At 37.2% G+C, this 273,012-nt stretch overlaps 2 protein-coding genes across 6 annotated transcripts; both read left to right on the top strand.

The window, feature by feature from the left end:
- The first annotated feature begins 39,169 nt into the window (after window positions 1-39,169).
- Window positions 39,170-41,632, top strand: LOC149845049 (5-amino-6-(5-phospho-D-ribitylamino)uracil phosphatase, chloroplastic-like). The gene is made up of 2 exons (XM_089995470.1): window positions 39,170-39,312; window positions 40,027-41,632. Exon 2 carries the CDS (start codon window positions 40,222-40,224, stop codon window positions 41,365-41,367), a length of 1,146 nt encoding a protein of 381 aa, XP_089851596.1. The 5' UTR covers window positions 39,170-39,312; window positions 40,027-40,221; the 3' UTR covers window positions 41,368-41,632.
- A 30,725-nt stretch (window positions 41,633-72,357) lies between these two features.
- LOC149845050 (proline--tRNA ligase, cytoplasmic-like) lies at window positions 72,358-210,226 on the top strand. 5 transcript variants are annotated; one of them, XR_016430167.1, is made up of 14 exons: window positions 72,358-72,537; window positions 72,916-73,034; window positions 73,125-73,210; window positions 73,316-73,408; window positions 74,543-74,659; window positions 121,360-121,547; window positions 153,097-153,163; window positions 154,765-154,887; window positions 155,035-155,187; window positions 159,415-159,699; window positions 160,877-161,186; window positions 196,723-196,816; window positions 207,024-207,093; window positions 207,170-207,407. XR_016430167.1 is itself a non-coding variant. In XM_089995472.1 (14 exons), the coding sequence occupies exons 2-13, from the start codon at window positions 72,920-72,922 to the stop codon at window positions 207,086-207,088; spliced, it is 1,605 nt and encodes a 534-aa protein (XP_089851598.1). In that variant the 5' UTR covers window positions 72,358-72,537; window positions 72,916-72,919; the 3' UTR covers window positions 207,089-207,093; window positions 209,972-210,225. The 5 variants fall into 5 exon arrangements, 4 of the variants coding, with proteins under 4 accessions (XP_089851598.1, XP_089851597.1, XP_089851601.1 ...); XM_089995472.1 differs by lacking the exon at window positions 207,170-207,407 and adding an exon at window positions 209,972-210,225 and having other exon boundaries at window positions 160,968-161,186; XM_089995471.1 differs by having other exon boundaries at window positions 160,968-161,186.
- The last annotated feature ends 62,786 nt before the right edge of the window (window positions 210,227-273,012 follow it).

Genomic DNA, 273,012 nt, shown 5'->3' on the forward strand with positions numbered 1-273,012 from the left:
GCTTTGTCCACACCTGCTCGCGCGGGTGCTTCACTCTAAGGCGGAACGCTCCCCTACCGATGCATTTTTACATCCCACAGCTTCGGCAGATCGCTTAGCCACGTTCATCTTTGGCGCAAGAGCGCTCGATCAGTGAGCTATTACGCACTCTTTCAAGGGTGGCTGCTTCTAGGCAAACCTCCTGGCTGTCTCTGCACCCCTACCTCCTTTATCACTGAGCGGTCATTTAGGGGCCTTAGCTGCAGAGTAGGGCGACATCAAGTTTCAGGGTTTCTCCAGATTGTGTTGGACATTTCATTTATAAAACCAGTTTTATAGAATACTACTTTACAAAGCAGTGTTATTTGTAATAAATAACTCATTTTGGTTTGCGTAAATGAAATACTTTGGTGGTCAGTGAGTGTTTGACCATATACCTATGACTTGCCCGACATCTTCTAAAACTGACGATTAACTATCATTTATTTTTGTTGCTGAAGATCTTTTCTAAATTCCATTGCAAAGAAAAAAAATCCATGAATTTTTAACCAAGTTTTGTTTTGGAAATCTGGGGCATTATACTTATGTTGTGGTTTTTGAAGGTTGGTGCCACCTACTGATGATGCATTAAATACGCGTAATCTTAATACATTTTCATTACATAAATGCATCATTTATAGGTTTAGAACCCACACTTAAATGCATATAGATGTTATTGAGCTACGGTTAGAATTTCGTTCGAATCGGACTTAAAACAAGAGAGTTATTGCATTTACAGTGAAGCGGGTCAAACCTTGGGGCAAACCGGGTCATTTCGGATCCAAATGCCCATCTGGGCCTTGGATCTAGGCCAAAACGTACCCATTTCAACCCAGTTCCACCCCATTCACAATTTTTAATGTATTTGCTAAAAAAACCCTCTAAAAAAGGTGCCCAGCCAATGTTTATATTTTAATCCTCTTTCTGGAAATTCCAGAAAGAGGGTCTATGCGTTAAAAAAGAAGAGATACCCAAATGGAAAGGGTTTTTGCCTGGGATTTTGTGCCCTAGGGGCACGATTCTTTCTCCTTCATCTTCTTCTCCAGCCGCCCCTTACAACCACCTTCTTCAACATCCATAGATGTTGCAGAAAAATCGTAGCATCCATTGGAGCCGCCACCCTTCGTTCTTCCATTTCCGTTTGTTCCACACCTTCCTTTTCTTTTCCCTTTGCTGTGACTACTACCCCATGCTGCATTTTTGCAAGTTAAGGCAGCAATGGAGCACTCCAGCTATGGAAAGGGCGTCGTCTGCCCTTCCATGGCTAGCCGCCCCTTTCTCCGACAGCTCTCTGTATCATCCCAACCATCATGCCACCTTCGGAGTCTTCATCCTGTCCCTTCCAACGAATCGGCAACAAAGAGGGTATAGCACAACATCAACAAGGTTTCCTTGTGGCGCAAATCCATGGCAAAGTCTGCTCACCATCTACCCCTCCATTCGTCGGACAATCCAAATATGAGGTTTGTCTTCGTTTCCCCTTTCTTTTAGTGTAAAACCCCAAACTGTGTGTGACTTTATTTTCTGTTTTATGTAATTTTTGTGTGACTGTTGTTCCAGCCTTAGGATACTCTGTTTGTGCTTAGAACAACACTTAGATCGAGTCTAAGTAGTAGTACTAGTTGCTTTTGTGTTGATTTCGTTGTTTTAGATTTATATAAATTGAATCCTCTCTCTAGCGTAGAATCCAATATGTGCGTGTAATTTTCTGTTTTTACTTTTGATTGCTCTGCGTTTTCTGTTCTTCTTCCAATCATAGATACCAGCACATAGGTCAAGTGTAGGTGTTAGTTTAGGGGTTGAATCAATTTTGTGAGTTTGATTGCGTCCAATGGTGAAGATCGGCTAAGCATAGCTTAACTGATTGTCATGTGTGCCCAAAGTTGTTTTTCTCTGTCTGTTGGTCCAGTTAACATTATGAGTTAAGTGGTGTGGTTATGCTTATGCAGTCTAGAGTAGGTAAAATTAGGGTTTTACTTGCTTGATTTGTTAATTCAAAAGTATTCTTTATTTGTCATTTTATAAAATTGAGTTGTATTGTTCTAATGGCTGCCATCTTCTCTAAAGGAGAAGGCAGCCATTAAGGGTCCAGCAGGTCAAGTTTAGTAAGTTACAATCAGATTGGCTATTTCTTAATTCAGTCATTAAGGTAGTTTGGGTAAGTGGGTCAATACGTTTTTGAAAAGCATTCATAAATTGATTGGCATAGGCATCATTTGACTAACTTGGCTAGTCACGAGTTGTCTGGGTCTGCATTGTAATTCATTCCATGATTGTCCTTGCATTAAGGAATTTAGCTAGGGTATAGATTAGCTTGCATTAGGTTAATGTAGTACTAGTTAAGATTTAAAATTTCAATAAAGGGCGTTTTGGGGATATCAAAGTTAGGCATTAGCATTATCGGTTGGGTTTCCATCTTCAAAAGATTGTATTGAAGAAAGTCTGGACCTTTCTTAAAAATCAGCATAGAAAAGAGTGCACAGTAGGAAAGAACTTTTAAATTCTCTAACCATTACCTGTTATGCACACCGTGTGATTCAAAGAAAGACTTTCCCTTTTTTTTTGGGAAGTGAAACAAGACTGAGCATTTGAAACATGTGTTTTTAACGTTCAATCTTCCTAAAAGAAATTGTGTTTTCTAGAAAGGATGAGTTGTGGAGCCCACGGTTAGAGCAAGTCCATCTAGCCTCTTTAAACGTTCCTTCCTTGTAGATTTATTAACCTAAGTATCTCATTTTCGTAATTTAGTAGTATGACCCAATTTAGGAATGGAGTTATCTTATATGGCATGTATTAATTATGATGCATATTAGCTAATTCAATTAAATGCTGCATGCTGGCGTTTTGTCTTTGGGTAGTAGGTACGTTCAATAAAAGGGGGACTCGAGTATTTAAGTCTAAAGCAATATCAAGTTCAGCCCCTTGTTCTCTGATTAAGCAAATTAACTTTGGTTAGCTTGGATTAAATTTTTTTAGGCATAAAATAAACTAGTTAAATCAGAGTTAAGCTAGCATCTTAGTGTAAGTAAGGTAATTAGAATTAAGTTCCCATGGTAGTTCGTTTAGGGGGTTATCTAGTTGTGTTTTAACTTGTATTTTTCTAAGTAATGTAGGTAGTATTTTAGATTGCATTTCGTTAGTAATTACATTTATTTACTGATATTTAGTTAGTTCATAGGTACGTATGACTGTTTTTGAATGGGTCTTAATTCAATAGTGCATAAATTGGATTCCTTGATATGAATAGTGCATTCAAGAAAACACCAGATTTTTGCACCAACTTGCAATCATCATTTTATTCATAATTTTCTGAGTTTTTTCGAATTTACTGTTCTATGTTGTTCATTAGTGTGTTTACTATATGCAAACCAAAAATCAACTAGTTTTGAGTTGACTTGGTTTGCCTTTTAAGCATTCTGCAAAATTAGGTTTTTCGCGATTTTAGATTTCAGGTCAAACGGTTCTGGAATTTTGATCGAACTTGAAACGCTTATATCCGGAGTTCCCGGATGAGTTTTTCAATTACGTAAAGTCTGACAGACTCTTAAGTCTGTCAGAAAGAGAACAAAAGAGAAATACTTAGAATCGAGCTTAGTCTGCCTCTTCATACATCCAGTTTGCAAAAACCTATTTGAATCCGATTTTGCACTGTTTAGGGACAAAACAGTCATTCGCTTACTTAGTTGATTTTTGGTAGTCTTTTGTGTTTTCTAGCAGATAGTTAGTGAATTAACAATAGTTAGACTAGTTAGGGTTGATTTACTTAGTTAGTTTAGTTATAAATTATAGTTTTAGTTTTCTTTGTTTTTTATCGTAGTTTAATTTAGTACTTAGTTAAAAAATAGTTATAGTGTGACTTAGAATTAATTAGTGATGATTTAATGACTCTTTATTTTCATTGCTTTAGGTTGATAAGTTAGAAACAGATCTACATGTGTATTTACAATGTGAAGTGCAGATGCACGTGTAGTCAAAAGACCGAATTACCCCTGGCAATCCAGAGAAGACTTAGCAATCATGTTTCAGATCATTTTCATTTTTAGAATGTCATTTAAATTAGAATTGTAATGTTAACACAGTTGTAAACATTTGTGATATTAATAAATTGAAGTTTTAGATTTAATTGTGAATGTATCACGTTCCCTGTGGATTCGATCTGTACTCACCACATTCGTGGAAAGTCGGTTTATTATTACTTGATGGGTGATTTTCCAAAATAATTTCAATGATAAAATAAAGGTTTAAATAACCACTTACAAAATACACATCACCTACAACCACCATTGATGACAATCGATTGATTCTTCCTTTCCCACTTACTTCATCATTGAATTTCTTTTTAGTTTAAGCATTTCTCTCATAGTTGATTGACCCTAACTAGGGTTTTATGTAATTTTTGAATTTTCCCTGCATTGGGATGCATGACCAATAGATTAGGCTCATTCCCCTCCCTCCAACATACTAGGTAAGTAATCCTCATTGCTATAGTGGTTTTCTTTTTCGAATCAAAGCTCTCATTGTTGATTTCTCATTGATTTTAGTTTTCTCATTTTGTCTGCCTAATTTCCATCATTGGGAATCATGCCTTGTAGCTGATAGTACCTCTATCATCAGCAACAATCTGGTTTTATCACCTCCTCCGTTCTCGATTTTCTTTATTTTTGGGGCATTTTTCTAAGAAATTTTGATATTTTTTGGAAATCTTGTGCCTTAATTTTCGTGTAGCCATTGTGGGTATGCATTGGATAGTGTGTAGACTAGTGGAGAAGCCTAGCAGAGTTGTCGAATCATGTTTCAGATTTGTGGTATATTACTTTGTTGTTTCTCGTCTATCAGGTTACTGATTTTTATTATAATTTTTATCATTTTTGTGCATAAGAGTATTCTGACAAGTTTATTGTAATGTGTGTAGTGTTGTAGCACTCACTCATTGTGAGAGGACGCCCAACTGAATAATTATTGTTATGTTTTGCTTGGTGTTGTGTGTCGCACACCAAGTGTTTGTTGATTTGCCAAAGCAGCAAATTGTTACAGTTTCGTGGGGCCTTTGATTTTTCAGGTTCCACTATATATTTTCATCAAATCACAAAGATAGGATTGCTAAACTAAGTTTGTATAATATACTTTCTTATTTTTTGGTATTAATCATGCGTATTTTAGCGCTATGTTTCTTAAGTATCGTAGCGTAGTGCCATATTTAGAGAATTAGGTTTAGAAATGCCTAATTCGATAATTTTGTATGAAATAAATTAGTGAATACATTAATTATATTATTAGCACGATTAGTTTAGTGTATTGACTCTGTTAATCATATTGTATAATTTTGAAATTTAGATTATGCCTTCGAAATTTTGTTGCACGCTAAGTGTTCGGTGAAATGCCTAAGTGAGACAAAATTATAGGTTTCAATGCAGTTTTTTAACATGATTTCAAAAATGTTTTCAAAAGTTGAATATGTATGTTTGAAACTTTGTTTCAAAGTCGGTTTTATACACATTATGAAAATTCTTTTGATTTCATAGTTTTGTGTCATAAATGTGCACTTGAGTATGCATGAATGTGTGTAGTTAACTATGTCAACATGCGCATCGCTAGAATTATATATTGCAATATGCTAATTGATTTGTAGATACAAAAATAAAATAAAACGAAATGATACTTATTTCTAAGTATTGCTTGCATATAGAAAAGCCACGTGCAATGAATACAATTCAAAATACAAATCGAGTAAATACTCATGGTAAATCTACGTAGTGCAAAAGCATCATACAGTGAGTTCATTTTTATTGTATACAACACATTCATGTACACATACACCACTTAGTTGTGGATATCTAGGATTGTTGTTATTGTAGTTTGGAGATCATGTTGAGCGTGATTTGAATGTATGAGAATAGAAGTGATTTTCTTGTCGTGGTTCAAGAGATCATGCTTGTTACAATCTTAAATAGTGGAATATGGAGTTTGTTTGTTGCAGGTACATGTTTGAGCATGCAATTGTGTATAATGAATGTTGCATGATTGATGTGATTGTCATGACTAATATAAATGCTTATATGAAATGGTAATTTTGTAATCATGTCATGTATGTAAAGTATGTATCGTGAATGTATGCTTTAAAATGAATGAATCATGTATCATATGTGTGAACATGAATAAGTTCTAACATGTATCATGTCTGTGTGTTGAATTATAATGTGACATGTATCATTTATGAGAAATTGAATCATCTATGACATGTTTCATGCATAAAAATATATACGGTTGAATCATGCATAAGGCATATTGTAACTGAATCATGCATGAAAGCATGCTATAAATGAATCGTGCATAAGAGCATGTGTAGATGAAACATAACAAGGTAGGATCACGCATGAAAGCAAAAATGAATATGTCATGTAGTATGCATGAGGGCATAGTTATAAGATGACATATAGCATGCATGAGAGCATGTAAGATTAAGTCATGCATATGGCATAGACTGTTGAATCATACAAGAGGGCATGAACTATTGATATCATGCATGAGGGCATGAGAGAGTTATCCTCTGAGATAATGACACTAGAATATGACCTATAACTTAATAATAAAGATAACCCTAGACTATGGTTTAATTTGAGGCACCGATAAAGTCGGGCTCTCAGAGATAGTTGGGTTATATCTCGATCACATGAGATGGCTAGGTCCATCCCATTCTCTTTGTCCTTCTGGGAGAGGAAAGGATGGTACAAGCATCGTGAGACATAATGAGTTTTAGAGGGATAAAAGCACTTCTTGTCCCCATCCCACAGAGGTTAGGGGACAAGTCTGGTAGTACCACAACTCTACAGAGTTAAGGATGCATACCTGATTTTAGCTGATGATATTGTTTGATGTAGGCCAAAACATGAGACCATGGGTCCATTCTCCCAACCATTGCATTGCAAGGTTGAATCGCTCGAGAAAGAACTAGTTAAGCCATAGGAGAGCAAATAGAATACACAGAATAATAAATACTCCTATGGTTGTTTATAGATATTTATACCCTCTTTTGTACCAGACGGATATGAATAATAAATACTCCTATTAGATTTTGTTTTCAGAATCACTGTTATCATATAGATAAAGATATAAATGTGAACATGTAGAAACTTCTAAGGTTTGCATATGTCATTGTATATGAATTTCACATATGAACGAAAAAGACATGTTTATGGTCATATAATTGACCTGTTAATGCAAGTCACAAGCTTGTTTCTTATATCATTTAAAATGCAAGAGTGCATTAATGTCGAGAGAATGGACCTAATAATTTGAAAATTGGAGGGTTGCATATCATAGTCATGAATCGGACATGGGTATGCTCTTTTGAGGAAAAAGAATGTGAATGTTGTTTTTTTTATATAGACTGTTATATTGTATTGCACTTGACAACATGCACGTATCAAGTATGCTGAGATGGTTGAATGGGACTTCGACCTAATGGTAATAAGTATTTTTTTAGAAGTGTAACACCCCAAAATTTCTATCTCAAAAATCATGTAAAAAAAATTAAATGGTTTTATAAATTATAATAAAAATTCAAACGGGATAAAAGCTTTGGCATATTACCGCGCTATCATATCATTTTCAAATATACTTTAAATTTAAAATTTGGCATTCACAAATAAATAAATGTTCATTACAACTTTTAATTAAATGACAACAGAGTCCTTTCAAATTAAATAAATATCAATCTTTGAGCACTTGTGAATGCTCACAATCCAAAACACAATCCAAAAATGAGAAAGGTTTGCCCCGATCCCCGTCACAACCTCCCACCATCGCTTGGTCATATATTTTCTACCTAAAAACATTTAATTATAATAGGGTGAGACAATTAAGTCCTCAGTAGGGTAGAGCTATTTAATGCACATAAATTAAAACACGCAAAAAAATATTACAATACTCACATATCCAAACATCCATTAATACACTAAGCACACATGTGATGCAATGCTATATAGGACTTTCAATCACTCATTTACATAACTCTTTCAATCAAATGCAATCACTTAACTATAAGCATTTAAATATGCATGAACAGTTAAAAATGCATGAACTGCATACATGAGTTGCTTTAACATTTTTAATTAAGTTTTCTTTTTAAATGATGCATGCTATGCCTAAATAAATGCACGTTCACTTTATGTTCCAGATCTTATCTCTGTGGGTACAAACACAGGCAGTAACCTAAATCAAGGTTATGGCGCATACGGTATTTTCAAACAATTATGGCTTTGGCCTAGACAAGTACCATTTACCAATGTTGAGTGAGGGACGACAAGAGCAAGAGAAGCACCCAACACCAACATCTTGATGCATCAAACTGTACTTATGAGATTTTTTGCTAACGCTATAGTCTAATGTGGAGGGTTCCCTTATTTTCATGGCTAGAGAGGAGCAACCTTTCATATTCAAATACGATATACACGAAGCCAGATAGTACCCCTTACCCTCTCCTTGTAAGCATCAGTGTTTAGTATTATATATTTAACTCTTTTAGTTTATTGATTGCATGCAACACTCAATTGAATCGCATTTACACAATTTGATCCCTTCAAGGCTCATGAATGCATATGCTTCAAATCTGAGACAATACTTACATGTCAATGCATTTTTAACTTTATATTCATTTATGAACATGCAATGATCATATAAAACTAAACATCCACATTCATTTACAATACATGTTCATTTCGCACAGTTCAAAAGTAAATGGTGATAAAGTCAATTTGTGCATAACCATTTTATTCAACTATACATAATCATTTCATTCAATTCATGCCCCATGTTTGAGCACTCAAAACCCGCATAACAATTATTTTAACAGTAGATATGTAGAGTGATAAAATTTACAAAAACATACTCAAAAGCCATAAAAATATCGCATGTGTTTGCTAACCGAGCCTTTAGCCTATTTAGAATCCATTGGACTTTAATTCTGTTCGACCGTTACAACTATCACAGAAACATGCACAATCATTAGACAGCTGAAATTTTGATACGTTGCAAAAAAAATTGTCAGCTTTTTTATGCCATAAACTGTTCGTAAAAAGAAAATCATATGAGGGAGATATGACTGACTTAGTGCACGTCTATACTTTTCTGTTATGACTATCACAGTTCAGTGCTCAATCCAAGAACGAAGCTCAAAATTTTATAGATTGTGTAAACTTTTATTATATTTTCAGTGCAACAAACCATTTATAAAAACTTCTCCGGACAAGGGAGATACAAATGATTTACTAGTTGGATATCATGCCAGAAATACATAATTGCAGGTAATATGCATTTAGGTGAGCAAAAATAGGCCACATGAATTTATATGTCTATTTTTTTATCACATCAAACCATCAAATAAAATCTCAAAAATATTAATATGTGATTTTTATATAATCCATCATAGACAAATCCCATTTTCGCAGCCGTTAGGCTGGAAAATCGATCATTCAATTCATGACCCATATTTGAGCACTCAATCCCTGCATAACAATTATTTTAATAGTAAATATGCAGCATGATACAATTTTCAAATCCATACTTGAAAGGCATAGAAATATCACACGTATTTGCTAATCGGGCCTTTAGCCAATTCAGAACCCGACGAACCTCAATTATATTCGACTGTTATAACTATTATAGAAATGTGCATAGTCATCGTACAGAGCTAAAAAATTGAGGTTTCAGATAATTCTATTAGCTTTATGATGCCATAAAATGTTCATAAAAATTTCTCTGTACGAGGGAGATATGACCAGCTTAATGCATGCCTATGCTTTTTTGTTCTAACGGTCATAGTTTAGTGCTCAGTCCAAGAACAAATTGTGTAAATTTTGTTAGCTTTCCAATGCAACAAATTGTTCATAAAAATACCTTTTGACGATGGAGATACGAATGATTTATCAGTGGGGTGTCAGGCCAAAAATATGTAATAGCGGGTAATATGCATTCAGGTTAGCAGAAATAGGCCACTTGAATTCATATTTCTATTTTTTTATTCACATCAAACCATCAAATAAAATCTCAAAAATATCAATATGTGATTTTTACATAATCCATTATAGACAAATCTCATTTTTGCAGTCGTTAGACTAAAAAATTGATTTGTCTTCCCCAATAATATTTTCTTAGAAATAATTTTGGTATGTTTGCAATTTCAATCATAGAGATGCATTTTTTCCATGACAAAAATAATACAATCAAAACTAAAAGCATACAACATGCATGAGAGCATTAAATCAAGAATTCTAATTAAGATTTTTGCAAGAAAATAACATATATTATCCTACTGTATTTCAAAATTGGTTTTTATTTCTGAAAACTCATAACCCATGACATACATAACTTTATTCATCTTTTTCAAGTAAAACATTCTCCTTAAGGGTTAAGCTGAAAATCAGATTAAACCCCTCTTCAGTATCCAAATTAGATTTTATGAAGATTTTTCTCTTTGATAACTTGATAATTCGAATCTGGGCTAATTGGCTAAGCCCGGTTTGCCTCTATTAAAACCCCATAGGCATTTAGCATATTTTTTTATAGGGTTTAATTTATGGTTTTTATCACATATATAGGCATGTATACACTCCTGATCCAGAGTGTATGCATGCATATCATTACTTAAACCAAAATTTGATTTGGTTTCAAGAAAACCCAATTTTTAACAAAAAAATAATTTTTGCGAGGGGTTTTCTTTCGAAAACCCTTCTCTATTTTAATTTTGACAAATCCAACATTGAACCCTCACATGGGGAGTTTAGTATAAGGTTTTCTTTATTAAGAATAAAAATAAACTCGTGCCTACGAGTTTTGATTTACATATAGAAAATAGAACCCCCTACCTTTTTGCGAAAACTCTCATTTTAGCTGAAAAACAGAGCTCTCTCCAAGCGAACCGGTTGTCAGGTTCGTATGGTGGCTGCGTCTAGATGCTCAGCCCACTCCACCAATGTACGTAGGTTCACCTCTTGGTTGCACAAGAGAAACTATAAAGAAGATAGAAATAAAAAAGAAGAAAAGAGAAGAAGAGGAAAGAAGAAGCAAGAGGGAAAAGAAGAGTAGAGAAAGGAAACTCAAAACAATTAAAAAGGGCCAAATAGAGGGGGCATGAGTCCCTCCTCCCTTTTTATAAACAATGGAAATTAGGTCAAGGAGTTGGGCTAATCTAAGCCCTTGTTCTAATCTTTATCCCACTTTCCTTTCTTCTATTTTTTGTTTTCTTCTTCTTTTTTTTCTTTTTCTTAGTATTATATTTTTTTTCTAGCTAGGGGACTTTGGTTAGACTTATATTATGTAATATATTTATTGTATACCATATGGGATGTGTTCATTCATATAGGCTGGTCGACACCCCCATATGGGGTCTCCCCTTTCCTAAATGCTCATGGTCAAACTTGCTTGCTTGGCAAGCAAGTTTGACTTAGTCCTTAGATATTTTTTTCTTTCATTTTCCCACTTTCCTTTTCCTATGTTTTTTTCTTCATTCTTATTACTCAGACCCCATCCTAGAAAGATCTAGGATGGGATGTCCCCCTCCTTGGGTGGCCTTCCCTTATGTTTATAGTAAGTTTTGACTTTAGTTTTTAAAATTGGTCTTTGGTGTCTTTTAAAAATCTTTCAATTTAAAGCTTTAAATTAGTTTTTTTTTAAGTCAAAAAAGAGGTGCCACATAGGATGGGATGGCCCACCTATGGACCTCTGCCATTTAATTAAATTTAGTTAAATTAAAAATTTATTCTATTTTCATTGTTTCTAATTAACTTTATTTATTATTTTGGATTCAAATTCTTTCAAACCATAATTTAAGTTTAAATAGAATGACTCTAAATACAAGCCAAATTACTACTCTATATGTAAGACTCGTCATTTTTCAGCAAAAATTTTGAATAAATCCATGAGTTATTTTATGTAAAAATAGCATATGAACATGAAATGCGAAACAAATAGATTTCAACAAATCAATTATACTTATAATATATGTACCTTCACAAAAATATGCTCAAACAGTCAGAGTGTCATAACTTTCTCCTTGAGTAGAATTAGGAGATTTCGACTAGCCAACTTATTTAGTTTCGTCAATACAACGAAAAATGGTGTACTCACATTTTTATGCAAAAAATATTAGTGAAACCCTAAAAATACATGGGACCTACAAAAATATCTCATAAAAAAATATCTTGTCGGCCCCACAAAAATATCTCATGAAATTATTAGGTGGGCCTCATAGGAATATAGAATTCATTTTATTACTCAATCTCCAAGTTTGTGTCTTGGATCAAGTAAGAGGTTTGTATCGGATACACACCATATGTGGATCCAAGATCCACATAAAAAACTATAAATAGATGTGACTCTCTACCTTAAAATCGTCCTCCCTCCTTCTCTCTCCAGATCCTCTCTTATCTCTTCTCTCCCTTGGTTCCAGCCTAGACCAAGCCCACTTGAGTGACCTTGGACCTGCTTAGCCTAGGATGAGCCCAATTGGTCAAGACTCACTTGACCTATCAGGTTAGCTTTTCTCTCTTGACTTTTGTTTTGGTCTTAGTCTAGGCCAAACCTACTTGACCTAGACTTAGCCTAGTTGAGGTGGGTTTGGACCCACTTGACCTAGTTTGAACCCAGTTGGGACAAGACCCCTTGGTCCTAACAGCTTGACCTCCTCTACCATTCTCTTGCTTAACTCCAACCCATTCAACCTAACCTAGCCTAGTTGAGGTAGGTTTGAACCCAGTTAGACCTAAGCTAGGTCCAAACCAGTTCTTGGTCTAGACTTCGTTGGATCGTCGTTTCATCGAAAGCTACAAAAGACACTCTTGGTTATAACTGTATCGGACGTAAAGGACATGACCTAGGAGTGCCTCAACCACCTCGTTAGAGCACCACTGCATAGCTTGGGTAGGTTTGCACATCAAATAGTGCCAAAGTTCTACTCTTCTCAATATATATGTATTTGCCTATGCTTTCAAGATTAACGTCGCATCGAACGGTGTCAAGGCTCCAGTTTTTTGCATATACGTATATATGTATTTACTTATGCTTTTAAGATTTTCATTATGTCGAACAATGCCAAGGATCCTACTTTTCGCAATATACATGTATTTACTTATGCTTTTAAGATTACCATCGCGTCGAACGATGCCAAGGCTCCTACTTTCCATATATACATATATATGTATTTTCTTATGCTTTTAAAATTATCGTTGTGTTGAACGATGCCAATGCTCCTACTTTTCGCATATATGTATATATATATATATATATATATATATATATATATATATATATATATATATATATATATATATTTGCTTTCTGCAAGTTACTTAGCTCAGTTTTTCTGCCGAACATTAAATATGATTTCATTTACGTTGTCATGCTATATCGCACAAGCCCCTACTTATATTACATATAGCTACACATAAATGAGCATTTAAATGGAGACCAACTCTTATTGTCAAATGTGATTTCATATGATGCTCATCGATCAAGATTTTGATTGATGAAAGAAGACCCTATTGGAAAGACTTTGCTCTTAAGTAAAATCGCTTTTTCGAAAAAACTTAAGTCACTTGCATATGGCTAAACTAAGACCTAAGGTTTCAACGAACCACAATAGATGTGAAGTACGCACAATGGTGCATATCTATCTCCAAGTTAAGCATAGCATTTTCTTCATCAAAGAGAGGAAGTGTTGCTGAATGTTTTGAGAAGATGTTCACCGAGCTTAAAAGGACACAATGCTTTCTCTGTCAAAGAGAAGAAGTATTGTCAAATTTTCTGAAAGAAGCTCAACAAGCTTAGAAAGAGTATAGCACATACTTCGTCACATAAAGGAGGTCCTGCCAAAATTCTGACAAGTACTTTCTACGAGTAGAAAGGGTCATCATGCTTCCTCCGTTAAGCAGAGGAAGTTCTGTCAAAATGTTTGGCAAAAGGCTTGCCTGAACTAGTTTGAATGGCACGATGATGCCCCTGTTGTCAGAACCTTGCCAAAATGACTTATTCCACCTTTCCCTATAAGGTCATTGTAATGGTAAGGGCCTGTGCACCAGAGTAGTTGTTATGCCTTTACTAGGCCAAGTGCTCATCGTGGCTACATATGCTGAGTAGTTGATTCGATGTGATCATGGTATATGCATGCTCATGTGAAATACTTTTATACAACTAGACTCGTAAGGGCCAGAGTGCCAGAGTTTGTTGTCCACCCGAAAGAGGTGAAGGCTATGAATGTCAAGAGCGGAGTCATGCATGCATATAAATAAACTTAATGACAGTCCCATAGCCACACGATTAGACCGTGCTTCAGAATAACTGAATGGGATTGGGGTACATATTCTCATAGCACAGAATGCATAGGTTGTCCGAGTGGCATTCAAATGTCCTACAAAGAACGATTATGCCATCAAACCCTTTTAGGACCATTGCTCACTGTGGCAGACGGTGATGATACAGTCACGAGTGACATGTATTTATTATGAACCTATAGAGTTCAAAGGACCTCTCGTCACTCAGGAGGTTTGGAGGTCGGGTTATCCTTAAGATCTGAGGATTGAACTCCACTACTACAGTAGAGGCTATATCCAAAATTACTTGGTGGGGTTATCTCAGTATGAGTTCTATTGCCTCATTACGAACAGTCACTGAGGCATCTGGGGTATCTAAAATATATGGAATAATAAACCCCTAGATAGCTTTGTTTGATGCCGAAGATAAGTTCTCCTATGTACCAGGAGGTGAATGAGAGTTGTTCTGATAATTCTTGCATAATCTTGTGGAAGGTGTTGAGATCTGTATACTACTGGACCGATAGGGCAAAGACCTGTATTGTATCCTCATGACTAAGCTAAGCTCGAGGAGCTCTCGCTTGAATTAGTGGGATACAAATGTGCCAAGTCTTGGAGACTTGAACTTGATGTTTTAGTCATGGCCTTGAAGAAGCTTATGTGATATAGGTCAAGTCTTGAAGATTTGAGCTCAATGTTCTAATCGTGGCTCTAAGGAGGCTTTTGCAATATACGCTAAGTTGAGGAGACTTGAACATCATTATTGCGACTATGGTCGTAAGTGGCTCTATATATTTTCATGAGTTTATACTTGTTTTGATTTGAATGCTTTCCTACAAGACCAGTGAGGGTTCTAACTCTATTTAATGGGGAATACAAGTATTGAACTTGTGATACAATATATGAAGCAAGGCGGCATCCAGTTTCAGGGTTTCTCTAGACAATATTGTACCGCTTCCTTTATAAAACTAGTTTTATAGAATACTATTTTTCCAAGTAGTGATGTTTGTAATAAACAACTCATTTTGATAAATATAATACTTTGGTGGTCAATGAGTGTTTGGCAACATACTTGTGACCAGCTCAGTGTTTTCTAAAACTGATGACTTATTGTCATCCATTTTCATTGCTAAAAACCATTTCTAAATTCTGTTGCAAAGAAAAAAAAAAGAAATCTATGAATTTTTGACCAAGTAATATTTTAAAAATTCAAGGTGTTACACTATGTATATTATATAACACATATTATCATTATCAAATTGTCACATATAGAGATATTCGCAAAAAATTATGAAATTCTTCGAAAAATTGTGGGCATTATATCCAACCCCCCTTAAAATAAATTTTGTCCTTGAAATTTGTCTAGGGTTACATACCGAATAGGCTTGGATATTTTGCTTTCATCTTCGCTTCTGACTCCCATGTTTATTTTTCTAGTCCATGATATTGTCATCGTACATTCACCAACGGAATCATCTTATTTTGAAACACTTGCTCTCATCGATCTAAAATCTCTATCGGACGCTCCACGATCATGAGATACTTTTGCACTTCTACCTCATCATATTGAATAATATGTATCGAGTCTAGAACATATTTCCTCAACATCGACACATGAAAAGTATTGTAGATGTTCAAGAATTTTAGCGGGAGTATCAATATGTAAGTTGCGGCTCAAATTTTATTAAGGATGAGGAAAGGTCCCACATACATCGGACTTAGCTTACTCTTCTTGCCAAACCGAAACACACTCTTGGTTGACAATACCTTGATGAATACACGATTTCCGACTTCAAATGAAACTTCATGATGCTTTGGATCTACATAACTTTTTTTACTGCGTTGAGCAGTCAGAAGTCTCTTTCGTATCAATTGCACTTGATCGATGTAGTGTTGCAGGACTATTGGTGACTCGATAGTTCGATCACCAACCTCACTCTAACATACCGAAGACCTGCAGGGTTTCCCATATAAAGCCTCATATGGAGCCATACCGATGCTCGAATGATATCGTTCTAAACTTAAGCTTTGTCCCTAAAGCTTTCTGAAGTTGTCCCCAAAACTTGGACATAAATCTTAGATCTCTATTGGAAATAATCGAGACAGGTACTCTATGTAACCTGACGATCTCATCTATATACCCGCTAGACTCTACAGTGTCTGATTCGTTCTAGTCAGTAAGAAGTATGCCAACTTTGTAAGGCGATCTACTATGACCTATATAGTATTGTATTGGTGTCTTGTCCTAGGCAGACCTACTACAAAATCCATGGTAATGTCTTTTCACTTTTACTAAGGTATTTCTATTATCTGTAGTGTTCTGCTAGGTCTCTGATGTTCTATCTTGACCTACTGGCAAACTAAGCATCTTGACACATACTATGTGATATCTCTTTTCATGTCATTCCACCAGTAGTTTATCTGCATATCCTTATATATCTTGGTAATACTTGGATGTATCGTATACTTAGCTCTATGTGCCTCATCAAGTAATTTTTTTCATAGGTGTTGATCCTCTGGCACCCATAGCCTCTTATTGTACCATATGCTACCATCTTAGTCTAGATGTAGGGTTGTCACGTCTTGCTTGCATAATGCAACCTTCTTTGCGAAACTTGGGTCATCCTTCTGTTGAGCAATAATATGATCTATGAGTTCGGTTTGCACAGCTAGACTTGTGATTTGAATGTGACCTAAATCCGTGTCAAAAGGTTTCCAATTAATCAAGTCCTTGAGTAATCTCCACTTACTGTTGATCATGCTTGTGAGGCTTTCTGCCTTTCTGCTCAATGCATCTTTCACTATATCTGCTTTCCCTGGGTGGTAGGATATTGAAAAGTCGCAATCCTTTAAGAACTCTAACCACCGCCTCTGTCTCATATTAAGACCTTTCTAAGAGAAAATATACTTGAGACTTTTACAATTAGAGAAAACCTCAAATTGTTCTTCATACTAGTATCGCCACACGTTAAGTGCAAAAACTATAACTGCTAATTCTAGATCATGCATGAGATAGTTTTATTCATGCACTTTTAATTGGTGTGAAGCATAAACTATACCATTGTCGTGTTGCATCAGTACGCATCTAAGTCCTACACTTAATGCATCGTTGTAGACCACAAATCCTTTATCACCTGAAAGTAGAGTGAGCGCTGGGGCTGAAGTAAGCATCTTCTTTAACTCCTGAAAGCTTTCTTTGCACTGCTAAGTCCATACAAACTTTATCTCCTTGCGGAGTAGCTTGGTCATTGATGTCGCTACCTTAGAGAAGTCCTGAATAAATCTTCTATAATGTCCTATAAGACCAAGAAAATTGCCTATATTTGATATGCTTTTTGGTTGTTTTCAGTCTAAGATTGATTCTACCTTATACAATTCTAAAAACATAAGATTCAAATAAGTTAGGCTAAAAATCCTAAGAAAAAACTTCCTTAAAGCATAACCATCGAGGTGAATTTACCTTAGCAGGGTCCAATGACACCTCGACTTTTGAGATCACATGTCTCAAAAATATCACTTGCTCCAACTAGAATTCACACTTAAAAACTTTTGCATACAACTGATATTGTCTAAGTGTCTAAAGAACGATCCTCAAGTGCTCTTTGTGATGTTCTTCACTCTCTGAATAGATCAAAATATCATCGATGAAGACTATAACAAAAAAATCCAGATAGGGTTAAAAAATTATGTTCATTGGGTCCATGAATGTCATCGGAGCATTGGTTAGCCCAAAAGGCATCACCAAAAACTCGTAGTGACCATACCATGTCCTAAATGTTGTCTTCTGCATATCTGACTTCTTGATCCTCAGTTGATAATTTTTAGATCAAAGATCTATCTTTGAGAAGACCTTGTTGTCCTGAAGTTGATCAAACAAATCGTCAATTCGTGGAAGTGGATACTTGTTCTTGATTGTCACATGGTTCAATATGCGGTAATCAATGCACAAGCACATTGACCCATCCTTCTTCTTAACGAGCAATACTGGAGCACCCCATAATGAAATGCTCTGCCTAATAAATCCCTTGTTTATCAACTCTTGTAGTTGTTTCTTTAATTCCTCCAATTTTACAGAGGCATGTGATAAGAATCCCTAGATATTGGGGCCATACCAGGCACCAACTCTATAGCAAAATCGATCTCTCATGCAAGTGGTATGTCTGGCAAGTCCTTAGGAAACATGTCTGTGAACCACATCCAGGTCCTTAATCGGAGTCATGCTGGGTTCTACCAACGAAACACTGGCTAAGAAGGAATCACAACCCTTCTTCATACAATGTTGGGCCTTCAATGTTGAGATCATTCTCCATTTACTCTCTTTCTTATTAGCCTTGTACTCAAGTACAGGCTTATTGGGACAATTAAATTTTATTCGACGCTCACGACATATCATATAAGTATAGTGCTCATACATCCAATCCATGCCAAGAATCACATCAAACCCAACCATATCTAATACAATTAGGTTAGCAGAGAGGTTCTACCTTGAGATAATCACCTTCATATCTAGTAAATAAGTGTGAGCGATCAATCTACCCCTCAAGGGTGTGATGATTTCCAACGTATATCCCAAAGTGATAGGAGTCATATCAATCATTTTTGCAAACCGTGTGGATACAAAGGAATGTGTAGCGCCTATATCAAACAGTACTCTAGCATCAAATTTGGTGATGGAGATTGTATATTTGATGACATCAACATCCTTTTAGAACTCCTCTGCAAAAGTTGTGTGCACCCTATCTATCGCCCTCTTTTGTTCCTATGCCTTTGACTGTTGTTGTCATTGTTGCTATTGCCCAAGTGGTGTGGTGTTCGCTTCTTCCTCTGCCAGTCTCTTGGGACAATTCTGAACGATATGTCCCATCTCCCCATGATGCAAACAAGATTTTGTAAGCATGTAGCAAACTCCTGCATGTGCTTTCTTAGAGATAGGGCACACTATAGTAATCTGCTGTGGGCGACGAGTCCCACCCTGTTGCACATTGGCCTTCTTCATAGGTGGTTCCTTGCTCGACTCAACTGTGGATGTTTGGGTCTTGTTTTCATTACCCTTCGACCTATCGAAACATCTAGGCTAAGTCTTCTTAGAAGATTCTCAATCCTTCTGTGATACGAGAATAGTCATTGCCATTTGTTTGGGGTATCTTTGGTTTATAAAAAAATAAATTTATTTTTTTCACTTGAAGTATTGTAGTCATCTCGATGGCCTGGTTGAGGTTCTGAGGTCAACTCATTAGAACTCAAGACCTCAGCCCATGCACATACTTCTTCGCATGGGCCTCGTCAGTGGTATAGGTGTTAGGCCAGTACTTCTCCAAATGTCGAAACTAAGTGGTGTACTCAACCACCTTCATATTTCCTTACTGGAGAACCAAGAACTCTTGCATCTTGTGATCTCTAGCGAACTGTGAGAAATAGGTGTCCAGGAGCACCTCACAGAATTGCACATGTTGCTCTGTTGGTGTTAAGCACACATCTCAAACCGTCTCCCACCAACTCTTGGTGTCGCTCTGAAGTCGGTAGGTGGCAAAGGCAACCTGCCTCTCTAAGGAAAACTCAAGGATATCAAAGATATTGCCAATGGTGCGAATCCACTCCTTGACTGCATCAGGATCATTTTTCCCAGTAAAGGCTTGGGGATACAGTTTCATAAAACGTTTATATGACACTCCATGGTTTGCAGCATTTGGCGCCTCATTGCCATCAGGGTGATGGTCATTCTCATTGCCATTAACACCGTTATTTGCGAGGTTCAGGCAAGTCAGGACAACGTAGCGAAGGCTTCCAGGAGGAAATCCCTTTGTATAGTCTATCCTGCAGGCTGTCGTGCAGCCATCTACAAGAAATTTAATTTGATATAAATGTCTAAGTTTGCAAAGAAAAAACTATTGATATACCTAATAGGCATCTAAGTTATGAATTTGCATAATTCATAAAAATCTAAACATTTCAAGAATTACTTTTATATTAGTGCATAAAAATTAAAAAGGAACACACTCACCAAGTAATGTTGGTCAGTTGGACAATTTTGAGCCAAACTTTTCCTTTTGCTTTGATACCAAATTGTCTTTACCTAAAGACAAATTGATATCTCTAGAGAATCTAATCCCTGCTCTGATACCAAGTTGTAACACCCTAAAATTTTAATCTCAAAAATCGTGTACATTTTTTTAAATGGTTTTATAAATTACACTAAAAATTCAAATGAAATAAAAGCTTTGGCGTATTACAGTGCTATCATATCCTTTATAAATACACTTCAAATTTAAAATTTGGCATTCACAAATAAATAAATGTCCATAACAACTTTGAATTAAATGATAATAGAGTCCTTTCAAATTAAATAAATATCATAGTCTTTGAGTACTTGTGAATACTCGCAATCCAAAACACAATCCAAAAATGGGAAAGATCTAGCTCGATCCCCATCATGACCTCTCGCCATCGCATGGTCATCTATTAGCTACCTGAAAATATTTAATTATAATGGGGTCAGACAATTAAGTTCTCAGTAAGGCATAGTTATTCAATACACATAAATTAAAACACACATGCAAAAGAATATTTCAATACTCACACATCCAAACATGCATCAATACACTAAGGACACATGTGATGCAATGCTATACAGGACTTTCAATCACTCATTTACATAACTCTTTCAATCAAAAGCAATCACTTAAGCATAAGTGTAAAACCTGTAAAATTTTGGCAATTATTAGAATAAATAAAAGTGATTTTTCTTCATATCAAATATGCATTTAAATAAAATAAATTTGATCCAAATGGATCTTGGATCTGAATAAAATAATTTAGATCCAGTATTCAGTTTTGGACTTGGTAATTGGATCTGGATCTCGAATAAGTTCAAAATCCAGTTGGATATTAGAGTTGAATTTGTAAAAGATCCAAAATATTATGTAATCCAACCAAGATCTGAGATCCATTAGAAATCCATAATGCATACAACTAAATTTATATAGACATAAATTACAAAGAAAATAAGTTAGTGTTGTGGAGGGGTTTGTTGCCTTTTTGGGAGATAACTTGGGTTCAAATCTCACCACACATATTTTATGTAAGTTGATGTTATACATTTTTTTTTAGAAAAACATTAGCTACTCCCAAAAATACACGTCTTTCCTAATGGAAATAAAGTAAAAGAAAAAAGAGGGGAATCATAACAAGAGAAATCAAGAAAATTTTATTAAGGTAAGCATTGACTCACCTTATGAGATTCACATTTTTTCAAGATTAGCTGCCATGTAAGCATGGCTGGAAAAAAAAAGTAATAACAAAAGTAGTAAAAAAAAGCATTAAAAGTGGAAATTTTGAATAAGGCATGGAAGAAAATAGAAAGAAATAAATATTGATAAGTAGAAGTAGCCCCACATGTTTTTAGAGATGGCGCTACTTCAAATAAAGAAAAATGAAATAGAGAATCCAATTTTCATTAAGATAATGTTGACTTTCTTTCATACCCACACATTTTCTTTCTTTTGAGCTGACTCTAAAATAAAGAAATGAAAGAGTGCTATAAATGTTTTGCTCTCTCTCCCTCTTTCCATCTCTTCTCTCTTCTTCTTACCTTCCTCTCCTTTTTCATGCCCCTTAGGTTCACCATGCAGCACTGGTTTCAACCATTAAATCTGCAGCAAGGTGGTGGCAGCTCACATCCAATGTATTCTTCATTCTTCTTCAAACCGATTTTTTTTTAGGTAGGTTTTATATTGCTTTGTTCTCATGCATGGCACCAAGGGTGCTTTTGTAAGTGGGATGTTCAAGATCTTGTTATGATCTAAACATGAGCCATGAATTTATTTCAAAGAGTTTGAAAGCTTTACGTGAAGTATAAAGTTTTTTTGGAAAAACGTTTTTGAGGAAAGGCCTTAAAAAAACAAGATCCATGTGTATAAATTATATTTAATGATTTTAAAGGATTCATTGTTGTTTCATATATGTTAAATCAGTATTTAATGTTTGTGATTCATGTTATAATTGATGGGCTAAGGTCTCTTGAAAGGTTGACATGATTTGTAACGTGGTTTCAAGAAAGACGTTTTTGAGGAAAAGCCTCAAAAACCTAAGATTCATTATATAACAATATATGTGATGATTTTTATTATGCATAGTTGTTGGATTTGATTTAAATCTGATGCATGGGACTCATGCTAATAATAAGGTTATATTGATTCTTGAAGGATTGCTATGTAGAGTTTTGAGAAAGGCTTTAAAAAAAATCAAGGTTTTTACTATGTGGAAATTAGATTTAATGTTCTTAGTCGATTGTACATGTTCCTTTTGATATTAATCAGCATGTGAGTTATATTATTAATGCTAGAACTCATATAACATGGTTCTTGAAAGTGATTTGCATGTGGTATGGATTTTTGAGAAAAACCTCAAAAACCAAGATTTGGCATTGTAGAAATTGTATTCGATGTAGTAATATTTTAATGTAGAGTGTATGCCTGCATATATGCACCCATATCAGTCCTGTACATGGCATGACTGATATGGTATGGTTGAGTGGGTATTCAAACCTTAAAAAAAAAGGGATTTTGGACACGAATCGCTAAACTGGGACTATTTTAAGTTGTAGTAAATCAATGGGATGGGGATTTAATATTTCTTTGAATACAGTCCAGGAATTTTTGGAAATACCATTGCATCTGCAAATGTTCCAGTCGACCTTGTGGATAGATCCACATTCCATCAGAATAGATTTTTTATTACTTCATCTAAGATCATCAAAATATTAGGTGATTTGGTTTCTCAAAAATCTATAATGGTGATCTAACCTATGACGTGTAATCAACTTGTTTTTAACTAAATCATGGACTAGGCCACGTGATTATTCTTCTCCCCTTTTCTTTGTTCATGGGATGATACGTTCTTCAGGGTGCCACTATGGATTCATCTTTTGAGTATCGAATTTTAATTTAGATGTGATAAAAAAATCAAAATGTTCTAACAATGTATATATATACCTTCATTACATACATTCAAATTCTAAAACAATGCAACTCTGAATCAGATCTTGCTCCCAATATATTTATATAGTTGTTATTGATTTAACCTAATCCGAGATATGAAGATTTTTACAAAATACAATATTGTCAAGGTATACGGCTAATCTGAGTTATTTGGTAAGTGTCAGATCTAATGAGTTGATTTCATGTCTGCCAATAATTACTGAATTTCAATGCAAGGAATTTATGTTAGTTTCATATCTAAACATGTATGAATGATAGAATAACCTGTGATCACATGTGTGCACATACCGGCATGTTTGAAGAAAAAAATAACAATAAAAATATATTTTTTTGCAAACATGTATATATATATATGTGTGTGTGTGTGTGTGTGTGTGTGTGTGTGTGTGTGTGTGTGTGTGTGTGTGTGTGTGAGCAGAGGATGAACTGGGCTTGCATGATCCAGCCCTTTACTTCCGTGCTGACCCTGGGTCATGCCAGTCAGACCTGACCAAACCAAGCTGATTTAACCTGGCCCGGCCTGGATCTATGCCGCGTGCACCTGAGTGTAGCACGTGACAATACGGTGTGCAACACCCTGCTGGGTGCTTATGCTGCTCACAGCAGCATGCCATAAATAGGCAGGCTGGGGTCTGCATGACCTCAGACTGCTGGTTTCGGGCATAGCTATGACAGTCACCAGGACTGTCGTAGTCAAGAAAAAGGCAAAAAAGAAGCTATGGCAGACCGACTGGGGTCTGTCAAACCTCAGTTGGCTATCTCGCTTGTAATATAATAGGTCATTGCGCCCTGTTGAACACAACATACTTGATTTTTTGTATTGAGTAGGGTGGGAGGCAGTTGTCTCACCTGCTTAGGTGCAGCCGGCTCAGTTTTGTAGAAATAGCCCGTGTATATAAAAGAAAATTTTTGGGAGGCAACCGATATAGATATCGAGATAGGTAAGATATATATATATATATGAAAGATATTGTAACGACCTGAACGATTTCATACCAAAAAATACCAAAAATTTTTTATAAGGTTGAATCTATTCTTTTCTTTTTTCTTTATTTCTTTTTCTAAAATGTAATAATGCAACAGACTCGTTTCAACTATACCAAGTACTAGACGACCCGCCTGAGCGCAAGCGATAGCATATCTTAGCCTCCTAGTACCTGATCTAGTATGGAACCATCTATTAATGAATCTGATTGAACCATTACATAAAAGAAATTGATAATATACCAAGTTTTTCATTATTGGCTTCACCTTAATCGAATCAAGCTCTAGGGAGTCAGCCTATGCATGCACCGACGTTTAGTAGTACTGTAAAACAAGGTTCGAAGTTAAAGCATCCAACTGATAAAATCCTTATGTTATTATTAGGTGAGTAAACACAATGGAAAGGTATTAATTTTTTTAAATCAATTTCATAAACTGGTTTCTTGGTTAAATCTCCCAACACATTACATTACGAGAACTACTACCCTCACATACCCAAATAGAAATTGACTATGCATAAAGTAATTGAAATTCAAAATTAAACTAATAATTAAATATCCCATTAAATAGTCTTTTAGCAATTCAGAAAGTATTAAAATTTAAATAAAACAAGAAGGCCTTGGGATCATTGAAAACATCAGTGTGCACAACCCCCTCCAGCTTCCTATACTCGTTTTGGCCATCACATATCTTCTGAAAAATATTTTATTTTGAAAGAATAAGACTTTGAAAAGTCTCAGTAAAACTCACACAGCTAATACAATATACAACACATAAAGCTTGCATGATATAAGTATCTCATAATTTGCAACAACTAACAACAAGGCGGATATAAAATTTTTGCATGTTATTTATGAATTCAAAATTCATAAGCAAATATCGAATAACAATCTTAAACATGCTAACTTCAACTTCAGATGAGAACAAGACATATATCAATGATCATGAATTTACCAACTTTCAGAACCAAGAATAGTTTATAGTAATATAAGGTAAAGTCAAGCAAAGTGCAGTAAAGTAATGTGAGCAAGTAATTTATGGTTCAACCTGATTTTTTTGTCTACTTGGGTATGACGTAGACCAACCCAAAATGGGCTAACTAGCTTGGGTGTTTATTATGCTATGTATTTTATTATGATCGAGTAGCCCCTTGAGTCGTATCCCCCAAAGATAGAGCCCAAAATTGTGAGAGAAAAATATCACTCTGCGAGAACTCTACTCAAGGGTGTGACATCTGTGTCAAAACAATGATCATGATCACTCACATTTGCTCTCATATATTCAAATCATTGCATCATTTTTATATGCATTCATAATTCTTATAAACAATAGGTCAAATCATATTTTATCATTTAAGCGTTAAACACATACACATACTTTCTAAGTAAATCGGTTAGATATTCATGATACATAAGTATGATATATTTGAATCAAACAATCATAATACAATCATTTGCGATAAAACTATGTAAGCGTGATATGTCATTCACCTAATAAGTCAACCTAGTCATTTGTAGGCATGATATGTCATTCACCTAATCAATAAGGATCTGATTATCACATTTGAGATCAACATATAATCATGCTACAACAGAAAAGTCAAATCCATAGATTTATAACTATCTATCTCAATCAGCTCATAAGATCATCACCATTTATCACAATATTTTATTAATTCATAATAAAGATTTACAATATCCATGCCTGATCACCTGGTTTCATAAATGTATGACCTCACAAGGAGTTACCGCCCTATACGGATAGCCTGTCTCATTTTGGATAATGCACTTCTTCATATGAATATACCATCTTCGTGGGCTACCTGCTCTTGGACAATGCACTTCCTCACAAGACTTATCGCTCCTGATCTGATCGTACACACCCTCACAGAGAATCCTTTGAGAATAATTAATCAATGGGTACCATATCCAGTAAAAACTATTGTCATACATGCATCAATATAATTGACCACTCTCAAGGTCTATAGCCACCAACACGGGCATAAGTATATATACAATTAATAAGCATTACATCATACATCATTTTATATGGTATTAAAATCATAAAATCACACATTTAACCAAATAAGGTTTCATAAACCATAGTTCACTATTGAATTTAAACATTTATCGTATGCATTCATAATTTCAAATCATATGACATTTAAATCATATCATATAGAAGAATATTATCCTACACATCAATCATCACCACAAGAAACATTGTATTTTTGTAAATTGAACCTTGAAGCATGCATAAAAAAAATATGAGTTCTATGCATGCATACGTGAACATGCACATTTCATAATACAAAGCAAGTAAACCTCAACATACGTACTCCTACGTAGTTCGAGTTATGCATACAAGATGGAAGTCATATATACATTATTTCACCACATAAATCAATATATCACCTTAGATATAATTGCATAAGAAAGGTATGTCAAAATCTTATTGACCATCTCAGCATACATTATACATACATGTTTCTCAAGCAAACAAGACATACGAGTCCAAACAATTTATATCTCATTTAAGCATGTTGTTAGAATCAATTAAGATAATTTATTTGCAAGACAATGTAAATCAAGTCATATCTTACGCATATAATTTACATAAGTCATTATTCAGATCTTCTTATATGTCAAATACATTATTTTTTATGCAATATGATTAATAAACAATAATAATATGCAATACAAGTCAGAAACATGTTAAATCCCTAAATTCCTAACATGTTACAAGCATAGGTTTTCAAGAAAATCTAGATCATTGTTGACATATTTTTATAAATTCTGTCAAGAATAACTGAGCTCATATAAATTTATGGTATTTTTATCGTGGTTACATATACCTCTCAAGAACACAACCCAACAAACCATTTGCAAAAATATTAAAAACATAAATAATTAAAAAACTTTTACAAAACCCTATTATGACAGAGTTTTGGTCCAGAATCTGTAATATGCAGGATTTTAATCAAATTAAGGTATTTCTAAAAAAAATTATAGAACATTTTTGACAAAACCCTATTAACACAATCTGATATTAAGTATTAAGATTCACCCAAAAATTTTATAAAATATTTGAAGTCATTTTTCATAGGAGTTTACAATATTTATCAAAGATGGGTCAAAATCATCCTTTAAATAGAGCCATAAATTAGGGCTCTATTAAAATAGGCATATCTGTATCAATACAGATTTAAAATGAGCAAAACAAGATTCTAAATTCAAGATCAAGATGTGTAGATAGTGTAATTATTTTATTTAAATTTTTTGAATCAGTATTCATAGAGTTATTGACTTTTTTTTAAACTAGTTATAAAAAATTTGTCAGACATCATAGCTTTAGGTTTCTCAGAAAATGATTTTGTAAAAAACCATTTTTAAGATTACAAAACCTTTAGAATCCAATTATTTTTTATTTGATCTAACTTAATATAGGTTAATACATGAATAACACCATAAGGAATCATATTATGATTAGATCTAATACGCAATAATAACAAAGCTCTAATTTCACATATTTCTCAAAATGGTGTTTAGGGAAAACTCATTGTTTGTATTTTTTTATCAAAGAAATGACTTCTTCAACCATAAAAACATGAAGAATAGATCAAGAACATATTCAAAGTTGCTGAAAATTAAAATATTTCAATCATACATGCTTCAAGTGTCTAAAAAACATCGACTACGTAAATCTTACCTGTCTACGATCGATTTTCATAGTCAGAACGAAGAAACGAACGATCCAACTCCTATTCCACCACCACCAAATGACTAAGTGCAGGTCTAATGGCTGCACAAGGGTTCTCTAAACCTCTTAGACATTTTAAAAGATAGAATAAATTAAAAATAAAAGAAAAAAAAGAAGAGATAAAGAGAGAGAGAGAGAGAACTAACCTTATTAATCCTTCTCATGAGGGCCTCTATTTATAGATGGGCTTATACAAGAGTCTCATCTTTAATATAAAAAGTTAATATTTATTAATTTTTTATTAATAAAATAAAAAAAATAAATTATGAGACTTTATTCATTAAATTTTAAAATTACTTAAGCTATAAAAGAAAAGTTGAGACTTCTTACCCTAGCTTGGGCTCTAGTTACATAGTAACCTTTCGAAAGGCCTACAGACCCAAAGACTCATCAGAATTGAAAGTTTAAATAGTCGATTTGATAGCTCTCAAAGCATAGATTGTCGTGGTGGTCTTAGATTTAATTGTACACACGGATTGACAACAAAATTTAGTCGATGTCAAAAAATATTAATTTTTTACTTATAATTAGGCATGAACTTTGGTCGATGATAAAACACTCAAATCAATACCAATTTCGGGATGTAGATAGTCAATTTTGATGCCCTCAAAATGAGGAACATTAAGGTTAAATCTTATTTAATAGGTGAGCCACTAATCAACTGAAATTTTGTCAAAATAGTAATGATGTTGTTCAGAGCATCCGACACTATTGGCCCAATCCAATGAGATTAGAACCAAATCCAAAATCCATAGTCTAAAAACATTTACTTTCTTGTTTAGTCCACATATTTTAGATTTTTCAATTATTCTTGAAATAATCTTTATAACTTGAGATAAAGGTTCATAATTAATCAAAATCAAGAATATCAAGAAAATCAAGAATATAATCATAAATACACCAATAATTCATCATTTGTTCACTTTAATTATCAAGTAAAAATCTTGGGTTATATATATATATATATCAAATGTTTACATTTTATGAGTATATTGTTTACTTTTGTTAAAATGATACTTCTATGAATGTTGAGAATGTGTTTCAAAAGTGAACCAAAAACATACTCAATATGGATGGTGATGCCCGATGTCATCTCGACAGAGAGTTTGACATAACGAGATGAGTATAAATGTAACTCTGTGGGTTGTTCTTGTGCACTTCTCATGTGCTCAAGACAGTCACTCTATATAAGCAAGTGAAACAAAACATTAGTGGAGTAGACTCATTTTAGGTTTTATGCAATTGTATTTATGCTCATATCTTTGATATTTTGATGTCTTTGATGATGATGCTACTGTTACATCACGATATGTGTTGACAAGGTGTTTTCTTGAATTCAACTGTTATAGTTATTTAGATTATTGGATGATTATTTATTGACTTGCGTACTTGTTTATGCATGTATATGTATGCTTGTTATTGTGTATGCATACAATGTCAATGTAATTTCCTATTGAGACTCAAAGGGACTCTGACCCTCTGATATTACTATTTTACAAGCGTGGTGAAATGAGTTGCGAGATTGTTGCGGGAGGCCATATGAACCATTTGATCCTTTTCAATACTGTTGATATTTGTTATTTTTAATGTTTACCACTATGGTTGTTTTACCATGAATAAATTAATTATTGAATAAATGATTTTAAATTTTGCATGGTGTGATTCATTGGTCCAAACACTTGTAATCTGACTTAAACTAAAAGAATATTTTTGCTGCATTTAAAAAAATGTTGGCATGTATTTTTTGTTTAGAATTTTGGGGCATTATAATAAGCATTTAAATACCCATGAACAGTTAAAATGCATGCACTTACCATTGCAAAATTCGAATTGTATGCATGAGTGAATTTAACATCTTTAATTAAGTTTTTTTTTTAAATGATGTATGTTATGACAAACTAAATGCACATTTACTTTATGTTTCAGTTTTTATCTCTGTGGTTATAAATACATGCGGTAACCTGGATCAGGTCCATGGCACAGACGATGTTTTCAAACAATTATGGCTTTGGTCTGGCCGGATACCATTCACCAGTGCCAGGTGAGGGACGATAAGAGCGAGAAAAGCTCTCAACACCACTATCCAGATGCATCAAACTTTACTCATGAGATTTTGTCCTCTATGTTGCGGTCTAATATGGAGGGTTGTCCTATCTTCATGGCTGAGGAGGCGCAACCTTCCTTGTTCAAATATGGCATCCACGAAGCCAGATAGTACCTCTCACCCTCTTCTTATAAGCATCAGTGTTTAGTATTATATGTTTAATTCTTTTAGTTCATTGATTGCATGCAACACTCAATTGAATCATATTTATACAATTCAACCCCTTTAGGGATCATGGATACACATGCTTCAAATGCGAGACAATACTTATACATCAATGAACATGCAGTGATCATACAAAATTAAGCATCCACATTCATTTACAATATACGTTCATTTCGCACAGTTCAAAAGTAAATGGTGATATAACCAATTTGTGCATAACCATTTTATTCAACTGTGTATAATCATTTCATTCAAGTGTATATAATTATTTCATTCAATTCATGCCTCATATTTGAGTACTCAAAACCTGTATAACAGTTATTTTAATAGTAGATATGTAGCATGATACGATTTACAAAAACATACTCAAAGGTTATAGAAATATTGCATGCATTTGCTAACTCGGCCTTTAGCATGTCAGAACCTCTTGGACCATAATTATGTTATAGAAACATGCACAATCATTGGACAAAGCTAAAATTTTACACATTATAGAAAATTTTATCAGTTTTTCGATGCCACAAATTGTTAGTAAATATTCCTTTGTATGAGGTAGATATGACTGGCTTAGTTTACGCCTATACTTTTATATTCCTACTATCACAGATCAGTGCTCAGCCCAAGAACAGAGCTCAAAATTTCACAGATTGTGTAAAATTTTATTATATTTCTAGCACAATAAACCATTCATAAAAACTCATCTAGATGAAGGAGATACAAATGATTTACCAATCGGGTGTCAGGTAAAAAAATGTAATAGCGGGTAATATGCATTCGGGTAAGCAAAAATAGGCCACCTGAATTCATATTTCTATTTTTTTATCACATCAAACCATCAAATAAAATCTCAAAAATATTAATATATGATTTTTACATAATTTATCATAGACAAATCCTATTTTCGCAGCCATTAGGCTAGAAAATTGATCTGTCTTCTCGAATACTATTTCCTCAGAAATAATTTTGGTATGTTTGTACTTTCAATAATAGAGATGCATATTTTTCTATGACAAAAATAACACAATCATACTAACAATATGCAACATGAATAAGAATATTAGATCACAAATTTTAACTAAGGTTTTTGCAAGAAAACAACATCTATTAGCCTATTGTATTTCGAAAATGATTTTTATTTCTAAAAATTCATAACCCATGACATACATAACTTTATTCATTTTTTTTTAAGTAAATCATTCTCGCTAGGGGTTAAATTGATTTCTCCCTAGGAAAATCATATTAAACCCTTCTTCACTAATCTGGATCAGTTTTTATGAAGACTTTTCTTTTTAATAACTTGATAATTTGAATTCAAGCTAATCAGGTAAGCTCGATTTGCCCATATTCTAACCCTATAGTCATTTAACATTTTTTTATAGGGTTTAATTTATGGTTTTCATCCCATGTATGGGCGTATACACTCCTGATTTAGAGTATATGCATGAATATTATTACTGAAACCAAATTTTTATTCGGTTTCAAAAAAACCCGTTTTTAACAAAAATGATTTTTGAGAGGGGTTTTCTTTCAAAAACTCTCTCCATTTTAATTTTGACAAATCCAATACCAAACCCTTGCATGAGAGGTTCGGTACAGGGTTTGTTTTATTAATAATCAGAATAAACTTGTGTCTACGAGTTTTGATTTATGTGTAGAGAATAGAACTCTCTACTTTTTTGCAAAAACTCTCCTCTTAGTCGACAAACATACTCTCTCCAAGCGAACGGGCCATCCGCTTCATGTGGTGGCTGTGTCTAGATGCTCAGCCCACTCCACCAACTTACGTAGGTTTATCTCTTGGTTGCATAAGAGAAAAACTACAAAGAAGATGGAAGAAAAGAAGAAAGGAGAAGAAGAAGAAAGAGGGAGAGGGAGAGTAGAGAGAGAAAACTCAAAACAATTAGAAATGGCCAAATAGGGGGGGCATGAGCCCCTCCTCCCTTTTTATAAATTATGGAGATTAGGTCAAGGGGCTGGGCTACTCTAAGCCCTTGATCTAATTTGCATCCCCCTTTCCTTTTCTCTATTTTTTTGTTTTCTTTTCTCTTTTTTCCTTTTTCTTAGTATTATATATTTTTTCTAGCTAGAGGACTTTGGTTAGACTTATATTATGTAATATATTTATTGTATACCATATGGGATGTGTTCATTCATATAGACTAGTCGACACCCCCATATGGGGTCTCCCCTTTCCTAAATGCTCTTGGCAAGCAAGTTTAATTCCTTGGATATTTTATTTATCTTTCTTTCTTTCATTTTCTCACTTCCCTTTTTTTATGTTCTTTTCTTCCTTCCTTCTTATTACTCAACCCCCATCCTATAAAGATCTAGGATGGGACCTCCCCCTCTTGGGCGGCATTCCCTTGTGCTTATAGTAAGTTTTGACTTTAGTTTTTAAAATTGGTTTTTCGTAACTTTTAAAAATCTTTCAATTTAAAGCTTTAACTTAGTTTTTTTTCTTAAATCAACAAGGAGGTACCACATAGGATGGGACAGCCCACCTATGGACCTCTACCATTTAATTTAATTTAATTTAATTAGACTACATTTTCTATTTTATTTTTATTATTTTCCTAATTAACTTTATTTATTATTTTGGATTTCAATTCTTTCAAAACTATAATTAAGTTTAAATTGAATGACTCTAAATACAAGCCTAAGCTATTTTTCAATGCATATGAAATCCTTTTAAACCACTTTTTGTCTAGCTTATTTAATTTTTTTTCTAAGAATGCTATTTTCTCATAAATGTATTTCAGAATTGATTTCCACTAAGGTCGATAGGACCCATTGCCGTTTTGAATATATTTTTTTTCCAAGTCCTATTCCAAGACCTACTCTATGTATATTATACAACATATATTATCATTATCAAATTATCACATATAGAGATATTCACAAAAAATTACAAAAAATTCTTAAAAAATCATGGGCATTATAAGACGCATATGCTATGTTGTGAGGGACTTTGTTGTCCTGAATTGTTTGAGAAGCATGTGTGTGTGTTTTATGCTAGACACAGTCAAACAAAATTTAATCTAATTATGTTTGTGCAAATATGTATGAATTGTGTATCGTCATCATTTATGCAAATATCTGTCATGAATATGAATGAATGTAATGTTTAATGCCATGGATTAGAATGAATGCAATTTTGAATGTTATGGATGCAACAGAAAATTATGAATGTCATGAAATGAATGGTTATAAAAGTGAATGAATGTTATGCGAATGTTTGAATGTTGATTCTTTTGACCCTCATTTTATAAATGATAGGAATCACACTCTTATTGTACCATTACAAACTTGATATGTATTCTTTAAGTTTAGTTTTGGGTTTTCCACGGATAAGTGGTTGTTGCCCTACAACATTATAGATAATCTCCTAAAAGACTAAGGCGAAGTGCTGGTTGTTGTGCAACTGAAGGCTCTACTCTTACCTATTATGATCTTTGGGGGATCCAAATAGTTTTGATAGTTATAAACTTGTAATGATTTAACCTTGTTATTTCTCGATCTTTATGTTTAAAGTCTTGTAATATTTTCAAATGAGAATACTTATGAATTTTGTCTTTGCATTTATATAATGGTTTCACATATGATTTTAAAATGTAAATCTTTGCATAACTCCTCAATTGTTTTAAACCTTAAATAAATTTTGTCTTTCGTATTTTCCTACGTATAAGGATCCTTAGAGTAATAACCTCAACTAAGTTGTGTTTGTTAATGATTATGTACTGGATCTGATACTGGAAGGCTAATATACACTCGCACTTGCACTCAGGCGGGTCATCTAGAATTTGGAATGGTTGGAATGTGTCCATAGATGAACTTGTTGGCATATTACTCTCAAAAATCATATAAAACTCTATATTGAATAAAAAGTTTTAAATTTATCTCAATTTTTTAGGTTTGAAAAAGTTTTAAAAATGTTGAATTTCTTAGGAACATTTCAGTGTAGTGGTTAGATCTCAGTTATTTCAGCATGATCAATGTGTGTTTTAATGGATTCTTATATGTTGCATGCACAAATCATATATTTTGAAAGTTTGTTATGCTTAAATTCATGTTCAAACCATGCAAAATGTTTTAAGGCCAAAATGTTTTGAGTAATTTAAATTGTGTTAGATCTAAGTTGTTTCGGTATGATAGTGATTAAATTCATGTTGTATGAATGTGATATAGTCTGAATATGAATAGTTCTTACATTTGGTAGTAGTTGGATGTGTTGTTTGCATGTGTATTTAGCTTAAAATATATGGGATTATTACATGCATGTCGTTCATGTTTGTTAACTTAACTAGTTTCAGAAAGATATTTGTTTCTCCTAGAATATGAACCCAATAAATAATAACAAAAATACTAAGATGTTTTATATCCATGACTTAATTTTGGAATCTTATTTTGTTCCGTTTGAGTCAGTTTTAAGGTCAAAACGCTTATCGCAACAAAGCATAATTTTCTGTGTTGTTTGTAGGACTGTTTTGACCAGTCATTTTGAAAAATATAGAAAACCTATCCAAAATGACTCATATTAAATTATGAAAAATCTGGGTAAAAGTTAATACATAGTAGAAGACTCTATGAAATAGATTTTGTCAAAAGAGTTTACTGTAAATCACAGGACATTTTTCTGCAGTATATAGAATCTATCATGTAATTTCTCTGGAGAGGGGTCTATTGTAGAATTTTCATAGATTTATGGCAAATGATTTTGGGGAGGTAATTCAGGAAATTTGTTCCTAATATGTTCGGACAACTACAACAAAAATTTGCAAACCGAAATTGTTCTCTGTGATTTTTGGTGATTTTTTCAAAATTGGGTCGACATAAAGTAGAATTTTCCTAAATGCTTGTATTAATGCTTAAACATTTTGCTATGTTGTTGATCATATTGAGTAACGGCTAGAACCTATTCTATATTGTTTTATGCAGGTTAAATCTATGTGTATCATGTTGTATCATGTATGCTATGTAACACCCCAAAATTTCTATCCCAAAAATTATGTAATTTCTTTTTAAATGGTTTTATAAATTGTAATGGAAATTCAAATGGGATAAAAGCTTTGGTGTATTACAGGTCCATCATATCCTTTTTAAATATACTTCAAATTTAAAATTGAACATTCATAAATAAATAAATGTTCATTACAAATTTTGAATTAAATTATAACAGAGTTCTTTCAAATTAAATAATTATCAGAGTCTTTGAGCACTTGTGAATGCTCGCAATACAAAACATAATCCAAAAAAGGAAAAGGTCTGACTCAATCCCCGCCACAACCTCCTGCCATCTCATGGTCCTTTATTCATTACCTAAAAATCTTTAATAATAATAGGGTCAGACAATTAAGTCATCAATAGAGTAGAGTTATTCAATATATATAAATTAAAACATGCATGCAAACGATTATTTCAATACGCACACATCCAAACATCCATTAACATGCTAAGGATACGTATGATGCAATGCTTTATAGGACTTTTAAACACTCATTTATATAACTCTTTCAATTAAAAGCAAACACTTAACCATAAGCATTTAAATATGTATGAACAATTAAAAATGTGTGTACTTACCATTTACAGAATTTGAACTGTATACATGAGTAGCTTTAACATTCTCAATTACGTTTTTTTTTAATGATGTATGCCATGCCTAGCTAAATGCACATTCACTTTAGGTTTCAGTTTTTAACCCTTTGGGTACTAACATAGGAAGCATTCCTAGATCAAGGCCATAGTGTATGCAGTGTTTTCAAACAGTTGTAGTTTTGGATTGACCAAACACCATTCACCAGTGTCAGGTGACGGACAACTGGAGTAAGAGAAGCTCCCCAAAACACTATCCTGATGCATCTGACTTTACTCATGAGATTTTATCCTCTATGTTGGAGTCTAATGTGGAGGGTTCTCATATTTTTATGGTTGGGGAGGAGCAACCTTTCGTGCTCAAATACAGTATCCATAAAGCCTTATAGTACCACTTTCCTTCTCCTTATAAGCATAAGTGTTTAGTATTACATGTTTAACTCTTTTAGTTCATTGATTCCATGCAACACTCAATTGAATCATATTTACATAATTTGACCCCTTCAAGGCTCATGGATGCACATGCTTCAGTTGCGAGACAATACTTACGAAGCCAGATAGTACCGCTTACCCTCTCATTGTAAGCATCAGTGTTTAGTGTTATATGTTTAAACTCATTTAGTTTGTTGATTTCATGCAAAACACAATTGAATAATATTTACAAAATTCAAGACCCTTTAGGGATTATGGATGCATATGTTGAAAATGCGAGACAATAATCATGCGTCAATGAGACCACATGAGGGTTTGTTATTAATGCCCCCAGTGACTAGCCGTATGGATACCCAAAAAAAGACGTTCTGCAATCGATCCTCAATAGCATAAACTAAAAAATATGATGCATTCTAGAAGCTTCTGCAAAAGACTCGGCTCTATCACCTATGACACATTGTAGTCTTGTCCCTCACTTAACTTCGATGTAGGGATGGCAGTGGACCGGGGGACAACGGAGCTCTGCCTCATCTCGTTTGGACCGGAGATGAAGGGCATGAAACAGGAATGAAGGTTAAAATCTATCTCCATGCAGGGATGGACTTAAGCTTTTCACCACCCCGCCCCATCTCCATCCCAATCTCCGCTTAGCCTCGCCCCATCCCCAATCCTTTAAGGGATGACTATAGACTAAGGAGAAATGGGGCCCCGCCCCCGTTTGGACCGGAGATGGAGGACATGAAACGGGAATAGAGGCGTGGATGGACTTAAGCTTTTCCCCGCCCCGCCCCGCCTCGACCGGGGATGGACTTAAGATTTTCCCTGTCCCCGTCCCAATCTCCGCCTAGCCCTGCCCCGTCCCCAATCCTTTAAGGGATGACTATAGACTAAGGGGAAACGGGGCCCCGCCTTGCCCTCGTTTGGACCAGGGATGGAGGACATGAAACGGGCATGGATTTGGAGGAGGGTGGAGGTTGAAATCCATTTGCGGGGGTGGAGACCTTGTCCCCCGCCCCAGTCCACTATCATCCCTACTCTGGTAACTCGGGAGCCGGTGAGATGCTTCGCTCTCATAAGAATAACAGAATTGTCCTTCGGAGCTTGTATCATTTACTCTCTCTAAGGTAGACCATGGGTCCGGTAACATATATCGTTTCTGAGATATACCCAAAACTTTAAGAAAGTGGTAACATATATTGTCTTTCACGTATACCTAGAATTTTTTGACAAAAGGTAATCCTCTAACATATACCATCTTTCAGTTTTAACCAACACCTTGAATCATAGGTTATTTGAGCGAAACTTAATCTTTTGTTTTTAATGCAACACATGTTACAACTAGGGTTTTTAAGAAAATGACCCAGCCCATCGATGATTCAGTAAAATACACCAATTTCAAGTACGATGCAGTAACGCACCCATAAGGTTTTCTCGGAAAACCAAAGGCTCGATGATGAGCCAGATGTGCCCAGTCACAAAAAGTCTATTTGCCCACTACCATCAATTGTCACATGAGGTTATGCCGAACCGTTTGAATGAAGTTTTTGCATAGCACTTACACATGCTATTTGTACCTTGAACACTAATTGATTTTGTGCAGTGGATAACCAATCTATATTTATCATGAAGTATCTCAAAACCAAGGATTTCCCTGTGTGCAATTTTACCATTCATGTGGGTATGACGAGCTCTATGATGGTCGGTTTCTCCTCGATCAATCCGCATGTATGAGATGCATATATATTTTGATAATGAAGTGTTTCTTTTTTTCTTTAAAAACAAATATTCCAATCGTTAACGACCAATTTGACATATCCACTATTTTTAAATATAAAAAATAGCGTTCATATTTTACATACCTCTATCTATATCAAGATCTAGATCTGATATTCTGATTCTTGGAACACTAGGTCCGGTCAGACTGGACCTGAAATGGCACAGACACCTCAAGTTCGGACCCGGTTTCAGGGCCACGGAATCCCACTCAGATCAACCCGTTGACAGACAGCCCAGCTAGAGGGCGATGCCTTACGACACTGACTGTTCGGGGTCCCAACGCCAAGCACGCTACCTCAAGGGGTAGGTGTCTTGACCTGTCGGCAAAATCCACGTGGCAGGGTGTTGGCCACCGATCTCTCTATGCACCCCTGGTCAAAGAAGAACAGCTTCAAGGATCAAAAAGATTAGTTTGTCCTAATTGTCATTCGTTAATAACCAAAACGCTTTTATTGACTGCATTAAAAAGTTCAACGAGAAATTAAACCCCTATCCTGAATGACAATGAAGCTGTTGTATCAGGAAAAGAGTACCACGTTACTGGGCACTTTCAGCATTAACGTATATGTGCAAAACTGCCAATGTATTGGGTTTAGTTCAATCCTATACTTTATTTTTTGGATACGGGTCTTTACATAGGATCCGAATGTTATTCAGATCAGATTTAGATTTCCTTAACCAGAGTAACTTTCCGTGGTCAGTATTTTTTGTGGGATCTATTTTCATGTTAGAATCATATCTGATCTATTGGAACTTTTTGTATTGCAAAATGCTTGTTCTTCAGTCTTCTTTTACGAGGTCCATAATTACCATATACATTTTGCATGCAAATTCAGCCACCTCCGCCAGGACTCCAAAGGGTATTTTGGTCAACTGAGATCAAAGAGTTTTGTGTGATTTTTAGTATTGAAAGAAGTAATTAAGTCATTCTACTCGTGATCAAGATAACGTGTCCGTGGACAATCGATACTTTGCGATGACTTCACCAGCGACAGCCGGTTCAAACATAACGTGTACATAAGCCACTCAAACAAAAGCAAGGCCATGGGAGAGGGAGAGGGAGAGGGAGAGAGAGAGAGAGAGCATCTAGATTCTGAAGTTCTGGTTTGCCGTGACATCTCTGAGATCTCTTCTGACCGTCCGATTCTCCCAACCAGATTTCTGACTGTTGGATCTGTCCCAGGTTCTATAGCATCCCCTTCTTCTCTGTATGTTGTATTTGTGTTTGGTTAGCGTTTGTAAGTCTGGTTTTGTGGGTTTTTTTTAGTCCATCAAACTCGATGAATTCCACCCCTTGGGATTTGTTGCCAATTTAAATTAGTGATTTTTTTAGTCTGAATTTGATGGATTGTGATTTTGCTTTTTGGGGTTGGAACAGAATTTTCTGTTGATTTTCCTTTTTCCCTTTCTTGGTTGATTAGGATTTAGGTAATCTTTTGACTGGAAAGAATTTGCTTTCATGTTTGAGAAAATCTCGGAATTGATTGAAAAATGGAGAAAAGGTTGTTGTTTGGAAACTATTGAGTTTGATGTTGATTTTGGAACGAAGGTGTCTTTAATCAATTTGATCGCATAAATATGCGAATTTTTTGCTTGGTACTACTCCAAAGAACCAGAAAATTGGGTTTTTTTTCCAAAATCTCGGGATTTGATTGAAAATAGAGAAAAGGTATTCTATTTTCTATTCAATGAGTATTTTCGCTTGGGTATTTATAAAGTATGGAGCTTGGTGTTGATCTATGATGTTTGTTGAAAAGGCTTGTCCTGTAATTGGTTCCATACATGTATCTGAATTTTGGTTTGTAAGAAGAAGAAATTTGTGATTTATATTTTACCTCATTCTATGATTTAGCTGGAGTAAATACTGAATTTTTTGCTTTTTAATGTATGAAAACAGTGAAAAACTGAAGTTGATCATCTAAGTTGTATAAGAAAGAAATTGTCCCCAAGGGAATCTTCTAATTATTGTTGGAACTAGGAAATCGTGGGTTTCTGGAATTACTGATAAGGTGAATTGAAGAGTATATTGGTTTCCGTTATTTTTTTCGATTATTGAATTAGTACATCAGGGAGGTGTTTCAATTGGTTAAGGATGATGGATTCAGTTGCTGCTGCAGCTCTAGTCGGTCACAGGCCAATGTATCGAAGATCCTGTGATAACCATGTTTGCTACAAGGATAAGATTCGATCTGGTTATTCTAGGTACCCCATGTTCATGTCTGATTTTGCTGGTCGAGATCTTGTGCCTGAACCATATGCAACAAATCTAAGGGTCAACATCAGAACCTGTCACAATGCAAAATCTGAAATCCGTGCACTTGCAATGGAGCTAACAAAAGAAGCCCAATCTTCTAGGGAAGAAGAAAATTTGTCTAGGTCTCTGAATTTTGCTACAGGAAGAGGTTTGAGTCCCAGACTGTGGCCACCACCAAATAAAGCCGATAACCCTTCATTGTCAAACCCATTACTTCGGCAAGAACGCATGGGTTGTGGTTGGTTAGGTGTCATATTTGAACTGGAAGGAGTTATGATTGAAGAAGCCTCAGATTTGGAGAACAGGTCTTGGTTAATTTTAGCTCAAGAAGAGGGTAAACAGCCACCTCCTGCTTTCATTCTGAGAAGAATGGAGGGGATGAAGAATGAACAAGCAATCTCTGAGGTTCTGTGCTGGTCAAGAGATCCTGCTGAAATGAGAAGAATGGGGTTGAGGAAGGAAGAGATCTATCAAAGCCTGCATGGTGGGTTTTACAGGATTCGATCTGGATCACAGGAATTTGCATTGAACTTGATAAAATATAAGATACCCATGGCTCTAGTGTCTACACGGCCTAGGAACCATTTAGAAACTGCACTGGGAGCTGTCAATATTGCAAGTTTTTTTAGCATTGTTGTTGCTGCTGACGATGTACACAGAGGCAAACCTGATCCAGAGATGTTCATTTATGCTTCACAACTTCTTAATTTAATACCTGAGAGATGTATCATCGTTGGAAACTCAAATTCAACCATTGAAGCCGCCCATGATGCTAAGATGAAATGCATAGCTGTTGCTGGTAAACACCCAATGTATGAACTAGGTGCAGCTGATTTGGTAGTCAGGAGATTGGATGAGCTTTCTATAGTGGATCTGAAGAATCTAGCTGATATAGAAACAGAATTTGAAGCCCAAGAAACAGAGTTGGAGTTGGAAGAGGATCCATCACCATCTACCTCTGTTGCTGTTGATGATCTATGGTAATCTTTGTGTACAAAATCTTTAAACTTAGTCTCATCTTTTTGTCAGAGGCATGCTTTGCATTTTATGCACTAGATTTTAGTGGTGCAACATTGTTGCCTCTCTGTATATAGAAAATAGAGGGGTTGTCTACATTGGACACCCTTCCTATTGTATGTACACTATACACAGTCGTTAAATGCTAATTTCGTGATGTACGATATGTAAAGCATCAACGTGAATGCCTTTCATCTATTACAACATAAATGTTAATACAACTTTGATTTCATCCTTATCTTCACCCTTTCCAGCTTCATTAAGTCTTTTCATATCGCCTGTATGTTATGTTGTATATGCATTGTTCTGCCCTTGCCTTCATGTGTCTTAACCTGATTATCCACAGTGATACTATTCAACTAACAAATGGAAAAAGTATTTGATGATCCGCCTCGCACATGCATGATAACTTGTGTGAGTATGCCGATGTGCATGTTCACGATCTTGGAGGGGATCATATGTTGGTACCTCTTGAATTTCATATGGTTTAACCTATTCAAATATTGTTACAAGAACTGTGTGCTGAACAATATGAGCGAAAATGATGTATATGCAATCTGGACAAGCACATTCAATTGTGGAACTTTTCCATGCCAATTCAATAGTAATAGTTGGTTTTCTAATGTTATGCAATGACTCAAACCAAATTTAACCTTATGTGGCAGTTAGCCTGTGATACTTTTATTCTTTCTAGAAACTTGTGGCTGATATTATCATTGTGGAATATATCACTAACAAGTGTTTGCTCTTTATACACATGACTCTGCACCAGGATATGCAAATACAAAATGTTTGCATGCCCATGCAATAGTTCTTGGAATGCAGACTTCTCTAGAACAGAATTTTCTTATAATCATCAATACCTTCTATTCTTTTTATTAAGTTATGATTGTTGACCATGTATAAAAGGATTGCACTGCTGAGTGCAGTAAGACACTAACTAAGACAAATGCGGGCGCAAAGTGGATTCTCAATAGCACCACCAAAATCTATATGCATGGGTTTTACATGCTATGGTGGTAGTCTGTGTATTAAAAATTTAATATAACAATTTGTAGGTTATTTTGCTATGGGAGTGGTTCTTATGCTTACACCAAATGTAGCAAGCCTGATTATAACTTAATTTCTTTGTTTTCTGAACACCCATGGACAAAGGAACCTAAAAAACAATGATGATATACTTCAGGGTGATTCTTATCTAAGGCATACCTATGTACAAAACAAAAAAGGCAACCACAGTGAATGCGGATGGCAAACTTTTATACAATAATGGAGGTTGCATCTGGGATACAGTTCAAACGCATATTCACACACAAATAAAAAACTGTTAATTGATATCTGAATTCAATCTATGCATACGAATCAAGTGGTTATAATGTTTGCCCCTCCTCTTTTCTCCCTTGTAAATGAGAGGAAAGGGTAGCAGGATCCTGGGGTTTAAGGGTTAACTAATTACCTGAATATTGGATCAAGGGTATAAAAGCTTAGCATGGGCATTGTCAACAATTCTGTTCCAAGTTAGGTGTATGTTTATCCCGTTGGTTGTAGGTGCTGTTTATTAATGATCTTTGGTTAAAGTTCAGATTGTAAGCATATATTTCTCTTCACATTTTTTTCTATTTAGGCTATATTTTATCTCCTCCAAATTTTTATTTGATTGATTTGGTCCACATTGATCATGTTTTAAATAAACCCATTATTCAAGTAAATTTCCTTAAATTTTACATATTTATGTTGAGTCTTTTTTATGGAGGAGAGTTTCTTGGTATCGTAAAGGCACATTTTGAACTGCCCCTGTTCTGATGTGAATTCAATCATTGTGTAACATCATTAATTGCAATATATTTTTGCTTTGTTTCCATGTGGATACCAATCAAGGCTCTTGAATGTGAGCTGGCTAGAACACGACTGCCTATAGCTGTTTGAGCATTATCAAACCATGAAACAAAGAAGAGGAAGAACCAAGTGAAAGGCACAAAGAGAAACTTCATTCACCTCAATAATGAATAGTTACAACAAATAAATGGGTAGACCAGTCTACTATGCTACAAGACAAAAATGGTTGACTTCTACAATAACTGTGAAAATACAAAAATACCTCTCTATATATATAAAGTAAATGGATAACACTCTGTGTAGTAAAACACATGTATTACACTTCTCAACACTCCCTCGAATTTGAAATGATGAAAGTAGAATCATCCCAAGTTTGTAAAGGAATGACTAAAAGTGTAACGAGGCAATGCTCTTTATGAAAATATCTGCAACTTGATCTTTTGAGTCTACATGTTCTAAAGATATAACTTCATGTGGAACTCTGAAATATTTGTAATGTAATTACACTCATATTGTTACAATATAAGGAAGTTCTGTCATTAAGTGAAACACAGCTTCTTAGAAGCCCTTTTATCCAAATATTCTGTTTAACTTGAGTTATGACTTTATATTATCCCCAGCTGTGGATAAAAGAACTCATTGTTAGTTTTTGTTCTAAAAAATCAAGGAACTCTCAAGAAAATACAAATTTTGTAGTAGAGAGATAAAGTCTGACTCTAAGGTCTGTATAGGAAGATGATGACAAGCGCATCTTAAAATGCATAGTATCTTTTACATATTAAAAATTCTTGAGCACAACAATGTAAACTGATGTAAGAAAGCTTATAAACTGACTGGCAACATGAACAACATAAATTATCTGTCTTTGGTATAGTCAAATATATCACTGGATCTTTTAGTTCCTCTCCATCTATAACCCTCAGTTTGACATTAGCTTCTATTAGAGAGGAAACTCTTCAGGACAAGATCAAGATTGGTTGCATACTTATGCTATGACAAGTAAAGTCCACCTCGATTCCCATGTCTCTTGTAATAATTATATCATCAACATATAGAAGTAATATGCACTTGTGAGATGAGGGTGAGAATAAGTCAATCTATAACTTAAAAACAAGCCTTGAGGCAATGGTTTGCAAAGTTTTCCAATGCTCTTAAACAAACAGGGATTCGTTAATCTCTTGCAGACTATTCATTATTTTCCTTGACAATAGTAGGAAAAGGGACTTTCATCCTTGATATAATCATCAATGGCAATGATGGAGTTACAACTACCAAATTGAAGGATTTTTTCAACTGCCATTTTCATATCAAAGACTTGGGGAAATTAAAATATTTCTAGGGAATAGAAGTGGCTACATCAAAACAAGGGATTTTTCTAAACCAAATGAAGTACGCTTTGGAGTTACACAAAGTAGGTAGTTATCTAGGTTGATGTCCATGCGAAATTCTTATGGAGCAACACCTCAAATTGGACCACACGGGTGATCTTCTCAATGATCTAACCTGACATAGAATACTTGTTGGATGACTTATATACTTCACCATAACTCATCTTGATATTACATACTCAGTCCAAATTTTAAGTCAATCTCATTTAGATGCGGCCATGAAACTATTGCGCTACTTAAAAAATACCCCAAGACAAGGAATATTGCTACACTGATTATTGAATCTCACTTGCCACATTGATTCAGATTGGGCAAGTTGCCCATTCATTAGAAGGTCCATGACAGAATATTGCACTTTTCTGAGAGATGCCATTTCCTGGAAAACTAAGAACCAACAAGCAATGAGGTGACATGGCTGAAGTTCCTACTTGCTAATTTCAGATTTCCTCACAACCAACCAGTCATACTATATTGTGACAATAAGTTTGTGTTACATATAGCTGCCAACCTAGTTTTTCACAAACGAACAAAGCATATAGAGCTTGACTGTCATTTTATTCGAGAGAAAATTCAGCAAGGGTTGAATACCACAAAGTTTATTCTAAGAAGCATGTGCAGATATCTTCACAAAGGCTCTTGTGTGGATCAATTCCTATAGCTTATCTGCAAGTTGGGCATGATCAATCCTTATGCTCCAACTTGAGGGGGAATATTGAACTATATCCAAAAGGAGCTAGAAGGATAAATGGTGACAATTAAGGATGGTTGGCGAAAAATCAAGGATTCAAGATCTAAAGATTTGAAATCAGTTTTGAAATCTTTCTCATTTTATAAATTCCTCATTTGTAGCTTATTGTAACTGTTGGATATCCTCATCCCTACAAGTCAAACTGATCTTTGAAAAAGATTTTAAAAATAACTCGTCTCTGTTTTAAAATGCAGAAAAATTTTGAGGAACGGGACTCGTCTGTCGGTACGAAGTTCAACCGTTCTTGGCATCATAATCAGGGGTAATCGCACCAAGGATCAATTATATGCTTTGTTTTTTTCAACTTGTCTAAATCAATATTTTATTTCTAAATACACAAAGAATCAGGCATGTGCTATGACTTAGAAAAATGCAGATTGAAAACATGATGTATGCTTCAAATATTGAAAAATACTTGGAAAAGTGATGATTGAAAATCGTGAATCACATTGGAAGAATACTTTTGAAGAAAAGGAAAATCGATTTCTGAAGAAAAATAAACCTTTTTGAGAAAATCAGATTCTGGAGAAAGACTTAGAGAAAATCGATTTTTGTTGAGATTGAATAGGAAAACATCAAAAGATATGGGTGTGTGGCCCTGTGAAAGTCTTTTCATGATGCAGTCTAACCTAGATGAATGAATGAATGCAATTGGCAAAAATATTTTCTCAGAAATTTGAGGAAAATCTTTGAAAAAGAGATTTTTGTGCCTTATAGAATTTAGATGAAATAAATTCTTTACGTATCCCTGACTATGGCCACGAATACATATTGAATATATCTCATTTGATTCTAAAAGAGGTAAATACTTAAAAAAGCTTGAAAACTATGCTATGATTTTTTTAAATGCCTAAGAGTGTAGGTCATTTGTGGCTTAAAAAAAGATGATAAATCTTGGTTTTGTTCGTATTCTGATTATGACTACAAATACAAAATTCATCGAGTTTATCAACTCCTTAGAAGCTAGTGCACGTGTCATTCATGTAAACCATAGTGGATTTGAATGTGTATGAATCATCATCCATCACACATTAACATTATTGAAAAATACACTATATGCAATACAATCCTATTCTAAGCAGAAAATTAAATTCTTATTTCAATATTTATAATTTACATCAACAATAAATTAAAATAAAGAAAATACAGTCTTAAATGTCCATGCAAAACTAGCAAACTTGTTAGTGAAGTTATGTCGGCTTTTCACGATTTATCCAGTAATATCTGAAAATTGATGGATGTATCCTGATATAAGCCTTTTTTCATGTTTTCCTGGGATAAACATAATAAAAGATGATGCAAAATTAAATCAATAATAAAAATAAATAACTTTAAAACTCAGAATTTTAGATAAAATGATCAAAATGCCCATGAAAACAAGACTATGGCCTTGAAATTAGAGTTTTCAAAAAAGATTTTTGTAAAACTTTTAATTTAGGGATCAAACGGATTCAGTCAATACCAAATCGGGTGTGAAGCACCCTAGCATGATTATGAACATGATAAAACCCTAAAAATATAAAACATTTCCTAAAAAAATTAAAATATCAAAAAATTATCAATTTTTGCCCGTGTTTCAGTTGAATCGGGACTCCCCAAGCATCCTGCTTTTATGATTTAACTAAATAACCTACCAAATAGATTTAAAAATTAACAAAAATTGACATGTATACTTCTAATAACCCTAAAATTAAACTGAAATTGAAAAACAGATTTTTGATACTATTTTAATATAAAAATTAAATAAAACCTAAAAACATGCGATTTTGCCCGCAAATACGTACCTGTCACAGTGTCAGACCGAAATCGAGTATCAAACCACCATAGAAATTTATAAAAATTTACAGAGAGAAACTAGGCAGATTAACAAAAAAAATTCTTTTTTATAGATTTGGAATACAATCTTCGGTTAGGGAGATATGATTCTGGCAACCTACGCTTGATTCCGGCGAACAGATAATGGTTCAAAAACAGACAGTTCTGATTTCGGTTTAATTAAAAATATCATACAGTGTTCAAAAATTATAGAAATCACACTGATAAAATTAGACATTCTTCTGAATCCGTGACTTTTTACGGATTGTCAATCACATCTTAAGTTAGGGAGATACGATTCATGTAAGTTGACCTAGGGCTAAAACCATACATAACGGTCACTGTGAAACTGATTCTGATTTCTGACAGAGAAAAAATAGCATACAACTATAGAAAAATTTAAAAAATTTATAGGATATACTAGACATCATAATGGACCCACTGCTTTTTACGGATTGTCGATCGGATCTTCGATGAGGGAGATATCGCTTCGACAAACCGTACCTGATTTTGTACAACGTTTTAACGGTACCAGAATCAGAGTTTGGTTTTTAAAGTTTTTAGCAGAGTTATAGAACTCAAAATAATCCAATTTTTTTATGGAAAGTCACTAACACATACACGGTTTAACCCTAAAAAAATCAGAATTTATTGACAGGAAAATGCATATGAAATAACATTGTTCCCGCATGCGTGGAATCAAGAATGCATATTATTAGTAAAGTGCATGAATAAACCTAATTTAAGCCTGTAAAAACCATTAAAAAATGAAAATAATGCAACGAATCATGTTTTGATGCTTAAACACATAAAATAAACATTAACATGATAAAATAAATAAATAAAAATCAGAGAAAACAAGGTTGAAATTTGATTTAGTCACTAAAAGAGGGATCTCATCTATTGAACGGTCGAATCTCGATCTTTTTTGGGCGTTTAGCATAATAAACAAAAAGTAAACATTGTTAATGGATCAAAAACGTGTAAGGGACCATCAAACATTAGTTGATCATCATCTTGAGGCCCTTGCATAAATTTTTTTTTTAATAAAAATAAGGGAAAAACATGCTAAAAGGGGCGACAATGGTAAAAATATAAATAAATAAAGAGAAGAAGATGACTCACCTTGGGGACTGCAGCAATGGAGGAAGGATAAATGCTTGAGGGAGAGAGGGCCACGAATTTTAGAGAGAGAGGGTGAGAGAACATGTGGAGGTTGACCCCCTATGGCCTCTATTTATAGAGTTTCATTAGGTTAGATTTTTTAGAGTTTTATTTTCTCAAAACTCTTCCTAATTAACTTAATTAAGGGGGGCAGTTTTGGTTCAGTGTTCTAACCTAACAAGACACTAATTAACTAATCTAATTGAGTCCTAACTAGCATAAAACAAATCCAAATATGACGTCACCTATTGTGGGCCCACATTTGATTTTAAAAGCTTTAATTTGAAGGTTTTAAAAATGATGTTTTAAAAAGTGAAAATAAAGGTTAGTTTCTAAAATCAATTTTGATTTATTTAAAATTCTAATTCAATTAGAACACTAACCAAACTTGAACTAGCCTAGACTTCTTCAAATGTGGTGCCATCTACTCTTGAGCCCCATTTGAGTTTTCAGAAAACAATTTTAAAGTTTGAAAATAAAAGGGTTAAAAATAAGATTTTCAAAAAGGGTTAAAAATAAGATTTTCAAAAAGGGTTTAAAATAAAAGGTGAAAATCAAAATTCTAAATCCTCTAGAGTCCTAGATAAATTAAGAATCTCTCGAATGTGGTGCCAGGTATGTGGGCCTCGTATTTGAGTTTTTGAACAGGTTAAAATAAAGGTTAAAAAAAGAGTTTTTAAAACAGATGGGAATAAAAGCAAAGGATAAAATTCGAGACAATTAGAGTCCTGAACCAACTGAAACTCTTGACTACAGTCCTAAAATTTTAAAACTCTTAAATTTTTGCTTTTTTAAAGACAAACAAGTAGATTTTGAAAGATCTTCTCAGATATTAGTAACAATGAACAAAAAGATGAAATCAGGGTCAAAGTCCTAATCAACTGGGACTCTAGGATAGAGTCCCAAAATTTTGAAACTCTTAGAATTGAATCTGTTTTTGAAAAATAAGTGAAATAAAAGTAAAAAGATAAACAGAGTCCTAGTCTGACTAAAACTCTAAAATTTTGGGCCAAAATAAAAGAAATTGAAAGATTTTCTTAAAAATAGATGAAAATTGAAATGCGAAATATAATCCTAGTCCTACTGAAACTCTGTGATAGAGTTCTAGTCTGACTGAAACTCTAAGATTTTGGTCAAAATGCAAGAAATTGACGAGGGATAAGACTACCTCTGGCTTAAAATCAAAATAAAATTTTGAAAAAGGTTTAAAAAGTAAAAAGACAGAGTCCTAAGTCAACTAAAACTCTAAAATTTGAGAAATTTGGATGAAGGAATCCAGAAGCGACACCACCTAGATGGGTCTCATCTGAGAATTGAGATCAATTAAAAAATGATTTTAAAATGAATCCAGATCGCTTTCTAAAAAAATATTTTAAAATAAAAGAATATAAGATCCTAGGGGTTGGTAAATGGAAAATATCGATCTAAAACCCAGGTATTTGAAATTGATTTCGAAAGAAAAGTTTTAAAACTCAAATCTGGATTGAAGATTTTGAAAAACAAGAGTGCTGAATCTCAAAAATGATATGCAATAACATGCAATGCGATGAAATGACATGAAATGACACAAAATGATGCGAAATGATATGAAATGAGATACAAAAGGCAAAATCTAGATGAGGGCTTTGAAGTCCCGGCCCCTTGGGAGAGATAAATAATTAAATATTTATGTTCGATGGCAAAAATTGACTATTGAAATTTAGCCAAAATACATATTGAATCTTGAAATATTTGAATTTTGGGCAAAATTACAGCTTTGAATAGCCCTGTCTCAGATGTCGACCAACTGGTTCCCTAAAGGATTTAAAGAGCGGCCCCAGTGGCAAGACGAAAGGGTTTGTGAACGAAGGTGAGAAATTTTGGGTGTTTACAGCCACCTTGGAAGAGATCTTGTTTCTTTTATGGAATGATACACTATATTCAGAGGTTTCAATTACTTAACAATGTGCCACTTACATATTGTTCCCTGTCCTTTCTACATGTTTTTTTGTCTCTTACCAATCTCATGATCAGTGCATTCTTATCTAATAAGTTTTTGGGTTGCATGTAAAGATTTTGACAAGGAATTATGAAAGTGTGATGAATAAAAAAAAAAGCTAAAACATAATAATTATCATTCACATACTTTAAGCTTCTAGATTGAGTCGGTGTTTGGAGCCAACTTTGTTGAGGAATTGGATGGAGGCACTTTCAACCCGGTCGGCACAAAGAGGTTCCGAGTTTGGTTCATCAGAATGATATGCATGCAAAACTGAGGAACGAAACTAACACAACTAAAATGAAAAAAAAAAAGAAGCAGCCATAAAATTAACTTACAAGGGTTTGTCTAGGAATCTTGTGAAGGAAAAAGCATGACTCTAGGATATTAAGCAAATTCTATTCTCATTAAAAATCCATAATTATATTTCCCAACAATAATCATTCATTCACCATCAATCCTAACTCCTTCCAATTCTATTTAATAAAATAATAATCCTTAGAGCTTTAGCTTCATGACTAAGTAAGCTGATAATTTGGATATCTTGGATATTAAGTAATCTAAATACCAAAATATGATGGCCAATGCACTAGTACGAACTGGATGAAAAATACAGATCTTGGTCTAAACCATGGTTTGAAATACCAAGTCTTTGGCCAAAAAATCTCAACCGCTTATATAAAATTCAATGATACCCTGAGAATCTGCATAGGCTAGATGCTTATTTTGATAGAAGGCGAGGAAAGGCTTCATATTCCTTTTCGGGTTGTAAGAAAATGCTTGAAAATGTAGATACGCTGCTTTGAGTTCCTTTTTCACTTTTCTTGTTTTTTTCTTTTTTCTTTGTTTGGGGATAGGCCAAGGAAAAACTCTCATCACTGACTACATGTTGGCAGGCCACTGGTTGGTAAAACCTTTGAGGTCTCCCTTGCCTATTAGAGAGTAGGCCTAGCTTCAACCATGCGGCAAGGGATGCCCTGCATGTAAACTAAAGCCATAAAATGAGGGACTTATTTATAGCTATCAAAACCTCAAATAATTACATTTACAAAAATTATTCTTTTAAATCTTGATATCTATATCAAGGTTGTTAAATGCGATGAGGCGAAGCGAGGCGTTGAGCCTGCGCTTCGCCTCTGAGGCGCAGTAAGAGAAGGACCACCCGCCCAGCTGGTACGGAAGCGAGGGATATGCCGGTCGTCTGGTGGTCAGAGAAGACTGAGCAGCAGCTGCAGCACAGCAACTCCGGTGGTCGGTGGTCACAACTGGTCGGAGGTTGATGAGGGGCGCATCACAGCAACGCCTCAGTACCTTGAGCGTGTGCCTCGCCTCTGAGGCGTACGCTGCAGGTACTGAGGCGTACTCCTCTCACAACACTGAGTATCCCTAACTAGGGTAGTAAAAGTAGCAAGAATTACAAAGATCTTAACAAAAACACGTGTATCTGCTCTCATCATCACATATGAACGAGAGAGGGAGAGAAGGTCATCCCTTAGTGGACCTGATACCATTATCATTAGGCTATGTTTGGGAGCCTTTAGTTGGAGATGTATTGCTTTTTCTCCTGGTGCTCCCATGCTCTTTGCTGTTTGTGAGCAGTGTTGTTGTCAAAACACTGTATTGGAAAAATGGCATTGGTAGCCCCTGCACCACATTTCAACACCATACACAAGAGGATGTTTTTGACAACTATATCCTTAATACCACACTTTCGCAAAATCATAATTTGCACGGAAACAGTCTTTCCATCTCAATGCAAGGCTCCTAAATGGAACTTAAGCCTTATCTTGATTACGTGGGGTCCAGTTTACTAATCTTTTTATTTTTTCTTTCCTTTCATCTAGAGTTACAAAATGAGTCATCTACTCATTTTGCAATCTTTGATATATCTCTTTATGATTTAAAGTTTTCATTGGTTTGATTTCTTTTCTAATTTCTTTTACATTGTGGAGCTTATTGTAATTTGGGGTTTTATGTAACATGTGCACACCATTTTAAACACCACCTTTTTTTACTTTTATTAATAGTGTTTCTTGACATTTCTTACCCTTTTTTCCCCTTTTTATTTGAGTAGTTTTGCCAGACTCAACACCCACCTAACATTAAGTAGGTTTAGACCTACCATTGTATCTTCATTTAGGTAATCCCTTCTCATAAATAAACATGAATTTAATTTGGATACTTATAAATGAGACCGAACTCCTTTCCAAAGATTGATTAAGGGTAAAATATTACATATTTTTCGGTGGGCAAGATGGAGGATTCAGTACCTACCCAAAATTTCATTAATTAATAAAAAAAACACATTTAGCTTATGAAAAAATGAGATATGACCTGATTAAGCTCAAGTATTAAGTATAATGACCGATCCGGCCTAAGCTAGGTCCAATTGGACCTCAACCCAGTCCTAGTATTGTCAGCTCAATGTTGCATTTAGCTTGATCCAACCCGTTGACAACCCTAAGTAAATTGGTGCACGTCCTCTCATATGTGCAGATTTCAATACTCAAAGAGAAGTCTGCTTTATTGAAAGACATCCAGCATGGTTTAACTACTACGTTCGATGGGTTTCATTCTTTTATAGTGTACTAGTAGGACGGCCTGTCCAAGGGTTGGGCTCTAATGAGAAAACTCAAGTACATAAAACTTGAATAGAAGTTTAATATCCAAACATAATGATAAGAGATAAAAGAATGAAAATAAATAAATAAAACATAAAGAACAGAATTTTATTTGAAAAAAAACTTATATCATTGAGTATGTCATATAATTAATGGCATTCATCTTGTAATTTTCATTACTTTTTTGGATAAATTGCAAATGAGAAAAAACTTTTTCATTTAAGAAACACTAAAAATAGGTACACCAAAGGAGATCTAGGTCAATCTTCTTAATTAGTAAATTGGCCAATGTCAAATTAGATACTTAAATTATGGGCTGGGTCCTCAAGAATTTAAATGCCAATCTCAACAAACAAAAGACAAAATCAAGGCAAGCGCACTTAATAGATCTTCCTATTATTCTTCATTAATAGTATCATGGAGGATTAGTTCATGTTGAAATCCTGAATTCAACAACATTTGGGTATGAATGCAAATAGAGATGCATGTCTAAATGAGATCAACCCAGATGATAATAACCAACTAAACCATTAATGTTGGATATTTTATATGGCCATGCATAACTTTTTAATGAAATCCATGTATAATCAAATATGACATTGATTATGTTCATAAACTGTTATTTTGGTATTGCATGCAACTATGACTTATGCAAGATCTTATCTTGGTTTTACCAGTTTTGGTTATTGGATGAACTCATCTGAAAACTTATATAAGTTGTATCAATTTGGACACAAGAAAAAAACCTAACCCAAAGAACATTGAATATACTACATTTATTGTCTCACAAATTAGGTTAGGGGTGTAACGCCCCAAAATTTCCAACTTTGAAAATATAGAATTTTAACCACAATTTTTTTTAAATAGTACAACAGATATAATTTGTGTTTTAAAAGGTTGGACAATCTCGGTGGGTTGCATAAATGAAATACATGCTTAAAATATAAATTTGTCATCATCTCACAAATTGAAAGAAATCATTTTCATTCCATATGTCTCACATAGTTTGAAATATTATAAATTTCCAAATATTAATAAAACATCTCATTTATAATGAGATACCCAAAAGCTTGTCCAAGATCGTCAGGTTAGTTAGAAAAGGATGGTTCATGGTCTCGCCGTACACTGCGCTTTCACACTACATCATCATTCATCACCTGCGCCTTATGAAACGAGGTCAAAACTCTTACGAGCTGGTAAGCAAATTCATATAACATGCATCATGATAATTAATCAAATATTTATCGTGGATATCATAACATGCTTCATGAAAGTCATATAATTCAAGATGTAACACTCTAATTTTTTAAATCAAAAATTTAGAATTTTTTTTAATGTAATAATGCAACGGCTCATCAACAGATTGGTTTCAACCGTACCAAGTACTAGACGGCCGGCGTGAGTGCAAGCCTGAGCATGTCTTAGCCTCCTAGTACCAGATCCAGTACGAAACTACCGTCAAAGAATCTGGTTGAACCATTACATATAAGAAATTATTAAAGCCAACATTTCATCATTGGTCTTGCCTTAACCGAATTAAGCTCTAGGGAGTCAGCCTGGGCATGCATTGGCATTTAATAGCTCCATAGAACCAAGTTCAAAATTAAAGCATTCAAATGACAAAAATCCTTAAATTATTACTTTTTCAAAAAATACAGCAGAAACTCTTTTTAAATACGGTTCAAGCCTTGGGTGGGTTACATATACAACACACGCGTATGAAACTAGAATAATTAAATCAAACCATGCATTTGACAAATCAAACACTAGTCGCAAACTTTATTATAGTTAACAAGACTTAATCAAATAAATAATTATCAAAACATTAAGTCCCCTCGAAGTCATAAAGAAACTATGATCCTCTTGGTGCCACTCTGAGCTTACAGTCATCATTCATCAGCCTATTCATTACCTGAAATATTATAAATAGAGACATAAGTCTACAACCTCAGTAGGTAATCACCAACACACGTGAACACAATTATCTCAATCGCATAAATAAGCATCCTACACCCAAAGTTTTTCTTTTTCCCACCGCACCCGTCGCCAATCATCTGCCAATCCGATATATATGAGGGTTATGTAAAGTATCAAAATATAATAAACATTGAGATTATGATTTATTATTTATATTTAAAGCAGAATGATTTATATGTTTGATGCAATAGCGAATTATACTTGTTGACAATAGTGATTCACGTGACAACTATTTAATTACAGGTACGATGCGTTGAAGCGATTTCTATAGAAATCGCTAAATGAGCAACGATTTAAACACACAAATGGCCACCTCATGTTGCTATAATATAAATTCCTCAAGCACAGGTTTCAATTACATACTATAAATATCTAACAAATTGATACTATAAAACACTTAATACTTTACAAATCGGTACACATATCGCATAATATATTACTATACCTAACCCTATACCCTCAACCCTAGACCCTTAATGTCTTACTAAACCCTAACTCTAAACCCTTAATATCTTACTAAACCCTAATGCTAAACCCTAAACCCATAATATATTACTAAACCCTAAACCCTAAACCCTAATCCTAAACCCTAAACCTAAATCCTAAACCCTAACCCTAACCCTAAACCCTAAACTATAACCTTAAACCCTTAATATCTTACTAAACTCTAACGCTAAACCCTAAACGCTTAATATCTTACTAAACCCTAACGTTAAACCCTAAACCCTTAATATATTACTAAACCCTAATCCTTAAACCCTAAACCCTTTAACCCTAAACTCTAAACCTAAACCCTAAACCTAAACCCTAACCCCAAACTCTAAACCCTAACCCTAAACCCTAAACCCTAAACTCTAATCCCTAAACTCTAACCCTAACCCTAAACCCCAAACCCTAAGCCCTAAACCCTAAAACCCTAAACCTCAATTGTAAACCAAAATTACGCTCTTGGCACACGTGTTTTGAATACGCAAATTGCTACCTCAAGCACGCAAATCATAATAATATAAATTCTGCAGACACACATTTCAAAATCACAATACAAATATCTTGCAAATCGACACATCTTAAAAACTGATATAATATGGCACACGTGTTTTGAGATATTGTTTTGGATGTTAATATTGATTTGTAATATATTATGTTGAATTGTCGTATATTGATTTGTAAGATATTATGTGTTTCCTAATGTCGATTTGTGAGATATTGTTTTGTTTGATAATATCGATCTGTAATATATTATGCTGAATTGCCATATATTGATTTGTAAGATATTATGTGTTTTCTAGTGTCGATTTATGAGATATTGTTTTGGTTGTTAATATCGATTTGTAGTATATTATGCTGAATTGCCGTATATCGATTTGTAAGACATTATGCTCAATTTCGGTATACCGATTTGTAATATATTATATTGAATTGTCGTATATCATTTTGTAAGATTATATGTGTTTTCTAGTGTCGATTTGTGAGATATAGTTTTTTTCTTAATATCATTTTTTGTATAAGTGTAGCACGCAAATGCCACTGAACAAATCGTTGTAATGATAGGCGTTCGTAAATAAAAATCAAACAAGCGTTTAGCGCTGTTTACAGTGAAAATGTCACTGATTTGCTTTTACGTGTTGTGTTTCTTTCGCGATTTACACAATGATTGATAAACGTCTGAAATGATTTGCACAAACATTGATAAACGGATGAAACAATTTGCATAAACATTGATAAACGGCTGAAACGATTTGCTCAAACATTGACCATGCAGTTTTACCGTGATTTGTACTCATGCAGAGTGCGATTTTTATCCAGATATGGCCGACTTAGATGTCATTGTGTAAATCGTTATTCCATCGCGATTTACATAATGACATTTGTCTTTTAGACAATGAGTTTTGTCTAAGTGAATGACACGTACCATTGCGATTTACATAATGACGTATGAAGGTTGTGTGCTATCGCGATTTGCTTTTACCGGCTATGTCTATGTCAACAATATTTTTTAATCGCTTTTATGGGCGATTGGGGTTTAAGGTTTAGGTTTAAGGATTTTGGGTTTTACTTCAACGATACAAATCAGGTTAACTGCTTAAATACAAATTGATTCCGTTCACAAAGATATATTGTTCTCACCGTAACTTTGTAACTACAAATCCACATAATTTACAACCACATTCATATACAAAAAATATTAGTATTTAATTACAATACATCGTGACCAATGGTTTGGCTTAGATACAATACATGGCCATCATAAAGAAAGAAAACATATATCATCACAAGTATGAAACCCACGTCCAAAATAGTGATGTGCTTCTAATGCAATCCAGGTGTGGGAATGTGGAAAGCTATTTATGGGAGGGCATTTCCATCAAGCACATATCTATCTTTTAGTGACTCTCATTTTCACATAAGAGATCATCAAAACATCCATATTGTTCATTGTCGAGTTCATTTTCTGCAGCAAAGCGATTCTATGTGCAGTTGCGGATACATCCTCTCCAAGAAAATGAGCTAATTAGTAATGGCTGCCCACTGCACCATTTTTCTCTAACTCAGACTGATAGAGACTTTAGCAATGGTGCACCTTGAGAATACATTTCACAAACTTCAGCTCAGGCACTGTCCCCTTGAAGAGCTGATGGGTTACATCATAAATCGCTTTTACGTATTTGTCATGAAGTATATCAAAGACAAATAACTAAAAGTGATTTATGATGTAGCTCATTGTCTCCTTCAAGGGGACAATGCCTGAGCTGAAGTTTGTGAAATATATTGTCAAGAGTGCACAAATGCTAGAGTCTCTAAGAATCAGTCTCAATCCAAGAAAAATGGTATAGTGGCTTGCCATTACTAAAGAGTGTATTCTCTTTGAGAGGATGTATCCGCAGCTACATATAGAATCACTTTGTAGCAAGAAATGAACTCAATGATGAACAATATGGATGTTTTGGTGATCTCTTTTGTAAAAATGAGTCTCTAAAAGATAGATATGCGTTTGACGAAAATGTCGAAGAAGGAGAAGAAGAAGAAGATGAAGGTGGAGGAGAAAGAAGAAGAAGAAGAAGAAGAAGAAGAAGAAAAATAAGTTATGTTGCCGCATAAAATAGGGAGCGAGGTTAAATAGAATAGGGTTTTACACATGGACAATGGGTCGGGTCAGGTTTTATATATATCTATACTAGGGTTTTATATTTTGCAGGGTTTTATGCATGTGTACCAAAATTGACATGATGTTTAGACTTAGTAAAGTACAAATCGATTTAAGCAGTTACTGCGACAACGATATATCTTTGTTTGTCTTTGTGAACGAAATCGATATTAGAAAACACATAATATCTTACAAATCGATATACATATCACATAATATATTACAAATCGATACAGAAATTCAACATAATAGCCTACAAATTGACTTTACAAAACACATAAAATCTTACAAATCGATGTACATATGGCAAAATATATTACAAATCGATATGGAAATTCAGCATAATATCTTACAAATCGATATTAACAAATAAAACAATATCTCACAAATCGGTAGAATGTTACTACAACCGCGATTTGTGATACATTGCATATATTGAGTGAATGACGATACTGACTATAGCATATTTGTCATGAAGTATATCGAAGATTAGACATATATTTTTCCAACTACGAAGTTTGGTTTTTAAGCAACGATTTAACTACAGTTTATGTATAGCGATTTGTGTATGTGAAGGCAAGATGAGACAACGATTTTCACTAATTGTATAAGCACTGAGCAATGGCGATTTACCTACAGTATTAAAATTGTAGCTCTGTAGGCTATATGAGACAACGATTTATACATGTGAATGATACATATTACAACAATTTATACATATAAATGATACATTATTAAACAGAATTCACACGCCATTCTTGTGTTCCATAGCTTTTTGAATGAAGCCATTTTCATGAATGGTGATCTAAAAAAATATTAACAATTCTATTTTTGTGGTTCACTATTCATGAAAATGGCTTCATCCAAAAGTCTTTCCTTGTGAGCGAAATCGATACTAGAAAACACAATATCTTACAAATCAATATACATATCGCATACTATATTACAAATCATTACAGAAATTCAGCATAATAGCTTACAAATCGACTCTATAAAACACATAAAATCTTACAAATCGATATACATATGACAAAATATATTGCAAATCGATGCAAAAATTCAGCATAACAACTTACAAATCGATATTAACAAACAAAACAAACATAAGCCTTTCTCACTACGACACCTTGTGCATTTTTTGCCCAAGAATGCCTTCTAGCACTGAAGCCAAGTTTTAAGGCATAATCATTATAAAATTTGTATGCAGCTTCCTCGCTATTAAACTGCATTTCCTCTACGAGACTAGAGTTAAGTGTACTATCGTGTAGACTTGAGGTGCTTGCACCTTTGTCAAGTGCATTGTCATGATCGTCTATCTTATTATCGAATTGCATTTCGTCTGCTGAAATATTCAAGTCAAGAGTGAATCAAATGCCTGCACACTTCTTATCATGTGCATCATTAGTGCACATATTCACTTCTTTAGGTGCGTCGATAATATGATGCTCATTGCTCCATGACTTTCCAATGATTGAGATACATCATCTTCACTGCAACTAGTTGATATGTTCAACACTGTCATGAGCAAAATATCAATTTGCATTATCCAGCGCATACATTTACTACAATTTATTCAGGATGCATATAACAATAACTACCGATTAGTTAAGTAAGTCAAAGAAATGATTAAATGAATCACAATATTAAAGCAACAACATAATATCTTACATATCGATAATAACAAACAAAAACATATCTCACAAATCGACACTAGAAAACACATAATATCTTACAAATCGATATACGACAATTCAACATAATATATTACAAATCGATATATGGTAATTCAACATAATATCCTACAAATCGATATACGATAATTCATCATAATATATAATAAATCAATATTAACAACCAAAACAATATCTCACAAACTAACACTAGAAAACATATAATATCCTATAAATTTATATACGACAATTCAACATAATATATTACAAATCGATATTAACAACCAAAACAACATCTCACAAATTGACACTAGAAAATACATAATATCTTATAAATCGATATACGGCAATTCAACATAATATATTACAAATCCATATTAACAACCAAAACAATATCTCACAAATCAACACTAGAAAACACATATTATCTTACAAATTGATATACGACAATTCAACATAATATCTTACAAATCGATATACGACAATTTAGCATAATATATTATAAATCAATATTAACAACAAAACCAATATCTCACAAATCGATACTAGAGAACACATAATATCTTACAAATCAATATACTACAATTCAGCATAATATATTACAAATCGGTATACAACAATTTAGCATAATATCTTACAAATCGATATACAATAATTCAACATAATATATTACAAATCGATATTAACGACCAAATCAATATCTCACAAATCGATACTAGAAAACACATAATATCTTACAAAATGATATACGACAATTCAACACAATATATTACAAATCGATATTAATAACCAAAATAATATCTCACAAATCGACACTAGAAAATATATAATATCTTATAAATCAATATACGATAATTCAATATAATATATTACAGATCAATATTAACAAACAAAATAATATCTCATAAATCGACACTAGGAAACACATAATATCTTACAAATCGATATACGATAATTCAACATAATATATTACAAATCGATATTAACAATCAAAACAATATCTCACAAATCGATATACATGTTACTACAACCGCGATTTGCGTTACATTGCATATACTGAGTGAATGAACAATATCGGGTGGGGTAAAGGCCCTTGCTCACATTTGTAACTAAGCATTCTTGTCAACCGGTCCCACCGCCTTACAAATATCTTCAAATTTCCAACCGCTGAAACGATAAAATCTACCTGCAATAACAAAACAACGCCTTAATGACACTCATGATGACATACGTTATTCAACAATAGCATGATGACATGGAAAGATACTTATCACGCTTTAATGGCACTTGTTGGAATGTTTGTGCGTAATTGCTTTTTTCCATACTGCTTAACAAAAAAGAATAAGAAGAGAAGACTGTAAAAAAAGATGGCCGGCAAATCCCCCTATGACGCCCAGCAATGATCGAACCAGTCGTTCGGTTTATGGTTATCTCCACGAGGTAGGAACGAACCCGGAAAAGTTTTTTCACTAACACAAGGCAATAACGAGAAGACGACCATGTGTTGTAACACAAACTAAAAACAAAGGCAGAACATGCAAATCTATTTACGGGGAGCGGGAGGACATTTTCGTCCAATGCATATCTATTTTACGGGAGGACATTTTCGTCAAAAGCATATCTACCTTTTTTATATGTTATTTTATTATAAAGTCAGCGTGGGCAACATTGACATATGAATTATCATGAGTCCCAAGATATTCCTCCGTACACACCGGAACATGATAATTTGTGTTTCGGGGAGAACACACAACACCCTCTCCTTTGTTGCATGTTCAACGTTTTCTATTTTCTCTTCATCGAATGTGATGCCTCACTGATATGATTTATGTCTATAATGTTTTATATTACGCTTGTCTGATTGCGATATCAATGACGCCATTTTTTTTAGTTTGTAACAACTTTAGATTTCATTTTCCTGTTTTCTTTCACTTGTCCCATTTTATACAATTGAACATCAATTAGTCGTCCAGAACAAGATGTCTACCAATGCAAATATTCACAAAAAAATTGTCCAGGACAACACGTCAAAAACTTTTTTGTTTTTTTATCATAAGACAAAAAGTCAATACATACCCTTAGGGGCGTTTGATTCCCTGTTCAAGTTAGGACAGAACAAAAGGCACAGTACGAACAGGACAGTGTTCCTGTCTAGGACACACTATCCAGTTTGCCCTGGACATGTTTTTTTTAAGTGCACCGTTCCCACCTTCCCGGGGGGTCGGTACAAAAAAAACAGTGCTCTGCGCATCCCACAGATCAGGTCATGCTGAAAATGAGCGTTTTTGCTCATGCGGGCATCTTAGCCGTCTGTTTGCATTTTGGATGAATGCCACGTGGTTTTGTTGACTTTTGAGCTTTTTAAAAAGCAAATCGGATGGCCACGATGTCAGCATGAGCAAAAACGCTCGTTTTCAGCATGACCTGATCTGCTTCCCCCGCGGAACCCTGCATCCGGGCGTCTGCTGTTTGATAGCGGGCACTTGACCAGCATCCGCGGCATCCCATGCGACACGCGGGCGCACAATCAAAGCCCGCTTGATGCGCGATGGATAATACAGCAGTCTCCCAAAAGGCATCGAGCCCATGACCACCATCAAATACGGAACAAAAATGAAACACGCCAAATTGGTACACAAGCCATTTGGCGGAACAAATTGTCGGACACCTTGATGATAATCTGTCTTGGATGCGCTCTTCCGCAACGATTTCGTCTAGTGCAACAGACTCCCACTCAGGCGATGTTAGAAACGTTATGAAGAGCATTCACGTATTATATGTTTATATAAATTATTCCATGTTTATTATTACAAGTTGATTCCTATTTGAACAGCAATGCTATAAGATTATGATAAATTAATAAGGATTGGTTTGCAAGTGAATTCCTTTTATTAGTGATACAATGTGAGTTAAAGTCATTTAATTGAAATTTACGCCTAAAAAAAGTCCTTTAGTTGAAAATTATTAATGTCGTGAAGGTGGCCTTTTAGTGGTGACTGACGTGTACTAGTTGGAATAGAATACCAAGAAGTGGGAGGAGGCATTTAAAGGTACTTCAAAGGAGTTGGGAAAAGTTTAATTACTGGATTTCAAAGGAAGTGGTTTTCAAGGAAGTTCCAAACTTCCTCCATTGTTTGGAAGCAACCATCAAATACCTCAAGGATTCACACATTCAACTCCTCTTTAATCCCTTATCATGTTTGGGGAACAATTTGGTGCAGCATGAGATCCATTACCATCGAGCAGAGTTGGATCTGATCTAATTCATAGAAATTCAAAATCTACTTGGTTCTCCTCAAAACTGGTATATTCACCTTTAATAAAAAATAAATTGCTCCAAAACTTGCTAAATGAAATTAAGAAATAAATACAAAATTAATTAAACCCGCTCAACTATCCCTTTCTAGCATCCTTAAATAATATCTAAAAACATAATAGACATAATAAAGGTCTAAGAATCAAATGACATATTTCTTTGGGAAAAAGGATTTTAGAGGACTATGTCTCTATGTCTGTAGCTAATTAATAGCCAAATGACAAGTAGCTATCATGAGGCTGGCTTGTTGGCGATACCCTGTGTAAACAAATAGACATGGAGCGTACCTGGATTCGCCATTGATCGTGTAGGTGATTCGGCGTTCTCCTCAGCCGGTCGACGCCCACAATGAGCCCAGGCCTTATGTCGACGGTGAGCAGGACCCTTTCCGCAGCGTCCGAATGCGGAGCAGAATTTGGGCAGGGAAACAACTACAAGTCACTCATCATCCCAGTAGCCCCTAACCCCTTATTTGTAATGGGAGATTAGGCAGTTACGTGAATGTGGTCTCTCCACATTCACGTAACTCCCACCCACTATCTTCATTACTTGGCCAGTTACGTGACCCGCTAATGGCTGTGTCAAACCGGGTCACACTGTGGGTTGGACCCTTAAACCCAAAATGTCCAACATTCTCCCACTTGACCCATTGACACCAAAAGTGTACTAAATCGAGGTGTATACCGTTATCTCGATTGAATTCTTTATGTGGGTTCACATGCCACCCTTTATCACAAGGATGAATCGTATGAGTCAAGGATATGAACACCCCTTTATGAAATGTCATATTTCCTTGTACTACACTACAATTCACCTTCAGTGTTTAGGCATGTAAAGAAATTACCTTTATGAATAGGTTGGTCTCTCACCTATTCTATTGGTCCTTTAATATTGTTATTCTGCTATTCTCTCTAACCCATATGAGAGATTCTTTATGCAAAATCAACAATAACTCAAAACCTTAGAGAATCAAAACATAAATACAAATGTGATTACATAATGTATTGTCATACATCAGAAGGAATCAAAAAGACCCATCCCCTTTACATGTTGGTAATACAATCCCGGTGCTAGCCCTTTAGTAAGGGGATCCGTAGTCATTTTCTTCGTCCCAATTGTATCAATACATACCAGATGATTCTCAGTCCTTTTCTTAACAACAAAATATTTTAACTCCATGTGTCGACACGCTGTTGAGCTCTTGTTGTTATTTGAAAAAGACACGGCTGCTTCATTATCACAAAAGATCTTTAGTGGTCTCTCAATAGAGTCCACTATACCAAGACCCATAATGAAGTTCCTTATCCAAATGGCATGTGACGAAGTCTCGTATAGAGCAATAAATTCCGCCTCCATGGTATGAGCAGCAGTGGTAGACTGCTTTTCGCTTCTCCATGAGACAGCACCACCCGCTAGAAGGAAAATGTATCCAGTAGTGGACTTTCTACTGTCAATACACCCTCCTAAGTCCGCATCAGAGTATCCAACGACCTCTAGATGGTCAGCTTTCCTGTAGGTCAACATATAGTCTTTCGTTCCTTGTAAATAGCGCATGACCTTTTTCGCTGCCTTCGAGTGCGCAATGCCTGAATTTGACTGATATCTACCAAGCATTCCCACAGCAAATGCTATATCAGGTCGAGTGCAGGTCTGCACATACTGTAAACTCCCAACTGCTGAAGCATATGGGACAGCATCCATCTGAGCCTTCACAATATCATCCTGAGGACAGTCCTTCAAGCTCAATTTATCCCCTTTCACTATAGGTGCCGAACTAGGAGAACAATTCTCCATCCCATATTTTTTAAGAACCTTAAGGATATAGGATTTCTGAGATAGGCCAAGGACACCTTTAGTTCTGTTACGACAGATCTCGATTCCAAGGACATAAGTGGCCTCACCCATGTCTTTCATATCGAAATGAGAGGAAAGAAAATCTTTTGTTTCATGTAAAAGACTCAAATCATCAGTTGCAAGAAGAATATCGTCAACATATAAAACCAAAATTATGAACTTACTCCCACTAGTCTTAATGTAAATACACTGATCAACAATGTTTTCAGTGAATCCAAAGTTCATAATTACCTGATTGAACTTCTTATACCACTGGCGGGAGGCCTGTTTAAGTCCATAAATTCACTTATTCAATTTGCAAACTAAGTTATTTGAGTCATCTATACTGAAACCAGGAGGTTGTTGCATGTATACCTCCTCATCCAGATCCCCATTCAGGAAGGCAGTTTTCACATCCATCTGATGCAGCTCTAAATCAAAATGAGCTACAAGGGCCATGATTATTCTTAATAAATCTTTAGTTGAGACAGGAGAAAAAGTCTCATTATAATCAATGCCCTCTATCTGTGTTAAACCTTTTGCAACAAGCCTAGCCTTGTATCTCTCCACATGACCTTTAGAGTCTGTTTTGGTTTTATAAACCCATTTACAACCAACAGGTCTAACTCCATCAGGTCGAGGTACAAGATCCTACACTTGGTTCTTTGCCATAGAGTCAAGCTCTTCTTTCATGGCATTAATCCAATGTGTTGACCTTTTGCTTTCAATGGCTTCTGCAAATGTGAAGGGATCTTCATTAATGTCTATGAAATCATTTGACTCTTGTAAATACACCACATAGTCCGGATGGATAGCAGATTTCCTAATTCTGGTGGACCTCCATACAGGTGCTACAGGTGGGTCAAAATGAACCTTTGTATCCTGTTGTTGTTGTATATCCTCATCAACAACCGGATCTAGTTGGGATTGATGTTCATTGACTGGACTTTCTCTTACATTACTCGAAGGAACAATGATAGAGAAAGTCGGGTCATTATCCTTAGCAGGTGATAAACCTGAATCCTGCATTTCCTCAAAATTAATATTTTAAGATGCATCTATCCCAACAGAACCATTTTCAAGAAATCTTGCTTTATCTGTTTCCACTATATGTGGTGTATGAGATGGACAATAAAACCTAAAGCCTTTCGATCTTTCTGGATAACCAATGAAGAAACCACTAGTTGTCCTAGGATCAAAAGCTTTTATATGTGGGTTATACAATTTAGCTTCTGCTGGACATCCCCATATGTGCATATATGACAAAGAAGGTTTTCTACCTGTCCATAACTCATAAGGAGTCTTTTGAACAGCTTTCGTAGGAACCTTATTCAAAATATGCACTGCAGTCCTAAGAGCTTCACCCCACAAGGTTAAAGGAAGGTTTGAGTGATTCAACATCGTTCGAACCATTTCTTTAAGCGTACGGTTTCTCCTCTCAGCTACACCATTCTGATAAGCACTACCAGGCATGGTATACTGAGGTACAATGCCTTCCTCTTTTAGAAACTGCGCTAATGGACCTTCCTTTTGTCCCATCTTAGTGAAACGACCATAATATTCGCCACCTCGATCTGACCTGACAACCTTAATAACTTCACCAGTTTATTTCTCTACTTCTTTCTTGAAGTCCTTAAAAACCTGAAAGACTTCTGATTTTTCAGATAATAAGTAGAGATACATATACCGTGAGTAATCGTCTATAAAGGTGACAAAATACTTTTCACCAGTATAACACGGTGAAAAAGGCCCGCAGACATCCGTATGCACTATTTCTAACTTTCCATTGCTGCGTTTGGCATCTTTCTTATATGTGTTAGACTGCTTAGCCTTTATGCAGTCAACACATGGCTCTATATTCGTAAAATCAAGGGATCCAAGGATTCCCTCTTTTACGAGTCTTTGGACTCTCTCTTTCAAGATATGTCCTAACCTCCGATGCCAAAGCAAATAGGATTGATCATCCTTTAGACCACGTTTATTGCCAATCATTGTGTTCTCAATGAAGTGAGATTCCTGAATTTGGAGTTTGGTTCTTAATCGATACAAACCATCACACATATATGCAGAACCTATATTCATTGAATTTTTTATAATAATAAGTTCAGATTTTTCAAATTTAAATACAAAATCAAACTTATCAAGTTTTGAAATTGAAATTAGGCTCCGACTATAAGATGGAACATAAAATGTATCGACCAAATCCAACATGAATCCCGACTCCAACACAATTCTGCAGGTCCCAACGCTCTTGACATGTGAACGCATCTTATTTCCTGAGAAGATGCTTCTTTCATGCTCCGTTGGTTCTCTTTTATTCAGAAATGCCTGCAAAGAGTTGGCAATGTGCACCGTGGCACCAGAATCAATCCACCAACTATGCAATGGAACATGAATTAGATTGCACTCATGAGAAACGAATGACTTATTACCTTTATTTTCGAGCCATTTCTTGAACTTCAAACAGTCCACCTTCTTATGCCCTTTCTTTTTGCAGAAGAAACACTTTATAGAAGGGCCACCAAACTGGGATTTGGCTTTCGTCTGAGAGTTTGAACTCTCCCCACTGGCTCTCTTCTGATTCTTTCTTTTGAAGGAGCTTTTCTTTGGCCTCGTCCTCTGTTTATCTTTATGAGAGGCCATATGTGCACTTGGCACCCTCTCACCCTTCAATCTCTCATCTTCCTCAATACACATACTCAAGAGGTCATTAAAAGACCACTCATCATTATGTGTGTTGTAGGAGATTTTAAAGGGTCCATACTCAGTAGGTAACGAGGTTAAGATCAGATGGACTAAAAACGAGCCAGAGATGGCGAACTTCATGTCATTCAGTTGAGTTGCAATATTCCTCATTTCCAAAATGTGTTGTTGGATGTGACTATCACCAGCATATTTCATAGACACTAATTTGGACATGAGGGTACTGGCCCTTGCCTTATTAAAAGTGACAAACTGAGCCTCAATGGCTCCCAGAAATTTCTTCACAGTCCTACATTGAGGAATTGCGCCTCGAATGTTCTTAGCCACTCGAGATTGCAAAAGCAACAGGCTAAGTCTGTTCGAGCGCTCCCACTTCTCAGAGGCAGCCTTCTGATCAGCTGTACTCTGCTCTGTAAGAGTGGGAGGTTCGTCAATTTTAAGGGCCAGATCTAAATCCATATAGCCCAAAGTGAACAACACAATTTCTTTCCAATCAGAAAAATTCGATCCGTCTAAGATAGGGATACTACTAGAACCGTCGATATGGAAGGAACCTGATAAAAGGAAGGAAAAACGGAAAGATGTTACTATTATTGCCCAAACGAGACTCGTGTTGAAAATGTAAAAGTGAGACCCTTTATTTTCACATTTTCTAAGACAAGCATAGTTGAGCCATTATCGTTTCACTTTGGTGAAAATGATAATAATCATAATTGCTCCGTCTCTTCAATTCTCAAGGAATTGACTTCAGTTGGTGAAACTAGTATATCATGAATCCATAGGCAATTCAGCACTGTACCTTTGGGTACGAACATGCTTCATGGGCTGGAATTCATATCTACTATCACACCCTGTGTAAATTTGGAACACAACGACCTACCTTTGGGTAGAATCGATGTTTCATAAATTCACACACAATCATAATTACGAATCTTAATACGGTTCAAAGAATCCTCAATTAACACGACTCAGATCACTTTGGTGATTGATGAATCGGTTAATCAAAATCTTTTACCGAAAAATTTATTCGTATTATGGAGCACACCCATGCACACATTTTAATGCATGTATATTCATGACCTAATATCAGTTTATACTACAACAAAAAATGCATAAACTAATTGTCATAAATTTAGTCATAATTCATTCTTAAAATCATTATGCATAACTTAACCAACGCTAAATACATGAATTAACATGCATAAGTCATGCATTATTCAAAATAAATACTTTATAAAGCATGAAAAATAACAAAAACATGCTCATATGGGTAAAACTCAGGGTTCTCATGTAGGAACCGGTCTTAAAACACTCTGAACTGGTTTGAAACCGCCCGAACCGGTCATCTAAGGGTCTGAACCGGTTCTGAACCTTATAAACCGATACTTAATATGAACAAAAGTTCATAAAACCCTATAACCGTATGCCAAAATCCCTGTATTTCTTTATATTTATGAAAACAGGGTCTCAGCATTCCGGAACCGGTGAAAAACTGGAAAGAACCGGTCAAAAATGGCTCCGAACCGGTTTCGGAAGGGGTCGGATCAGGTTCCTGATCCGATTCAGTCTCAATAGTGTTTGGATCCTGTTTTTATGGATCCAACCCAGTTTCAAATGAGATCCGGGTCTGACCCGACCCATACTTAATACGGGTCTGACCCGGCTCGAACCAAAACCCAGGTTAGACCCAGTCCGAAACAGGCCCGGGTCGGACCCGATCCAAAACATATACCGGCTTCGACCCGGTCCAAAATGGATACCGGGTTCGACCCGGTCCAACATGGACCCGGGTACGACCCGGTTCAAACCGAATACCGGGTTCGACCCGGTCCAACATGGACCCGGGTATGACCCGGTCTTAACCGGATACCGGGTTCGACCCGGTCCAACATGGACCCGGGTATGACCCGGTTCAAACCAAATACCGGGTTCGACCCGGTTCTTAATGGGTCCGGATCGGACCCATTCCAGAATGGATCCGGACCGGACCCGATATTAAATGGAGACCCGACCTTTTTTCGGATCAGACCTAGACCCGGTCCCGTTATGGGTCCGGGTTAGATCCAAAAAAAAAATAGCAGGCCCGATCCATTTCTGGTTTGGATCGGGCCTGATATCGGGTCTTCACACGGGACCCGATCCGGTACCCACATTGAAATTAAACAGAAACCGATGGGTTTCTGTTTGAGATTTCAGGGAAACCGAAAAGGGTTTCCGCCCTTTTCGGTTCCACGACGACCCACGTCGTCGTAACGGCGACTGACGCCGGTTGCCGGCGACCGGCGTCACCCTACGGTGACGCCGGTCCGGCGACAACCCTCCCGACAGAAGACGTCACCCGACGGCGACGATCCACGGCGGTAATGCATGGCAGCGCCTGCCAGTCCGGCGGCAGCCCCGGCGACATCAACAAGGATGCCGCCGGCCAGTGGCTGTCCCTCCACGGCGAATCGCCCCACGGAGAATCGCCCCACGGCGATCAACCCAGCCCGATGGCTGAAGGAGCAGGGCAGATAAAAAATGGGGTTTTAAACCCCTTTTCGCCATCGGTCGACGACATCTTCCGGCGAAAGCACACCGGCGAGGGTAAACCCCTTTGCAACCCAACGACCACAGGAGATACGGGGATTTACCTCTGCCGGAGATGATCGGCCGGTAACAGATGAACCACATCGCCCGCGGGCGATGATCGGCCGGTTACCCGCAACCCAGCGTCCACACCCCTCCACCGGCGATGCATCCAGCGGCGATCCCAGTGAAGGCAGAATCTCCCTACAGCCCGATGGCTATAGGTATACAGCGATCCTCCTTTTTTTTTATATATAAGGATCTCATCTGCCGCCAGGGATGTTTGTCGCCTCACGACGACCATCATCGCGTACAGGTGGTAGTCGCCCCAAGGTGACTTCACCGACGCCCAATGGCAGAGGATTTTGTGGATGGGATGCCCGAAAAATGTTGTCGCCCCATGGTGGCAGCGACTGTTTTTCTTAATACAGATGAGTCAGGCTTAATCTGTTACAGTCCCCGGCAGCCACAGACGCTGCAGAACGCCGAAACGGCCTACACAGCCACGCGCAGCGGAAATGCGTGGCTGTGGGCCCATAACCCAATATTGGCGATACCCTGTGTAAACAAATAGACAGGGAGCGTACCTGGATTCGCCATTGATCGTGTAGGTGATTCGGCGTTCTCCTCAGCCGATCGACGCCCACAATGAGCCCAGGCCTTATGTCGACGGTGAGCAGGACCCTTTCCGCAGCGTCCGAATGCGGAGCAGAATTTGGGCAGGGAAACAGCTACAAGTCACTCATCATCCCAGTAGCCCCTAACCCCTTATTTGTAATGGGAGATTAGGCAGTTACGTGAATGTGGTCTCTCCACATTCACGTAACTCCCACCCACTATCTCCATTACTTGGCCAGTTACGTGACCCACTAATGGCTGTGTCAAACCGGGTCACACTGTGGGTTGGACCCTTAAACCCAAAATGTCCAACATGGCTTCCTAAATAAAGGAGAGAGATGTTAGTAAGTTTGATTGTGGAAACATGAAAGCATTGGAAGGGATTCATATATCCACAGAGATCATAACTCATAAATACCTCCTCGTCGTGAAGGATTTCAAATAAAGGAAAAAAGTGAATTTGGGAGGCCATAATTCTATGCCGAAAATTACGGTTCCGGATTCCTACTTCCAAACACTTCTTGTGGACACTGCATTTCCTTACCCGGCTGTAATGTCTCTGGTGTCATCCCGTTCCTGCGGAAACCATCCTCTCAATTTCCCAAAGGCATCCATTGTTACAAATCCCAATATCATGTTTTTTTTTGGAAAAAATATTCAAAAATATTTTAGCACATACAAATAATTGAAGCATAGAAAAAATGTACAAATAAAATATAAAAAAGTGCTATTACCACGATAATATATAGCAATAAAATCTTATTTTTTTATAATAAGAGAAATAAAATCACCAATACTTACGAACGGGGTAGGAGTCTGGCTAACCACAGCTTGCCTTTCAAAAAAAAAAAAACACCAATACTTTCAATATATCGCTGACACACGTGAATATGAATCAAAATGCACACTTAACTGGATTCTATCTCACTCCCTAAAATCGATCACCTATCGCAAACTTAACAGGTTAACAATGGGCTGTCCCGATTACCAATGACGTTAGTTTGAAAACAACGGTTTCTCCGGTAGGTATCGCTCCCTCCGTCATCCGTGAGTTAAACTTTCCATATATGGATGGTCAGTGGACTGGTGGAAAACGGGGCCCGCCCGCTCCGTTTGGATCGGAGATGAAGGGCATAAAACGGGGATGGAGGCGGGGATGAAGGTTAAAATGCATATCCGTGCAGGGATGGACTTATGCTTTCCTCCACCCTGCCTCATTCCCCGACTTGCCCCGCCCCGCTCCATCCCCAATCCTTTTAAGGGATGACAATAGATCAAAGGGAAACCGGGCCCCGCCCCGCCTTGCCCCCGTTTAGACTCGGGATGGAGGACATGAAAAGGGGATGGAGGCAGGGGTTGTCCCCCGCCCAAGTCCATTACCATCCCTATTCCCATAAAGAGATAAAACTTACTTATTGACTTAAAATTTCTTTGATCTATTTTTAACCCTCACTTAAGGCTATGTTTGAAAACTAGTAGCTGGGAGGGAAAGTGGCACTTCAGAAAGTGACAGCTGCTCAAGCCTAGATTTGGCAGCTACCATCACATCAATTCCATGCTTACTTTCCATCCCAAATGCATTAACTCCCATCCCAGCTACCAGTTTCCAAACAGCCACGGTTTGACCAACTTTTCACCAAAGATCTTTCTCACCTCCTTCTTAAGTCTCCTCCTCGCAGAAAAGCCTTGCGTCTCAGGGCGGCCTTTGACGAGCGTGCAGATCTTACGCGGGGAAAAGTTTCAGCCGTCGATTTTAGGTAAGTTCGCCAGTAAAGCTCTCCAGTTATAGAATCTGGGCCGTCGATTCTAGGTTTTCCATCATCATCGTCTCCTTTTTTCAGAAACCCTAAATTTCCTCTCTCCTATTTCATTCCAAAACCCTAGAAAATCTATTCTCTCTCTCTCTCTCTCTCTCTCTCCGCGAAGTTGAAAAACCCTAGAAAGTCGTCTTCTTTCCTTCGTCTATCAGAAACCATCGGAATTCATTCATTCTTTGCAACCGTCAGAAATCATGACCATTTTGGCTTAGACGTATTCGCCATTATTTTGGTTGTCTTTGATTGTATTGGCAACCCTAGTAACGCACTTTGAATCTCGGTATATTCGGTAAACCCTGCATAGCTTGTTTCCTTCAGAGAGATGGAGAATTCGGGGATGGAATCCTTATCGATATCGGAGAAACCTGACGGTGGATCCCGCAATGTAGCGAAACCGAAGAAACCTTCTGGAGATAAGGCCGGTGGTGTGAAGAATGGTAGAACTCTGTCTCTTCTTCTCCACAGACTCCTTCCCACGGTGATTAAAAACTAAATTCTTGGGGATTTATTCTGTTTCATTTTCCCAGCACCGAAGAAGAAGGAGATGAAGAAAGAGACGGGCCTTGGCCTTTCGTATAAGAAAGATGAGAATTTCGGGGAATGGTATGCGGAGGTAATTGTTCAAATCAACTGAATATATATTCCATTCTCCACAGGTTGAATTTGGAGTGTTTCCATGTCTGTTTTTGCATCTGTCTCGTTTCCGATGATTCTGCAGGTGGTTGTTAATGGAGAGATGATCGAATACTACGATGTCTCTGGTTGTTACATACTGAGGCCATGGGCTTTTTCCATCTGGGACATACTGAAAGTAAGCACTTCTGCAACCCATTTCATGGTATTCATTATTTCATCTCTCGTTGTCAAGAATTTTGGTTATTTATTATCCATCAGTGCTCTTGCATTTTTAATGATGGTAGTATTGCGCCTTCCTTTCACGTAATCAATGACAAAGGCTGCACTTAGGACTGCTAGCATTGCTCTAAAAATCAGTGTCCCAGTATCAGGAATCTTTGTGAAAATATTATAGAATTGCAAACGTTTTGACTAGCAATTCTATAATATTAACTGTTGGAACTCGCAATAACTCCATAATTATCAAATATAGTACTGAATTCTGACTGGAGCCAAGAGTAATTTAACCTGAAACTATGAAAACCTTGTTTATCACCAAATCCATGAAGACGCCCATTATGAAATCAAAGATACATTTTAAATATGGCATCCTTAAGATAAATGTGTGATGTGTGAACAATCTTCAAGCGCTTGTTTGACAATGGAACAAGTAAAATATTGTTCTAGTGTCAAACAAGTTCTTGAAGATTGATCACACCACACACGAACTCTTCTAAATGGTCAATGCACCCGCGACCATGCGAGTGGGACACTTGGACACAGCTTCCGCAGCATTAGGTGTGGTCAACCTCACCGAAGTCCATTTCTGTCCAAAATTGCACTCAATTAACCTAACCTAATCCAGTTTTATCTATAGTATATATTTAAATACGTATTCACACACATACACAATATACATATCTGCACCCTCACATCCAAGTTTTTTGAAACTACCGTGACACACCCTTCGCACCTGCACCCACACCCGCACTTATGTGACATCGTTTTTTACATATAGAAAGATCTAAATATCTGTCATCCTGTTATACATAAATTGGACACTGTTTTTGCTTATATTAATTATATACTTTTTTTCCCTACAGTTGTATATTGTTCAGATCCTTGTTTTGCATGCATTTGCCTATGTTCATTGGTGTAAGCAACACACACATTCAAAATTGAATATTTTGTGTTCTTTTGCTTTATTGATGTTCGTCTTGATGTTGGTTTTTTCGTAATTCCTTAAAAACATTATGTTCTGTGTTCTTATTGTGTGGATGGGCCATCTCATTGTTGCATTTGATTGATGGATTTCTTGATATGTTTCTAGGACTTTTTTGATCCAGAAATTAAGAAGATGGGAATAAAAAATTGCTACTTTCCTCTCTTTGTTTCTTCAAGTGTCTTGGAGAAGGAGAAAGATCATATTGAGGGCTTTGCTCCAGAAGTAAGGTTTATATGATTCTAGTTTCATGTTTTCGCTTTAAGTTGCTTATTTTACATTACTTAATGAATCTTTTCTTATCTTGAATGTCTTGTTTTGCTAACAGATAGCTACTTTGTAGAAAAATTAAAACTGCAGGACACTTGTTTAATTAAAAATTATAATAATAAAGCTCAAAATATTTCATTAACTAATATGAGAAGATTTATTCATGGTTAACCGACATGATGCCAATATTTTTCATCTTAAATACCTGTGTAAACTTTGTTGAGGTCTGGTAGAAGATCGTGGTAGCTGGATAGCATGTTGTTGGGGCTGAATTTTGCATTGAGCTGCACATTTTCTTACTTGTCAATGTAACTCTATTTTTTTACTCAAGATAATAAAAGTTGATCTATGCTGATTACAAGCAAGAGAACAAGAAACAAAATTCAACTATTCAAGTAAGAACTGAGAAGCAAGCTACAACTAAATTCACATAAATTCAACATTTAACAACTAAACTAGTAACCGGCTAACAACTTTTATTCAAAGAATCAAAATTCAAGTAAGAACTAAGAAGAAAGCTACAACTAACAAATTAACAATTGAAGAAACAAGTTATAACAAGCTAATAACAATTTTAGATAATAGTACCTAACAACTAGCACTTAACAAACAGAAATATAGAAAAGCATTCATTTACATATTATCAAGTATCAACTATCAAGTTAACAACTTAACAAATAACAAGCTTACCAAAAAGACAAAAAAGTCCAAAATTTCAAAAAGGCCATGACAAAAAGTCATGGGTCATTTGTTTCTTCATTATTATCACCCATATCAATGGATAATGGAAGAACACGATAATCTAATTCCATGTTTAGAGTTTCAAAGTCATGATTTCCTTCTATATCAAAATCTTCAACATGATCTCAAAACTTGGTGCTCCTTTGCCCGCAAAGAAATTAAATCATTATGTATTTGATATGCAATAAAAGTATAAAATTTGATATATAAACATAAATAAGTAAACACAAAAATTTATAATTTGGGTACCTATATTCTTCTTTGCTTTGTGAAAGCAATCAAAGGTTAGAATTCATGAACACCAAATCTTCTGCGCGCTTGCTAGTAAGCTTGTTTCTTTCAATGTTGTGAATTTGTGCATATGTGCTCCAATTTCTTTCACAACAAAAAGATGTACAGGCTGTGATAGTAGCTTCAAAGTAATATGCTGAAGTAAAGGGTAGTCATATCCATATATGACCCACCATGTAAGAGGATAGTCATCTTCTTTATCTATCAAGTGTAATACCTTTCATTTCAACTTTTAAATTCGAGCGAAATTCAAGCAAAATTCTAGTTAAACTCAGGTTATATTCAGGCGAAATTTGAGAGTCTAAGTTGAACTACGACCCTAGTTAGGTCCATTACGAGCCGTAGATCTCGTAGGAGATCAGATTTGGTGATTTCGGTTAAGGGTTGGTTCAAGAAAATGCAAATTTTAAAATTGACCAACCTCTATTTTGGGTTTTTCAACTTGGAGAAAGTTCAAAATTTGGTTGTTTTAAATTGACCAAGCTATGTTTTTGACTCAAACTAGGTCCCTTATGAGTCTCAGAGGGTCACACCCAACCCAGTGGGGTGCCATGAGCCTACATGGTGGCCTGCAGGGGCTCAGGGGTGGCTAATAGCTTTTATGGATGTAGGTTGAATCATATTTGGATCCAGTAGTGTTTTAGACCTCATTTATGGATATGGATCTTTATTTTGAGTATTGGATCTGAAATGGATGTGTGATACCTGGATCCAATCCAACTTGAATTGGATTCGATTCAGAATTTCAGATCCGGATCACATGAACTGGACCCTATAGGGGTGCCACTTAGGTGGGGCCCACTCTACCTTCTAAAGTCCTCATTAAAGAGGAACTCTAGTTAGATCATAGGGGTTCTAGAAAGGGTGGGATGTCCCCCTTAGTGGACTCCACATGTAATTAAAGAAATGAGAATTAATTCTAGAAAATTTCCTTAGAGACCTATTGTTTTAAAAGACTGTTTGAGAAAGAGTTTCACTAAGGCTTGAAAACTCTTTTAAAAGAGCCTTCTAGATGTAACACCCTCCTAGTGGGGCCCACATAAGTTTGTTAGAGATAGACTTTATCTTTAGGATTTGAGAGAAGCCCAATAGGACGGGACTCCCCCCCCCCCCCCCTATGGACTTATTTAAGTCACCTCTTCTAGTTGAGGTGCATCTCTTCTTCTTCACATCTTCTTCTTCTCGACCTTTGTGGTGGTACAACCCTCCATTAGAGACCTGCAACTACCTTGGTGAAGGTCTAAACCAGCTCGGAAGGAGGTGCATGTTGAGGAAAAAGTGACGATATCGTTGCAGAAAATGCGTTTTCGGTACATGATTTCTACTTACATGGTGTTCGGTTTCGGGATACATTAGCATACCCTCTTTTTTAGTCTAGAGCTTGGATTCATATGTGATCTATGCCTAGAACGTCTATGGCTATTGGATCTACGTGAAAAAGATTTTTCGAAAAAATCCAAAACGGTGTTTTGGTGAATCGGTTTTGAGAAAAACATTTTTGAAGAAAACTAGTTTCAGATAGACAAAATCAGTGTTGTGAGAGGCGTACGCCCCAGTACCTGAAGCGTACGCTTCAGAGGCGAAGCGCACGCTGAAGGTACTGAGGCGTTGCAGTGATGCGCCTAAGGTAAATATCTGATTATTCAAGTAACTTTTATTATATGAAAGACCACACCCCAAACAGCATGAAAAAGAGCTTAATATTGCTGCGTATTTACTGTATTTATGTTAGAACATTATCCATGGTGCTGAATCATGTTTTAATGCCAAGTTTAGCCTATGATTTATGTTTTCATCAAGAGTTCTGATAAACTTAGACTGTTTTTTTCGTCTGTTTCTCGTAGAATACAAATAAGAAAAAAATAAATAAAAATACCATAATTTTCTACACATCCAGGGCTTGATTATAGCATATTATTTTGTTTGATTTGGATCAGTTTGAGTGAGAAACGACCGCTGTAACAGAGCACTATTTTTTGGCTCTGGTTATAAGGCTGTTTTGATCAGTTATTTTGAAAGTCTCGAAAACCTATTCAAAACAGATCAGATAAAATCAGGAAAAATCTGTGATAGATCTAACATATAGTAGAAGATATTGTAAAAATGATTTTGCAAAAAGAGTTACCATTAAATCCACGAAAAATCCCCAAGTCGGGAAAATTTTTGAAAATTACAGAAACTAGTTTGTTGTTTTTCCAGAATAGTATGTGGTTACAAAATTTTTATAATTTCTGTATAACTGATTTTCGAAATCTGTTTCTTGAGTTGTTTTCCCAACATATTAAGGCATACTCAGTAAAAAGATGGTAGTCGAATATGTTTTCTGTGATTTATGGTTGATTTTACAAAAACAGGCAAACATAAGTCCGAATTTACCTCAATTGTTTATGCTTATGCCTAACTCTTTTTCGGTTGATAATTCATGTTTAACAATACATGAAGTATAAATTGTGATATTTGATGCATTGTACAACAAGCCTAATGAGGCAATAAAATTGGCAGTGTCTGAATGTACTTATGCTATGTATAATTGCATGAGATTTTGCAATTTATATGCCTGCGATTGAATGTATGCACTGATTGATATATGGTATGCTTGTGTGATAGCATGATCTGAAATTGCACAAGTGTATACATAAATTGAATTGTGAATACTTGCCATAACTGAATTGTGCATGCATAAATATGAATGGTTAGTCTACCTTGACTGTGTAAATGCATAATGATTGCATTATTATAAAATTTATGGTAGAGACTAATTGAAAGTATGCATAGAGTGTCATGAATATTATTGCATATGAACCCCAAATGTGGTTGCATGTTTGCATTCACACGATTAAAAAGAAAGTTAATTAAGATATCAAAATAAAATTAATTCTCTTATAGCTTATTGAGAGAGTAAGCATGATAATGATGGCTCTTTGGGGTCATTGTTTTAGCATAAAAGGTTGTTTTGACCCCCATCCACAGAGCCCGTAACCGGAGGAACTACCATGATTTGTTCGTGGTGCGGTAGGTATGACTCATGAGAAAAAATTGATATATCAGGTTGCAGGAGTTTGGAAACTCTTTCTAAAAATTATATTTCCCTCTCTAGATTTGTCACAATTGGGGTATCACTCTGATTAATAAGATACAATTGCTTGAATATACAAACCTATAAGATACAATTGCTTGAATATACAAACCCGAGCCGTACCTCTATATTGTGAGTGTCTGTGTTATACCCATAGACAAGAAATATTGGTAATTGAAACAAGAATGTGAATTCCATGTGGATAGAATATTGCATGCATCCTGTAAGCAAGAAAATGATAATTGAAGGGCTTGTATCACTAGATTGGTAAGTTCATGCATATTGTAAATGTTTATGCATGTGCATAATTTGTTGCATTGTTGCAAATCTTAGCATGAAGATATGTGTTACATGATTGATATACGAGACTGTGTTTGAATGTATTCTGGTATCATGCATTATTTCTAGTATGTTATTTCCTACCAGGCTTTCACGATTTTGACTTATTTTATGGGGTTTCAGGTAGATTATGATGTGCAACCGCAGAACGGATGTGGAACACTTGGACGACGTCGATAGCCAATATTTTTCTTTTCTCGTGATAGTTTTGGAAAAATAATTATTGTTATCAAAATACTTTGATATGTATTTTAAATTATTAGAAATGAATTAAATCTTAATGTTATTCACATTTTAATTCAGTTATGATGATTGATTGTACTGTAACCCGCCCAGAATGTTTAACCCAAAGAAAAAGGTTGTTTTCGCTGTTTTAAAAAGAAAAAAAGTTTTCTCTGAAATTTTAGGGTTAACATTGGCTCATGACACGTCCAGCAGTCCGACATCGCTCGGTAAGTAGGTTTAATTGTTATTGATTTAAGTATATTGTTACTATTTGATATAAATTATTTATGCGATTGAAAACCTAGAAAATGATAATTTCGCAGACTAAATTTCTTTAAGGAGGGTAGAATGTAATACGTGCGAATTTGTTTCATTTTAACTTTTAAATTCGCGCAAAATTCATGTTAAAATCAAGCAAAATTTGAGAGTCTAAGTTGAACTAAGACCTTAGTTAGGTCTCTTACGAGCCATAGATATCATAGAAAATCAGATTTGGTGATTTTGGTTAAGGGTTTGTTTAAAAAAATACAATATTTAAAATTGACCGACCTCTATTTTGGGTTTTTCTACTTAGAGAAAGTTTATAATTTGGTTGTTTTAAATTGACCAAGCTATGTTTTTGACTCAAACTAAGTCTCTTATGAGTCTCAAAGGGTCACGCCCAACCCAGTGGGGTTCCATGAGCCAACGTGGTGGCCTGCAAGGGTTCAGGGGTAGCTAGTGGCTTTTATAGATCTAGGTTGAGTCATTCGAATCCAAACCTTAGTATTTGGATCCAATATTGTTTTGGATCTCATTTATGAATATGGATCTTTATTTTGAGTATTAGATTTAAAATGAATATGTGATACGTGATTTGGTCCAAAATTTCGGATCCGAATTACACGAACTCGTCTCTAGAGGGGCGCCACCTAGGTGGGGTCCACTTTACCTTTTAGAGTCCTCATTACAAAGGAACTCTATTTAGATTATAGGGGTTCTAAAAAGGGTGTGTAACGCCTCAAAATTTAACCCAAATTTTTAGACGATTTTTTTTATAACAGCGGAGACAACCATTTCATTGGGTTAAGCATTCGGGCGCATTACATGAGTAATCAAGCAACAACATTTATTTTATTCCAGATAAATAATGACATCAGAGTTACAAATAACATGAATACCAATAAATTAAAATTTAATCTGAGATGTCCTGGGAACATTATAAACCAAACATCTCGATCAACACCCCATATCGCAGCCACTCATTATATTCTATTCTTTACCTGAAAAATGATAAATTTATAGGAATTAGAATACAACAGTCTAAGTAGGTAATTAATGTAAATTTGACAAATATACTAAGTAACAAGTATGCAAGGGATTTGTTACAAACAATAAAGCATGACACTAAGCATAACATGAGAATCTGAACATGACTAAACTACTACACATTGCCAATTTAAGTTTCTAACTAGTATATATGAGCACTAACATGATCAAATCAACAATCACAGGAATAAAGAATTTATTTTATACTAAGTTAACTAATGACCGTTGAAAACAAAAGGTAAATAACATGAACTGAAGTACTACATCAACAATTTCTAAGAATCTAACATATGTGAACAATAGCATGCTCAAATCAAACTCATAGATATACTGAATTTATTTTATGCTAATTTAAACAATCACATGCTAAAAGTAACTATTAACATGTTAAAGTGCAAACCTGCCAACTCCCTACTCAACTGATGTACACAAGATATTTTTAGTTAGTGCTTTTCTTTAATTATCCCGCGGGTATACGCGGGCCAAGGCAACCATTTTAGAAGAGAGCATTCATGGGTTCATTATTCATTGGTGTTTTATTAACCCGAACATTTTAACTGAAACTGTAAATCCTAAGAGAGCGCTTAGTGACCGAGAGAGCCTCCTAAAGGCCCAAAATCAAAACATGATGCATCCCTAACTTCCGCAGAAGAGCATGGAGCTACCGCCTAGGACAAATTTGGTAGTCCGGGTCTCCTAACTCCGAGAATTGGGGACCAACGAGCCGCTATTGCTCGAAGCCAGAAACACGTCCTCGGAGTTTTGTACCACCTACCCTTTCCAAGGTAAGCCCGAATCTGAGTGGGTTGATCTTTTATTTATTTATTTTTTTCAAAATTCTGGGTGTTCTCCCAAAATTAATTTACTACTGCCTTAGTAGTAGATCCCCAACCTTCATTATCTTACAAAGGTATACAAGCTAATTTTTGTCTATTTGATTGCACAAACCCACTCAGAGTGCTCCAGTACCTTCAAACCAGTCAAACACGGATGCCCCGATACCTTTAAACCACTCACAAAATTTAAATTTAAGATTATCACCAGTGTTATTGACATTGAGTGCAAGCTCATCAACCCAAGTACCCGCATCAGGTACTCGACCCATATTGCCCATTAGGCAAGATTTCCCAAACACCCACTCAGAGTGCTCCGGTGCCTCTAAACCAGTCGAGCACGGATGCCCGGTACCTTTAAACCCGTCAGACAACAATTATTATATTTTAATTTACTTGTGTAGTCTCATTATAAACTCGAGGAGCCCCCTGTGGACCCATCACGCACCAGGCTTGGCCAATCATGTGCCAGCACCAATCATGACCTCTGTTTACTTATCCAGCATTAGCAGTGTTCCCAAGTCATTGCCATAGTTTACTTGAATTACAGGTTTGATTAGATTTTAATTTGACTGGAATCATAATTACTTAGTTTAATAGTTATTAAGTATGAATGGTGCCAACAACCTTTAAGGTAGATTTCATTGCCAACATACAGAGACAATGGTGCATACATCAACAGCTTACATGACATGATTTTCAAATATAAGCAAATTGCACATACGCCCGTTTCTATATCAGGTTACAATTCATACTATCAATAAAGATTAAAACACACTGTTTCACAATTAGATATCATCCCACGTTTCCAACTACGAGTAGAATGCTCATATACAATTTTCATGGTGAATCACAATTCTTAATGACAATAAAGATTTAAAAACACAGTTTTTCAAAGATATATAATATCATCCAATTTCAGCTATAAGCATAATGCCCAAACACTGGCAACCAAGGACTAACTCATGTTATGCCAGGGTCGACTCTCTGGTCTTCCAGATATGACATAATGCACTAGGAATCAGCTCCCTGAGAAAGGGTTCAGCTTCCATGCGCAGGATGTGGGTATGTGTATAGTCATAACAGCAATGGGAAGCACATATTTAATTACCTATGTGTGCAGCAGAACCTGTCAACGACTGAGCTCCTTCACCACCAGGGTCACAACAGAAAACACATATATACTTTTGTGGGTGCACAGTAATGTTTGCAGCCAAATTGCGTACTGCAGCAATACAATATGGATACAAATAAAGATTAGACACAAAATTCGATGCATTCCAGAGCACATAACTATTGTTATCAACGTTCTACTTTCTACCATCAAATTGGATAAAATAACAATTGCTAAGCAAATTAATTAATAGAAGACAAAGGTTTCTAGTGCACCTTAAATAATAGTAAAACATTTTGAAAGCAGTAAAAAGATTCCTGACTTCAGTGTATGACCACCAGGGTTAACAGAACAGAACAACTGGCCAAAAACACCCTTAAATACTACTACAATTATAAAGGAAATGAAATGAAAGTTAACCACCATATTACAAGTCATGTTAGCACCAATATCATTAAGACTAATCATCATTCAAATTGGTTGTAAATGAAGCCCTAGAGGCTCTGCCAGGTAGGATTAGCTCTCTCAAGACTTTTTCTCTAAAACATCAAAGGGCACCTTTTTTTTTGTGCTTCTTTTATAATATCCACTTTTTCTCAAACATTATTATCGCCAACTATTTCACAAGTTAACCCTAACAAACATACTTTTTACAGTTTTCAAAATTGACACATTAAGTAGCTGCATTACCATAGCCCTCGGCAAGGTCAATTTATTTTTGAAATAGAATAGATCTGCTACGTCCAATACCAACGCAAAACTTAATTGGGTCTATATTTTGGATACCCAGACTCAACCTGAAGAATATAGATGTGTTCAAGATGGGCCGGTTCAGCTGACTTGCCCACACTACTTCCAGGTAAACAACATAAGCAACAAACACCGAAATCCCAGAGCACTCATAAAAAAAAAGGAAAAGTTGGACAGATTGCATACTGCAAGCTTGACACAAGGTACCCTGCAAAACCATAAGAAACCCTACTCACAAAAATCCGAAATCCCCAAATCATAGATCTGGGATTTTTGGCAAACCTAACCCCAATTTTTTTCTTGATTTGGAGCTCACGGCAACCTCACTGCATGCCCGAAATTTAGTGCATCCACTAAAATTAGCGTAAAAATCCACATTGCATGCTTGAAACGTAATACACTTGCAAAAACACAGTAAAATCCTACCTTATTCGTAGTTTTTCCCCTTATTGCCTAGTTCCACCGTCGCCGTGCCCTCTTCCTCAAGTCGTGCAACAGAGAGAAGAGATCTTAAAAAGGGGCTTACCGGTGCCATAACTTCTCCGACTAGTCGAGGAGGTCGAGGGAGCACGCCAGGGAAGGGGGAACGGCAGCGGCACTGCCGGTGGCGGGTGGCTGAAAAGGAAACGGGAGAGGGAGTAAGACTGTGGTGAGAAGAGAAGGGAAGAAGTTGGGGAAACAGAGAGGGGAAGAGAGAGAGAGAGCGTGAGAGGAAGAGGGTTCGGGTGGGGATTTGTAGGAGGGTGGCCTCCCGAAAAGGGAGGAGGCCGTTACCCCCACGCCATCGACGACTGCACACTTCCCCCCCCTCCCTCCCCCCCCCCCCCATCCTTTGGCATGCGTCAGAACCCTAACAACTTTTATCGGACAGGCCCTGTAGCGGCCCTGCCCTATTAACTTAATTGTTTTTTTTTTCACTGGACGTGCCCTGGGTCCGGACCCGAGATTCGGATGCGGTTTGGATCTGCGGCACCTCCGCAGTGTGGATCCAACTGTGGATCCCTCGGTATATATATATATATATTTCGTTTATATTTAAATTTTTATAATATTATTATCATTCATCATTCATTTTTTTCCCTATTTCTTTCTCTCATAATTATATATCTATATGAGAATATATATGTAGACCCGTTATGGATCTTGGATCCGAAACTTTTGATTTGGGTCCATGACCCAATACATTTATGGGTCCAACCAAGAAAATTTGGATCCACCCAAGGATCCGAAACACTATAAAATTTTTGATACGATTTTGGATAAGGTATTATGGATCCCAAGTAATCTTATTTTGGATCCAAGTAGAATTTTAACTAGACCCGAGTACTACCGATGTAAAATTGACATTGAAAATTAAGGATCCGATGTCCAAGATCCAAATGAAGTAATGTGGATCCAAACATCGCATAGGCTATTATGGATCCCAATAAAGTGTTATAGGTCCAAAATAGAAATTTTATCATTAATATTTAATTTAAACTTCGTCGATCCACTGAATTCATCTTGGATCCAGTATCCCATATGACCATGATATTGAGGATCCAATATCAGAGATCCGATCTATTTGCCTAAAATTCCTTATTGGTTATCCAATCAAAATGTTCGTGATCCGATATCTAAGATCCAAATGGAATATCGAAGTTCTGAACCAGATATTAGTGATCCAACACTGAAGATCCAAACAGGATACCTGAGATCCAAATACAAATAAACAAATGCGACGCTAAAAATATCCTTGTACCAGCATAAGGATCTAAATCTCAAGTTTATTTATATGATAAAATCATGGGTATTACAGGGTGAGATGTCCCCCCTAGTGGACCCCACATAATTAAAGAAATAAAAATTAATTCTAGAAAATTTCCTAAGAAACCTATTGTTTTAAAAGATTGTTTGAGAAAGAGTTTTATTAAGGGTTGAAGATTCTTTTAAAAAAGCCTTATAGGTGGGACACTCCCCCCTAGTAGGACCCACCTAAGTTTGTTAGAGATAAATTTTATCTCTAAGATTTAAAAGAAAGCCCAATAGGAGGGGACACCCCCTCCCTATGGACTTATTTAAGTTACCTCTTCTAGTTGAGGTGCATTTCTTCCTTCTTCTTCTTCACATCTCCTTCGTCCTCCCAACGTCCTATAAATATTTTGTGTACATGATTATGAAAAGCGGAGTCTTTAAGGGCAGATTTTTTTTTTCATGCTTAAAAATTGCAGTTTTCACTTTCTCAATCATGGTGTCCCACATCTCGTAGACTCTATGCAACACAGGTACATCTCGATCAACAACCCTCAACATCTCCCAAATGGGCTCTATGAACTCAAAAAAATAAATGTCATTGTCCCACCACGTCATCAACGACATCATCAGAACGATAGAAAACCCAATCATCATCAGTGACCATTTGAATTTAAACATAGCAATAAAGGATGTAAAACGAGTCTCAGCAACCTTTAACAACTTCAGATCAAAATGCTTATTATAAATAGATAGTACCATTACAACAAAATTTCTAATGTTCCTAATGTCATTCCATAGCTCCTAAATCCATGAACATAACTCGTAAGCAATGAGATTTTGCTCCTTGCTTGGTGGATTGCATATACTTTTAAAAGCCAAATTTAAATTTTGCTACACAAAGAGTCCAAATTATATTAGAATATTCGGCCTCCACAGCTATACCTGCTGCTCTACATATTGGTGCACTGTCAGCAATGATTTGAACAACTTTGTCTTCTCCAACTTCTTTGATACATTCTAAAAAAAGTCCTTTCATATAATCCATATCCTTGTACTCACATGTCTATTGATGTAACGACCTCAACTGACCCTCGTAAAAATAGTGGATTTTTTTTAAACAATTGCAAAAACTCACTGTTATCATTGCCAAATTTTACTTTTGCAAGTCAAACTGATCTTTGAAAAAGATTTTGAAAATAACTTGCCTCCGTTTTAAAATGCAGGATAGTTCCGAAGAATGAGATTTGCTTGTCGATACGAGGTTCAACCGTTCCTGACACCGGTAATTAAACCAATGATTAATCTTATGCTTTGCTTTGCTCAACTTGTATAAATCGATGTTTTATTTCTAAATGCACAAAGAATCAGACATGTGCTATGAAATTTAAAAAAATGCAGGTTAAAAAACATGATGTTTGCTTGAAATAATTGGAAAGTACTTGGAAGAAGGAGATACTTTAAAAATCGTGAATTGCATTTGGAAATATTTTTGAAGAAAAGAAAAATCGATTTCTGAAGAAATCTTGAGGTTTTGAGAAAATCGATTTTGAAGAAATTCAAATAACTTTGAGAAAATTGATTTTTGTTGAGATTGAATTGAAAAACATCAAAAGGTATGGCCCTGTGAAAACTATTCCTGATGCCGTCTAACTTAGATGAATGAATGAATGAATGCAATTTGCAAAAATATTTTCTGAAGAATTTGAGGAAAATCTTTGAAAAAGAGATTTTTGTGCCTTATAGAATTTAGATGAAATAGATTTAACACATATCCCTGACTATGGCCACGAATATGCATTGAATATAGTTCATTTGATTCTAAAAGGGGTAAATATTTAGAAAAGTTTGAAAAATATGCTATGATTTTTGAAAATGCTTAAGAGTGTAGGCCATTTGTGGCTTAGAAAAAGATGATAAATTTGAGTTTTGTTCGTATTCTGACTATGACCACAAATACAAAACCCACCGAGTTTATCAACTTCTTAGAAGCTAGTGCACGTGCCATTCATGTAGACTATGGTGAGTTCGAATATGCATGAATCATCATCCATCGCACATTGCCATTTATTTAAAGAAATAAACTATATGCGACGTAGCCCTATTCTAAGCAGAAAATTAAATTCTTATTCCAAATGTCCACAATTACAATTTACATAAAATGGAAAAAAGAAATAAAAGAAAATATATTCTTGAATGTCCCTGCAAAACTAGCAAATTTGTTAGCGAAGATATGTCGGCTTTTCTGAATTTATCTAACAATATCTGGAAATTGCTGGATTTATCCAGATATAAGCCTTTTCCCATGTTTTTCTGAGATAAATATAATAAAAGATGATATAAAGTTGAATAAATAACAAAAACAAACAACTTTGAAATTTGGAATTTTGGAAAAATGATAAAAATGCCCCTGAAAACAAGACTATGACCTTCAAATCAGGGTTTTCAGAAAAGATTTTTTTAAAACTGTTGATTTAAGGATCAAACATATTCAAATCAATACCAAATCGGGTATGAAGCACCCTAGCATGATTATAAATATGATTAAACCCTAAAAATATGCAACCTTTTATAAAAAATTCTAAATATCTTGAAAATAACAAATTTTGCCAGTGTTTCAATTGAATCGGGACTCCGCGGGCATCTTGTTTTCATGATTTAATCAAATAAAGCTTCAAATGAATTTCAAATTCTGTAAAGATCGACATGGATAATCCTAATAACCTTAAAATTAAACTGCAATAAAAAAAAAATATATATATATATATATATTTGGCATTATTTTAATATGAAAATTGAATAAAAACCTACAAATACGCGATTTTGCCCGCGGGCACGTACCTGTTATAGTGTCAGACCCGAATCGGGTATCAAATCGCCATAGAAATTTATAAAAATTTACAGAGAGATATTAGATAGATAAACAAAAAATTTTCTTTTTACAGATCAGAAAAATCATCTCCGGTTAGGGAGATATCGCTCCGGCAATATACGATTAAAAGAAGTATAATTCGGTTTTCTATTTTTTGACAGGATTACAGAACCCAAAATAATCCCATTTTTTTATAGGAAATCACTGACATATGCATGGTTCTTCCCTAAAAAAATTATATTTTTTTGACAGAAAAAATAGAGAATGAAATAACTTCGTTCCCGCGTGCCCTGGATCGAAATCCATGGATTATCGATAAAGCATTAATAAACTAATCTAAACATGAAAAATAATAAAGAAAATAGCCATAAAGAATATAGCGAATTTGGATTTGATGCTTGATTGAATAAAATAAACATTAATAAGATGAAATAAAATAAAAAAATCAGGGAAAACATGGTTGGAATTCGATTTAGCCTTCGAAAGAGGGATTCGACCCATTGAACGGGCGAATCTCATATTTTATTTGGCATAAATATAAAAAATATTGATCTAAGCTATTCTAATGGACCAAGAACGCAAAATACATCATGGTACAACATTAGATTATGTTCTTGAATTTCTTTTATGGTTTTTGAACTAAAAGCATGTTTGAATCCAATAAATAAGGGGCGATAATGGTGAAATCAATGAAATAAAGCAATAACAATGATTAAAATCACAAAATAAATTAAATGAAACCTTACCTTGGAGGCTGCAGTAATGGCGGAAGGCTGTTGGAGGAGAGGATCATGAATTTTTGAGAGAGAGAGGGTGAGAAAGCATGGGCTGGATCCCCTTTAGGTGCCTCTATTTATAGTTTTTCAAAACTCTTATTTAAAGAGTTCGAAAATTTCAAAACACTTGTTAATTAATTAAGATAAGTGCTAGTGGGGGGCGATTTGTTTGAAAACTCCTAACCTAATCCAACTCTAGCTAATTAGCCTAATTGACCTAATTCAACTAAAAAATGTCTCAAATGTGACGCCACTTAGGCGAGCCCACATTTGGTTTTTAAAACTTTCCATTTTAAAAGTGAAAAACGAGATTTAAAACATTAAAGTGAAAATGAGCTTTTAAAAACCAATTTCTGGTTCTTGTGGACTTCTAACCTAATTAGGACACTGACTAATCCTAAGCTAACCCTAACGCTTTCAAATGTGGCGCCACCCAGAGTGGGCCCCACTTGATTTTTCAAAAACGGTTTTAAAACTTGAAAATACAAGTTTTAAAAAGATGTTTAGAATAAAATTTGTTTTAAAATTGAAGTTTCGAGTCCATCAGAGTCTTGAATGGATCGAGATTTTTCCAGATGTGGCGCCAACCGAGTGGGTCACACATTAGGGTTTTGAAAAAGTTGAAATAAAGACCGGAAAGAGTTTTAAAACAGTGTTAAAATCATCAGATGACAGTCGGAGGTTTTGAAAATAGAGTCCTAAACGAACTGAAATTCTAGACTGGAGTCCTAAACAAACTAACACTCTGACATTTAGGTTTTTGAAAGCCAAACGAAAAAGTTTTTGAAGGATTTTCTCAAAACTAATGAAAATAAGTCAGAAAATGCAGTCAGAGTTAGTCTTAAATCAACCGAAACTCTGAAATAGACTAATTTTTGAAGGACGAATGAAAAGGTTTTCAAAACAAGTGGAATTGAAAGTGAAAATAAGATTAAGAATAGAGTCCTAACCCGATTCGGACTCTGGGACAGAGTCCTGAAATTTTGAAACTCTTTATTTTTGTTTTTTTGAAAAACAACCGAAGAGATTTTGAAAGATCTTCTCAGAGATTAGTGAAAATGAATAAAATACGAGATCAGGGTCAGAGTCCTAATCAACTGGGACTCTATGATAGAGTCGCAGAATTTTGAAACTCTGTGATAAAATCATAACAATTTTGAAATTTGGTTTCTGAAAAGATAAATAAAGATATTTTTGAAAGATTCTCTCAAAATTGAAGTCAAGGTTAGAGTCCTAATCCAAATGAAACTTTGGAACAAAGTCCTGATCCGACTAAAACTCTAAAATTTTGACTTCTTTCGAAAGATTTTGAAAGATTTTCTCGAAAACATGTAAAAATAGAGGTAAAAGATGAAATCCTGATCTGACTGAAATTCTGAGATAGTCCCAACCCGACTAAAACTCTAGAATTTTGACTGAAATCAAAGTTTTTGACAGATTTTATTGAAATCAAATAAAAATAGAGAGGAAAGATAGAGTCCTAGTCCGACTGAAACTCTATGATAGAGTCCTAGTTTGACTGAAACTTTAAGATTTTTGTCTTTTTGAAAGCCAGATGAGAAGGTTTTTGAAAACAAGTGAAAAATAAGAATAAATTATGAAATCGGGATAGAGTCGTAATTCGACTAAAACTCTGGGACAAAGTCCTAGTTTGACTGAAACTTTGAGATTTTGGCCAAAATGAAAGAAATGGGCTAGGGATAAGACTTCTTCTGATTTAAAACCAAGATAAATTTTTGAAAAGGTTCAAAAAGATAAAAAGACAGAGTTCTAATCCAATTAAGACTCTGAAATTTTGAGAAATCCAGATAAAAGAATTGAGCTGGAAGCGACACCACCTAGATGGGTCTCATCCGAGAATTGAGATCAATTAACAATTGATTTTAAAACGAATCTAGATCGCTTTCTAAAGAAAATATTTTGAAATATAAGATCCTGGGGTTTGACAAAAAGGCAAATATCGATCTAAAAACCCTGGTTTTGAAATAAAAGTTTTAATGTAATAACCACACTTTTCTTTTATTTATTTAAAATTTTTATGCTTAAATTGGTTGATTTGGGCGTGGGATCCACGTTCCGGATCTAGGATCCCGATATGACTTCTATAAAATCGGTATAATACCTTATATAAATGTATGCTTAAGACAAATATATATATATACACACACACACACACGTAGGTATATCAATGGACTCACGATTGGATTCATTCGGATCCAACCCGTGAATCCATATCACGTGAGTGGTGCGGGTCCGAAACTGCGGTTGGACCTGGGTCTCGGACCCAGACCCGGCCTGCACCTTGCAAAATGAAAAAAAGGCAACCCGATATGGGTTGCTCGATAAAACAGAAAAAGGAAAGTTAGGGTTCAGTGTGAACCCTAACTGATATCGCATGGGAGGAGGGGGGCTGGAGCGCAGCCGCCAGGAGGACGGTGTGCTCCTGCCTTTTCAGGGACCACCGCCCTCAAATAGGGGTCCCAAACCCCTTCTCTTCCACTCTCTGCCTCCCACACTGTCTTCCTCTTGTTTTTGCGCGCGCCAGCAGGGGCAACCGACGCCCTCTGCATCTCCCTCTGTCTCTCTTCCTCCCACTGTACCTCTCTTTTTCCCTCTGCCGATCACCTCTCATATCTCATCTCTCCCTCTCTTTCGGTCTCGTGCACACCAACAAAATCATCGATGTCTGAGTGCTTCCCGACCCAGCTACTGCTGTCGCCAGTCACCCTCACCAGAGCCAGCGACCTCCTCACAACAAGCGACGAACCGACACCCTCTCGCTGCAGCAACCTTTAATCGTCGCAAAAAGGTAGGATCTCTGTGATTTTTCTTGTTGGGTATTGATTGTATCCGAGTGTGGTGGGGTTGGTCGGGGGGGGGGGACCTTGTTTTGCATAGGCACCGAGTGTCTGTGTGGATTCTTGTCTGACGAAAAACCCAAGTCTGTGAGTTGGGGGTTCCGGTAGCTACGACATCCGAGCTTAAGGTTCCTGTCAACCCTAATCCGAAAACCCCAAATTGAGGATTTGGGGGTTTCAGATATATATATATATATATATATATATATATATATATATATATATATATATATATATATATATATATATATATATGATAAAGGGGTTTATGATGGTTGTGGTTATTTTCATTTTCTGTAATTAGGTTTTTTTCGTGCTTTTGATTTCGTTTTCTGCTGAAAAGGAGGAAGATCTGGTTTCAGATATACATATTATAAAGGGATTTATAATGGTTGAGTGGTTCTTTTCAATTTTTGTAATTAGGTTTTTTCGTACCTTTTGATTTCGATTTACGCTAGGGGGGGGGGTCGAATGATAAAGAGGGATTTCGGTTTATGCAAAAAAAAAAAGAAGGTTTTTGATTGATGCAAAAGGGATTTCACATATACTGTTTTTTTTTTAAATCCCTATTCTTTTAAATCCTCTGTCCATTCTGTTGGAGCGTGCTGGACCTTGCGTGATATGTGATCAGACATGTGCTTGCTGAAATCGAGAGTGGTCCAGATCTTTTATAGTGTTTGGCTCCATTCATTTATTTTTCAATAGACCAGTTCGTGTAGATCTGAAATGGGGATTAGTAGTTCTGTGTTATTTATACTAAAAAGGGGCGTGTTATTTTTATCATCATGCGTAGCTATGCATATACTGTAATGATCCGAGTTAGCTGGCCTTGTATGCATAATATGGATCTATTGATTTTTAGTTTTATGGTCTTGCATATTCTGGTTTTTCGAGTAGGCTGTATTTCTGTGTTTTGTTGTCGGTGGAGAGATGAATATGAATGATAATAACTTAAAAGTTATGATTAGTATGCCTGCAAACTAAAAACCTGTTTGGCATGCTAATGCTCACTCTTATCAAATACTTTGATATGCTCGTTGGGTCTGGATGTCTAAACCAGTCTATTATTGAGATGCTAGATTGGACCCGGTAACCAGTACATTTCATTCCACCCATCTAGTTAAAATACATGTTATGCTATTTCCTTGTAAATAGAAATACCCCTAGTTAATTGTAAAGTGCATAATAGACATTCTTTATATAAAGGCCAATTAAATTTTGATTGGGGGACCAGACCTAACATATGCCAGATTGTCTTGCTACAACATATGCATACACGCTCAATTGGTTAGGTAGGGGGCTGCACCTATCATTACTCACTTATTGTACTTACACCCAACAGTCATACTAATGTTATAGTTATACTCTGGCGATATTGTATCTCATGACCAGCATCTGTAATGGTTTCTGGTTATATGTTACTTTATGTGCATCATATGTAATCCGCACTTACGTACTCAGATTCTGACGCATTTGATGGTACATGATAGAGCTGGATCTAGTATGAAATAAATTTGCACTTGCGTAATGTATGATCGATGTATGTACATGATAGGTAGAGATTTGTCCTGCCTGTATTAGATCTCTTATATAGTGACAATCGACTTCAATGTGTTTCGTCCTCTCGTGAAACACCGAATTATTTGCAATATAGGTGTCTGCTCTGTTATCACACTTTATTACCATTGGCATTGAGGTCTTTACATGTAGATCTCTTAGAACAGATCTAACCCATATCATTTCGGCTGCAGTTTGAGCCATGGCTCTGTATTCTGACTCAACACTCGATCGGGCCACTACGGTCTGCTTTTTGCATAGTCTGCGTCGGAATAGGCAACTATGTCAAGAGATGAGCTTGGTTTGTATAGTAGTCCTTTACCTGGAGAAGACTTCAAGTACCTGAGAATCATTATTGTTGCCTGCCAATGCACTTGGGTTGGTTTATCCATGAACTGGCTAATCTTGCTTACTGCCAGGGAGATATCTGGTCTTGTCACTGTAACGTACAAGAGTTTGCCAACTAGAGATATGAAACTTCTACTGTCAACAGGTTCTGCTTCTTCAAACATGTGCAATTTAGGATCTATTGGAATATTAGCAGGTTTTACTCCTAACATTCCTATTTCCTATAACAAATCAAGTACATACTTCCTTTGTGATAGAACTAACCCTTCACGGTTTCGAGCCACCTCTATACCCAGGAAATATCTAAGAGGACCAAGATCTTTGGTAACAAAGTGCTTCTGCAGATGATCTTTGGTCTCTGAGATATCTTTTTGATTGCTTCCTGTGAATATAATATCATCCACGTACACAATCATAACCACAACACCCGTGGGAGTCTTCTTAACAAACAATGAGTGGTCTGATGCTGACCTGTTAAAACTAAAAGCTGACATGCTCTCAAATAACTTTTGAAACCATGCACGTGGACTTTGTTTTAGACCATATATTGCTTTCTTTAACTTGCATGCCTTGTAACACTCCCCCTGAACCTCAAACCCTGGAGGTTGCTGCATATATACCGTATCAGACAAATCACCATACAAAAATGCGTTCTTCACATCCAACTGGCATAAGCTCCATCCATTATGTACAACCACTGATATTACCCGCCCAATAGTACTAAGGCGTGCCACAGGAGAAAACGTTTCGAAGAAGTCTACTCCATACGTCTGGGTGTACCCTTTTGCCACCAACCTGGCCTTGTACCTTTCAATTGAGCCATCTGATTTGTACTTAATGGTATAGACCCACTTACACCCAACAATATCAACGTCAACGAAGGAGTGACCAACTCCCAAGTATTTCGTGTAATTAAGGCCTCCATTTCATCTTGCATAACAACTTTCCATTTGGGGTCTACGACTGCCTGATGGTGACTAAGAGGTAGAGATTCAGCAGATAGAGCTATGATGAACTACTTCATGTGACTCCCAAGTCTGGCATCTGTAACAAACTTAGAAATGGGATGTAAAGTGCATTGCCTTTTACCTTTCCTAATAGCGACAGACAAATTATCATCCGCAATAGATGCTTCATTCATGGGAGCTGGAGGACTCATTTCTGAGGAAGAAGATAGTGTAGGTTCTGATTCCGGAGGAGATCTACGAGAGTATACCAGAGGAGGATCATGTTACCGCGACTGAGTGTGAGGGGTAGGAAAGCTCGTAGGAATTGACTCCAAAGGAAGACGGGGGATAGGTAATGGCATAGCATCACCCTGATCACATAGTAATCTGGAGGCAGTACTTGAAAAGAAAGGAATGGACTCAAAGAAGGAGACACCCGCACTGACCTACTCTCTACGAGCAATGGGATCATAACACTTGTACCCCTTTTGATTTTTTGGATAGCCCACAAAGATACATTTTATGGCTTGAGCCAATAGATTGTCTCGTTGAGGCCCTAGTTTATGAACAAAACACACACACCCAAACACCTTCGGAGAGATCGAGAAAAGAGGTGCATTGGGGTATAGGATTTTCACAGGAATTTGTTCTCCCAACGAGGATGAAGGCATGCGATTGATAAGGTAGCAGGTTGTAAGAATGACATCTCCCCAATATAAAGGAGGCATACATGATTGCAGCATAAGGCTGCGACTGCGAGCAACATCTAAAAGATGTCTATGCTTCCTTTCAGCTACCGCATTTTGTTGGGAGGTATGAGCACAAGTAGTTTGAGGTCGAATGCCACGATTCTTATAAAATAATAGTAACTCATTGGTTTTAAATTCGAGAGCATTGTCAGTGCGAATGATCTTGACAAGAGAATCAAACTGAGTTTTTATTTCAATAATGAGAGACATAAGGATAGAAGGAACTTCCTATCTGTCTTTTATTAGGAATACCTATGACAATATGGAAAAAATACCTATGACAATCTGGAAAAATCATCGACAATGACCAAATAATAACAACACTGGGACCTACTGGGAACTCTACTAGGTCCCCATACATCAATGTGAAGAAGCTCAAATAATCTTTGGCTCGATGGACTCTGACTTGAAAAGAAAGAACTCCTGTGTTGTTTACCCAACTGACAGACTTCACACTGGAATGAGACATTCTCCCGTTCTTATCAATGGCACCTTCGTCTTTGATGTGTTTACTAAACCGCTTGCTAGTGTGGGTTTTCTCAGATGTTGTGACAAACTGAGCATGATAGACATATATGCTCCAGCTTGAGGGGAAGTGTTAAAAAAACAATATTCTTTTAGTTGTGGTAGTAGTATGTAATTAGTGAAAAGTAGAGAGACTCTTTTTGTAACCCATTATTTTCTAATTCCTTCTTAAAGAGGGATTAGGGTCTAATAACCGAATCACGAGTTTTCCCTCTTCTCTCTCCTTATTTTCCTCTCTTCTCTACTAGGGTTTCCTGCTGTCGTGTGTGGGTGGGTGTCATCTGGTCCCTAGATCTTGATCTAGCGACCAGGATCATCTCGCCTACTTCAACATGTCTCAGATACGGCATGCACGACTCCCAGTGGTTGATGAAGATAGTATACTCCTCCTTCTTCATAGCCTCCACAAATCCTCTTTCCCGTCAGTAAATCCTGAAACATACAACATAAAGGATAAAAAATCACTCTACAATTGTGTTCTTTTGCAATACGACTAACCAACAATAAATTTTGAGGAAAGAAAGGAGCATGAAGCACATCTGTCAACTGAAGAGAAGGAGAGATGAAAACATTTCCTTGTCCCACAATGGGAGATGTACTCTCATCGGCAAGGACAACTTTATGATGTTCACCCATGGGGTCTAGCTTGAATTTTTTTTTGAAGACCCACACATGTGTCTAGAGGCCCCTGAATCAATAATCCATCTACTACCTTGGTGATTTAATCCTTCACCTGCGGAGCACGCAATATCAGCAATAGGAGTAACAACATCCGAACTAGAAGGGCAGTGAGACACCAATTCTTCATACTTTGCACGACTAAGAGTGACAGAGTCATTGGAGGGACCAGAGGGAATCTCTATATTAAGCTTCGCAATTTGGGCCTTGGATAAACTTGATGTCTGAGAAGAAGCAGGGGGTCTACCATTTTTATCCCAACACTGGTCCTCAAGATGCCCCAATTTGCCATAGTAGGTACACTGAAATCTACCTCTTCCTCCTGTACCTCTGCCTCTGCCTCTACCACGTGTATTGAAGAAATTTTCCTTACCCCGACCTGGGGTGACTACAAGAGCAAATGTTTGTGAGTCAGAGTGAGTCTGCGGAAGGGTGATAGCTAGTCTGCTCAGGCGATTGTAGGCTTCGACAAGAGTTGGTACATCTGATCCTGTCAACATCTGAACCTTTGCAACTGCGAAATCAGATGATAGTCCAGTTAGGAATCTTGCAACCATGGTTTGCTCTTGATGGGACTTCTGTGTAGTACAACAGAGGGGCCTATGTGCATTCAACCTTTCAAACACAGATTTTATTGATTCATAATATTGGGCTAGCGACTGATCTCCTTGTTGCAATTGATAAATTTCTTGCTCGACTTGTAAGATGTGGTTCACATTGGTCTCGTGAGAATACGTATCTCGAAGGTTGTCCCACATTTCTTTCGCAGTGTTGTAGTAACTGGGACCATCGGTGATATGGGGCAATACGCTGTTCATCATCCACGACATAACAATGTCGTTATCTTCATCCCATGTGCTGTATTTTCCACTTTTATCGGGTGGTTCCGATTCTAACAGAACATGTTTTTTTCGATGACCAGAAACGAACATCATAAACGTCCGGGACCACCTCACGTAGTTCGAGTCATCTAGATTGACAGACGTCCCATACGAGAAAGGGTTCGTAAATGCTTTATACTCTCCAACCAGTTCCCTTTCTTGATCACCATCTTTTGACAGCCGAGATGTCATCTTGGTTGAATCACAAACAGTTACCATACCTGACAAATCAAATCTGCAACTCCACCAACACCAACACTCCCAGATTCAGACGTCAGATCTGATTCCAGATGAGCGTCTGACATACAGAACAAATCCCTTACAACCTTCAATGGATCAAATCTTCACTCGATCTGAACTTCACCACCATCCACACGTCAAAGATCATTTGTTTTGAGGCCCGCAACATCCAATCAATTTACAACGATCAGATTTTTATCATGTAAAAAATATGTGTCGACAACACAGAGAATCGAATCAGATCAGCAGCATCACATGACCCACGATCTGACTGCTTCCACCATCAGCCACTTTCCACGTTTCACGACACTTGATCAGCTTGCTGCAGTTTTCCACGATCAGCCACAACAACATTACACAACTCACGATCAGAAATTGTATCCCAGGAGGGGACGCGACTCTGATACCATGTTGAAGTAGGCGAGATGATCCTGGTCGCTAGATCAAGATCTAGGGACCAGATGACACCCACCCCACACACGACAGCAGGAAACCCTAGTAGAGAAGAGAGGAAAATAAGAAGAGAGAGGAGAGAGAAGAGGGAAAACTCGCGATTCTGTTATTAGACCCTAATCCCTCCTTAAGAAGGAATTAGAAAAGAATAGGTTACAAAAAGAGTCTCTCTACTTTTCACTAATTACATACTACTACCACAACTAAAAGAATATTTCCTTTTTAACAAATTCAATGTTAACAAATTTATGTTGATAACTCTATCTGTTATTATATACATAAAGTTGAGTTTTTGAATATTTAATGGCACATGTTAGCATGCTTTATAGTTTGTAACATGTGAGATATTTGATGTCTGTTAATATGTTATTGCAAAGTTTGTTTTGGGTACAGGTGCATACACGATATGAATGTGTGCAGCCCTGAAATTTCATTTTTTAGATTCAGGTTATGTTTATGTGTGGATGTTAACATATGTTATGGATGAAAAGTTTCATGTGCCTACATTTATAGGACATGTTTAATTATCATGCCTTTATGAATTGGTTTTAAGTGCATGTGCATACATGAATTCAATGTGTGTTTGGCATGTACAATCCTGCATAAATGTTTTCGTGTACTTATGAATCATGAATGAATGCATGTGTATTAGGTGATTACATGAAAGCAATTTCACATGGATGGTGAACACATGCACATTGTTGAATTGGTATGAATGAATATGCATTTGGAATCATATTGGTATCATTGCATAAATTGTATATTGTTATGATTTTTGCATACGATGCATCGACGGTCTAAATGAATCATCACAGGCATAGAGAACCTTGAGCTTTGGTTTGCTCTTTCTTTAATTGCTTAAATGCATCGCAAAAATCACATTTATACCATTGTTTTAATTGTGCTGTTCTATTGTTGTCACGGGTGGTAGACCGTGAAGAGCTGCGCATGCTGGTTTGCGAGCTTATGGTTGCATGTTGATTTGCAAGCCTATGTTATTAATTTTGCATATTGATTTGCAAATGTAATTTTATTGCTCTATATTATACTGTTCTATGTGGTTCCACGTGCGGGAGTCCCGTGATGGTTCTCGCAGGGCTAGATGCGAGCTTTTGCCTTGTTTTTGCATGTTGAATTTCAAAACTCAATGATTGGCTCTTAATAAAAAGATAATGAATAAGAACTGTGTAATATACATTCTGAGATATCTCATCTGGAGTATGAGAATATTAGAGATCCGGTCTTGGGGAGACTATAAGGATACAAAAACTCCGTGTGCTTTATTTTGTTCCATGAACTCGATATTGCGGTTCTTTTTCTTGGCCACGGTTTTAGGGAGAGTCCGCCACTTTACCTGGGGGTGGTGTGTTTGACACAACTGTTGTTTTGGTATCAAGGAAGTGACACTTGTGGGCGTGGGGTGTCCCTGGTGTCCCCGACCTTATATGTGAAGGTCTAATGTTCCGATGAATGATGCTGTTTCCTGATATCGGTCGATGACTAAGTTTGGAACCCAGTAATAAAATACAAATTGTGTGTTAAGCTACCCTGGAAATTTAACTTGACCTCGGAGATTTTACCCGTTTGGTGTATCCACGGACAACGATAATTAAAAAGAGTAACTTAAATTGTATGCATTTAATAGAACCTGCATATGGAAAAGAAAAACCTTAAGGAAAGATAATAAAGTGTTCATGCATTGCACATAAATCATGCATATTTTTGCTATGCATTAGGACATGGATCTTTTAGCTATTCTTTTAATTGTTACATGGTGGTGAATGCATGTTGTTTAAGTTCTAATGTATGTTAAATATATTGCTTACTTACATTATGATTCCTGTTATTGATGTATGTTCTGCATGCTTAATAACTGTTCCATGTTGCATGAATGCTTACCTGAATTATGTAATTGTCATAATTGCATTCCTCTGAATTGTTGCATGAATTCGTATATGTGGTTAGGAGATAATTAAATGTTGCTATTAATGTTACCTGCCAGTTGGCTTCTGATAAATTGTTGACTGTCGTAGCGTAAATCTTTACTTATTCTTGTATATGCTGAAAATCACACTCGACACCCACATCACATGCTAGATTCACGATATACCTGCATTAAAAGTTACAATAATTCCTACTTAGACAGTTGCATTTTAATTCCTATAAATATATCATTTTCAGGTGAAGAGTAGTGCTTATAAGTGGCTGCGAGATGCGACATTGGATCAAGATTTTGGATTTACTGTTCCAGGGTTAGTTTGAGAAACTCTGATGTTATTATTCATTGATAATGAAATGAAATAAATGTTTTGGTCTTGCTCCCCACTGTAATGTTTCAGAATACTTAACCTTATAGTATTACTTGTCTTCACTATTTAAAAAAAAAATTCCTCAAAATTTGAGTTAAGATTTCGAGGCGTTACATTTAAAACCGAATCTGGATTGGAAGATTTTGAAAAACCAGAATGCTGGATCTCAAAAGTGACATGCAATGCCATGCAATGAAATGACATGAAATGGCATGCAATGATACAAAATGATATGAAATAAGATGCAAAAGGCAAACCCTGGATGAGAGATTTAAAGTCCCAGACCCCTGGCAGAGACAAATAATTGAACATTTTTGTTCGAAAGCAAGAATTGATGATTGAAATTGACCCAAAATAGAGATTAAATCTTGATTGAAAGATGAAATATTGGATTTTGATGTAAAACTTGGGCTTTTAATAGCCCTGGCTCAGATGACGACCAACTGGTTCCTTGAAGGCTTCAGAGAGTGGGTCCCAGTAGTAAGAGGAAAGGGTTGGTGAATGAAGGTGAAAAATTTGGGGTGTTTACACTTATCCAAGGGTCCGGGGAATCACAAATTTAATATACAAAACCACAAACCAAACTGTGCATTGAATCAACTGAAGAAAAAAAAATCAAACTTTATTCATTTATCAAAAAGTCAAATATGAAAGACAAAAGAAAAGGCTCTATATCAATAGAGCCATCTTGTTAGAACCCAGAAACCAGTCACAACTCTCGTAGCCTCCAACTAGCCGGTCTGAGACATCACTGAGCATCCGTACCTCCAAAACAATTTTAAGAAAATGGGTAAAAATCGAAGTCCTTTGTACGAATTCCTCTAAAAATCCAAGCAGTAAATGTAATAGCATAAACAAATTCATGTATAAATTTTAGGGGAATATCACAAACAATAACTTACCATAATTATTCTACCATTCAATCATTGAATCATTAAACCAAGTATCATGCAAAAACAAATATTATGCAAATCCAAATATCCATAAGTGCATGAACTAATGCTGAATAGTAAAATATGCATGATTCAATGCACACGCATGAATAATTTATTAAGTTATTTATCATAGTTGTTTTTTCATGTATGTCCCTATTTAAATGCACACAAGTTTAATTCCTACTTTTCATTAAACCTGCGGATACACAAAACATGCACAAATTATGAAGTTCAAGTTAGGTTCTCAGTTGTAACTTAATACACAATTTGTATTTTATTACTGGGTTCTACACTTGTTCCTCGATCGATATCAAGAATCAACACCATTCATCGAAATATTAAAAATCAACATCTAATGCTGGGACATCAGGGAAATCAATATCTACTGACGTCACTTTCTTGGTATACCAATAACTACAGCTGAGTCAACAACACCGTCCCCAAGCAAAGTGACTTAATCTTCCTAAAACCGTGACCGGGAGGTGAACTACTATATTGGGTTTAAGGGCACAATCACACACAGAGTTTTAGTATCCTCACGGTCCCTCATGATCGTCATCCAAGATTCACACATTGTGGAAGGGGCATCAAGGAAGAGATTAACTACACTGTTTGGTCTCTTTTACTTTTTCAAATAAATTTCAAGTTCTTTACATAAGAACCGATTTGCAAATCAACATGCAAAATCAACAAATTTCGGGCCCTGAACCTCACAATTTAACAATATAATTAAATTTGGAAAACCAATAAATTTTTAAAAATAAATTTTGCAATGCAGAAATAAAATCAACAACAATTAGAGCAATTTATACTCCTGTACTACACGACCCGCAGTGGTTCACATCTGACCACCAACACATCTCAAAAATAAATTATGCAACTTGCAAAATTTTAGTAAACATGCAACACACACATTGTTTCCAAACATGTTCACAATGCACATTCAAAACACACAAAATGAATGCAGATTAAGCCAAGCACATACGCATGCAAATAGATATTTGCAGAACACACCATTCATGCTCAATTCCATTTATAAACAACCAAACATACGTATGATTACAGTCATACAATATCACTTTATTTTCAAATTTATGCGTATGATATGCACAATTGCAAACTGATCAAATCAGGATCAGGTTTATGTATCATCTCAAAAAAAGAATACATATTATCAATCTTAAAACATGTACATGACCTATTTCATCTACTCAATCAACTATGCAAAAATTTTACCTCAGGTGGTCCAATTAACCAGCTAACAGCGGGGGCTGATCCATGTATATGATCAAAATCATGTACAGGGTCGGCCAATGCTGAAAAAGTGTTAACATCATGCTGGCTGATCCATGTACATGATCATAGTCACACACATGGGTTGCTAACAGCTGGGGCTGATCCATGTATATGATCAAAATCATGTACAGGGTCGGCCGATGTTGAAAAAGTGTTAACATCATGCTGGCTGATCCATGTACATGATCATAATCACGCACATGGGTTGGCCAGTCCTGAAACAACATGTATTCAGCATGCTGGAACAAACATGTACATGGGTCGGCCAAACAAAAAACACACAAAAACCAGCCTGTTGGCTAATCCATGTACATGAGTCAGCCAAACCAAAAGCACACATAGATCCATGTACATGTTTACAAACATGTACATGGGTGGGCCATGTGAGAAATCAGATGTGGGAGTCACCTTACTATCGTAGCAAGAGATAGAGAGAGAGGTAAGAGGGAAGAGAGAAAAAAATGTTGGGCAGCAATGATGTCTTCTCCCCTTTCCATTGATATTTATATGTTGTACGAGTGGTACAATACAGTACAATAGTACAATACAGTACAGTATGCTGTACAATACAGTACAATACAGTACAGTAGTACAATACAGTACAGTATGCTGTACAAGTGGTACAATACAGTACAGAAATATATTCATTTACATATACATATTTAACAGTCTCCCTCAAGTTGAGGATGATCTTCAATCATGCTCAACTTGCCCTTAAGTAACCAAAATTGATGACTAACCAATCCTTTGGTGAAGATGTCTGCTACTTGGTCTTCTGATCTGACATACGAAGCCTCAATTTCTTCTGTTTCAATCTTTTGTCTAACAAAATGCTGATCAATCTCAATGTGCTTCGTGCGACAATGATGAATAGGGTTAAAAGAAATATTAATGGCACTTTGATTATCACATAAAAGCAGAGAGGAAGAGATAGGTTCATTCAACTCTTGAAGAAGATGCCGTACCCAAGTGACATCAGCTGTCCCTGCTGCCATTGCCCTGTACTCTGCCTCAATGTTGGATTTAGCAATAGCCTTTTGTTTCTTACTACTCCAAGTGACAATATTTGGGCCAATAAAAACACAATATCCTGAAACCGACCTACGCTCATCAGGGTCCCCACCCCAATCTGCATCACAATATGTAAGTAAACGGTGTCCTGTAGTGAAGCTTTCATCTTTGTGATAGAGCAATCCATCTCCAATAGTCCCTTTCAGATATCTGAGAATACGCTTAATACATTCCATATGACAATCAGTGGGAGCATGCATAAACTGAGATGCTTGATTTACAGCATAAGCAATGTCAGGTCTTGTAAATGTAAGATATTGCAACATACCAACAATGCGGCGATATAAAGTGGAATCATGATATAATTGGCCTTCTTTTGCACTAAACTTATGATTTAAGACAGATGGGGTGCTGAGAGGTTTACAATTAATCATACCAGTGGTGTGAAGAATGTCAAGAGTATACTTGTGTTGACTTAGAGTGAGTCGATCATCTTGTCTATCGACTTCAACTCCCAAGAAGTATCGCAATGGGCCTAAGTCCTTCATCTTGAATTTGGCCATGAGTAAAGACTTGACCAAGGCAATATGTGCATCATCACTCCCAGTGATAATGATGTCATCAACATATATAAGAACCCAAGTAGTAACATGATCATTCTTATACATAAATAAAGAATGATCAAGTATACTCTTAGAAAAGCCATGCTGCTGAATTTCCATGGAGAAACTCTCAAACCAAGACCGAGATGCCTGTTTTAAACCATAAAGAGACCTTCTCAATTTACAAACCCATGTATGACATTCATGAAGTGCTGCCATTTCTTCGTTCATAGCTTCAACCCAAGCTCGAGAATGGGCTGCCTGATGGAAAGTAGACGGCTCTTTCTCTTTGGCCACATTGGTTAGAAACAACTGAAAGTCAAGAGAAAAATTGTTGTAACTAACCCAACGATGGATAGGATGCCTTTCACGTGTGGATCGTCGAAGAGGGGGAGCCTCGTGAGATGGAGTTGAAGGGGCTCCTCGACGGGCATAAACCAAACCTGAAAACCGTGAAGGTGCATCCTGGATGATGGAGTTGTCTGCTTCAAACTGAATTGGTTCATCAACAACAGGATCTCTGATAGAGTCATATAGCAAAGTATCACAAAGCCATGGATCATAAGTAGTTTGCTCATATACCTGAGAAGTATCACAAGTGCTGAAATGGTCATCATCAAAAACAACATTTCTAGACACCTTAATCTTACCCAAAATAGGATCATAACATCTATATCCTTTATACCCATCGGCATATCCCAGAAATCTGCATTGAACTGCTCTGTCCTGAAACTTGTTACGTAAAGAATGATCCACATGGACATAACAAATGCATCCGAAAGCATGCAAATCATCATAAGAAGGGTGAGAACCGTGAAGCAAATAATAAGGAGACTGATCTCCTAATAATTCCATAGGCAACCTGTTAATGATATGCACTGCAGTGTGAAAGGCCTCAGTCCAAAGAGAGAAAGAAATATCAATATTGTGCATCATACTTAACGCGGTTTCAACAATATGCCGATGCTTACGTTCTGCTACTCCATTCTGTTGTGGAGTGTAAGGACAAGAGGAGTTACGTGTGATGCCATGGTCCTTTAAATATTCACTAAAATCATGAGATATGTATTCTCCACCACCATCACACTGGAAATAAGTGATATTTGAATTGAAAAGGTTCTGAACAAGAGCATGGAATTGTTTGAAAAGTTTGAACACTTCAGATTTAGATTTCATAAAGTAAATCCAAGTGTAACGAGTGAAAGAGTCAAGAAATAACACATAATAACGAGAGCCAGATAGAGATGAAACAGGAGCTGGGCCCCAAACATCAGAGTGAATAATTTCAAATGGCCTGGAAGCTCTTTTATTGATACTTTGAAAGGGAAGTACATGACTCTTGCAGACATTACAACTAGGACACTTATGATCTAATTTGACTTTGGGAATAAAACCCTGAGAAGACAATTTGTCAAGGAACCCTTGACTACAATGACCTAACCGACGATGCCAAGAAACTGACTTATTACATTGCATAACAGAAGAAGACTGACTCAAATAAGCAGGAAAAGATGGAGACACGGTAGATGACGTCTTCAAAGTCCCGGGGGCTGCTTCGAAGACGTACATGTTTCCGCGTCGTTCACCCTTAGCGAGCATCTTCTTGGTTCGAAGGTCCTTAAGACAAACAGAAGACGGAGTAAATTCCATGGATGAATTTGTTTCATCAACCAATTTAGAAACAGATAAAATGTTTTTCTCAATGGCAGGAGTGAGTAAGACATTTTTCAATGGTAGTGTAGATTGTGACAAAGAGAGAGATGCATTTCCAGTATGAGAAATAGGGTGGTGGGAACCATCTCCCGTGACAATAGTGCCAGTGCCAATATAAGGAACCATGTTGGAAAGTTTACCTGCATCAGAAGTAACATGTGCGGCTGCTCCAGAATCAATATACCAAACTCCATCATCATTCTGACGCAAATTCATGTTGTTAAATGCAGTCATCAGAATTTGTTGCACATCATGTGGCAACCCTGCACTCTGTCCCTGATCAGTACCCTGGTGTGCTCGAAAATTTCCCTGCGGCTGCCCCTGAAACTGTCTAACATTCATCTGCCCAGCTCTTGGTCCTGGCCTCCCTGCCTTGTTGCGATTCTGTGGGTTGTGCCAACAATCTGCTTTCACATGGCCACGCTTGTTGCAATGGAAGCAAGTAGGGACACGGGTACCTCTAGTGGCAGGTGGAGCAGTAGGAGTAGGAAGGAGTCCTCCACGGCCCATATGAGCAGCAGGTGGACGAAATGAGGTAGACCCAGATGTAAACATGACAGGATGAGGATCATCAATAAGATGATCTTGAGTCAAACTAACTTCATACTGTAGGAGTTTGGCCTGTAAATCCTCAAAGCATGGAAGTGTAGAGGCAACCTGTAATGCAGTGCAAAACATACGATATTGGGGCCCAAGGCTTCCCAATACCTGCTGAACAACATCTCTGTCAGAAACAGGATATCCAATAGCGGCCAACTGATCAATGATAATTTTGATATCCCCTAGAAATTCAGTAATGGTCTTAGTTCCCTTTCGCATAGATTGGAACTGCCATTTCAGTTGAAGTGCACGTGATTCAGAAACCTGTGAATAAGAGTGAGCAAGATGTCTCCATAGTTCTGCAGCAGTAAAATGGTCAGAGATAGTTTGTAATATACGATCAGATAACGTGGCAGTCAAATAGGCAACCACAGATTGGTCCTTCTGAAACCAAACATCATACGCAGGATTTGGAATAGCAATGCAACTCACCTTCCCATCATTACCAGTTACCTCTTGCGTAATAGTCATAGGTGGGGCGGGTGATCCCCCATCCAGATGCCCGGAAAGACCATGACTTCGGATAAACGGCAGAATTTGGCGTTTCCAAATTAAGTAGTTATCATGAGTTAATTTGTGAGAAACAAGTTGAGAAAGAAATCCGGGGCTGATTTTAGAATCCATAAGGAAGATGATCAAAGATGAATCAAACAGCACGACAGAAATTCGTAGGTTGTACGGACAGAACCGTACAGACAGAAATTTTTGAGTTTTGGAAATCACGATTTTTTAGTTAATCGTGCAGAATGTACGATTTACCAACTATATTGCAAGAAATAGATAAGAAATCACAAGAAGTTTGAGAAAAGAGGCACTTTTGAGAAATGAGGGTTCCCAAATTTGGGGAAAACAGAAATTAGGGTTGATAAAATTAGGGATAACAGAATATGTAAGAAGGAAAAGATGCACGATATGAGGAAATGAAGAAACGACGTCGAAATATAGTGATTCAACGGAGAAACAACAGAGAAAAGATGAAAAAAAAACACTTTCCTTGAGAACGCCCAAAAACGCACGTCAAGGTCCTTAGGGGCCTTCTAGATGATCGTGATTACCACGCCCTTGGCTCTGATACCATGTGAGAAATCAGATGTGGGAGTCACCTTACTATCGTAGCAAGAGATAGAGAGAGGTAAGAGGGAAGAGAGAAAAAAATGTTGGGCGGCAATGATGTCTTCTCCCCTTTCCATTGATATTTATATGTTGTACGAGTGGTACAATACAGTACAATAGTACAATACAATATGCTGTACAATACAGTACAATACAGTACAGTAGTACAATACAGTACAGTATGCTGTACAAGTGGTACAATACAGTACAGAAATATATTCATTTACATATACATATTTAACAGGCCAGACTAAAGACATACATTTAACAGCTTGCTGCCTGATCCATGTACATGTTTACGAACATGTACATGGGTCGGTCAGACCTGTGTACACTTGTGGACAACATGCAGGCTGATCCATGTACATGATCGTAATCATGTATATGGGTCGGCCAGACCTGTGTGCACAACTATATATGCTGGTCTGCATGTACATATATATGTGTGTGTGCTAAACTCGATAAAACTTAACGTAAAAAAGCATATGTAGATGCATGAGCATATATTACGGCAGATCTGATCCAAAATAATATATGCATATATCTCGGTAGATATGAACTAAAATAGCATATACATGTGATTCGACATATCTAAACTAAATCATTATATGCATGTGATTCAACATATCTGGTCCAAGACAAAACGAGCATGTACTCGGCAGATCTGAACTAGATCTGCATGAGCATATACTTGACAGATCTGAACCAGATCTGCATGAGCATATACTTGATAAATCTGAATTGAATCAAATATACATATATAGGTATATGAAACTCGACAAGTTTAAATCAAGAATATATTTTCAGATGCATGTGTATGCAACTCGTTAAGTCTGAAACAATAAAACATACTCAGATGCATATTTTCAGATGCATGCATATGCACTGATTAAGCTTGAAACAATATATTCAGGTTTATAGAAGTCGACCAACCTAAAATATATACGTATCAACATATATATCCAGGTTTGCGTGAACAAGAAAATCCATCACACCTGAATATATATATATATACATATATATATATATATACATATATATATATATATATATATATATATATATATATATATATGTATGTATGTATTGAGATTTGCGTGAGCATGAGAAATAAAATTGATAATCTGATTACATGTATATTCGGATGCGAATCAAGAAAATTGACACGTGTATTTAGATGCATGCTTCATAAAATCGACAGGCCTGAGACTATATGCATATCTTTAGATGCAAGGTCAAGAAAATCAACATATATGTATCGACATGCATATTTTCAGGTTCGGATGTACAAGGGAAAATCGTCAATCATAAAAAAAACATTAAATATATGTATATATATATATTTATATAAAATCGGCAATATATTTCTTTATATATCACTTTTAGATTCAGATTTTCCCCTCTAAATCTATGCCTAAATCATATTACACAAATTCCTTCCCGTTAGAGTTTAGCGAGAAACCCGTACCTTGATTCGTAGTGTGAAAAACTCAGAAAAACAGATGGATGCTTTGGAAAAAATATTTTTCTTCCTTTTTTTTCTTTTCCTTTTCTCTCTTTCCTTTTTTTCTCTCTTTCTCCTCACACGAGTTTCATGTTTTTTACTCCCTTGCTTTTCTCTCTCTCCTCTCTCCACCACTCTCTCTCTCTCCAGAATACAAATTCTAGAGAGAGGGAGATACTACTCCTTTTTATATTGTGTTTAATGGGTTTAGAAGAGGGTGACATCCCTTCTAGAGCCCTCTTATGGGTAGAGTTCTACTTCACGTATAACTCTACTCTATCTTTTAGATATTTTAAATAAAGATTTATTTTAATTATTTTATTAATTATTTTTTTATTTATTTTAATTAATTTTCTAAAGAATATTCTAGAGGGTGACGCCCCCCTTTGGAAGACTCTTTATGGGGTAGAGTTCTACCCAGAGTTACCGGAAGCGCGAAACGTCGCGCTTCCAAAGCATGAGGGGAAACACCCCCCTTTTTTGGGAAGCACGCTTCTCATTTATGGGAAGCGCGCTTCCCTCATGCTTCCCCCTCGCTTCCCCATTTTTTCCATTTTTTTCGCTTCCCCCTCGCTTCCGGTTCGCTTCCTAGGTCGCTTCCGAGACGGTTCAGAATTTTCTTCTAAGTAGTCCCACGCTTCCCCGCTTCCTAAATTTTTGAAAGTGCCTCGCTTCCCGCTCCTACTTCCCGTATCTCTTCCCGCTTCCGCTTCCTTGACTGGTAACTCTGGTTCTACCCTAGGTAGAACTGTACCTCATCCTAACTTTAATTTAAAAGTTGATTTTAAGGTTTTAAAATAATCATGGATGGATTTCGGATTTAGATCTGGATTCAAGATTCAAATCCATATCCAAATTCACATGGATCTTACCTAGACAAGATCCTAGTCAATATGGATCATAGACTTGGTTCAGATCCATATTAACTTGGGTCAAATGGAGCAGATCCAGTCCAATCCAATCCAAAAAAATGTCAAAAGTAGAAAGTGGTCATTTTTGAAAAATGCATTTTTCGGGCCAATTGTAATCTGATTTCGGAAAAACAGGTCGCCAATGCAATCTACATTTCGAGGTGGCTCTAACGGTGGTCATACCTGAATTTCGCCTTCGAATTTCGCTCGATTTTCACTCATATTTAAAAGTTAAAAGCTGAAAATTTCTGAAATCATAAATAACTCAAATAGTTCATGTCAGAGGGCTCTGGACCACGCCCAGACCCTGTTGACGTCACCTTTATTTAAGGTAATTTCTCATGATTTTATCAATTTAAATAAATTTATAATTTAAAAAATATAAATTTTGATTTTAAAAATCATGAAAAAATGCGCGATATTACAATTGATTTAAAAAACATTGGCTCCTTTATTGAAGCTGCAATAAAATTTATCAACAATAAAATTTATTAAATGGCGCCTTTGTATATCGGTCCACCCACCAGACATTATAGAAACATTGCTTTTAACCCAATAAAACTTTTTATATTCTAATAATCTATCCACATTTGCTCTCTCCTCTCTCTAAGTGATTGTTCTTACAGAACCGGGAGGCACATACACACTCAAGTTAGAATTTGCCAAGGATGTAACTAGATCCTTCTAATAAGGATTTCTAGCTACGTTGAATGGTATGGAACTTGAAAAAAAGAATCTGCCCACTTTCCTATCCATTTCCTCCCTTCCATGTTCATTAAACGGGCCTTCAATTGTTTTCTGGCTAACATCTAATTTCCTTCTCTTTGAAATGATATTAGTAGCCTCACCAGTCTTATGTCTAGACAGTGGTATGTTAATACAACTTGATGCCACTGTATTCTTTATTTTTCAGCATTTTCTTGTTCCTTCCTCAACTGCTTAAGTGTGTCATCATCTACATGAGAGCACTCCCTAATACCTTGGTTTTTTATCTTCAAGAGATGAGCTTTTACTCGTGTATGAACCATTAAACTCCACTTTACAAAAATTACACATAAATTGCATATTCCCTCCTCCTCCAGGACATCTGCCCAACTTTGTTACACGGGCCCACAATGGCTGATCCTCAAGCACATGTTGAGCTTGTTGTTGCACTGCTACTCGCACTGGTTGCACTTGCAACTTCCTTTCCTTTATGAGCCATCCTACCACACAATAAAAAAATTCAAAGCAAAACTACCACATAAGACTAAAATAAATCAACAAACCATACATGACAAAATCAATAACTAACCTATGTAAAGTGTAGACTGATATAAACTGAAATAATCTAAATATATATGCAATATCTAAAAAATATAAATTGAATATATCTACATAATCTAAACTGAAAATATAAATTAGAAACTGAATATTAGAAACTAAATATAAACTGAATATATCTACATTGTAATAACCTTAATTTTTAGGTTTTTATTTAAATATATTATGATATATATTTCATAACAATGTGATTTGGGCCCGGGATCCAAGTCGCGGATCCGGGATCCATGAAGGGGTCTTTATATATGTAATTATCTCGTAAAACATATATGTAATTACATAAGTGCAAAATTTTTCAATTTGGCAAATTATTTAAGAGATAACTACGTATATAATGTATATATGGGCTTGGGATCCACATTTCGGATCCGATACCCAAATAGGATCCATATAGATATAGGTAAAATACCCTATATATTCGTATACGGGATTAAATATATATAAAAATATATAATACATGAGTATTTTTAGGGGGATCCACGATTGGATCCATTTGGATCCAATCCATGGATCCATACCTAGTGGAAGTCAAGGGTCCGGTCGGGTTTGGATCCCGAGCCGCAGGTCGCAGACTCAGACCCAGCCCTCTCGATAAAAGAAAAGTATAAATAAGATTTAATTTAGAAGGCAAGAAGCTCTTGGACCCGGGTCGGACCCGACCTGGATCCGTAACCCGATAGGGTTTCTTTAAAACCCTATATCGGGCTGCTTTTATTTTTAAAGGGGGAAAGATCAAGAATCGTGCCTAGGGCACGATTCCTGCAATACCCAGAAAGGAAGGGGGGGCTCAGCTGGCGTAACTGATCCCCACCCATCTCGGCATGGAAGGGGGGGGATCAGTCGATAAAAGGGAGTAACGAGGGGGGTCTCTCCCTCGTTTCTCTCTCTCAATCTCTCCCTGTCTCGGGTGGGCGTGTGTTGGGGAGGTGGAGGTCGCCGGACAGCCGCAGCCACTAGCAGCCACCGCAGCCACGGTGGGTACCCCTGTCACAGCAGCCGCAAGGGTCGCCGGAGAGTTTGCCGGAAGATTTCGTCAAGAGGTACGGGTTTTCCTCTTGATTTCGAGTGAGAAAGAGGGTGTAGATTTGCTTTCCATGGAGTATTTTAGGGTACTCATTAGGGAGAGGCAGTTTTGGGGGTTTGATGTGCCGGAGACCCCAAATCGACAATTTTAGGGATTTCGGTCCGCTGATTTGTGGAGTTTTGGGTTGTTTGATCTATGACTATGAGTCCATATGGAGGGAGATATACCCATACACAATCCTTTTTAATAAGCCTCTGTTTATTTATTGGCGTAGGTATTATGTCTTATGGTGAATTCCATTTAGATAAAGCTTTGCATGTTTAATAGTCGATCGATGTTGCTGTGAAACCTCTGTAGTCTTAATAAGTATCGGAATAGGCTTCACTTGCTATATACCGAAGTCTGGTAATTTATGGACTAATTTCTGAAAGTACATAGTCTTTTGTGTTATGATTTGAGGTTACTGAAAATTAAGATAAATTGTAGATTGTAGACATGCTGAAGGGTACGTTCCTGTGATCAGATATCAATTATAAAAACAAAATTTAATTGTTAATATGTAAATAGTTTTTTTTTTGGGATCCTACATGTTTCCACTCTGTTTTTGGTTGTTTATGCTTCTTTTTACTTGTTGCGTTTCGGAATTTGATCCAGAATCTGCCCAAACCCAGATTCACTTTTGGTTGGTAGTGTTCAGAGGAGAGTTTCAGCTCTACTTACCTGTTAGCATTATGTTTCTTTTATTCTTCCTATGTTTGTTGCCCCCATTTCGTTTTTAGGGTTGAACTAGTTCTCTTATATAAGTAATACTTATAGTGCATACAAGCTAAGCTCGGAAGTGTATTACATCTATAGTTTTGATACTCGCTGAACCTGAGATTTTATTTTATTAGAACTAGAACTTGAAATACATATTTATCTGAGTTCTTATTTACAAAACTTGGGTTACTGTATTTTATAACCAGACTTACACCAAATCATATTGGGTCGGCTGGGCACTACCCAGTCCCTGTGAGGTCTGGCAGCACTTGCCAAAGTGTTGGCAGCCCCCATCTGTGACAATATATATATATATATATATATATATATATCTATCTGAAAGGTTTTGTTAAGGGGGGCTGGCTTTCAGCCCAGCCGAACTTGGTTGGCCTGACAGGCCGAGCCTGGTGGTTGCGGAGCCTCATCCAAGTGCATTGGCTGGGTCATTGCTTCTCAATTAAGACTACATAATACCTGTGTTAGTCCAGCTTTGCATGGTCACATTGTTTTTTTTTTATATACTCATGTGTGAGTGGTCATTTGCTTCATAATTTTTATATTGCTTAGTAGCATGATTGATTACTGCCATGCATCCTGTCATGCCTATTTACAAGGTGATTAAGAGGCATAGGGACGTGTAAAGACTGTTAGGCATACACCCATGTAATCTGTATGACACAAACATTATGGGTGTTCTCATAATTTAGCTAAACATGTAATCGTACATGCTGTTTTCCACGACTTAAACTAAATATTATAGGCTGAGTGAAATTAGCTTGTGTAAGGTTCAGTTCTTCTTGAATTTTTCATATTTATGCTTGCCTAATATTCAGACCTATGGGTGTAAGAGCATGATATGTTTTGTTTTTCTGCATTTCACACATTAAGCCAAAATCAAAGTAATTGCTGCAAAGCTACATCTTATGCATATTGTACACTAACTTGATGTATTGACACGTGCACCACCACTTGAAGGTTCACATGCTGATTTAGGTGTGTAATTTCATCAAAGTGTGTATGTGACATGAACATGTATGTTAAAGCATGCATTGACAGGCTAAATAAAATCATACATGGGATATGAGCATGTGTATGGAATGAAAGCATGAAATTTAAATTGAAGCTGTGAACTCATGCATAGGTATATGTATGTTATTGTTTCATGTACACCTTTAAATTGTCCTAAATGAATGCGCATTGAAAAACATGTGAAAAGAATGCATAAGTGGCATACTCTTTATGATTTTTGCTTATGCATGTGGCAATGATCAAATTGGATCATTTGTGGCTGGATGAGCCGTGAGAACGAGTTGTTCTCCGTTTTAATTGTTTTTGAGGCATTGCGACAAATCAAATGTGATATTGTTGTTTTACCACACTGTTCTATGGGCTGTGGCCCCGTGTAAAGCTTAGCATGCTGATGTGCAAGCTTATGTTATTAATTCTGCAAGTAAATTTGCAAATGTAAAAGAAATGAATTAATAACCAGATAAAAGACAATAAAGAACAGTGTAATTCACTTTCTCCTTGATGTCCCTGCTTTAGTGTGGGAATCTTGGATATTGCGGGTTAGGGGAAACCGTGAGGATACAAAAACTCCGTGTGCGTTTTGTTGCCCCTGAACCCGATATTGAGGTTCTTCTCCTGGCCACGGTTTTAGGGAGAGTCCACCACTTTACCCGGGAGTGGTGTGTTAGTCACAGCTGTGAGTTTGTTTTGGTATACCAAGAAAGTGGCGCCAGTGGATGCTGTTTTCCCTAGTGTCCCCGACCTTGGATGCTGTTTTCCAAGGTTTCGATTGATGGTGCTGTTTCCTGATATCGGTCGAGGGTTGAGTTTGGAACCCGGTAATAAGATACAAATTGTGTGTGAAGCTACCCCGGGAACCCTACTTGACCTCGGGGATTGTACCCGTTTGGTGTATCCGCGGGCCACTGTAATTAAAAAGAGGAACTTAAGGATGTGTGCATTTAATAGGACATGCATATGGAAAGAGGAAAACTTAAATGGAAGATAATAAATGGTTCATGCATTGTACATAAATCATGCATATTCTTGCTCTGCATTAGTTCATGCATGTTTACCTGTTCACTTAGTTGTTTATGTTGATTATTGTATGATGTTGATCTATTTTACATTTAATTGCCTTATTGATTAAGTTGTGATCAATGTTGCATATTTCGTGTTCCCTCTTGTTAAATGTTTAATTATGCATGAATGGTTAATTGACTTAGTAATTGATTATAATCGTATTCCTCAAAATATTACATGGATCTTAATTATGCTCTTTTTCTTATTTGATTCATTAGGGAAACCTGTACGCAGAATTCTTCGGATTTCTGACCCTCTTATTTTATTGGTTTTTCTCAGGCACAGGTGATCAGTGAAGTCGACTAGCTTCTGAGAGATACGAGGGTCACATTTGTTTCAGACGGCTTCACTTACGGACAGAGTGGCTCTACTGTTATTTTCTTTTAGTTCTTCTGATTTCATGCAATTTGATATTTCACTTTTGACATGAAACATATTACTCTTTTGATTCATTAATAAAAGAGTTCAGTGGATTGGTTATGATTGATAAATGTAAGTTGCTTTGTGGTGATTGGTTATCCAACTGAAATTGGAACTGTAGGGACCCCAGGTCTCTGAGAAGTTTTCCGCGACTCTTAGAAAAAAAAGAAAAAAAAAGAAAAAAAAATATTCCGCATTTTTCAAAGGTAGGAGTTGGGGTCGTTACATACATAATCTAAACTGAAAATATAAATTAGGCACTGAATATAAACGATATTTGAAACTGAATATAAACTATAAAGTTATAAACCGAATATTAACTGAAAATATAAACTAAATATATCTAAATTATAATTTGAAAATATATATTGAATCTGAATACAAACTACATATAAACTGAAAATTAGAAACTAAATATAAACTATAAAGTTATAAACTGAATATTAACTGAAAATATAAACTATAAAGTTATAAACTGAATATTAACTAAATATATTTAAATATAAACTATAAAGTTCAGTTTTGACCAAACCCGATTCTGTCCACCTGTTAGTGTGCTCGAACCGAACCCAGTTCAGTTTGACCCAGGTTCCTCGCGCTAACCAATTTAATCGCTATCATCGCTCCAATTCAGTACACAGCGTGATTCGATTTATTTTCACGCGTCAAATACTATATTGGAGAAAAAAATCCCCTAGGACTTTTGAGAATTTTTCCGTCTCTTACCAACATTATTTACGAGGTAAGCTCTATCCAAATGCATGTGGATTCTAAATATTTAAATATATTTTGGAAGCATACTGGCTTATATTCAAATTGGTACACATGACGTATTTTTGTCTCATATATATATATATATATATATATATATATATGCACACTAGATTTTGAATAAAATAGTTTTTGATATGTGCCATACTTTGAATAAAACAAATATATTTCAAATAAAATAATAAGTTTTGTTACGTATCCTACTTGGAATAAAATAATCATACTTCAAAAAAATAATAATTTTTGTACGTACCGTACTTTGAGGAAAATGGATTATATCTCAAATAAATAAATAGTTGTGCCCTTCCAAGTAAAATAATATACGTATCAAATCTCAAATAAAATAGTAGTTTTCATACAAATCATCTTCTGAATAAATAAGATAAGCATATATATTATGTTTTGATCAAACATTATAAAGGTGCATGTATTATATTTTGAATAAAATAATACTTTTTTACTTATATTTTTGCATACTCACATGTCAAAGTTAAAATACTTCAAGCATGCATAGAACAACAGAATTCTGGGTTCAAAGAACCCTATTGACAATAGAATAGTTCACTTCAAATTAAAAAAAATAAAATGGTTGCAGCCCAAAAGACGCCAAGGTTCTAAAGACCTTTTCGGTGCACATTAGTGTGTAGGGCATACTTCCGATCTAAGATTAGCTCGTGTACGAGCTTGAAATAAATTAACTCTTAAAGTGCGAAACAAAACATTATTTGCTAATTAAAACATGTATGCACACAAAACTTAAGATGTTGATCCGCCATATTGGCGAAACGCTCGTATATACAAAGCAAGTACTGATTGGGTCAGGTACACATACATGATTGGTTATTACCCAAAAAATAGGTACTTGGATTACTGAACCCTATTCTGGCCTACACAATGTAAGGCACTTAAAATAATCCCTGTAATAAAGATAACCCTTCTGACCCATTCTGTTTTGATCTCTACCTTGGAGAAGGTAGATGATACAACCTCGAATGATTCCGTTCTAATTTTTGGGAGCGAGGCCTTTTAGTGGTCTCCACTCATTCATAGGTTTATGGAGCCTGGGCCTATCCATGTGTCCTAGGTGATAGATCCACAACTACTACCGTAGTCCATGATGCATCATACTTTCTGTCCTGCCTTAGCGATGATTCTCCCGATCATGGACTGCCTGCTTTGGGTCTGCTACAGGTATCCAGGATTAAAATATCTAAGAATAATACACCCGTGTAATGCCTTGTCTGTCTACGATGGTCTTCCCCCACGTATCGGGGTGGATGGTTAATTATCAAAACAAAAACCTTTTTAATCAAAGTTTGAAATGAAAATATGCCTTAATTATTCTAACAGTTTTGTTCTGCATTTTGTCTTACTTTTAAGTAAAAATGCTTTATCTGAATTGACTAAATATGTTTAATATTTTGAATTACAGGAATTTGTATGGACTTATCGGACTGTCAGAAGTCTGACCCTTTAATGGGTTTTGTTCAGGTATAGGTCAGTGAATGCAACTGGACAGGAGCGACATCGAGGACTAGTAGTCTTCGGAGGATCAATGGCCCAACTTGAGACTTTTGTTCATAATATTTTGTATTCCCAAGTTTTGAAATATCTGTACATTTTGTCAAAAACGATGTAAATAATATTTTAGTTTTCACTCTGATAATAGCTTTGTCTTATCTCACCCCTGTGGCTCGATCGAAATTTTCAAATGGATGCAATATTAAATCGTTTTCCACTGTCAGTATTTAATTTTTTTTTTCAAAATTTTTGGTAAAATTTTGGGGCGTTATACCAAGTGCACCAAACCCTTTGCATTTATGAGTAGAATTCTTCTATAGCCTTTCTCCCTTGCCTCATGGCTCTTACTTCTTGCACAGATTGATATTGTTTAGCCTAATTTTCTTGCTTGTACACTTGAGATACCCCTGTAATGAATTGAGAAATAGAATGCAAGATAACGCTTCTTATGGGCTTAGAAGAACACTATATCTAATAGCACCAAAACATAAAAATATAGAAAAATGTATTGCAAATTGCTTGAGAAAATATAGAGGAATACCCCTATTTATAAACAACTAGAGCCCTTTGAGAGCCCTTGAGACACTCCCCATCGTCTAGAAATAGAGCTGTTGGGGAGGTCCAAACGACTCTATGGGCTAAAGACCTTTATGCCCTCAAACGAAAACTAAAATCCCAGTTTGCTAAAAATAATAATAAAAGACTGTTATGCCCCTAATGTGCACAACCTATTACAAGGTTGTGCACCCCTATTGGGTATTTAACTATTACAATATATATATATATATATATATATATATATAATGTAACATACATGTATATGAAAATATGCATATCTTAACACCCCAAGCTTCCTTAGCTTCTTTGAATTTGGACAAATTCACAACTATTCTTTGCTCAACAGACCTTGATATCCATGCCTTGACCTTTGCATTATTTACATTCCACTCTTTCATCAACTTGTCATAGTTAGGGTGAATTGTCTTGGGTCTCACAATTACCAGAAGTCAGCCCCATTATGCATAATTCGTCTCATCAAGTTTCACTGGGACGAGTGTATTCCTTCCCCCTTCTCCATATCTCACTACAACCCCAACTACAAAATAAGAAGCTGAACACAAACACCACAATAACAACAAAAGCAGATATGCTGAAACAACCCAAATATGCCAACTCAGAGTCAAGCTAACATACAATAATAACCCATCTTGCTGAACACAATCCATCAATACTCACAAGTACCCAATAGGCATATCGATACCATCCATCACAACAAATACCTCATGCACATTAACAATATACTCTCACTTAGACCAAATTCAAGTAGTATAACTAAGACAATGCAAAAATAGGTAAACTCGATACACCCAAAACAGAAAATATAGTACCGCCAGTGAGTAGAATAGTAAAACCCAAGGTTGTAAGTATTGTATTGTAACCCGTATCAGTCGGGCCCAAAATAAGATACGTATCATATCGTATTGTAAAAAATCATAAAATTTGATTTTTTTTTTAAATTCTAAAAAATGAGAAAAACTATGTCACATAGGTGCGGGTGCGGCGATGCGGCACTTTAAAAAAATTTGGGTGTGGGGGTGCCGGGAGTATGTATATATATATTTTAACAGTTTTTAATTAACACTATGTGTATTTGTGTGTATTTATGTATTTATATATATAATATAGATAAAAATGGACTTGATTGGGGTTAACTTTTGGATAGAAATGGACCTCAGTGTGGTTGACTTCACCTAACACAAAGGAAGTTGTGTCCAAGTGTCGCACCCGCCTGGGTGCGGGTGCGACGCGGTTGCGGTGCCCTGTTAGAAGAGTTTGTGTGACATAGGAGAAAAACTAACAAAATTTTTAAAAAATCATAACACACAAAACAATAATGAAATGTACAAAATGCAAACATAAAATCACATATGAAGAATTTATGTCTCTATGAGCTGCATAAGACATCATCAAACATCAACTATCTCACACAAACAATGCAAAATATCAAATAGCTTGCAATTAAGAACATGCCATAAGACTCGTACTTTCATATTATATAAACAAAAATATTATGGGGATAGTTGCACTCGATTTTTAATCGGTTTCCACTCATTACTTGTTTTAAAAGAAAAAAGTGTATGAGCATGTTTGGAAGTGTGAAAGATGTACGAAAAGTGATACCAAGTGGAAAATTCATACGGCTTTTCCAACCCTTCTAAACGAGAGAAAATTTTCATCTGAGAGAGTTTTTCTAAAAAGTACACTTTTTGATAGAAAACATTCTTCCATGAGGAGTGGTAGGGGAATGTTTCCTACCAAGAGAAAATGGTGAGGTCTACTCCCCACCACCCATCTCACCTAAAAAAGCTTACAAGTACTAAAATAAGTGCTTCATTAATTATAAAGCATAAATAAATATCAAATTATCAATCCTTGCAAATAATCACAAAAAAAAATACATGTTGCAAATTGTGATTAAATGAAAGAATATAAGAACATATATACAAGCATGCACAAGACCAAAATTGAATCAAACAGATGTATAGGAATCAGAATCAATTGAACAAAGAAAATAATCAATCAAAATATAAAAAATAAAATAAAAATGAAAAACAATTACCTTCTTCAATATGTTTGTCCAGCATATATACAAGCACACACAACACTAGAATTTGATCAAACAAATGTATCAAAACAAAAACAACTAGAATAAATCAAAGAAAGCAAATATTCTACAAATTATATAAAAAATAAAATAGTAAATATTAGTTTCAATTAATTCTTATGAAATGCATTCTTTTTTTTATTTTGTTGCTTGTTTTTTGGCAATATAAAGTTAGGAATTGTAAGTTGGTTTAAGTTTTTCTTGGGAACAGAAAGTTGGTTTAAACAAATTAACCATTTTATAATATACATTTTTTCGTAACATAAGTTGGTGAAGTCTTTACAATTTTTTGGGGGTTTAGATGTAAATTGATTTAAACAATAGCCAAAAAAACAAATGGTAACCATATAAGTTACTTACCTTAGGTAACTTAATACCTAAGCTAAGTAGGGTAACTAGGTTTCCTAAGAAAGAGGGCTCATAAAGAGGCTTAAGCATCCTTGCTGGGGAGGTGTGGGCCTTACTTCCCAGCAAAAAGCTTAAGCCCCAAGGCTTAAAGGGGATAGGGGCACTAAAGCTGTACACTTTTAATGCCTTTAAAAACGACGCTCTTGATGTGCAAGCTTCATACGGCACTAAATTAGTACTTTTATTGAGGGATGACACTAAATTAGTACTTGTAAACTACAGTGTGCAGCTTTTCATGGAGATGAAAGCTTAACTTCTGGATCTTTTTGAAGATATATTCTACTTTAATAATTCATTTTGTGTATATATTTTGTATTATATTCATATTTATTCTTTTCAGGTCAACTAAATGTTCCTTGATTCCATCATCTTGTTATTTGTAATTAGGTAGCTTGGGTGACAAAGTCTGGGCAATCGGACTTAGATGTGCCCATTGCTATTAGGCCCACAAGTGAGACTGTTATGTACCCATACTATTCAAAGTGGATAAGGGGGCACCGTGACCTTCCCTTGAAGCTCAATCAATGGTGTAATGTGGTTCGATGGGAATTTAGCAATCCCACTCCTTTTATCAGGTCAGTTCTGGTACTTGCACTGAACATGCATGTACATGCCAAAACATACATATAACAGGCACAAACAGATTATTATGCATATTGACATGATGCACAATTTTGCTAAAAGACTATCAGTAGCATGACTGTATTTGCTATTATTTTGCTATTAGGATTTACTTTTTGATAAATGTTGCTTAATAATTTTAAAATTAGGCTGCCAAATATCTAATGAGAAACACACTATTTTTTTGTACTGTGTATTTATCCACTGATTTTGTTTTTATGATATTAACCATTATCTCAAGCTTTATACTCTTTGTCTGTTTCTATGCATTATAGACTTTCTTATTCCATCTGCACATGGTTTCTCACTCTTCTCTATAAAGTTTTTTGGTAAGATAATTAATGTCTTTGCTAAGCCTAAGCAAATTGTTTTTGTTCTTTTAGATTACATTTATGATTTCATCATGCTCATTCTTGTTAGAAACCTTCAGAATACAGCAAGTATATTGTAGCTTGTGAAAGTGTTCTAATCATTGTTTGATACCCTATCAGCACAGCAGGTGTGTCTCTATGATTCATTAAGACATTCTAGCCTAGCTGTTTTCCTTTGTAAATGATGTCAAGAACTTTTCCATAGGCTACTCCTTGCAGATCCAAGTATATGCAATGGGATTCCCTTTACTGGTGAAAAGAGAGCAGATCATTTTTTTCTTTTATTTTAATGGTCTTTCTTGCGAACTGGCATATTCTTGGAGTAAGGGTCCTTGTTTCACTGACTATCCACAGGATAGTTCTGAAAAGCACTAATGGTGAAAGACAAAATAGTTGGTGAAATGGTAGTGCTTTTAGAAAATCCAATTGTTTGGTCATCACTCATCAAGAAACAAACATCGAGTGGAAATTCATGATCACATAGATAAGTCCACATTTATGCATTTGTAGCTTGTCTTTCATTTCAACAGGCTGATCACACACACATACACAGATATATATATATATATATATATATATATATATATATATATATATATATATATATATCAGTGTTATAAAAAACGCGCCTTGAGGGGCAAAAGGCGCGCCTCGCCTTGAGGTGCGGCTCTCTGTGCCTCAAGGCGCAGGTCTGAGGCACAAATTTTTTTTTACAAGATTTCAGAGACATAATCAACAAAGTTTTTGTAGGTTAATCTCATATATTTTTCAGTTATTTCAGTTATGTAATAAGTTTATTAGTATATTACTATATCTTAACTTTTGTTGGTTAATCTCGTATATTTTTCAGTTATTTCAGTCATGTAATTAGTTTCTTAATATATTTTAACTTTTGTTGGTTAATCTCATATATCTTTCAGTTATGTAATCAGTTTTTTAGTTAATTTTATATGTTAATCTCATATTTTTTTAGAATAATCTCATATTTTTTAGAATAATCTCATATTTTAACTTTTGTAGGTTAATCTCATATATTTTTCAGTTATTTCAGTTATGTAATCAGTTTCTTAGTATATTTTAACTTTTGTTGGTTAATCTCAGATCTTTTCCAGTTATGTAATCAGTTTTTAGTTACTTTTATATGTTAATCTCACATTTTTTAGAATAATCTCATATATTTTAACTTTTGTAGGTTAATCTTATATATTTTTCAGTTATTTCAGTTATGTAATCAGTTTCTTAGTATATTTTAATTTTTTTTGGTTAATCTCATATATTTTCCAGTTATGTAATCAGTTTTTTAGTTACTTTTATATGTTAATCTCATATTTTTTAGAATAATCTCATATATTTTAACTTTTGTTGGTTAATCTCATATATTTTCCAGTTATGTAATCGGTTTCTTAGTATATTTTATTTTTGTTCGTTAATCTCATATATTTTTCAGTTATGTAATCATTTTTTTAGTTACTTTTATATGTTAATCTCATATTTTTTAGAATAATCTCATATATTTTCCAGTTATTTCAGTTATGTAATCAGTTTCTTAGTAAATTTTAACTTTTTTTGGTTAATCTCATATATTTTCCAGTTATATAATCAGTTTTTAGTTACTTTTATATGTTAATCTCATATTTTTAGTACTTATTTGAGATTTTCTATTTCTTATTGGTCATTATTTCATCAATAAAGCATTTCTTTATTTATTTGTATTTTTAGATATTTTTTTATAATTTTTTTAAAGTTTTTAAATTTTTTTTGAGGCTTACGCTTTACGCCTCACCTCGGTTTTTGGTGGAGCGCCTCGCTACGCCTCAATGCTTTTCACAACACTGATATATATATATATATATATATATATATATATGGTTTATCAACAATTAAACTAGTGTTAATTAAATGAAATGAGAAAAATACCCTTAAAAGTAATGGCATTTGGAAAATACATAATTACTTTTTAAGCAATGTGAGTCTTTTAATTTGGAGAGTGGGGCCCTTGACCGAGAGAGGGGAAAGACTCGAAAAACCCTCTCCTGGTGATTTTTCCCATGGTAGTTCCACCTTCTCTCTATCCCACCTTGACAAGAAAAGCTTGAACCCTTGGGTTGGGATCCCTCCCGAATAGTACTTTCCGTATTTCAAATACTCTGTACAGTATGTGAGAAGTTCTTGGGTGTTCTTTTAATGGTGTTGATACCAACGGGATTATTGACAGTACCCTTTTGGAGTTAAGAAATTCCAAAATGCATTCTGTTGCCCAGTAGCCACACGCACACGCACACGCACACGCACACGCACACGCACACGCACACGCACACGCACACGCACACGCACACGCACACGCACACGCATATATATATCATAGTCACAAATATGATTTTCAACTATATCTCAGTGAGGCTATTTCTTGCGATATTATAGGTTTGGTGGTAAATCCCGGAAGAATCTTGAGAAAATCCCGGAGCTTAAAAAACAAAAATAAGTAGGAAAATATCATGTTTGAACAATAAAATACATGCATGATAAAAGAATTAAGTAAAAAACATAAAAGAAAGAAGAAAACCATATGCTAGATGTAGAAAATAATTAAAAACAGCAAAAATAATTGATAATATCGCGATATTCTTGAAAAAATCTTGGGGCTTAAAAAAAAGAAAATATCATGTTTAGACAATAAAATACATGTATAATAAAAAAAATAAGTAAAAAATATAAAAGAAAGAAGAAAAACATATGCTAGATGTAGAAAATAAGTAAAGACAGCAAAAATAATTGATAATATCATGATATTATCATGAGAATATCGCAAAATAATCAAATTGGTGATATTTTCAAAATTTCGCTGATCTCTGTGACATACATATATATTTATTTATTTATAGGGTTTATCAACAATTAAACTTGGTTTCAATATTAGATGCATTCAGTTGATTGAGATGACAAAAATACCCTTACAAGTAATGGCATTTGGAGAATGCATTATTAGTTTTTGGGTTAAAGCGAGCCTTTTCATTTGGAGGAAAATAAAGTCAAACAACTTTTTTCAAGAAAATAAAAATATATACTTTACAAATTTGAATTTGAAAAATAAAAGTTACTTTTTTGACTCTAAAAAATGATCCCATATATATATATATATATACTATGTAGTCAAAAGCACTAGTCGGTGCCTAGGTGCTGGTCCCCTAAAAGGCCTAGCCGGCCTAGTTAGGATTAAAAAAAGGAAAAAAATTAAACAATTGCAATAAAGTTTTAAACTAATATAACATACATATTTAACATAGTTTATAAAGCTAAACAACTAAAACTTAGAACAAAAATCATGAATGGATCTAAACAATTAAAACATAATTACATCTTTAACATTCAATTTCATCTAAGCAAATATTTGTTTACCTGCATCACCTAGAGATGCACAAAAGAATAATATTATTTAAAATAAACATATAAAAAACATAAAAATGAGAAAAAATACTGAAAAACTTAAATATTTCAAAATACTCAAACAAAGCATAATTATAATGTTTTAAATAATATAAAAGCATATGTAAAATACCAACCTTGATGCCTCTCCCCCAACCTAGGTACTTGCCTAGGAGCTCCTAGGCGGTAGACTTGCATCTACGTGGCCTAGGCAGGATTTTAACTATATATATAGATGGGAGACCATATGGTATACTCGAGTGTATTGCACTCGAGGTTTGCTATCGTCCGATTAAAACATTCGTGGGGATATGTAATGCAAGTCGCCCCCCCGCCCCATTGCCCAACAGTCAAATAGATCGGCGATTACTTCGAACCGTGTGCCAGTTTTGCACAACTCAGGTGATTACAAGTGGCCTCTCTCTCTCTGCAAATCACATGACACTATCAAAACTAATAATGGATTGCAGAGAAGTCAAAAACAAAAACCAGCAAGCCTACAAAGATCTTGGTAATTTCCAGAAGCAAAGACGTACACCATTAATTTAATTTCCCATGATGATATGAACAACAAATAGCAGGATGTCATAATTGAATAGCATGATCACCACGATAATTGGAATATTTGCTTATAATGTAATACAATTACAATGCCTTTTTTCCTGAACATTTGCCCAACTTATATTGTTAATAACAGGATCAATACATTGAGTTGGACCTTGGAACATGGTAAAAAGACATAATTTACAGCATCTCATAGTCTTTTTTTTAATATGATACTACATCACATAGTAACTGCATGCATGCCTTTCATTAGACCAGGCAAGCGATGTCCAGGCACATTTCTCTGCTAATTAATAGGATAAAGCTGATGCGGTGTTTTATGGGTTCATGAACACGGATGGGATCTGTTAATGCACCCAATACCTTTCAATGCTTTAATAAAAAGACGTCAACAAAAACGTTGATATGCCCATAAACAACTTTAGTGCCTGTTTGGAATCTCAGTCCTGGGATGGGCGTTTATGCGTTTGGTGGTCCCGAGGCAAAATCTTGGTCAAACTACCTTGGTGGTCCTGTTTGGAATCTCGGTGCTGGGATGGGCGTTTATGCATTTGGGATGGGAAGTGAGGCCCTTTCTCCTTTGTATTTACACTAAATCATGGATTTGGCAGCTGCCACTTCTTCAAATGCATAAACTCCATAAACGCCCATCCCAGCTACAGATTCCAAACAGACCCTTATTGTTTGTAACACCACTCAGACCTTGTTATAGTAAACAATTGAAAGAGTCATAAGTATATAGGGTAATCACCCGTGTAGTTGGGATAAGTCTTGATGATGATAATGATGATAAGTATATAGGGTAATCCGATAATGAATCTTGTTGTCTATTTCCCATAAGGCCATAAATATAGCTAAAAGATGTCAGTGTGAAAGTACATGTTCTTTCCTTCGGTTTGTTGATATTGAAATTCCTAAATACATAGTTTTACTTTATTTTAGTATGACATGCTCTCTTAAGTCTTAACAACATAGCAACTAATCAATGTAGTCCAAGAATCCACGTCTCTTTGTGGCATCTTAATGAACAATTGCTCAGATTTACTAAGAAATCCAACAACCCATATACATGAATGATCCTAGTAAAAACATACATCTAAGGCATACCTAAATTCCAAAATATGGCCATGAAGCAACGGCTAACGCCAATCCAAGAAGGATTACCCAGCAGAACTAATTATAGTCATCGAGGAAAGAAAAGGAAAACTAGGAAACACACTTCAGAAATTGATGAAAAGCAATTAATAGAATATAGCTTTAACAACCAAGTCTAATGATTTAACTGAAAGATTTAATTAATTTTTGAAATAATTTAGCAACTAAAAAAAATATTAGTTCAGGATAAAAGCTTCAAAATTTTTTTTTTTTTGAAAAAGAAAGCTAGGGTTAGGCTAACCCCTACCAGTTTATTTATTAATCAATATGCTATTTACAAGGATGGGTCCCAATCTGGGGCAAACCAGACCAATGTCTAGAGCAAGTTTTCTGGCCATATAATTACAAGATTTTTAAACATGTTTGACTGGGAGATTGTATTTGGTCCATTAGTGACCAACCTTAAGTGAGTTTATTAAAGCCTTTTGTTGGCATTGTATTTGTTTCACTATTATTCCATTGTACTTTGTTTCATTATATATATATATATATATATATATATATATATATATATATATATATATATATATATATATATATATGGGTAGTGTTACAATGCACAACCATTTGTTCATTATAATAACTTGCACAATTTATTTTAGGACAAAATATACCCTTTAAAATGGTTTTATTATTACTTCTATATTGTTTTTTTGTCCTTTGCTTAAAATATATTATCTAATATGAGCACCTAGTGACCAATCTTCTCTTACTTTAAGCCCCCCCCTTCCCTTTCCCTAACCTCTCCTCCTCCTCACTCATCGGTTGCCCACCATCATCATAAACCCACCAAAACAGTGCCAGAATCCAATCTGGCGAGGGTATTTGCTGGCGCTCCTATTTCTGTGCTCTTAGACGATCTTGGATTAGGGATTTTGATTTGGGGTTTCCAGTTTTATTTGAAAAATTGGTTGCTTTATTTGGTTGATTTTTTAGATCACTTGTTTACAGTGTTGGGCTTTTGTTATGATCTCGTTTATTACTTTCCCACCTATTCAGCCTTTGTTGTGAAAAGTTTGGGACAAGTTAGGGAAGGTTATGGTAAAGTTTGGGGTTTTACGTTGACAGGGTTTGGGAGATAAAAATATGGGAACAAGGAAAATGGGACTGGTTTTGGATTGAGATTTGTCAAAAACTGGTTTGGGTGTTGGATTTATTTCTCCTCACTAGGGTGGAATCTAAACCTGTTTTTCGGTGGGTTAGTTAAGGACAAGTAGGAGGGTTGATGGTTAAAATTTGGGGGTCAAACTCGTTCTGGTTAGGGAGGTATGCTTAGGGGAAGTCAAGTCTGCTTCTGCATTTCACAACAATAGAATGAAGGCTTTGGCTAGGTGTGTAACGGGTCTAGGATAATTTTAGGTTCAAGGTTTAAGTTAGGTCTACTTACCAGGGCTCTGATAGGCTGAGGGAGATGGTCTTCTTGATGCCCATGGTTTGGGTATGTCCCGGGGAGACTGAGACCAAGTTTGTTCCATCGAGTTACTTGACTGCATTCACACGTTCTAGACTTAGACTGCACTAAGTCTTGTTGGGCTGACCTACTTAAGGTCTGGGCTCAAGGGATGGAGCCAACTAGCAAAAGAGCCTAGGAGCCTAGAGAGAGAAGAGAAGAATGAGAGAGAGCGACGGACATCCTTAGAGAGAAAGAGGAGAATGAATTAGAGAAAGAGAGTGGGGAACTTCAATTCTTCATTTGATTTTCATGCTTAGTTGCCAAAGGCGGCACGGCGATATAGTTTGGGTGGTGGGGCCCTATATTTTCGCCTAGGCATAAGCTTAGGTTGGTAAATTTTTTTTGTGTTGACTAATGTCAACATTTATAAAAGGGAGAAAAGGGGTCCCTTTTCCCCCTTTACTCGTATTTGTTTTTGTCTCCTCTCTCCTCTCTATCGCAGGCTAAAACAAGAAAAAGAAGAAAAATAAGGCCTTTGCAGGTACGAGTACCTCTCTCTCTCTCTGTGTGTCTGTCTCGGGCTCTCTGAAAACCCCCCAAAAGATTTCAAGGAATTCCATGGGGATTCCTCCGGTCAGTTCTCTGACTCTGACCGTACCTTATCTATATGTATATAATACTTTGGATTAGTCTTTTTTAGTCTTTGATGTCATGCTTTTCCATAGCTCTATCTAGATTTTAAGTGATCAGTGTTCTTTGTTCCTTTCTTCATCTTACCTCCATGAGGTACGATGCGATGTAGAACATAATATTTATTAATTTCTTCACTTTCGTTTTCGTTTATGTATTTGGTGACAGTTTTCATATTAATCCAATTTGATCTTTTTATGCATATTATATTGCTATTCCTGTTGTGACTCGTGAGTTAGATAATTAATTTTATATTGCTGCATATGATTACTATCATCGGCTTGCCGTGATAGTGCTAGTGTTCACTTCAAATTTAGCTGTTTGTATCGTAGAAGCTGTGTAATTATGCTCTTATTGTAAAACCTCAAAATTTTTTTGTTGTTGGACCCGGGTCAGATCCAGATTTGGACACGACTCGGATCCAAAAGGAGAGGCGGTCGAGCACAACCTCACCGCCTCCCTCGGGTCTTCTATAGACAACGAGGGGCAATTTCAAATACGAACCCCCCCCTCACCATCTCTCTCCTCCTCTCTCGTTCTCTCTGCACTCTGGCCCTCTCGGCTCCCCCTCTCTTTCCCTCTCAGCCTCCCCCGACTCCTAGCCCTCTGCTCTCTCCCCCCGACTCTCTCTCGTCGGCTCGCTGGAGACCCCATCCGCCGCCGGCTACCACCTTCTTCCTTCTCTCTGCAGCGAAGGCGCCGACGACACTCGCACACCGACAACCCTCCTTCCGGCGACCCCAGGTACGCATCCACCTCCCCTCTTTTTCTCCTTTCTCTTCTCACTCCCTCGTCTCTCTTTTTCCCTCACTTCTCCATTGCGCAGGGAAGGGGCCGAGCCGCCTCCTTGTTGCCCTAGATCGCAGGGGAGGGGCAAATTCCCCTCCCTGCGACTCCTTTTAGCGAGGGAGGGGCGGCGCCCCTCCCTGTGTCGTGTTTGGTAAGGGAGGGGCCAATTCCCCTCCCGGTGCCCTCTGGTTGCAGGGGTGGGGTCAAGCCCCTCCCTGCATCTCCTTACGGCAGGGGAGGGGCTGAGTTCGCTCCCTGCTTCCTGTTACAAGCAGGAGAGGGGTTGAGACTCCTCCCTGCTTCCTGTTACGGCAGGGGAGGGGCTGAGCCTCCTCCCTGCTCTTTGTTTTGACAGGGGAGGGGGTTGAGCCCCTCCGTGCTCCTTGTTGCGGCAGGGGAGGGGTCGAGCCCTCTCCCTGTTCCTCTTCTCTCTTTAGGCAGGGGCATCACCTCTGCCTCCGCTGTTTTTTGACAGGTAGGGGGCAAGCCCCCTCGCCTCGCTCTTCTTTGGCATCAGGCGAGGGTTTTGCCCCCTGCCTGTTCACATTTCTTCAGGCAGGGGCCAAGCCCCTGCCTCCATGCATGTTCGACAGTCAGGGGCGAAGCCCCCTGCCTCTCTTCTGCTTTGTCAAGCAGGGGTGCAACCCCTTGCCTCGTTGTTTGCTGACAGCAGGTTAGCAGTGGCTCACAACCCTTGACCCTACTTCTTGCGCTATAGCAAGTGCGCAAGGGAGCGATGCCCTTGCCTCTGCTTCCTTCGCGTTGGGTCAGTGGCAGTGCCCCCGACCTTTTGTTTTTGGTGTTAGCTTGCTAAGATTGTCGCTTTTGCAGCTCGTACGATGGATCCTGCTCATGCTCCGCGACCCGAGCCGTCAATCGTTTATAACTGCAGACGCCAGCAAGCTTGCAACTCTCCAAGGTCGGGGAAGATTGCACGGAAGACTTGGACAATTGAATTAAGTTTAATTAACTAAAAAGGACCTTTAAATATATATATATATATATATATATATATATATATATATATATATATATATATATATATACGAGTACGCATTTAACTTAAGGACGCGGTTTCACGATCCTTGACTTTTACTTTTTTTACGGTCTTTACTTTGCCGTCGTGCATTGCACAAAGGTTTTGCGTTGCACTTCTGCTTATAGTCTTTACTTTGTCGTCGCGCATTGCGCAAAGGTTTTGCGTTGTACTCCTGCTTACAGTCTTTACTTTGCCGTTGCACTTTGCGCCCAGACTCTTGCTTTTGCATATGTGTTGTTACTGCCTTGCTATTGCAGATGATGCTCCGGTCTTCGCTCATTGCATACGCTTTAGCGACATCCTCGTGGAGGATGCAGGAGGCATTTACCGCTCTCCCTCTTGCGACAAGAGTTGAGTCAGGAGCTTAGCGATTCATCATCGTCGAAGGAGAGGGATCCCTATCAGGGATTCAGGTTCATCGAGTACGCAGTCCTGCAGAAGAATTGTGTTTCGAGCGAACTTCTTAGCGGGGGGGTGGGGGGGGGGGGTTATGTTGAGAAACCTGTATCCCGTCTATCGAGGCCGGTATTGAGTCATGCGAGACATGTAGATACCCTGATAGCGTATGAGATTCGAGATAATCACATGCCAAATAATGACACAAGCTGCTGGCTGTTTCAAAAGACAAAGAATGTCAAAGTAAAGTTTGAGAAGCATTACATCTTTGTGAAACACTTCTGTTGAGGTTTCTATTGAGCAACTATACCCCCTTCATCCTAGAGTACTTGTAGTCGTGCACTACACGCTAGTACTGCGATGATCGGATGAGACAGTCGTGCGACCTCGAATAGTGCTAAATGCACAATGCCGTAGTCACATAAAATGACCTCACATTCGCCTTCAGAGGCAAGATGCTCGAGTGGTTTAAAGACCACAACATAGAATGGGTCGTTAGTTAAGCAACCTCTAACGCACCCATTCACTTCTTGTTGTCTGTCAAGAGAGAGGACAAAGCAGTACAAAACTCCAATGGACAAGTTGTTAACAACCACCCCACGGGCAATGATGCGGCCTCCCCAGTCATTCGAGTAAGGGGAAAGAGGCTACAATAGTTAGCTCAACACTTCTGCAGAAGTTGGATGCATCCGTGACAGTGCTTACCTGCCTTTGGGAAATCCTTTCTCAGCATAAGGCGCAAGGCCTATGAGGCGCACGCCTCAAGGGTATTGCGCCTTATGCATGAGCCTCAAGGCACAAAGCCCCTCGCCTTGAGGCGAGACACGCTTTTTGCGCCTTGAGGCGCGTTTTTAATAACACTGGTACATCCTCACAGAGAATCTACCACTCTAGCCGATTACCTGGTCTTGATCATACACGCCCGTGCAGATAATCCTTTGGAAATCAGGTCCTCAGCAGACACCCTACTCAGTGATACATGTATCAATACAATCGACTGCTCCGAACCATTGACCACTCTTGGGGTCAGTAGCCACCAATATGGGCACAAACATGAATATCAGCAATATGCATCATATCACTTCACATGGTAAAACAAATCACACGATCACCCATTCCTCCAATAAGGTTCCATGAACCATGAACATATTATCACATACACTCAACACTTCTTATCACGTGGCACATCAATCACATCACAAAGGCAAGTAAGCAATGCCACAGATGCATCCAACTTCTGCAGAAGTGTTGAGCTAACTATTGTAGCCCCTTTCCCCTAACTCCAATGACTGGGGAGGCCGCATCATTGCCCGTGGGGTGGTTGTTAACAACTTGTCCATTGGAGTTTTGTACCGCTCTGTCCTCTCTCTTGACAGACAACAAGAAGTGAATGGGTGCGTTAGGGGTTGCTTAACTAACGACCCATTCTATGTTGTGGTCTTTAAACCACTCAAGCATCTTGCCTGTGAAGGCGAATGTGAGGCCATTTATGTGATTACAACATTGTGCATTTAGCATTGTCCGAGGTCGCACGACCGTCTCATCCGATCATCGCAGTACTAGACGTGTCGTGCACGACTACAAGTACTCTAGGATGAAGGGGGGTATAGCTCCTCAATAGAATTTCACAAAGATATAAAGTTTATCAACTTTACTTTATCTTTTGAAACAACAGTACCTTGTGCCAACATTATGCATGTGATTATCTCTAATCACATCCGCTATCGGAGTATCTACATGTCTCGCATGACTAGATACCGGCCTCGATAAACAGGATACGAGTTTCTCAACAGAACACCCGCTAAGAAGTTCGCTCGAATCCTCAATTCGGGATCACCCTGAAATGAAATGGGAAAAGGGTATAACTGGAAACAAAATAAAAATAAAAAATGTATTCTTTATTGATATGAAAAACCAATTGCTTAAGAAGCATTGGAGTAAAATACAAGAGGGGCTGCACCCCTTTATATACACAGCTGAAAGAGGACTCAATAGAGCTGTTGGGCACAGTCCAACAGCTCTATTTAGAGCTGTTGGAATGTGTCAGTCCAACAGCTCTATTAAGAGCTGTTGGACTGTGTCAGTCCAACAGCTCTATTGCTAGTCAAGTCTGGACAGGACTTGACTAGCAACAGTCATTCTAGTTCAAACTGAACTAGATGACATAAAAACAAAAAATAAAAATAAAGGAAAAAAATACAGAAAAGAAAGAAATTAAAAATGTATTTATATATATATATAATAATATAATATTATTATATATACATATATGTACAGTTTTACATTTTAACACTCCCCCTCAAACTTACGGTACAATGAGCGAAAGTTTGTCTAAGAGAAAGTGAAATCGGGGAGCAGCGAGAGGCTTTGTAAAGAAGTCTGCTAACTGATATTCTGAAGTGACATATGGCAGATCAATTATCCCGTGTAGATATTCCTCTTTGACGTAGTGACAATCCATTTCGATGTGTTTGGTGCGTTCGTGGAATGTTCTGTTACTGGCAATGTAGATCGCACTTTTGTTGTCACAAAACATTTGTGAAGCCTTTGTTGCTTCAACTCCCATGTCAGCAAGCAGTCGTCGGAGCCAAACTACTTCCATGGTCGTGGTTGCCATGGCTCTGTATTCAGCTTCGGTGGATGAGAGAGATACCTTCTGCTGCTTTTTACACCTCCACGAGATTAATGATTCCCCTAAAAAGACACAAAAGCCAGTGGTTGAGTGTCTGTTATTGGGATCACCTCCCCAATCAGCATCAGTATATGCAATTAAATCAAGAGAAGAGGAGGAAGATAAGAAAAGTCCTCGTGAAAGAGAGGACTTGATGTATCTGATAATACGCATGACTGCTCCCATATGAACAGAAGTAGGAGCATGTTGAAATTGACTTGCTGTATGAACAGCATGTGCTATATCTGGTCTGGTAATGGATAGATAGGAAAGTGCCCCGACAAGCTGTCTGTAAGGAGTAGGGTCTGCAAGAAGTTCTCCATCATCAATCTTCATTTTAACATTAACAACTTCTGGAGTGTCAACTTTCTTATCATCAGTAATACCAGACCTGAAAACAATATCAAAAGCAAATTTAGTCTGAGATAATAAATATCCTCTAGGAGAATAAGCAACTTCAATGCCTAAAAAATATCTCAACAAGCCCAAATCAGTCATTTCAAAATGAGATTTAAGAAGTGTTTTGATTGTTGCAACTCCCTGTTTATCGCTTCCGGTGATGATCATATCATCCACATAGAGAAGAAGCACAATGATCCCTGCATCAGAATTCTTAATAAACAAAGCAGTGTCAGTTAAACAGAATTGAAAACCAATATCAATCATAACACGACTAAACCTATCATACCAAGCTTTTGGTGCTTGTTTAAGTCCATAAAGAGCTTTTTCTAAGCGAAGGACTTTACCCTTAGGAATACTTAGACCAGGAGGGGGTTCCATATATACTTCTTCAACTAGCTTTCCATTTAAAAAAGCATTTTTGACATCCATTTGAAAAATAGACCATTTTTTGATAGAAGCTAAGGCAATTAAGGTTCGGACAGTAGTCATACGAGCCACCGGAGCAAAGGTTTCTTCATAATCAATCCCATATTCTTGGGCATAACCTTTGGCTACTAAACGGGCTTTATATCTTTCAAGAGTACCATCACTCTTGGTTTTAATTTTATAAACCCATCGACATCCTATAGTTTTCTTCCCTAGAGGAAGATCTTGAATATTCCATGTAGAAGCCTTTTCAAGTGCATCTAATTCAGCTTTCATGGCTTCTATCCATTTGATATCATTTTTTGCTTGAAAATATGTGGATGGTTCTTCATATGAGTGAATTAATGCAATAACTGCCCTATATGTGGGTGAGAAAGACTCGTATGATACAAACTTTTCTGGAGGCCTCGAGATTCGGGATGATTGTCTAGTTGGAATGTTAGAATATTTCTCAAGTGCACATGGAGTATTAGACTCTTGTCGCCTGGAATATTGAATACTAGTATCTCTATGAACTTCTTCATTTTCAACATTAAGATCAATAATTCTGTGATCATCATCAAAGTTACAATCAAGGTCATATTCATCAGATGTTGATGTTAGATCTAGCAAAAAGGAGTACTCAGTGACGTCTTTTAATTTTCTAAAATCAAAGAAGCTCTCCTTTTCAAGAAAGGAAACATTTCTAGACACATATAGTTTATTATTTTTGAAGTCAAAACATCTATAACCTTTCTGGTTTTCAGCATATCCTAAAAAGGCACAGGGAATCGCACGAGGGGAAAGTTTATCATTTTTGTCAGTAAATATGAAACATTTGCACCCAAATATTCTTAATCTAGAGTAGTCTGGAGAAATGTTCATAAGTTTTTCAATGGGAGTGATATTTTGTAACGAAGAAGATGGCATCCTATTAATGAGATAGGTGGCAGTTAAGGCAGCTTCTGCCCAAAAGTCTTTAGGGACTTGATTTGCTATTAATAAAGTTCTAGTGGTTTCTATAATATGGCGATGTTTTCGTTCTGCCAGTCCATTTTGTTGAGGTGTATAAGGACAAGATCTTTGATGTGTGATGCCATGCAATTTAAGATAATTTTGAAAATCTGTGGATAAAAACTCTCCCCCTGAATCTGTGCGAAAAATAGTAATATCATTTTGAAACTTGTTTTTAACCATATTATGAAAAGTTTGAAAGTATGAAAATACTTCAGACTTATGTTTGAGAAAGTACATCCACGTATGTCGGGAGAAATCATCGACAAAAATAACATAGTAAACAAATCCTCCTTTAGAAATTACTGGTGCAGGACCCCAAACATCCGAGTGTATTAATTCAAGTGGTCTTGAAGAGAAAAAGGTTCTGTTCTGAAATGGTAATTTTTTCATTTTGCCGAGAATACAATCTTTACAATCAAATGATTCAGAGTTACAAAATTTCCCTAGATTTGGAAAATGTTGGATTTTGGCTATATGTGGGTGACCAAGTCTCTTATGCCACAGTTCCAACTCTATTTTTTGAATATTATAACAAAAAGCTTTCTTCGGCATTTCCAAAAAATCCATGTAATAGAGCCCTCCTTCTCTATGGCCTTCCCCAATCAGCTTGCCTGACTGGCGATCCTGTACCCAACAACCATGAGAAGAAAAAGAAATATTACACCCATAATCAGAAATTTGAGATACAGATAAAAGATTTAAATTTAATTTGGGAACATGTCTAATTTCTGGAATAAAAAATTTTTTTGTTTTATAAATTTTTTCAAAATTTCCTATTCCTTCTATTTCAAGAGAAGTCCCATCAGCAGTAAAGACCTTTGACACACTTGTTTTATTTTTAACACATTTGGATAGACTTTGATTATTTGGGGTCATATGAAAAGATGCACCAGAGTCAAGAAGCCAAGAAATTTTACCTAAATCAGAAAAAGATGAGGCTGCTGCGCCGGTTGAAGCTTCAGATGAGGAAGAGGCACCTTTGATGAGAGGCTGAAGAATCTCCATTAGTTGGGCCAGGAAAACTGGTGCATCCTGATCTTTAGGCTCCGATCCAGCAATTGCAGCTCTTTTTTCTTTCAGTTCCTTAAGTTTGGGACATTGTGGCCTGTAGTGTCCCGGTTCATGACAGTGATGACAAATAACTTTCTTCTTATCATAGTCACCATTTTGTCGGTTAAAGTGAGGAGGCCTATATGATCGAACATGATTCCCTGGTCTAGACACGGCTAAAACGGAATCATCTTCAATTTTTAAAGAACCTTTCCGGAGACGATTTTTTTCCATTGTTAACTCTTCAATAGTTTCAACAATAGAAGGAATTTTTCCCCTGTGAAGTAGGGCCGATTTAGTGGTTTCAAATTCCGGCCTTAATCCAGTGATAAACTGGTAAAAATGTTCAGCATCGAGTTGTTTCTGACGAAGCTCGATGTCTTCGGCACAATGCCACTTTGGTTCTAAAAGGGAAAGTTCTTCCCAAAGTTCGGACAACCCATTGTAATATTCACGAATAGTTTTGTCTCCTTGTGTCATCATTCGAACTTTTTCTTGGAGGTTGCACACGTGTGCAATATCTTTAAGGGAATACATATTCTTAAGGTATTCCCATGCCTTATCGGCATGATCAAATTTGGCAAGACTTGAGCATTTTTTAATGTCAACGCTATTGATAAGCCATGACATTATCTTCGCATGAGATATTCTCCATTCTTTCCATTTCTTCTCGTATGAGGCAATAGCCTTGATTTTCTCTTCTTCCGATAGAGGGACCTCTTTATCTCCCTCCTTTTTAGTAAGAGATAGCTTAGGTTCCGAATCGGAACCATCCACAATCCCCCATAAGCCTTTTCCCCATATATGGTGCTTCATGATTGAAGCCCATGTTACATAGTTCGTATCGCTTAGTTTCATAGGCATGATGGTGACTTTATCATTGTCATCCATCGATTACAAGGAGAGAAAGAATAGGGATAGAAGAGAAACAAGAAGAAAAATGAGAAAGAAAGAAAAAAAAAAAACAATACAACAAGATGTGAAATCTTCTCCAATGAAGTGATAAAACACTTCTCTTCAAGTGGCGAACACTTTTGCAAACGGGCACGAAAACCGAGGCAGCTTTTCCTCAAGATTTAGTACTTCCGCGGCTCTGATACCATGAAATGAAATGGGGATCTTCGAAACACGAGCTTTGATTAACAAGAGCAAGTGTCAAGAATGACACTAAAGCATAACCCTTAAAAAGGGTATAACTGGAAACAAAATAAAAATAAAAAATGTATTCTTTATTGATATGAAAAACCAATTGCTTAAGAAGCATTGGAGTAAAATACAAGAGGGGCTGCACCCCTTTATATACACAGCTGAAAGAGGACTCAATAGAGCTGTTGGGCACAGTCCAACAGCTCAGTCCAACAGCTCTATTAAGAGCTGTTGGACTGTGTCAGTCCAACAGCTCTATTGCTAGTCAAGTCTGGACAGGACTTGACTAGCAACAGTCATTCTAGTTCAAACTGAACTAGATGACATAAAAACAAAAAATAAAAATAAAGGAAAAAAATACAGAAAAGAAAGAAATTAAAAATGTATTTATATATATATATATAATAATATAATATTATTATATATACATATATGTACAGTTTTACATTTTAACACACCCGAGATATGCCAAAAAAGCGAGCAGAACCATCCAATCACATCCTTCCAAATGCTTCGATTTGGGGCAGTCTTTGATGCTTTTGTGCAGCTCTCTAAAATCTCAAGTCGACTCTGCAGGACTGCACACACGAATAGCCAGGATCCTTGCGAGGTATCCCTCTCCTTAGACGAAGGTGCATCACCAGCTCCCGATTGAACTCTTGTCGCAAGAGGGAGTGATAGATGTCTCTTGCATCCTCCACGAGGATGCTTCAAACGCGTATGCAATGAGCGAAAACCTGAACGTCATCTGCAATAGCAAGGCAGTAACAACACATGCAAAATCAAGAGCCTGGCGCAAAGCGCGACAGCAAAGTAAAGACTATAAGCAGGAGTGCAACGCAGAACCTTTGCGCGATGCGCGTTGGCAAAGTAAAAGACCAGGATCGCGAAGCCGCGTCCTTGAGTTAAATGCATATTCGTATAAATATATATATTTCTCTATATATATTTATTTAATGGTCTCTTTTTTGTTAATTGAACTTAATTCAATTATCGAAGTCTTCCGTGCAATCTTTCCCTACCTTGAAGGGTGACGGTCCTCGTATGCCAGCGGTGTAGGCAAGCACAAGCTCAAGCCATGAAAGGCGAGCATGATCCACCGTTCAACCTGTGATGCTAAAAAGATTAGCATGCCAAAATACAAATGAGAAGTGAGTCTGGTAAGACCTGCAGCAGTACCAGACCCCGATACGAGGGTAGGCAGGGAGCTCAGCTCCCTGCAGAAGAGGGACAGAGGTAGCAAGGCCTGCTTCCTGCAGGAGGCAGAGGCAGGAACTCTGCATCCTACAGACAAGGGTGCCAGAGGCATGGCCCTCATTCCTGCTTGGCAACAGCAGCCAAAGCAGGAACTCCCTGTCTGCCATAACAGAGAAAGGCAGGGGAGGGAGCAGAGGCTCCTCACCACACCTGCACAACAAGACAGTGGGAACACCCCCTGTTAAAACACGAAATAAGACAGGGTGCACAACCCCCTGCGAGAAACGAGACAGGCAGGGGCTCTACCCCTGCCGACTGCAAAAATAAGGCAAGGGGGCAAAGACCCTTCCCAGGGAACAACCGAGGTGTAGGGGGCCATACCCCTTGCTCAAAAACAGGAAAGCAAGGGGGCTTCGCCCCGTGCTGGGAAACCAAAGGAGGCAGGGGGACAGAACCCCCTGCTGGCAAAACGCAGGAGGCAGGGGGCAGAACCGTCTACCGAGAAGCGACAAGAGTGCAGGGGGGCTCCGCCCCCTGTAGGGAAAACGACTGAAGGCAGGGGGCCTTGCCCCCTGCCGGCAAACAAAAGAAGGCAGGGGGACGCAACCCCCTGCCGAGAAGCAAAACAAAGGCAGGGAAGGCCTCGCCCCTGCCGGGAAACAACACAAGGCAGGGGTGCGAAGCCCCTTGCCGAACACAGGATAGGGGGTAGAGCCCCCTCCCCGCTGACGAGAGGCGGTGACAGGGGCTCAACCCCCCTGTCGACCGACTACAAAAAGGCAGGGGGTTAGCCCCCCTGCCGACAGGAGGTTACCCCCTTGTCGACAGGAGGTGATGACAGGGGGCTCAGCCCCCTGTCGACCAACCCCTCACAAAGGAGAAAGGAAAAGAGAGGGGGGTTTACCTCGGGAAACCACGACAACGGGGGAAGTCGTCGGAATGCGAGCATAGACGAAAGCAACAACAATCATCGGCTGAGCTGCCTCGGCAAGAGCAGCGATGGTCGGGAACAAAGGGTTTCCGAGGGTTTATCAGAGGGGAGTCACCGGTGCTGCGGGTGGAGGGTCGTCGACAGCTGTAGACGCCAGGTGGCCGGAAGAAACGAGACGGCCGATCGAAAGGTCAAGGTAACAGGGAGAGAGGCTGAGTGGAAGGGGCGCCGACAGCTCCAGCGTTGGGGTTTTGGTGCAACCGACCGCCAATCGGGAGGTTGGCAACGATGTTGCAGGTGGCCGTCAGAAAACGGGGTCGTCAGCCGATAGAGCTTCTTGGAGAGCGTGGGAGACGGTCAGAGGCACGATCGTCGGCGGCTGCAGCACCCAGGACGAAGGCAGTGGCCGGTGGCGAGTCACCGACGTTGGTGGTCACAGGGAGGGACGAAGATGGGAGAGGAGAGAGAAGGGGCGTACCTGGGGAGGCTGCCAGAAGGTGCTCGCCGAATGGACGGGGGCGTCGGTGGCAACACTCGACAACGTAGGGAGAGGGAGTCGGTCGGGGGAGAGAGACCGAGAGAGGAAGAAGGGGGGGGGGGGCATGGGTTCTCTTTGAAACCCCTGCCTCGCTGTCTTCAAAACACGGGTGGCAGTGCCTCCATTTGGGTTCGGGTCGGGTCCGAGTTCGGATTCGACCCAAATCCAAACTTAAATTTTTTTTCGGTTTATTACATTCTACCCTCCTTAAACGAATTTCGTCCGCGAAATTACCTTGGCCTAAATTAGTACAAATACAAATTAGTGTAATTTTTCTTAATATTTGACCATTAGTTAGCCGAATCTTGGTTCGAGTTCTTTACCATCCTTAATGTAAACAAGGGGTACCAAAGATCAAAATCTGAGAAAACTCGAAAAAGAAGCCAAAACATTTGTACTACTTATGCGTAACATGAGTAGTTTACAAAAAACCCAGCAATGCTGGTACGTAAGCATAACATGTCAAGCCATTTAGCTTAACAACGCTAAAAACATCTATAAAGCAAGAAAAATCGTATACTCACAGCGCGATGCAGATGCTCATTGGTCAAGAATCCTTACTTCCCTTAGCTCTGATACCAAGTTGTAATGCCCCAAATTTCAAACTTGCAAACCTTTTCAGAAAAATAGGCAAGAGACTAGAAATATCTCTTTCCTTCAGAGTTTGTTTATGAAATCAGCAAAAGATTTTTCTTTTGATAAATCATAAGGCAAACTGAACACTTTGGGCACGTTAGCCAAAAGAACCAAAATTCATAAGATTCACATATCCTAAGGAAAATCCGATACAAACCCAAGCGTCCAGGACGCGAGCTAAGTGCAGGAAGAAGTCTTGAAGCCATATTACTATCGCGCCATCGCCCGTAGAGTACCTAATCATCACCTGTAACCATATAATGGGTTAGTTTCGCGGAAAACTAGTAGGTGCACAAGAGAGACTACAAGAAACTGAATTAAGTACATTTAATTCAGTAGGTTATGCAGTTTAAAGCAGATATGCAGTTAAACAGGTAAGCAATGCAAGCAGATAAATAGTGCAAGCGAGTCAGTAGTGCAAGCGAATCAATAGTGCAAGCGAATCTCACGATCCAACGACCAGTGTGAACAGACCTTATGTTTCGATAATTACTGGCCTGCGGGTACGCGCAGACAAAACGTAGAAACAACTGAGACTAGTTTGGGCATCTGTTATTCTATGTATTTTCAATAACCCGAATAGCTAGTTGAGTCCGCTCCAAAGGGGACGGCTTTAGCCGATAGAGGATTTCCCAAAGGCAGATAAGCAGTGCCACGGATGCATCCAACTTCTGCAGAAGTGTTGAGCTAACTATTGTAGCCCCTTTCCCCTTACTTCAATGACTGAGGAGGCCGCATTATTGCCCGTGGGGTGGTATTTAACAACCTGTCCATTGGAGTTTTGTACCGCTCTGTCCTCTCTCTTGACAGACAACAAGAAGTGAATGGGTGCGTTAGGGGTTGCTTAACTAACGACCCATTCTATATTGTGGTCTTTAAACCACTTGAGCATCTTGCCTGTGAAGGCGAATGTGAGGCCATTTATGTGATTACAACATTGTCATTTAGCATTGTCCGAGGTCGCACGACCGTCTCATCCGATCATCGCAGTACTAGACGTGTCGTTCACGACTACAAGTACTCTAGGATGAAGGGGGGTATAGCTCCTTAATAGAATTTCACAAAGATATAAAGTTTATCAACTTTACTTTATCTTTTGAAACAACAGTACCTTGTGCCAACATTATGCATGTGATTTTCTCTAATCACATCCGCTATCGGAGTATCTACATGTCTCGCATGACTAGATACCGGCCTAGATAAACGGGATACGAGTTTCTCAACAGAACACCCGCTAAGAAGTTCGCTCGAATCCCCAATTCGGGATCACCCGAGATATGCCAAAAAGGCGAGCAGAACCATCCAATCACATCCTTCCAAATGCTTCGATTTGGGGCAGTCTTTGATGCTTTTGTGCAGCTCTCTAAAATCTCAAGTCGACTCTGCAGGACTGCACACACGAAGAGCCAGGATCCTTGCGAGGTATCCCTCTCCTTAGACGAACGTGCATCACCAGCTCCCGATTGAACTCTTGTCGCAAGAGGGAGTGATAGATGTGTCTTGCATCCTCCACGAGGATGCCTCAAACGCGTATGCAATGAGCGAAAACCTGAGCGTCATCTGCAATAGCAAGGCAGTAACAACACATATGCAAAAGCAAGAGCCTGGCGCAAAGCGCGACGGCAAAGTAAAGACTATAAGCAGGAGTGCAACACAGAACCTTTGCGCGATGCACGTTGGCAAAGTAAAAGACCAGGATCGCGAAACCGCGTCCTTGAGTTAAATGCGTACTCGTATAAATATATATATTTCTATATATATATTTATTTAATGGTCTCTTTTTAATTAATTGAACTTAATTCAATTATCCAAGTCTTCCGTGCAATCTTTCCCTACCTTAAAGGGTGACAGTCCTCGTATGCCAGCGGCGTAGGTAAGCACGAGCTCAATCCATGAAAGGCGAGCAGGATCCACCGTTCAACCTGTGATGCTAAAAAGATTAGCATGCCAAAATACAAATGAGAAGTGGGTCTGGTAAGACCTGCAGCAGTACCAGACCCCGATACGAGGGTAGGCAGGGAGCTCAGCTCCCTGCAGAAGAGGGACAGAGGTAGCACGGCCTCCTGCCTGCAGGAGGCAGAGGCAGAAACTCTGCATCCTACATACAAGGGTGCCAGAGGCAGGGGCCTCATTCCTGCTTGGCAACAACAACAAAGGCAGGAACTCCCTGTCTGCCAGAACAGAGAAAGGCAGGGGAGGGAGCAGAGGCTCCCCGCCACACTTGCCACAACAAGACAGGGGGAACACCCCCTGTCAGAACACGAATCAAGACAGGGGGCACAACCTCCTGCGAGAAACGAGACAGGCCCCTGCCGGCAGCAAGAACAAGGCAAGGGGACATAGCCCCTTGCCAGAGAACAACCGAGGTGCAGGGGGCCGTGCCTTTTGCTCGAAAACAAGGAAGCAGGGGGGCTTCGCCTCATGCTGGGAAACCAAAGGAGGCAAGGGGACAAAACCCCCTGCTGGCAAAACGCAAGAGGCAGGGGGCAGAACCCCTTGCCGAGAAGCGACAAGAGTGCAGGGGGGCTCCACCCCCTGCAGGGAAAACGACTGAAGGCAGGGGGCCTTGCCCCCTGCCGGCAAACAAAAGAAGGCAGGGGGGTGCAACCCCCTGTCGAGAAGCAAAACAAAGGCAGGGGAGGCCTCGCCCCCTGCCGGGAAACAACAGAAGGCAGAGGTGCGAAACCCTCTGCTGACGAAGGCAGGTGAACCTCGCCTCCTATCGAGAAACGCGAGCCAGGGGGCGAAGCCCCCTGCCGAACACAGGATGGGGGGTAGAGCCCCCTCCCCGCTGACGAGAGGCGGTGACAGGGGCTCAGCCCTACCCCCTGTCGACCGACTACAAAAAGGCAGGGGGTTACCCCCCGCTGCCGATAGGAGGTGATGACAGGGGGCTCAGCCCCCTGTCGACCAACCCCTCACAAAAGAGAAAGGAAAAGATAGGAGGGTTTACCTCGGGAAACCACGACAACAGGGGAAGTCGTCGGAATGCGAGCATAGACGAAAGCAACAACGAACATCGGCTGAGCTGCCTCAGCAAAAGCGGCGATGGTCGGGAACAAAGGGTTTTCGAGGGTTTATCAGAGGGGAGGCATCGGTGCTGCGGGTGGAGGGTCGTCGACAGCTGTAGACGCCAGGTGGTCGGAAGAAACGAGATAGCCGATCAAAAGGTCAAGGTAACAGGGAGAGAGGCTGAGTGGAAGGGGCGCCGACAGCTCCAGCGTCGGGGTTGTGGCGCAACCGACTGCCAATCGGGAGGTTGGCGGCGATGTCGCAGGTGGCCGTCGGGAAACGGGGTCGTCAGCCGATGGAGGTTCTTGGAGAGCGTGGGAGACAGTCAGAGGCACGATCATCGGCGGCTGCAGCACCCAGGACGAAGGCGGTGGCCGGCGGCGAGTCGCCGACGTCGGTGGTCACAGGGAGGGACGGAGATGGGAGAGGAGAGAGAAGGGGCGTACCTGGGGAGGCTACCGGAAGGTGCTCGTCAAAAGGAGGGGGGCGTCGATGGCAACGCTCGACAGCGTAGAGAGAGAGAGTCGGTCGGGGGAGAGAGACCGAGAGAGGAAGAAGGGGGGGCAGGGGTTCTCTTTGAAACCCCTGCCTCGCTGTCTTCAAAACATGGGAGGCGGTGCTTCCATTTGGGTCCAGATCCGACCCGAATCCAAGTTTAATTTTTTTTCGGTTTATTACAACCACGAACAATGGAGATGCACAGGTTGCAGCGCACTGGAGCAACACGCAGGCTGAAACGCGTCGAGGAGGTGCGCAGACTACAACGCGCAGGTGGTGCGCAGGCTGCAAGGGGGGTCTGCATGGGTGCGGTGCACAGAGGAACGACACTACAGGGATCGGGACCTCTGAAGGCATTAGAACCGTAGGTGGCCCCCGTACAGTTTGTTGCGACCTTAGGGGAGGTTCACTAGCAGGGTGACGTGTGGAACCATAGTAGGTTTGGTGCATGCTAGCAACCCGACGCCTACGGGTTAGTCACCAACATGGTTGCCAGTCGAGGAAGCGGGAGCGGCAAGCGAGGCACTTTCAAAATTTTAGGAAGCGGGAAGCGTGGGACAACTTAGAAGCGAATCACGAACCGTCTCGAAAGCGAACCAGAAGCGACCTAGGAAGTGAGGGGAAGCAAAAAAATAATAAATAAATAAAAAATAAAAAAAAATGGAAAAAGAAGGAAGCGAGGGGGAAGCGCGTTTCCCATAAAAGGGAAACGCGCTTCTAAAAAAAAAGGATGCTTCCCTGTGCGTTTCGGAAGCACGATGTTTCGCGCTTCTGAAACGTGTATCGGGGAAGCGTGCTTCCCCTCCTGTATAGGCGCTTCCAGTAACTCTGGTCGACAATGGCTGACTCGACGCACGAGGAATGCAAGCTGAGGCTTGCAGATGCGTTCAACCTATGCGTGGGGCCCAAGTTTGATGCAACCGTCCTACTGACTAGGCATTGAGTCTATTGCAAGGGAGGTTTCACGAGGAAGCATTAACCACCGTGCAAAGGAGGAGACCCAACGAAGAAAGAGTGCTTACCGTGTTGCAGCACTCGTACGTGGTTGTTTGATGAGCTTCGAAAGCATGAACCGCATCTTGATCAACCCGTTGTTGTAAACCTCCTTTGGTGGAGGAACAAGAAAGCCTCTAGACCTCCGACCGGTTCCTTGGCTCATCGGGCGTGCACCTACTCCACCAACACCGTTGATCAATCATTGTTGCTGGCCCAAGCAGACCCAAGTGCCTCACAACACTTGCGTGAGTCGAAGTGACACAATGAGAAGGATTTCACGGCCTTGTGCTGAAACCTCGTTTCAACGAAAGGAGAAAAGAAGAAGTCTTGCAAGACTTAGCCAAAATGGCAATTCTATTTTTCAAATAATATTTGATTCATTGATAACCTCCCTATGTACAGTACTGGCTTAAATAAGCCTTTGAGGAAATAGAAATAGAAAACACTAAACACATTTGGGGCGCACAAGAGGGCCTGGGGCAATTTTGCTGAGCTGGCCGGTCGGTTGCTGCAACTGTTGGACACGTATTGGTGGCATTTGTTCAAGACCCTCCATCTGATCTCGCCCATGAAGAAGAAACACGCCTGCAAGGGAACGTGGGGCGCCGAATTAGAAGGGACGTGCCCTGCTGGCGCAGCAACTGCTGCTGCGCGTGCGGCCTTATCGGGCTGCTTGAGGCTGCTTTGGAATGCGCGGGAGGTGCTACTGCTGCGGAAGGCGGTCTGAACGCATGCGCTGCTGCTGCTGCGTTGTGCTGTCGCACGTTGAGGCTGACAGCTACCTTTTGTTGCGAATTCGAACCTGTGGCAACAAGAGGAGGGACTGCAACCAGTTCGAAGGAGGGGATGGAAGGTGCGCTCTTGACATACCTTGAGCGCGCGTTGGCGTCCGCGGTGGGCTGAAAATGGGGCGGATGCATCACATGGTTGTACATGCACACATAAAATTCTTGACCTACTATAGTAAAACATGAGTATCATCCCAAGTGCAAACTCTTGATGAATCACTGTAATTAAAAACATGAATTAATAAAACAAAATGGAAATTGAAATGTCAAAATAAAAAAAAAAACAGCACAAGTGAATACATAGTAAGTAATCAGGAACATAAAAAGAAATAGATAATGTTAATGACACAATGTTGATTGCATCTGGCACTGGTTTGACCATGTCCATAAAGTATTGTGCATGCCAACATGGGATATTCATGCTAGGTGAAGGTTCCTTGTGTCACTTGTTTGGCCATGCTATATATATATAGATAGATAGCTATCCTTTTAACATTTTCTTAAAGTTTTGTGGATAGTCTTATAGATATGTTCTACAAGTTTTATTTTGTAAAAAACATGTTTTATCATGTGATTGTGATTGGTCTGGACCACCATGTTTACACCTTTTTGTTTATGATGTATATACGTCTTCGACACTCTCCAATGCCAGATATGGCCTTTTGGCTTAAGCACCCCGTGTACTGGGCCCCTCTCTCCCCCTCTTTATGTACTCTGCTTATAAGTTGTTATAAAAGAAGTTTTATGCATTCTTGCCTCCTTGCTCTCTTTGTGTTTGTGCATGCGCGTACTCTTGCTTCCGCTCCTGCACGTGTGTTATAAGTTGCTTGTGCGCTTAAAAGGCTTGCTTTCAGTGTTTGTGATTATGGCCTCGAAGAGAAATGTCATGACTCCTTCAGGCAGTATGGTTCCTCCTGAAGAAGACTTTATGATCGATTATCGTGTGTCAGCTATTGCGCGTGATGTTGCCGAGCTGACTTAGACAGTGACTAATGTGGAGAAGTTGGTCAATGAAACTTGTGTTGCTTTTACGGATCTCAACAAGGAGATCACGACGACAGTAGAGGGGGTGAAAGACTCTGTGGAGAGTCTTGCCACTAGATTTGGGGATTCGGTGGATGACTTTACCACCAAGAGATGATATGCTGGGTCGGTTCAACATCATGGTTGTGAAAATGGATGTTGTCCGACAGAAGAATGATCAGTTGGAGCGACAATTGAGAACTGTCCCCACTGGTGGGGCTGCGACGCATATAGATAGGCCACATTTCAAGCTACCTGAGCTCACAAAGTATAAGGGTACTCGAAACTCGAGGGACCTCAAGATCTTTATTTATGAGTTGGAGCAATTTCTTTAAGTTGCTAGGATAGAGGAAGACGCAGATAGGCTGTGCACCACAACAATGTACTTTGCAGATAAAGCAACTCTTTGGTGGAGATGTCACTTAAATGATGTTCGACGTGGGCTCGTCGCGATAGTCTCATGGGAGAACCTCAAGAAAAAGTTACGCGATTACTTTTTTACTCAAAAATCAAGAAAAATTATCCCGCAATAGGTAGTTGGCATTGAAGTGGATAAGGTCAGTTCATGACTATGTCAAGGCATTCTCCTTGATAATGTTGGACATCGAAAACATGGATGATGCAAATCAATTGTTCTACTTCAGTCACAGGTCACAAGGGTGGGCAGCCATAGAACTCATTCGACATGATCCTCCAACTCTCGTTACAACGCTTGTTGTTGTGGAGAAGCTTGCCGAGCTTGATAGGAACAACACGGCATTTCAAGGTAGACAACATGAAAATGACCGTAACAATAATAATCGAAGGGACAATCGAAGGAATGATAATGCGTAGAATGTTGGCCGTGGGAACCAGCAGAACCAGGATCAACAGGATGGCCAAAATAACAATAATCAAAATAAGAATAACCTATGTAACACGATATGGGCGTTCAAATTCCTTGTTATGCCATTCGGCCTGACGAACGCGACCGCAACCTTCTCAATCCTGATAAACAAAATTTTTTACCCGCACCTTGATAAGTTTGGCATCGTGTACTTGGACGATATAGTGGTGTACAATGACTCTATTGAGCAACATATTCAACACCTTCAGATTGTGTTTCAGACTCTGAAGGACCACGAGCTATATGTCAAGCGAGAGAAGTGCCTATTTGGTCAGAAGGAAGTTCACTTCCTTGGCCATATTGTGGGATGGGGCACACTGAAAATAGACCACAAGAAGATTAAAGTTATTCAAGCTTGAGAGCCGCCTGCTAAGGTTCCTGAATTATGTTCTTTCTTGGGACTTGCCAATTACTATCAGCGATTTATCAAGGGATATTCACAAATCGTTGCATCACTCACTGATTTGTTGAAGAAAGACAAACGATGGCTATGGTTTGATGCATGTAAAAAATCTTTTGATGAGTTAAAGTGCGCCCTGATAGAAGAACCAGTGTAAAGGTTGCTAGATTGTCAACAACCGTTTGAAGTGCAGACTAACATGTCTGACTTCACAATTGAAGGGGTGTTGCTCCAGGAAGGACATCCCATTGCATTTGAAAGTCAAAAGCTAAATGACGTCGAGCGTCGATACACTGTGCACGAGCGCAGGATGTTGGTGGTCGTGCATTGTCTCTGCACATGGAGACACTATCTTTTGGGGTCGCAATTCGTTGTGCACACTGACAATGTTGCAACGAGCTACTTTCAAACTCAGAAGAAGCTGAGTCTAAGACAAGCCTACTGGCAAGATTTTCTAGCAGAATTTGATATGGTCCTAGAGTACGAGCTTGGCAGGACCAATGTTGGTGTTGACACCTTGAGTCGAAAGGTGAAACTTGCAGCTTTGCTCGCTTGGGACAACAATGTTAGGCAACCAACGAGTGATCTTCTTGAGCAGGTTCGAGAAGCTTTGAACAATGATCGAACGACCCAACAACTGATCGTGTTGATAAAAGAAGGAAGGACACGAAGATTTTGGTTGGAGAACGATTTGCTCCGCTCCACGGGCGATCGTCTATATATTCCGCGACAGGATACTCTACGAAGGTGCTTGATACATGTGTGCCATGATACCACCTGCGCGGGTCACCCAGGACAATAAAGAACTTTGGCGTTGTTAGAATGTGCATTCTATTGGCTGCAGATACGCGATGATGTGAATGCTTATGTGTGGACTTGCTTGATCTGCCAACAAGATAAACCCATAAACCAAAGACCTGGTGGACTATTAGAGACCCTACCAATGCCAAGCCGTCCGTAGGAATGCATAACCATGGACTTCATTGTGAACTTGCCAAAAACTCAAGGCTGCAGTTTTATCTACGTGGTTGTGGATATGTTTTTGAAGTATACTATCTTTGTGCTTGCCCCTGCCACCTGCTCAGCTGCCCATACCGCAAAGTTGTTTGTGCGGAATGTGATTAAATATTGGGGAATCTCCGAGAGCATCATCAGTGATTGTGATGCCTGCTTCACTGACAAATTTTGACGAGAAGTATTTCGCTTGATTGGGACAAACTTGCATTTCAACACAAGTTTTCACCCCCAAACCGACAAGCAAACAAAGAGAATCAATGGCATGCTGGAGGAATATCTGCGGTACTTTGTCAGTGCCAATCAAAGAAATTAGGTTGATTTACTTGATGCTGCTCAATTCTTCTACAACCTCCAAAAGAGTGAGTCATCCAGTGACAGTCCATTCGAAGTTGCAACCGGATAACAACCGTAGACTCCGCACTCACTTGCCGCGCGAGGACGTGGCAAAGCGCTTTATACATACCAGTTTGTCAGGAACTGGCAGGATCATACAAAGTTAACAAAGGCGTATTTGAACAAGACAACCAAGCACATGAAGAAATGGGCGGATGAGAAACGTCGGCCAACAAAATTTCGTGTTGGAGACAAAGTGTTGGTGAAGCTCTTTTCTGATTGCACAACTATCTTTTGGTGCTACCATCGAGACTTCATTCACAAGTATGATAACTCCACCATCACCAAGCGCTTTGAAAACTTGGCGTACTGGCTGGACTTGCCATCGAACTTTCAAGTGCATCCGGTCTTCCATATATGCAACTTGAAGCCGTTCCACAAAGATGAAGGAGACCTTCAACAGAGCATGCCTCAACGTGCTCCCATTTGGCAACGTACACCATCAACGGTCATCATCCCAGACAGAGAACCAAAATTCGTCCTCAACCACTCCGATAATTATTTTGGCGAAGTCAAAAAGTACCTAGTACAGTAGAAAGGTCTACCAGAATGTGAAGCCACCTGGGAGAAAGCTACCCACATGCTTCATCATCGTCAACTTGTGGAGGACTACCATGAATAATTGGTGTCGACGACGGTGCCAACTTTGGCGGGAGAGCATGTTCCAGACCACCATGTTTTCACCTTTTTGTTTCTGATGTATATACCTCTTCGACACTCTCTAGTGCCAGATATGGCCTTTTGGCTTAAGCACCTCGTGTACCGGGCTCCTCTCTCCCCCTCTTTATGTACGCTGCTTACAAGTTGTTATAAAAGAAGTTTTATGCATTCTTGCCTCCTTGCTCTCTTTGTGTTTGTGCATGCGCGTACTCTTGCTTCCGCTCCTATGCTTGTGTTGTGAGTTGCTTGCGCGCTTAAAAGTCTTGCTTTCAGTTTTTGTGATTACCCCAAGCTACGTCGCGGGGGCCTTCGCTTCTAAGCTTGTGACTTAGATGTGCAAGTAGGTTTTTTGGGAAACTAAAAGTCTACAATGTATCAAACTTTTATAATTGAAGAAAACCAACTTTATGACGAGACATCTAGACCAAAGTTACCAGTAGCTTCTTAGATAGGTAAGAAGCCCGCTTCTCAAAAACTTGCTTCGGAAGCACAATACTCCTCGGTTCCGAAACTTGATAGGAATCTCGATTCTCCCATGCTTCTCTTATGCTTTTTGCACGCTTCATCTATTCTTCCTATATGTTTTCTCACTCTACTTTTCATGTTTTTTATGTGTTTCCTCTCATGCTTCTTACTCACTTCCATGTGCTTTTTCTAAATTGGCAATCGTTATTTTTAAATTTTGTTAAAAATTTAATTCTTACACCCAAAAATCATAAAATTTAAGAATAGTCACTTTTATTTTAGCTTTTATTTGTGTTCCATTTTGATTCACATTCAATTCTTATATTGCTTTTTTTTTTCTTATTCCTTGCTTCCCACTTCCTATACATTTTAAAATGCATCGCTTCTCGCTTCCGCTTCCCGTATCGTTTCCCTCTTCCGCTTCCTAGTCTGGAAACCATGATCTAGACCTTGTGTGTCACTACATGCGAATACATGTGTGGTTTAGGTTGAGAAGATACAGCTCATATCTATTATCTTCTTCTAGATGGTATGTTATTATTTCACAATTAAATGCAAATTATAAACAATACCGGTTTGTGCCTCGGGAATGAGGGTTGATATGGCATGTCAATGGCTTAGTCTTCAACAAAAAGGTTGGTGGAATGGTTTTGATATTGTCTGATGTGGCTCTGGCTGCACTTTCTAGCAGGTAAAATAGTTATAACCTCACCTGGTAGTCTTGGATCTCTTGCATATCATTCAATCAGATTTTGCTCTCCTGGTTGGATGGAGACCAGCTATCAGATCTTAGCACATTTTAGTTTTATCACCCACTTCATCCTATGTTTGATGGTTTTCCTTAGACAGACCACTCTTCTGGAATGTCCCTTGTTTTGTGATGTTGATGTTTTCTGACCTCCTCTTGTTATGTGTTTTTCTTTGCGTGAAAGTTATCCTTTTATTAATTAATTGAAAAAGTGACATCCTAGATTAATGTTCTTAGCATAGTGTACGTATATAATTATGTTGAGCTTTATGATGTCGATTATTATTATTATTATCTGCATAGCCCTGAACTTCTGACCCTCTTTTTCAGTTAAACTGTACATTTGTTTTAGTTTCTATTTGTGTGGATTTTCCCTATCCATCTCTGAAAATGGATATGTGGTGCTCTCTCTTTCTCTCTCTCTCTTGTATGTGCGCCTCTCAGGCAATGTATCTCTGTTATATCTCTGTGGCTTGTTGCCTTTTTTTTTAGTCCACTGCTTGGAAGAAGCATTTGGGAATGATGGTGCCTCTTGTCATTTTGTATAGTGTGAGATGTTTGTCATTATTTACTGTAGTGTCCCGCCATTTTTTTTTGGTGTGCTTGGAGAATCCATAGTGCAGTGGGACCTTTCTTTCTTGCAATGTGAGCACTTTACAACTGGTGCTCCTTTTCTTTTATTTTCTTTTCGGAGTGGTGAAGGCTTACCTGTTTAGAAATTTGAAACTGATACCTAACTAGTGGACTAGTGATTAGCAAAAGTTGTGGTTATTTGTGTTCTAATTATAATTGAACCGATGACAGGAGCCGTGAATTTCTTTGGCAAGAGGGGCACACAGCTTTTGCAACAAAGGCTGAAGCGGATGTGGAGGTAAGGCAGTTTTCACTTTTATCAAGTGTGATTTGGTGTAGTTATGTATCCAATAACAAGCTTGGGGGCATTTAGTTCTTGTGCTTATGGCTATGCACTCTTATAATCTGTGGAAGTCACTATAACCTATTAGATGAAGAGGACTATTTCATTTGATTGGTGGGGCCCATATGAGCCATTCTTTGTTGCTGAAGAGCTTGATTTTTTCAGATCTTTAGGCTACTACTATATTTACGCTTGCATTCTTGATAGAAAAAAAGTAGAAAATACTTGGTAAAGGCACCATGACTGATGAGTGATTAGCTACAAAACTCATAGTTTTAGATGTAAGACATGAAAGGCTTCATTTGGTGTGATTATGTTTAAGTGTATGACAAGTTGAAGCTAAGGTAAATTATATTCTATAAAGTCATGGATTCTTGTGTAGTACAGAATCATACTGATTATGGATAAAGGGGACTATATTGATAACTCCTGTTTATGAAAGTATCTCATTTTCTCTTTCCAACCAAAGAGACCGCCAAGCTGTTGTTATATACTATTGCCCTTCTCTTGCCATTATTGCATATATAGATTGCTTTTTATGGTGAGTCACTCATGATGTGTTCTCTTATTCCCCAACCATGCTTGTGTCCTAATAAAAAATGTTAAAATATGTATTGCTCTGCAGCATTTTTGTAATCATGAATTTGTATTATTGCCACCTATGAGTAGCATACTTGTAATATTGATATACTTTTTTTCTTTTCTTTGGGATGCCATTAATGAGTGGTAGTTATGTAATATTGTAACTGGTCATAATTGTCTATAGCTTTAATTAAGGTTATGATATTGAGAAAGATTAATGTTGCTGACCCTCACAATAGCAAAAACGTTAGGGGCCAAGGAATGTACCTTCTCTTAGGGTTTTCATTATCCTTCTCCTCACTACTGATATGAGGAAAAACTATCTTCTAATGGTTTGGTGGGCCATTTGGAAAGAGAGAAACAATAGAACCTTCACGGAATGCTATGCTAAGGCTGACTTCACAGATTTGTGTGAATTGATGTATTCACGAGTCTTAGTGGGAAATAGATCGGATAGATCTTATGTGGACAAAAACAGTGTTTGACTCTTCCATGTTTGCTTGTGTAGTCATGATCCAATGATTTCTCTTCATCCTTCATTTTTTTTTCTGCATGTATTAACTTTTTTATTTTAATGTAGTTTACCTTTTTCCCAAAAAAAGCACTGCCCTCCACTGCTAATACCATATTTTTCAAAAAATATGACATAACACTGACTTTTTTTGGTACTAGATTCCCTTGTTGCATTGTTGCCTTGTTGGTCTCTTTTTGGAGCAACATCGCTAACAATCTTTTTCATAATGGAAAGTTCCAGCTTACTTGATTGCTGATGGCTTCTAAACACCGATATACGAGTACTTCTACACTTATGAAGTTGGTCCTCATACTTTATATATATTCACTTTTGGTATATATCAATATGTTTAGAGAATGGGAAGCGGTGTCTTCTTGTCCATGAAATAGACAAATACGGTTTGGCTTTCTTATCTAGGTTAGCTTTTGCTTATATGCATTTACAATTCTGATTTTTTCAGGTTCTTGAAATATTGGAATTGTACCGAAGAATTTATGAAGAATACCTTGCAGTTCCTGTTATCAAGGGAAAGAAAAGTGATCAAGAGAAATTTGCAGGTGGTCTATATACAACAACTGTGGAGGTATTTAAATATATTCTCTCTTATCACACTAGGTATTGGAATTGTAACATGAATGCTCAGCAATTAGTCTCTCTCTCTCTCTCTTTTGTTTTTCTTTTTTAATATTTACTTCTGTGCTGCTTATGAGTTAATTAATTTTGCTTTTAGGCCTTTATTCCCAATACCGGTCGTGGTATACAAGGAGCTACCTCACATTGTCTTGGTCAAAATTTTGCTAAGATGTTTGAAATTAACTTTGAGAATGAGAAGGGAGAAAAGGGAATGGTCTGGCAGAACTCTTGGGCTTACACTACCCGTACAGTAATATTCTTTTTTTTTGTTTTTGCTTATGCTCTTATGGATGATGCTTTTACAGGATCAAGCTTGTGGACTTTGTGAAAACTTCTGTTTGATATGACAACACATGCTGGTTGCAGCTGTACAAGTTATTCGGTTTTTTTGATAGTATGAGGACTTGTTCTTATATTCTTTTCTTTTGGATGTGTCTATGATATAATGAGAATTGGTGATTGTTATTATTTTGACAAAATCACCACCACTTGAGGCAGGCAGTTATTATTATTATAGTTACTCAAGAAATGAAAGTTCAACCTGGTTCTGTAAAATTGACAGTTATAGGGCACGTTTAGAAGCAAGAAAAACTCTCATAGGAAAAGAAAATTTTGCCTATGAGAAGTTTTGATATGATAACTTTTCCTTTTAGAATTTTTTTTCGCTTGTTTGTGTAACATGAGAAAAATAGTACGAGAAATTTTTTATCTTGTTTGTTTATGCATGAAATTTTTTTCCTCCTATATCAAGTGCTAACATATGGTAGTTCTTCTCCTACAAATATTGCTAATAAAACAAAATCTGCACTAATAAAATTTTGATGGCTGCATGCAATAATGAAACTCCATCACTCGTCATCCAAAAATTCACCCCACAAACCAAGTGGATGAAAAACGGCAAACAAAATCCAATTCATCCCATAACGCATACATAACACAAAATCTTTTACAATATATCAATATGTTTCAATGAATTAAAAATCTTGTGCACATTGTATGTTTCAATAAAAACATAGAGCAACCTGATACCCTTCAACAAACCACTCCAAAATTTCACACACATACATTTAAAAGGTACTGTGAATTAAACAAGTATATAACAAACAGAACAAAATCTTAAAATCGAAACATATCAACCAAAAACCCTTACAAAATGATCAATTAAAGAATATCCATCTAAAACTCTACCGCTACAAGAAAAATTTGACATGGTGGAAACCAAAAAAAGGGAAAAACCCATGGTTGCCAGTTGAGGAAGCGTGAGCGGGAAGCGAGGCACTTTCAAAATTTTAGGAAGCGGGGAAGCGTGGGACCACTTAGGAGCGATTCGGGAAGCGTCTCGGAAGCGACCTAGGAAGCGTCTCGGAAGCGACCTAGGAAGTGTCTCGGAAGCGAGGGGGAAGCGAAAAAAATAAAAATAAAAAATAAAAAATACAAAAAATTGTAAAAACAGGGGAAGCGAGGGGGAAGCATGGGGGAAGCGAGGGGGAAGCGTGATGGGAAGCGCGCTTCCCATTAAAGGGAAGCGCGTCCCCCATTAAAGGGAAACGCGTCCCCCATTAAAGGGAAGCATGCTTCCCAAAAAAGGGGGACGCTTCGGAAGCGCAGCGTTTCGCGCTTCCGAAGCGCGCTTCGGGGAAGCGCGCTTCCCCTTTTAGCTAGGCGCTTCCGGTAACCCTGGAAAAACCCCTAAATTAACGTACCAGAAAAACAATTCAGAGAGAGAGAGAGAGAGTGAGGACACTGCTGGAGGAGTGGGGCACTGTCAGTGAGTGATATCAATGACGAGGAAGGCTGACTCTCAAAACCCGGCCGGATTGAAATCAGCGAGAGGTTACCAATGATAGAGGAGGACGCTGCCGAGGAGAGGAGTGCGGGGTTGAGTAACGCCGCTGGCAGGAGGAGGGGGTAAGAGGGGGGGTTATCGCTGGGGCGTCTCTCCCTGCCTGCAGAAAACCAAAAGAGGGGCGAGGAGGGGCTTTTCCCTAGCCCAGAAAATTTTTGATATGAAAGATTCCTCCACCCCCAGGTGGAAAAATATTTCCTATAAAAAAGGGACTTTTTAGAAAAAAAATTGCAGAGAGACATTTTCTCTCGTTTGGAAAGGTCTGAGAAATCAATGGTCTTGTAATCTTTGATTCTGCGAGTTGCCATATGGTTCAGATGATGAAACTAGTGACATGCAATTTTGGAAGATGAATGAAGTTCTATTGGTTAAGCTTGCTAGCTTTCATGTCAATTGTCAAGTAATAGTTGTAGTGAAGGTTTAGCTGAAGTCTTTGATGAATGAAAATACTAATATATCCATCTGGTTGTCAACATGGTTTCCATCAGATGCTTCAGTCCCAAGATAAATAAAGATTAAACTGACAGTTATTGTCTTAGTGTGTTGTTTAATTGTAGTACAGTAGGCCCTCTTGTGTCCCATCCCATGATTTTCAGGATTTTTGCTTTATGTCACTGTCTGCATCTGCCAACAGCTTCTCTGGACTGTGGGCCTTTGGCGAAGTGCCTCTCTATTTATCCAACAAACAGCATGGTGTGTGGCCCATGACCCAGAAATACAAATTGATGCAATTGACATGTATTCTTTTTTGTTTTGGGACACCGTCTGTGCCTGGTTCATCATGCTCAGGGTCTAGCTGATGTTATTTGGGCATCAGTCATTTAAGTGTAGAGCTGTTACTGGTCCATCATCCAGATCAAAAGGCCAGAAGAAGAAAAGAGTATCAAGCATCAATAAGAACATCTTTGCACTAAATCTTAGCTTGATAACATTATAGATGCATATTGGTTTATGAGACATTAGCAAGTCCGCCCAAAATTCTGTTCCCATAAAAATTTTCTTCATATTGGGTATACAAGTAATTTTGATAAAAAGTTCCCTTGGTGGGCTGATTTTTGACTGGGTTGCATTTGACTAAAATATAATTTTACGACTAAGTGCATGTCGATGCTCCTGCAGCAACATCAAACCTGAATAATTCCCTTCTCATCTAGTTTTTCTCTTGCTTTTGTGGAATTAATTGTTTTTTTTTTTCTGTATTTAAGTTTTTGATCTGAGGAGGATCTTTTTGAACTTATTTAAAGGTCAATACCAGTATACACCTATGTACTCTTGGCCTTTAGTGCATGCATCATACAATCTATCCTTTTTAAGGCTTCATTCATATGATGAATCTGCTTTGCTTCTCTCTCTCTCTCAGACACACACATACACACAGAGAGTCTTTTGCATTTGCTTGTCTATATCTAGGTGCATTTTGCTTGTTGGTCACTTCTCTCTAAATTCCTGCTGCATGCTTACCATGTGCATTGCTTTTTTAGAAAACAAAAAGTTCAACAGGTGCTGGTTATTGACATGCCAAAAGTATTGAAGTTAATAATCTAATCTTGAATTTGATATTACATGCATGAATGGTTATACTTTCCTGTATATTGTTTTTCATGTGGTTGTGTGGGGGTTTGATTTGGAATATGTTGGTCCCTTTCAATGACTGAATAATCATGGTGGCTTCTTACATTAATAAAATTTAGGTGTTTCCTTACTGAAGTTCTTGTACTCTTAGATGTTCCTTCTGAATTTTTTCAAGTTTCCTATGTATCTCATTTCCATCCATCCATGTGTTCCTTTAACACAGGCATTTTAATTTTATAATATGGCCGAAGATGTATTTTTGAAATTCGTTTCCTATACTTTTACATTTTGGCAGTCCAAAATTAGACTTTTAATTCTTTGTGCGTTATTGCCTTGTTTACAAGGAAATTGGAGTCACCAATTATATATCAAAGTGCACTGCATTTTTCTTGTTTTCTAACCTAAAGGGAATGCTTGCAAGCTTGTGAAAAATGGTTTCTCACTTGAGAAAGTAGGCCATATTTTCTGTGGTTGTACAGTTCTATGCACATTGCAAACACACGATTCATTTTCTCAGGCAAAATAACCAAAAAAGCATGTTAGTTTCATGGTTGGGGAAACAAAATCTGCCTGTGAAAGTTTTCTCCACTTTTTTGCTGAGGAAACAAATCCCAGCCACTTAATCAGGGGGCAGTGTTCCGCTTTTCCGCTTCCAAATGTGCGTGTCTGTCTTCCAATTATTGATTGGATGGGGAAGTTTTACTGTTAGTGGCATCTTTGTTTGTTTATTTTCCATTGTTTGTGTCCAGTGTTCATCATGGATGCATTTTACTTAAATAATAATTGTCCTGAAAAGCGATGCCATTTTTAATGAACTGGTGCTATGGCTCTTGCTTATAGACCTAATCCGCCCATGATTTTTCTTTAATGTGCTTTTTTCTTTTTATTGATTACTCCAATACAGTTTAGTCTTTAGTGATAGTTACCGGTCGTGCCTTTAATACAGAAATAGGACTTGTTGCATTTGTCAGGCTCGTAAACCTCGTATATTTCAAGGCCTTTATATTTCATGTGATTCTTTGCATCTCACTATACAATATTGTAACATTGTCTTACCAGATAGGAGTGATGGTTATGGTCCATGGAGATGACAAGGGCTTGGTGCTACCACCTAAAGTCGCATCATTACAGGTTATTGTTATTCCTGTTCCTTACAAGGATGCAGATACACAGGGGATCTTGGACGCATGCTCAGAAACTGCGAGAACACTCAGAGAAGCTGGTTTCCGTGTTGAGGAGGATTTTAGGGAGAATTATTCACCTGGTTGGAAGTACTCCCATTGGGAAATGAAAGGTGTTCCTCTGAGGATTGAAATTGGGCCTAAGGATTTGGCTCACAATCAGGTATTAAAGTCAAAGGTTTTGTATAAATCACATATATATTTGTTTCTTCTTTTTTTCCTAATCATAAGCTATTTCAGTGTAACAATGTTTAACATCTTTCGTGTCAGGAAGCCTGTTTCATCCTTTTGGTAGCTTCAGACTTTTGCGCTTTTCACACTTTCTGTTATCTTAAGTGAAGCTTATGTTAGCTTATAATGCACGCAAGCACATGATTTAAACATCATACATTTGGATATAGGCATTTGCATACCAAATGCATGTCCCTTTTCCTTTGTTTTCTCTGATTATACAGCATAACTGCACAAATGAGAATACACAATTTGTTTTTCTACTTACTCTATCTTGCTTGGAGAGGGTATTGTCTCAGATTTACTGGCACGTAGAGTTAGAAATGTTGTTTACCTCCTGGATCACGTGGAGAGGGTAATGTCCACTATCTGCAGTAGCTCTCTTTTGTTAGCTATGATGAACTTCATATCTTCCCCATTCTTTCTTGTTGTTCGTTATTGGTGGAAAATGAACCAGGTGTTAATGAGCAGTTTGGACTTTTTATGCTCATTTGTTTAATAAGCAGGTTAAGCTCAAGCCTGATTGCAAAGCTTGCACAAATGATAAGTCTTACATGGGCTTGGAGCTTGAAGCAGCACCGCTTAGGCTTATTAAAAATGCTTATATTTTCTCTGGCATTTGTTACATAAAGAATGACATTGGTTAGCGGGATGCTATTGTGCTTGCTTCGGTCAGGTCACAGCCCTACTCTCACATTTTATTTGATGAAAACATTTTTTTGTTTTTTTTTTAAATTGTTAAAACCGTGACTTAGCTAGGTTTGCTCAAGCTTTGCTTGCAATTTATATATAGCAAGGGTTAAGTGAAGCTTGAATGGCTTAGGTTTTAAACGATGCATTATGTTTGTGGATTCAATTGGAAGAAGTACATGTTTTGAATTATGACCATGGTAAATATTAGGTATTAACTGTGGATAAGGGAGCTTCATACTGCTGATTGTTATTTAATCCCCTAAATTTAAAGAACGATTATCATAAAAGTTTGACAACTCACAAAGGATTCATGTTTTTATCATGCCTGCAACAAGTTGTTTCTTACCATATTTCATGTGGTTCCCCATCTTTTAGTTTTTGAAAAATGAATTAGCATTCTTTGTTTCTTTCACAAGGTCCTGCTTTTGTCAAAGAACACATTTTCGGTCATGCACTCTTTGTTGGTGTGTTGGATGAACCTCACAAAAATAGATGGCTTAAATCCAGGTGCGTGCTGTTCGCCGCGACACATCTGCAAAAATAGATATGCCAAGAAATAACTTAGTGAAAGAGGTTGGTAGGATATTGGATGAAATTCAACAGGACATGTTTCAGACAGCAAAGCAGAAAAGAGATGCTTGTATAGTGATTGCGAAGACCTGGCAAGAATTTATCGATGCTCTTGCAGAGAAGAAGTTGATCCTGGCTCCTTGGTGTGATGAGATGGTACGATTTTCACATATCTTTTCCTTCACAGTTGGAAAATGTGCTATTTATCTACTCTCTGACTTGGATGTGTTTTTTGTAGTCTGTATGAGCACATTTTGCTGCTGGAACTTATATTTGAAAGCACTATCATTTACCTGCTCCATCCATCATCACGACTAGATTCATTCACTTTATAATTAAAAATTTAAAACTAAAATCAGGTTATCAGTGCTAGCATAGTATGCCACTGTTCTAGAGAATAACTCAGTATTTTCTTTGAGAAGGTGCATATTGACTGCGTGTTTTCATGTTTGTCTATCCAATCAATAAAAGTTCGTTGTTTATTGGCATATGCTTGCTTGTGATTAACATTCTTTTTTGATCTTTGACAATTGCCAATGTAGTTACTTGCAGTTTTTCCTTTTAGAAGTTTTCATTCATTATATGCATTCAGTTTTTAACTTGGATTTATTATTCAATGTTTATTTTAATGTTTAGAATTGTTGTTCAAGAATTTCCATTTATGATGGTATTCTTTCTTTATGGTACACACATCTGATGTATAATGGTGTCCTTGTGCCTTATTTTTGCAAAACTTGATTGATGTCATGTCCAGTACCCATGTCTGTGCCGTAGTCACAGATATCAGCGATATTTTCAAAATATTGTGATATTATCACTGTATTTTGAGCAAACAATATTAAAGGTAAAATATCACAATATTTTGAAAATATCACCAATTTAATTGTGTAGTGATATTATCACGAGAATATCAAAATATTCTCGTGATGAATATCGCATTATTATCAATTTTTTTTTGCTTATTTATTTTATTTTTACATCTTAAATTGTTTTTCTTCTTTCTTTTACATTTTTTACTTATTTCTTTTATTATATATATATTGTTGTTTGAACAAGATATTTTCTTTCTTATTTTTGTTAATTTTATGTTTTTTTTTTAATTTTAAGCCTGAGATATATTACCAAACCTATAATACCACAAGAAATAGCCTCACCGAGATATAGCCGATACTGATATTTGTGACTATGTTCTGTGCCTATGTGGCATAGCTAAAATGTAGGTTTTCATATATTTCTTGTATACCATCTACATTGATACATAATCTCATCCTTCATGTTACTAATATATATATATATATGTATATATATATATATATATATATATATATATATATATATATATATATATATATATATATATATATATATATATATCTTGTCTGCATTGCTTGTGTACGTCATTTCAGAATATCATTCTGCATGTAAATTAAAACCTATATAATTCATATGTTTCCTTGTGTTTCTATAATTTTGCATTCATGTGATTTTCCTATTTAGCATTTTCTAAGGGTGAGGTTTGCAAGACTACAAAATCCCACATACTTGTATTAGTGAGTTACTTGCCACTTATTGTTAGCACCCTATTTTGAATAGGAGTTTATAGATTAATTTCCATCCTATTAATGCTTAGTATAGACTTGTTCATCCCTGCCATTGTCGATAATCTTGTTTGATGTTCCACTCCACTTGTTGAGTACTAGGAAGATAAATCCAAGTTTTGGCTCTCTATGCTTGTGTGGATAGTTTGCATGACTTGGTTTCTTTTTCCAGGGGCATTAATCCTGTGTTGCATATTGCTATCCAACTGGTTTTAATGATCAGTTTTTTAGGTAGGGTTTTGATAACATATGATTAGATAGTGGAAGGCCTTGTTGTAACGCCCCAAAATCCAGGACTTGTAACTTTTTATGAAAAGTTTGAAAGCTTTGTAATCATTCGTTTATCAAAGTTTTTAAATAGTAATTTAGCGGAAAATAATGCTTGAAATAGCAAGTCAATGGACCTTGGGCGCATTACAACGCAAATTTTCCTTCACAAACAGATTTGAAACTCCATATATTTAAGAAAACAATTAGATTATGATAGTGCATTTTTTTAATAGTGTAAGATTTGTACAAAGGAGATATTTTCAGGAAAACCTTTATGCAAATTTATTAGAATGTCCTTAGGAGCGAAACGTTAAGGGAAGAGTCTTATCTTGATCTCATCACGCCATTGTGCCATTGCAGTCCGTACAGATCCAATTATCACCTGTGCCCATAAAATGAGTCCGTTTCATGAAAAATTGATAGGTGCACAAGTGAGACAATATGAAACTGAAATGAGCAATAATCAATGTGCAATACTCTGTAACACATATGATTTTACTTAAGCAATTAAGTCATCTCTAGCATGAGCAATAAATTATATAAATGAACAAGTATCTCTAATATGAACAATTGAGTTAAGCAACTGAGTAATTAATTGTAAAATCAAGTGAGCAATTTACTATCACAAGGTCAGAGTTCATTCATCACAAGACATAAATGATTTTACGACAAACAATTAAATTAATTATAAGGTGCAAGTAATTACATAACAAGTAGTTCATTTAATCACGAGATATAAACAACTTATAAGACAAGCAGTTACATTAGTCTTAGTTGTAAACAATTCATAGATTATGAGTTGTAAGCAGTTACATTAGTCATAAGAGACTCGAGCCAACAAGTGTTGTGAACAGGGTATTTATTGTTTCGATATTAGCTGACCTTGCAGGTATGCACAAGGCACAATACGTAGAAACAATTGAGACTAATCTGGGGGTTTATTATGCCATGTATTTTAGATACCCCAAGTAGCTAGCTGAATCCGCTCCTAAGGGGACGACCATTGATCAAGAGAGAAAATCCTCAAAGGCATTCGTGGCCTATGGATGCATCCAACTTCTGCAGAAGTACCTAAAACTATTTTTTGTCGTCCATTTTTCCTGACTTTAAGGACTGAGAAAGTTGAGTCTTTTGCCCGAAATAACCATTAATGACCTGTCCATCAGAGTTTTTGTACTATCCATCTTTTCTCTTGATGAAGTTCGCGGGTCGAATGAGTACGTTAGGTGTTACTTAACTGAAGACCCATTCTATATGCTCTGGTCTTTCGACCCACTCGAGCATCTTGCCTGTGAAGGTTAAACCATCTCCATTAGGTGATTTATACGTGCCATTGCACGTTCGAGGCAACCACACACTTCTCATCCTACTCACCGCAGTACATAACGTACATGTTCAAAAGTACAACCACGATGAGAGGAATCAACTTATTGTGAGGGTGAAAACATTACCATATTGTGGTCTCAAACACGTGCCATTGCACGTTCAAGGTAAACATAAACCTCTCATTCTATTCATTGCAGTACGCAACGTATCTGTTCAAAAGTACAACCACGATGAGAGGGGTCAGGATTTCTCCAAAGAAATCCCCACAACACTGTTTTGCAAAAGTATAAGGTGTAAGCATTCAAGTTCAACTTTGACACGATCTGGTCATTTTAGACCGTCACGAGCCTCTTGCCTATTAGGCGAACAACTACATTACATGATTACAATAATGTGCCAATGCATGTATCGAGGTGACCACCGACCTCTCGTTCTACTCATCATAGTCTAAACATATCGTACATGTCTAAAAGTACAACTACGAAGAGAGGGGCATTGTTTTCTCAAAAGAAACCCAACAACATAAACTCGCAAAGAAAGTGATGCAACAAATATCTAGTTCGACAAGAAAACCCAACAAAGTCTCGCAACATAAGTGATTGAACAAATATTTAGTGATGGTGCAGGTTCCTCAATAGAGCCCTTGCCCAACCCATGCCCATGCCCCCTAAACAGGGTTATTCAAGTTGTATCGGAAACACAAATAGAAGTAGCAAAAACCCTATTCCCAAATGCGTCGATTTGGGAGACAACTATTATTTCACAATAAAAAAGACTCTAAAACTTTACCTTGCAAAACTGTTTATTTGGAAAGCCGGACTCACGAAAAGAAATCCTTTTTAAGGATTTTAGTGCACAAACCCGTATCTTTTGGGAAAGAGCATACTTGGAATGTGCTAAACCAAACCCCTTACTTTAGAACATGATTTTGTCTTTCAAACTGAGTGCGACACTGGGCAACTCGCATGAGGCAAGATCGCCACGGATCTCTCATTCGTTTATCGCAGTATCCGTATGCTACGCATACCTCGCGATACTGGTTCGATAAATGAGATAAGGGTTTTTCAAAAGACCAAACCAAAACACAAGTTCGTGTCTCTTAATCGGGATAATTCGAGTCGTATCGGGTACACAAATCGAGGTTGTACAACACCTCTCCCAAATACATTGATTTGGGGGATCTAGCTGCTATCTCACAAAAGACTTTTAAAATCTACTTTGCAAAACTATGCATTTGGAAAAATGGGTTTACGCCTAAAAATCATCATTTTTGGGAATCTGAAATGCATAAGCATGAGTCGTGACTTTTAAAACAAATGAGCTAAATGGAATACGCTCAAAGCTACACTTAAGTGCAAGTTAGCAAAAAGCGAGCTCGTGCACAATACAGTGTGACGGTATCCCCAAAGTGCAAAACTGCATGTTAAGCGCAAAACCTCGTAATCAGTGCACAAGGTACGAAACCGTACCTCGGCTAAACAACCATGTAAGCAAGTGAATACGCAAGGCAATGCATAAGGTACGAAACCGCACCTCGACTAAACAAATAAGTAAGCAAGTAAATACGCAAGGCAGTGCACGAGGTACGAAACCATACCTCGACTAAACAAATATGCAAGCAAGTAAATGCATAAGGCAGCGCACTGAAGAGCATCGACAAAGTAAAAACAAGAAAAGACAGAAAGGAAAAGCCTAGGCACATTAAGCGCGACGACAAAGTAAAGACAAGAAAGTAAATGCAAAAATAAAAGCCGGGGCACATAAAGCGCGACGGCAAAGTAAAGACAGAAAGTTAATGCAAAAATAAAAGTCTGGGCACATAAAGCGCGGCGGCAACAGAAAGCAATAAGGACAGGAAAGTAAAAGGACAATGATTGTGAAACCACATATTTGAGTTAAATGCATACATATATAGAGTATACATATTGTCCTTAGTCTTTTCTTTTCGCTTGCTGTGAAGTCCCACAAACCTATTGCATCAGCCAAGGAATCATCTTTGACATTGAGTCCCCTCTCCCACAAACCTACTAATATCTCTCTTAATAAGAGAGGACTTGTCATTGTTGTGATCTAATTTTGGGGTATTAATAGTGGGAGACTAGTTATTGTCAGAAGAAATTTCAGTGCAGCAAGTGTATTGATATGCACAGTTAATTTTTTATATATATCTCCAAATAGAACATATTGTTAATATATATATATATATATATATATATATATATATATATATATATATATATATATATATATATATATTGTAACTGAAATACCCAGCAAGGGCAGTCTTTTCATTGTAATAGGCGTTAGCCCATTAGGGACTGACAACCCTTTTTCAACTTTTTATTTTTTGTTTTTTATAATTTTTTGTTTTTGACTGTTGGGCCAGCTTTAATATAGCTGTTGGAGTTGCTCCCAACAGTCGTAAATATGACCATTGGGAGCAGCTCAACAGCCATATTGGCTGCCCCCTTTAGCCTCTTGTATTATAAATAGGTCTCATGGCCTTTGTATTATTTTATCTCTTTTTCAAGAGAGTTTTGTATGCAATATACTTTGTCATTTGACCCTTGTGTGGGTGGTGTGATTATTCAAGAGGAGGATCGTGAGTTTGGCAAAATACTACTTTTTCAAGAGAGGTGTGTGTTCTTGCATATTCATCATATTCGATCCACTTCGTTACATGGTATCAGAGTTTGGGTGTTCCAAAAGCCGTTTTTAGAGAAGATTGTGACAATATCAAGAGGAGGATCGTGAGCTTGGCAAAATACAACAAATCACGAATTGTTGCATTGGGAAGCGAATCACTTCAAAAAAAAGTCTTGTATTTTCTTCATTGTTCTCTCTTTCTTTTTCTCTTGTTGTAAATGGAGAATGGGAGGGAGGTAATAGTCCCCATTCCCATACACCTAAATGACACAAACTATGTGATGTGGGCATCCATAGTAAAACATAAAATATGGGAAAAGGGACTTTGGGGATTGGTTGACGGCACCGAAAATGAGCCTAAACTCATTCTTACAAAAATCGAGAATGGAAAAGAAGTTGCGCTTCAAGGAGATGAAATGGCTAAAGTCGTTTCCGACTATGAGAAAAGATGGAAGGAATAGAGGATGGGTCATTCCAAAATTATTGGATCGCTCATCATTAATGTGAAAATACCTTAAAGACCTTAAAGACATGTATAGTTTTAAGGAAATACCTTAAAGACATGTATAGTCTTAAGGATATCACACATATATGTAACGTCCAAAACAAAGTAACGACTATGACTCAAGAAGAGATGAGCATAAGGGAATATTACAATGCTTTCTCTCTCCTTTGAGATGAATTGACTCTTCTTGAACCAAAGTGGCATTGCCACAAGATGTTGAACTCTGCGAAAATCAATTCAAAGCGGAGCATTTCTATAAATTCATAAATGGGCTTAGGCCCGAATTTGAAGGAACTAAATCCGCTCTTCTTCATAGAGGAGGGTGATAAAATGTAAACTGTAATATATATATTATTTAATATTTTTATATTTTCTTTTATTATTTTATTTTTCTATTTTTCTTTATTTTCTTTTTTAGCATCTAGTTCAATAGAAACTGGATATTTGATGGAACTTGACTGTGCAAATAGCTGTTGGACTGTAGTCCAACAGCTATAATAAATGCTGTTGGACTATAGTCCAACAACTATAATAATAAATGCTGTTGGACTGTAGTCCAACAGCTATATTAAGAGACGTTGGAATCCAACGTCTCTTTTGGAGAGCTCAAAATGAGCTCTCCTCTCTCTTCCACTTTTTTGTATATATAGGGGTGAACCCCTTCAATGTAAATATCCATGCTTCTTAAGCATTTTGTTTATGAATAAAGTATTATTTATTTTTCAAGTGTTCTTCCTTTTATACCCTCTCAAGGGTCATGCTTGTAATGTCTCCAATAGACACTTGTTTGTGAGTTATTTGTGCATTTGTTGAAGACCACCATTTCATTACATGGTATCAGAGCTACAAAATCCTTAGATCTTGAAGTGCTTCCGCCTCGATTTCCGTGCCACATTTACAAAAGGTGTTTCATCACCTTGTTCTTGGCTCAAGAAGATTTGTTTGAAGAAAGGCAAACTTGTGCTACAAAAATTTTTGGTTTTGTATCCTCTCTTATTCCTTTGTCTATTCTTTTTCTTTTCTTTTTATTTTTCTCTCTCTCTCCTATTTATTCCTCTCTTACCCTTGTAAAAGATGGATGACAATGATAAGATCACCATCATTCCTATGAAGCTAAATGATACTAACTATGTAATGTGGGCTTCGATTATGAAGCACCACATTTGGGGAAAAGGTTTATGGGGTATAGTGGATGGTTCCGATTTGGAACCTACACTATCTCTTACCAAGAAAGAGGGTGATAAAGAGGTTCCTCTAACGGAAGAAGAGAAGAGTAAGGTGTTAGCCACTTATGAAAAGAAATAGAAAGAATGGAGGATAGGGCATGCAAAAATTATGTCATGGCTCATCAATAGCATAGACATTAAAAAAATGCTCTAGTCTAGCTAAGTTTGAGCATGCCGATAAGGCTTGGGAATACCTCAAAAATATGTATTCCCTTAAAGATATTGCACATGTATGCAATTTACAAGATAAAGTTCGGACAATGACTCAAAAAGATAAAACTATTCGAGAATATTATAATGAGTTGTCCGAACTTTGGGAAGAGTTGGCTCTTCTTGAGCCCAAATGACATTGTGCCGAAGACATCGAGCTTCGCCAAAAGTAACTCGATATGGAACATTTCTATCAATTTGTGAATGATCTTGTGGAAGGAGGAAGCAGCCACCTGTGTAGAGAGAGAGAGAGAGAGAGAGAGAGAGACGTCTGCACAGAATCTCCAAAATTATTCATTAAGGCTAGGGCTTCTCTCTATATTAAATAGAGAGGGGCAAAGAGGAAAAATTACATATAAGCCCTTATGAGAACAAAAATTCAGAAAGCCTCTAATATAAGAGAACTTAACATAAAACCACCTATTCTCAACACTCCCCCTCAAGCTGGAGCATAGATATCAAACATGCTCAGTTTGTCACAACATTTTGAGAAGTTTGGCCTAGCAAGAGGCTTTGTAAATACATCTGTAACTTGGTCTTCCGACTTTAGGTATTTGGTTGTGATATGACCAGCTTGAATCATATCTCTTACATAGTGACAATCAACCTCAATGTGCTTTGTTCTCTTATGAAAGACAGGATTGTTTGCTATATATGTTGCCGCTTTGTTATCGCACATCATTGTCATTGGAGAGGTAACTTTCACCTGGAGATCATGAAGAACAGTGCGAACCCATATCAATTCAGCAGCTGTTTGAGCCATAGCCCGATATTCTGATTCTGCAATCGACCTGGAAACCACATTTTGTTTCTTACTTCTCCATGAAATCAAGTTGTCTCCCAAAAACACACAGAATCCTGTGGTAGACTTTCTATCTACTACAGATCCAGTATAGTCATCATCAGAATAGGCTACTATCTCCAGAGTTCCACCTTTCCTGAACAATAACCGCTTTCCAGGAGAGGATTTTAGATATCTGAGAATCATTATGGCTGCATTCGAGTGTACCTCAGTTGGTTTGTCCATAAACTGGCTAACTTTGCTTACTGCTAAAGCAATATCCAGCCTGATCACAGTTACATATAATAACTTCCCTACTAGGGAGCGATAGCTTTTGCTATCAACAGGGTTTGACCCTTCTTCAAACAACTGAACTTTATGGTCCATGGGAATATTAGCTGGTTTAGCTCCCAACATGCCCGTTTCCTTTAATAAGTCAAGAACATACTTCCGTTGAGACAAAACCATCCCTTCACGGCCTCTCGCAACTTCTATACCCAGAAAATACCTGAGTGAACCAAGGTCTTTTGTAACAAAGTGTTTTTGAAGATGAGCCTTTGTGGCTTCAATAGCTTTCACATCATCTCCTGTAAGAATGATGTCATCCACATATACTACCATAACAACTATGCCAGAGCTAGTTTTCTTTATAAAAAGGGTATGATCTGCTGCTGATCTATTAAAGCCAAAGCTTGACATCACTTCAAACAACTTTTGAAACTATGCACGAGGAATTTGTTTCAAACCATAAATCGTCTTTCTCAATCTACACACCTTCTGACACTCCCCCTCAACCTCGAACCCTGGAGGTTGTTGCATGTAAACGGTCTCAGATAGATCCCCATATAGAAATGCATTTTTCACATCTAATTGGCACAAGCTCCAACCATATTGAACAACGACTGAGAGAACAAGACGAATGGTACCCATCCGTGCAACAGGAGAAAATGTTTCAAAGAAGTCAATTCCATATGTCTGAGTATACCCTTTCGCGACTAATCTGGCCTTGTACCTTTCAATAGGACCATCAGATTTATACTTTATTGTATATACCCATTTACATCCAACAATGTCAGCCTCAGCTGGGGAATCAACCAGATCCCAGGTATGCTGAGATATTAAGGCTGTCATTTCTTCTTGCATAGCCAGCTTCCAGCGAGTATCAAGTTCTGCCTGTTGATAGTTCAGAGGAATAGTTTCAACAGATAAAGCTGAAATAAAAGTCTTCATCTGATGTCCAATGTGGGCATGGGAGACAAAGTGAGATATGGGATATAAGGTACATTGTCTTGTCCCCTTTCGTAGAGCAATAGTCCTGTTATCATCATCATGGAGATCACTATTGTCAGTAGAACTTACCTAAGGAGAAGAAGAAGGCTCTTGCGGAAGTGGAGCTCTACGCACATATACCAATGGAGGATTATTAAATTTGGACGTGGATGAAGTTTGGTTCGGTAACGGGGGCACAGATTCCAAAGGAAAAGGAGGTATAGGTAATGGAAAAGACTCAGCTGGATCAACCTGCAGCGAGGAACTGGTAATAGAGTAATATGGAGAGGATTCCAGGAAAGATACATCCGCACTGACATACTCTCGGTGAGAAATAGGATCATAACATCGATAGCCCTTTTGATTTTTTGGATAACCGATAAATATGCATTTTGTAGCTTGAGCGGCTAATTTATCACGGTCAGGGCCAAGTTTGTGTACAAAACAAACACATCCAAATATTTTTGGAGATAATGAGAAAAGGGGAGCATTAGGTTTTAGGATATGTAATGAAATTTGATCACCCACAGTAGACGAAGGCATGCGGTTGATCAGATAGCAAGCTGTGGTAATCGCATCACCCCAGTATGACGCAGGAACATTGGATTGAATCATAATGGTCCTGGCAACATCAAGGAGATGTCGATGTTTTCGCTCAGCCACCCCATTTTGTTGAGATGAATAGGCACATGAAGTTTGGGGTTGGATGCCATGATCTTGGTAAAATTGTAACAGACTTTTTGATTTAAATTCGAGAGCATTATCAGTGCGAACAATCTTGACAATAGATTCAAACTGAGTTTTTATTTCAAGAATTAAGGATTTTATAATACTTGGAACTTCAGATCGTTCTTTTATTAAAAAAACCCATGACAACTTAGAGAAATCATCGACAATAACAAGATAATAACGACACTGAGTCCTAGTAGGAATCTTACTAGGACCCCATACATCTGCATGAAGAAGATCAAAACTTTATTACTAGACTGACTCTGACTCGAAGGAAACGAACTTCGATGATGCTTGCCCAATTGACATGCCTCACACTGAAATGATGTGGTGGAAGGAATCTGAGGAAAGACCGACCGAAGCTTTGACAATGAAGGATGACCAAGACGACGATGCTACTGAACAAGATTGAATAAATGTTCCACTGCAGCATGAACGATACCCATTGGATGATGTAGGTAGTAAATTCCGTTTTCTTTATAGCCTCCACCAATCTTCTTCCCCGTCAGCAAATCCTGAAAATGACAACCCATTGGATCAAATATTACTCTACAGTTTTGTTCTTTTATAAGGCAACTAACAGAGAGTAGACTTTGAGGAAAATTTGGAGCATGAAGAGCATTTTTCAACTGTAATGAGGAGGATATAGAAATATTTCCCTAACCAATAACCGGGGAGGAGCTCCCATCGGCTAAGGAGACTCCAATCTGAGCCTTAATATCCTTTAGATCTGAAAAAACATGAGAATTGCCACACAAATGTCTGGATGCACCAGAGTCAATAACCCACTTACTATCAGTCGGATGAAGATGATTTCTGGTTGAATATGCAACACCAACTACAGGAGGAGTGGAACTCAAAGGTCGAAGTGCGATCAACTCATCATATTCCGCACGACTAAGGGTGATACTACTGTCATTTTCAGCGATATTCTTTTGTACATTTGTAGCCTCGATAGTAGTCACATTTGCTTTAGGAGTATATGACTTTGATGAAGAAGAGGTTGGCCGACCATGCTTATCCCAGCAACGATCTTCTAAATGTCCAGATTTTCCACAGTATGTACATTGAAGCTTTCCTCTGCCATCCATACCACGTCCACGTCCTCTGATATTCTGAATATTTCCACGCCCATAACTAGATGGAACCACAAGAGCAGATGACTGAGTTATTTGCTGAGATTGTGGCAGTGAGATAGCAAGTCTACTCAGACGATTGTAAGCATCAGCAAGAGTGGGAACATCTGATCCAGTCAACGTTTGAACTTTTGCAACAAAGAAATCTGAAGAAAGACCTGTAAGAAAACGAGCAACCATGGTTTGTTCTTGATGATCCTTTTGCTTCGAGCAACAAAGAGGCCTGTGAGCTTTAAGTCTTTCAAATGCAGCTTTGACAGAGGCATAGTACTGGGCCAAGGTCTGATCTCCCTGTTGCAAGTTATATATTTCCTGTTCGACTTGCAGGATACGACTCACATTCGTTTCTTGTGAGTATGTATCACGAAGATTGTCCCACATCAATTTGGCTGTATTATAGTAGATCAATCCATCTGCAATATGGGGTTCAACACTATTCATGATCCATGACAACAATGTCATTATCTTCATCCCAAGTAACATATTTTCCCAATTTCTCAGTGGGTTCGCCTTCCAACAAAATGTGTTTTCGACGATGTCTAGATACCGACATCATAAAGGTTCTGGACCACCTGGCATAGTTGGTTTCATTCAACCTTACAGAAGAGCCATACGAGAAGGGGTTGGCAAAAGCCTTATACTCCCCAATCTGTTCCATTTTAGAATCACTTTTCAAATTTTCAGCCATACTGTTCTCTAGAACAACAAGAATCCAAGAAGAATTTTCAACACTGGGTTTCCAAACAAGAAAACAGTCCACAAATACAACACCAGCAGGTAATCACTCCTGCTGCTGTTACGACAAAGGGATAGCTGCACCAAATACACCACGGCCAACAATAATATTCAGTTGCAACACTGATGAACTCGACAACTTCTGTTCCCCAAACATATAAGCATAACTACCAATAAGTCTTCAGAAGGCAATTAACTAGAGCAATCATATCTCTATCGTACGCAGCAAACACAAAAAAAATCCAGAATCACGCAGCAACACAAAAGCCAACAGCTCATGGCTGAACAGAAGCCAAACAGCAAGAACAGCCAACAGCTTCAGCACGCACCAGCAGGCCAAACAACATGCTGGAACGCAGCAACACATAAGCCAAACAGCATGAACAACCAACAGCTACAACACGCACCAGCAGGAACACGTCAATCTCCAGAGAATCACGACAGGAGATGACAAAACAAACCCCACGAAAAAAAAAATATTCAAAGGAAATGGTTACGGCTCCAGGGAATCACGACAGGAGGAGATCCATCCTTAGATCTGACGACAGAGAGCATGACAACCATGACATTCACGATACCACAGCATGCTGTAAATCACTACTGCTAACCCAGAAGGTTCATTTCTTCAAAGAACAAACAGCCATACGAAGGAATACAAATCACGACAGGGGCACGATAGCCAGACCTGAATATCGCTCCCTAGTTGGTCATTAGATCTGATAACAGATCTGTCATCAGATCTAAAAAGTAAATCCACACCCGGTTCGAGATCGTTGCAGCAGATCACACTCCTGGTGTAGATCACGCTCCTAGGATCGTATGCTTTGATACCATGTGGAAGGAGGAAGCAGCCACCTGTGTAGAGAGAGAGAGAGAGAGAGAGAGAGAGAGAGAGAGAGAGAGACGGCTGCACAGAATCTCCAAAATTATTCATTAAGGTTAGGGCTTCTCTCTATATTAAATAGAGAGAGGCAAAGAAGAAAAATTACATATAAGCCCTTATGAGAACAAAAATTCAGAAAGCCTCTAATATAAGAGAACTTAACATAAAACCACCTATTCTCAACAGATCTAAGGCCGGAGTTTGAATCCACCAAATCGGCCCTTTTACATTGTGGAAAAATTCCTTCTATTGTTGATACTATAGAAGAGCTCACTATGGAGAAAAATAAACTTAGAAAAAGTACTCCAAAAGTTGATGATGACTCCGTTTTAGCTGTATCTAGACCGGGGAATCATACTCGTACTTACAAGCCGCCTCATTTTGGAAGGCAAAACGACGACTTTGATAAAAGAAAAGTTATTTGTCATCATTGTCATGAACCGGGACACTATAGGCCTCAATGTCCAAAGTTAAAAAGAAGAGAAGAAAAAAGAGTTGCATCTGTTGAATCTGAGTCAAAAGATCAAGATGCATCTGTGTCTATGGATCAACTGATGGAAATCCTTCAACCTCTTCTCAAAGGGGTATCCTCCTCAACCGAAGCCTCAACTGAAGCGGCAATTGCATCTTTCTCCGGTCCAGGTAACTTTCCTTGACTTTAAGATTCTGGTGCTTCTTTTCATATGACCCCAAATGTTAATAATCTATCCGAATGTCTTAAAAATAACTCAAGTGTGTCAAAGGTTTTTACAGCCGATGGCACATCTTTTGAAGTAAAAGGAATATGATGTTTTGAAAATCTTCAAAAATCCAAAAGATTTTTTATCCCAGAAGTTAGATATATCCCTAAACTTAATTTGAATATCTTATCTGTCTCGCAAATATCTGATTATGGATGTAATATCTCCTTCTCTTCATATGTCTAAAATTCAATATTTTCCAAGTTTGGAAAAATTTTGTAATTCTGAAAATTTTTCTTGTAAAGACTGCATTCTTGGCAAAATGAAAAGGTTACCATTTCTTAGTAGAACTTTTGTTTCCTCACGACCACTTGAGTTAATACATTCGGATGTTTGGGGCCCCGCACTAGTTATTTCCAAAGGTGGTTATACATATTATGTCATTTTTGTTGATGACTTTTCTAGACATACTTGGATTTATTTTCTTAAACATAAATCTGATGTCTTTGCTAACTTCCAAATATTTCATAAAATGGTTAAAAATAAGTTTCAAATTGATATCTCTGTTTTTCACACTGATTCAGGGGGAGAATTTATGTCCAACGAATTCAAAGACTATCTCAATTTACATGGTATTACACATCAAAGATCATGTCCACACACTCCACAACAGAATGGCCTAGCCGAACGCAAACATCAGCACATTATGGAAACTAATAGGACATTGCTAATTGCAAATCAAGTTCCAAAAAGTTTTTGGGCTGAAGCGGTCCTAACTGCCACCTACCTCATTAATAGGATGCCATCTTCCTCATTAAAGAATACAACTCCAATAGAAAAGCTTGTTAATTTAACTCCAGATTATTCTAGATTAAGAGTCTTTGGATGCAATTGTTTTGTTTTCACCAACAGAAATGATAAACTCTCTCCTTGTGCAATTCCATGTGCCTTTTTAGGATATGCTGATAATAAAAAAGGCTACAAGTGTTTCGATTTTCAAAATGACAAATTATATGTGTCAAGAAATGTATCTTTTTTGGAAAGCTTCTTTGAATTTGAAAAATCCAAGTTCAAAATCCAATGAATGTGATGTTGGATGTGACCTTGACAATGATAAAAGTCCTATTGTTGTTGAAAATGATGATAATGAGGAGCAAATCCATAGGGATGTTAGTCTACAATATTCAAGACGTAGAGAGCAAAATCTTCTATGTGCATTACAAAAATACTCTGAAGTCTCACCTAGAAGAACGTCTAGAATCTCTAAACCTCCAGAAAAATTTGTGTCTTATGAATCTTTTTCACCCACGTATAGGGCTGCCATTACATTAATACAATAATATGTTGAACCATCATCCTATTCTCAAGCAAAAAAATCATATAGAATGGATAGAAGCCATGAAAATAGAATTGGATGCACTAGAAAAGGGCAATACTTGGACGATACAAGATATTCCTCCGGGTAAGAAACCTATAGGTTGTAGGTGGGTATACAAAGTCAAAACCAAAAGTGATGGGACCCTGGAAAGATATAAGGCCCGTTTAGTAACAAAAGGATATGCCCAAGAGTATGACATCGATTATGAAGAAACATTTGCTCCTGTGGCCCGTATGACCACTGTTAGAACTTTAATAGCCTTGGCCTCCATTAAAACATGACCTATCTTTCAATTAGATGTCAAAAATGCTTTCCTGAATGAGAATCTCGTTGAAGAAGTATACATGGAAGCCCCACTTGGTATTAATATCCCTAAGGGTAAAGCTCTTCATCTAGAAAAAGCTCTTTATGGGCTTAAACAAGCTCCAAAAGCCTGGTATGACCGATTTAGTCATGTTATGCTTGATATTGGTTTTCAACCTTGTTTAACTGACACTGCTTTGTTTGTTAAGAAATCTGATGCAGGCATCATTATTCTTCTTCTCTATGTGGACGATATGATCATCACCGGAGGCGACAAACAGGGAGTTGCAAATATCAAATCTCTTCTTAAAACTCACTTTGAAATGACTGACTTAGGTTTATTAAGATATTTTTTATTCATTGAAGTTGCTTATTCCCCTCGGGGGTATTTGATATCTCAATCTAAATTTGCTCTTGATATCGTTTTCAGGTCTGGAATTACAGATGATAAGAAAGTAGACACTCCAGAAGTTGTCAATGTTAAAATGAAAATTGATGATGAAGAACTTCTTGACGATCCTACTCCTTATAGACAACTTGTTGGAGCTCTTTCTTATCTTTCCATTACTAGGCCAGATATAACTCATGCGGTTCATACAGTCAGTCAGTTTCAGCATGCTCCCACCTCCGTGCACATGGGAGCGATTTTGCGTATTATTAGATACTTAAAATCCTCTCTTTCATGAGGACTCTTCTTGTCTGCTTCTTCTTCATTAAATTTAATTGCATATACTGATGCTGACTTGGGAGGTGGTCCCAATAATAGACACTCAACTACTGGTTTTTGTGTGTTTCTAGGTGAAACCTTAATTTCGTGGAGGTGCAAGAAGCAGCAGAAAGTCTCTCTTTCCTCCACCGAAGCTGAATACAGAGCCATGACAACCACCACTATGGAGGTTGTTTGACTCAGACGATTGCTAGCGGATATGGGAGCTAAAGCAACGCAAACTTTAAAGATGTGTTGTGACAACAAAAGTGCGATATACATTGCAAGCAACCGGACATTTCATGAGCGCACTAAACACATTGAGATGGACTGTCACTATGTTAGAGAGGAATACTTACATGGAACCATTGATTTGCCATATGTTACATCAGAATATTAATTAACAGACTTCTTCACCAAGCCTCTCGCTGCTCCCAGATTTCACTTCCTCTTAGACAAACTTTCGCTCATTGTACCGTACGTTTGAGGGGGAGTGTTAAAATGTAAACTGTAATATATATATATATATATATATATATTATTTAATATTATTATATTTTCTTTTATTATTTTATTTTTCTATTTTTCTTTATTTTTTTTTTAGTATCTAGTTCAATAGAAACTAGATATTTGATCCAGTCAAGTTCCTATTGGAACTTGACTGTGCAAATAGTTGTTGGACTGTAGTCCAACAGCTATAATAATAAATGTTGTTGGACTGTAGTCCAACAACTATATTAAGAGACGTTGGAATCCAACGTCTCTTTTGGAGAGCTCAAAATGAGCTCTCCTCTCTCTTCCACTTTTTTGTATATATAGGGGTGAACCCCTTCAATGTAAATATCCATGCTTCTTAAGCATTTTGTTCATGAATAAAGTATTATTTATTTTTCAAGTGTTCTTCCTTTTATACCCTTTCAAGGGTCATGCTTGTAGTGTCTCCAATAGACACTTGTTTGTGAGTTATTTGTGCATTTGTTGAAGACCACCATTTCATTACAGAGGGGTCCCTTCCATAGTTGAAACTCTTGAAGAATTAACAATGGAAGAAAATAAATTGAAAAAGCCATCTACTTCTAAAGATGAAGAATCCGTGTTTGCTATGTCAATGCCCGAAAATCATACCAAGAGAAGAAATGAGAATGATAGAAATCCCAACAACTATGAAAAGAGAGGTGATTATGATTTTAAAAGGAATGAAAAATTATTTGTTATCATTGTTATGAACCGAGACACATCAAACATTTTTGTCCCAAAAGAAAGAAGAAGGATCATAAAGAAAACAAAAGAGTGACTTCGATTGAAAGGAGTCAAATAAACGACTCCAAATGCATCAGCTCACTCTCTTTAGCTCAACTAATGGAGGCAGTACAACCTATGCTTAAAGCTGAAACTACTCATTATTCAGGAGCGGCCATATCTACAAGTGACAACCAATGTAAGACCTCTTGGATCCTTGACTCTGGTGCTTCATTTCATATGACTCCTAATGAGCCTATATTGACTGAATGCAAGTTTAATCCAAATGATTCTTGTGTTTCAACTGCCGATGATACTATTTTTGAAAATTAAAAGTTTTGGTATTTATCAAAAAACACCTATCTTTCACATACCAAACATTAGATTAGTACCAAAATTAAATTTAAATCTTTTATCGGTTTCTCAAATTGTGGATTATGGTTACAAAATAGTTTTTTTTATCTAATGATTGTCTAATACAAGATCTCCAGTCCGGGACGCCGATTGGGCGAAGCCATAGAAGAGGAGATCTTTATGTCATGGACAATCTTGAATTACAAAAACAACTTTTTTGTAATTTTGTAGAAAAGAAAGATATAGAAATTTGGCACAAAAGACTAGGACAATCTAGTGTGACCAAATTACAATTGTTTTCATTTCTTATAAAGAAATTTTTTTTTGTATGCGAAGATTGCATTCTTGGCAAAATGAAGTTTTTACGTTTTGGACCAAGACACTTTATAACTAAGAATCCATTTGAATTAGTGCATTCGGATGTATGGGGACCGACTCCGGTCGTGTCCAAAGGAGATGTTTCTTATTATGTTGTGTTTGTAGACGATTATAGTAGACACTCTTGGATATTCTTTCTAAAATACAAATCAGAAGTATTTGATTGTTTTAAAAAATTTCATAGTTATATAAAGAATCAATTTAAAACAAATATTCAGATCTTTAGAATTGATTCCGGGGGAGAATTTGTGTCAAAAGAGTTTGAAAATTATCTTGACCTAAACAGGATTGGTCATAAAAAATTGTGTTCATACACTCTTCAACAAAATAGACTTGCCGAAAGAAAGCACAAACACATTATTGAGTCCACTAGAGCACTTCTAATATCTAGAAATGTTCCAAAAGATTTTTGGGCCGTAGCCGCCCTTACAGTGGTTTATTTGATAAATGGAATGCCTTCAAAAAATATTAAAAATGTCTCCCCTATTGAAAAACTTTGTAAAATGTATCTTGATTACAAAATGTTGAGGGTTTTCGGGTGCAAGTGTTTTGTTCTTACCAACAAGAATGATAAACTCTCTCTTAAAGCAATTCTTTGTGTTTTTTTAGGCTATGCCGAAAACCAAAAAGGATATAGGTGTTATGACATTGAAAGAAAAAAATTGTATGTTTCTCGAAATGTTACATTCCTTAAAAATAAAAGCAGTTTTAGCAAAGAAAAATCCAAGAGAGTTGTGATTATTCGTTCATCTTTGACCTAGTCAATGATAAGTGTGAAAATATTCATGAAAGTGAAGATATGCATGAGGCAAATGAGAATGTGAGAAGGAATCTTGATGATATAGACCTATCTCACAATAATTTACAAACCTATGCTCGACGTACCGAAGGTCAGCCATCCATGTGCCTTAGAAAGATACTCTCAAAACCAAGAAGAAGATTCTTCTAGCCTTAGAAAATCTATAAGAATTTTAAAGGCTCCTAGTAGATTTGTATCATATGATTCTTTTGAACCAAGGTATAGATCATGTCTAATGGCCATTCACTCGTATTTTGAACCTCAATCATACCATGAGGCTAAACATCATCAAGAATGGGTTAAGGCCATGAACGATGAGTTAGAAGCATTAGAAAGAGCAAAAACTTGGGAAATCCAAATATTAACTAAAGGAAGAAAAACTATAAGATGCAAATGGGTATACAAGGTAAAAACCAAGTACGATGGAACATTAGAAAGATATAAAACTAGGTTAGTGGCCAAAGGATACAATCAAGAATATGAGATAGATTATGATGAGACGTTTGCCCCAGTTGCTTGAATGACCACTGTTACATCTTTCATTGCTATAGCATCGATTAGGAATTGACCTATATTTCAAATGGATGTTAAAAATGCATTTTTAAATGATAATCTGGATAAAGAGGTGTACATGGATCCTCTACCAAGCTTGGCTTTAGCACATGGAAAAACTCTTCGGTTACGTAAGGCCTTATATGGCTTGAAACAAGCCCCCAAAACTTGGTATGATAGGTTTAGTAATGTGATGATACAACTTCATTTTAAATCTTGCTTTACTGACATTGCATTGTTTGTTAAGTCTTTTAATGCAGGAATGATAATCCTACTTCTTTACGTAGATATGATAATCACAGGTGATGATAAGCAGGGAGTTAACCATATCAAAGATGTGCTTAAAGCCAACTTTGGTATGACAGATCTTAGTTTTTTACGATACTTTCTTGGAATAGAAGTTGCTTACTCACATCGTGGTTATTTTTTGTCACAGACTAAATACGCAGCGGAGATCATTGAAAGATCATGACTCTCAGATGAAAAATTGGTCGATACTCCGGAAGTCATAAATGCCAAAATGAAGAAAGATGATGGAGAGCCCTTGCAAGATCCAATGCCCTACAGACAAATGATCGAGGCTTTGTCTTATCTTTCTATTACCCGTCTTGATATATCTCATGCTGTTCATTCTGCTAGTCAATTTTAGCATGCTTCTACTGCCGTGCATATGAGAGCTGTAATGAGAATTGTTAGATATATTAATAAATCTATTAATCTTGGCTTGTTTTTATCCTCCTCTTCACTAGAAGTCATTGCATATTCTGATTTTGATTGGGGAGGAGATGTCAATGATAGACGCTCAACCGCTGGTTTATGTGTATTTGTAGGTGACTCCCTAATTTCATGTCGATGCAAAAAGCAACAGAAGGTGTCACTCTCCTCCACTGAAGCTGAGTATCGTGCCATGACGACAACTACGTCTGAGTTAGTGTGGCTAAGACAACTTCTCGAAGACTTGGGAATTCATATTGCAGAACCTTCAAGATTATGTTGTGACAACAAGAGCGCTGTATACATTGCATGTAATAACCGTGATTTTCCGCTATTACTTTTGTTTATAAAATAAAATAATGCGAAATATGAAAAATGGGCCTGAGATCTGCATTTCAGATCCAGGACCCATAAAGGGGTATTTATATATAATTAATATCATCTATGTTTAGATGTATTATTAATAATAATAATAATAATAAATATTTAAAATAAAAATATAAATCTAACACGAGGATCCACAGTTGGATCCAACCTGTGGATCCATATCGAATGGGTAAGACGCGGACCCAACTCGGGGTTGGTTTTCGGGTCCCGGGTCCGGACCCGGGCCGCGCACTGTGTAACGAAAAAAAAACTTAAGTAAAAGGGCAGGGGTCTGCCCGATAAAAAGGAGGGAAGGCTGCAGTTAGGGTTCTGAAGGAACCCTAACACGATGGAAGCAAGGGGAGGGGTCGTGCGCAGCCGTTGGGGAAAGGAAGGAAATCTCCTTCCTTTCCGGGAGGCCTCCCTCCTACAAAAGGAGTCCCGAACCCCCCTTTCTCCCTCTCTCGTTCTCTCTCTCTCTACCTCCCTCTCAACCCCCCCTTCGCGGTGTCGGAGCAGACGAGGTCGGTGGGAGCGACTTTCTCTTCGCTGCAGCACTGTCAAGGCTCGACCGACCTTCCTCCTGCTGCATCAATCGCCTCCAAAGCGTTGGCTCTAAGGTACGGGTTCCCTCTTGTGAAAATGGATGAGAAATTGAACCTCGGTTCGATTTTGTGTTGGTTTTTTTGCATGGAATACCTGGAAAAAGACGGGGAAACAGGGTGGATCGATTTCACGGCAGACTCAGCCGACTGGGTGATGCCCCAAAAAAAAGAAATGTGTATTTTCCTGTTTTGTGGTTATTGTTGGACCAGCCGACCCACAGTCAGCTGGGTCTTTGGAGCGTCAGCCCCAGCCGACGAGGTCGACTGGGCTGAGTGGTAGACCCAGCCAACTGGGTTGGTTGGGCAATGGTAATAAAAAAAAACCCAGCAAGGGAAGGGGCTGTATCCGGGCTGCCCAGCCCTGATAGCACCTGAACAAGCACATGCTGGTCTTGTGCCAGGGCTGTCAGACCCAGTTGGAGGGCTCGGCTGGCCTGGCCTGGCTAACCCGGGGCAGAGAGGGCCTTGCCAGGCCCAGTCCGACCTTGAGTAGGACTGGGACAGGCCAGGCCCGGCCTGGGGTAGGATAACCATAAACCCAGCGTCGGTTGGGCCTGTTGGAACCCCAGCTGTCTGGGTTGGCTGGGTGTAAACCCTTATAGAAAAAAAAAACATATGTTAAGGGTGCTGGATTTATGTTTCTACAAAAATTTTATTCACTGCATGCTGCCCTGAAGATTTTTTTTTTTTGCAGATTCTTGCCCTTGTGAAAGTCTCAACTATGTGCGGGCTAGAAAATAAATTTTTTTGCATGCATATGATTGACTAATTGTGTGCGATCAATATTCGAATGCAATGCTAGTTACATGTGTAATTTGTGAGCATGTGCAAACCTGAGAATTTAGATTTTTGCTGCATGTGTACAGTTGCATAAGTACCCACATGTTTATGTGCATATGTTTGTTTTAGAGTGAAACATTGCAATGAGGGTTGCATATGCACTTGATAAAAATGCATGCATTGGCATTAACATGTACATGAGGAAAATATGCATTTGGACATGATTATGTGTGATGATGCGAAGTATGAATTTGTTTGAATGTATGCATCAAAGGAAAGCATGCAATATATATAGTTGTAAATTCATACTTATGCATATTATCGTTTAAGCACATCTTTAAATGGCATTAATGAGTGTGCATTGGGAATCATTTAGGAGAATGCATTATGGTGTAATTCTTCCTCACGGTGCATCGATGATCCAAGTGAATCATCGCAGGCCTGGAGAGCCTCGAGCGCTGGGTGCTTCTTCTTTACTTACTTTCAAATGCATCGTAAAGATCATATTTACTTTTATTGCATGGCGTTTACACTGTTCTAAGTGTTTCCATAGGCAGAAGTCCCGTGACGACTCTCGTAGGGGTAGATGCGAGCTTTTGCTTTTGCTTTTGCATGTTAAATTGCAAAACTTAATAAATGACTTTTAACTAAAAAGATAATGAATAAGAACAGTGTAATATATGTACTGAGATCTCCTATCGAAAGAATGAGTATCTTAGAGGTTCGGTTTTGGGGGACCACGAGGATACAAAAACTCTGTGTGCTTTACTTTGACCCCTGAACCCGATATTGAAGTTCTTTCTCTTGACCACGGTTTTAGGGAGAGTCCGTCACTTTACTTGGGGGTGGTGTGTTCGACACAGTTGTTGTTTTGGTATACCAAGGATGTGGCACTTGTGGGCGTGGAGTGTTGTTAGTGTTCCTGATATTAAATGTGGAGGTCTAATGTTCTGAAGGTGATTCAGTCGAGAACTAAGTTTGGAACCCAGTAATAAATTACAAAATTGTGTGTTAAGCTACCCTGAGAACCTAACTTGACCTCGAGGAAATTGTACTAGCTTGGTGTATCCGCGGACAACGGTAATTAAAAAGAGGAACTTAAATTGTATGCATTTAATAGGGCATGTATATGGCAATAAAAACTTTAATGAAAGACAATAAGGTGTTCATGCATTGCACATAAATCATGCATAATCCTGCTATGCATTAGGACATGCATATTTTACTTGTTTCCTTAATTGTTACGTGTTGTTGGATGTATGGTGATTAATTTCTAATGTATGTTGAATGCCTTGCTTACTTAAATTGAAATTCCTGCTGTTGATTAAGGTTCTTGTATGCTTAATAAATGTTACATGAATGCTTAAATTGAATTATGTAATTGTCATAATTGCATTCATCTGAAAAATTGCATGAAATCGTATATGCGTTCTTTATGCTCACTTATTTTCATTAGAGAGATCTGTACGCAGAATTCTTCGGATTTTTGACCCCCTTTTTCTATGGTTTTTCGCAGAAACATGAAATCAGTGAAACGACTAGCGTCTGAAAAAGTCACGGGTGTTACGCATTTGCTAAACTGATCACAGATGGACAACGTGACTCTACTTTTATTTTTTTTGTTTCATTTAGTTGTTATTGCTTTCTGAATAGTTCATTTATGCAATTATCTCTAAACTTAAACTCATTATTTCAATAAAGGTTTGGTTTGGTATGGATGATAATTGTAAGCTTTGTTGTGGTTGGTTGTTTTATCCAATTGGGAGTAGAACTGTAAAGGCCCCTGGTTTCTGGGAAGATTTTCGCAATGGTTTAAAAAAATCCGCATTTTCAAAGGGTATGAGTTGGGGTCGTTACATTGCAAACAATCATACATTTCATGAGAAGACGAAACACATTGAGATGGATTGCCACTACGTTCGTGAAGAATTTCTGAGAAAGACCATCACATTGCCCTATGTTCCGTCTGAATATCAATTAGCCGACTTATTCACCAAAGCGCTTCCGTCTCCAAGATTTCACTTCTTACTTGGCAAACTCTCGATTGTTCCACCATGAGTTTGGGGGGGGTGTTAATATATATATATACATATATTGTAACTGAAATACCCAACAAGGGTATTTAAGTCTTTTCACTGTAATAGGCGTCAGCCCATTAGGGGCTGACAACCCTTTTTCAACTTTTTATATTTTGTTTTTTATACTTTTTTGTTTTTGACTATTGAGCCAGCTCCAATATAGTTGTTGGAGCTGCTCCCAACAATCATAAATATGATCGTTGGGAGCAACCCAACAACCATATTGGCTGCCCCCTTTAGCCTCTTGTATTATAAATAGGCCTTATGGCCTTTGTATTATTTCATCTCTTTTTCAAGAGAGTTTTGTATGCAATATACTTTGTCATTTGACCCTTGTGTGGGTGGTGTGATTATTCAATCAAGTGTTCCCACTTGATTGAGGTGTGTGTTCTTGCATATTCATCGGATTCGATCCACTTCATTACACATATGTGATATTATTCTATATCTCTAAATTTCATCTCTACTTTGTTTCTATTTGTTGTGGTTGTTCATGCTATGACTACAAGTACATACTTTTGAGGTTGGATTAAATCACTGTCCTGCTGGGCACTCTCAGATGCTTGCATAGACACGACCTGCTGCCTACTGCTGCTCTATTTGATCCTGAGGCTGCTTCCCTCTTGCTACCTGCCCAGGTGCTCTCTTCTCATCGTTCTGCTTCTGAAAGCAGTTCTGAATGAAATGTCCACCTTTGCCACAATAATAACAAGTGGCCGAAGCTGCGGGGCACGGCTTGCCCACATGAATACGAGCGCATCAACTGCACATCTCGTCACTAACAAGCTGCCTTTGAGTCTGTTGATGCTGCTGCTGTCCTCTAGCTCTCTCAAATGGCTTCTTTACAGGTGGTGTGAACCTCAGCTTACCATGAAATTTCCTTTTTTCTGATGAAACTGTCCACCTCCAGATTGTTGCTCCACTGCTCTGATTTGGCCTTCGAATTGGCTACCCAATCTTCCTCTAGCACCGTAGCTACCTTAATGGTCTTAGCGACGGTCTCTGGTCCTCTGATAAGTACCTTGGTTCGAAGTGCAGACTTTAAACCTCGTGTAAATTTCGCTGCTCTTTCCTTGTCAGTGACGCACACGTGAGGGCAAAAACGCTCTAACTTCATGAATTTAGAGATGTAATCTGGCAAGGACATAGCTCCTCGCTGGAGTTCCAGAAATTCCTGCATCTTCTTGGCTTTCTCATGCTTTGAGAAGTAGGCCTCAAAAAATACATATGTGAACTACACCCAAGTGACGGGTCCACTCTCGAACTTCACTTGGTGGACTGTCTCCCACCACTGCAAGGCTTGTTCCTTCAATCGATAGGTGGCAAAATCCACGTTCCGATCCTTGGGAACACGAAGAACACGGAAGATCCTTTCTATCTCCCTAATTCAGTTCTCGACTGTAATAGGGTCTACTCTAGAGGATCCATGTCCATAAACTTCTTATATCCGACCTCTTCATCTGTGCTCTGTCGACGATCTGCCAAATTCTGTAAATTGGCCCCCATGGCATCCATAGCTGTAGACTGCCTCTGCACCACCCCAACCGTGGTGGCCAGAGTATCCATGAGGTCGTTAACTCGCCCTGCCCAAGCCATCTGGACAGACAAGCAACCACACACAAAATAATAATGAGTCCTAGCATATTTCTAGGTTTTTTAGCAAACATCACATGTTTTCACAACATATATAACAACATAATATGCAAGTTCATGTCAACAACATATTCATAACAAATATCATACCTGCTGTAACGACCCCAACTCATACCTATGAAAAATGCAGATTTTTTTTTTTAAAACAAGATGTGAAAATATTTCCAGAGATCTGGGGCCTTTACAGTTCCACTCACCGCTGGATAACCACACACCACAATAAAGCTTACACTTATCTTCCATTTAAGTTCATGTTTCCATATGTGTGCCCTATTAAATGCATACAATTTAAGTTCTTCTTAATTTCCATCGCCCGTGGATACACAAAACGAGTAAAAATCTCCGAGGTCAAATTAGGTTCTCAGAGCAGCTTAGCACACAATTTGTATTTTATTACTGGGTTCCAACTTAGCCCTCGACCGAATCACCTTCGGAACATTAGACCTCCATATCTAATGTCGGAGACACAAGGGACACCTCACGCCCACAAGTGCCACTTCCTTGGTACCAAACAAACTCATAGCTGTGAGTAACACACCACTTCCGGGTAAAGTGACAGACTCTCTTTAAAACCGTGGCTAGGAGAAGGAACCTCAATATCGAGTTCAGGGGACCAAATTTCAGCACATGGAGTTTTTGTATCCTTACAGTCTCCCCAAGACCGGATCTTTAAGATTCTCATACTCCAGATGAGATATCCCAGAACGTATATTACACTGTTCTTATTCATTATATTTTTATTAAAGTCAATTCTTTAAGTTTGCAACACCATATGCAAAAGTAAAGTGAAAACCCGCATCCTCCCTTGCGGGAACCCTTACGGGACTCCAGCCCGTGAGGACAACGGGAATAGTATAGTAGTGTGCCATACCAACATGTGTGGTTTAAATGACGCAAATCAAAATATAAAAATAAGAAGGAATCAAACCCACGGCTCTCCAGGCCAGTGATGGTCCATTTAGGCCATCGATGCATCACATATCAAAGCCAAAGTAGTGTTTTATTCACAATACCAGGCCAAAGTGCTAAAAGCACGTCCACTCATGCAACCATAAACCCAATTATAAGCACGTCATTTTTCAATCATATATATTCTCACTACGTGTACTACCTCCATCACATACGGGTACTCACCAATGCATATCTCTTGCGAGTGTGTGCACACGAATAAACCCCTCAATTTCACACACTTATGTTAAATACAACATCAATAATTTAGTAGAAGCATGACTATATATTTTACATGTATACTCATAACCTTGCTCATTTCCATCAAAATCTGCATCTATTAAAAACTCACACTCCTCCTGTCAAACTGAACAACATATCACTGAAGGAGAAACGAAGGAATTATATATTATTTTTCTTTTTGCTCTAATAAACAAATCCAGCCCAGCCCGACCCTGTCGGCTGGGTATGACAGCATATACACAAGCCCGGTCTGGGCCTGTGTATGCTGTCAAGACCTAAACATCATAGAGAAATCCCCTTTATGAAATTCTGTATTTTTTTTTCTATGGCATCCGACAACCCCTATTCATATGCCCACACACACGACACACCCAAGTAAGAAAACGACAGTCAATGATACTCTGCTTCCTACACCCTTGTGGCTACCAGGCTCTTTATCAGCCGTTGGTCATACAGCAGTCGACTTGACTACATGCCACAACCAATTTCAATGAATGCCATTACTTTAATATGTCTCACAGTTCTTCTACAGGAAGCAGTCAAACCCAGACAGGTGTTACCTTGTGTAGCAACTAGTTTTCCACAACTATTACATTTTAAAAGAAATTCATAGAGTCTGATTTTATCCCAACCCCGAACACTAAACATGTAAATCTTGCTTTCACATAATGGACATCTCACGTTCCCTTTTACAAGTAAAACAGAAGTGTTCAATGTTCCTACTTACAGGGATTAACATAAGATGCTGTATTTTAACTAGATTGGTGGAATGTAATATACAGGTTACATGGTCCAATCTAACAGCTCAAAAACAGATTGGTTTAAACTTCCAGACCCAGCGAGCAAAAATAAGAGTGAGCAATTGCATACCAATCAGGTTTTCAGTTTGCATGCATAATGATCATAAGTCATTATTATTCATTTCTTCACCGACAACAGTTGAAACAAAACATATAACTACAGCCTACTTGAAACAACCGATATGCAAGACCAAAAAAAAACAGATCAAGTAATCCATATTATGCATACAAGGTCAGCCAACTTAGATCATTACAGTGTATATATATATATATATATGTATATATATATATATATATATATATATATATATATATATATATATATACACACAGGATGATAAAAATAACACACTCCTTTTCAGTATCGACAGTACAGAACTACTAATCCCCATTTTATAACTAATGAACTGGTCTATTAAAAGAAAGTTGAATGTAGCCAAAACCAGCAAGGATCTTGGCGACTTTAGATTTCAGCAATCACACGCCTGATCATATATCACACAAGGTCCAGCACGCTCCAATGGAATGGGCAGAGGATAAAAAAAATTGGGATTCTTAAAAATCAATATATGTAAAAGCCCTTTTACGATAATCAGTAAACACACCAAACCAAGGTTTTGCACAGCCTTAGTCCACTCATAGGGGTGGTATTGCAAACCATGACATCCTTGGAACAATACCCCTCAACAACATAATAGACCCTACCCCATTGGGTTTAATAAACTGCCAAATCCTCCCTTTTTTTTTCAGTGTTTCCATCCAAAGAAAAGAGCACAAAATCGAACCAGGGTTCGATTTCTCATTCATTTCCACGAGAGGGGACCCATACCTCTGTCCGGCGTTAGATGGCTGCTACAACTGCGTGAGGATGATCCCGCCGACCCCGATTGCACACTATGAGGGTTGATATCACCGCCTCTGCTGATCCTGCCGCCGAACAAGGGGCTGAGAGAGAGAGAGAGAGAGAGAGAGAGAGAGAGAGAGAGAGAGAGAGAGAGAGCTCGACACCCCCCCCCTTTTTTAAGGGGATAGCCCGGCAAGATCGGGGCCGAACCTCCCGCCGGCGGCTGCGCTTCAAGCCCTCCTCCCTTTTTTCCCCCATGTGATTCCGTTAGGGTTCTCTCTCAGAACCCTAACCCCTTTATTCTTCTTTTGCTTCAGATTTATTGGGCAACCCTTATCGGGTTGCCCTTTTTACTCTTATGTGCTCGTTACACAGGGCGTGGCCCGGGTTTGGACCCGAGACCCAGTAACCGACCCCGAGTGGGGTTCGCGTTTTACCCTTTTATATGGATCCACAAGTTGGATCCGGATGGATCCAACTGTGGATCCTCGTATTAAGTTTATATATACATATATATATGTATTTATTTGTTTTAAATATTTATTATTTATATTTTTATTATTAGTTTTAGTATAAATGTGGATATAAAGACCACTTTATGGGTCCTAGATCCGAAATGTGGATCTGAGGCCCAAATTTGCATATTTCGTAATATAAACAAAATTTATTAGCGAAAATTTTCGGTTTTTACACCTGCGAAGGCGATCTTGTTCGCGACTTGAGGTCACTCTTACCCATGCTTTGATACCAACTGTAACGTTCCTAAAAAATCCAACCTTTTTAAAACTTTCCCAAACCCCAAATTTTAAGAAAAATTTTAAACTTTTTATTTATATAAACAATTCACATAGTTCTCGAAAGTAATATGTCAACAAGTTCATCTATGGCCACATTCCAACCGTTCCAAATACTAGATGCCCCACCTGAGCGCAAGCACAAGTGTATATTAGCCTCCCAGTATCAGATTCAGTACGAAATCATCCGTAGAGACAACTTAATTGGGACTATTACTCTAAGGGCTTCTCACATGTGAAAAAGGAAATGCGGAAGACCAAATGGATCAAGGTTTAAGATAATTGAGGAGTTACATTAAAATTTAAAGTTCTAAACATAATAGGAATAAAATAACCGAATTTAATAATGTTCTCATTTCAAAATATTACACTTCTTTAAATGTAAGGATTTAGACAAAAAGTAAAATGTACATAAGTTTTTAGCCAACTCAAACTTTTGCCTGATCCCTGTAGGAATCATACTAGGTAAGAGTGGAGCCTTCAGCCACGCAACAACCCGCGCTTCGCTTCAATCTTTCACGAGGTTATTTGTAAATATTGGAGGGCATCAACCACATGCACATAGGAAACCAAAACTAAACTTGAAGAATGCAATTCAAGTTGAAATTATGCAATAAAGTGTAATTCCCATCATTTTAGAAATGAGAGTCAAAGGAATCCACATCATAATAAGAACATGATATTCAATCACATAAACCATCATTCATTTCATGGCATTCATAATTACATCACTTGTATGCATGAGAACTCAAATTCATTCTCATTTTAATTCATGGCATTCAATCATTTGCATAAGTAAATGAAACTAACAGTTTATAAAAGTGCAATATATCATGTAATGCCATCATTCACTTTCTTTATGCTCAAAAGGAACATGCTCATGTTCAACTTATGACTAAGGCATGCATTATTTCAATTACAAATTTACATGTCATTTATCAGACATTTATGCATTTTGCATTCAAATATAATAATGGAACATGTCATATCTTGACCCTTCCCGTGTGCCTCGCACAAACAAGCACTTTACGTGCATCAACCAAGCTCTTGGCTTATAACAACAAGTCAAAATCACATGACCAATCATAAACATGTATTTTTCATTCACATGTGACAAAATTCATGTACAATAATCATGCAAACTTAAAAAGTCTCTAAATGTTTGAAAACAGTTATCCTAAAAATCTAATTAATTGTTTATCTTGTTATTCAAACCCATCTGGTACAAAAAAGGGTATAGACATTCAGAAACAACCATAAGAGTATTCATTATTCTATGTATTTTTTATTGCCCTCTTATGGTTTAACTGGTTCTTTCCCGAGCGATTCAACCCTGCAGTGCATCGGTTGGGAGAACGGACCCATGGTCCCAGGTCTTGGCCTACGCCAAACAAAAATCATCGGCTAAAAATCGGACATGCATCCTTAACTCTGCAGAGCTCTGGTTCTACCACCTAGGACTCATTGGTAGACCTGTCTCCTAACCTCCATGGGACGGGGACAAGAGGCGCTTTCAGCTTTCAAAACACATGTCCCACGAGGCTTGTACCACCTTTTCCTCTCCCGGAAGGACATGAGATCGGAACGGATCCAGCCATCTCAGAGAGCCCAGCCTTGCAGGTGCTTCAAATGGACCCATGGTCCGGGATTATTTATTATTAAGTCATAGGTCAGAGCTAAACATTATATTATCATAAGATAACCTTCTCATGCCCTCATGCATGAATTCAAAAGTCTATGCCACTTGCATAAATTAAACTTACATGCTCTCATGCATGATATCAAAGTCTATGCCACTTGCATAATTCAAATTTACGTGTTCTTATGCATGATATTAAAATCTATGCCACTTGTATAATTCAAATTTACATGCTCTCATGCATGTTCATAACATAACATATTTATATTCACTTTCATACATGACCCCATAGGCGGAGCTAGGGGGGGCAGGACTGGGCTGTAGCCCAATCCTGTCTCCCGAAACAGTTAAATTTTTTTTTTTGTAAAAGTCCAGCCCTAGCCCAACTCTGATTCCATATGAAATAGATTTGTATCCATTTTTTTAGCCCAGTCCTAGCCCAACCCTGACTGCATCAAATAGCTTGATTTGTCCATATGAAATAGATTTTTATTAATAATTGTAGCCATTTTTTATTTTATTTCAATTTTTTTTTAGCCCCCGACTATCAAAGCAGTTTTTTTTTTCTACGCCCCTGTTTGCCCCCCCATCCCCCCTCACATGAATCCTAGCTACGCCACTGCATGACCCTGTCATGTCATGATTCAACTATACATGCTCTTATGCATGATATTTAATCTCAACATGCTTAACACAAGATACGCTCACATAAGCTATTGTGCATACATATATAATTCTACTTTTTCATACGCGAAACAAATTACACCATACTTGCACACATTAACAGGATGTAGAAAAATGTAATCATTATCATAAGCATGATACATTTATTTTAGGCATGTCTTTATGATACAAATTTCATATGCATGACAAGCTCAATAAAAATTAATGTCATGCAAGCATTTGATGCAGTCAATTTAAGTATAACAATATAATCAACATTCATTTCATAACAATGTCAAACATTTATCTGCAACAATCACACTCCAATATCCCTCTAACTACAACCATGTCCAGCATGGTCTCCGAACTACAATTGTCAACAATACTAAATATCCACAACTAGGTGAGTGTGTGAGCATGAGAATATTGCATTCAAGAAAGTAATTAACTTGTGATGCGCTTGCACCACTTACCACAGATATTTACCCGATTTGTATGCTTTTGTATTTATATTTTTCTTTTTCTTTTTGCATGGCATTTTTAGCCGCATACGATGCTTAGCATTAAACATCGTGCAATTTGCTCAGCTACGCACCTGCAACACACAATTATATAGGCAATATAATACAATTCAAACATTTTCTAGCAATGTGACTGTGCTACAAATTCAATGTGGATATTAATTAACTTTTAGATTCTATCATACAACATGAATAACATTATGAAATTTTAGTTTAGGAATCCTACATTTTTGATGCGACAAAAAGTAAAACGGAACTCGGGATCCTGAAGGTCCAGTGCAACTACCACACGAGGCAATCTACTCATCACTCTCGCAACGAGAGAACGTTACAGCGCTGCACAAACAACAATAACTTTTATCTAAATATGCTTTCGCACACGAGCGATAAAAATTAAAGCGTAAATTGGTAATCCGGTTGGCGAAAACCGCGAAGCAATACCCTAACAAGTCCAAACAAGATTGGGCAGTCGTATGCAACAACTCCACTGGCTGCATGCTGCCCAGTGCATCATCCCAGTGATGGCACAAAAAAAATAAATCGAGGCTCGTTTGTGCTCAGAGTTTTGAGACTATAAACTCGGGAATCAACTCGGCAAGCATTGACTCGTGATAGTCTACAAATTCTAAAGTATGTATATATTCCACCTATTCTTCTTAGATTTTCTTAATAGAGCATTATGCTATGCTAAATCACAGCTAAAAAAAAATCTGATAGACATTTAAACAAAAAATACATGCTTAACATGCACAAAAATTACCTATCAACGACCTAGGTTTCTTAATCACATTGCCTGCGGTATTCCCAAATAGGATGCAACAAAGAATGGCATATTCAAATGGTAAAACCTTTCACAACATCACCACACATCTAACCACGAAGGAAAAAATTTACCCGTTTGTTTGTACCATACTAACCCCGAGCCTAAACCATAACTTCAACTCAGCAGTCATATGCAGAAGAACGACATACCAGCAGGGGACTAACCAACAGAAGGCTGCCTTTCCCTCAGATGCCTTCTCTACTGCGAATCCTATAAAGCAAGATCAGAAAGGCGAAGAAAATATTTGAAATCAATACCTCAAAATCATCTTATCAAATAAAATAGAAACCAACACCACATTTTTCGTAAAAATAGATCGCAAACTGCAGAGAAGAAAAATCACCCTAAAGAAGAACTCAAATCAAACGAATACACATTGATTGATCACGATCTGATCTGGCCCTTTGCTCCGCCCTCCTACTGTATAGAGAAATCAAGAAAAGCCAGAGAGTGAAAACCGAACCCTAGATGTCGGAAGAAGGAAGGATTCTCAAAGCCATAGAAATAAAAGCAAGAAGAAATGAGGAAAGAAGAATTCGGGAATGGACTCACCGACAAACCATCATGACCGGTGAAAACTCTTGGAGTGGCTAGTTTGCGACTCCCGGTGGTTGGCGCTCGAACATGAAGGAGGAAATGAAGGGGAGAAGAAGAAAAGAGGGAGGAAAGAGGGGAGAAGGAGGAAGAAGAGAAGACTGAAGAGTAGAATGTCGGCCAACGGGGGTCGACGATGGTGCCCTGTTCCGGCCGGTCTCCGAATGGGGTAGGAAAGAGGAGGAACAGGGTTTCGGAGGCTGCGAATAGTGAAAGGGGGTGAAAAAAAAGAGCAGGGGTTTAGGGTTTTACAGGGGTGGGTCTCATCGGGTCCGGATCGGACCCGGTTTGGCCTGCCCCAAAATGGCATATATAAAAAAAGAAATAAAAAAGTGAAACTCAAAACAAAAAATGGAAGAAAAATCTAGCTAAATCTATTTAGCAATTAATAATCTAATTTTTGACAAAATTTTTGTTCTAAAACAATAATTCATCCCGTTAAAATGTTTTTGTAAGAATTTTTATTACCAAATTACCTTTTTTAAGAAATTATTCCAAAAATCATTAGAATGTGTCTTGTTAAGTTTGAAACCCCTATAAAAATGTCTAAATGGTTTTAGGACTCGTTAAAATGATTAAACTGAATATTTTAATAATATTTTATTTACCGCAATGGTTAAAATGACCATTTTACCCTTCTTTGTCGAAAAGATAGAATTAAACTTATACAACAACAACAACAACAACAACAACAACAACAACAACAACAACAACAACTACGCCTTCATCCCAAAACAATTGGTGTCGGCGATATGAACCAAAAAAGAAAATCATTCTGGGTCTTCCACATGAATCCTTCTCCTCCAATCATTTCTATCCAATGCCATGTCCTCGGTGGGGTTCAAAGCATTCATATCCTTTCCTATCATCTCCATCCAAGTCTTCTTAGGCCTACCCCGACCTCTTTTAACTATAGAATTAAACTTATAAACACACAAAATTGTCAATAAAAGATAAAACATATTTTTTTTAACTCAAAATAATGCAATTCCTTTATTTATTTACTCTTAAAAATTTACAGGTTTTACAGATGTTCCTAGATTATCAGGGTTACTCTTATTCTCCCAAAGCGGGTTGAAGCTCTTTAATTCTTCAAGGTACATGTGCATGGAAATTTGAAGGCTCCAAGTCTAGCATAGCATTTTATTTTGAATTTCCAGTGGATTCCACAGACATTTCATGTTAAGAATTTAATGTGCCAATTGCTGGAATGCAAGGATGCTATTCAATAGTAAATTTATACTTATTATAGTATGTTTGATTCATTCTGATTCTTATAGTATGTTTGATTCATTCTGATCTAAGTGTCTTTGCAAGTTATGACATCTGTTGGTAATATTTGGTCTAGATGCTTAGCAGTTAGACAGATGATCTTTCATAAAGATCTTCTGTTTCATTATTTCCTTTCTAGCCATTACTGATGTAGCTTGCAATGTAGTTAAATATTGTTGAAGTCTTACCTGCCTGAATTCCATTATTGAACTGTCCTTGCAAGTACTGACCTAAATTTTGTTTGGATTTGGGTTTTTTGGCTCATGTAACTCTTGATTAAATGAGTTCCGCATGAAGGAATTCAATCACTATTAACTGGTATTTTTATTTGTGCATCAATGACAATAGGTGCATTTGCAATAGTCCCACGTGTCTGTGAACTTGTGGTATCATGCTTTCTTATGAATCTGTTGTTTCTTAAGCACAGAAGGGTCCTTTCTGGTTATAGTTTGTCATCTAACATGGTTTTGCCTCTGAATTTGGCTACTGAAATGTTTGTGATCATATTAAATAAAGATACTGAATCCCATTATTTGAAATAATTGAAAAAACATGGAAAATGATGACCCCTAATGTGACTATATCATTCAAGGTATGCTATGCTTACATTCTTTACTTTTTTTTCATTAATTTTGATGGATGATTATTTCAGGAAGTTGAAAAGGACGTGAAAGCACGAACGAAAGGTGAAATGGGAGCAGCTAAATCACTTTGTACACCATTTGATCAGATGCCCCTTCCTGAAGGTATTACCTAATAATAATATATTGAGAATTTCTTATGTAATTACATGGACCTTTTTCCTCTTAAAAACTGTAGACCTTTTTTCAAATGGTTTCAATACATATATTTCATGTTTAACAGATGTCATCATCTACATGAGGTTGGTTCTATTTTTCATTCATTTTGTGGGATTGGTTACAGAATACTTAGCACAGTTTTTTTCACACAGTTGGCCTCTTCTGGATTGCTACCTTTTCAATTTTTTTCGCCCAAAATTTATGTAAGAAAGACAAGCATCAATCATCTATATTGGTACGTTTGTTGGGTGAATAAGGTAACCTGTCTCTTGACACCATTAGGCAGGCAATTAAATCTAGGGAACTGCAGTCATCACCAACATTCTGGTCAAATGATTGCCATGTGAAGAAACAGATTTTTGAATAATTGTAAATTTCCGATCAACTTTGCATATACTTTTCTATAAAAGTGATGCTTTTTTATGTTTTAAGGTTTCCTTAACAACTTCCCCTTTAGGCACTATGACAACGGAATAACTGTTAATTACCAAAGTTGCCTTTCTTGATTATTGAATATTTGTTGGGAACTGAAATGTCTTTAGACTAGGGAATTGTAGTCATTTTTACTTCCATGGGAGCCTTGTTTTCTCCAAATTTAATATTGGCAGGAATGCCATTCTTATATAAAAAATGGTGTTGCTATGATACATGGAGGGCATCTCAGTCCTTTTGGTGTGGGGAACCTTTTATAATGAGCTCAGATTCTCATGACTAAAATGGGTTTTCCTTTTTCCATTTGCGCATTGTCCGTGTTTCAAATAAAGCAATACAATCCCAATAGGATCATAATATTTTTAAAATATCACTTTTTCTAACATATCACAATTTCTTGGATCTTTGCACATTTTAAATTTTGTGCATTTTCTGTATTTTTACTTTTATGTTTTTCTATATATGTTTAATCTATGAAATTTTAAAATTGCTGATATTTCCTTGAGATATTCCAAAATAAATAAATTATTTTATGAGTTTTTCCCTACACGGAAAACCCTGATGCCATGATTTGTGACTTTGATCTGTATTTTTTCTATAAAACTATTACATTAACGTGTCAAAGGGCATTCCTCTCTGAATGGTCTTTTTGCGCTGTGATGAGGCATGTATTAGTAGTGTATCACTTGTGTTGGGTAGTGCCCATATATGTATTTCTCTTATAAAGTCACTCTTTGTATTTTTATGTAATGTTGTTGTAGAAGTCAAAAGTCAAAGGGCTATTTTAGTCTAGTTTTAGATAGAAAGTTAGTAGTGGGGTCAACTCCTATTTGGTGCAATTTTTGTTTTTCTCGTTAATGAAGTTTCTTATATCTTCTTCCTTTTTTGGTATTTCTCTATGCTTGTTCCTCGTATTTTTGATATGGTACCAGAGCCATATCTGAGCTGAGAGATTAGTGTCTTTGTCATTTGGAAGGGAAGAAAGGGAAGGAGCTTCATTCTCAGCCAGTCTTGTGCTTACCTTAAGATGGATTCCAAGTTACAGATGTCCGTATAGATAGTACTTTGGATGAGGCATCTCCTTTAGAAGGAAAAGGAATCAACAATCACGCCGATCAGAGTTATATTAGATTTACTATGAAGTTTTGAATACAACAACAACAACTACGCCTTCATCCCAAAACAATTGGGGTCAGCGATATGAACCAAAAAAGAAATTCATTTTGGGTCTTCCACATGAATCCTTTTCCTCCAATCATTTCTATCCAATGCCATGTCCTCGGTGAGGTTCAAAGCATTCATATCCTTACCTATCATCTCCATCCAAGTCTTCCTAGGTCTACCCCGACCTCTTTTAACTAATATATTTTCCCATTTCTCCAACCTTCTAACTGGAGCCTCATTAGGCCTTCGCCGAATATGTCCAAACCACCGTAAACGATTCTCTCGTATCTTATTTTCAATGGGTGCAACACCTACCTTCTTACGTATCTCCTCGTTCTGAATCTTATCTTTTATTGTATTTCCACATATCCATCTAAGCATCCGCATCTCAGCTACACTCATTTTTTGAATATGATGTCTCTTGGCAGCCCAACATTCCGTACCATATAGTAAAGCGGGTCTAATAGTCGTCCTATAAAACTTTTCCTTCAACCGCAATGGCATTCTACGATCGCACAGCACTCCAGTTGCACTTTTCCATTTCATCCACCCAACCTTTATCCTATGATTTACATCTCCATCAATTTCTCCATACTTTTGAATGATGGATCCCAAATATTTGAAATAATCATTCACCGGTATTTCTTGCTCACCAAGCTTCACTACACTCCCATCACTACTTCGTTGCTTACTAAACCGACATTCCATATATTCAGTCTTACTCTTACTCAACTTAAACCCTCTAGCTTCCAATGTCTGTCTCCATAATTCTAACTTAGCATTAACCCCAGCTCTAGACTCATCAATCAAAACAATATCATCAGCAAACAACATACACCACGGTACATTTTCTTGAATTGATCTCGTAAGCTCATCCATCACTATCGCAAATAGGAAAGGGCTTAAAGCAGATCCTTGATGTAACCCAACCGTTATCGGAAAATTGGTTGTCACTCCTCCACAAGTGCGGACATTGGTTACTACTCCTTCATACATATCTTTAATTATACTAATGTACTTGAGAGAAACATCTTTCTTCATCATTGTCCACCAGAGAACGTCCCTAGGTATTCTATCGTATGCCTTCTCTAAATCAATAAAAACCATATGCAAATCTTTGTTCCTCTCTCTATATCTTTCAATAAGTTGTCTAAGAAGATGTATAGCTTCCATAGTTGATCTTCCAGGCATAAAACCAAATTGATTCTCCGATATCATGACAACCTTTCTCAACCTAGACTCAATCACCCTCTCCCAAAGTTTCATAGTATGACTCATGAGTTTTATACCACGATAGTTTGTGCAATCTTGTATATCACCCTTATTCTTATATAAAGGCACCAAAGTACTCTTCCTCCACTCATTAGGCATCTTATTTGTTCGCCAAATCAAGTTAAAAAGATTTGTCAACCATTCTAAACCTTTCTCTCCCAAGCATTTCCAAGCCTCAATAGGTATACCATCTGGGTCAACTGCCCTTCTTGATTTCATTTTCTTCAAAGCCTCTACAATTTCTTTCTTTTGAATCTTGCGCATGAAGTCACGATTTATCTCATGAAAAGGAATTGAGAAGTCTCCAAGATCTTGAGCATGACTATCATTAAATAGCTTATCAAAATAATCTTTCCATCTCTCCTTAATCTCCTCATCTTTGACTAAAACCCTTTGCGTTTCATCTTTGTTACATCTAACCATACCCAAATCCTTCGATTTCCTATCTCTCATCTTTGCAAGCCTATAAATATCCTTCTCGCCTTCTTTGGTATCCAACTTGTCATAAACCTCCTTATATACCTTAGCCCTCGCGTTTCGAACAACTTTTTTAGCTTCCTTCTTTGCTAACATATACTTCTCCAAATTCTCATTATCACGACTCTTACTTAGATTTCTATAACACTCTCTTTTAACCTTAATAGCTAATTTGACATCCTCGTTCCACCATGATGTATCCTTACCTAGTGGTGCACCGCCTTTAGACTCACCCAATACCTCCTTAGCCACTTTTCTCATGCCACCCGCTATCTTATTCCACATTGATTCTGAATCCTCCTCGATACACCAATCAGCTTCCTTAACCACCTGCTCTACAAACATTCCTTGTTTAGCTCCTTTCAGTGCCCACCACTTAATTCTAGGATCTATCCTATGTCTATCCCTTTTGCGGCATTGTCTAATTCTAAGATCTAAAATTAAAACTCTATGTTGTGTAGCTACACTTTCTCCCGGTATAACCTTACAATCGATGCAACAACCCCTATCTCTCTTTCTAAGTAGGAAAAAATCTATCTGACTCGTATTAACCCCACTTCTAAATGTTACTAGGTGAGACTCCCTCTTCCTAAACCAAGTGTTTGCTAAGATCATATCATAGGACAAACAAAAATCTAAAATCCTTTCTCCACTCTCATTTCTGAATATCATGGTGCTTAGTGTGCAGATTCTATATTTCTGCTGGTTTTTTATGACCTTTTTTGGATGCATCTGGGTCGTAGCTGAGTAGCAAATCAGATTAAACTGGCCTTGGTGTGAATCGTGAATAATTTAAGGAGATTGATTGGGTCTTATTGAAGTTACTTAAGGTGGTAACTCACTATCTCTATATTTTGGTTATGTCTGTTTGGAGTTGTGTTGGCTGAGATTTCTTAAAGAAATCACAGATATTGTGTTTTGGGTCCGTCATCTGCATATTTTGGTGAAGTTTCATAGAGCTACAATCTCATTTTGGTATTGGTAATGCTGTATTAAATGTGATTCTCAGTAATTCCTGTGGTTGCTATTTTGATTGTGGTTCTTAGCTGTGATACTTCCTGGTTTGGCGTTTCTGTTTTTGATATTTGGTGCAGCAAATTTGAGTAGTAAAGGGGAGAAAAAGGATTTGGATAGGTGGGTACCAAGTGGAAGGCCGAAGAAGATGAGGAGGATTATAAAACAACATTTGCAGAGTGCGATAAAGAGAATTCAATGTTGAAGTCATGGATATTAGGTTCTGAAGAGCAGAACATTGCTCTCAACATAGTTAAATTTTAAGATGCTATAGATGTATGGGTCTACTTGAAGCAAATTTATGAGCAATTTAATTGGGATCATTAGTATCAATTGGCTCATGATTTAAAGCGTTAAGGAAAGGGGATGAATCCAATCTATTCAAGCCTTCATTACCAAGTTTCAACAATTATGTGATGGACTTATGGCTATGTTGCCTAATGTGAGATGTGCTAAATGCAAATGATATGTAGAATGTAAGAGGCTTAAAGTAGACGCTATAGATCGACAGTAGGTCATAGATCTCTTGATGGTGTTGGGTACTGAGTTTAATAGTGTACGCAGTGGGATGCTTCATCGCCTCATGGTACCCATCCTAGTGTAGACTCTTGTAGTTTTCATTGCTGAGGAGACCAAGAATAGGTCTCTTGGTAATCCATCCTACTGAGGAGGTTGTTTTTGATGTGACTAGGCAGACAAGAGGCAGGGGAAGAGGTAGATTTGATGGATCAAGAGGGAACATGAATTCTGTTCGTTGTCACTATTGCAAGGGTTGGGACACCTGAATAATACATGTCCAATGTTGAAATAGAAGAAGCATGGGGTCTTCCTCTGGAGATATTGTAAGTCTAAGGAGGGATCTTTGTCCAGATCTGATTCCTGCTGTTCAACCTAGCATTTTGGAACAGATTCAGTGGCTTCTCACTCAATCTGTAGTATTTGTCTCTTCTACTTCTACATTTGATAATGCTGTTGTAGGTATTTTTGACATTTACATAGGTTGGTTGATAGGTTCAGTTGCATCATGTCATATGGCAATACATTAATCTATTCTAACCAACTATAGACCTGTCAATGGCTCCATTCGCACTACAAATGGGTCTTCTATGCATGTATCTAAAGTTGGATCTAGCACTTGATTATTTTTCTGGAAGCAATTTGAATATTTCTCAAGTGTATCATCTTTTCTCTCTAAATATGAATCTAGTTCCTATTGGTCAAATAACCAAACAAAACGTAGTATAATTTTTTCTCATGTAGATTGTGCAGGATTAGCTTTCAAGGAGGACGATGATTGGCCATAGGAAAGGGAACTTGGACTACCAACATTGGCTAGATCTGAGCTCACATAAAAGGTTTGGGGGTGGTCCAGTTGGAGCCATTTTAGATGAGTCCATGTTATGGCATCAATGGCTTCGCCATATCTCTAGTTTTAGACTTATATATTTAGTGTCTTCTACTAGTCTCAGTGAGTCTAAACTAAAGTGTTTGTGTCTTATCATGTAAAGGAGTGTGAGCACTCTAGATTAGCAGAAAGTCATATCTTGTCTTTTGGCTATAGGACAATAGAGTTTGATAGAGTCCTTGATCTTATGCACTCGAATTGGGGTCCCTCACCTGTTTTGTCTAAGAGTGGTTTTGCTTATTTTGTTATCTTTATTGATGATTGTACAAGATATGCTTGGATCTACTTTATGAAGAATAAAAATGAGCTTCTTTGAAATTTTTAAAAGATTTTGTGCTATGATTGAAACTCAATTTTCGTCTAAAATTAAAATCCTTCACTTAGGTTCTGTGAGAGAATATATTAGTCATATGTTTTAAAGTTTCTTGCAGGAGAAATGGATTGTTCATCAAAAGCCTTATCCTATGTCACATAGGTGTGGGTGTGGGTGCGGCGATGCGGCACTTTAAAAAAACTTGGGTGCAGGAGGGTATATATATATATATATATATATATATATATATATATATATATATATATATATATATATATATATATATATATATAACTTGGGTGCGAGGGGCTCGAGGTACCCTTGGGATGGGGCGCTTGAGGAAACTCCTATTTTTTAATAGGGCGGAGGGAGGGAGGGGGGGGGGGGTCGAGGTACCCCTACCCATTCTCGAGCCCCTCCCTTTTTAATGGACTTGGTCAAAGTTGACTGAGTCCATTTTGGACCAAAATTACCATGGGTGTGGGTTGACTGCACACAGGGTTACATTGACCACACCGGGTGCCGAACCAGCACCCGCATCAAGTCACATCGTTGCAGGTGCAGCGGCTTCTATGCCGAGCCCCTATGACATAGGTCTTATCCTATGTCACACGGACTCGGCTAGGGAGGTGCCGCACTCGAGTCGACACGCCCCGACACGGGTACGGCTTTGGACTCGGCCTGGACTCGGTCAACGCCTAGTCGGACTCTGTGAACGAGTCGAGGCCGAGTCCGTCCACATTTTGGACTCGGTCAACTTTGACCGAGTCCAAAAATGTCTATTGAAAAAACTAAAAAAACGATTTTTTTTATATAAAAGAGCCTGTTTACTGTGCCTGTGCCTGTGCCTGTGCCTGTTTACTGTGCCTGTGCACTGTGCCTGTTTACTGTGCCTGTGCACTGTGCACTGTGCACTGTGCACAGTGCACAGTGCTGTGCCAGTGCACAGTGCGAACAGTGCCAAAAAACTAAAAAAACGATTTTTTTTATATAAAAAGAGCCTGTTTACTGTGCCTGTGCCTGTGCACAGTGCTGTGCCAGTGCACAGTGCTGTGCCTGCGCACAGTGCCTGTGCACAGTGCTGTGACTGTGCACTTTTTAAATAAAATAAAATAATATCTTTTAAAAAAATAAAATAATATATATATATATATATATATATATATATATATATATATATATATATATATATATATATATATATATATATATATATATATATATACAGCCGAGTCCCCGTGTCCAAAAATTTTAAAATTGCGCCGCACCCGCACCCGCACCCGCACCCATGTGACATAGGTCTTATCCTTATACACTGAAGCAACATGGAGTTGCTGAAAGAAAGGACAAACATATTTTGGAAACAATGACTTTTATTTTCATGATGTATACATAAGACTTGTTAGTCTGTTGCTGTTTGTATGACAATCTTCCCGATTAATAAAATGCCATCTAGTCCTCAAAAGTATCTGTCCTTACCAGAAGTTGTGTGGTGTTGTTCGAAACTAGAAGATGATGAGAGTTCTTGGTTGTACATGGTTTGTTTTTTGACCAGATTGATATAGAGATAAATTCTCATCTAGACTGGTAAAAGTTTTGTTTTTTAGGTTTCCATGATGGGTAAAATGGTTAGAAATGTTATGATTCTGTTGGAAAGAAGCTCTTGATTATTTTCAAAGAATGTGTTTCTTGAGAATATGCCATACTTGCTTAACACAAGGGTGAGAAGGAAATTGAGATGGATTTCTCATTTCTGGTTCCATATTCTATGGAGGGAAGGCTGGAAATCATTAAAGATGAGTCACAAGTACTTAATAACAGATTTGGTCAAATTTATTCTATAAGACATGGGGGCGTGGGGGTCACTTCTATACCTTTCATACATCAGATTGAGGAGGAAAAAGTAGAGATCTTAGAGGGTAGTTTTGATCCCCTTCCAACTGTTACTGTGCAAGCAATCTAAGATCCTCTATATCCTTCTTTTCCATCTCCTCGGGTATATCGTAATTCAAGAATTTATGTTCCTCTTATTTGTCTTGAATCTTATGAATTATTTTTTCAGAAGTATTGTGCATATTTAGTATTGATTCATTCCTACGATGAGTATGACTTTTATGCTCAAGCTACTTTTAAGAGTGGCAACAAACAATAGCTTAAAAATTAATGCATTGGAGAAAATACATTGTGAAAGTGTGACCTTGTGAATCTTCTAGGCAAAAATATAATTGAATGCAAGTGGGTTTATAAGATAAAGATCAAGGTAGATGGTTTCATTGAAAGATACAAGGCTATGGCAAAAGGTTTGGAATTGATTATACTAAGACTTTTGCTCCTGTGGCACATATGGCAACTATAAGGACTCTAGTTGTAGTTGCAGTAAAACATTAAAATTTATTGCAGTTGGATGTGAAAAATGCCTTCTTCAATGAAGACTTGGAGGATGATGTGTATATGGAGTGCCACAAGAATATACTGATCTAGATGGTAGAGTTTGCAAATTAAAAGGGCATTGTATGGTCTAAAACCAACTCCCATAGCATGGTTTGGGAAGTAAACTTCAATGGTTATAAAGGTGTATACTACCATTATTGGGTGAAGATTTGCCGAAAATTGAAGAAACCAAGAAGGTGCTAGCCAATACATTTTTGAGATGAAGGATTTGTGATACATGAAGTATTTTCTTAGACTTGAAGTTTCATAATAAAAAATAGGGTTTTATTTGTCTCAGCACAAGTATGCTACTGATCTTGTTGCATAGAAAAGATTGACAAATAATACTAAGGGAGTAGAGTCTCCATGGAACCAAATATGGAGTTAAGGGCCACTGATGGGGAAGAATTAAATGATCCAATTGTCTGCAGGCAACAAGTTAGAATTTTGATATACTTGACCATCACTTGGCCAAATATTACATATGCAATTCACACGGTGAGTCAGTTTATGAGCTCTCCTAGATTAGTGTATCTTGCTGCATCAGTACATAGAATCATTCAATATGTCAGAGATACTATGCACTTTTGGTATGTTTTTCTTATCGTCTATATCCACAGCTTATATTTTATTCTGACATTGATTGGTTTACTCACAATAGGCTTTTTACTGTAGAATTTTATATTTTTTTATGAGCTCATTAATCTCATAAAAAAGCAAAAAGTGGTGTTGTGTATCGCTGAGGCCGAGTATGGGGTCATGACTTAAGTCACAACATAGATCATATGGATAAGATGGTTGTTAGGAAAGCTAGGAGTGTGTTCATGTGGAAACTTCCATGTATTGTGATAATATGAGTGGCATGCATATCACAAATAATCTAGAGTTTCATGAAAGAACTGAACATACTGTCACTTTACAAGAAGTGCACAAGAAGACAATAATTTCTCTTGAGCATGCATGTTCTGAAAAGCAAGTTGCTCATGTGTTCAATAAGAGTCTTGGTTATACTTTAAACATCCATCTCCAAACTTGAGATGATTCCTCTTGCATCATCTAAAGTTTGAGGGAGTGTGTTTAGACATTTAATATTAGTGTATCACTGATAGTGGGTAATATCTATATATGTGTTTCTCTTATAATAAGGGCATTCTTGTATTTTCATGTAATGTTATTGTAGAAGTTAGTGGTGAGGGTCGATCCCTCTTTGTTGCAACTTTTCTTGTTTGTCTGGTTAATGAAGTTTTTTCTATCTTCTTCCTTTTAGGTATCTCTCTATGCTTCATCCTCATAGCTTTGATACACTAAAATTTCGCTGAAGGCATGTCTATTTGTTGCATGTCAGATATGCTTATGTAATGTTAAAGAATTCAATATTGACATTTTCTAGTAAATGATATTATTCTAGATAGATAGCTTTTCAGAAAGACAGTATTCCAGATAGATGGGAAAAATCTTAGGTTGATAACTCACAAAAGCCATTCCTCTATATTATAAAATTCTTGTTAGATGATGATGATGATGATGATGGTGTGTCAACTCACAAAAACTATTCCTTGATATGTTGTTCTTTGACTGGTGGTGGTATTAAAGCAATAAGATGCGGTGGCCTATTGACTGGTGGTCGTTCTGTCTCTTTTTGTTAGGATCTCTTTGCTTTGCATCAAGCAAACCAGCAAAGAAATGGACTTACTGGGGAAGAAGCTACTGAGTCAGGTACCTGATTTGTTGGACATACTTTTGCAATTGCTATAAGACAAGGAGACAAGCGTAGAATTACTCTCTTGCGCAGGTTTAGTGAGTGTGTAGCATGACATTGACACCAAGATGGTCCACCAGAGCATGTCGTGGGTTGTGCTCATAACTGATTTGCGTGGAGGATAGGCCACACCATTGAAATTTTGGGCGATGAAAAAAAGACAAGTTTCCATTCTTCTTAATAGAGTTTTTGATTAAATTGCACGGGAATGTTATGCTTGGATTATCGAGTTCTATTATTGGCTTTGAATTAAAATATTCTTTTGTCGGCCTCTCTTTTCTTGTTCCATTGTTGATAACTGTAGAGCAACAAATGATTTACAACTGGAGGGGCGTCCGTTACTGCAAGGTCGAAGCTGCATGTACTCTCCGCTGATCCGGAGGGACCTCAAGGATTTACCAATCTGCGAATGTGCGGTCCATGATGGGGTGTTTTCCCTTTGCGCCGTCCAAAAAAAATGATTTTACAAAATTTTTACAGGGATAAATGTATTCATGACCAATATCTGAGTCACCGGTTTCTCCACCATTAAAATTGTTAGGAAACTACTAGAAAATTAGAATGAATTTTAAAAGTTGAAAGTGTACTAAGAAAATGTTGTAAAATTTCAAAAATTTAAGAATATAAAAAATTATGTAAATAATTAAAAGAATTTAAGATTGTATCACTTGCCTTTATATATGCAAGCGATTTAAACAAGTATTTAAAAAATATAAAAAAAAATTCAAATAAAAATAATAAAGAAGCTTTCAAACAATTAGCTATTTTCAATGTTAAGAATATTGATGAAATATTAAAAAAAGTTATGAATATTAACAAATATTAAAAGTATATATATATTTTTTGCAAATAATTCCAAAAATTTAGGATTGAATCTCTGAACACTATATCGCAATTGATTAAAGCACCATAAAGATTTAAAATTGGTACTTCGAGTTCTTTTCAGACCAAAGTACCACCATTATCATCTTAAGCAAAATCTCCATATAATGATGCATTTTTTTCAGGTCATGTATTCATAAATAATTGAGTATTCTGCTGTCTGTACTAAGTACCATTCAAAAGAATTTGCTTCCCAAGAAAGGTCTGAGGCTGAACCTGACTACCAGAGGGATGTCAACTATTCAGTTTCAGGTCAGATCCGACTGAATCCAAAAGAAGAGTTTCTATTCAATAAAAAGCCTTGGATTGGGTATAACGAGCATATTTGATTAATAAGATTGAGATGTAGCATATTACATCTGAATTTGATTCAGAATCCTAATCTGAATCTGAATACATGTACATTCTATATCCGAATAACCATTTAAACTAGTCATATCCAAATATGGTATTAACTTTTCCCATCTGAATATGATTAGTCCATATTAGTGGTTAGGTTGGGTTGAAAATGCCTGTATCCGAATTGAATCCGACCCTTTGCATCCTTACCATCATAGTCACACTTCAGCCTTACGCGCTGCACCTACTTCACAATTATTCATGTCACATTTAGGCACCCTTCCAAAGATAACAAACCACAGAAAAATGCTTAAGTTGGACTCGGATGAGGTCACTAAGTTTTCTACCATAGCCGAATAGCAAGTTCTCACTGAAGAATATTGGTCTTACACTTTTGAAGTTACGAAAAATGATCGTACGGGTAATTTGATGCAATTAACTAAAAGCATTACAAATTTTTAAATTTTCTTGAAGTTCAAAATCACAAATATCTAACATTGTTAGGATACTTTTACCTTTCCTAAGAGTGAATTTAGGCATTTTTGAGATAAAATTGTACCGCCCGTCAAATATGTCCAACACCCCCTTAAATTCAGAAATGCAGGGTTTTTATCTGAATTTAGACTTCATGAACTTGCATAAATTTATTTACAAAATTTTGGTGAAACTGAAACCACCAAAATTGCAAATATCATACTTTCGCATATACTAAAAAAACTTTGCATAAAAATATTTGTGAAACGTTCCTCGCAAATAACATTTTTTGCATATATCTTGAAATCACATAAATTTATCTGCAAAACATTTACCACTAATTTCACAAATAGCTTACATTTTCACATATATTGTACGGTATGTGGTCTCCAAGTTACTTATTTTTGCATAATCTAGGGGTTTTTTTGTCTTTTCTTTTGAACCAGTGATCTACAACATACTTCCCTTTCTGCCATTAATTTTGGCAATTATTTTCAACTCATTCATGTATATCATAATCTCGTGAAGTATATTTGAGAAAATTCTAATGATAGGCAAAAACCAAATAGTTTTGCAAAATTGTTTCTCCATGAATAGACAAGTCAATATGATTAATATAGAACTAAATATAGTTGGTTTGCATAAAATCAGATAACTTGAAGTTTAACAATTACAAAGTTACATTCACTACAGTAGTATTGGATTCATCCACTTTTAGTTATGGTTGTCATTACGGGAATTCTCTCAATGGCATGCCGACTGTTTGAAACCCCTTATCAGGTTGACTCTTCAAGAAAATAATACACATTCGAAGTAGCACTGTTGATTCAGTGAAGACTCGAGTATCACGAGTCAGGTAATCAAGATGAAATAAAGAATTATTTGCACAGATTGAGAATAGTTATTATTTATTGATATTCATCTCGTGTAATCATATCATGGATATGTAGTTGATGAATTGTGAGATTCATGCAATTGTGCATTATTATCATATCATGGATATGTTGCTATATTATGAACATTTTTTGTTAAATTGCAATATCATGAATGACATGATTGATCTAGCTTGTGAATCTTTATGATTGTGTTATTTTAACTTACCTGCTCGAAAGAATCTAACCCCATGTTATGAAGATGCAGGTGATGATTGATGGTGCAATGACGCGATGTGGTGGTGGAGCTGGTGAACCAAAGCTCTACTCTTTTTGTGATCCTAGGGATGTTGAGATTTTAGTTAAACATAAATCTTTGGCTTTATATACTTTTTGAAACTTTTTTAAATTTATACATTGGTCATGTAATTTCGTTATTTTATCTTATTAGATTGACATAGATTTTTAATCTTTGAATGTATGAGAGTCTTGTTTCCTCATGAAAAATCTTGTGTGATATGGATCTCGATCCAAGTCCTAAAAAGGGAATGAATCCAGTCATTCTTTGTGTTTCCTTTCTGTAACTCACCTAGAATTGTCGATCCTATTTAAGAACAATTTTTGCTATTTAAAAATTCCTCTTTTGAGGTGCATCATACTTAAAAAAAAAATCATAAATTTTTAGGTTAAAATTTTTGGAGCGTTACACTACAACTCCCCACTGTCATCCTGCCTCCATCACCAATCCCTCCCCCATAGCCTCTTGTGGCCGTTCGTGGTCACAAATGAAACAAACTCCTTATCATGTGTGATCCCTCAATCCTCGTCTGTGGGAGCGAGTTCCCGATCAGCACACACCTCCTTCCCCTTCGCATTGAAGCTTTGATTTGCTATCCGAACGCTTGAATCCGCCCTTGCGTTTTGCGGGGTGAGGGCAAATCCACTTCCAAATTCAACTCTCTTCTCGAGGTCACGAACCCAATTATTATATATGGAGGATATTAAGAATTTAAGAAAAAAAAAGTGCAACCTCTTTAATAAATAATAGAATTTTTTATGTACAATGAAAAAAAATAGGGCCTCATTTGGAGGCTTTGCCAAGGGCCTCAACTTCTCTTGAGTCACCCCTGAACAAGAAGATGGTTCCACCCAAAAACTGCAGAGTAATGTGTTTTCCTTTACAAACTTGGTTTCAAGGAGGCTTCTCTACCTTATGTACCACCGGGTCTGTTCACGGAGGATCCACAATTTTTTATGTACAGCAGGTCTACTCGAGGACGTCACAACACTTAATGCAACTTCACAGTACAGGACTTGGCAAATTGAAACCCCGTCACAATAGAGCTGTAATTTTACCTAATAGATCTGGATTTCTCTCTTCCTCGTGGTGTCTGTTGGATTCATACGGGGTGACAGGCAGAGTTTGCAGGAATTACCCTTTGATGTTCTGCATTTTGAAGTTTTGTTTAATTCTCCTCTGTTCTGCTCTTTTTTCCTCTGCTTTGCTCTTTTCACTCTTCTATTTCATTTTCAAATTTTCTGTTTCTGAACTGTACTATGGGTGACCTCTCGTCATCCTCTCTTCTCTGTCAGATTGTGCTCAATTCTTTCTATCAATAATACAATTACTCTTTTAAAAAAAAGTAAGTCCATCCCCCATCCTTGCATGGGGATAGATTTTAACCTTCATCCCCGCCTCCATCCTCCTTTCATGCCCTTCATCTCCAATCCAAACGGGGTAAGGCAGGGCCGGCGGCCGTTGTCCCTCGATCCACTGCCATCCCTAATTGGGGAACAAGGGTGCATGTGGAGTTTTTGCAATTAAAGGTCAAAAAGGTAGCATTTGTAAATACTAAAAAAACAGGCGCCTTTTTGTCAATTGTTAAAAAAAAATAAAAAAATAAAAACAAAAGGCAAGATAAGTACGGTCACGTGGAGTACAGTGTCAAAGTTGGTAGGGCCACGAGTCATATGCGCGCCACAAAAGGATTGGAGTTTGGACTCCTGATAAGAACGTGTACAGCTCACATGGTCCCCACGCAACATCACAAAAGGACGCCCGTATCTGACAGTCGTCCTTCGCCTCGGAGTCCGCGTTTTCACGCCCACCCACGCTGAGCTCTCTTCCTGTCGTCTTACTCTTCCCGCCTTTTGCCAGCTAAGCCCTCAGGAGGCACATGGTAGTAGAGCTGTGGGACCCACTCACGTGAAAGCTACGCATCACCCAGCGTCCTTCATTCAGGCAGGGCCACCACGCCCCTCTAGTCTTTTTTATTATATTTATAGTTTTACTCTCTGTCTTGTCTCTTTGCCCCCTTATAGGTTTGCCGGTTTTTTACCTTTGTTTTGTCTTCATTTGGTGTTGGCCTGTGGTGGTGGTTACTTTGGGGCCCTCCATGGTAACGAGATAAGATGGACCATGAGTAAGAGGAGTAGAAGAGCCGGGAGTCATGCATGGATGGATGGTGTAAGCAAGGCAATGGCAGTAAGAAGAGCAGACAGATGAATATGATCAATGCAGTAGGTAGGGTGAAACGTCAATCTTCTTCTTCCTCTGCATAATAATGCAAAATGAGAAGTGATTAGGCACGTGGGAAACAGTGACATTGGTTGTAGTGAGACTAAGCATGTTATATGCCCCCCCCCCCCCAACACTATGTTTTCTCCCAAACACGCAGGCGTGTGTTCTCGGGTCTGAATGAGCGTCATGTATGTAAGCACACGGGGCTCGTTTCCCCGTGTGTCTGCATCACTTAGCATCAAAGTCCGATGTGTTTGTAAAGACTTAAGTATCATTTCCCGCCATTAGCACCATGAAACGATGTTTCTAGTAATGTACCAAAATCTCCTCCAGTCAAAAAATGGAGGATAACCTGTTGTTTTCGTCCTAAGCAGTAAACACCTCTATTTGAAGAGTCTCAACCTCGAAATATGTCACCCTCTTCATTCCGGATCACCCTTACACCTTTGGAGGAGCACCTTTTGCCGTCGTCTGCTGCTGCGGAAGCACCCTTTGCCGCCGTCTATTGCCAAAGCACTTTTTACCGTCATCTATTGCCGAACTACCTTTTACCATCGTTTGTTGTCAGACCACCCTTTGTCGTGCAACTGAGGATCTATCAGATATTAAATCAACAAGAGCAGATACAAAAGTATACTCTGCAGCTGGTAGCGTCATGTTCTTCTGCAGAAGTTCTGACAATAACTCTGTATCAGGGATCAAATCTCATATATCCTTTGTAAACAAACGAGCTCATTCATAATGGCAGTCCACTGCACCATTCAAATCGATACAGTTTCTCAGATGTTTGTTACGTTCAATATTCTTTCAATTGGTGGTTGTACATAGTCATCGAAGAGAAATAATTGAAGATCTTTACAAAGAATGGGTTGACCCTGTCAAAGGAAAGGCGATTCAGTTATTTGTAATGATCTTCGAGTTATTATTTACCATGTCAATAAAAGTAATGATTTATAGTATTAGCATGTTTTGACGTGATTCATACGACAAATATTGTAATAATCGACACTAGCAAACACATAATATCTATTTACAATGATTCATACTTCAAATGATGTGCAACAATTTTAATAGAAATCACTAACTAAGTAACGATTTGAACACACAAATTGATGTACATATCACATAATATACTACAAATCGATACAATAATTCATCATAATCGCTTATTCATATTACAAATCGATACAATAAATGTAAGTATTGTTATGCCTCACAAACCTTAGACAACAACAATCGTGGTAACTTCATAAATCATAAATACAAATCGCGGAGCTTGATCCATCAGATATTGAAGATGAAAAGCAAACGAAGAAGGATAAGGAAGAACTAAAAAAGAAGAAGGATGACGAAGACAAGGAAAAGCAAAGAAAGAAGGAGGAGGAGAATGAAAACTCGATATACATATCGCATAATATATTACAAATCGATACGGAAATTCAGCATAGTAGCTAACAAATCGATATTAACAAACAAAATAATATCTCTCAAATCGATAATATATTACTACAACCGCGATTTGCATTATACTATTCCAATATTTTCTATACAAAGACACGTTGTGGCTGACATAGACGTCATTGCATAAATCTCATAAATCGTCAACCGGAATATAGACCTCACAAGACATATCGATTTTTGACAACGAGCGAGATATGAAACGTTGTTTCTTTTATAAATGAATGACACTGATTTTGGTAACAAAGCCAAATCAACATGATTTATGAGTTATGATTTATACATTTAAAGCAACAACGACTTATACATTTAATGCAATAACAATTTATTATATATAAAGTTACCAAGATTTGTACTCAAGTTTGATAAATCATACAATGAGGTTTACTGTTGAAGCCCAAACGTTACAACAATATGTACTTATGAAGGGTGTGATTTATACATCAATTTGTAAGTTTTAAGCATCTATTTGTACGTTTAATTCAGGAACGATTTATATGTTTGATGCAATAGCGAATTATAATTGTTGATGATAGCGATTCACGTGACCCTAAACCCTAAACCCTAAACACTAACACTAAACCATAACTCCTAAACTTGAAACCCTGGACCCTAAACCCTAAACCCTATAACCTAAACCCTAAACCCTAAACCCTTTTTCTGAAACCTTAAACCCTAAATCATAAACCCTAAACCTTAAATCATAAACCCTAAACCCCAATCCCTACAACATAAACCCTAAACCCTTAATATATTACTAAACCCTAAACCTTAAACTCTAAACCCTAAATATATTACTAAACCCTAAACCTTAAACCCTAACCCTAAACCATAACTCCTAAACCCTAAACCCTGACCCTAAACCATAACCCCTGGACCTTAAACCCTGAACCTTAAACCATAAACCCTAAACCCTAAATCATAAACCCTAAACCCTAAACCCCAATCCCTACAACATAAACCTTAAACCCTAAACCCTAAATTCTAAACCCTAAATCCTAAACCCTAGACATCATGTCAATTTGTTCTTTAGTAAGTCTAAACACTGTGTCGATTTGTTTACAACTATTTCCTTTCTGCCTTTTATGAATAAGTCATTAGGTAAATCGTGATACGACATATCATTCACGTAGAAAACCCTCATAAAAGCAAATCATGATAGGATATCATTCACCTAGATAAAGCTGGTAAACGCAAATCATGATAACACAAATTGTTTCTGATTTAGGTTCACTGCTGTAAAGATCTTGATAGAACACTTCTTCTATAAAACAATGATAACGATTTTCAACTTTAACTTAATGTTTGTTGTTGTATAGATCGTTATAAAATACTTCTTCTATATAACAGTGATAGTGATTTACAACTTTTTAATAGTTATTAAGTTGTAAAACGATTTGTACTTTACTAAGTCTAAACGTCGTATCGATTTGTGTATACGTGCGTAAAACCCTATTCTATGTAAAACCCTAATATAGATCTGTGTAAAACCATATTCTATGTAAAACCCTACCCGACCTGACCCTACCTGACCCGTTGTCCATGTCTAAAACCCTAATCTACTTAACCTCTCTTCCTCTTTTCTGTGGCATCGTAGCTTCTTCTTCTTCTTCTTCTTTTTTTCTCCTCTGCATTCTTTTTTTTTTTTCTTCTTCTTCTTTCTTGTATTTTTCTTTCTTCTTTGTTCTTCTGTGTTCCTTCTACCTGTGCTTGATAGATGAATTTTGATGCTGATAACGTAGTTGTTTCATGCCGTGAGGAAAGATCTGTATAATCTTCGATGATGATTATGATTATTATCTTTTGTGCATACATCAATATATTCATGACACATACGACTATGATGTATTTGTCGTGAAGTATATCGAAGCTTATGCAGAATATAACAGCCATAATCATCTTCAATTGTTGTCGCCATACCGAAACAATCATAAATATTCTGCATGATAGACAGGGGGTGATGTTGATGTTCATCTATTTGATATATTCCTATTGTCGGACCTTCTATTGTTCGCAAACCATAATTCATAGTTGGAAAAATATCTGCCTACCTTTGATATACTTCATGACAAATATGCATATAGAATCAGTTCCTTCAAGGAGACAGTGCCTGAGCTGATGTTTGTGAAGCATATTCTCAAGAGTGCGCTCATTTTCTGCTGCAAAGTGATTCTATGTGTTGATCGCATATATACCTCTCTAGAGCTCTTGCTAGCCAGAATATGAACTTTGTTCCAGGAGTGATAACATTAGAGGATCTCTAAAAGCAAAGAATATGCAACACTCTGAAAGCAAAGAATGTTCAGCTGAGGATATTTACATGAGAAACAAAGAATGTGCAACACTCATATATTTTGTAAATGAATATGGTTGTAATGTATCATTGAAGTTAACTCAATTTATAGTTTACTATGCCTAAACATCGTGTCAATTTGTTTATTGTATTTTCCTTTCGGCCTTTTATGAATAGTCATTGTATAAATCGTGGTAGGACATGTTCACTTATATAAAGCTCATAAAATTAATTCGTGAAAGAACAATCAATATCAAGCAAAATTTTGTATATCATCTTAAAAATCGATACTAGAAAATACCTAATATCTTACACATCGATATACATATCACATAATATATTAATTATCGATACGGTAATTCAGCATAATATTGATTTCTATCGTGATTCTGTATATCAATTTAAGATATTGTTTTGATTATTAATATCGATTTAAGATATTATTTTGATTCTAAATATCGATCTTTAAGATATCAATACGATTTTTCAAATCGATTTATGATATTGTTTTGAATCTTAATATTGATTTGTATGATGATTCTTAATATGGATTTAAGATATTGTTTCATTCTTAATATCGCTTTAAGATACTGTTTTGATTATAAATATCGATTGTTAAGATATCAATAAGAATTTACACATCAATTTAAGGTGCTGTTTTGATTCCTAATATCGATTTAAGATATTGTTCTAATTCTAAATATCGATTTTAAAGATATCAACACGAATTTTCAAATCGATTTAAGATATTGTTCTAAATCTTAATATCAATTTCTATGCTGATTCTTAATATCGATTTAAGATATTGTTTTGATTCCTAATATCATTTTAAGACATTGTTGTGATTCTAAATATCAATTTTTAAGATATCAATAGAAATTTTCATAGCAATTTAAGATGTTGTTTTGATTCTTAATATCGATTTAAGATATTGACTTGATTTTAAATATCGATTTCTATCATGATTCTGTATATCGATTTATAAGCTATCAAGAATAATTTTGCATATCGATTTGTATGATATTTGATTATCCGATTACATTATACTATGACAATATTTTTGCAACAAAGATAGATCTTTGTGGCTGACAATGACGTCATTTTAAAATCTTTTATTATAAGACGTGAACCGCCAAAAACGTGAACCGCTAAAAAATCTTTGGCCGGTCCCATAAGCATTAAACTACTCAGCTATAAAGGGAGTTCTTCACAATATTTCCCCCTATTTATTCCAAAAAAATTCTAACGCTTCATCTTCTTTCACCGAAGCACCCTTTGCTATCTTGGTAGGTTTTTGTGTTGTGCAGGTTACCAATGACTTACATTCCTAAGAGAAGAAATGCTTTATCATCAACGGGGAAAACTCTTGACAAAATCGTCCAAGAGTATGCTTTATATGAGCAAGTAGAAGCGTACTACAGACTAATGAAGATTGAGAATGATAAAGAAATGGAGAAATTGCTGGTAAAGTATAGAGTAGAGCCTAATCCGTCAGATATTGAAGATAGTAATCCAACGATGAAAAAGAAGAAGAAGGATGACAAAGAGAAGCAAAATGAAAGAAAGAATGAGGATAATGAAAAAAAGCAAAGGAAACCAAGGCAAAGGAAAGAGGAGGTGGAGGATAGGGGAAAGCAAAGGAATAATAAGGAGAAGGAGGAAGAAAAGTGAAGGAAAAAGGAGGAGGAGGAGAGGAAAAAGCAAAGGAAGAATAAGGAGAATGAAGAGAAGCGAAGGCAAAAGAAGGAGGAAGAGGAGATGGAAAAACAAAGGAAGAAGAAGGAGAACGGGAAAAAGAAGGAAAGACAAAGGAATAAGTAGGAGGAGGAGGAGGAGAGAGAAAGACAATTGAAAGAGAAGGAAGAGAAAGAAAGGCAAAAGATGATGGAGTTTTTAGCACAACGAAAGATGATAAGACAAATGAAGGAGGCGGAAGAGAGGGAAAGGCAATTGAAGAAGATAGAGGAGGAAGAGAAGAAAAGTCAAATGATCAAGATGGAAGAGGAAAGGCAAAGAAAGAAGCATCAGGACGAGGAAGAGAAAGAAAGGCAAATGAAGGAGAAGGAAAAGGCGGACGAGGAAGAGAAGTAAAGACAAATGAAAGAGAACGAGGATGAGGAAGAGAGGGAAAGGCAAAGGAAGGAGAAGGAAGGCGAGAAGGAGAAGGAAAGAGAAAGGAAGAAGCAAGATGAGGAAAAGAAGGAAAAAACATATGATGGTCGCTAAGGACGAAAGGAAGGAAGAAGCACAAAAGCAGAGAAAGGAAGGAGATGGAGAGGAGAAAAGTGTGACCAAGGTACGTTAATCGCTACTGTATGTCACAATGTACAGTTGTAGATATTATTATCTATAGTGATTACTATGTATAATGATTATTATGTATAGCGATTACTCTGTATAGCGATTACTCTGTATAACGATTACTGTGATAGCGATTACTTTGTATAACGATTACTCTATATAGCGATTACTAGGTATAGCGATTAACTGTGATTTGATATTTTTGTGTTACAGGCAACTCAGAAGAGAAGCAGAGTAACAGGTGAAAAACTGAGAGGGCGGTATATGTGGCATGTAGTTCTGTCATGGTTCAGAAAGCTGAGTGAATATCAGAAAGACCGATTTTGAAAAATGCACTTTGGCGACCTTTTGGACCAACATTATTTTGAAAATTGCTGGAACACCATGACCCACCTGGTCAATAAGTAGAACCATAAGACGAACACATTCCAGTTTAAGGGTTTTGAGATGACCATGGCCCTAGAATATGTGACATGAATTACGGGTCTTAAGTGTCATAGAAGTGTTGTCCTAACATGGGATTCAAATTATAACCCAAGGGACAATTGCACGGCCCTTCTAGGAATGTCGATGGAGGAATGATGTGAGTGTATTTTTGGTGGAGGCAATTTCTCATCGATGAAAATTCATTTTTTCTGTAATAAATGGGAAGGTCGGTCCACTGCATGTGCATCTGAAGCAGTTGACCAAGAGTTGCGCGGCTTCCTTCTTTATTTTTTTGGACTAACTTTATTTTCCGATTGTTCTGGTTCGAGAATAAGTTACTTGTGGCTGCAGTTCCTGGAAGACTTAGATGAAGACAACAACTGGGCATGGGGTGTTGCTATGCTTGCACACTTGTACAATCAACTTTACCGTGCGAGTATAGTACAAAAACTGTGTGTGTGTGTGGGGGGGGGGTCATTTGTTCAGGTATTTGTTTATTACATATTTAGTGTTTTTGGACTAAGCTCGTTGAAGGTTGTAGTCTTACTAATATATTGTTTTTTGTAGGCCTGAACTTGGGAGCATATTGTCGCCTTGCATTCTCAATATGACCCTGCGTTTGTGGTTTTTCCATGATCGGCGCGTGGGCTTCAATAAATATCAAGTATGAAAATGCTCAATTCATTTTAGATGGGCTGCAATTAAATGAGGTAAATGTTTTAAATTGTTGTAATGTTTAGCATTCTTAAGTACTCATCGCTTTATGATTTTGTCTTCATTAGTGTAAATCATTATCTTCTTTGCATCTAACTTTCATTAGCGTAAATCGTTATATGGTTTAGCATTCTTAAGTAATCATCACTTTAGGAATTTGTTTTTTTTAGTAAAAATCGTTATCGAATTTACATCTAGCTCTCATTAGCGTAAATTGTTGTAATGTTTAGCATTATTAAGTAACCATCGCTTTAGAATTTTGTCTTCCTTAGTACAAAGCGTCATCGCCTTTGCATCTAATTTTCATTACCGTAAATCGTTGTAATGTTTAACATTCTCAAGAAATCATCACATTCATTATATTATTTTCCTTAGTACAAATCGTTATCGCATTTGCATCGTACTTTCATTACATTGAATCATTGTAATGTTTAACATTCTTAATTAATAATCGCATTCAACATTTTGTCTTCTTTAGTACAAATCATTATCGTATTCAACATTTTGCATGAATAATTATGTCTATATTTAAACCACAATCTCGATTGTATAGGTTGTGTGGAGACCTTATGGGGATAGGGAGGACGACGACGAGGTTGTTGCCAAGGCTGCGAGTTTGTCTGTCTGTGATATTTGGCTCTTTAGCAAATGTGAAGCTGAGATGCAGCATGGTAGTCGAGTACTCCTACAAGCTGGCTTGGGACAGTCGATACCAAAATTGCCTGTAGCATTGAAAAGGAAGATGAATAGTGGTGGGGCCACAAACGTAAATTGGCACAAACGCTTCACGAAACAATTGGATAACTGGAACAAAGAAGGTGTCTATGCCATACCATATGATTATAAAGAACGACAATATGACCCCAACTATTTCAAACAATATTGGCAACCCATGCATGGAAATCGACAGATTGAGGAGAAGCAACCTGAAAGTGAGGACACTCTTGTCCCCAAGCATATGGTCCTCCAGCATAGACGTAACATCCATCGTGTTCATTTGGCGGATACTACGATTTCATTTGTTGTAGTACACGATAAGGAGCAAACACAGCTCCCAAAGAAGAAGGTATCGTTCGACCTCTAATAACCAATTTTTTTTGTTTATTTCCTTCATAAAATAATGCGAAAACATGCAAAGGGGCCTAGGATCCGTATTTCAGATCCAGGACCCATAAGGGGCATATATATAATTAATATCGTATATATATATAAAGTAATAATAAATATAAAAAATTAGTGTAGGGATCCACAATTGGATCCATTTGAATCCAACTTGTGGATCCACATTGTTGGTAAGACACGGATCCACACCGCAATGGGGTGTCGCGGATCCAAACTGTGTCTGGATTCCGGGTCTCGGTCTCGGACCCAGGCCATGCCCTCCGTAGCAAGTAAGTAACGAAAAAATAAAAACAAACAAACATATAAGGCAACCTGATACAGGTTGCCCGATAAAAATGACAGGGGTAGGGTTGATAGTGAACCCTAACCCCCGCAGGGCAAAAATTACAAAGGGGGAGGGGCACTGGAGCGGAACCGCCGGATGATGGAAGGGGAGCTCCTTCCTTTTCGGGAGATCCCCCTTCTATAAAAGGGGCCTCCCTGTTCCTCCTCTCTATTTCCCTATCCCTCTCAGCCTGAGCTCGGCAGTGGCGGCACCGGCTCTGTCTCGTCTCACTCCGTCTTGTCTGGTCTTTCTCATATCTCTCGTTCTTTCCCCCTTCTCTTGTCCTTTCCCCTGCGTGCGACAATCACTGACGCGGGCCGACGAATCCAGTTCCCCAGCGGAGCAAGGTCACCGACGCCGGTAACCTCCCTGTCTATGTCTTCTTCCCTCTCGATTTCACGCGCAACAGTGGGACCTCCGGTGTCGGCGACCAACAACCCGCGGCAGACACCTTCTTTTCCTCTTCCTCTCAGAATCCCCTCCACGGTGTCAGAGCAGTCGAGGCTGGTGGAATTGCTCTCCTTCTCATGATAGCCGCAACCCTCAAACGTCGATTCAAAGGTACATGTTCTCTTTTGATTTCAAATAAGAATGGAAACATAGGTTTGTATTCTATGCAATAGTTTGGTAGGGTTTCGGTGTTCTTACAAATGTATTATTTTCAAGCTTGCTTTGGGTTTCCATAACTCCCAAATCGACAGATTTGGAGAATTTCGGTTGCTGTGAATTCTAATAAAAAAAAAAGAAAGTTAATAAATTTTTATTTCATGTTAGGTCCCAGGCAGTCAGTCGGCTGGGCTGAGTACCTGACTTAGTCGACTGGGTCGGCTGGGTGGGTCTGGCTGTGTGCTAGACCCTATTTTGGCTGGGCCACTTATTCTAAAAAAAAGGAATTTATTTATTTATTTATATAGATATATGTGGTGTGTTTCCTAAATTCCCAGATTTCATTAACTGTGTGTATTTCAATGCATGTTAAGAATGGGATTTTCTCATGTTTTAACTAGGTATCATGTGCACGAACTGTATATCATTTTAAGTCTTGGTGTCAAGTTTGTTTCAGCCATACATAGTACTGGTGTATTTGTGTATTGAGGATAGGTGTTTCAGAATACTCGAGTTTTATCTGAAATGCATCAAGTGTTGGCAATTTTAGTATTTTCAGTTTTCCATGGGTAGTCATGTGATTGTGTATTGGGCACGTGTTGTATGTGTGGGTAGAAATTTCTGGTGACCCCACTTAATGATTTTATTTCTCAAACTTTAGAAATGTTGGTTTCAGTGTTTATTATTCCAAGATCTATGAATCCTTCAAGACAATAAAATTTATGGATAACTAACTCAAGCTCTAACTTTTGTTGTTTCTACTGCATAGGACCATTTTTCATATTCCAACAGACATATAAATTGTGAAAAGGCTTTGAAATTTTAATTCACAGTAGAAAATATGTACTTCACTACTGTACTTCATGATGATCTGTTGCTGGATCTGGTTCCAAGCCAAACTCAGAACAAAATTTATAATTCTTGATTCTTAACTCACTGTAAATGATTGGCCGTGTCATCTGTGTTGCTAAGTAGACTAAGTTGTCCTCAGCTAGTGTAGCCTGAGAGTAATATTTGTCTAAATCAGAGGTTAAGTAGTCAAAATTCCTCTCCATTTTTTTATTACTTCTTTGATGCTTCACCTTCTGCATATAGCTAGTAGCGGAATCCATCAATCAGAAATCATTGGTTTATGGAGATATTGCCAGACAACTTAGGTTTGGATTTCTAAACCTTTGGGTTAACCTGTTGATCCAACTAGCATATTTTGATGCTTTGTGTATAGCATCTTTTTCAGTTAAAGATTTTTTGCTTGTATGATCCTTGTTCTAACAAATATATATATATATATATATATATATATATATATATATATATATATATATATATATATATATATATATATATATATATATATATATATATATATATATATATATATATATATGCATGGACAGTATGTATGCACATGCTAGAAATATGCATGGGTTATTCCAAAAAGAACATAGTCCACTGACAGGTATGTGTACGTGTAAAGAGATCTTGCATTGGAATATACATGCAATCTATTGTGATTATACAGCATACATGATTATGCATACGTGACGTTATTCAAATATGAAATTTTACCTTTGTATGCATGATAGATTTCAGATTGTGGTCATGAACACAAGTGTTAATTCCAATACATGTTATGAATAAAGAGTTTTGGGTGTAAACCTTCTGTCTATATGTTTATGTCTATATTAAATGATTCCTTTGGCACGTGCACTATTACCAGAATGCTCAGAGGTGTGATTAAAGTGCGGGTTGTGCAAAAGAATTACATTTAACATGAATATGTGAGCTCATACGTATGCATGAGAATATTGTTGTTTAATGCACATTTCTATATTGACGTACATGATCGTGCATGAAAAGGTATGTGGAATGAATGTATATGGGCATATGATTGATGATTTGTGCTTGTGAATGCATTTATGGTCAATTGGATCATCAGGGGCTGGGTGAGCCTCGAGAACAAGTTGTTCTCTGTTTTAGTTATTTTGATGCATTGCACAAATCAGAAGTGATATTATGGTTTTTACTGCACTGTTCTTTGTTGTTACGGATTATGGTCCCGTGAAAAGCTTGGCATGCTGTTTTGCAAGCTTATGTTATTAATTTTTGCATGTTGATTTGCAAATGTAAAAAGATATATTAATAACAAGATAAAAGGGAGTAAAGAACAATGTAATTCATGTTCTTCTTGATGTCTCTTCTTTATTGTGAGAATCTTGGAGGTTGCAGTTTGGGGAAAACTGTGAGGATACAAAAAAACTTTGTGTGCATTGTTGTTGCCTTTGAACTCGATATTAAGGTTATTCTCCTGGCCACGGTTTTAGGGAGAGTCTGTCACTTTGCCTGGGGGTGGCGTATTTTAACACAGTTATTGTTGTTTTGGTATACCAAGAAAGTAACACCAGTGGATGATGTTTTCCATGGTGTCCCCGACTTTGAATGTTGTTTTCTAATATTTTGATGGATGGTGTTGTTTCTTAATATCGGCCGAGGGCTAATTTTGGAACCCGGTAATAAAATACAAATTGTGTGCTAAGTTATCCAGGGAACCCTACTTGACCTTGGGGACTGTACCCGTTTTGTGTATCCGTGGGTAATGATAATTAAAAAGAGAAACTTAAAGTTGTGTGCATTTAATAAGACATGCATATGGAATGAGGGAAGCTTAAATGAAAGATAATAAAGGGTTCATGCATTGCACATAAATCATGCATATTCCTGCTATGCATTAAATATGCATGTTTACTTGTTCCCTTGGTTTTTATATGTTGATCAATGCATGATGTTGTTCTCTCTTGCATTTAAATGCCCTTATTGATTAAATTATGATCCATGTTACTTACTTCGTGTTCTCTCATGCTCAATGTTTATTTTATTTTTGCATAAATGGTTAATTGTCTTATGAATTGGTTATAATTGTATCCCTCTAAAATATTACATGGATCTTATTTATGTTCTTTATTCTTATTTGATTCTCTAGAGGGACCTGTACGCAAGATTCTTTGGATTCTGACACCCTACTTTATTGGTTTTTCGCAGGGCCGGGGGATCAGTGAAGTAGACTCACTTCTGAGAGGATACGAGAGCCACATTTGTTTCAGACTGCTTCATTTATGGACAAAGTGGCTCTACTTTTGTTTTTTTTAGTTCTTTTTATTTTCTGCAGTTGTTACTTCACTTTTGAGTTGAGTATGAGACTCTTATTGATTCATTAATAAAAGAGTTTAGTTGGTTGGTTATGAATGATAAATGTAAGTTTGTTTGTGGTGTGTGATTATCTAATTGAAATTGGAACTGTAAGGACCCTGGGTCTCTGAGAAGTTTTTCGCAACTCTTAAAAAAAATCCGCATTTTTCAAAGGGTATGAGTTGGGGTCGTTACACGACCAAAGGTTTGCGATGTTGGAGAGTGAGAATAAGGAGTTACAGAAGGACGTACAAAATTTGAGTAAACAAATTGGGTCGCTGGTTGAGATGATTACCAGTGGGTTTTATAAGATCAAGGGAGCGAAGAGGCCACCGATTAAATAGACTCCACCAAGTCCAAGAAAGAGACAAGTTCTATGTCCATCTGAGTCGTCAAGCGCAAGTGAATAAACATATATGATTTGTGTATCTCGATAATTCTATATTGTAATTCTGACATTCTTTGTTGTAATTATATAATTCTTTCCTTAATAAGTGTAACGCAAAAGTGCCACTGAAAAATCGACAAGACTATATAAACTTAGGTTTGTAATTATATAACTCTTTCATGTTTTGTACTACGTATAACGATTACTGGCTTAGGGTTTGTTATGTATTGCAGTTCCTGTGATAGTGATTGCTTTGTATAGCGCTTTATATGTATAGTGTTTAGGAAGTTACAACGATTTGTACTTACGTTTGCTAAATCATATAGCGATTACTAGCTTAGGGTTTATTACTTTTAGTGTTTCTTGTGATAGCGATTACTTAAGATATTGATTACTCAGTATAGTGATTATGATGATACCATTATTTGTACTTACGTTTGCTAAATCGTATAGCGATTACTGGTTTAGGGTTTATTATTTATAGCATTTCCTATGATAGCGATTACTTATTTAGCGATTAATAGGTATAACGATTATGCAGTTACCATGATTTGTACTTCTTGTGATAGCAATTTTAGCGATTACTAGTTTTTTGTTTATTATGTATAGTGATTCTTTTAGATGCAAGAAACATCACATAACATTAGTAAAGGGTTTAGGATCTGACGCACTATTGATGCTATGCTACGTGTCATTCATTTACACGTACTAACGTCGTGTCGATGATACTAGCAAATGAAACAATGTCTTTTAATTAATGCACAATATAATTTATTTATTTGCTAATATTCTTTTTGCGTGATTTTTGAAAATTGGCAGGATGTGAAACGACGTGAACAATAAATGAATGAATTTTCCTATTCCGTAAGGCACATAAGATATTTCCTTTAATATCATGGAACATGCGACGTTTCATTTAAAGAAGAAAAAGAGCCTTTCCTATAACCTGCTTCGTGAGCAATGAACAAAAAAATTGATGTTTCCTCTAACCTCCTTCTAAGCGCAAGCTATTTTGATGTCGAAGAAGGACGTTACAATTCATTTGAACATCAACAAACAAGGGTACCTTCGATTTCTATAACATGCTTAATCTTTTTTACGTCATTTATAGTTCATTTACTAAATATAATGCTACAGTTATTTTACTGAATATTCAGCTAATTTTAGTGCAGTATCTACAAAACAAGGTCCCATAAAACTGAGCAAAGTGCTCGAAGAGAACATCGACCAGATGCGAGATGAATTTGCAGGACACACTATCAGTAATTTTGTATGTATGAAACCACTATCAGTTATACATTAACGTATGCCATGGGTATGTATATTAACAAATGCACATTTGTTGTAAACAGACTATACATGATTTCGTCATGTATATTCAAAGCAAGGGAAGAACCATGTCGGTCTGTGTCGTCACCCCTTATTTTATGGCATATCGGTTATCTGATATGTTTATTTTATCATTTTATTTACTAATGTACCTTCGTGTTTTAAACTTACTATTATTTCTGTTTCGTTCAACAGAGTATTGTCCGTCGAATGCCATACACGGCTGGATTTCTAGACAGAATACAATACTGGGGTGACGATGACCAAATGACATACTTTTTTTTAAGTGAAAAGGTTTGTGACCATATCGATTTGTAAGATGTTAAATCTATTTAAGATTCTGTTTTGATTCTTAATATCGATTTTAAGCTATCAATAGGAATTTGCATATCGATTTAAGATATTGTTTTGATTCTTAATATCGATTTCTATGTTGATTCTTAATATCGATTTTGGATATTGTTTTAATTCTCAATATCGATTTAAGATATTGCTCTGAATCTTAATATCAATTTCTATGCTGATTCTTAATATCGATTTAAGATATTGTTTTAATTCTTAATATTGATTTCTTTTTTTATTCTTAATATCTATTTTAAGCTATTAATAGGAATTTTCATAGCGATTTAAGATGTTTTGATTCAATGCTGATTCCTAATATCGATTTAAGATATTGGTTTGATTCTTAATATCGATTTATATGCTGATTCTTAATATCAATTTTTATGGTATCAATACACATTTTTATATTTATTTTTTAAGATATTTTATAATCAATTTGCAGATATTGATTCCTACATTATGGCAATAGCAAAAGCATTGGGTCTTATACATGTTGGATGTATGAGAACAAAAATTATGGCTATACAACTCCTTGGACTATGACATTGGTGTAGACCGTGACATTGTACATTTGGTAAGTTTTTATATTTAAGTTACATGAGAAGAAATATACTGTATTACATACTTGTTTATGCGAAGGGCTTGGTTGCTTAGAGATTCGTTGTTTCTTAGGCATTTTCTTGCCAACCAATTTCAGTGCACCCTTTGTCCTCCGACGACTACGATCAGAGGCAGGTTTCCTTTTGATACCCTTCGCTAGGTGAATATTTTTATTATAATCTATAATGTTTACTCGTGCCTTGTCGAAGATGATGTTTATGCTTCAACGCAACTTCTCACAAGGGTCAGGGGAAGCGTGATTTTCACCTACGTTGTTCGATCATGTTTTCTTAGATTGGTCTTCACGAGTTGCAACAGACTCATGGTAAATTAATTGCACTTTTTCAAGTAATTCCCTTGACATGTTTCTCATACATAGATAGGCTTCTTCACTTTTCGATGCCAAATCTGCAACATGCATAAGTGACCTACATCGTTGTTGGTAACGGGTGACTATCTGGCACTTCTCATCAATACTAGATGGACTGACATTATTTGTCTCTAGCAGTTCAATCTTTGCTTGTCTCGTTTATCTTTGCATTATATATGACTCAGGTATTTCTTGTATCTTCTCTTGATTAAGTGTCTTTAATGCATGACGACATAAAATACCTTTGAATTCAAACATTTTGCATGTACATTCAATTGTTCTGTTGTCAACATTGTACATAACGTGTGCTTCTTGCCTTTTTGGATACTCTTCGTCATCTCATACAACATGGTATTTGTGCATATTCCCATATTGCATATGTCCTTCTATGTTGCAATTCATGACCTGTATAACATCTTTCTTAGTCCATTCAAATACAGTTAGTGTATACAGATTTGCAGGTCGCGTCAATATTTTCATGCTCAAAGTTATAGAGCGGGTGTTGAAGCATTTCACATCTTGTTCAAGTTCATTCTGTCTAAGACTGTCTACAAATAATTCATACAGTTTCATGAAACAAAACATTGTTAAACATGAATACAATGTTTTTTTCAGTGTGGCATGCATAGATTCAGCTCTTTGTGTGCTTATCATATCTGCACAAAAGTATTGTCTTTCATATGCCAATGCTCACTTCTCTTTGTCTGCATATAAATGTTGTAACCACACACAGTCTTCAAGGTCATACATCTGAATCATTTGCTCTCTCTCAAACATAAAGGTGACCTCGTCCATGCTCTCAAGTACACATTGTCTAAACTTTTTATCAAACTCTGTCTTCTGATTAAAAATGCGTCCTATGTTCTTTGCTGTATTTTAAAAGATATGCCACAAACATAGCCGATGATGTGCATATGGCCATATATGTGACACTGCAGCTGCAATTGCATGATCACCATCTGTAAGTACAACTCTAGGGTGGTTCTCATTCATTGCATGTGTAAATACTCTGAACAACCACTCAAAGGTTTCCTTGGTCTGGTCATATAAAAAAGCACCGCCTAATATGCAACTCCGTGAGTGATGGTTCACTCTGACAAACTGCGCAAATGGCCACTGTTTCGTATTAATCTTCACTGTCGTATAAAAAATAAGCACATCATTGAAGCATTCATAATCCACTCTTGACTTTGAATCTACCCAAGACATATTCACATCATACCCATCTTTGTCCAGTTGCATTGAACTAAAGAAACCAGGGTCAATGTTTGACTTTTTCTGTAGGTAATCAACCAAAGAACATATTCCTTAATTCTTCATGTTTTCTGACCTCTTCCTTCTCAAGTGGTTTCTTAGATCCATAGGTGTGAATGGTACATTCTCGTGACCACCATCAATGTGCGCGCAAAAATTATATATCTTTCTTGGTGCAATGCCAACGATATTAGCTATTTCATCAATTACAACATGCACTTCAATTACTTTATGATGTGACCTTAACATAGGAGTCATAAATGAAGTGGCTAATTCATGGTTATGATCATCGATTAAAGTACGAACTATATATTTTTCATTTGAAAGTCTTTTTAACACCATTCTCGCTGGACAATCATATCATGAATCTGGCTTGCTCTTTGTTAGATTTTCACTTGACTTCTTCCAACCTTGCTTAGAACAAACATTTGCCGTTCTCACCACAACACCCTGTGCATTTTTTGCCAAATAATACCTTCTAACACTGAAGCCAAGTTTTAAGACATAATCATTGTAAAATTTATATGCAGATTCCTCATTATTAAACTGCATTCCCTCTATAGGAACAAAGTCAAGTGTACTACCATGTAGACTTGAGGTGCTTGCACCTTTGTCAAGTGCACTGTCATGATCATCTACCTCATTATCGATTTGCATTTCGTCTGTTGGAATATTCAAGTCAAGAGTGAATCCAACGCCAACACCCTTCTTATCATGTGCATCATTAGTGCACATATTCAATTCTTCAGGTGCATCGATAGTACGAATGTTCGTTGCGTCATGACTTCCCAATGATTGAGATATGTCATCTTCACTGCAACTAGCTGATATGCTCAACACTGTCATGTGCAAAATATCAATTTGTGTTAGCCAACACATACATTTACTACGATTTATTCAAAATATATATAACAACGACTACTGATTAGTTAAGCATAATAGCTTACAAATCGATATTAACAAACAACACCATATCTAACAAATTGATACTCTAAAACATATAATATCTTACAAATCGATAAACGATAATTCAACATAATATATTACAAATCAATAGTAACAAACAAAATAATATCTCACAAATCGATAATAAAAAATACATAATATCTTACAAATCGATATACAACAATTCAACATAATATATTACAAATCGATATTAACGAACAAAACAATATCTCACAAATCGATAATAGAAAACACATAATATCTTACAAATCGATATACGATAATTCAACATAATATATTACAAATCGATATTAACAACCAAAACAATATCTCACAAATCGTCACTATAAAACACATAATAGCTTTCAAATCGATATATGACAATTCAACATAATATTACAAATCGACATCAACAAACAAAACAATATTTCATAAATCGATAATAGAAAACACATAATATCTTACAAATCGATATACGACAATTCAACATAATATATTACAAATGAAACAATATCTCACAAATCGATATACACGTTACTACAATCATAATTTGTGTTACATTGCATATACTGAGTGAATGAACGATACCGGGTGGGGTAGAGACCCTTGCTCGCATTTGTAACCAAGCATTCTTGTCAACAGGTCCCAGCGTCTTACAAATGTCTTCAAGTTTCCAACCGTTGAAATGATATAATCTACCTGCAATAACAAAACAACACCTTAATGACACTCACGATGACATACGTTCTTCAACAATAACATGATGACATGGAAAGGTACTCACGACGCTTTAATGACACTTGTTGGAATGTTTGTGCGTCATTGCTTTTTTCTATACTGCCTAACGAAAACGAAGAAGAAGAAAAGACTATGAAAAGAGATGGCCGACAAATCTCCCTTTGACACCCACCAATGATCGAACCAATCGTTCGATTTATAGTTATCTCCATGAGGTAACAACGAACCAAGATAAGTTTTCTATCTAACACAAGGCAGGAATGAGAAGGCGGCTATGTGTTGTAGCACATGCTAAAAACAAAGGCGGAACATGCAAATATATATACGGGGAGCGGGATGACATTTTTGTGCAACGCATATCTATCTTACGGGAGAATATTTTTGTCAAAAGCATATCTACCTTTTTGTATGTTATTTTATTATAAAGTCATCGTGGGCAACATTGGCATATGAATTATAGTGGGTCCCAAGATATTCCTTCGTACACACAGGAACATGCAAATTTGTGTTCCAGAGAGAACACACGACACCCTCCCATAGCGAGACGAGGAACCCTGCTGAGGAAAAAAAAGATACACGTTCGTAACCAAAACGCACCTCCTCTCTCTTCTCAGGTAAACAAAAATTGATGGGTATAGAGTGGTTGATGTGGTGGTGTCTACATGGACTCCATTAAAATAAAATAAAATGAAATGAAAGGAAAAAAAGAAAGGAAAAAGAACTGCTAACTTCATTTGTTTCGTAAACACGTAATAGAATTGAGAAATTCCTAATTTTCTATTGCCATAATTAAGTGTCAGGATTTGATCACCATAATTTTATATAAATGAATCCAAGATCCACAGTTTCAACATTGAACCATATATATAACAATTAAAGCTTCCGTATGCAAGGAAAATTTGCTCATGGCAAGATAATTAATTGCAATTTCCGTGTTTAATAGTTAATACAGCAAACGCATGAACACTAAACGCCGCTTTATTTTTATTAGAATTGTTGTACACAGTTTCAACTTTCAACCATGTTCCCGTCATTTAAAAAAAAAATGAAACTTTCAACCATGTTCCCGTCATTAAAAAAAGAAAAGAAAAGAAAAAACTTTCAACCACGTTCCCGTCATTAAAAAAACAACTTCCAACAATGTTCCACGTCATTCACGAAAAAGGAAAACAAACCACGTTCCACGTCATTCACCAAAAAGACAAAAGTGAAGAAAAAGAGGAAAGCCAGAAAGGGAAGCCAAGTGATAGCTGGACATGCGTACTCTGTTCAAAATACATTTAAATTGCAATATAGAGTGAATTGGGAGGACCGTATTATGCAGTTGGGTGGCTCGGCTCGCTCTTTGCATTGTTAATAGCTGAGCCTGAGAGAGCATATACCCATTGATTTGATGCAAGCAAAAACATTCGGCTTTAGCTTCAAAAGACGAGGAGGAAAAGACGGTATCTAACAAAGTCTCTCTGAAATAACATCGAATTGAAGAGGGAGGCAACAACTTTGATCGCTGTAAGGATTAAGGAATTAAAGTGCGGTACGCCGTTGAAACCATCTCGCGCTTTCACATCATTAAACAGTGATTGTCCTTTCAACAACCTGTTGGCATTCTACAAAAATAGAATGGGAATGTGAAGCATAAATAAACGCCATAGATGAAACCATGTGCGGGTGCTCGGCGTTCTTCTCAGTCTATTAATACTCACGATGACCCCAAGCTGTTATGTCGATTGTGAGCAGGACCCTGAACCTAACTAAAAAAGAAGACATACCTTGGTTGTTCTCATCATGCAACCATGCCTCTTCTTATAAGCTTATAAGAGAGGCCTTTAGTGAGAGGAGTGGGTGAAAACCACTACTAGTGGTCATTCTTTGTAACTTTCATGAGTCATGCTCTACATCATGATGTAATCATGTTAAACCGGGTCACATTAAGTTGAATTTGATTCATACTTTAACATTCTCCCACATGACTCATTGACATGAAAAAACACTATATCAATGTTTTACTGTTATCTTAATTCAATTTTCATGTCCTTTATCACAAGAATGAATCATACGAATCATAAAGATAACACTTCTTTATGAAATATCATATTTTCATGCACTACAATATAATTCATTTTCAGTGTTTTAACATATTAAGATTAATATAATTAAAGATATGTACAAAGGAGTAGTAACCAATGGCCGCACTTGTGGAGGGGTGACAACCAATTTTCCTATAACGGTTGAGTTACATCAAGGATCTGCATTAAGCCCTTTCCTATTTGCTATAGTGATGCATGAGCTTACGAGATCGATTCAAGAAAATGTGTCGTGGTGTATGTTGTTTGCTGATGATATTGTTTTGATTGATGAGTCTGAAGCTGGGGTTAATTAATGCTAAGTTAGAATTATGGAGACAGACATTGGAAGCAAGAGGTTTTAAGTTTAGTAAGAGTAAGACAAAATATATAGAATGTCGGTTTAGTAAGCAACGAAGTAGTAATGAGAGTGTAGTGTACTTGGTGAGCAAGAAATACTGATGGATGACTGTTTCAAATATTTGGGATCTATCATTCAAAAGTATGGAGAAATTTATGGAGATGTAAATCATAGGATAAAGGTTGGGTAGATGAAATGAAAAAGTGCAACTAGAGTGTTGTGCAATCGTAGAATGTCATTGCGGTTGAAGAAAAAGCTTTATAGGATGACAATTATGCCTGCTTTACTATATGGTATGGAATGTTGGGTTGCCAAGAGACATCATATTCAAAAAATGAGTGTAGATGAGATGTGTATGCTTAGATGGATGTGTGAAAATATAATAAAAGATAAGATTTGAAACGAGGAGATACGTAAGAAGGTAGGCGTTGCATCCATTGAAAATAAGATGAGAAAGAATCGTTTACGATGATTTGGACATATTCGGCGAAGGCCTAATGATGCTTCAATTAGAAGGCTGGAGAAATGGAAAAATATATTAGTTAAAAGAGGTTGGGGTAGGCCTAAGAAGACTTGGATGGAGATGATAGAAAAGGATATGAATGCTTTGAACCTCACCGAGGACATGACATTGGATAGAAATGATTGAGGAGAAGGATTCATGTGAAAGACCTAGAATGATTTTCTTTTTTGGTTTATATCACCGACCCCAATTGTTTTAGGATGAAGGCGTAGTTGTTGTTGTAGCATATTAAGATTACCTTTATAAATAGGTTAGTTTCTAACTCATTCTATTAGTCATTTAATATTGCTATTCTTTTATTCTCTCTAACCAAATGAGAGATCCTTTATACATAATCAACAATACACAAAATTATAGAGAATCAATTTAGCTTTACGAATGTGATCACATATAACCATAATGTATTGTCATATATTAGAAGGAATCAAATAGACCCATCTCCTTTACAAGTTGAGAACATAATCCTGATGCTAGCCTTTTAGTAAGAGAAATGAGAGTCATTTCCTTCGTACCGATTGTATCAATACACACTAAATGATTCTTAGTCCTTTCTTTAAAAACAAAATGTTTTAAGTATATATGTCGATACAAGGTTGAGCTCTTCTTGTTATTGAAGGATATGTCAACTTCATTATCACATAAGATCTTTAGTAACGTCCAATAAATTCCACTATACTAAGATTCATAATGATGTTTCTAATCCATATGGCCTAAGATAAAATCTCGTATAAATCAATAATTTTTATTCCAATAAATTTCATAAATTTCTTCATTGTCCTGCAGTAAGAGATGACACCTCAAATATTCTGATCCACTCACAATTGCAAAAACAACAAGCTAAGAATATCCAAACACTTCTATTTCTCATAAACATTATTTTAAGCGCTCTTACTTCTCATAGACAACCTTAAGAGCAATTGTTTTATTCTCTGTATAAGTGAGAGATAAATCGCTCTATACAAAATTCATATTGAAAAGTTAAATGCAAGACCTTTTATTATTCACATTTTTTTATATAATCATAATCGGGTCATAATTGTTCCACTTTGATGAAAACAATAATACTCATAGTTGTTTTGTCTCTTCAATTTACAATAAATTGACTTCAATTGGTGTAACTAGCAGATCATGTAACCAAAGTCAATTCATCACTATATCTTTGGGTGCGAATATGCTTCATGGGTTGATATACATATTTAGTATTGCATCATGTGTGAATTTGAAACACAATGAACTACCTTTGGGTAGAATCACTATTTCATAAACTTACACATAATCATAATACTGAATCTTAACATATTCATGAGAAACCTCAATCAACAAAACTCAGATCACTTTGATGATTGCATGAGTTTTACCGCAAACATATTCATATTATAGAGCATGTTCATGCACTATTGATAATGCATGTATATTCATGACGAAATATACATTATATCATAAAAAATATGAGCCCATGATTCAACTTATATGCATAAACTAATTTTGATGAAAACATATCACAAATATCATGAATTTTAATCATAATTCATGCTTAAAATATTATGCATAAATTTAAATAACTTAAAATACATGCATTAAACATGCATAAGTCATGATTCCTTAATATTAAACACTTATAAAGCATGAAAAATGATAAAAACATACTCTTATGGGTAAAATCCGGGGTCCTCAAGCTGGAACCGGTCTAAAAGTACTCTTAATTGGTTATCTAAGGGTTTGAATTGGTTCTGAAACTTATGAATTGGTCTAAAACATGAACAAAAGCTCATAAAACCCTATAACTGAATGAGAAAATCTATGTTCTTTTATGGATTCATAAAAGCAGGATCTTTACATCTCAAAACCGGTAAAAAAGTGGTCAGATATAGCTCTGAACTATTTTCGGAAGGTGTTGTATCAATCACAGAATCAGTTCAGGTGTAAATAATTCTTGGACCCCTTTTTGAATCTGATTCAATCTAATTTGAATCCAGATCCAATCACAATAGATCCCTTATTGTATCTCCCGATCTGAAATTAATATGGATCTAGACCCATACTAATTGGGTCCTAGTTTGGATCTCATAATCCAAAACTCAATCCGAATCTAGATCCATAACAAATTCAGGTTCAATTCGGATCCTGAAACCTGTTCTGATTCAAACCTAGTCGAAACATGACGGGTTAGATTTGGATCTCAATCCGATCTCGATCCAGATCTGATCTATGCATGCATGACCCGAGTCAGATCCTGTAACACAACTCGATCCAAATAGAACACGGGTCGAATATAAGAACTTGACCCACACAAGACCCAAACCCGATCCAAACAAGACCTAGTTTGGATTCAGAAATTCGACACAGTCTAGACTCAGACCCGGTCCAAGCAAGACCTGGGTCGGATCCAGGAAGCTGACCCAGTGCAAATCTAGATCCATTTCATAACAAGACCTGAGTTAGATTCAAGAACCTCACCTGATCCAACCTAGAAACAGAACCGTTATGTGAAATAGGAATACATACTGGTAGACGCCATGGATGAAACGATGTGCGGGTGCTCGGCGTTCTCCTCAGCCTATCAACACCCATGATGAGCTCAGTCCATTATGTTGATGGTGAGCAAGACCTTGAACCTAAATGAGAAAGAAGAGAACATACCTTGGTTGAGAAAGAAGAGGACATAACTTGGTCGTTCTCATCATACAACCATGCTCCTTTATATAGGCTTCTAAGTGAGGTTTGTAGTGGGTGGAAACCACTATTAGTGGTTACCCTGCATAGGCAGTTGCAATAACAGTCCTTTAAGTTTCATGAGTCATGCTCCACCCCATGACGTACCCGTGTCAAACCGGGTCTCATCAGGTTAGATCTGATCCATATTCAAGCACAACCGACATTTGCTACTCGGAAGGGAAAAGGGGGCGTGCAATGCATTATGGAGTCCAACCAAGGCTAACTTTTTATTTATGATTTGGTCTTGGTGATGCAAACGGGGAGGGTCCGGTCCGGATGTAGGCATTATCGGATCCGACCTAACCAGATATTGTCCAGATGATTGTTTCAGAGTCGGTTGTTGTTTGTCCTACCGAATCCAACTAAACATGTTTTAAGATATGATCATATATGCAACCTGAATGCGAACTCAAAGTCCAAGCCGCCGCTGACATCCCTATAATAATTTGGATAGGTCCAAGTAAAGTGCTTTTGTTTTGGTCAGACTTGGCGTTCTTTGTCTTGGTCTGTTCCCCATCCTGGATCTCGACACAACCCAAAATTGGATATTCTTATACCCAAGATTCGAATTCCCTAGAGAGAGAAAGAGAGGTTTCGTTTTCGTCCAAAGGAGCAGCTGGCCCGCCGTAACCAGGTTGAGTACGGGCACTCGTATACTTTATCTGCATAAGTTGGTTATACGAGACGAGCCCTTGAGAAACTGATACGCGTGAGCGCGTTGCAGTAGATTACAAGGACAACTGTTGTGCACATTTATAACGGTGAATGGCGTTATTACGAAACAGAACATAACACTTCAATCAAAGAGTACGCTCTCAGGGAGTGAGTGTGCGTCTTTTTCTTTTGTGATGAATTATTATTGTCCGGACCAGTCCAAAGACTACAGGATGCGACATGTTACCACATTATTTATATATATATATATATATATATATATATATATATATATATATATATATATATATATATATATATATATATGTATATATATATATATATGTGTGTGTGTGTGCGGTAACATGTCTCGTACCGTAGTCTCGAATACAAGCACGTGATATGCGGTTTTGTTATGAACCCCCCCCCCCCGTCTTATGCGCATTGGTTAACATTTTTTTTAAATGATGCCCAGAACTGGACCCGTTCTTTAATTACGAGCTCCACCCGTGATCATGTCATTACTTTCAAGGGGTACGTGTTTAAACAATATTATGCGAATCGATTGGTTCAAAGTCTATCTTTCTTGACATTTTGGTAGAAAACGATACTATTTGTTTTTAGGACGACTGGAGACGAAAAAAGCTTCCAATTTTTGTTGGTGGGAAGGTACCATTGGTTGACCCATGCCCGGCCAACAATTTCAAACCCAAATTCTCGTTCCCCACCAAAGAGTGGAGCCAGTAATTCCCTTATCTACATCGGGCTTTTGGTAAGGGATTCGATTCTCACCCACCCTAACATGCACGTTGAAACGGGACATGATATAATACACAGAATATGATTTGATTAAATTAATCACCATGATCATTAAGTTGTTTGGTAGTGGTGTGGAACGGGAGGTCGTCATTTTTATCGATCATGCATCTTGATTGAGCGCCATCTGATCTGGTGGGCGAAAGTGATGGCGATTTACACTGCATGGGACGGGGGAACAATTGCAGCCCACCACATCTATACTCAAAAGTCTCTTAATACGGCCCGCAATTCTTCAAAGTTGAGTGGCTAATTTTGACTTTCTGCATGTCTCTTCCATATCATATCATATGTCATGTACCTATGAATACATGCCGTATCTTACACGCGTTTGAATACATGCCATATGATGATGATATATATATATAGTGCCTCTTGCTGTCTTGGAAGTGCATGGTCAATCATCTGACTGTACAGCAAAATCTATCCCCTGTGTAATCATACGTGTCCAAACTCCAGGCTCCATCCTCTAGCTAGCATCTTTGCATCAGCTTTCGCCTTTAAATCTTAACTAGATAATTGATCGGGCCTTGTAAGACAACTCAAATATTAATTTTTTTTTTTACATCAAATACAATTATCAATATTGAAAGTAAAATTAATGAGAATCATAAATACATTGTTCAATTTAAAACATTATAAAATGAGGAAACACATCGATCCGGGTCAAGGTATGGTTAAAAATAATACCCAATACAGTAAGGGATTCAGGTATGTGTCAAGTCGGGTGTAATAGGGTGGAGTACACCCTTTTTTTTTAATCGGGTCTAAAAATTTGACCCATACCGATCCATTTTTATTTGGGTCCAAGTTTGGGTTTGGGTTTGGGTATGGCTGAAAAAATGTAGGCCCATATGGTTTAATGGGTTCAAATATGATCTGTTTGGGGTTTAACTGGTTCTGTTTCAGCTCGAAACTTGAGATAATCGATATTTTGAACTTAATTACTACCAATCAAAAAATATGTAAATTAATGGAATCAGCTATTCATTAATAGGATTATATGCTAACAAGTAATATGTTTATTAATTATTCTAAATAATGTCAAAATCTAAAATATAAAAAATGTCTCAATATCAACTAATGATTTGAATTTGAGAAAAAAGAAGACATCAATGATATATCATATTTAAAATGTATTAGGTACATTCATGTATAAAACATATTTCTTTGTAATCGGTTAAGGTTCAAGCGATCGAGTTTGGGTTCAAGTCGTTTCAGGGATAAAATGGGTTCAGGTACATGATCACGTTGGGTTCTGTTTGTTTGGTTTTACATTTTAGGGAATAGTTTGGGTCAGATATGACAAGTGGATCGGGTTCAAAGGGGTTCAGGTCTTCAGTCACAATACCCATGACCTGACCTGGGTTTATTACGAATCTATATTTTGGACTCAACCTGAACCCTTGGGTCTACTAAAATTGGGTTGAGTTAGGTTAATTGGTTTGAGACTAGGGTTGGATAGGGTATACCCAACTCAGCTTAACCCGTACGAAAGACGTTAGAGAGAGAGAGAGAGAGACTATTAAAAAGGTAAGAGAGAATCGTTTGGAGAGGGAGAGAAAAGGACAGAGACTTTATTTTATGGTCATTAAAGGAGGGGAGAAAAAGATGTGGAGAGAAAAAAAAATATTACAATGTGCCATTTAGGTAAGACTTGTTTTTAGCCTAAAAAAGTTAGGCATAGTGGGACAGTGGGATGGGACCTAGGCTACTAGGCAGGTGGTACCTAGGCTACTAGGCAGGTGGTCTAGGTTCAAATCTCATGGTCCCCACCTCTTGAGCAAGCCGAAGCATGGTGACTCCACGGAGGAAAGGGGTAAGCCCATGAAATTTTATGTTGTTAGGACAATGACGGCAGACAGAGCCAACGAGGCTAGGTCTTTAATTCTGGGGTGGTTTTTGTGAAAATATTAACAAAAGTAAGATTTTTTTTTTAACAAAACAATATGCAAATGTCCATACAAATTTTTAATAAAATTCTTAACTCAATATAAAAAGTTATAAAGTCTATTTTTTAGACATGATACCCTTGCTTTTGCTTTTATAATATTTAAGATTAATTAATTTGGATGGTGCTAGTCCCACAAGCGGTGGCACGTACACATTAGATCATTAGATGCATTTCTAAGAATATTATAGGAAATTTACAAATGAAAAATTATAAAACTAGAAAACGGTGTCTAATTATTAAGAGAACTTGTCATGCCTCCCCTGAAGCGCTAAATCTCTTAAGCCGAACTTGTACATATGTTACAGCTACCTCATTGACTCCTACCAGGTGTTGGCTTGAGTAGGGGTGGGCATAGACCGGGCTTGTCAACTACAGACCGGCCTGGTGGGAAAACCCCGGTAGACCGAAGCAGGTTATATGTCCCCCCCCCCGAACAGGGCAGTTAGCTACATCTCATGTTCGGGGGTCCCAAAGAGCACCAGGTATGTAAGCATGTGCGTCTCGTATCCCCATGTTTGTCAGCATTAATTAGCGTTGGAGTTTGATGTGATTGCAAAGACTTAAGTACCCTCTCCTCCATTGGTGCAAAAAAAAATGACGATTCTTGAAAAGGAGTGGTTGTAAAGACTTAAGTGCCCCAAAGATGATTATTTAAGACCCAGTCTCTGCACTGCAGGATTATCTGAGAAATAAATCTCCCCTGGAGGAGGCCATGAACATCAACCCTCTCACTCTCTCTCTCCCTTCTATTTCTGCTTCTATGCACATCCAACAAAAGATCTTACATTGCTCCATCAAGCACTGGCTGACCTGCACATTGACTGTTGTGGAGCCTAATTCAGAGTTTTTACCATTATAGGAGGAGGGTTTGGGGGCTCATCCCAGCGTGGGTAACATCATTCAACTAAATGAGTTATAGATCCTGATTCAGAGTTTTTACCCTTACAGGAGAGGGGTCTGGGGGCTCCTCCCAACGTGGGTAGCATCATTCAACTTGAAGAGTTATGGAGTCTGATTCAAAGTTTTTACCCTTACAGAAAAGGGGGGTCTGAGGGCTCCTCCCAGCGTGGGTAGCATCATTCAACTTGAAGAGTTGTGGAGTTTGATTCAGAGTTTTTACCCTTACAGAAGGAGGGTCTGAGGGCTCCTCCCAACGTGGGTAGCATCATTCAACTTGATGAGTTGTGGAGTCTGATTCAGAGTTTTTACCCATATAGGAGGAGGGTTTTGGGCTCCTCCCAACGTGTATAGCATCGTTCAACTTGATTCGTTGTGGAGCCTGATTCAGAGTTTTTGCCCTTACATGAGAAGGGTTTGGGGGCTCCTCCCAGCGTGGGTAGCATCGTTCAACTTGATTCGTTGTGGAGCATGATTTAGAGTTGTTGCCCTTACAAGAGGGGGTCCGGGGGCTCCCCCCCGGCACGGGTCCCGGGTGTCGTAGTCAAAAAATGCACAGGGTGTCGTGGTAAGAAAGACATATGTTTGTTCCAAGAAAGGTTGTAAGAAATCAATGGAAAATCCAATAGGGAGCATGCCAGAATCAAGATGTGGATGTCAAGCGAGAATGGTGTTGTGCAACTCAAATAACACAAAATAATAATGTTCTGGTTTTTAAATAAAATAGAGAATGAAATGACAATAAAAATTTCTTAAAATTTGCAGGAATAAACTAGACTCAATAATGAAGACACCATTTTTTACAGATTTGGAATATGACCTCCGGTTAGGGAGATATGGCCCTGACAAGTTGGTCCTAATTCAGGTAGCGATTTGCTTACTGAATAACACTATAAATCGCTATACTGATTTGCAGAAGACACTACAAATTGCTATAGTGAGATTCAAAAACATTATAAATCGCTATAGCGATTTGCGAAAGACACTACAAATCGCTATAGTGAGATTCAAAAACACTACAAATCGCTATAGTAAGATTCAAAAACACTATAAATCGCTATAGCGATTTGCGGAAGACACTACAAATCGCTATAGTGAGATCCAAAAACACTATAAATCGCTATAGCGATTTGCGAAAGACACTACAAATCGTTGTTGAAAAGCCAGATAACATTATAAATCGTTGTGGGGCTCGTTGAAGACCCAAAAATACTACAAATCGCTGTAGGAAAGCCTGATAACACTACAAATTGTTGTGGGGCTCGTTGGGATCCGCACCGGGGGGGGGAGCCCCTAGACCCCCCTCCTGTAAGGGCAAAAACTCTAAATCAGGCTCCACAACGAATCAAGTTGAACGATGCTACCCACGCTAGGAGGAGCCCCCAAACCCTTCTTCTGTAAGGGCAAAAACTTTGAATCAGACTCCACAACTCTTTAAGTTGAACGATGCTACAGTCAGTGTGCAGGTCAGTCGGTGTTTGATGGAGAAATGTAGGATCGTCTGTTGGACGTGCACAAAAGTAGAGAGAGAAGGGAGAGAGAGTGAGAGGGTTGATGTTCATGGCCTTTCCTAGGGAGAACTCTTTGCTTCCCTTGATTTCTTCTCTAGAGAGAGAGGGTTTTACAGTGTTTTACGGAGAAAGAAGAAGAAGACTTTGAAGAGTCAACATCATCCTCGACTTTCTGGATGGAGGACATGTTTGTCCTTTTTTTAAACGGAGAAAGAAGAAGAAGACTTTGAAAAGTCAACATCATCCTCGACTTTCTAGATAGAGGACATGTTTGTCCTTTTTTTGAACTGTTTGTTTTTTCTTTTTTGAATGAATGACATTTTTGTCATTTTCTCAAACCATCACTTTATGAGAAGAATAGCAAGAAAGGGTACTTAAGTCTTTGCAACAACACCAGAGTCCAATGCAAAGTTATGTCAACATACATGGGAATACGAGCCCCATGTGCTTGTATACGTGGTGCTCATTCAAAGCCCCGAACACAGATGTGGGATTCAGTGAATCATCGGGGGGGAACATACACCACCCTCTCATGGTAGACCATTTCATTGGGGCCATGGGCTTAATCTGGCCAGGTTTATTATAATATATATATATATATATATATATATATATATATATATATATATATATATATATATATATATATATATATATATATATATATATATATATATGTAGGGGCCGAGCCAGGTCTTGGGCAGAGCTGGGCTGTGGGCCAGACCGGGCCAAGCTCCGAGTTCGGGCCACCGGATGCCCACCCCTAGGCGTGACTGTGGGCCAAAGCACACACACGCATTTGTGGCTACCAGGCCTCATGTGTGTGAGATCCATGTACGTGCCACTGGTTCTGTAGTTACTAGAGTTAAAAACTTTGGGTAGAACTTGTAGCCTGCTTATTATATTTCATGTTTTTCTTATATTAATGGGGGATGATTGCTCTCCCTGTGGGTCTTTTTCTTTCCTTCTTCAGAAAAAATAATCATGAACACAAATATTTAGGGTGTGTTTTCCTCTCACAGAAACCTGAGGGTTTTTGCATAAACACACGAAAAGCATTGTGTGGCTCACTGTAGCAATGCAAACACTAAAATCACCACCAGTGGTGATTTTCAATATCTACTGCACATCTTTGTACGTAAGGCATCTCCATACCACTAACAGAAAGGTTTCCAATTTTAAGGTAGGGGTGAAGGGGGTGTCAGACTCTGATTCAGCAGAAGAAGATTCCTAGAAACCCTTGGGCGGAGCCTTGACAAAAAAAAAGAGGAAGAAGAATTCAATTCAATTTTGGTTGTGTACGTGTGATCTATGTGGAGACACCCTTAATATTATCAATATGAACTTACTTTTAAATAACAACCAACTGCTATTGAGAGCACCATATGAGTGGAATCCATAGCACCACATTTTGTTTGGGAGGGTGTTGGGCGCAAGAAATGACACCTCCGAGCCCTTAAATCAGCTGCCACCATGGAGATGTGGTAATTTGCAAATGTATTGCTGACACCTACTCGGGCGTCCAGTCTGATGGTGCTTTCAACTACCACCTAGTTCAGTTTTAAAGGTGCTCTGATTGACAACCCCTCTTTCCAAACTCTTTTCATTGAAAAAAGAGAAAAAACGACTAAATATCCCAAACAAATGCTGTGAAAAGTGCCAAATTTATGCTTTACTTCATATGTGGCATCCATAGCTGGAACCTTAACGTTTGGCTCCCAAATACATCCTTGTTCAAAGTAACAACCAAGAAACAAAGAATTCAACCTCAAGATAACAAAATTCATGATTGGTTACCTTAAGAGAGGTTGAATGAGATATATAGTTGTCACAGACCCAGATTATACCAAGAAACATCAAAGCAGGTTATATGTTCTCCCCCGAAGAGGGCAGTTAGCTACATCTTGTGTTTGGGTCCCAATGAGCACCACGTATTTAAGCATGTGTGTCTCATATCCCCATGTTTGTCAGCATTAATTAGCGTTGGAGTTTGATGCGATTGCAAAGACTTAAGTACCCTCTCCTCCATTGGTGCAAAAAAAAATGACGATTCTAGAAAAAGAGTGGTTGTAAAGACTTAAGTGCCCCGAAGATGATTATTTAAGACTCAGTCTCTGCACTGCAGAATTATTCGAGAAAGAAATCTTCCCTGGAGGAGGTCATGAACATCAACCCTCTCACTCTCTCTCTCTTCTCTTTCTGCTTCTGTGCACATCCAGCAAAAGATCATACATTGCCGCATCAAGCACCGACTGACCTGCACATTGACTGTTGTGAAGCCTGATTCAAAGTTTTTACCCTTACAGGAGGAGGGTTTGGGGGCTCCTCCCAGCGTGGGTAGCATCATTCAACTAAATGAGTTGTGGATCTTGATTCAGAGTTTTTACCCTTAGAGGAGAGGGGTCTGAGGGCTCCTCCCAGCATGGGTAGCATCATTCAACGTGAAGAGTTATAGAGCCTGATTCAGAGTTTTTACCCTTACAGAAGGGGGGTCTGGGTGCTCCTCTCAGCATGGGTAGCATCATTCAACTTGAAGAGTTGTGGAGCCTGATTCAGAGTTTTTACCCTTACAAAATGGGGGTCTGAGGGCTCCTCCCAGCGTGGGTAGCATCATTCAACTTGATGAGTTATGGAGCTTGATTCAGAGTTTTTGCCCTTACAGGAGGAGGGTTTGGGGGCTCCTCCCAGCGTGGATAACATCATTCAACTTGATGAGTTGTGGAGCCTGATTCAGAGTTTTTTCTCTTACAGGAGGGGGGTTTTGGGGCTCCTCCCAGTGTGGGTAGCATCATTCAACTTGATGAGTTGTGGAGCCTGATTCATAGTTTTTGCCCTTACAGAAGGGGGCTTGAGGACTTCTCCCAGCGTGGGTAGCATCATTCAACTTAATGAGTTGTGGAGCCTGATTCATAGTTTTTGCCCTTACAGGAGGGGGTTTGGGGACTCCTCCCAGCGTGGGTAGCATCATTCAACTTGATGAGTTGTGGAGCCTGATTTAGAGTTTTTGCCCTTACAGGAGGGAGGTCCACCCCCCCCCCCCCGGACCAAATTTTTTTAGGGCCTTGTATAATTTTTTTATTTTCTTTCCCTCTTTTAACTATCGAAAAAGAGCAATAAAGTGTTTTGTTTAATCGTGGGGCTCATGTTTCCTTCGGTTGTTTCTTGCCCGAGGTTTTCGTAACACCCCTTCCTATAATTTTTTTATTTTCTTTTTCTGTTTCTTTCGCACGATTTTTTCAATGACTTCCCTATAGCGATTTTTAGTGTTGTCGGGTCTCCAACAAGCCCCACAACGATTTATAATGTTGTTTGGTCTTTCAACAACGATTTGTAGTATTGTCGAGTCTTCCTACATCAATTTGTAGTCTTTTCGGGTCTCCAACGAGCCCCACAATGATTTATAGTGTTATCCGACCTTCCAACAACGATTTGCAGTATTGTCGGGCCTTCTTACAACGATTTGTAGTGCTTTTGAGTCTTCAACAAGCCCCACGATGATTTATAGTGTTATCCGGTCTTCCAACAGCGATTTGTAGTATCTTTCGCAAATCACTATAGCGATTTGTAGTATTTTTGGGTCTTCATTGAGCCCCACAGCAATTTATAGTGTTGTTGGATCTCACTATAGCCATTTGTAGTGTCTTCCACAAATCACTATAGCGATTTGTAGTGTTATTCAGTAAGCAAATCGCTACCCGAATTAGGACCAACTTGTCAGGGTCATATCTTCCTAACCAAAGGTCATATTCCAAATCGGTAAAAAGTGATGTTTTTGTTATTGAGTCTAGTTTATTTCTGTAAATTTTTAGTGATTTCTATTTTCATTTTGTTCCCCATTTTAACAAAAAACCAAACCTCTATTATTCTGTATTGTGCAACTCAAATAACAAAGATTAAAGTACGGACTAGAAATTTCCCATTCAGATGTCTTCTCAAAACCATTCTCGCTTGACATCCACATCTTGATTCTGGCATGCTCGTTGTTGGATTTCTCATTGATTTCTTCCAACCTTGCTTGGAACAAACATGTCTTTCTCACCATGACACCATGTGCATTTTTTGATCAAGAAAACCTTCTCACACTGAAGCCAACTTTTAAGGCATAATCATTGTAAAATTTATATACAGCTTCCTCATTATTAAACTACATTCCTTCTACCAAAGCATAGTCAAGTGTACTTCCATGTACATTCTTAGTGCCTACGCTTTTGTAGTGTTGTGTAACTCAAATAACACAGAATAATAGGGGTCTAGTTTTTAGTTAAAATGGAGAATAAAATAACCATAGAAATCACTAAAATTTGACAAGAATAAACTAGACTTAATAATGAAGACACCGCTTTTTACGGATTTGGAATATGACTTCCGGTTAGGGAGATATGCTCTGACAAGTTGGTCCTAATTCAGATAGCGATTTATCGCGATTTGCTTACTGGATAACACTACAAATCACTATAGTGATTTGCGGAAGATACTACAAATCAATATAGTGAGATCCAACAACACTATAAATCATTGTGGGGCTCGATGGAGACCCAAAAGCACTACAAATTGCTATAGTGATTTGCGGAAGACACTACAAATCATTGTTGGAAGACCGAATAACACTATAAATCGTTGTGAGGCTCGTTGGAGACCCGAAAACACTACAAATCGCTATAGGAAGGCCCGATAATACTAAAAATCGTTGTTAAAAGACCGTACAACACTATAAATCGCTCTAGTGACCGCGCAATGGGACCTGCACTTGGGGGGAAGCCCCTGGATCTCCTCCTACAAGGGCAAAAACTCTAAATCAGGCTCCACAACTCATCAAGTTGAATGATGCTACCCACGCTGGGAGGAGCCCCCAAACCCTCTCCTGTAAGGGCAAAAACTATGAATCAGACTCCGCAACTCATCAAGTTGAACGATGCTACAATCAGTGTGCAGGTCAGTCGGTGTTTGATGGAGCAATGTAGGATCATCTATTGGATTTGCACAGAAGTAGAAAGAGAAGGGAGATAGAGTGAAAGGTTTGATGTTCATGGCCTTCTCCAGGGGAAACTCTTTGCCTCCCTTGATTTCTTCTCTAAAGAGAGAAAGAGAGAAAGAGAGAGAGGGTTTTACAGTGTTTTATGGAGAAGGAAGAAGAAGAAGATGACGATGAAAAGTTCAAACAAACATTTTTGATGGCTCAGGTTCGTTTCGCTGGATGACCATCGGATCGTCGGCTCACCATTGGATTGTCGGCTCACCATCGTTTCACAGGATCGCCATCGGATTGTTGGCTAAGGTTCGTTTCGTTGTATAGACTTTGAAGAGTCAACATCATCCCCGACTGTCTGGATGAAGGACATGTTTGTCCATTTTTTGAACCGTTTGTTTTCCTTTTTTGAATGAAGAACATTTTGTTATTTTCTCAAACCGTCGTTTTATGGCAAGAATAGCAAGAAAGGGTACTTAAATCTTTGCAATCGCACCAGACTCCAATGCTGAGTGATGTCAACATACACGGAAATATAAGCCCTATGTGCTTATATACGTGGTGCTTTTTGGGACCCCTGAACACAGACGTGGGATTCAGTGAATCATCGGGGGCGAACATACACCACCCTCCCAAGAAACACCTTAGGAGCATTACTTTTTGTGCGTGCTAACGCACAACTAGAGAGAGAGCGAGATGAGTGAGAGTGAACATCAGAGTTACGAGGGGCGAGGACGTGAGAGAGTATGAGTGCATGGGAGCGTAAACGTAAGAAAGCACCTCAGCTCTGGAGTACATGGTTGAGACAAGGTGCGGGGAAGCGGTAGACATACGACAAGCAGAAGAGAGAGAGAGAGAGAGAGTTGTTTCTTGGTACCAGATCCAGATATGACCATAGGGTCTCATAAGAGGAACTTGAACCATGGTGGGCTCATTAAGATTAATTATGTAATATAATTTCATTATTTATGTGCTGCATGTAACCTAATAAACAGTTTGTTGTAACATCATCGAAGAAAAGGTGTTTATGAATGAGGTTACACAACTAATGAGACATTATTTTAAAGTTTAATGGTCAAATTAATCTAGCCTTCCTTGGTTGCCTATATAATGGTTCAAGGCCATTGCAAGGATAATAGAGCATAACAAGAGCTCTAATGGAGGACTGTGAAAAAATGAATAGCACAACGAGAGAGCTGTCATGAGGTTGGAGGTTCAACCCCTCCTTCTAGCGCACATACCCTATTCGATTCAAGTGACCCCATCCATTTCAGTTTTCGGATCCTCTGAGTACCAACATTGGTATCAGAGTCAGGTTACTGATCCGAGATTGTGATCCAACATAGATGTTTTGTTCAATCCCTCAACTCGAAACCACGCAGAGGCTCGAAGCCACCCGAGGCTTGGAGACTAGATGAGCTTCAGTGGCGACCGTAGAGATTAACCAGTTAGCCAAATGCAGTCGAGGAGCTCGAACATGAAGGTGGTCGATACTCATGAGAATTGGGGCAATACCTCTCCAAGTTCTGGAATTCGGTAGTGTAGTTTGCTAAACTCATGATTCCTTGATTTAATTCTAGAAATTCCACTTTCTTCTTATCCTGAGCGTGGAGAGGGAAGTAGTTCTCTAAAAAGGCTTCTCAAAAACTTTCCCAAAGAATCACTGCATTGCTAGAAAATATATCCTCTTGATGGTGTCCCACCATTTGCGAGCATTATCCTTTAATCTACACGTGCCAAAATCTGTCTTCTTATTTTCTGGCACCGATAATACCCGAAAGGCTCATTCAATCTCCTCGACCAAGCTTCTTGCCATCTCTAGGTCAGCTTTTTTGTTAAACGTCGGGGGATCTAGCTTAAGAAATTTTTCATAGGTTAATCTCTTCTGAGTCACCATTCATGTTTTTGGGTATTGTTGGGCCTTGTTTGTGTTGGGCTTGATCTCTAATAACTATGGCTAAAGTGTTGAGGGTCTCCATAGCAAACCCTCACTACTCTGTCCATTTATTGTGAGGACCTTGCCTTGTTCAGCGAGACGTCTTTGGGTCAATAGATGCAATAAAATATAATAATATCATATATCAAAAAAATAATATATTAATAAAAGTGACATATGTACGCATCTATCAATATATATACTTCAGGATAGAAGTCTATAAAAATAACTCTTATGTTCCTCCTTATGGGTGTCTTTATTCATAACTCTGCCTGATATGACACTTGTAGTGAGCATGACCTAAGTTTATACTGAGTTCTATAATATCTTACAGATATTTAAACAATAATAATCTATAAAAAAAAGTACTTACAGAGCGATTCTGGTTGTTGATCGTTCCATAAGCCAATAATTTCATCCCGCTCTAATACCATCTATAAAGCCCCAAGATTTTTACCCATAAAAATTAAAAACTTTTTTTTATAATTAAAATTATCAACAGAAACATTTAAATAGGGTTTAAAACATCGGGCGGGTTACGTTTTACACAAAAACAATTACACAGAATTAAAAAGGCTGATAACATGACTCATATAAAATACTTTCATTCCAAAAGAACAGAGTATTACAAAACCAATATCTTGTATCTGAATTCAGTACCCAGGAAAGGAAAATGATTGGTTCATCGACAGCACCGCAACATCCCGCATCTGCTCCACTACGCAACTCTGATAACATATTCTTCATAAAATGGGGTCAGACTTGTGAAAGCCTGGCAGATAATTATACGAATTCTAGGAAAATGCATACAATTTCAGTTAAAGCATGAGTTTAGTGAAAACATGAGTACAGATAAAGCATGAATATAATCCAAGTCAAGTATCGCATACATCATGCATATAAGTGAATATAACAAAATACATGTCACATATCTCATACCCACAATATGATATTGCATTTACATCATTGTAGTTCCTTTGAACTTGACTCTGTCTTGAGCCAATCAAATGTTTACATAACAAAATTCACGTATATATATATATATATATATATACATATGGTCTTCAGGGTTTCGCGAACCCTAGCTTGATGGTTGATCTTAATCATTTATGCAAGCATGGAATGATAAGCGTGAAACTTGTAAATGATCACATGCAAGCATGAACACTACAAGAAATCTGCGGATTAGCGATGGATGCTATCCATCGATAATCTATTACAAATCTATCGCTAATCCGTTTAGTGACGGATTGGCGATGAATAGCGTCCATCACAATTTCTTGGTCGCTAATTAGCGACAGAATTGATATGTCGCTACTTCCGTCTCTAATTTGCGGTGGATTAGCAAATGTCATGATCCATCGCTAAATAAGGACTGAATTAGTTTTGCGATAGATACATATCTGTCACTAAGTCGTCACTAAAATTTCATGATGAATACGTTTTCATCACTAAATTTCGTCACCCAATTAACGATGACATAGCGACAGATTACATTCCATTGCAAAACATCGATTGATTCAGTTTTTGAGACAGATGAATATCCCTCCCTAATCCGTTGCTACATTTGTGATGGATATTAGCGACGAAAAATATCCATCGTTAATCCATCACAAAATTTAAAAAAAATAAAATAAAATTTATTTGAAATAGAAATATAAAAAAAAAACAATTCTCGTTATACAATTTATATAACTTGTGTATAAAAAACAAAGTACACATAAAAAAGACATATACAAAGCAGGGGAAACAAATTTAGCTAAAGCTATAAGTGAAACAAATTTAACAACCCACTATAATCCTCGTCAAGTACTAATTAGTTACAAGTGAACATATACAAAGAGTTTCGTTTGAAACAACAAGTACTTGTAACAAATTCAACACATGAATCTAATCATCGCCAAGATTTGGATCATCATCCTCTTCATTATCTCAATCTGCACCCTTCATCCATACCTGCATCAGCTCCTCTACATTGATTATCTCCAGCATCCTACAAGAGAACCAAAATGTTAGTATTGATAAACAAAATATAATGAAATAAATTATATGCAATGCACCTAATCTAAGGAAATCAAAGTAACATAGCTGAATGATACATAGAATAGCAATAAAATAAAGAACATTAACAACATTTAGATATGTGTTCTAAGGTTGACAAAAAAAATCATAGTGATTCAATCATGCAGGTATGTGTTCTAAGGTTGTCAAAAAAATATCATAGTGATTCAAGCATGCATATATGGTTTATAAGGTTGTCAAATAAATATGTTATGTATCACAATCATGCATATATGTATTCTAAGGCAGTCAAAAAACATTTATAGTGATTCAATTATGCATATATGTGTTATAAGGCAGTCAAAAAACTTTTATAGTGATGAAATCATTCTTATATGTGTTATAAGGTTGTCAAAAAACTTTTATAGTAATTCAATCATGCATATATGTGTTATAAGGTAGTAAAAAAACGTTCATAGTGATGAAATCATGCTTATATATGTTATAAGGTAGTCAAAACACTTTTATAGTGATGAAATCATGCTTATATGTATTCTAAGGCAGTAAAAAAACTTTCATAGTGATGAAATCATGCTTATATGTGTTCTAAGGTTGTCAAAAAACTTTCATAGTAATTCAATCATGCATATATGTGTTATAAGGTAGTAAAAAAACTTTCATAGTGATGAATTCATTCTTATATGTGTTCTAAGGTTATCATAAAACTTTTATAGTAATTCAATCATGCATATATGTGTTGTAAGGCAGTCAAAAAACTTTTATAGTGATGAAACCATGCTTATATGTGTTCTAAGGTTGTCAAAAAACTTTTATAGTAATTCAATCATGCATATATGTATTATAAGACAGTCAAAAAACTTTTATAGTGATGAAATCATGCTTATATGTGTTCTAAGGTTGTCCAAAAATATTTTATAGTGATTCAATCGTGCATATATGTGTTATAAGGTTGTCAAAATTTTTATAGTGATTCAATCATGCATACATGTGTTCTAATGCTAGCAATAAAAAATTATAGTGATTCAATCATTCATACCTGATGGGCACCAGAGCTCATGTTGAATGCAGACAAAGTTTTCCTGTCTCGAAAATAGTTGCACAACTCATTATAGACAAGGTTGAGAATGACTTCATGTAAAAAGTCACGCATTGTGTCCTAAAGAAGCTGACAGACACCATCCCAAGAAACAACAGGGTCAATCAGACGGTGGGAGTTGATGCTGGCGGGGGAACTCTGAGAGCCCTGACTGCATGAAGCAACAACTGGTGTGGTGTTAATGTTACTCCAAAATCCGAACACACGACCCTTTTTGGGTTCACCGGTTGCAGTCACCCATGCTGCAGGATCAAAAGGCAGATGCTGAGTAGAGTCATCGTCATATCGTTGTACCATTTGTTGCATGTATGACTCCTACAAAGTAATGATTACAGTATGAATTAATAATTAAGAATTATAATGTTTATGAATGTAAATCATGGTAACTTGTATATTATAATGTTTATTAATACAATAAATACATACTATTGTCGCTCTCGCCTTCTCTAAAATGATCTCTTCTGTGCTCTTACGTTTATGTGTTTCAACAAACATATCCTTTTAAGGCACAATGCCTCCTTTTTCGACTCTCTGCAAGGTTAAATGATAAAAAAATCAATTAGAAAGTATGCTCAAATACTTATAAATTTGACTATATATATATTGATGAGTTACCATTTTCTTCTGGTGGCTCCCAAAAGTCCTAGAACCACCTGTGTGTAAATGGGCATCAAGCATCTTCGCTCGGTTTTGTGCAGCCTTTGCTGAGCGGTTTTGAAATTTATGACTCGCTCACTTGTCGCACATTATATTCCAATAATTTATCCTGATAGTAGAAGGGCCATGGCCCTTCCACTGCAGTGGATCATCTATCTCACCAACTGCTTTTATTGTTGCAGTCTTCATATTGTGCAACATGTTAGCAAATCGATTGACATCCACCTTCTGTCATATTATCCTCCCGTCCTACTCCTCCTTTGCGGTCGCAAAGCGATTCAAAGCCTATAAATAATTTTAGAAAGTTAGTGCACATGACTATAAAAAAAATTATATATAAAACACATTAGCTATGATAAACAATTGTATACCATGAATAAGGACCATAATCTTTTCAACACTTCCTTCGGGTACTCTTTTCATTGAACAACCGGTCCTGATAGATGCTGAAGTAGTGACTTCCTAATTTCTCGTATTACTTATTGTGGATCGAACATCGCGCTTTATATGAATTGGTATACATTAACAATCGACTATCGATATACACTATTTATAAGATAAGTATTGAACGAGTGACAATGTAATATTTACGGTCGACTATCGATATACACTATTTGAATGAGTTATCGTGTGTCAGACTGAGAAGACCCTGCATCCGGCGTTGTCTCGTGATGTGTATGAGTACCGGGTGTAGGTGGGTCATATGCAGGCAAAACATCATCTACAAAACAATGAGTTAGAAATTCGCACAATGCACATATAAACTAATCAACTGTACATTTATTTAAATGATATACCTATTGGAGGATTACGTGAAGACGAAGGCTGGTACTGGCTATCACTAAGCTGAGATCCTATAAAGACAATTAACAAGTAATAATTTTTATATCAATATATAAGAAAAAATATAATCAATTCCTATATTTAAATATAACACAACGACATCTACCTAATGATGTCCCACGACCTCCACTTGGTCCTCGACCACTCGGTGCTCGACCACTGTGACCTCCATGAATCATATTCTAACAAATAAAAATGTTATTTGGATCAGTTACATAACTCTTGATATTAGCATGGACATGACATATGCATGAAATGTAAAGATTTAAAGGTCCAACATGAATCAGTTTTATAACTATGCATGTACATGCTAAGTATGCATGGAATGTAACATGATATGCAATTCCATAAACATGAATACATAATCAAATAAAAAATAACTTCATGCAAGCATGGATACAGTCATGTCAAATATGTACCTGCAGCAAACATACTCTAATATCCCGCTAACTACAACAATGACTAGCATGGACTCTGAATTACAAAAATAAGAGCATATATGAAACTGATGTAATATATATTACAAGATATACTTCACTAGCTCGAGTATGCTTCCTCATCACTTGTTTGACTTTCATATTCTTCTTCTTCCTCGTCCTCCTCTTCGTCCTCTTCGTCGTCGTCTTCATTGGGTGCCCATTCACTTGATATATCATTTGGATCACATTCTTCCATATGTGTGCCATCGGATAATGGAGATGTGACATACAAACCATGTGTGACATCGTGACCATAAGAGAAGTCATACATATCATCTGATTGCTAGTAATTACTTGCTTCAGCAATCTTGTCTTCCTGTAACTGATCATACTTGGGGTATAGTTTAGACTTCACCTTGCAAATCGCCCACCATTCATTTCTATCTGACTTCCTTGTATTCAGATATAAAGTATAGTAAACTTGTTGAGCTTGCGAGGCTAATATGAATGGTTCATATGTTCCAAACCTTGATTTATGATTCACCTCCATAATGCCTGAGGCTTTGTTGACTCTTGTTGTTGTGGGATCAAACCAATGACACTTGAATAAAGTTATTGTGTTATTTATGCCTAAGTAAGTCAACTTCATTATTTCTTCAATAACACCATAGTAGTCAAGTTCATTTTCACCATAACTGCTACATTGACACACACACCACTATTCATCGTTGACTTATTTACACCGTACTCTTTTGTATGGAATCGATAACCATTTACGATGTACCCGTTGTAACATTACACAACTTTGGTCGGACCATTTTGTAAATCACATATTCCTTGATCATTAACATCACCATGACGGACCTACAAGCATAAACAATGACTGTAATCATGACTAATTAAGTAACATATTGTTGTTTACACGGAAAGAATGCATGTCATCGTCCTTACCAACTCTTTCAACTATGCTCCAAACTTATTTTCACATTCTTTCTGTACTTCTGAATAAGTGAGATGTGAAAGTTCTATTTGCAACTTCAGATCAAATCGTCTAAACTTAACAAATATTTATATTATTGAACCATGTACGCATATATAGAACTTAGTGTTACATATTAAGTATACTTACTCGATGTAGGGGTCAATCACTGAGCAACTAAAAAGGATATAGATTTGTGATGCGTCTTGCTCTCGATCTTTCAAGAGTCTTAACTGGAAACTACCAAAGGCATGCCCAAGTGGTTGAAATCGATAGTTTGTCAGCCATAGTAAATTGTTCTCCATTATCATTATGAGGTGAGCAAGAGTAACATTTTGGAATGTGAGGTTCAAAGTACATAGATGAGAAATTTGAAATCTCTTCTAAAGTGTACGCCTCACAAATTGAACCCTCCACTCTTGCTTTATTCTGAACATTTTTTTTTAGGTCAAATATGCATCTGTCAATAATATACATCTCGTAATACAATAAATTCTCAATAGCATTAAAGAGAAAAGTATAAATAAAAATATATCTTTCAAATGGGTACATCCACCAATATTGCACAGGACCTCCAACCCTAAGTTCATATGGTAAATGTATGATCACATGTTCCATAATATCAAAAAATGTTGACAGAAATATCTTCTCTAGCTGACAAATAGTAGTGACGATAGAATCCTCAAGATTCTTTACCTCAGTTACTATAATTTTCGATGCACACAATGTTCTAAAAAATCTACTCAACTCGATTAATACCCCCCATATAGGTTTGTCTAACATATCATGGAATGCTAGGGGAATCAACCGTTGCATAATGACATGACAATCATGGCTCTTCAACCCATATAATTGTCCCTCGTCTATCTTCACAGCCCAAGCAATGTTAGAGATGTATCGATCTGAAAATCTCAATTGTCTCAACCACTGACATACCTGTTTTACTTGATCTGGTCCAAGCATGTACCTTGCCTTTGGTTTCAGTACTTTGCCATTGTACTCTTGGAGTTCCAATTCTGGTCTTTTACATATTACTTTTAAATCCATATGAGACTTCAGATTATCTTTCATTTTTCCTTTGACATTCATTATTGTATTGAACACATTATCAAACACATTTTTCTCTACATGCATCACATCCAAATTATGTCGTATCAATAAAGTCGGTCAATATGGTAGTTCCCAAAATATAGATTTCTTTGTCCAATTGTGATCCTTCCCAAATCCAAGAAAGAATGTCAGACTATGGGCATCTGTTAGTCTATATAGAAAGTATCACAATCATCTTAAAATCTCTATGCCAGACAACCATGTAGGTGGACCTTCTATTTCAGTTGTGCATTCTCAAAACGCATTCCTTTGTTGTCGAAACGAATGGTCGCTGGGTAGAAATCGACGGTGATAATCAAACCAACATGGCTTCCTTCCATGCGTTAATCTAAAAGATTGTGTATCCTCCATGCAGTACAAACATGCCAACCTCCCATATATGCTCCAACCAAATAACATATCATACGCAGGGAAGTCACTAATTGTCCATAGAATAACAATCATCATATTGAAGTTTTATTTTTTGGGGGCATCGTACGTGAGAACACCACCATCCCACAATATTTTCAGCTCATCAATCAATGACCTTAAATATACATCAAGATTTTGGCTCGAAGAGGTCGGACCCGGTATCAATAGAGACAAGAAAAGATTTTGATGCTTCATACATAAGCTTTGAGGAAGGTTGTATGGGGTGACAAATACTGGCCAACACGAGTATGGAGTTTATCTACCCCCAAATAGATTAAATTCATTTGTACATAAACCTAGCCTAACATTTCTCACTTCCATTGTAAAGGTCTGATGAGTACGATCAAAGTGCTTCCAAGCTTTCGCGTCAACAAGATGTGTGATCTTGTCTTCATCATGTCGAACTTTATTTACTTGCCATCTCGTGTGTTTAGCTATCCTCGAAGACATATACAATCGTTGCAATCTAGGAGTGAGCGGAAAGTAGCAAAGTGACTTGTATGACACTTCTTTTGACCTCGCGCTACCATTGCCCTTTGTCTTTGGCTTGAACCGAGGATGCCCACATGACGAACATGATCTGCTATTTTCTTGATCTTTGAAATATAACTTGCAGTGATTTGGACAAGCATCTATCTTTTGATACCTCATACCTAGAGCGTTGACCATAACCTTCGCACGATAAAAATTTTGTAGCAATTTATCATCTTTGGGCAACATAGTCTTCACAATAGAGCGCAAACGGTCAAAACATGATTGAATTAAATTATACTCTGAATTCAAATTCAGTAGTTGAAGAACTGCAGACAAGATAGTGTCTCTCGCAACCATTCTACAGTGGCTCATCAGCATCTCTAAGTACATCATAAAATCTACTAGTTGTATTGTTTGTTGCTTCTTCCTCTACCCTAGTTTGTACATCACTAGGACCCATAGCAGAAGCCAGTTTTGGTCTTGCAGCATCAAATATCAAATCCACATATGGATTATCATGCACCACATCCACCCGTATGTTAAAATTGTTCCAAAATTCTTCACCATGAAGCGTCCAATTCTAATAACCACTCACAAAACTCTTCCTGTATAGGTGATGTCTAACGCCATGAGGTTCTACAAATCGATTATTCTTACACATCGTGCAGAGGTACCTGATTCGATTGATGAGATCCACTGTACTGACACTTGCCATTGCAAATTCAATAAAACTGTCAACACCATTTATATATTCAAGCAACACCTCATTATCAACTATATTATGGTACATTCATTCACAGTTTGTAGCCATTTTATCTTATAACGTTGCAGATATTATCTTCACCAGTTAAAAGCGAATCATAATAATGCATCGATGAAAAAACTATCAAATTTATCATGCATTGTTGGATATATAAATCACAAAGATATTTAGAAAGATGAAATCACATTCATAAGCACAATACATTCAATTCAAGCATATTTTCATAATATAATTTCACATAGAGGGCATAATTAATTCAAAAATAACTTCATGCAAGCATGGATATATATATATATATCACAAAGATATTTAGAAAGATGAAATCATATTCATAAATATGATACATTCAATTTAAGCATATTTTCATAATACAATTTTACATGGAGGGCATAATTAATTAAAAAATAACTTCATGCAAGCATGGATACACGCACGCACACACACACACACACACACACACACACATATATATATATATATATATATATATATATATATATATATATATATATATATATATATATATATATATCACAAAGATATTTAAAAAGATGAAATCATATTCATAAACACGATACATTCAATTTAAGCATGCTTTTATAATGCAATTTTACATGGAGGGCATAATTAATTTAAAAATAACTTCATGCAAGCATGGATACAATCATGTCAAACATTGTAATACATTCAATCATTCATATCACAATAATGTCAAACATGTACCTACAACAAACACACTCGAATATCCCGCTAATTACTACTGTGAGTAGCATGGACTCTGAACTACAAAAATAAGAGCACTTCTATTTTCATACATTCAAATCATGCTCGGCATGATCTCTGAACTCCAACAAAGAACTCCTAGATATTTATAACTAAGTGAGTGCGAGAACAGGAAAGTGTTGCATCCAAGAAAGTAAAAAACTTCTGATGTGCTTGCATCACTTACTCACCACGGGTATTTACCCGATTTGCATTGCTTTTGCCTTTTCATTTTTTTATTTCTTTTTGCATTGTATTTTTAGCCACATGCGATGCTTATCACTAAGCATCACGCAATTGGCTCAACTACGTACCAGCAAAGCACAAATATACAAAACAATACAATACCAATTGATCTACTTGTTCCTCTCACAAGGAGAGAATGCTACAACTACACACACACACACACATAAAATGACCAGCTTTTCGTCACCCGACCAAACCTTCATGATTGGCGGATACAGGTCAGAGGCCAGGCGAGATGGATGGAGCTTGACTGGTACATGATCGCTCGCCGCTATTCCTGCACGAACAAGGGCAAAAAAGAAAAAAAAGAAGAAAAAAATACAAAGAAGGGCCAATGGGGAATCCGGTACCGGTCGATGAGAACCATGACAATAGAGGGCCTCTGGGTCGGCACTTGTCAGTGAGACAAAGTGCATCCCAACGACAATGATGGTGCAGGGTGAATAAAAGAAAATAGGGGAAGAAAAGATGGGATGGGAGGTCAGCGATGGCGATGGTGATGGTGATGGTCGGCTTGCGACGGCTTGGGCGAGACTCGGGGAGGGGGAGGAAGAAGAAGTGGTTGGTGATGGCGTTGCTCCGACGGCCTGCAGATGGGAAAGGAAGGAGGTGAGGAGAGGACTCGGGGAGGGAAAGGAAGAAGAGGAGGTCGACACACGACAGTGGTCGAGCGACGGGCACCGATGACACACGGTGACGAGAGAGGAGTGAGGGAAGAAGGAGGAGGTGATGGGCGACAGGCGATGGGAGACAGGATGTGATGGCATAGGGCAATGGGCGACAAACGGTGGGCGACGGGAGACAATGGCACACGACGATGAGAGAGGAGTGAGGGGAGGAGTGAGGGAAGAAGGAGGAGGTGATGAGCAACGACGATGGGCAACGAGCAATGGCACACGACGATGAGAGAGAAGGAGTGAGGGAAGAAGGAGGAGGTGACAGACGACAGACGACGTGCGAGGGATGAAATAGAAAGAGAAAGAAATGGGCTCGTATTAGGGTTTTACGAGGGAAATTAGCGATGACTTAGTAACAGAAAAATTCTGTCTCAAAATTCGTCGCCAATTAGAATGAAGTAGTGACAAAAAAATTCAGTTGCTCATTCGTCGTGAAGTTGCGACGAAGTTTGAGCCGGATTACATTTCATCACTAATTAGCGATGAATTTTAAGACAGAATTTTTTCGTTGCAAATTTTGCAACTAATTCTAATTTTAGAGACGACTAATTTTCTCTCGCTAATCCATCACAAAATTATGATGAATTATTTCTGTCACAAATGTCTGTCGCTAATTAACATTTTTCTTGTAGTGGAAGTATTACGAGGGAATTCATGATTTTATGTAAGCTATTGCATGTGTGCATGAAGTAAGACATATGAGGCATTATACTTGATTTTCAGAAAAGCGCATGTTGTACGGGCATTTTATTCACATGGATAGAGTCATTTGAGTATGAGTTGATTCTTACCAAACACGAGTCGATCCTTGTTGAACAAAGTGATTACCCAAGTCAAGAGTGAATGAGTTGACACATGCAGGTCAGGGGTTGATACCTACAGATAAGGTGTCAACACTTGCAGAGCATGAGTTGACACCTGCAGGTCAAGGGTTATAACGACCCCAACATATACCTCTTAAAATTCATATTTTTTTTAAATCAAGTGTGAAAACCTTTCCAGAGACCCGAGGCCATTACAGCTCCACTCCAAATTGGATAACCAAACAAACCTCCAGGGATCTTACATTTATCATCCATACCATAACAAACCAAATTTTATTAAATTATTAAGAATAGTCTCAAGACAATTGCATAAGGAAATTAAAGTGCATGAATAATTAAATGTAACAGAAAGGAAAGAAAAGTAGAGCCACGATATTCATCTGTGAAGTTGTGTAGCAAACGTGTAACACTCGTAGCTCTCCCAAAAGCGAGTCACCTCACTGATTTCCTGCAACTGCAAAAAACCATAAAAGTAGGGTGTCAGAAATCCAAGAAATTTTGTGTATGAATCCCTCTAATGAAATGAATGAGCATAAAGAATACATATAAGAATCCATGTAATAATTTAGAGAAATACTATTGCATTAAGAATATGGTTCAGATAAGCATTTAGAACACTAAGCATGTAATACAATTTAATATCATGCATTTAATCATACAGGGCAAGTAGAGAAACAGGTAACTATGCATGATCTAATACATAACAGGAAAGTGCATGATGTTTGTGCACATGCATGAATATTTTATTATCTTTAATCAAGTTCTCTTATTATATGTATGCCCTTATTAGAATGCACACAGTTTAAGTTTCTCTTTTTATTATTGTTGTCAATGGATACACCAAACACTTAAAATTCTCGAGGTTAAGTAGGGTTCTCAAGGTAACTTAGCATACAAGTTGTATTTTATTACTGGGTTCCAAACTTAACCCTTAACCGAATCACCTTCGAAACATTAGACCTCCACATCTAATGTCAGGACACTAAGGACCTCCACATCCAATAGTGTCACTTTCTTGGTATACCAAAACAACAACTGTGTCTACACACCACCCTCAGGTCAAGTGGTGGACTCTCCTTAAAACCGTGGCTAGGAAAAAGAACCTCAATATTGGGTTCAAGGGTAATCAATAATGCACACAGAGTTTTTGTATCCTCGTGGTTCCCCAAAACCGAAACTCTAAGATTCTCATTCTTCTTATGGGAGATCTCAGAACATATATTACACTATTCTTTCATTTTTATTTGTTGTTAATAATCAATTCTTAAAATTTGAAATTAAGCATTCAAACAAAGACCCAGACTCACATATTTTCCTGCAAGAATCATCATGGGACCATTGCTCGTGGAAAAGCTTAGAACAGTGAAATACCGTGCAACAAATATTAATGTGATTTTCACGATGCATTGAAAATAAATAAAAAGAAACAAACCAAAGCTCAAGGCTTTCCAGGCCTGCGATGATTCATTCGATCATCGATGTACCATATGCAAAAATCATAACATCGTGAATTATATGCAATGATGTCAACATGCCTCCAAATGCACATTCATATATACCAATTTAACCAATTAACTATATACATGACATGTAACATTCAGATGCATGTGTTCACCATGTAAGTACATGTGCTTTTATGAAACCATTCCATAAACATGCCTTCATTCACGAATCACCTCATTGGACAAGTGAATACTCATGCATTTGGGTACAATGCGCAATACACATCAATTTCATGTATGCACATGCACTTGAAATAAACTTCATAAAGCATAATAACTATGCAAGTCACATCAGTTTAAGCATGTGAAACTTTTTATTCATAACATGTATTAACATTAACATACAGGTACATAGCCCAAGTCTGAAAATTTAAATTACACGGCTGCACATGTTCATATCATGTAAATTTTCACTATGCGCATGACCAAGATATTTATAAGTATATTTTTATTCCATTTGTATGATAGTATCAAGTGCATGCTTTCATTTTAAAGCACATAATCAAGTCAGTTGCATACTTTCATTTAGTACATACACTCATGACAAATGCATTTGCCCCTTCACGATTCACACATGTGATTGTTCAAGCAACTACACATGTAATAAGGTCTAAAAAAAAATTTGTATACTAGTTCAACTCAAATCACTGATTTAAACCACATCCAGGCTTTAAAACGTATACACATATATATACTTATATCTGTATAAAAATATATTATTTACTTTTTTTTTAAGGTTTATATCCAGCCGACCTAGTCGGTTGGGGTCTCAAACAGGCCCAGCCAACCAGGATAGACTGGGTCGGGTCTGGGCAAACCCTAGCCGAACCTAACAGTGGATTGCAGGCCTGTCCCAGTCCTACCCAAAGATTGGACTGGGTCCAGCCAGTCCCTGCCAGCCCTAGGTTAGCCGAGCCAGCCCAGCCGAGACCATCGGCTGGGCCTGACAGCCCATGCACAGGCCCAGCCTGGGCCTATGTATGTACTGTCAGGGCTTGGCTGACAGCCCGAAACCCAAAAAAATATATATTTTTTTTTTGTTTTAACCTGAGCTGGCTCATCCGAGTCACTCGGTTGAGCCCCTGTGGCTTAGCAGGCCTTGTCAAGCCGACTGGACTCAGTCCAGCCCCGACTGGACTCAGTCCAGCCAAGCCTAGCAGACCTGTCAAAACATTGATAGGTCTGGCCAGACCTGGCCAACCGAGCCATGCTTGGCTGGTCTTGTTGGTCAGGCCGTGAGGTCCAAAACAGAGTGAAAGGGTCCATTAATGACCCAATTTCCTACTTATTTAAAACTATGCATGCACTTTACATGATTTTACGAATGAAAACATGTGTTAAACAATGTTAGATTTATACCTGCATGCTTTTACAAATTCATTACCCAGATATGCATGTTTGAGCATGATTACTTTCATGTATGAATCATAAATGAATCTAACCAAAAGCGTATCCGAAGGAAAACAACATAAATTTTAAATCTATGTGTGAATACTTATTCAACCAAGCATACTTGTTCAAAGATTTCAATGAGCATGCCTTTACTTGCACATTTTTCAAACAATACATGCATACACCATGGCTTTCATATGCGATTTCATGCATCAACAATATTAATATGTATACACATAAATAACTATCTTTTGTCATAAAATAAATTTTTTTTTAACCTAAAAATAACTATGTACAAAATTTTAGTTTTGAAAGGATGAAAAGAATAAAAAATGCATACATGGAAGAGGATCCATGGATTCTCTTCCGTGTATTTTAGAGTGACCCCATAGATCTACTCTTCTACCATGGTTTACCACAAGGTATAGCATGAGAATTGAATCGATAATCGATTTCTCACTTATTCAAAAGAAGAGACACATACCTTGCAAGAATCGAGAAAAAAAAACAAAACCAATGGTAGGAAATATCGGACGGCTGGAGACTTGAGCTCCTCCTCCTTCTCTCTCTCTCTCTCTCTCTCTCTCTCTCTTTTCTCTCTTTCCTTTCCCGCTTTTTTTTTAATATAAAGTGAGGGAGAGGGGGGTGACGCCCCCCCTAAAAGGGCTGGAGAAGGAGAGTTTCCAATATGTGAAACTCTCTATCTCAAGTTCCCAAAATTTTAAAAATTTCCATGACTTTTTTCAAAACTTTCCAATTCTTTTAAAAGTCTTTCTTAATTCCTCTTGGGGCTTCTTAGGTAAGTAGGAGGACTCTTTTAAGAAGTCCTACTCAACCCTAAACCCAATTTTTAGAATTAATAAAAATTAAATATTAATTAATTAATTATTTAATATTTAATAATTAATTAAATAAATTTTGAATTTTTCAAAGTTAGTTTAATTACTAAAGGAGTCTTTTTAACCACAACTAACTTTATTTTAAAGCTTTAAACTGAATTTAAAGCTAAAATATTTTTAGACATGGATTTAGATCTAGATTCAGAATAAAAAATCTAAACCCATATCCAAAATGAAATTGGATCAAAATTTGGATCAGACCAAGATTAAAGTGGGTCTTGAATCAGGTCCAAACCCATATTAATTCAGATCATAAGCATCGGATCCAACCCAATCCAACTCTGGATCCATTTCGCAAACTGTTCAATTTTTAAAAAACTGTGATTTCTGGGCCAACCAGAACTCGAATTAAAGAAAGTAAAATATCATTGCGCTCAAAATTCTGAGACACATCCAACGACATATTACATGAATATCGAAATTTGAATTTTGCCCAAAAATAACTTGAAATTTACTCAAATTTTGCTTGAATTTAAAAGTAAAAAATAAAACTCTTTATCTCGCTTTGATTGGCTCATTACGACCTTGTCGATGGGACCTAGGCCACGCCTCGACTCAAAGACATCAGTCTAAAAATTGAGCCTCAAATGATTTTTCTCTCAGACTTAGTCAAATTTTTGACAAAATTTAAAAATGACTAAGTATGGAAAAGTGTGATATTATAGGGGTCGACATCTACAGGTCAAAGACTGACACCTGCAGATCTGGTGTCAACACTCGCATAACATGAGTCGACATATGCAGGTCAGGGGTTGACACCTACAGATCAGGTGTCAATACTCGCATAGCATGAGTCAACACCAGGTTAGGGGTTGTAGGGGTTGATACCTACAAACTAGCTGTCAACATTCGCAAAGCATGAGTCGACATCTACAGGTCAGGGGTCGACACTCGCAGAGCATGAGTCAACGACACCTGCAGGTCAGAGATCAACACGTGCAGATCAGGTGTCAACATTTATAAGTTAGGGGTTGACACCTATAAAGGTTAACAAAGGCTGAGGGTCATCTTTCTCTGTAGGAGTCGGCCTTCCAAAGTGTAAGGGTTGTAGGGGTCGACTTTGCATAGCAAAAGTCAACCTTGTCCGACCAAACACTCCAAGAAACAAAGGGTTGACTCCTGTAGACAGGGGTTGACCCTTGTGGTAAACGGGGAATCAACTCATTGCATGACATGAGTCAACCCTTGAGCAAGACAAATCTCAATATTTTTGTAGAAATGTACATTAAAAATATAATTTATGAAGTAATATACAATTTACAAGCATTTGATATAAAAATCTACCTTGTACGAGCGTAACCGAAAGTGAATACGTGCAGTTTCGAAGATCATGCTAAGACTCGGGTTTGTACACTAGATGGTGCCAATGGTGGAGTTCATTGCAACAAGGTGGCTGGGACAAAATGTTTAGGTGGTGGAGCTAAATTTAGCTGTGCATCTTGTGGTGAAAATGGCAGCCACTAAAGGTGGCTGAAAATAGTGACTAAGGGAAACAAAGGAGTTTATAGAGTGAGAGAGAGAATTAGAGGAGAGTGAGAGAGAGGCTCTCATACGAGGGCTGAATGAGAATGAACAAGGGGGGCTGATGGTATTTATAGCGAGGGTACATAGGAAATGAGGTGCCAAGTGTTGAATCCCATTCAATACTTGGTGACTTGTATTCACCAAGTGTTTAACAAAGTCAACACTTGGTGAGAGGCTAAATACGTGTTATGGCCTTTGTATTGTGGGTCGTGATCCTGGGCTGGGTCCTTTGTGACCTTGTTCAGATCCTAGTTAAGGTAACTAAGTCTCCACTAATACTTAGGATTTAGTTGATTCCTAACCAAAGTAGTAATTTACTAAGATGTTTTAAAGTTAAATAGTACTGAGAGATATGACCCTAAGTTGGTCAACCCTGTTTAGGGCAGTTATGATGCTCATGTCGTACATGATCATGAACTTTTCCAAAATTATCATTTTACCCCTAAATTTTGTTGGGTTTGTTCTGAATCGATTTTAACCTCATTTTTAATGAAACAAAAATTGTCTTTCTTGATATTTCGATACGAACACAACCACGTATTCGAAACTCATAAAATAAGCCTTTAAAATTATGATTTTCCCTTAACCCTCTTTTATTCCTTGTAACCAACCATGGTTTTCAGAAAAATCATATTAAACATGTTTTTATATAAAATTTAACTAAGAAGAATTTATTTACTTATCATAAAAAAGGGTACAAAAATTACAGTTGTTACAAAGTCGAGTTGAATTTAACAACATTGTACAATGAGCTCGAGAGGAGGGTCCGACGGTGCCTTCAACTAGGGCCACCCAAGGAGGTTAATCATCCAACCGAACCACTCAGGCTGTCTCCCCCTTTCTCTCCTCCTTGTTCTTCCTCTCAATTAACCTCGAAGGGAGCTGACTAAACCCCCAACATCGACCATCGTGAACCTACCCCACCACTTGCCTGACAACTCTAACAACTCCCCCAACGGTGACTACAACCGAAAGACGACCATCTCCTGGTTCAGGAATGACCTCTGTTTCCATGACAACAAGGTACTAAGCCTTGCAGACACATAGTTTCAGTCTCTCCTCACCATCTACGTCTTCGACTCATTCGACTATAGAGAGTCAACATCTAGCTTCGAGAAGATCTGCCCTGTCGCTCGACACTATGGGAGATCCCTCTCCTTCTCATCGAAGAACGATAGAAGAAGAGGAGGATAAGACAACACTTGACAGTCCGCACACTTGTTACTGTCCATCAAACCTCCAATGATTCATGGGGCATCGATTGAGAAGTGGCCCAGACTGGTTCTATCCAGGTCCTTACTGGTTCTCAAACCGTGAATCAGTTGCCACCAGTTTTGGGCCTAGATCCACCTCCCCTTTACTTAAAGTGGATAAAAAAGTCACTATTGTTGGATCCTTCTACTTTGAATCATATATTACAAGTAGATTTGTTTGGGGTTGTTATGCACCTACCACTCTCTTTATTTGGATCGTCAACAAATTGCATATTTCCACTGTCAGCTTCTCTGGATCAGTGTTTGATTGATCTGCATTTTTTAGAGATTATGCTTCCTTCATGGCTCTTAAAAGTCAAGCGGAATTGAAAGAAATGAAAAAGTGGATCATACTCGAGGTCAAGATGTGCTCTAAGTCTAAAGGGGAGCAACAAACTCTAGCCACTATGCATATCTGAAGGTTGAGGATGAATGACTATAGTAGTGCTCGGAGTTTCCCCTTGAGGGCAAGGCATGCTTGAGAGGGGTGAATTATTATGAACTCTCTTCTGCCCTAGGTCCAACTAAGAGAATCTGCCCCAGCCCAGGATCTGCTCAGCTGGAGTCCCCCCAAGTTGGGACTGCATAGAGGGTGTTCCCCTTTTCCCAGGACTTTTCAGAGAAACCTGCCCGACCCAAAGTCCTATTCAGGTTGGGACTATGGTGGGACGCCCCCTGGAATCCCTTCTAGGGTGGGATTGTATTCATACTTTTGCTAATTTGTCTTTGTGTAAATATATATATATATATATATAGATGTATCCTACTTAGTTTATTCTTAATAAAGTTTATTCAAAGATTTATCTAAGCTTCATTTTTTGTTTGTGTTCTTTGAGTGAACGTGTAATGCCTAGCATTTTTAATATTTCAAAAATTAAATTTAAAATTTATTTCAATGCAAATATTAATGTTAACTCATTTAATGATTAATTACTTAATAATGTTTAATTAATTAAATAGAGTAGGGTGTCACATTGGATCATGAATCCATAGTTCAAGTAGGACTCTAATATCTATTTCAATAAATAATTTATTTATTGAATTTAATTAATTAGGATAGATACTTTAGTGTGTAGAGTTTTCTAAAAGAGACTCCATGGGTGGGACATCCCTCTTCGGAAAGTCCTCTTTATGATGGAGTCCCACCTAAGGTGGGAACTCCAACTAAAGCAAGAGAAAGAGGGGGTAACATCCCAAGATTTTATCCAATTTTTTGGGCAATTTTTTTTAAAATACACAAAGTGAAAATAATCAAAGATAAGTTGGAAAAATCTTGAGCAATTATAGGTATTTCACCATCGACAAAATGATTAAAATAAATACTAATCAAACCAAGTTTTTAATGCATTATTACACAGTTTCACTAAAATCACATAAAAAAATGTTTGAACAGTTAAAAAACAATCCCAGATTGGCAAGAAAAAGTAATCTCCATGACTCCAATCGAAGCATCCCACAATAGCTCCTATTTGTTTATTCTTAACCTGGAAAATGTTAATAATAGGAGTAAGACTTCACAAGTCTCAGTAGGCAATCTTTTTTCAAGGTACACAAGTAAAGTGCCAAGCCTATAAGAACATACCAAAACTAAAAGTGGACAACATATTCATTCAAGACAGGTGTAATTAAGCTCAGAGCATGTCAGGAACCATATTAAATCATGCATATACAACTAAGTGCAGAAAAGCAAAGTTGTACATGAATATTTATGTTTCACTTGTTTAACCCCTTGCGGGTATGCACAATTCGAATACGTTGAGACAGATAAGACCAACCGGGGTGAGTTATTCTTGGGTATTTTAATACCCCAGTTGACTATCTGAATAGAATCCCTAAATGGGCGATGTAATGCCTGAGAGATAACCCCTAAAGGCTGAGATAAATAGGATGCATTTGACTTCTGCAAAAGGTTTAGGACCTACCCACCTAGGACAAAATTTGGTATTTCGAATCTCCTAACTCTGTGGGTGGAGGACTATCGAGCAATTGTTGCTCGTAGCCAAATTTTCAAATGTTGTATGTTTCAACGACAACAACCTAACAGAGTTTATACCACCTACCCACTCTAAGGTAGCGTGAGACCAGATGGGTATCTAATTTTTTTTTTTAATTTAAGTCACATAGCTTATCTGTACCTACCTCATTTGGGAAAAGAAAGGTTTCGAGAAACCAAATACCACTTTGGAGTACAAAGTATACCTTCCTTTAAAGCAAAATACAGACTACACAAAAGAGGTAGTCAAAGTCATCTATTTTCTTAATGGTATATTCAAAACACCCATCTAGTGAACTTGTTGTGCATTTAAGCCAACTAGTGTCGAAGAAAGCTCTAGTACATTTAAACTAATCGGGCATTTAATTAAGTTTATGTGCATGCATATTATCAAATTAGATATCGTGGGTGTATACATGGTACCCTGTAGGTCTTTTTTGACCACATGCCCAATCTCAGGGCAACCACACAAGTGCACGCAGTACACCACTAAACCATAGTATAAAGTTCATATATCACACATAGAATGTCACAAGTGCTTATGTGACACCACAAGGGTTTTGCAAAATCTCATGCTCATTTTTTAGCCTTCACACTATCATGACCTTGCAGATGTTCATCGTAGTGCAATTCATTAAAATTATGCATTTAGTAGAATATGGTTCATGAACGAGACCTAATCATGCCATCTCTATGCTAAGCATATTTCATTTGCAAGCAAAATAACAAGTGCAGTTATCATTTTATGTATTTCGCAAGACTCAAAAAAGAGATAAAACATTCATTTCGGGCACAAATAATAAAATGTGCAACTTTTGAGAAAGTGTGCTTGCGTACACTTTTTCCCATGAAATAATGGTCAAAACTACCCAATTTCTATTTTTATTTGGATTGTCGAATGAAACAAGAATATGTATACAACTGAGGTTTTGCGAATTCAAGCATTCATCACGCAAAAGAACGTATCAAACCTTCATTTCTCAAAATGTTTTATCATGTATATATGTAAGACCCACAAATTTTTTGGAATTGTTATTGAAAATTCTTGATCAATGAAAAAAAATGATTTCTGGTTTGATTGACCTATGTGAGTGATTAGGGATTTAATTTTTATTTTTTGATTTATTTTCAAAATAATTGGCAATTATGGGTCATCTGACAAATAAATTATGAATAATTGATTTAATTGAATGAGTGATTGTATGGTCAAATTAAATTGGTTAAGATAGCTAATCCCTTTGTCAGAACATAATTAAATATGCAATTTAATCAAATGAAAATATACATGCAGTAATAATTTATGTATCAATTATTTTAATCCTTATTGGGTTGGATTGGGACCCATTTGAATCTGGGTTAAATTGGGGATCTAATGAGGAAGGACATAACGATCGATTAAACATATATATATATATATAAACAAAAAATACATATTAATATATATATATATATATATATATATATATATATATATATATATATATATAATTGGAATTGGGTTTAGAATTGGGTTGGAGTTAGATTGGATTGGATCCAACCCCAAACCCAAGGTGGGGATTGGATTGGAACTAGACCAACCACATCCAGTTGGTTTCCAAGGAGATCTTGGAAAGCACCCAAGTGGGAGTTAACCTCTCATGTAGAGCCCTCCCATATGCCATGTGCACATGGGGAGGGGTGTGCATTGGGATGCATATTCCAAGAACCTAGGTAGATGATCCTAAGGCTCCTCCCAAAGTAGATAAATCTTTTTCTAAAAACATAAAGCATTTTTTCATTTTTGTGAAACTTGTAAAAGTAATTCTTTGACTTGGAAAAGGCATTTTGAGAGGTTGACTGACTTCATCTCAACCCTCCACCTTACATTTTTAATTTTGGCCATACATCTATCTTAAACCCTGTAACAACTCTATAAATATGGGTCAAAAAGGTGAAGAGGGGTCATTCTCTTCTCTCTCTCTCTCTCTCTCTCTCTCTCTCTCTCTCTCTCTCTCTCTCTCTCTCTCTCTCTCTCTCTCTCTCTCTTCCCCTTCAACGTTTTTGGCTTGTTGCTTTTATAAAGCTTCTATCTCCTCTCTAGTGTGTAGGGTGAGGTGCCATCAAGGGACTTTATTCTGCATATTTATTATAAGGCGGTTTCCTCTAGTGTCTGTACTTTTGAGAGACTTTGATATTTAAGAAAATGTAAATGATTTTCCAATAACCCATGTTCATGTTTTAATTTTCATCCACATACTTACATGTATTTATATGATAATACATGTAGGTATGAGTATGGATAAGCATGGGAAAAGCCCATGTTCATACTTCTAGACATTCTCTTTAGTAGTGTTTTTAATTTTGATTTTTAATGGTAGATATCTATTTTTAATCCATATTCATGGTTAAATATATGTATTTCAATTTTTAATGGTAGAGTACCATTTTTAATACTTGTTCATGGTTCAATCTCATGTATTTTGAATTTTAATGGTAGATTTTCATTTGTAATACATGTTCATGGTTGAATCTCATGTATTTCAAATTTTTATGATAGATTTTTATTTTTAATACATGTCTATGGTTGAATATCATGTATTTCGACTTTTAATAATAGATTTTTATTTTTAATACATGGCTATGGTTGAATCTTATGTATTTCAATTTTTAATAACAGAATTCTATTTTTAATACACGTCCATGGTTTAATATTATATATTTTGATTTTTAATGATAGATTCTCATTTTTAATACATGTTCATAGTTAAATATCATGTATTGTGATTTTTAATGGCGAAGTTTCATTTTTAGAACATGTTCATAGTTAGATATCATATATTTCAAATTTTCTTTATGGTTATTTTCCACCTTTAATACATAATCATAGTTAGATCTCATGTATTTCGAATTCTAATAATGTTTTTTCATACATGTTTTTATTTAATAATTCTTAAACTATAGTCAATTTATTTTTATTAAACTGTTAATGATTCTGAGACTATATTTATTTTGTTTTTATTAAACTGTGAATGATTCTTAACTATAGTCAATCTATTTTATTAAACCATTAATTATTCTAGTTTTATTAAATTGTTAATGATTCAGAAACTATAGTCAATTTATTTTATTAAATTATTGATGATTCTGAAACTATAGTCAATTTGTTTTATTAAATTGTTAATGATTCTGAAACTATAGTCAACCTATTTTATGAAACTGTTAAGGATTTTGAAACTATAGTTATTTTTTTTATTAAACTGTTAATGATTCTGAAATTATGGTAATTCTGTTTTATTAAGTTAATGATTTTAAAACTATAATCATTATATTTTATTAAGATGTTAATGATTCAAAAACTATATTCATTATGTTTTATTAAGATATAATTGCATGCAATGAAATGAATGATGTAAATGATACATGACTAAGTATACAATAAGATGTAAAATGTAAATGCATGCAATGAAAATATTATATGACCTAAAATGCATAAATTATTTAGGCAATGAGATTGAATGTGAAGTATGTTATTTTTTTTTTTAGGTTCTATGCGTGTTTGAATGCATTATGATTTACCTATCTTTGAGTGTATGGTTCAAAGAACCTTGGCATATGCATATGCTGAAAAAAGTTGAAGCTAAACTGCACCTTCTATGCGGATCCTTGTTGGGGGGGGGGGGGGGGGGGTGTTGTGTTGAAATGAATAAAGCTCTATTTTGTGGATGATGGCGGCGATTCACAACCATTGACTGCTTTCATTAAAAGAAAGTATCATTTGTTAGTAAGTGCCGACTCATGGCATCCTCATCACTCATGGGAGAAGGGTCTTCGATAGAAGCCTGGCGACTGCCTTCAACTTTTTCAAACAATTCTTTCAAATATCTAGAAATGGACAAGAAATCTACATGGGCGCTAAACTCTGCTTCTGCCTATAGAGCTTGCCTGGAAACAGGGTAGACTGGCTCCGGCGTTGAACGTTAACATGCTATTACTTTTTGCGGTGTTTTGATAATTTTAACTAGTTAAATATCTTTAACATTAACATAATCAGTTTAAAGTTATATAATTGAGGGCTCCGAAATCCTTGGCTCGGAACTCATCGGCGCAAGTCATATTGACCAAAATCTAAAAGTATTTTTTCAACATAAAATATGAACTTTGAGGGGTAAA

This window comes from Nuphar pumila, chromosome 2 (genome assembly GCF_984573655.1).
Source record: "Nuphar pumila chromosome 2, dmNupPumi1.hap1.1, whole genome shotgun sequence".
In the NCBI taxonomy this organism is placed as follows: Eukaryota; Viridiplantae; Streptophyta; class Magnoliopsida; order Nymphaeales; family Nymphaeaceae; genus Nuphar; species Nuphar pumila.

What these genes read in the sequence shown, in the direction of transcription:
- LOC149845049 (XM_089995470.1), top strand. Translation starts at nt 40,222, where the DNA reads ATGATGGATTCAGTTGCTGCTGCAGCTCTAGTCGGTCACAGGCCAATG.
- LOC149845050 (XM_089995472.1), top strand. Translation starts at nt 72,920, where the DNA reads ATGGAGAATTCGGGGATGGAATCCTTATCGATATCGGAGAAACCTGAC. An exon ending in TCGGGGAATGGTATGCGGAG is followed by an intron (nt 73,211 to 73,315) that starts GTAATTGTTCAA and finishes ATGATTCTGCAG; the next exon opens with GTGGTTGTTAATGGAGAGAT. An exon ending in AGGCTGAAGCGGATGTGGAG is followed by an intron (nt 153,164 to 154,764) that starts GTAAGGCAGTTT and finishes TGATTTTTTCAG; the next exon opens with GTTCTTGAAATATTGGAATT.